The sequence below is a fragment of the Leucoraja erinacea genome, chromosome 4 (genome assembly GCF_028641065.1).
Source record: "Leucoraja erinacea ecotype New England chromosome 4, Leri_hhj_1, whole genome shotgun sequence".
NCBI classification, from domain to species: Eukaryota; Metazoa; Chordata; class Chondrichthyes; order Rajiformes; family Rajidae; genus Leucoraja; species Leucoraja erinaceus.
The window spans coordinates 80,663,058-80,866,901 of NC_073380.1; the positions used below are offsets into that span (position 1 = coordinate 80,663,058).

Sequence of the window (203,844 nt, forward strand, 5' to 3'; positions counted from 1 at the left end):
TCGTCACTGAGAATCTGCCCCAGCCCGTGTGCGCGATTTTGGCGCTGTTTAGAGGGGGCGGGTTTAAAACGCGATTTATACTAGGCTGTTCCAATCGAAGATGTTCAGCCTAGTAAATCATTAACGAAAAATCACTGAAAGACCCCGTCGCAAAAGGTATTATTAGTTTTATAGGCCTCGAATAATAGTTATAATAGTTTTAAAATCACTCTCTCAACCCGCGATCTCTCGCAGCCCCAGGGTTTTATAAAGCTAACAATTAAAGGTATGTAACTTATTTTTACATTAAAAGGGGCTTCTTAAGACCCCTTTATACAACGTTTACTTTAGCGAGTAGTTCATTTTGGGTTCATTATATCCCGCAGTATTTTTCTGGGCATTTGAGGGCACAAATCCAGCACAATGTGAACGTTCTAAACCAGCGCATTCACAGGAACCCACTAGAAAGCTGATTTAAAATGGACTTTAATTTACAGCAATTGAACACTAAATTCCTTCCATTTGGCCTATAAATTAATGTAAATGAGATTTAAAAATCATGTTTTATTGTGAATTATTTGTGAATATTATTTGGACACTTAGGCTATTTAAAAATGTTAATCATTTATTAAGAAATGGATAGAGTTTAGATCTAGTAATTGAAGTTTGAAATTAGCTACAATTGGGTAACTAACTAATTATATGCTTTAATTTCAGGTCATCCAAGTAAGATTATTTTATATTTGTTTCAGAATGCTTCAAACTATGATAACTGAAAATTTCATTCAGTTCTCTTAATTTTTAAGAAGGTTATGGGCTTTTGACTGTCCATGATCACAGCTTTTTTGTTATGTCCATAGAAAATCAATAGGGAACAAGATGCTAATTTCCGAGTATGAAAATGGCCATAACTTTTTTATTACTTGAGATATGAAAGTGAATTAGGTGTCAAATTAAACTTCTTGTTATGCTTTATCTGATGGGATAAATTGCAGACTTGATTTTTTAAATCTCAAAATTTTGTAACATTGCTAGTATAAGCGTAAATTGTCCCTAGAGTGCGTAGGATAGTGTTAATGTGCAGGGGTCGCCTGTTCGGTCAGGACACAGTGGGCTGAAGGGCCTGTTTCCACGCTGTATCTCTAAACTAAACTAAACTAAAGAGTAGATAGATATAAAAAGCTAGAATAACTCAGCAGGATGGGCAGCATCTCTGGAGAGATGGAATAGGTGACGTTTCGGGTTGAGACCCTTCATCAGTACTGCAGCTTTTTGTGTCCATCTTCGGTTTAAACCAACATCTGCATGCAGTTCCTTCCTAAAATAAGCAGTGATGTACAGTGGCCATTTGGCATTTTTACATATCTTTGAGATGTGGGAGGAAACCAAAGTATCCAAGTATCCACACAGTCACAGGAAGAACATGCAAATTCCATACAGAAGGTACCCGGAGTCAAGATCAAACCAAGATTCCTTGAGCTGTGAAGTAGTTGTACTATTTTACAAATGCACAGTACACATGCTGCACTGCATTACGCCACCCCTCACCCCCCCTTCTCCTCTGAGCCCCCAACCCCCACCGTCCTCCCCCCCAGGCCTCCCTCCACCCCTCAGACCTCAGCTGTCCCCCGGTCAGGCTTTCACCACCCCCCCCTCCACCCCCCGACTTCCTTCTATCTGAAGGAACGGTCAGTCCGCAGCAAAGACCTTACCGTTGCACCCTTACACCCACATCTCAATCAGTCTTAGGACATTAACTTTACCACTAATTTCCACACTGCCCTCAAATTCACTCGGACCATCTCCGACACCTCTCTCTCCTTTCTTGATCTCTCTGTTTCCATCTCTGGAGACAGACTATTGACTGATGTCGACTACAAACTTACTGACTCCCAATTATCTGGACTACACCTCCTCCCACCTTGCCTCTTGCAAAGACGCTATGCCCTGCCCTCAATTGCCCTGTCTCCACTGTACCGGCTCTCAAGATGAGGCTTTCCATTCTACGACATCCGAGATCCTTTAGTAAATGTGGTTTTCTGGCTTCTGTCATAGATGGATACCTCACCCACGTTGCCTGTGTCCCCTTCCCCCAGATGGAATAAGAATATAGATTCCCCGGTCCTCACCTTTCAGCCCACCAGCCTCAACATTCAACACATAAGAAAGCGAATGGCATGTTGGCCTTTATAACAAGAGGAATTGAATATAGGAGCAAAGAGGTCCTTCTGCAGTTGTACAGAGCCCTAGTGAGATCACACCTGGAGTATTGTGTGCCGTTTTGGTCCCCTAATTTGAGGAGGGACATTCTTGCTATTGAGGGAGTGCAGCGTAGGTTTAGAAGGTTAATTCCCGGGATGGCTGGACTGTCATATGCTGAGAGAATGGAGCAGCAGGGCTTGTACACTCTGGAGTTTAGAAGTATGAGAGGGGATCTCATTGAAACATATAAGATTATTAAGGGCTTGGACAAGAGGCAGGAAACATGTTCCCGATGTTGGAGGAGTCCAGAACCAGGGGCCACAGTTTAAGAATAAGGAGCAAGCCATTTAGAACGGAGACGAGGAAACACTTTTTCTCACAGAAAGTGTTGAGTCTGTGGAATTCTCTGCCTCAGAGGGCAGTGGAGGCAGGTTCTCTGGATGCTTTCAAGAAAGAGCAGGGGATGTGGGGAGACGGCAGGAACGGGGTACTGATTGGGGATGATCAGCTATGATCACATTGAATGGCGGTGTTGGCTCGAAGGGCCAAATGGCCTACTCCTGCACCTATTGTCTATTGTCTATCATTCTCTGCATTTCCGTCACCTCCAACGTGATTGACATCCCTTTCTGTTTTCCACAGAGACCACTCCATCTGCAACTCCTGCAACCACTGGAGATTTAACACCCGTCCCTATATCCCCTCCCTCACCTCCAACCAGGCAGTCCTTCCAGGTGAGATAGATGTTTACATGCACCTCATCCAACCTTAACCACTGCACCCAGTGTTCCTGTCATGGCCTCCTATATTTTACGAATAAGTGTTGACTCGGTAACTGTTTCGCTGAATACTTGGGCTCGAACCACCAAGGACGGTTGCTAACCATTTTAACTCCCCTTCCCATACAGACCTTTCTACCCTGGACTGCCTCCAATGCCAGAGTGATGCCACATACAAACTGGAGGAACAGCAAGTCATATTCCGCTTGGGGAACTTACAGCTCAACAGAATGAGCTGCTTACCTAATGTGTATCTAAGTGTTTATGTATAATGATACTTGTACTGAACTGTATATGAAATGCATTTCACTGTACCTCAGTACATGGGATAAATAAAGTATCATACCATACCAGAATGAACGTCGAATTCTCCAATTTTAGGTAACACATCCCCCTTTTGGCCCACTTGGATTCACATGAATCTCTTCCCTCTCCCCGCCCCCACTTCACAATGTACACCTTCCGTCTTTTCATCGCTGGCTTTTGTCCAACTATCAAATACCCCTCTCACTTGAATCCACATATTGCCCTGCCCCTACTCTCCTTCCAACACTCCCGACCACCCCATCCCCACAATGTCTGAAGAGGAGTGCTGACCCAAGGAGTCACCTACCCACTGTCTCCAAAGCTGCTGATTGACCCACTGAATTACTCCAGGACTTTGTGTCCTTTTTAGTTTAAGATCACCTCAACAGGCTCAGGCTGGATGCACAGGATAGGTGCATGAGAAAGTCCTCTAGACGTCTTGCTTTTCTCTAGATCAGCGTTTCTCAACCGGGTTTCCCCAGAACGCTAGGGTTCCGCGAGAGTTCGTTAGGGGTTTCGAGAGAAATAGTGATAAATAGGCTAGTCATATGTAAATGCATTTTTGAGTCATTTTTGTTATCGAAAACTCGTGATGTTAACAGGGCTCATGTCATCGGTAGCAAGGCACTCATCCATTCCACACACAATACACAAAACAGATTGCAGCAAAACCACCTTCGAATTTTACATTTTTAAAAGGTTCTTGGGTTTAATGAGTACTGCAGAACGATTGGAGTCGTTTATCACTTCATTCCTCTGAGACGAAACGATTTGTTAATTGCCACTGTTAACGCTTGTTAACTGCCACTGTTAACCATCGTATTAACACTGTTATACGATGTGTCACCAATACATCAATATGCATTCCTCAGTAATATAATTGTGTTTGCTATTCTCCCGTGAATATAATACACGGGAGAATAGCACTTCTGGCTGATTTGTCTGCTCTTTTGTCAAATCAAAAGAATGGAATGCTGCAGCTGCAAATGCATTGGTCATATCCAGCCACTGAGAAAATTTAATACAATTTCTTAAAACTGTCTGATGCGGGTACAATTACCGTTTGAACTTTAGATGTATTGGTGGATGGGAAAGATTTAAACAGGTATCGGACGGTGATTAAGTGCTCTGGCGGTCAAGCACGTGCTTCCTGGCGTGCAGGTACAGTCCCTCATTCACCCACGTTATTTAGTAATTTTTACCCATCATTTAGGGATGTTATCTATATAATACAAAAAGTCTTCCAATTGTTTGTGTTTGTGCCCATGATGTGTCTCTGTGTCAATCTGGTTTTCCCATCTTCTTCCAAACGCTAGGCCACAGCCTTCCCATTTTCATACATCCTACTTACATTTTTCCCGTGGTGGCGATAAACATCTTCCCGTCGCATTCCCACCTATATTTCCGAAGTTATTAATCCTTGAAATTTAAAAAACAGTCTGATTTCTTCAAACTCACCCACTTTGGGAGAAGAAGGTTGTGTGTAGGGGGATTGGGTGAGTGGTGGAATCTTGTGTTGGGGGAGCACTTGGTCTAGTATGATTTTTTTTTTAATTAAGTATGTTTATGGTTATTTTTGTTAATTTATCAAAAGTTTATTTATGTATGTTTTTGTTAGTTTGTAAAAGGTTTACGTGTGCTGTTTTCTCTCACTCTTTTTTCTCTCTTCTCCAAGGTTAGTTCTTCTGTTTAAACCAGTTATCAGAAATATATATTATGTTTGCCTTATGATCTTTAAGTTTATGAAAGAGAAAGAAAGGGATTAATAAAGATATATAATAATTTTTATGTAGGGGTTCCTCGAGATGAAAATAACTTCAAGGGTTCCGCAAGGGTATAAAGGTTGAGAAACTGCTCTAGGTGGTGCCAGACAAGACTCTTTATCTGACCCAGTTAAAGGTTTCGAGCAGATCCATGTGCTACATGTTTGGCAGATTCTCTTTCATTAATCATCAGATGAGCAATAAACAATTTTCTTTTGCTCCAACCTGAAAGTGACTCACCAAGCCTGAAGAAGGGTCTCGGCCCGAAACGTCACCCATTCCTTCTCTCCAGAGATGCTGCCTGTCCCGCTGAGTTACTCCAGCATTTTGTGTCTATCTTAGTTTTAAATCGCATCTGCAGCTCGTTCTTACACACCAAGCTTAAAAATTGTGTGTCTCTGGTCTGGAAATGATAGATTATAATTAAAAAATGAGAGGAATAGATCGGGTAGATGCACAGGGTTTCTTGCCCAGAATAGGTGAATCAAGAACAAGAGGACATAGGTTTAAGGTGAAGTGGAAAAGATTTAATAGGAATCTGATGGGTAACTTTTTCACATAAAAGGTGGTGGGTGTATGGAAGCTGCCAGAGGAGGTAGTTGAGGCAGGGACTACACCTACATTTAAGAAACAGTCAGACAGGTATATGGATAGGACAGGTTTGGGAGGAAATAGGCCAAACACAGGCAGGTGAGACTAATGTAGATGGGATGTTGGCTGGTGTGGCACGTTGGGCCAAAGGGCCTGTTTCCACGCTCTATTACTCTATGATAAGCATGTTTCCAACTATGATCGCTTAGTACGACTCCGACATATTGCAAATGACACCTTTTGGCTTATGTTCACCATAATTATTTGAATATATCCTTCAGCATAACGACAGCAATTCTCAACCTTGGTACTCCACAAGGTTCTGTTCTCAGTTATTACTGCCCTCTGTATACAGTGCATTCAGAAAGTATTCAGGTCCCTGCACTTTTCTACATTTTGTTACGTTACAGCCTTATTTTAAAATGGATCAAATTCATTTATTTTTTATGATCAACCTATACACAATACTCCATAATAAAAAAGCAAAAACAGGTGTTTAGAAATTTTTGTAAAGTAATTGAAAAGAAATAACTGAAATATCACATTTACATAAGTATTCAGATACTCAAAAATCTCAGTGGTAAATATGAAACCTTAACCGTCAAGCACAATTACTCCGTAGTTTATAACAATAATTTCCATGGGATTTATCTTTGTGCAAATTGATCAATACATTTCATATGTTATGGTAGTGACCATACTTCATCAGTAGTAATAATGATGTGTAGGAAGGAACTGCAGATGCTGGTTTACACCAAAGATAGACACAAAATGCTGGAGTAACTCAGCGGATCAGGCGATATCTCTGAAGAGAAGGAATGGGTGACATTTCGGGTTGAGACCCTTCTTCACACTTGAGGTGTCCGGAGGTCATGAGAGATGCAACATAATGCAACCGTGTCATTTTAAATATGAAAACTGAGAAAGATTTTACGAAAATGTCTCAAATAGACCAGCGATGCACAGACTTTGGGAGTGCTGAACTCTGCTTTATTCAGAATGTACAGTACATATGTATCCTTTTGAACATTCAAGTCTTTTTACAACAATAAAACAATCCATCACGGCTGTTGTGTGGGAGCTTCACAGATAATGTTCAGCTGAACCGACACAGAAGACCCACAAAGTACAAATATCCCACAGCAAAGGATTCATTGCCAACCTTCATTATAAATGGAAAAAATAATCATTTTGAGATAGGATTTTACAATTTCAGGAGCGCATATCCATAATGTCATTGCAAAACTAATTTTTCTATTGAACTGGCTGAGATGCTTCTAGCATCTGCAGTGCATGTTCCCCAATGCTGCTGCACTAATTATGTATTCTATTTAAGAGAAATCATTTATGGATAAATACACAAAGAGCATTGCTTTCATTATTAGCACCCACTATGATATTGAAGGTGAAGCTCACCTTTTACAACACAATTGATAGTTAGAAAATAGGAACAGGTCAGATGGGAACGTAATTTGCCAATACAATATTATACAGAGTTTTTTTAAATAAAGCATTTGATAGATGACTGTTTTACGCCAATTCACTTTGCAGTGGATTTACCAGTGCAGTTGTGCTAATATGAACGTATTGCTGGAGGAACGGAGGCACAATCTTCAGCATCCAATGTTGTATCTATTACAGGTCTGTAGTTCAGAGTCACCTAGAATTTCAAAGTTACACGTGATTGATTAGAAGAGATGTCGGTTTACTGTCAACTAACCCTTCACTGGCATGCAATTCTTATTCATTTCAAACAATATAGACCAAATATGCTCCAATAGATTTAATTAATATGACATACATCCCACAACACATAACTTCAAGATAGACACAAAATGCTGGAGTAACTCAGCCGGACAGGCAGCATCTCTGGATAGAAAGGAATGAGCGACATTTCGGGTCAGAGACCTTTCTTCAGACTGTCTGAACTACTCCAGCACTTTGTGTCTATCTTTGGTTTAAACCAGCATCTGCAGTTCCTTCCTTCACACAACTTCAAAACAAACTAAAGGAAAATAAGAGTTCAGGAAATGCTGGTAAATTGACAAAAAGAGGAAAAAAAGATAAATTCTACCTGGAAAACTGGTTATCCGCAGAATCCAGCTACAGCCAAATTTGAAAACCCATGGCCCATATCTAATGAGATAACTACATGAAAGCTGACTCATGGGAATGTCTGCAATGTAGTGTTTTGTCTTTTCACCCCTCATCATAAGCACATGCTCCTAATTAATTAATTAAAGCAGCCCCATGTGGAGTCCAATTTAAAAGACCATTTCAGATGGTCTATTTTAATCAGAATTTCTACATACACAAGCTCTTGCTCAGCAAGATATTCTCCGGTGTCATCGGGCATAAGGTTGGAATACCATTCTAGATGCTTCTGGTAATTAAAATCCATTACTCCATCTGCAAATTCTTAGTTGACATTGTGCAGGACTCTTGCGTTTGGCGAGGGTGGGTTGTAACTCCCACTGAACGGGTGAACGAACATGCAAAACTCCCACCACTATATGGGAGGGTAGAGCATGTAAACTCCCACAGTTCAATGATGCCAGAAGTCTGTCAATTCTCCACCACTATATGGGTGACATGAGCACGTACATCCCTTCCTGCTGTGTGGGAATTAACTGCCTATCAACTGATAAAACAATGATCATAGGAACGGAAAGGCAATCCACATTAAATCCTGCCAAACTGTTAAAATAGCCTATAAATATGCCCGCTCCTTCATATTTTTCTTCCACCATGAGAATGAAAATAGAACAGGGCGGCACGATAGTGCAGTGGTAGAGTTGCTGCCTTACAGAGCCAGGGATCTGAGTTCGAACATGACTACGGGTACTGTCTGTAAGGAGTTTGTACATTCTCCCCGTGACCTGCATGGGTTTTCCCCGGGTGCTCCAGTTTCTTCCCACACTCCAAAAACACACAGGTTTGTAGGTTAATTGCCTTTGGTAAAATTGTAAATGGTCCCCAGTGTGTGTAGGATAGTGTTAATGTGCGGGGATCACTGGTCGGCGCGGACTCAGTGGGCCGAAGGGTCTGTTTCCACGCTGTATCTCTAAAACTATATTGAAATAGAAGAATATCTTTCCATCAAAGAGTTTTGTTGCCAGAAAATCATGATTACAGTATCTGCAATTTCCTAAATTGTGTGAACAACAATTAAAAACATCTTGTGACAACAGCATTTGTAAAATTAGCCATTTAAATAAAGCTTGCAATGAAAAAAATATATTATCCGGATGGAACGGTATTTCTCAATCAATAGATTAACTGGGGAAGTGGGCCAAGGAATGGCAGATGGAAGTGCGAAGTGTTGGAATTTGGCAAGTTAAACTAGGGCAGGTCTAGCACAATAAATAGTGTGATCCTGGGGAATGTGGCAGCATCCTGTAGTACAGATACATGGCTCCCTGACAGTGGCAATACAGGTAGATAAGATGGTGAAAGAGATGCTTGGGGTATGTGCCTCATCAGTCAGGGCATCGAGTGCAGGAGTTGAGACTTTATATTGCAATAGACAATAGGTGCAGGAGTAGGTCATTTGGCCCTTCGAGCCAGCACCACCATTCAATGTGAGCATGGCTGATCATCCTCAATCAGTACCCCGTTCCTGCCTTCTCCCCATATCCCCTGACCCTGCTATCTTTAAGAGCCCTATATAGCTCTCTCTTGAAAGCATCCAGAGAACCTGCCTCCACTGCCCTCTGAGGCAGAGAATTCTACAGTGCAACTTCTGCACTCAAGGCCCTGACTAATGAATCATGCGAAAACTCCGGTTTCTTCCCACATGCCAAAATGTACTGGTTTGTAGGTTAATTGGCCTCTGAAAATTATCCCTAGTGTGTAAGGGGTGAATATGAAAAAATAGGATAACATAGAACAAATGTGAACGGGTAATCGATGGTCAGCTTGGTGGGCCAAAGTCTCCATCTCCATGGTGTATCTCGAAACCAAACTGTACAAGGCGTTGGTGAGACAAGTTCTGGAATTCTGTATACAAGTTCTAGTTGTCCAGCTACAGGAAAGATGTCATTACATTTGAAAAGAGTGCAGAAAAAAAGGATGCACAAGGTCGCTACCAGGATTGGAGAATTTGAGATACAAGGAGAGGGTAGAGAGGCTGTGACTGTCCCCTCCGCCCCCTCCATCCCATTCCCTCCAGTATATAAGCCTAAATAGTGATCTTATGGGGACATATAAAATCATCATAGGCATCGATAATGAGGATGGTCACAATCATTTTCCCAGGATAGAAGTCTAAAAGCAGAGGACATAGATTTGTCAATCTGACCCAATTGAGCATGCCTTTTATATGCTAAAGAGAAAACTGGGGACTAGCCCCCAAAACAAGCATAAGCTGAAGATGGCTGCAATACAGGCCTGGCAGAGCATCACCAGAGAAGACACTCAGCATTCATAGCAAAAGGATTTGATTATAAGAGCAGGGAGGTTCTACTGCAGTTGTACAGGGTCTTGGTGAGACCACACCTGGAGTATTGCATACAGTTTTGGTCTCCTAATCTGAGGAAAGACATTCTTGCCATAGAGGGAGTACAGAGAAGGTTCACCACACTGATTCCTGGGATGGCAGGACTTTCATATAGACTCGGCTTGTACTCGCTAGAATTTAGAAGATTGAGGGGGGATCTTTTAGAAACTTACAAAATTCTTAAGGGGTTGGATAGGCTAGATGCAGGAAGATTATTCCCAATATTGGGGAAGTCCAGAACAAGGGGTCACAGTTTGAGGATAAGAGGAAAGTCTTTTAGGACCGAGATGAGAAAATCATTTTTTACACAGAGAGTGGTGAATCTCTGGAATTCTCTGCCACAGAAGGTAGTTGAGGACAGTTCATTGGCTATATTTAAGAGGGATTTAGATGTGGCCCTTGTGGCTAAAGGGATCAGGGGGTATGGAGAGAAGGCAGGTATGGGATACCGAGTTGGATGGTCAGCCATGATCATATTTAATGGCGGTGCAGGCTCGAAGGGCCGAATGGCCTACTCCTGCACCTATTTTCTATGTTTCTATATTTCTAACTGGTGATGTCCATGAATCACAGACTTCAAGGAGTCATTGCATGCAACAAAATACTAAACACGACTACTTTCATTCACATTACATTGCTGTGTCCCAAACATTATGGTGCCCTGAAATGGGGAGACTATGTATAAACACTGCTGTAATTTCTACATGGTGAAACCAAAATGTATAAAAATGGCCTTTATTAAAATCTGACAATATGCACTTTAACCACGTGATTTTTTTCTATTAGAAATCTCAAACTGTGGAGTACAGAGGCAAATAAATAAATGATTGGTCTTTGGCCCAAACATTATGGAGGGCAGTGTAGAAGGGAGCCAAGGGGCAGGTATTTCGACACAGAGGTAGGTGGAATGTGGAACAAACTAATAGAGGAATCCGTAGAGGTTGCTACAATTACGAAGTTGAAAAAGACATTTGGGCAAGAAATGCTGGAACAACTCAGTGGGTGGGGGAGCATCCTTGGAGAAAATGGACAGGCGACACCTCTGGTCAGGACCCTCCCCCTGACAGGTACATGGATAGAAAAAGGGTTGCTGGGATATAGACATCTTGGTCAGCATGGTTGGGCCAAAAAACATGTTTTTGTTCTGTAGATTTTATGCACAAGAAACCTTTTTTGTGCAAACTTTCTTCTGTTTATTGCGTGCAGTTTTGGTCTCCAAATCTGAGGAAGGACATTATTGCCATAGAGGGAGTGCAGAGAAGGTTCACCAGACTGATTCCTGGGATGTCAGGACTGTCTTATGAAGAAAGACTGGATAGACTTGGTTTATACTCTCTAGAATTTAGGAGATTGAGAGGGGATCTTATAGAAACATACAAAATTCTTAAGGGGTTGGACAGGCTAGATGCAGGAAGATTGTTCCCGATGTTGGGGAAGTTCAGGACAAGGGGTCACAGCTTAAGGATAAGGGGGAAATCCTTTAAAACCGAGATGAGGAGAACTTTTTTCACACAGAGAGTGGTGAATCTCTGGAACTCTCTGCCACAGAGGGTAGTTGAGGCCAGTTCATTGGCTATATTTAAGATGGAGTTAGATGTGGCCCTTGTGGCCAAGGGGATAGAGGGTATGGAGAGAAGGCAGATACGGGATACTGAGTTGGATGATCAGCCATGATCATATTGAATGGCGGTGCAGGCTCGAAGGGCCGAATGGCCTACTCCTGCACCTAATTTCTATGTTTCTATGTTATCCTAGTCAAACTTTCTCACCTTTCCAGTTTTTGGATCCATAGATGATAGGGTGTGTTTTCGCCAGTGTTCATCAACTGATTTTTTCTCTTGACCTTGCAATGGCTTTGCAAAATCATATTCATCAATTCTCACCTAAAATGACAAAAGAAATGAGAAAGTCAACACTTCAGACACAGCCACAAATAAATATTCTCAGTCCTTTCATGAATGGCAATATGAAATCTAGTTAATTGTACTCACAAGAGGGTCTAACAAATTACGGCACCATTCACAGCATAAGGGAGCGATCTCAAGGCTAATCTACCAGTCAACAAAGTACACCAATTCAGTCTGAAGAACGGTTTCGGCCTGAAACGTTGCCTATTTCCTTCGCTCCATAGATGCTGCCTCACCCGCTGAGTTTCCTCCAGCACTTTTGTCTACCTTCGATTTTCCAGCATCTGCAGTTCCTTTTTAAACACCAATTCATCCTATCACTTTCACGCTGCTATTTGTTGCACACAAATTTTGCTACGTTATGCAGTCGATTACATTTCAAAATAACTGAATGTAAATCAATTTGGGATACCTCCACTACCTGGGTTCATGACACCCAAAAAATGATTTTCTGTACTCAGAGTCCAGGCATGTGAAACTACCACAATGCTAACAGATTAAATATCAAGTCAATGATTTTCCACGTGTACAGACCTAAGAAGGAAGGGGACATTCTGACAAATGGGTTCCATGTTAAGCCCTCTGCCACTGCAAAGAATACCCTGTAAAAGGCTACCAAAAACAAACTCTCTATTAATATTTTAAAAACAGGATTCCACTGTTAATTAAAAAGTTTGCAAAACCAGAGGGGGAATATTGATCAGATTGGGATGGCTTCGATATTTTTAACGATCGGTAGAAAATTACGTTGAGGTTGTTTTTTTGTTCAGACGTTCCATGTTCCACAAAAACCCACTAGCTACTGAATTCTGCAGATACTCAACAGTTCAGACTTCAGATGAGGGATCATTGAATAAGCATAATACACTAGCTTCCATGGGTCTGACAAAGTGTTCTATTGCGAGGCCAGGAAGTTAAGCAGAAAGGTTCAAGTAAAATTCAACTGATTGCAGTAATTTTCCTTAATGGTAGAGCTGCTGCCTTACAGCGCCAGAAACCCGGGTTCGATCCTGACCTCGGGTGCTGTCTGTGTGGAGTTTGCACACTCCCTGTGACCGCATACTCTGGCTTTGTTCCACATCCCAAAGACATGAGAGTTTGTAGGTGAATTAGTCTGTAAAATTGCCCCAAGTGTGTTGGGAGCAGTGGATAAAGTGGAATAATATAGAACTAATGTGAATGAGTGATCAATGGTTGGCGTGCACTCGGTGGGCTAAAGGATCTATTCCCATGCTGTAACTCTAAAACTAAAAGAAAAATATTTGCAATAATCAGTACAGGGAGTAGTTTTTAAGTGTTATTTGTAAAGCAAAAACCCATAGAAACTGGAAATATGAAATTATCTGTAGAGACAAACAGATTAATGTTTCAGGCCAATAGCTCCTTATTAAATATCTGGTCTGATGAATATCTGTACCATTTTCTGTGTTTGATAAAATCTAGTTCATAGATACAGCGCGGTAACAGGCCCTTCGACACACTGGGTCTGCACCGACCAGTGATCCCCGCTCATTAACACCATCCTACACCCACTAGGGACAATCTTTTTACATTTACCAAGCCAATTAACCGACAAACCTGTACGTCTTTGGAGTGTGGGAGGAAACCGAAGACCTCGGAGAAAACCCACGCAGATCATGGGGAGAACATACAAACTCCGTACAGACAGAACCCGGGTCTCCGGCGCTGCATTTGTTGTAAGGCAGCAACTCTACCGCTGCGCCACCGTGACCGCCCACTAGAAAACCGACCATGATAAATTAGAAAAAGTCTAATTTCACATAAAATCAATGCACAATTCATGCAATTTTGTGGTGGTTAAGTTTTGTTGTAACATTGTTTTAGAGATGACCCTAACCTTGAAATCCTCCCGAGCGTGGGCTCCTCTGCTCTCTTTGCGAGCCTCTGCACCATTGATAGTCTGCATGGCACACAGCATCAAATTTTGCAGCTCTAACGTTTCAATCAGGTCAGAGTTCCAAACAATTCCTGAAAAAAAGCACAGGTCTCATTAACACAATCACAGGTTTAATAACCCTTCAGCAGAGTGGAAATGAACTCATAATTTCACCACAGTTGCTGCCTGATTAGCTGAGTAGGTCCAGCATTTTCTGTCTTCATTTCAAATATTCCCATCTATCTCATTTTAGGTTTTCTTTAATCAGACTTATCCTGCACTAAACATGATACCCTTTATCCTGTACCTGTACACTGTGGATGGCATGACTGTAATAATGTACAAACTTTTCACTGACTGGATAGCATGCAACAAAAAGCTTTTCACTGTACCTCAGTACATGTGACAATAATAAACTAAACATTCCATCTCATCAGTTTTTTGCTTGTTGATTGTAAGAGTTTCAGTAAAATTCCAATTCCATTTTCCCAGTTTCTCCTTCTCCGTGCCAACTGTTCTAATGACGACACACGACGCGTGTGCCTCTAAGATATGTTTTGCTTGGCATGCACTGTGGTGCTCCTTGACCATAGCTGAAAGAGCCCTTGATCACAATTCACATTTCCCCACGTATCTGCTCCAAATCCCTCTCCTCATTTCCATGGTCCCCAATTTCCATCAACCAGCGTCCTTATACAATAGATCATCCTTTGCAATTTCCGCCACCTTCAATGTTATTCCACCACCTGACATGACTCTACTATCATTTCCCTTTCAACATAATGAAGCGACTGCTCCCCTTGAAATTCCCTGGTCAGCACTTCCGTCTCCACACACCATTCCCATCTCACATCATTTCCCCATGTTACCACAGGAGATACAACCCTTGTCCTTTTATCTCTTCTTCCCCCATCATCCAAGGGTCTGAACTGTCCTTCCAAAGGAGGCAGCAATTCACTTACAATACAGTGTGGTCTCTTACTTCGGATAAATCTAATCCAGATTTTCTGACCTCCCCAAAGCATGACTGTTCAATCTTTAACAGTGAACATTCACTTTTAGTTGCCCATCTTTTTAGCACTCCGTCGCATCACATTTCCACAGTTTGATCTCTTCCTTTTATAGCCTTTAACAGTGGAACAATGAAACCCAATTTAAATTCAAAGCACAGGGCAGGCAGATGATTCATCCATCTAGAACACTAGCCCGGTTTTCTCTACCCACTGGACATTTCGTGCAACTCGACATTTTGCAGTCTCTGTTGTTCTTTGAATGAACTTTCTCTAATTGCCATCATTTCAAAGTGTTTATCTTCCTTTGCTCGTGTTATTTCTAATTCCCACATTAAGCTATCAACTATTCCTTTTCTCCAGAGATGCTGTCTGACCCGCTGAGTTACTCAGCTTTTTGTGTCTATCTTCGGTTTAAACCAGCATCTGCAGTTCCTTCCTACACATATTAACTAGATGAGTTAATCTACAATTTATCTCCTTGGAAAACTTGGTCTCAACCTAATGGATAATATACCATACCCTCCCTGTAACTTAACTATTTCTCTCTTTCTTGCTTCTGACAAAGTAAAATTCAACTGATTGCAATAAGAAACGATAATGGTTTCTCTTTCCAAGGATGACAGTTTCCAAAATTACCCTTTTTTTTAATCTGAAACTTAACCCTTTGGTTACTACACTGAAATAATTCTTGGAATGAAGTGGCAATTTATTCAATGTATCAAAAAATATCGTCATCCCTTTGTCCAAAAAGTCAATGGTCTGAAACGTTAACTATGTGTCTCTCCACAAAGATGTTATCGCATTAATCAAGTAGTATTTCCAGCATTTTTCATTATTTTAGGAAGAATATTTACCTCTGTCAAATGTCTTGATGTCACTCAAGGAATCATACAACTCGCCCAACTTTTCACAGCCTTCTTTTAGCACAGGCCCTGTGCGGAACACAGCTGCGTGACTTTGCATGCACTGTTAAAGGTAGGAATTAAATGCAACATCAGTCTCCAGTATATCTCTTTAATGACCAGTGCAGGTTAGTTGTTCTACACACCCTCTTGGGAAAATTCCAGATTGTAAACAAATTGGAAGATTGTATGCAAAGGATGTATTGCGCTGATTTAATTGAAGACATTTTTTATCACCAATTTATAATTATTAATTTCCAGATTAAATTCACACTGAACCATTGACATGCATCCTTTTAGCACTACATTCATATTGATTGAGATAATAAACTGACAAACAGTGCTAAGAAAGCCAAAGCTCCCAGCCGGCGCGACTTTAAATTGCCGCGGACTTGCTAGCACCCGCCGGGGGCTCCAACATCAAGACCCGGAGCAGGGCCTTACATCGCCCGGCATGGCTTTAAATGGCCGCGGATTTGCTAGCGCCCGCCGGGGGCTTTGACTTTGACATCGGGAGAAGAATGGAGAGCAGGGGAGAGACAAGACTTTGCCTTCCATCACAGTGAGGAGGAGATTCACTATGATGGATGTTTGTGTAAATTGTGTTGGTGTATCTTGGTTCTTTTCTTGTATGGCTGCAGAAACCAAATTTCGTTTGAACCTCATGTGAGGTTCAAATGACAAATAAATGGTATTGTATTGTATTGTATTGTATATTGTATTGTATTAACTCCAAGGTAAAATATAAGAGTTTATCAAGAAAATGTCCATTGGTAACTGTACATTCTCCAGCAAAGTGCAGTATCCAATTGTATAACAAAACCATCAGTAGATACACCACATTAGAGTCTGAAAGCAAAATATGATTTACAGCAACTCCTGACGTGGGCCAAGAGGATCACATCTGAAAGAGAAGTAGCGATATGACACTGCACTAAACCCAAGGAAACGTGCATGATAGACAAAGCTTTTGCCTTGTAATCCCAAACCGAAGAGCGAAGAAAATATTGGGAGACAGACCATGCGGGTGGCTGCCAGATAAAGGATTGTAATGGTGAGGTGGAAATAATTCAGTGGCCAAGAAAGAAATTGGGGAAATCCATAAGCATGGTGTGGATGGAAGAGGTAACATTGAAATTCAGCTATTGAGCGCCATCTGTACTGGGCCATTAATCCATAAACCAGTTCAATTCTCACTGTGGCAGATCGTGGAAAATGAAGAAAGAACAATAAACGACAACAATGTCCACATCTCAACAACAAATAAATACATTTCTGTCAGCATAGTGGAGCAGCTGGTAGAGCTTCTGCCTCACAGCAGGAGTGACCCAGGTGCTGTCCATGTGGAGTTTGTACGTTCTTCAGGTGAGTTTCTTCTGGATGCTGCAGTTTCCTCCCACGTCCCAAACAAGTATGGGCTTGTAGATTAATTGGTCTTTTAAATATTTTTAAAAATGCCCAAAAAGTGTAGGGAGTGGATGAGAAAGTGGCAGAGGATAGAACTAGTGTGAATGGGTGATCAATGGTCACTGTGGACTCAGTAGGCCAAAGGACTGTTTCCATACTGTATCTGGGGATAGGAGCTTTAACGCCATACCACTGGCTAAGTAAATCCTGCTTCGAGTTGGAGTGGGATTTTCTGGCAATTGACATGACATAAATAATTTAGGTCTTTTCACATTATTGTGTAAATCAAGGTTGCTCTGTGCGTGGAGGTATAAATGATAATTTCAGACCAGTGATTTCTTCTACAATTATAACCTTCCAAAACCAAATGTTTGGGCATCGTTATTTCTAAAGTTATGGACTGACCACTATAAATCTTTCATTCTGTATTGTATTGAAATATAACTGTTCACAGACGCGTGAGGACATAGAATTATAACTTGTTATTCTGATGTACCCCCAGGATTGCAGTTTGGTCCATTGTAACAACATTTTTTTTAAACTTTAAAAATGCAGTACTAGTAGTAATTAACAAAAAAGTAAAAAAAGTAAGGACTAACAAATGTGTGTCTTTGTCACGTGTGATACACATTACAAACATGAACTATTTATTCTCATGTATTTTTATCAGGATAATACTGGGGCCTATGGGGTTAAATTGAGATTAGGTTGCATAAACTACCCTCCTTTTCCTAGCGTTTAGAAGATTAAGAGATATCTGACAGAGAAAATAATTTGTCTGGTGAGAATAAATAACGGGGACTTGAAATTAGAGTGAGGTCGCTCAGTAGTGAACAGAGTAAACATTTACTCACAGAAGGTAATCAACCAAATCCCTTTTCTTAAATAGCTAGAATGTTTATGAAATGGGTAGAAAGATTTTATCAAAATTATATGTTGACTACATTATCACATTATTGGATCACGTAGGGATTTATTCCCCCTAATTTGAAACTAATAGATACTCTCATTGAAGTTTTAGGATATTAAAGGCAACCGGGAAAACAGATTGAGCTACGCTTTACTCAGCAATCTACAGCTAGGAGTCCTAAAACTAGAACCAGCTCCATCATCAATGATAGACGCAAAATACCCGAGTAACTGAGCGGGACAGGCTGCATCTCTGGAGAGAAGGAATGGGTGACGTTTCTGAAGAAGGGTCACCATTCCTTCTCTCCAGAGATGCTGCCTGTTCTGCTGAGTTACTCCAGCTTTTTGTGTCTATCTTCGGTTTAAACCAGCATCTGTAATTACTTCCTACACATCTATCGTCAGTGATGCTGACTAATGCTTCTATACCCAGAAAATGGTAGATATTAGAAATATATATTTTTACACAGCACCTGGTGCTGAGCGAGCGTAATTTTTCGTTCGCTAGATCTACTCGGGAGGATTTAAACTTGAGAGGCAGGGCGGTGGGTTAAAAAGGAGTAGCTCAGAAATTAGGAGTGATGAGAAGATAGAGGTTAGGACTAGTAAATTTCAAAGGGATGACAGGCAAGGAGAGGTGAAGGAATATGGTGATGCTGATGGGCTGAAGTGTGTTTATTTCAATGTAAGTATTGTGAAGAAAGCAGATGAACGGAGAGCCTGGATTGATGCTTGGGTCTATGTGGTCATTGTGCAAATGTAGTTACGGGAGTGACTTGGTTGGCAGCTCAATTTTCAATGTATCGATGTTTCAGGCGTGAATCAAGAGGGAGGCAAAGGAGGTGGAGTAGTTGTGCTAGTAATTAGGGCAATTGTCACTGCGGCACTCAGAGAGGACATACTGGTGGGTTTACCAGTGGAGCCGTATGCATGAAGCTTAGAAATAAGAAAGGTGTAAGGCAGGAGGCTGAGGGGAGATCTTATAGAGGTGTAAGTGATCATGAGGAGAATAGATTGGGTAAAAGACTGTGTATTCACCCTGGGTATAGTAGTAGGGAGGTCATGTTGCAGTTGCATAAAACGTTAGTGAGGCCACATTTAGAGTATTGTGCTCAGTTCTGGGCAGCGTGGTATAGTAAAGATGTTGTCAAGCTGGTAAGGTTTCAGAGATTTACGAGGATATTGCCAGGACTAGAGGGTCTGAGCTACAGGCGGAGTTTGAGTAGGCTGGGACTCTATTCCTTGGAGCGCAGGAGGATGAGGGGTGATCTTATACAGGTGTATAAAATCAATTAAGGACTCGATCGGGTAGATGCAAAGAGTTTCTTGCCCAGAGAAGGTGAATCGAGGACCAGAGGTCATAGGTTTAAGGTGAAGGGGAAAAGATTTAATAGGAATCTTCCTATTAATAGGATTTAATAGGGGTAACTTTTTCACACAAAAGATAGTGGGTGTATGGAACAAGCTGCCACAGGAGGTAGTTGAGGCAGGGACTATTCCAACATTTAAGAAACAGTTATAGACAGGTACGTGGCCAGGACAGGTTTGGAGTGATATGAACTAAATGCTGGCAGGTGGAACAAGTGTCGCTGGGCCAATTTGGTTGATGTGGGCAAGTTGGAACGAAGGACCTGTTTCACACTGTATCACTCGATGACTATGAGTAGGGGAATCAAGAACCAGGGCACATAGATTTTACAGTGAGAGGGAAAAGATTTAACAGGAACCCGAGGGACAGCTTTTTCACACAGAGTGGTGGGTATATGGAGCAAGCTACCAGAGGAGGTAGTTGAGGCAGGTTCCATATCAACGTTCACAAGACATTTGAACAGGTACATGGAGAGGAAAGGTTTAGAAAGATACTAGACCAAGTGGGACCCGTTGGACCCCGTTCCCCCAATGCAATATTCCACAACTCACCCGTTCCCCCAAGGCAACCCCTTCCCCCACTGCATTATTCCACCACTCACCCATAGTCCCCAACTGCACAGGCGCGACTCATTTCCCCTCATCTCCCCAGCACTCCCTCCCCCTCCTCTTCACCCTCCTTCTTCTTTCCCCTCTCCTCCTCCCCTCCCCCACTCCCTCCCTCACCTCTCCCTCTCTCCTTTCCCCTACGCTCACTCACTCCCTCCCTCCCTCCTTTCCCACTACCCCCTCCCTCCCCCCCTCCTCCCCCTCCCTCCCTCCCTGTACAACCACTCTCCCCTCCCTCCCCCCCCCCCCCCCCCCCTCTACCTCCCTGCAACCACTCTCCCCTCCCTCCCCCCACTCCTCATCTCTCCCCTATCCCACTCCCCAACTAAACACAATGTTTAAATAACATTTCTCCTCCTCCCCTCCCCCACTCTCCATTAGAATAATGTAACAAATCTCTCATTGCACTGGGAGTCCTGTCATTTGTTAACATGGGAATGGGCAAGGAAAGTTTTTAAGTGAAACGTTTGGTGTTTTAAAAGTGATTTTTTGAAAGTTTAAAATGTGAATAAATTGTAAAATATAACATCATTCTGAAAGGAATGCTGCTGTGTATTTGAAAACTGAGTTTTTTCTTTGATGTAAATGAGATCCCATTGTGATGTCATTGTGGGGTTGAACACTGCTGATGGGTAGTTTATGTTAATGAGATCCCATTGTGACACCATACGCTACTGCCTGTCAGTGTCAAACTGGATTTTGTAAAGATTAAAATGTGAATAAATTGTAAAATATACCATCAATCTGAACAAAACCTGATACACCACACCCCAGGACAATGGCGAGTACGGTAGGCCAACATTTGTAGTGCTATCGTGTACCGTTTTGGTGGAATTTCAGGATCCACTGGACAGACAGGCATAGAAACAAACATATGAGAGAAAAGCAGACAGACATAGAAACAAACATATGAGAGTTTTAGTAATATAATATAGATTGGACAAAGGCAGGTGGGACTAGTGTTGATGAGACATCATGGTAGACATGGGCAAGTTAGGCCAAAGGACCCTTTCCATGCTGAATGCTGTTTCCATCTCTGTTGTCAGCAGAGTTCAATTCAGACCATGACACTCTGACCAATTGGTCAGAGCACTATGTGCTGCTCTGTAATATGATCTGGCTGCCCCTTAAAAAATCTCTGGCCTTTTTTACAAAATAAAATTCTGCTCTTTCCAAAGAATTATATTTAAATACACATGTAGCTGTTGTTTCGATAAACAGATTATGTATTGCAATGTGAATAAAATCACAGGTAATGTAGTGTAAGAATGTAAAACTTCGGCTTTTAATCTCACTTTACTCTTTTTGCACTTGATTCGAGTTCCATGGGTTAATTCTGTTCAGACCAAAATCGTAGAGCTTAATATTGAATGTGTAAATGTGAAAGTGCTGAACCAATCATCATTTTAATTTTTCATAACTAATTCTAGTGGTACAGTGGCAGAACAGTAGAGATGCTACTGCCTCGCATCTCCAGAGACCTGGGTTCAATCCTGACCTTGGGTGCTGTCTGTGTGGAAACTGTACGTTCTCCCTGTGACCGCGTGGGTTTTCTCCGGGTGCTCCGGTTTCCTCTCACATTTCAAAGTCATACAGATTTGCAGGTTAATTGTCTTTTGTAAATTGCCCCAGGTGTGTAGGAATTAGAACTAGTGTACAGGTGATCGATGGTCAGTGTGGACTCGGTGGGCCGAAGACCCTGTTTTGGTCCGCTTGGACTCAGTTAGTCGAAGACCCGGTTTCCACGCTTTATCCCTAAACTAAACTAAAACTAAACATCTACTCCTGGAAAGCTTCAAGAGGTACCGAGTCATGCAGATTGGAATATTAGTCAACAGTTTCCCCAAGAGGCAGTGGCAAAACCTTGATATATTGCTCTAAAGGGAATTGATGATTCCTTGATGGTGAAGCAGTATAGATGATCATGGAACATCTATCACAATTAATAAGCTGGCAGCCAAACCCAATTATGCCTTCACTACCATGACACCTACTCTCCATCAAAGATTGTGATTTAAGAAAGCCAGATATTTTCAGGACATGTATGAAAGACAGGTTAAAAAAAATATTAACATATAAAGATAAAAGTATGGAGGAAGGAAGCCACTGAGCATTAAGGGCATCCTTCATTCGGATACACATTGCTACTTTTTTTTGGACAGTGCAACCCAGAACCATTAACTACACTTCCACCTAAGTCTTGTGTCCACTTGCAGATGTACAGTAACATCAGGTCGGAGACAGAAGGAATTATGAACCCCAATGTGTTACCCAATCTTTAATGATATTATGGGAATATTTTGTATATTAGTTTGATGAACTGAATTTATTTAAACATAGTAAACCCTTACTTTCAACAATTAACTTGCGCATTCCAGAAACTTAAAAATCTAGTATTTGAATAAATCCCAAATGCTGCTTTTATTCCCTCACCTTCTGCATGTTCAGTCGGAGTTCAGATGTGCGAGTACTTCCATCGGCAAACCGCAGATGGTCAAGGTTTGCCACCGACTCTTCTCCAGCATTTGGGTCAATAGGTGAAAGAGCTTCCCCTGGATTTGGAGCAATAAATAACAGGACCTCAGCCTCCAAAACGGATTGTAAAAGTACCAAACTCAATTCTGCTGGGAAGATACTTGACAGAAATTCGTCATAAAAAAAACGAAATCTATACTATTGTCATTTCACATTCTAACAAAAAAAATGTATTAAGAGCACAAGAAAACTGACCTTTTTGTAATGTTAGAATGGAAAAGGCCCAAAAATGGAGGTTGCAACAATAAAGTCAGAGCATTCTCATATCAAGCGTTAGAACGTTGTGCCATTATTGAACCTAGTCCGCAAGCTCAGTGCTGTAATGTGGAAGGATTGGACCTGCTGTTGGGGTTTAATGTAACTTGTTTTCTAGCTTAGAACACTATTTGAAAAGCAGTGAGCTTTCTTAATATCCTCAATCAACAATAGTTGGCCTGATTCCTTGCTAATATGATCCCTGCTGAAAGAATGTTGGCTGCTATGCCAGCCTATGTAATAATGAATATCCTTCAGAAGTGACGCTCTGATGAAAAAGTCAGAGTTGAAAGACAATATAGTTTCTATTCAGTCTGCTTGCAACCCTGAATATAGCAATAGACTTTAACAAAATATACGGTACCTAGAATGGTGGCAAGAAATCCTGTTCACTGCGTTGGGGAAGAATGGATGGCAGGAGACAGTGAGAAAGTGGCAAGGTGGTAATAAGTTGGATGCAGGGAGTGGGGTTTGCTGTTGCTCGTTTGTTTTGCTGTGTGATGCAAACTTCGCCCCCTTTCGGTCCCAATGACACCTAATTAAACTTTTGAAGATTTGAAAGACTCCATAAACTGCTTGGTCAGGAGGAACAGGACTGAAAAGTCCTGTCGTGAGTTAGGTCTAGGCAATAAACCATTGCTTTTGGATTTCAATAATGAAAAGTATAGAACTCTTGTTTTGAGGCAATGTTAGAAATAATCACCATAAACACATTCTTCGCCAAAATTCCTGTTACCAATTTTAATCCTCTAAGCCTCAGCACCTTATGGTGTAATTTCCTGAACCAACTGGAGAGAACATTTTTTAACTTACTGTAGAGGACTAGGTAAGTACAGGTTGCCAAAAAATTACATTTTCTATGAACCGTTTGGGGCTCAGTTACCTCAATAATATTTAGCAAAGAAAAATACTGGACATCTACACATTGATATACAACTGGTATTCAAATTTAAGATGAACACAAAAAGCTGGTGTAACTCAGCAGGACAGGCAGCAACTCTGGAGAGAAGGATTGGGTGATGTTTCGCGTCAAGACCCTTCTTCAGTCTGAAGCCTTCAGTTCTTCAGTCTGCAGAAGGGTCTCGACCCAAAACGTCACCCATTCTTTCTACGCAGAGATGCTGCCCGACCTGCACAGTTAGTCCAGCTCTTTGTGTCTATCTTCGGTTTAAACCAGCATTTGCAGTTCCTTCTTACAATGATATTCAAATTTGAATTTATGGAAAACAAAAGCATAGGATCAAGAACAGATTTTTACGTTGATTAATTAGATCAAATTTGGTGCAAAGCTGGGCACTCTGGAACAACACTGCAAAACTAGTTGGAAAGCTTACCGGGCTTGGACACTTCTGTTATGGTTAGCGCACAGGCACGGCCGAACACCACCAAGTCGAGGAGGGAATTTGCTCCCAGCCGATTAGCACCATGAACAGAAGCACTGGCAGCTTCACCACAAGCATAGAGTCCAGGCACAACCACATCTTTACCATTTACATGGTTAATCGCCTGCAAGATGTAAATTTTCCACTTAAATATTGTGTACTATCTTGAATTAGAGATTTCCCTTAAGATAAGTAGTTTTTTACAAAAACTGCATGCTCAATGAACATCTTAAGGAGCAGTTCATGTGGCAAGCTATGCAAACAATTAACTGCTCTATGTGGTGTTATATCTGTCGCTGCAACCATTTTCTCAACATGAAATCCTCTGTAAATATAACATGTTCCAAATTTTGAAGAACATTGAGATAGGCCGCACACTAAAATGATCTCGCTGAAGAGGAATAGTGGCGCATTCCTCGTTTTGCGACTTTATGGTTAAGCCCAAACTTGAGTCAAAATTATTAATATCAATAAGACTGACATCCAAGGCATTAACTGTTGGCAGAAGGAACTGCAGATGCTAGTTCCAAAAAAGAAAGGAATGCTGGAGTAACTCCACGAGTCAGGCATTATTGATGATGGACAGATGGAGCCAGGTCGGAGTGAGGGAGGAATGGAATTTGGAATGTTAGATAAATGATAGATGAACGCAGACAAATAAAGCGTGAGAGGAGGGTGAAGATGGAGACAATTATGAAGGTGAAATAAGCAAAAACAGAGGTCACCAGTATACACTAGCATCTGCAGTTCCTTCCTGCACATTTTCCCCTGCTGGACCCATTGTTTCTACCAGTTTAGTTTAGTTTAGTTTATGGATACAGTATGGAAACAGGTCCTTTGGCTCACTGAGTCTGCGCCGACCAACAATCACCCCGTACACTAGTTCCATCCTACAGTCTAGGGACAAGTTACCAAAACTAATTAACCTACACATCTTTGGAATGTGGGCGGAAACTGGAACAGCCGGAGAGAACCCACATGGTCACAGAAAGAATGTGCCAACTCCGTGCCAACAGCACCCATAGTGAGGATCAAAACCAGGTCTCTGATGCTGCAAGGCAGCAACTCTACTGCTGCGCCACCCAAAACTTGCTCTTGCCCCACTGTGAACACATCTCCTCATATCTTGATTCTATCGTGTCTCTCTTTGTCAGTGCCTTCCCATCTACTTATGGCACACTTTGCATTACCTCCACCATTTGTACAACGTCTGGAATACCCAGCCCTCCAACCTCACCTTCACTATGAATGTGAGGATTTTATACACCTTCATCACACATCAGGAAGGTCTTAAAACCCTCTGCTTCGTTCTGCAACAACCAGCCACTGGTTACCCTCCACTGACACTCTCATCACCTGGCTAAAGTTGTTTTTACCTGTCACAACTTCTCTTTTGACTCCTTTCATTTCCTACAAATCAAAGGTGTAGTCATGGGCCGTTACAAGGGCCTTAACTACATCTACCTTTCCATTGGCTGTGTGGAACAGCCTATTCCAATCTTCCTCTGGTACCACTCCCCAATTCTTTCTGTTACATCGATGTCTGCTTCCTACAACAATGCAGTACACGTCAATTTTGTCATCTTTGCTACTAACTTACCACCTGCTTCTAAATTCACAGACCATTTCTGACACCTCTCTATTTTGTAGATTTCTCCATCTCAGGAAACTTACTATCCACTGATATTTACTATAAACTAAACAACCCCCACAGTTACCTAGACTATATCTCTTCCCACCCTGTCTCTTGTAATGATGTCATCCTTTTCTTAAAAACAAACTGCTTGAGAAGCTCAGTCGGTTAGGCAACATCTGTGGAGGGAAATGGATAGAAGATGTTGAATTGAGACACTCTCAGTTCCAGAATCTGCAATCACTTCTGGCTGCCATCCACTTTAACCAGTTTCTCCACCTCTGCCACATCTGCTGAGAAGATGAGGCTTTTCATTCCAAGACATCTGAAATGACTCCCTTTATCAGCAAGTGCGGTTTCCTTTCCACTGCCGTTAATCTTCCACATCTGTCCCTCCCCGACCTCTGGCACTTTCCCCTGCAATGCAGGAGGTGCAACAATTGTTCTTATACCTCCACTACCATCCAGAGATCCAAATTGTCCTTCCAGATGAGACAGAGATTCAAGGGCACATCTTCCAACCTCATATGCTGCCTTGTGCTTCCAATGAGGCCAATGACCAAGCTCAGAATAGAAAACCAATTCCCAAAGCATCTATGCTCAGTCTACAATTGTTATCGCAAGCTCCCGATTGCATGACGTTTAAACTCCCCTTCCCATTTCCAAAACAACCTGTTTGACGTTTGCCTTCTCCACTGCCAGTGTGTGGCCCAAAGCACATATTCCACCTGGGGTAGTCTACAACTAAAAATATCCACTGACTTGGCCTCCACAGCCCTCTTATTTACAGTTGTTTCAGCATGGGATCCTATTTAGACTAAAGAAGGGTATCAACCCGAAACATCACCTGTCCACAGACCGCTATCTCCTTCACTTTGTTTAACAGAGCATCATTGCATAAGTGTCAATAGAAGCAACTGCTTGTCAATTCCAATAAACTCCCGTAGTTGAAAAAGCGGCTGTGTTTTTCAGGAACAAGTATCTGATTACTGTCGGAAGGTAACATGGGAATGGTCCGTTTCTCTTTCCCCTCACCTTCACTGCCCCCCTCCCCAATACAACGTTTTTAATTCTGCCTGCCGATTTCTGAAGTTACTTTTAAGTCGTATACGTTACAGATCAAAATATTGTTATAGTCAAAGTGGCCAGCACAATACAAATGGTGTCCTCCAATTTTCATCACTTGTATTATCTCGAATTCAAGTTATACCCAGAAAATCTTGAAGCAATAGATAAATATTGACTAAGAAACCCAGAAGTCTCTTGATGACCTTGAAAAATTGCAGATAGATCATTATCAAGGAGTGCTGAGAGGCTGATTAATTTCTCATCAAAAGCATCTGTAACAATTCATCATACTCTGAGTATTGCATTATAGTACTAGGAAAACATGAACATTGCTTCTGCCACAGAGACCATCCCCTTCCTGAGGCTAAAGATACCTGGATCCATGCCCTCTCCCAACCTGAGAATCCAAGCCTGATATTTATAAAATCCGTATCAAAACTAAAATCAGTGCAATGGATTGTCATTACCTGCCCTCTATAGTTGGTGGGGACACCTCCCATATTGTAATGCACAGTGGGAAGAACTGGTATAGGCTCTTTGGTGACATCCACGCCAGCAAAAATCATGGCAGTTTCTGAAATACCAGGCAGTCGCATTGCCAGTTGCGCAGGGGGCAGATGGTGCAGTTGCAGGTAAACATGATCTTTTTCGGGGCCACATCCTCTGTTAGAATAAAAAGTAAACAACGATGATCACAAGAAAATACACCAGGGAAATGACTGGATCTTCTAGAGCCCTGCACCCAACTGTGTGCGTGTTATAGAGTCGGGTTGGGTACCAAGAAATTATATTGCCAGACTACCTAAATTACAATCAAGCAGGTTCTTTAAAAGCAAGTTCGTTCTTTGAGTTGGATAATCACTGCGGTTGCACAAAACAATGGTTAGACCTTATTTTGAGTGTTGTGTATAGTTCTGCTCGAAACAGTAAGGCTGTGGCAGCAATAGCGAGAAAGTGCAGAAGACATTCATCAAGCTGTTGTGTGGAATGGAGGGCAGTAGTTATGGGAGATTGCATAACCTGGGTGTATTCTCACTGGAACATAGGAAGCTGAGGGATGACCATAGATATTTAAACAAATCTGAGGGGCATTGATAGGAGAGATAGATTTTTTTCCACAGCAGCACAGACTGGAACAAGAAAGCTCAGATTTAAGATAAAAGGAGAGAAATTTAAAGGATATCTGTGGTCAGTTTTTTCACAGAATGGGTGGAGAATATCTGGAACAATGTGCCTAAGAAGATAGTGTAGCAGATAGTATTACGATGTTTAATGTGCATTTGGTATGTACATGGATAGGAAAAGAGAAGTACATGGACCTATTGCAGGGAAATGGGATTAGCACAGATAGGCATCACAGTGAGCACGAATGAGATGGGCCAGAAGAGCCAGTTTCTGTGCTGTATATTTCTATGATTCTAGATCAATAATTCATCTAATTGTTCATAGTCATAGAGCCATACAGCATGGAAACAGGCCCTTAGGCCAAATCTGGAGTCCAATCACTGCTTGATACTGCTGCTCAACCTTGTGACATAGAAAACATAGAAACATAGAAATTAGGTGCAGGAGTAGGCCATTCGGCCCTTCGAGCCTGCACCGCCATTCAATATGATCATGGCTGATCATCCAACTCAGTATCCCGTACCTGCCTTCTCTCCATACCCTCTGATCCCCTTGGCCACAAGGGCCACATCTAACTCCCTCTTAAATATAGCCAATGAACTGGCTCAACTACCCTCTGGCAGAGAGTTCCAGAGATTCACCACTCTCTGTGTGAAAAAAGTTCTCCTCATCTCGGTTTTAAAGGATGTCCCCCTTATCCTTAAGCTGTGACCCCTTGTCCTGGACTTCCCTAACATCGGGAACAATCTTCCTGCATCTAGCCTGTCCAACCCCTTAAGAATTTTGTAAGTTTCTATAAGATCCCCTCTCAATCTCCTAAATTCTAGAGAGTATAAACCAAGTCTATCCAGTCTTTCTTCATAAGACAGTCCTGACATCCCAGGAATCAGTCTGGTGAACCTTCTCTGCACTCCCTCTATGGCAATAATGTCCTTCCTCAGATTTGGAGACCAAAACTGCACGCAATACTCCAGGTGTGGTCTCACCAAGACCCTGTACAACTGTAGTAGAACCCCCCTGCTCCTATACTCAAATTCTCTTGCTATGAAAGCCAACATACCATTAGCTTTCTTTACTGCCTGCTGCACCTGCATGCCTACCTTCAATGACTGGTGTACCATGACACCCAGGTCTCGCTGCATCTCCCCCTTTCCCAATCGGCCACCATGACCTTGCGTTCTCTCTCAGTGAGGAATAAATCTGTCACTATATTAATGTCTACAGCCCATGAGCTGAGTGACAATCTCTCCCAGAGTTGGGGGTGATAAATTGCTGCAGTTCAACCAAAGGTCCAGGCCAGGACATTGGCCCTAAGCTGGCAGCAAGAGCCTTGACAGCTGAACCCAAAATCCAGGCTAATGCAGGGGTAATGCAGGTAGCACGTAGCAGATAGCAACATTGCTTCTGCCACAGTTTTGATCCCCTTCCAGAGGTGAAAGATACCTGAATTCATGCCCTCTCCAACCTGATGAACACGTCGTACTGGAAATGTTGCCTGACCCACTGAGTCATGGCCTTCCAGAATTTAGCGATTTTCTTCCAGATTTCCTGCATTTTCACTTAAAAATTTTTTTTTATCAAGTATTACACTTAGCATAGATAGACGATAACATAAACCTATTCAGCTCAACAAATGAGCTATCTGTGACCTTGTTCCACCCTATCCGCTCCATATACGTCCTAGATCAATTCTTCTATTTGCTCTTGAGAATACAGCTCTTTTTCAAACATTTATAATTCTCTAAGCTCAAAACATCCTGGCAATAGCTTGTGGTACAAAAATATAACTAAACTCTGCCCTCTTGAGGATAATCAAAAATCAGCATTTCAAAACCATTCATCCCAACCCTAGTCTTGCATAAACCAGGAAAATCGAGGTGGAATGAAACATTACTTTGCAACATTTAATGTACTGCTCAAGGAAAAGATGATGTTCCAGAATTCAGATTACTATCTAAATGGCGTCAAGTTGGAAAAAGGGGAAATACAACGTGATCTGGGGGTCCTTGTACATCAGTCTATGAAAGTAAGCATGCAGTTACAGCAGGCAGTGAAGAAAGCGAATGGCATGTTGGCCTTTATAACACGAGGAATCGAATATAGGAGCAATGAGGTCCTTCTGCAGTTGTACAGAGCCCTAGTGAGACCACACCTGGAGTATTGTGTGCAGTTTTGGTCCCCTAATTTGAGGAAGGACATTCTTGCTATTGAGGGAGTGCAGCGTAGATTTACAAGGTTAATTCCCGGGATGGCGGAACTGTCATATGCTGAGAGGATGATGCAGCTGGGCTTGTACACAGGAAACATGTTCCCAATGTTGGGGGAGTCCAGAACTAGGGGCCACAGTTTAAGAATAAGGAGTAAGCCAGTTAGAACGGAAACGAGGAAACACTTTTTCATCACAGAGATGGTGAGTCTGTGGAATTCTCTGCCTCAGGTGGAGGCAGGTTCTCTGGATGCTTTCAAGAGAGAACTAGATAGGGCTTTAAAAAATAGCGGAGTCAGGGGATATGGGAGAAGGCAGGAACGGGGTACTGCTTTGGGATGATCAGCCATGATCAAATTGAATGGCGGTGCTGCCTCGAAGGGCCAAATGACCTACTCCTGCACCTATTGTCTATTGTCTAACGCAAATGTGTGGGCAAACCAGGTATTTCTTTTAAGTTTAGTTTCAAGATATAGTGCAGAAACAGACCCTTTGGCCCACTGAGTCCACACCGACCAGCGGTCCCCACACATTACCACTACCCTACACACCCAAAGGACAAATTTACATTTATACCAAGCCAATTAACCTACAAACCTGTACATCTTTGGACTATGGGAGGAAACCGAAGATCTCTGAGAAAATCCACGCAGGTCACGGGGAGAACGTACAAACTCCGTACATACAGGATTGAACCTGGGTCTCTGGCATTGTAAGACAGTGGCTTTACTAACATGCCACCATGCTTCCCTTCTAAGGAAGAAGACATTCTAGATAGTTATTGCCTGATTATTGTCTAAATGTGTCTTCTTTATGAGAGATTTGTTTTCCATTGGCTCTTAGGTGTAGATTGCCCCTTACAGCAGGGTGAAGGGGATGTAGGATGAAAGATAAAGTGCAAGTCCTATTCTCACAAAAACAGAGTGCACAAGACTTAAAGTCAAATTCTTACCGTCCTTCACGAATTTCGATCGTCATGGATCGTGAAACAACATCTCTTGAAGCCAGATCTTTCGCAACAGGGGCGTAACGCTCCATAAATCTCTCTCCCTCACCGTTGATGAGAATTCCACCCTCACCACGACATCCTTCAGTAATGAGACAACCAGCACCATAGATTCCTGATTTAGGGAAGAGGAAAGGTGGAGAAAGCTAGCCAGGTGGTGAGTGCAGGGCAGGGAAAATAAACATGCCTTTCAGGTACATCCAAATCTAACACGTCTAAGGTTAACATTTATACGATCTGATAAGATCACCCCACAAATAATCCATATACAGTAGAAATATAGACACAGCTGCATTCTCTCTAACAAACTCATCTCATTTTTGCTTTTAATCATTCCCCTTGGCTCAATAGGGCCATCCTTCATGCGCCACAAGACTATGGGTTTTGCTCCGACAGAGTATTGAGTAAAGAAGTTGGGACGTCATGTTGAAGTTGTACAAGACGTTGGTGAGGCCGCATTTAGAATAATGCATTCAGTTCTGGGCACCATGTTATAGGAAAGATATCGTCAGGTGGAAACGGTACAGAGAAGGTTTATGAGGTTTATGAGGTTTAAGAAAGGTTTATGAGGGTTACCATATAACCATATAACAATTACAGCACGGAAACAGGCCATCTCGGCCCTACAAGTCCATGCCGAACAGATTTTTTTTCCCCTTAGTCCCACCTGCCTGCACTCGTACCATAACCCTCCATTCCCTTCTCATCCATATGCCTATCCAATTTATTTTTAAATGATACTAATGAACCTGCCTCCACCACTTCCACTGGGAGCTCATTCCACACCGCCACCACTCTCTGCGTAAAGAAGTTCCCCCTCATATTACCCCTAAACTTCTGTCCCTTAATTCTGAAGTCATGTCCTCTTGTTTGAATCTTCCCTATTCTCAAAGGGAAAAGCTTGTCCACATCAACTCTGTCTATCCCTCTCATCATTTTTAAAGACCTCTATCAGGTCCCCCCTTAACCTTCTGCGCTCCAGAGAATAAAGACCTAACTTATTCAACCTATCTCTGTAACTTAGTTGTTGAAACCCAGACAACATTCTAGTAAATCTCCTCTGTACTCTCTCTATTTTGTTGACATCCTTCCTATAATTGGGCGACCAAAATTGTACACCATACTCCAGGTTTTGTCTCACCAATGCCTTGTACAATTTTAACATTACATCCCAGCTTCTATACTCATAGGGTTGTTAGGACTCGAGGGCCTGAGCTATAGGAAGAGGATGATCAGGCTAGAACTCTCTTCCTTGAAGTACAGGAGGATGAGGAGTGATCTTATAGCGTGTACAAAATCATGAGAGGAATACATTGAGTAAACGCAGAATCTCTTGCCCAGAGTAGGAGGATCGAGAACCAGGGGGCATAGGTTTAAGGTGATTTCATAGGAACCCGGGGGGTAACTTTTTGTTTAAAAACACAAATGGTGGTGGATTTATGGAACAAGCTGCTGGAGAAGGTTGTTAAGACAGGAACTATCACAATGTTTAAGAAACATTTAGTCAGGTACATGGATAGGATAGATTTAGTGGAATATGGGCCAAATGCAGGCATATGGAACTAGTGTAGAGGGATATCTTGGTCAGTGCGGGCAAGTTAGGCCACACAGTATGACTCTAATTCTCAATTATTTGGTCTTTGGAATATTTATCTATGCCCATGTTAAATATAATGAATAATCGGATCCCATCCTCCTTGGTGGAAGAGGAATTCAATGACTCACTACTGTCAGAGGAAATCACTACATAACTGAGTCTTAAATCGCCAAACTCTTACATTGTACCTATGTCCCCATGTTCGTGACATCCCAACATCCATCCTGTCAACCTCCCTTGGGATCATAAAACGGTTGAATAAGGTCAACCCTCATTCGTCTAAACTTCTAATACAGACTTTAACTGCCTGGCGGCTCTTGACAGGACAACCTATTCACCATGTTATAGAAATTGTGGGGCACCTGGCAAAAGGAGCCATGGGAAAGATACAGGAAGACCGCAGGTGGCTAGTGTTGTGCTTCCAGTCATAGACCTATATAGTAGATAAACAGGCCCTTTGGCCCAATCTGCCTACACTGACCAAATTGACATTCTGGGGTAGTCCCATTGGCCAGCCTTTGGCCCATATCCCTCTAAATCCATCATATTCATATATATGCCAAAATCTCTTTTAAAAGTTGTAATTGTAACCTTGTAATCTACTAAAGAAAGGCTGCAAGTGTAAGCCTGGGAAGAACTACTTACTGCTGAGCCTAACATTAGTGGTGGGTACATTTCTACATGCATTTGGAAATGCGAGCACCGATTAAAAGGATAGAGAGCCAGCAAGGCTTTGTGAGTAGGAAATCATGTCTCACCAATTTCATTGAGCTTGCTGAAGAGGTGATCAAGAGGATAGATGAGGGCAGTGGGGTAGACGTTGTCTACATGGACTTAAGCAAGGCCTTTGACAAGGTACTACGCAGTCGGCTTATCTAGAAGGTTAGATCACTTTGGATGTAGGGCGAGCTAGCCAATTGGCTAGAAGTTAAGAAAGAAGATGGTGGTAGAAGGTTGTTTCTCAGACGAGAGGCCAGATGGTGCACCATAAGGGGCGGCGCACAGTCCACTGTTGTTCATTATTTATATAAACAATTTGGATGTGATAGTGGGTGGCATAGTTATTCAGTTTGCAGATGATACTAAAATCGGTGGTATAGTGGATTGTGAAGAAGGTTATGTACGATTACAATGGGATCTTGATCAACTGGGCCACTGGGCTGAAGAATGGCAAGTCAGGTAGTTGCAAGATATTGCATTTTGGTCAGACAAACAAGGGGAAGACTTGCTCAGTAAATGTTCGGGCCCTGTGGAGTGTTGTATAACAGGGAGTTTTAGGGATTGAGGTACAGTTTCATGAAGATGGCGACACAGGTGGAAAGAGTGGTTAAGGCAACATCTGGCACACTTGGCATAATCGGTCAGGGTATTTAATACAGGAGGTAGGATTTCATCTTGCAGCTACAGTCACGAGGCCGCACATTTAGAGTACTGCTGATAACCCAACTATAGGAACGATGTCATTAAACTGGGAAGTATTCAAAAAAGATTTACAAGGATGTTATCAGATCTGGAGGGTTTGAGTTACAAGGAGAGGCTGAGTCTTTTTTCCCTGAAGCATAAGATGATCACAGCCCTTAGAGGTATATAAATTTATGAGTAGCAGAGCTAAGGCGAATTGCCGCAGTTTTCTCCCCAGGATCGGAGAGTCAAAACTACAGCACATGGGTTTAAGGTGAGATGGGAAAGTTTTCAAAGGAACCCGAGGGGCAACTTTGTCACATGGAGGATTTTGCATACATGAAACAAGCTGCCAAGGAAGTAGTTGAGTTGGGTAAAATTATGACATTTGAAGGACACATACAGCTACTTTGACAGGAAAGGATTGGAGAGATTTTGGGTCAGAAACAAGCAAATGAGACTAGTTTGGTTCGGCAACTTAGTCGGCCTGGACGATGTTGGCCAAAGGGTCTATTTCCCTGCTCAATAGCTCTATAACTAAATATCTTTTGCACAGTCGCCATTGCTGTTATATTTTTTCAGCTGTGCACTGCATTTGATATGCAACGTCACTAACGGCCTGTGCAACTGTAACATTGCCTTCACATTCTTAAATACTCTACCTTTTGCACTAATGCCAAAAATGAGGTTTGCCTTCGTAACTATTTGTTAGATCTGCCTGCTAGCGCACAGTGATTCATAAACTAGGACAAGTGGAGCCCTCTAAACTTCACTCAGGTGCAATGTCCTTCCATTTAGATAATAACTTGCCATTGGAACACTCCTCCTGATATGCATGTTCAGTCTTCCTCACATTAAACTCCATTTTCCAGGTTTATTCCCCAATCATTCAATTTATCTTTATCAAGGAGCATTAAAAGCAGTTGATAACCATGTCTTTATCTGTCCATGTCCAAAACTCGGGATTTCCCCCCCCCCCCCCTTCCCCCCCCCCCTTTAGATTTCCCTTTCTTCCATCATCTTTAAAACCTAGTTCCTTGGCCAAGCTTTTGCTTGATGATCAGAGTATGTCATTTACTTTATGTTATGTTTATGGAAGACGCTTCAGCAATTTTACAGCATCAAAAGTTATTACTATTTAAAAAGGTCCACCTTAAAACATTCATAAGTATTAGTGAAAGCAAAAACCTCTCAGCCTTTAAATGACCTTTTAAGTTGTGATAAATATAACTCTCCTGAAATAGAAAGTGGCTTGTTTAAACTCTTTCCCCAACTCATAAAGAATTCGGCACAATTGGGTTTAGAAAACATTCCTAGTTACGTACTTTCTAACTTCCATGACAAAATCTTTTTAAAAGGATAGACAGATATCATGACATTAATATATGAAGCACATGTGACAGCAATGCACATACCTGTGGGATGAAACTGGACAAACTCCAAGTCCTGGTTTGATAATCCAGCCCGTGTGACCATGGCGCATCCATCTCCGGTGCTTGTATGTGCTGATGTGCAGCTAAAATAAGTTCTTCCATACCCACTGCAAGGCAAAATATTTTTTCAACTCCATAACTTCTACATAAAAAGGTACTCAGTCATATTACCTACAATTTTTACTTTGTTACACAACTCAAATTAAAGTCCATACATTGTCTTTGTAAATTATAAGCCTTTGCAAGCCCTGCAACTGTTATAAGCCCTGCAATGTTTCAGTGGAATTTGTGAAGTGGAGGGACGATGTCATAGAAACATCGAACCATAGAAAATAGGTGCAGGAGTAGGCCATTCGGCCCATTCACTATGATCATGGCTGATCATCCAACTCAGTATCCTGTACCTGCCTTCTCTCCATACCCCCGATCCCTTTAGCCACTAGGGCCACATCTAACTCCCTCTTAAATATAGCCTATGAACTGGCCTCAACTACCTTCTTTTTCTTTTCTTTTTTTTTCTTTTTATTTTATTAGAAGTAAGTACAGTCATATGGCACCAAAGTGCCTAATATATATTTTCATAATACATTTTATGGACTTCTTTTTTTTTTTTTGTTACATTGCAAAAAGATTAGAATAAGAAAAAGAAGTTAGATAGTAAAAAATATAAAGATGTGAAATATATAGTGTGTGAAGAAAGAAAACGAGTAACTGAAGAAAGTTGAGAGAAAATAGAGAAAATAAAATAAAAAATAAAAAAAAGAGAAGGAGATCATTATTTATAATCTTGACCAACCATCATCCAGTCCTGAAACAGTTCTTTTACAATTGTGTTGCACCATATGATTCCAAGAAAACGACGAATGGAGACCAACTCGTTATGAATTGGTCTGATTTATCCATTAGGAGGAATCGCATTTCCTCAAGATGAGCTGTGTCCAACATACTTGCAATCCACCTTTTAAGCGTTGGTATTGATGTACCATTCCAAAATTTAAGTATTAATTTTTTTGCTATTATTAAACCATAGTTAAGGAATAGATTTTGAGATGTGTTCAATTTATTCCCATCTTCCATTACACCAAATATAATCATTTCAGTATTAGGTTCCATTCTTGTCTTGAATAATTTTGTAAATATTTCAAAAATATCATTCGAAAATCTATAAAGTTTTGTGCAGGAAACTAAGGAATGTGTTATAGTTGCCTTTTGGGCTAGACATTTATCACAAGTGGCAGAGAATTCCACAGATTCACCACTCTCTGCGTAAATTTTTTTTTTCTCATCTCGGTCCTAAAAGATTTCCCCCTTATCCTTAAACTGTGACCCCTTGTTCTGGACTTCCCCAACATCTGGAATAATCTTCCTGCATCTAGCCTGTCCAACTCCTTAAGAATTTTGTAAGTTTCTATAAGACCCCCCGTCAATCTTCTAAATTCTAGCGAGTACAAGCCGAGTCTATCCAGTCTTTTTTCATATGAAAGTCCTGCCATCCCAGGAATCAGTCTGGTGAATCTTCTCTGTACTCCCTCTATGGCAAGAATGTCTTTCTTCAGATTAGGAGACCAAAACTGTACGCAATACTCCAGTTGTGGTCTCATCTGAGGCACTGCTTCATTGCTTCAACCCTCTTCCTCTCTCACTGCCAACTCTACCGGTTGTAAATGTTTAGACCGATAAATGGGAGAGGATATGCAAACAAACTTCAGGCAGTACCTCATCGTATTTCCCCATGTTCAGGAACAAGTACTGCAGTCAAGCACAATCAGGAGCAAAGGTGACTTCAGCACAATTTGAGGGTGACCAGGAGCAATGGTGAGCTGGATTGTAAGCAGGATTAAGCATGTCGTGGGTGTGGGACTTGAGAAAGGGCATGGGTGAGGGGAGAAGGGCAAAGGTAAGAAGGAACTTCTTAATTCAGCAGAATATAAATTCTACCATCCCTCACAGGATCACACGCATATTAAAAATATAAGGAGTATATTGATACAAATCAAGGCTGGTACAACTAAAATACAGCAGATATTATCTTATAGGCTAGTTAACATAGCAGCTGGAGACAATGGGCAGCCCTGGCTTCACGATATTTCGAGATGATGGAGACCACAAAGTAGAAGCAAGTACAATTGCGCTCAAGGCATCAATTTTATACACCGGCACACTGTCCGAGCAAGGGATCACCAAACGCCCTGACGGCTTCCAGACAACAGGAGCCTCAGTGGCTTAAATGCCTGATCAGTCCACAAGTTCATCATAATTAGCACCAATATAAGGATACTTGGTGTTCTCCGTGAGAAAACAAAGATTGGTTTGATGAGATTGACTGGAAAATCCAGGAAATACCCAACCACATATTAAGGTGACCATGGACTAAACGCACCAATGTGATTCCAGGGGAAATGAAGAGATACCTGAAGGTCTTTAACAAAATTAGCACATTGTCGTGCACAGGAGATTTAGAACTTAGCCAATAACCACAATGCAAGTGAATGAATTCGTCAGCGCTATCAAATCAATATAATGTCCAATGTTTAAGGGCAAACCCATAGATAACTAAGAATGGAGGAATGTTTCTCAAAGATTACAAGGCAGTTAGCAACCAATGCAAGGAATACTTCAAAGATCTCAGCAATCAGAACTCTGTCTTTGATGTGGGCATCCTTCACTCCATTTCAGAGTGAAATATCAGCAAAACAGTTCAACATTAACCTAGTTTGGTTGAACCCTGTTCTCTGGCACACTAAGGCAGCAACTCTACCCCAGCACCACTCTGCCCCCAAGTAACGACAATATCCTTGCAGAGAGGTTTACTGGTGGTACCCAGGGTGGTTTAAACTAGTGTAGCAGGGATAGGTTGGCAGGTAGATTACGAAGGTAGGTATCAAGTCAAGCAGGTCTAACAACAAAAACAGGCCGTGAACTTCTGCTAGCAATACACACACACACAGCATGAAAACAGGGACGTTGGCCCAACTTGCCTACACCGGCCAAGATGCCCCATTCACCTGCCCACTTTTGGCACATTCCTCTAAACTTTTTCTATCCATGCGCCTGTCCAAATGTCTTTTAAATCTGCTTACACACCTCCTCTGGCAACTTGTTCATATACCCACCACCCTCTATATGAAAGAACTGCCCCTCGGGTTCCTATTAAATCGTTCCCCTCTCACCTTAAACCTATGACCTCTGGTTCGTGTTTCTCCTACTCTGGGTAAAAGACAGTGCATCTACCCTATCTAGTCCCCTCATGATCTTATATGCCTCTATAGGGTCACCCCTCATCCTGCTCCTAGCCTGAAAAATCCTCAACAAGTAAATGTTTTTATAAAACATCTCTCATCTCCGCATATGTACCAAAGCGACTCATAGTCAAGTGATACCATAATAATGAAAATATATGACGTTTGGTGAACACAAAGGTATAATATGTTTTGGTACTGCGAATCAAGAAAACAAAAATTGGTCACAATCCTGGAAGATTGTCTTTAACTAATAATGTGGGGTGTTTCACATTTATTTAGTTATTTTTTTCTCTAAGATTCCAGCATAGGATTCTTATCAATACATTTACAAAGAAAAACTATACAAATAATTTATTTCATACAGAAAAAAACAAATGAGTTCTTACCCTGTAGCAAGGACAGTGTTATTGGCTCTAAATCGGTGAATAGATCCATCTTCCATGCACAGTGCAATAACACCTTTACACTCCCCATTCTCCATCAGAAGATCCAAAGCAAAGTACTCAACAAAGTAGCTGGTGTCATAATGTAAAGACTGTGGAGGAACATGACCACAACATTTATTATCTAGGGGCAAACAATATTATGCAAGAATGCTCACTGTGCAAGGTAAATGGGAGAGGACCAACTGTCATGAAGAACAGGAATCTTCCCCCGCAGTAGGGGAACATTTACGAGCATAATCTACAACAAAATGAAATTATTCCAATTGTCTGCATTATTAATCTGGCCCATTTCTCTTTCATTGTTTGTTTTAAACCACAGTTTATTATAAAAATTAAATTGTGGCACATAATGTCACATGCGAGAAGCAAATGCCTTGTTCCGAATACTGATTTAAACACAAAGCTCTGCTACGGTCCTCACTCGCAATAAGTCCCATAAATCCATTCTCACTAGGCTCCCTGATTTGCCAACCTAGTAATTTTAAACTTCTTACACTTGTTTTGCAATCTTGATATGCGTTCATCCACTCCAAACCCCCAGAGTCTCCGTGCTGCTTCAAGGCTGGTATTTTGGGCATCCCTTGTTTTACTCATCATCATGGGCAAGTATGTCTTCAGCTGCAAGACTAATAGGTTGGGATTCCCTTACTACATCACTATACCTCTGTACCTTTCCTCCTTTAAAGATGCTCCTTTAATTCCTTTTGGTCATAATTCCCAATTACATCATGCACCTCTGTGACAAAATTTGCTGAATATCTTTCCTGTGAAAGTGCAGTGAGACTTTTAAAACCACAATAATCTTCCATATTACTAAAAGTCTGTTCTTGACCGGTTTTGGCGATCTGTGCTGCGATTTCCGAGAGAACGCCGCCACCTATGGCCGTCATTTTTAGCCACCTCGCTCAAAGCCCCCCTCCGCCGCATGTGTGCCGACGATTTTTCCAGTCGATGAAAAATGACAGAGATATTAATGATTTTACAGAATTCCCCATTCTCTCTGCTGCCCCCGCTGGCGGCAGGGGGAGGGACTATAAAACCAGGAAGTGGTGTGCCTCATTCAGTCTCTTCAAGAAGGAGGAAGGCAGAGGGTCACGTTTCTCTCCGAGCTGTGAGTAACACTGAACACATGCCCACACTACTGTAAGTAAGTACCCTTAATGTGATTTTAAAATGAAAATATGGTTAAAGTAAAAAAGCACTGCCTGCAAATGGTTGTTTGGGTTGAAATAAAAATAGGCACTCTCTCTCTCCCTCCTCTCCCCCCCACCCCCCCCTCCCCTCCCTCCCCTCCCCCCCCCTCCCTCCTCTCCCCAAGGACCTCCTCCCCCACTTCCCTCCCCCCCCTCTCCTCCTCCCTTATCTTTATTTTATTTACTCCCCCCCCTCTTCCCCCCCTCCTCTCCCCCCTCTCCTCTCCTCTCTCCCCCCTCTCCTCTCCACTCACCCCTCTCCCCTCTTTTTCTCCCCCTGCTCCTCCCCTCCATCCCCTCCCAACACCGTCCCTCCCCTAAACCCCCCTTCCCTCCACACACCCCCTACCCCTTCCCTCCATCCCCCCCTCCCTGCTCCCCTCACACCCCTCCCCCCTCTCAGCAGACCCTTCTCTCTCTGCCCTAACTCTCTACCCCCGCCGCCCCTCTCTAGATGTGACTGCAAGTTGGGGCCTATGCGTCAGTAGATAGGGTGGTTATGGGGTAAAAGGAGCAAATTAATATATTAATATAATATCAAGAGGGGTAATTAGCGTGAGTGTGGGGTGGGGGGGGGGGGAAGATAGTTAGTGTGTGTGAGACGCTGCATGCCGCCTCCCCCCCCCACAACCGCACGTTGGGGGAACAGAACTGCACTTGGTCTAGTAGCTTTATAAAAATGACAATTTGGAGGAGGCAATAAAATATTAATTATTCTGCAGACTAAATTAATCCCAATTAATGAAGGAGGACGTAGACAATATTCTACATTTAAGATATTCCTTCATATTAACTGGCTTCTTAAATACTCCCAGCATTTTGTTTTCATGTTTCTTACTCTGCCATATAATGTGTGCAGCAAAGAGTGTCCAGTTCGGTCTGCAACACAACAGCAGCGATGTGCCTGTCCTCCTTTTCCATACTGTAGGCTCTGCCCACCAAACGCACGCTGGTAAATCTTGCCTTCGTCCGTCCTGCTAAAAGGCATCCCATAGTTTTCAAGCTGGTGTGAAGACAATGGAAAACACACGTTACAATCTTTATCTAACCAAAGAGAATAAAAAGTCCCATGGACCCAACGGTTTGGAGTTCTAACAGAAGTAGCTGCAGAAATAGTCAATGCATTTTTGTGGTCTTCAAAAATGACTCGTCTTCAGGAGACGGTCCAGTGGATTGGAAAACTGCAAAAGTGTCAACACTATTCAAAAAGGATGGGGGGAAAGCAGGAAACTACAAACCAGTTAGCTAGTCTTTAGTTGTTGGAAAATTGACAATTTTTTTTTTTAATTGGTGGTGAAGGACACATGGATAGGACAGGTTTGGAGAGATATGGGTCAAACGCGGGCAGGTGGGACTAGTGTAGCTGGGACAGGTTGGCCGGTATGGGCAAGTTGAGCCGAAGGGCCTGTTTCCACAATGTATCGATCTATCACTTTATGACTCTATGATACCAAAGAAACTGATAAAATAATTCACTGTGACAAAATTGTCTTATGAAAAAGAAGTAGTGCTCGGCACATTTGGTTGATTCTTTGCGATTGGAAACAAATAGATGAATGTAATATATTTGGATTTTCAAAAGGTAATTCACTAAGATGTAACACATATGCTCATTGTAAAAACAAGCTCATGGTATTAATGGCAAAAGATTAATGGGCATGTCCCACTTAGGCTATTTTTTAGACGACTAAAGGCGACTAGACTGTCGCCACATGGCCGCGTGGGTGTCGCCTGTATGGTCGTGAATAGTCTCCTCAGTCGCCCAAAGAGTCGTAGTGTCTTTCTGGTCGCTGCTGGATTTTCAACATGTTCAGAAATTTTCGAAAACAGTGGGCTTGACACCAGCGAGCGTAGATTGACTTCTCTTGACGTAGGTGCTGTCATAGGTTGTCGCCAGAATTACGTAGGTTGTCACCAGGTGATGCAGGTTGTCACCGGTGCTAACTTCAGTGAATTCCATTGGCGACTACCTATGTCAACCTACGTCAACCGGCAGCAGGTACCGGCCACTGAATTGTTTTCAGCTGTTTTCAGTTGTTGCCGACAGGGTCATAGCTTGTAGCTTGTCGCGCGCGGGTGGACCTAGGTTGACTTAGGTGTGGACGTCCTAATGGGTCGCCGGTTGTCGGTAGCTTGCTGCAGCTTGACGTAGACTTGGTGGTAGGTTGTTGTAGCTTGTAGACATTGTCTTAGGGGTTGTCCAGTCGCTGTTTTTTTCGTGACTTGCTACGACTATGACAGTCGCCGGCAGTCGCCTAATGAATCGCCTAAGTGGGACAGGCCCTTAACACAAATAAAGGATTGGTTAAGTGACAGAGAACAAGGGATTAAAATGTAATTTTAAGGTTGGTAAATAGAAACTACTGGCTACAGAGTTTCAACTGATTACAGCCCCACGTATGACTTAATGACGTAAACAAAGGGATCAAGTGCATTGTATCAACGTTTGTTTAGGATACAAAAATAGATGGGAAAGCGAATTCTGAGAAGGTACACATTCTGAGAAGGACAGGTTTTATAAAGTGATACAGATGGGTTAAAATGTGGCAAAATATTGACAGGGAGTATAATGTGGTTAAATGTGAGGCTATTGATTTTGATGGCAAAGATACAAAAGCAGAATGTTGCTTAAATGGAGTGCCTGTGTTCCGCAGTCGTACAAGAAAGCAAGTTGTCATACTGGTTCTACAAGGAATAAGAAAGACAAATGGATGGATAGCCTTTATTGCAAGAGAATAAAAGAAGGGAAGTTTTGCATCATCGGAACAGAACTTTGGTGAGACAAGTCGAGGATGGATTTAATTTTAATTTAATTAATGATATAAATGCCTTGTTGACAATGCAGAGAAGACACGCCAGATTGATTAGCAGGATTATCTAATGAGGAAATATAAAGTAAATTGGGATCATTGGTGTTTAGAAGAATAAAACCCAATCTATTGAGAGGAAGCTTGTCAGCTGAATGCAGCAAAGGCATTTTCCCTCGTGGGTCAATCTGGAACCAGAGAACAGAATCTTGCGATAAGCAGATCATAGTACTAAGAACGATATAGACTATAGAGATACAGCACAGAAACAGGTACATCGGTCCACCAAGACTCCGCCGACCATGATCACCCTCATACACTAGCACTATCCTACACATTAGGGACACTTTACAATTATTATCAAAGCCAATTAACCTACAAACCTGTATGTCTTTGGAGTGTGGGAGGAAACCAGAGAAAACCCACACGATTACAGGGAGAACTACAAACTCCCTACAGGCAGCATCCATAGTCAGGATCGAACTCGGGTCTCTGGAATGGTAAGGCAGCAATTGTACTGCTGCGCCACTGTGCTGCCCGTAAGATAATTTATTCTCGTACGAAACTGCAAATCTTTAGTATTCTTTACTCGAGTGCTGTGATGCCAAATTATTAGTTATATTCATAGCAGAGATATATAGACTTCAGGCCCTTCCTATTGGATAAATTCAGGATTAAGTATGAAAGTGGAGTCAAAGTCAGCCATGATCTTAACAAGTAGTAGAGGAGGCTCAAAGTTTAATCCTGGAATTTTATATATTTCTATATACATAGAAATACATGATATATGAATATATCAAATTACAGGATTAGACAAGCCTCCTCTGCTATTTAATATGAATATAGACAATAATATAACACCTCCTCTGCTATTTAATATGAATACAAGCTAGACAATAATATAACAGAGGATAGCACAAGTTACTTCAGATATATAAAGATGCAAGTGTGGACATTGAACTGCTGGAGAAAGGATAATGGGGAATAAAGAGTACTACAGTTCAAAGCAATACAGTGGTACCTAATTTTAGGTGCCAACTATGTCATAACGTAATACATTCTATGTACAACCTCTAGTTTTATGTTTTTGAAAAGGAATTTTTTTTTAAATAGAGAGAAGAAAAAGAGGAAAAATAGATAGTCGAAAATAGAAAAAGGTGAAGTGTGTATATAAGAAAAGAAAAAATAGAAAGTAGAAATAGGAGAAAAGGTCCCTTAAAAAATAAATTTTCAAATCTTTGTTCGGAGATGTAAATCAATCCACGACCTGACCTGAAATCGGTAATCTTTACGGTACTGCTGCATCACATGATTCCAAAAAGTCGATGAAAGGGGACCAACTCCTTAAGAATTGGTCATATTTATCTATTAGGCGGAGTCTCATTTCTTCAAGGCGTGCTATGTCCATCATATTCCTAATCCACATTTTAATAGTTGGTATTTAATTTAAGTATCAATTTCTTTCCAATTATTAACCCATAATTAAAGAATACCTTTTGGTCTTTATTTAAATTGATATCTTCTACTGTTATTCCAAATATAATCCATTCCATATTAGGTTCTATTCTTGACTTGAAGAGCTTTGTAAATATATCAAATATATCGCTCCAAAATTTATTCAACTTTGTACATCCTACAAATGAATGTGTTATATTGGCGTTTTGAAACAAACATTTATCGCATCTGTGAGAGACGTTTGGGTAGAATTTATTCAACCTCGTTTTTGAATAATATAGTATATGTAATAATTTAAATTGAATTAAATTATGTCTTACATTAATTGAGCAATTATGTGTGTTCATCAGATACTTTTCCCATCTATCTTTCGGGATCTTTATCATTAGTTCATGTTCCCAATCTTCTCTTAGTGCCTCTGTTGAGGGTAATTCTCTATTTAATATGCTATTATAAAAATATGATATTAGATTTTGTAAATCAGCCTTAATATTCATTGCTTCAAATGGGTCTAAAAATATAGGTTGAAATCTATGTATATATTTCTTCATAAAGTCACATATCTGTATATATTTAAAATATTGATTATCATTGTTTAAATTTTGATTTTAATTGTTGAAATTATAACAATTTGCCCAATTCATACATATCTACTTTCCTAATCCCCAGTCTATCCCATTGTTTGTATGTTTTGTCGATAAGAGATGGTTTGAATGCAGGATTGTTCAATATTGGGGTTAGTACTGATAGATTATTTAATTTCAAGGATAATTTTATTAGTTTCCAAATTCTTATTGTATTGTGAATAATTGGGTTCTTCTTATATATTATACTATTCAATTTTATCGGTGAGAACAAGATCGTTCCTATATCGTACGGGAAACACTCCTCTTTCTCCATTCTTATCCACTCCGACTGGTGAGTGGAACTATCCAACCAGTACATCTATCCAGCCCAACTCATCACCCACACCAAATCCTGGCATCACATCACTCCAGTCCTCAAACAACTTCACTGGCTTCCCATCTCCCACCGGATCAACTACAAAATCCTGATCCTCACCTACAAAGCCCCACACCAGCCCCCCCCCCCCCCCCCCCCCCCCCCCACCCCCCCCCCCCCCCCCCCCCCCCCCCTCACTGACCTCCTCTCCCCCCCCCCTACCAACCCTCACGGTCCTTCAGATCCACATCAGCCGGTCTCCTCTCCATCCACAAGTCCAACCTCCGCAGTTTTGGGGACAGAGCCTTCTCCAGGGCAGCTCCCAGGCTCTGGAACTCCCTCCCCCAACTGATCCGCAATTCCGTGTCCCTCACCATCTTCCAGTCCCGCCTCAAGACCCATCTCTTCACCTCTGCCTATCCTTAGCCCCACGTCCCCCTCCCTTTTCATCTGTGCATTAATTGCCTCATATTGTGTTTTGTATTGAATTCTGTCTTTACTTTGTGTACTAGTCATGTCTCTACTATTTATTTCATTCCCCTTACATGTTTTTCCTCTACCTGCTAAATTTTTGTAAGGTGTCCTTGAGACTCTTGAAAGGTGCCCATAAATAAAATTTATTATTATTATTATTATTATTACTACATTATGTTCTTAATATGCACTGCTCAGTAGTAATACGTAAAGTTAGGTAATGATAAACCCCCAACTTCTTTAGGTTTACACAAATGCTTTCATTGAATTCTGTGTGCTCTATAATCCCATATAAAATTAGTGATATTAGAATCTAGTTTTTTGAAAAAATATTTTGGAATATATATTGAGATTGCTTGAAACAAATATATTACTTGTGGTAAGAAAGTCATTTTTATAGCGTTAATTCTACCTATCAATGAGAGCGGGAGCGTTTTCCAAAATTTAATCATAACATTCAGTTTATTTAATAGTGGCATAAAATTGGCGCTAAATAATGTTTAATGATAAACTCGTATCTGACAACCAATGTTGAGATAGAGCAAGTTCCATATCAAACGTGCACCCTAATGGAATACGCAATAATTTAGGGGTGCCAGTTACAGCCAATACATTCCAAGTTGCTGCATCATTGAATCCGCTGACCTTTCAATATATTTCCCATTTCAGAGATTATAGTTGAAATGTTCTTGCTTACCTCAATGACAGCAGCTGATGCCTGCTCAGTCATGTAGTGAATTGCATCTTGATCTCCTAACCAGTCAGACCCTTTCACTGTGTCGTAAAAGTGCCACCTCCAGTCGTCACTCTCCATGTTACCGAGAGCCGCATTTATTCCACCCTGCAAGATGAATCATAGATAGTTTCCATCAATTCTTCGAAAGACATTAAAAGCCTTTTGTTATTTTTGATCGCTGAGGAAATCAAAGTTTCCCAAATTAAATAAAATAATCAAATTCTCTGAATCTTTCGCGATGAAGAGTGCAATAACTTTCCTCCACCTTGTGTCACAAATGCCTCTTCACCTCAGAGGCTTATTACGATTATTAGGGCAAAAATATGCAGAAAATTGAGGCGATATTCTCTGTATGCTGTCAACTGATATAAGTGAAAGGAAATAATATGTTAGCGCCTAGCTGAGTGACATCGGTTATATTAAACGTGCAACTTCATTGTTAATACACGTGTGTTCAAAGTGACCCAGATAATGCTTTTTTACTGAAGCATTCCATCTGAATTATCCATGAAAATTAAGCATATGATTTATAATCAACATATTCAATTTAACCTCATCACTTCTCAATACTGTACTAAGTATCGTTGATTGCATTTAGATTTACTGTACGAATTTTGAAATAATAAGTTACACTAGCAAAACCTTTAAAAGAGACGGTATTTCCATCCAGTAGTTTGATCTCCGAACCAAAAGCAAAATTAAAACAATAAATCTTAAAAACAAAATCACCAAATATAATTATTGACTATTAATAACAATTCCTTGCAATTAATTATCCTCTATCTTCCCACTGATAAACAGAATTTAAAAAATGATTGATGCGAAAGAAGAAACAGCAGTTTTTGTGTCTATCTTTTGTGAAGACAGGCAGTATGACTGTAGATCCATGAGAGACTATTCACGGTGGTGATGGGGGGGAGAAGGGGTACTGCAGTTGAATTGAAATGTAAGATGCAGCATGGAAACAGGCCATTCAGTCCACACCACTCATCGATCACCCGTTCACACTAATTCTATTCTAAAATATTTTCTCACTTTCTCATCCACTGCTTAAGCACTAGGGGCACTAAGCCGACAAATCTACACATATTTGGGATGTGGAAGGAAACCGGAGCATCAGGGAGAACGTGCAAACTCTACATATATAGCACCTGAGGTCGGGATTGAACCGGAGTCTCTGGTGCTGTGAGACAGCAGCTCGACCAGCTACACCACCGTGTCACCCATGGTAAAGAGTGAGAAAATTAGTTGGTGATAGGGGACCGTATGTAAGGCAGATAAATGCACAACTCAACATGGTGTGGGGAAGATCCAACTGGTTTATATAGATTCAATAACATTGGCAGGATTAAGAATTAAGGGCTTCTGAAAGACTTTGAGAAAAGCAAAATTAAAACAAATAATCACAAGAACATAATTTCTGGACAATTATTTGAACCAGGCAGAAATTGGAGCAGAATCACAATGCTCACGTGCGCTCCACAGGTTAATGTGCAAAATAAACAATTTAAGGGAGTCTGAAAACAAAATGTGAAAAGGAAGGCTGTGGGGAATATACTGAATTGAATGCGAGGAAAGATACTGGCTTGGAAAATCACAACATGAATCAGTATAGATGGAGAAAACAGATAGCAAGGGTCAGAAATAACTGTTGGTCATGTATGGCCTCCGAGGAGCAACTTTAATTCTTGATGTGTAAATCAAGTAGATAGCTTATGCAAAGACAAAGGATGCTATAACAACACGAGACTAAACCGAGTCCCACCAACACCCATTCTGCACGAGACTTGACAAACATGTCCCGACAAAACTTTTATCACCTTTCATAGAAATGCTCCTTGTTATCGCATTACTAAATCGCAATGGTTTTTGGAAGAATATTTGTTGGTATGTTTTTTTTAAAAATACCACTTGTAAAGCATAGAAAGGACATGAGTATCTTACCTGTGCTGCAACAGTGTGCGATCTGGTTGGAAACAGCTTTGTAACACAGGCAGTATTGAACCCAGCTTCAGATAAACCGAAAGCTGCCCGCAAACCAGCACCGCCTGCTCCAACAACTACTGCATCAAACTCATGATCAACCACGGGATACTGAGTGGAGATCTGCATGTAAGAAAGGCATGTACACACATTTCAGAAATAAAAGAGCAAAGAGATAAATATTACCAACATTGCATAATAACCAAGTATTCAATTATATTGTGATATTTTTTCAAAGCACACAATCTGAAAAGCTTTACATCTGTTTCAGGGTGCAATATCATTACAATCATAATAATAGATTTGCAAACCAGGTCAAATATTTACATTCGAAAGTTAAAGAAAAATAACCGTGAAAGCCGACTGTTACAAAAAAATCTAATATTCTACATAAAAAAGTGTGTTCTCTTTTTCAAGTCCCACTCAATACTGTTAACTTTACATAGCACTTATGCTGTTAAAAAGGCCTAGCATCGTTTAGATTACCAACTGGTATTGCTATACCTGCATCCCAAAAATGAAGCCTCTCATGAATCGATCATATTACAGGAACAATGGAAGTCAATGACACGACAAATCACCACAAATAAACATTATTAAAACTCTAAGGTACACCAAAAAGCTGGATAAACTCAGCGGGTGCAGCAGCATCTATGGAGCGAAGGAAATAGGCAATGTTTCGGGCCAAAACCCTTCTTCAGACTGATAGGGGGTGGCCTAGTATTAAAACTCTCTTGTTCATTCCTAGTTTAGTTTTTTTTAGTTTAGTTTAGAGATACAATGCGGAAACGGCCACTGTCGACCATTGATCCCCACACATTAACACTATCTTACAGACACTAGGGACAATTTATATATACACCAAGCCAATTAACCCACAAACCTGTACGTCTGGAGTGTGGGAGGAAACCGAAGATCTCGGAGAAAACCCACAAACTCCATACTGACAGCACCCGTAGTCAGGATCGAACCTGGGTCTCCGGTGCTGCAAGCGCTGTAAGGCAGCAACTCTACCGCTACGTCACTGTGCCACCCAGAACACTCATTTGTTACCACCAGATTCAAAAACAGCTTTTCCCCTCAGGCCATCAGACTACTCAACACACTTAAGAAAATTCCATGAACAGTACCCAAACAAAGACAACAAACTGTGAAAATAACTTTGGCTCAATGTCTCCAGTACAGAATTTGCACTTTCACTATATTGCACCTTTCATTGTTGCACCCTGTTTAAAATACCTCAAAGTTTTTGCTACATTTTGGCATACTGAGAATATTTTAAATAGTGTATGTCTATTGTCTATTTTTATTGATATGTTGTCTGTCTGTGTTTTTAATATTACTTGCACATTTGGAGTATGGGGAAACGTAATTTCGATCCTATGTGTAACTACTGTTGCATAATTGAATTGACAATAAAGTTACTTTGACTTTGACTTTTTGACTTTGACTTTGTGGAAGTCAGACCAAATATTTCCAAAGCATCAGATTTATCATTTTGTTTAACACTTAAACCTAAAAATAAAAAGCGAATACTGAGAAGATTCTACTTGATTTTTTTCCCCTTGCATTATAATTTTGTACATGCAAAATACATTCTTGAAGGAGCCAAGACAAAGTATGATGATCACGCAACAGCAAAGAAAAAAATTATTTGTATAAATGCTCAAATTTATCGTGTAAATTATGCACATATGTTAGGCTTAATTAAAATGAATGATTATCAATATTAGGCAAACTACAAATTGTACATTCGAGCTGAATTATAGATATTATAATAGATTCCTGCTATGAGTAATGTAGACCTCAACTTTCGTGCGATAGTGCAAAACTGATGATAGGCAGTCAGCAGACTATTTTATATAATCTTGACTTTAATTTCCATTATATCACTGTGATAACTAAATATTCTCACGCTTTCTCTAGCTGCTAGCTCCATTCTCAGTCCATTTCAAAACTACTTTCACAAAGATGCAGCTTCTAGGAATGCCCAGATTTTGCCACCCACTTCCTTCAGACGCAAGACTTCGGACCCATGGTCATAGCCTCAGAATTAAAGGATGTTCCTTTAGGAAGGAGATAAGGAGGAATTTCTTTAGTCAGATGGTGATAAATCTGTGGAATTCATTGCCACAGAAGGCTGTGGAGGCCATTGATGGATATTTTTAAGGCAGAGAGAGATAGATAGATTCTTGATTGGTACGGGTGTCAAGGGTTATGTGGAGAAGGCAGGAGAATGAAGTCAGGAGGGAGAGGTAGATCAGCCATGATTGAATGGTGGAGTAGACTTGATGGGCTGAATGGCCTAATTCTACTCCTATCACTCATGAACATGTATGAAGACTGGCCTTGTGCAATGCTACACTGAATATTCTCTTGATATATGGCCCACTGCTTTCTCTGTCACTGTCCAGCTTGTGCCTTAAGAAACCCAAGAAGAAAGTCTAATTTTCATAATTCAAGCTCCCCTATAGATACTTAATTTGATGTACATTTGAGATCTAATTTCTCGACACAATGCCTGAAAACTAACATTCTGCGTGCTAACATGACTGCGTGTGATGCTATTATACAGTTGCGGATCCACAATTCTCCATTTGCAATGTAACTATTTGTTGAGATATTTTACCTAAGCAAGGACCTAAGAAAGGACATGTTTCTGAGAATTAAAATTTAAAAAAAAAAATTAAATTAAATAGAGGCTCATCCTTAAAAAAAAGTGCCTTAGGAGTCCAAATTTCAAAATTTGGAAAAGATGCACATTTTCATGCAATAGACCCATAAAATTAAGACATTACATTTACACTTCATTAAAAATTAACGTCATGGTATACGGATACCTGTACAATTAATGCAGGAAAAATTGTTGATTATATTAAAAATCAATAGTAGAGCTCACAGGAAGCACTCTGTGGAGTTTTACTTACTTCATTTGAAACTTTTGCTGCATTTTTGTTATGCTTCCCATAGGTGGCAAAGTGGAACCTACGAGCTGCAGATCGACTCACACCAGGAATCTATTAAAATAAAGCCGTAATTATAAATGTTTAAACTTACAAGCTTAAAATATAAAGATAAATACAGCAACACTGCAAATACTGTAACAAAAAATTACTATAACAAAAAATTAATTTACAGAAACAATAATGCATCTGCACAGGTGTCACAATTTGGAGACACATTTTACCAATGCAGCTACTAACTAGTTTCAGCCAGATTAATATCACATATTAAAAAAAAAGCATTGGTTCACACAATGTTTATTGTCAGTGTGGGAAGAAACTGCAGATGCTGGTTTAAACTGAAGATAAAAAATGTTGGAGTAACTCAGCGGGACAGGCAGCATCTCTGGATTGAAGGAATGGGTGAAGAACAGACTGAAGAAGGGTCTCGACCCGAAATGTCACCCATTCCTTCTCTCCAGAGATGCTGCCTGTCCCACTGAGTTATTCCAGCCTTTTAGTGTTTATCTAATGTTTAATGTCAATCAAACTTAGAGGCAAGTACTCTGGGGCATTTAATTAAATTTAATGCAAGGAAGTGCAAGGTAAATACAGTACCCTCCATAATGTTTGGAACACAAAGACCCATCATTTATTTATTTGCCTCTGTACCCCACAATTTGAGATTTGTAATAGAAAAAAAATCACATATGGTTAAAGTGCACATTGTCAGATTTTATTAAAGGGTATTTTTATACATTTTGGTTTCACCATGTAGAAATTACAGCTGCGTTTATTCATAGTCCCACATTGCAGGGACACATGGCTTCAAAGGCATTTGTAATTGCTCAGGCGTGTTGAACTGCCTCGTTAATGCAGGTACAAGAGAGTTCTCAGTACCTAGTCTTTCCATCACTTTTGGAAACTTGTATTGCTGTTTATCAACATGAGGACCAAAGTTGTGGCAATGAAAGTCAAAGGAGCCATTATGAGACTGAGAAAGAAGAATAAAACTGTTAGAGACATCAGCCAAACCTTAGGCTTACCAAAATCAACTGTTTGGAACATCATTAAGAAGAAAGAGAGTACTGGTGAGCTTACTGGTCGCAAAGGGAATGGTAGGCCAAGGAAAACCACCACAACTGATGACAGAAGAATTCTCTTTATAATAAAGAAAAATCCCCAAACACCTGTCTGAAAGATCAGAAACACTCAAGAAGAGTCAGGTGTGGAGTTGTCAATGACCACTGCCCGTTGAAGACTTCATGAACAGTAATACAGAGGCTGCAGTGCAAGATGCAAACCACTGGTTAGCTGCAAAAATAGGATGGCCAGGTTACAGTTTGCCAAGAAGTACTTAAAAGTACAGCCACAGTTCTGGGAAAAGGTCTTATGGACAGATGAGACGAAGATTAACTTATATCCGAGTGATGGCAAGAGCAAAGTATGGAGGAGAGAAGGAACTGCCCAAGATCCTAAGCATACCACCTCATCTGTGAAACACAGTGATGTGGGTGTTATGGCCTGGGCATGTATGGTTGCTGAAGGTAGTGGCTCACTTATCGTCATTGATGATGCAACTGCTGATGGTAGTAGCATAATACATTCTGAAGTATATGGACACATCCTATCTGCTCAAGTTCAAACAAATGCTTCAAAACCCATTGGCCGACGGTTCATTCTACAGCAAGACAATGATCCCAAACATACTGCTAAAGTAACAAAGAAGTTTTTCAAAGCTAAAAAATGGTCGATTCTTGAGTGGCCAAGTCGATCACCCGATCTGAACCCAATTGAGCATGCCTTTTAAATGCTGAAGAGAAAACTGAAGGGGACTAGCCCCCAAAGCAAGCATAAGCTAAAGATGGCTGCAATACAGGCCTGGCAGAGCATCACCAGAGAAGACATCCAGCAACTGGTGATGTCCATGAATCGCAGAGTTCAAGCACTCATTGCATGCAAAGGATATGCAACAAAATACTAAACATGACTACTTTCCTTTACGTGACATTGCTGTGTCCCAAACATTATGGTGACCTGAAATCTGGGGACTATGTATAAACACTGCTGTAATTTCTACATGGTGAAACAAAAATGTGTAAAAACGGCCTTTATTAAATCTGACAATGTGCATTTTAACCACATGTGATTTTTTTTCTATTACAAATCTCCAATTGTGGAGTACAGAGGCAAATAAAAAAATGATAGATCTTTGTCCCAAACATTATGGAGGTCACTGTAGTTTTATTGAGAGTAGGACCATTGACTTTTACACTGTAGGAAGGCTGTATGGCTTCCTACAAATGCAGCTGGCAGTACCAGGATCAGCTTTGTCCCTATAACCTTTCAGCTTGTCTTCTACGTTATCTCTTTTTGCAAGCTTCTATGACATCAGCTTCCACTGGAAATGAAAATAATTTGGCGCAGTGCTCAACAATCGTGTGCATGAATAGCCTTTTGCTCGCTTCCTCACTATGCTTTAAAATACTATTTTAAATCCATGACCCCTGTATCTGAGCCCTTTGTCAGTACTGCCTGTTGTAGTAAATCTTTTCCCCTTCACCTTAAATCTATGACCTCAGGTCCTTGATTCATCTACTCTGTGCATCTACCCAAACTATTCCTCTCATGATTATACACCTCAATAAGATCAACATTTCAATAAGATCTCATATCTTACTTGAGCAGCTTACAACACAGTGGAATTAATTTTGATTTCTCTAACTTCAAGTAACTCAACTTCTCTGGTGATGCTCTGCCAGGCCTGTATTGCAGCCATCTTTAGCTTATGCTTGTTTTGGGGGCTAGTCCCCTTCAATTTTCTCTTCAGCATATAAAAGGCATGCTCAATTGGGTTCAGATCGGGTGATTGACTTGGCTTTGTTGCTTTAGCAGTATTTTTGGGATCACGGTCTTGCTGTAGAATGAACCGCATTTGTTTGAACTTGTTTTGTTTTTAGGCATTTGTTTGAACTTGAGCAGATAGGATGTGTCTATACACTTCAGAATTAATTATGCTACTACCATAATCAGTTCTATCATCAATGAAGATAAATGAGCCAGTACCTTCAGCAGCCATACATGCCTAGGCCATAACATCCCCACCACCATGTTTCACAGATGAGGTGGTATGCTTTGGATCTTGGGCAGTTCTTTCTCTCCTCCATACTTTGCTCTATCCATCATTCTGATACAAGTTGATCTTCGTCTCATCTGTCCACAAAATCTTTTTCAAGAACTGTGGTTGCTCTTTTAGGTACTTCCTGGCAAACTGTAACCTGGCCATCCTATTTTTGCGGCTAACCAGTGGTCTTGCAGTGTAGCCTCTGTATTTCTGTTCATGAAGTCTTCTGCAGACAGTGGTCATTGACCAATTCACACCTGACCACCTAAAGAATGTTTCTGATCTGTTGGACAGATGTTTGGGGATTTTTCTTTATTATTGAGATAATTCTTCTGTCCTCAGCTGTGAAGGTCTTCCTTGGCCTGCCAGTTTCATTGCAATTAGTAAGCTCACCAGTGCTCTCTTTCTTCTTAATGATGTTCCAACAGTTGATTTTGGTAAGCCTAAGGTTTAGCTGATGTCTCTAACAGTTTTATTCTTGTTTCTCAGTCTCATAATGGCTTCTTTAGCTTCCAAAGGTGATGGAAAGATTCTTCTTCTTCTTCTTCTTTGGAGTTTTACAGGCAGCTGGCATCCACAATGTTGCATTGCTGCCACTGATGGAAAGATTGGATGCTGAGAGCTCACTTATACCTGCATTAAGAAGGCAATTAAACACACCTGAGCAATTACAAACACCTGTGAAGCCATGTGTCCCAAACATTATGGTGCCCTGAAATGGGGGGGGGGGGGGACTATGGATAATTTCTACATGGTGAAACCAAATGTGTTAAAATCTGACAATGTGCACTTTAACCACATGTGATTTTTTTTTTCTATTACAAATCTCAAATTGTGGAGTACAGAGGCAAATAAATAAATGATGGATCTTTGTCATAAACATTATGGAGGGCACTGTACACACATTATTACATATTCATACACATGTTGCCAGACTTGCTGTTGTTAACAATTTAACTTTTAATTTCACTTTAGATTTATAATATCTGCAGTTATTTTTATTCCCGCTGTTATATTTATTGCCTATTACCCACGATCTCAGTTGTAACCATGTATACCTACACCTACCACCGTCATTACAAGTAGACGCCATTGTTGCACAAAGCTCTTTAGCCTGATTTCCACCAAGTGGCATTATTCATTGATCAGCCATGATCATATTGAATGGCGGTGCAGGCTCGAAGGGCCGAATGGCCTACTCCTGCACCTAATTTCTATGTTTCTATTCATGCAACTATTGCAACTCAATAACTAATTTCAGTGGCATAGTTTATGTAACTCCTAACATCAATTTACCAAACTATAACGACCTTGGAGGCAGTAAGCGCTTGCAATAATATAACTGCCACAGCGGCCGATATATGGCAAGCACCCGTTGCCTGCATCACTGGGACACCTTCACCAGTCTGACCAGCAAACTGGGACCTCTAGAACTGAAGGTCATAGTCTCAGATTTAAAGGACGTTCCTTCTTTAGGAAGGAGATGAGGAGGAATTTATTTAATCAGAGGGTGGTGAATCTGTGGAATTCTTCGCCACTGAAGGATGTGGAAACCAAGTCAATGGGTATTTTTAAGGCACAGATAGATAGATTCCTGATTAGTACGGGTGTCAAGGGGTTATGGGGAGAAGGCAGAAGAATGGGGTTAGGAGGGAGAGATAGATCAGCCATGATTGAATTCCACCAAATGTCATTGTTCATGCAACTATTGCAACTCAATAACTAATTTCACAGCGGCATAGTTACGTAACTCCTGCCATCAATTTACCAAACTATAACGACCTTGGAGACAGTAAGCGCTTGCAGTAATACAACTGCCACAGCGGCGGGGTAGGCGGGGTAGACTTGGGCTGAACGGCCTCATTCTGCTCCCATCACCTGTGACCTTACAACCGGCGAGAGGCGAGTGGACTCACCATGTCCCGCGCCGCCGCCAAGCAACGAGCCGCCATCTTGAAAACTGCGCGATGTCGCGCGACGGCGCCGCGACCAACTCTTCGCGCGATGACGTCACCACGCGGGTGACGGCGCCGCGACCAACTCTTCGCGCGATGACGTCACCACGCGGGTGACGGCGCCGCCGACCAAATATCTTCGCGCGATGACGTCACCACGCGGGTGACGGCGCCGCGACCAACTCTTCGCGCGATGACGTCACCACGCGGGTGACGGCGCCGTTCCGACCAAAGATCTTCGCGCGATGACGTCACCACGCGGGTGACGGCGCCGCGACCAACTCTTCGCGCGATGACGTCACCACGCGGGTGACGGCGCCGTTCCGACGTCAGCGGATGGACCGGGTGGGTGGAACGTGAGGAAGGTCGCTGCTGCTGTCGCTGCTGCTGCTCCAGGAGACGAGGTGAGTGTCACTGTAACAAAAAAAGATATCATATATACAGAAACAATAATGCATCGGCACAGGTATCACAATTTGCAGATACATTTTACCACTACCAGCTACTAATTCTTTGCAGCCAGTCATTTATATGGTAGGTTAATTTGTAGGTTTGTTGTCCCCAGTGTGTCGACCTAAACTAAATATTTTCATTGTTTCAATATTCACTCTAATTTTCAAATTATTCAATTTCCTGGCCTCTTTCAGACACTATAATTTGTAACGACCTTCTAAATCTCTAACATCTGTGCAGTTCTAATTCGAGTTTTCTTGCACCTTTCCAAATGTTTCCAATATATCTTCAGTAACTTGAGTCTTACCTGAACCACTTTCTTTGGCTTATTCTCTCTTTTAAATTAAAATCAAGCTTTTAATTATCTCTCTTAATTCCTCTTTGTTCATGATTAGCATCGTTTTTTTGTGTGTGATATGTCACTTTAGGGCATCTTACTGTGTTAAATACTTTACGTAAATCCAAACTGCTGTTTGAATAGCATAATACAAGTTAAGATATGGTCTGCAAAGTTTTGAATCATTTTAGATATTTGAAGGATTGAAACTGGGAGTCCTCAAGCACTTGTCATGAAGCAGAATGGACGGGAGTCAGAATAACTAGGTTTATGGAGAAGCTAAAACTGTGGTCAAGCAGGCAGTGTAGTATGCAAACAAGTGAAAAGTTAAAAAACGTGCTGAGATGGATTTAGCGTTTAATGTTTTTAACGTTTTATGAAAAGTGGCAGAGCATACAGAAAGTATATGTGAAATGACAAGTAAAATCTTCATATGTAGCTTCTGTGGCGCCAATGATGGTTGCCACGGTGTACTGCTCCTTGCTGTTTTGTCTGTGTTTGTTCGTTTATGCCGTCTAGGAAAATCTCACAAAGATCGCTTTCATGAAAGAGGTACTCGTTAACATCAGATATTCTGTATTAATTATTTCTGCAATAATGTACAGAAACAATAATGCATCTGCACAGGTGTCACAATTTGGAGACACATTTTTAACAATTCCAGCTACTAATTCTTTGCAGCGAGATTAATATCATATATATCAAAAAGAGCATTAGTTCAAACAATGTTCACTGTCAATGTACAGGAAGGAACTGCAGATGCTGGTTTAATCCAAAGATAGACACAAAATGCTGGAGTAACTCAGCGGGACAGGCAGCATCTCTGGAGACAAGGAATGGGTGACGTTTCGGGTCGAGACTTCTTCAGACTCAGTATCTGCAGTTCCATCCTACTCAACAACTATTGCAATTTAATAACTACCCTCAAAGAGGTTTTAAGATGTTGAATGAGGGCACGTTGACCACTCATTTTACTGAATACCATAAATTTTACTGATTGTATGCCTCGTTGTCACCTTCCCCAGCTAACAATGATTTATTCTACATTGTCCTTGAACAACAGCCATTTTGATCTGTCGTTTTCACACTGTACCCTTCCATACCTCTGTCTCCATCTCTCCTGACTCCTGTGTGAAGAAGGGTCTCGACCCGAAACGTCACCCATTCTTTCTGTTAGAAATTTTCCAACAAAGACTATTACAAAAACAGAGGTAGAAACTGAACAAACTTTATTGTGAGAGAGAGAGTCGCACAGAGCCAAAGTGTCTGTGGGAGTCCTCTCTAAGCTAATGCTGAAAACCATCTCTTTTATACATTGATTTAGACAAAAAGCATCCAGACAAATGGTGATGAACAAGGACACTCAGAATTCAAAGGAAATAACATTTAGCTGTGGAAAGTTACCCCAGAGCAAGATTAGCCGTTCTGCAAGTTCTGTGATAGACTCCTAATTTCCGAGACCTGCCAATTACTTGTGCCCTAGGCAGTTTCGGTAAACAATTACTTGTGCCCTAGGCAGTTTCGGTAAACAATCTTGTGCAGACACAGATAGAATAACAATGAATAGTTACATACATTTTTCCACTTTCTCTCCGGAGAAGCTGCCTGTCCCGTTAATTACTCCAGCATGTTGTGTCTACCAAAATCGGTAGTTCCTTCCTTCGCATTCCCATTTAGTTTGCATTGGTGAGGACAAGTGTGGACTGGGCGATTTTTTGCTGAACATTTGCACTTTATTGGCAAGAACTACTGAGTTTCCCGGTTGCTAGACATTCCACCGAGCTTTCAGTCCTGGGGCTACTCCACTACCAGGGTGAGGCCACACGCAAACTGAACCACACCTCGTATTCTGCTTGAGCAGCTGTCAACCCATTGTATGAACATTCAATGGTCCAATTTCAAGTAATACCTCCCATACCTCTTCCCTCCAACCCCCAGCAGTGTGCACACAACCCCCCCCCCCCCCCCCCCCCCCCCCCCACAACAATCTCCCACGCCCAAAGTCACTCTGCTCCTTTCCTCTCCTCGATAATCTGGGGACTATTACGGAGGGAAATGGACAGGCAACCCATTCTTCAGGCTGCCTTATGTCTCTCTCCCCCCCCCAACTCCCACCCACACACGCAAATGCTGGAGAAACTCAGCGGGTGCAGCAGCATCTATGGAACGAAGGAAATAGACAACGTTTCGGCCCTGCTGCACCCGCTGAGTTTCTCCAGCATTCGTGTGTGTGGGTGGGAGTTGGGGGGGAACGGGGGGAGAGAGACATAAGGCAGCCTGAAGAACGGGTCGCCTGCCCATTTCCCTCCGTAGATGCTGCCTGGCCCGCGGAGTTCATCCATTCATGCCTGTGTGAGAGGGAGGGAGGGAGGGAGAGAGAGAGAGAGAGAGAGAGAGAGGCACACACAAGGTGGATGTGAAATCTCACCTGCCTGTTTCAGTGACAGACACCCACCGCCACTAAATGAAGACACCCCCATCTGTCTCCCCCTCCTCTCCCTCGACTCCCCCACCTTTCCCTCCCAACTCCAGTCCCATCCCAAGTTCGGTCTGTGAAAAGCAACACGCCAGCCCCGACAACCAGCCCGGTGGTCAATGCCTCTCTCTCTCTCCCTCCCTCCCTCTCACACAGGCTGAGAGACTCTGCCTCTGTGAGTGTACGTCTATTTCTCCCCCTCTCCCACACACAGTAAAGACCGAGTAACTGTGCTCACTCCATCTGTGTCTCCCACATACACAGTAAAACTCTGCTTTGTGTGTGTACATACCAATTCAACCAAGGGAGGATATTTATAGTGTGTGAAAAAAAAAAGTGACATCATTTGTGCCACGTGATGATTTAATTACACTTGACAGTATACAATGTCATTCAAGATTTAACGGGAAAGCTCGGGAGACGGACAAGTCACTCGCACAATTAACAGAAATGCCGAGTACCGTGGGAACTCTTTGTCTACCCCCCCCCCGTTATATCGTGCTATACCACTACAACTTCACTCTGGCTACATCTTGCGTCAAGTCGCCCCGTGAAAAAGGCCTATTAGCTTCCAAAGGTGATGAAAGATTGGATGCTGAGAGCTCACTTAAGAAGGCAATTAAACACACCTGAGCAATTACAAACACCTGTGAAGCCATGCGTCCCAAACATTATGGTGGCCTGAAATGGGGGGGGGACTATGGATAATTTCTACATGGTGAAACCAAATGTGTTAAAATCTGACAATGTGCACTTTAACCACATGTGATTTTTTTTTTCTATTACAAATCTCAAATTGTGGAGTACAGAGGCAAATAAATAAATGATGGATCTTTGTCACAAACATTATGTAGGGCACTGTACACACATTATTACATACTCATACACATGTTGCCAGACTTGCTGTTGTTAACAATTTAACTTTTAATTTCACTTTAGATTTATAATATCTGCAGTTATTTTTATTCCTGCCGTTATATTTATTGCCTATTACCCACAATTTCAGTTGTAACCATGTATACCTACACCTACCACCGTCATTACAAGTAGACGCCATTGTTGCACAAAGCTCTTTAGCCTGATTTCCACCAAGTGGCATTATTCATGCAACTATTGCAACTCAATAACTAATTTCAGTGGCATCGTTTATGTAACTCCTGACATCAATTTACCAAACTATAACGACCTTGGAGGCAGTAAGCGCTTGCAATAATACAACTGCCACAGCGGCCGATATGTGGCAAGCACCCGTTGCCAGCATCACTGGGACACCTTCACCAGTCTGACCAGCAAACTGGGACCTCTGGAACTGGAGGTCATAGTCTCAGATTTAAAGGACGTTCCTTTAGGAAGGAGATGAGGAGGAATTTATTTAATTAGAGGGTGGTGAATCTGTGGAATTCTTTGCAAGATTAGCCGTTCTGCAAGTTCTGTGATAGACTCCTAATCTCCGAGACCTGCCAATTACTTGTGCCCTAGGCAGTTTCGGTAAACAATTACTTGTGCCCTAGGCAGTTTCGGTAAACAATCTTGTGCAGACACAGATTTGCATTGGTGAGGACAAGTGTGGACTGGGCGATTTTTTGCTGAACATTTGCAGTTTCCCGGTTGCTAGACATTCCACCGAGCTTTCAGTCCTGGGGCTACTCCACTACCAGGGTGAGGCCACACGCAAACTGAACCACACCTCGTATTCTGCTTGAGCAGCTGTCAACCCATTGTATGAACATTCAATGGTCCAATTTCAAGTAATACCTCCCATACCTCTTCCCTCCAACCCCCAGCAGTGTGCACACAACCCCCCCCCCCCCCCCCCCACCACAATCTCCCACGCCCAAAGTCACTCTGCTCCTTTCCTCTCCTCGATAATCTGGGGACTATGTATAAACACTGCTGTAATTTCTACATGGTGAAACCAAAATGTGTAAAAACAGCCTTTATCAAATCTGACAATGTGCATTTTAACCACATGTGATTTTTTTCTATTACAAATCTCCAATTGTGGAGTACAGAGGCAATTAAAAAAATGATAGATCTTTGTCCCAAACATTATGGAGGTCACTGTAGTTTTATTGAGAGTAGGACCATTGACTTTTACACTGTAGGAAGGCTGTATGGCTTCCTACAAATGCAGCTGGCAGTACCAGGATCAGCTTTGTCCCTATAACCTTTCAGCTTGTCTTCTACGTTATCTCTTTTTGCAAGCTTCTATGACATCAGCTTCCACTGGAAATGAAAATAATTTGGCGCAGTGCTCAACAATCGTGTGCATGAATAGCCTTTTGCTCGCTTCCTCACTATGCTTTAAAATACTATTTTAAATCCATGACCCCTGTATCTGAGCCATTTGTCAGTACTGCCTGTTGTAGTAAATCTTTTCCCCCTTCACCTTAAATCTGTGACCTCAGGTCCTTGATTCATCTACTCTGTGCATCTACCCAATCTATTCCTCTCATGATTATACACCTCAATAAGATCAACATTTCAATAAGATCTCATATCTTACTTGAGCAGCTTACAACACAGTGGAATTAATTTTGATTTCTCTAACTTCAAGTAACTCAACTTCTCTGGTGATGCTCTGCCAGGCCTGTATTGCAGCCATCTTTAGCTTATGCTTGTTTTGGGGGCTAGTCCCCTTCAATTTTCTCTTCAGCATATAAAAGGCATGCTCAATTGGGTTCAGATCGGGTGATTGACTTGGCTTTGTTGCTTTAGCAGTATTTTTGGGATCACGGTCTTGCTGTAGAATGAACCGCATTTGTTTGAACTTGTTTTGTTTTTAGGCATTTGTTTGAACTTGAGCAGATAGGATGTGTCTATACACTTCAGAATTAATTATGCTACTACCATAAGCAGTTCTATCATCAATTAAGATAAATGAGCCAGTACCTTCAGCAGCCATACATGCCTAGGCCATAACATCCCCACCACCATGTTTCACAGATGAGGTGGTATGCTTTGGATCTTGGGCAGTTCTTTCTCTCCTCCATACTTTGCTCTATCCATCATTCTGATACAAGTTGATCTTCGTCTCATCTGTCCACAAAATCTTTTTCAAGAACTGTGGTTGCTCTTTTAAGTACTTCCTGGTAAACTGTAACCTGGCCATCCTATTTTTGCAGCTAACCAGTGGTCTTGCAGTGTAGCCTCTGTATGTTTGTTCATGGTCTTCTGCGGACAGTGGTCATTGACCAATCCACACCTGACCCCTGAAGAATGTTTCTCAACTGTTGGACAGATGTTTGGGGATTTTTCTTTATTATTGAGATAATTCTTCTGTCCTCAGCCGTGAAGGTCTTCCTTGGCCTGCCAGTTTCATTGCAATTAGTAAGCTCACCGGTGCTCTCTTTCTTCTTAATGATGTTCCAACAGTTGATTTTGGTAAGCCTAAGGTTTAGCTGATGTCTCTAACAGTTTTAATCTTGTTTCTCAGTCTCATAATGGCTTCTTTAAACCCCTTTTTCACGGGGCGACTTGACGCAAGTTAACTAAAGTTGAACATCGTGGGAACCTCTTGCGATAACCGTACGGCATTCGTGGACCACTGTGGCGCTAACGGCAGGTACTCGTGTAACTTAGTGACTCGGGAGAAAATTCAAACAAGCTTGAATTTCTCCAAGAGTGACTTGTACACTTGTGGTTGAATATTGCAACATTATATGCACGTAGTGGCCAGTGCGATATCCGTACTGACTCTTGCGTGTACCGTGGGAACTCCTGTGAATGGTGAACCCGGAAGCTGGACAGAGAGGACAGAAGGTGAGTAAAAATTGTCTTCTGTGGGATTGAATTTAAAAAATAAAGATTTGAATCCGCATATGGACATCAACTTATTCATGAGTTATGTTAATGTGATTCAAGAAAATAACTATAATCTTTAAAAGGGACTTTACTGAAAGGTCCCGCATTTTTATGGTCCGTGAGAAATTTTTCCCATGTACTTCTTTGAGAGATACAGCTCGAAGTCCTCGCCGACCAGTGATCGATGCCTTTCCGAAGCAGGGTCCGGAACGCTACCAATCAATGTTCTCCAGATACTCGTGTAAAGGAGTGAACTGCACATGCTGGTTTAAAACGAAGACAGACACAAAAAGCTGGAGTAACTCAGCGAGTCAAGCAGCATCTCTGGAGCAAAATAGGTGATGTTTCGGGACGAGACGCATCTTCAGACTCAATTCCGATTAGGATGTCTGAAGAAGAGTTCCGATTCGAATCACCTCCTATACTTTTTCTCCAGAGATGCTGCCTGACATGCTGACTTACTCCAGCTTTTTATGTTTTTCTTCCCAGATCTGACTTACCTGCTGAGTTACACCAACATTTTGTGTCTGTGTTCACTATGAACATGGAATTATTTAATTTTAGGTAACTTACACTCTCTCTCTCCCCCCCCCCCCCCCCCCCCCCATGTAGTAAATGTCGGTTAACCAGTCCAAGGTTTGCAACGCTGGTTCTCTCTTGGGATCACACTATCCCTAGCCAACAATTGGCATATCAGGGAACCAAATATAGACATAAAGTGCTGGAGTGACTCAGTGGGTCAAGCAGCATCTCTGGAGGAAAGGGTTAGGCGACATTTCGGGTCGGGACCCCTCTTCAAAATACCCTGCTGAGGTCATCTGTTGTTGGCCCTGATTTGACCCAGTCTTTTCTTGCTTCCAGTTCCCCCCTACAATCATCCCGAAGAAGGGTCCCGACCAAAAATGGAATCTATTCCTGTTCTCCAGAGATGCTGCTTGGCCCGCTGAGTTACTCCAGCATTTTGTGTCTAACTTGCTGATTCAGACAGTTTTTGATTTACTCTGAAACACACGTTGGAAATTTAAACTTGGGCGCAACTAACATCGTCTTACTACTGTGGGAACTCTTTAACTCAGCGGGAAGGCAGCAGTTAATTGTTGCTCCATTCAGTTTCCCAGGGAGTCAGGACGGGACTGGAGTTGGGAGGGAAAGGTGGGGGAGTTGAGAGAGAGAAGGGAGAGACAGAAGGGGGTGTCTTCATTTACTGGCGGCGGGTGTCTGTCACTGAAACAGGCAGGTGAGATTTCACATCCACCTTGTGTGTGCCTCTCTCTCTCTCTCCTCCCTCCCTCTCACACAGGCATGACTGGAGGAACTCCGCGGGCCAGGCAGCATTTACGGAGGGAAATGGACAGGCAACCCATTCTTCAGGCTGCCTTATGTCTCTCTCCCCCCCCCAACTCCCACCCACACACGCAAATGCTGGAGAAACTCAGCGGGTGCAGCAGCATCTATGGAACGAAGGAAATAGACAACGTTTCGGCCCTGCTGCACCCGCTGAGTTTCTCCAGCATTCGTGTGTGTGGGTGGGAGTTGGGGGGGAAACGGGGGGAGAGAGACATAAGGCAGCCTGAAGAACGGGTCGCCTGCCCATTTCCCTCCGTAGATGCTGCCTGGCCCGCGGAGTTCATCCATTCATGCCTGTGTGAGAGGGAGGGAGAGAGAGAGAGAGAGAGAGAGAGGCACACACAAGGTGGATGTGAAATCTCACCTGCCTGTTTCAGTGACAGACACCCACCGCCACTAAATGAAGACACCCCCATCTGTCTCCCCCTCCTCTCCCTCGACTCCCCCACCTTTCCCTCCCAACTCCAGTCCCATCCCAAGTTCGGTCTGTGAAAAGCAACACGCCAGCCCCGACAACCAGCCCGGTGGTCAATGCCTCTCTCTCTCTCCCTCCCTCCCTCTCACACAGGCTGAGAGACTCTGCCTCTGTGAGTGTACGTCTATTTCTCCCCCTCTCCCACACACAGTAAAGACCGAGTAACTGTGCTCACTCCATCTGTGTCTCCCACATACACAGTAAAACTCTGCTTTGTGTGTGTACATACCAATTCAACCAAGGGAGGATATTTATAGTGTGTGAAAAAAAAAAGTGACATCATTTGTGCCACGTGATGATTTAATTACACTTGACAGTATACAATGTCATTCAAGATTTAACGGGAAAGCTCGGGAGACGGACAAGTCACTCGCACAATTAACAGAAATGCCGAGTACCGTGGGAACTCTTTGTCTACCCCCCCCCCGTTATATCGTGCTATACCACTACAACTTCACTCTGGCTACATCTTGCGTCAAGTCGCCCCGTGAAAAAGGCCTATTAGCTTCCAAAGGTGATGAAAGATTGGATGCTGAGAGCTCACTTATACCTGCATTAAGAAGGCAATTAAACACACCTGAGCAATTACAAACACCTGTGAAGCCATGTGTCCCAAACATTATGGTGGCCTGAAATGGGGGGGGGGACTATGGATTTCTACATGGTGAAACCAAATGTGTTAAAATCTGACAATGTGCACTTTAACCACATGTGATTTTTTTTTCTATTACAAATCTCAAATTGTGGAGTACAGAGGCAAATAAATAAATGATGGATCTTTGTCACAAACATTATGTAGGGCACTGTACACACATTATTACATACTCATACACATGTTGCCAGACTTGCTGTTGTTAACAATTTAACTTTTAATTTCACTTTAGATTTATAATATCTGCAGTTATTTTTATTCCTGCCGTTATATTTATTGCCTATTACCCACAATTTCAGTTGTAACCATGTATACCTACACCTACCACCGTCATTACAAGTAGACGCCATTGTTGCACAAAGCTCTTTAGCCTGATTTCCACCAAGTGGCATTATTCATGCAACTATTGCAACTCAATAACTAATTTCAGTGGCATCGTTTATGTAACTCCTGACACCAATTTACCAAACTATAACGACCTTGGAGGCAGTAAGCGCTTGCAATAATACAACTGCCACAGCGGCCGATATGTGGCAAGCACCCGTTGCCAGCATCACTGGGACACCTTCACCAGTCTGACCAGCAAACTGGGACCTCTGGAACTGGAGGTCATAGTCTCAGATTTAAAGGACGTTCCTTTAGGATGGAGGAGGAATTTCTTTAGTTAGAGGGTGGTGAATCTGTGGAATTCTTTGCAAGATTAGCCGTTCTGCAAGTTCTGTGATAGACTCCTAATCTCCGAGACCTGCCAATTACTTGTGCCCTAGGCAGTTTCGGTAAACAATTACTTGTGCCCTAGGCAGTTTCGGTAAACAATCTTGTGCAGACACAGATTTGCATTGGTGAGGACAAGTGTGGACTGGGCGATTTTTTGCTGAACATTTGCAGTTTCCCGGTTGCTAGACATTCCACCGAGCTTTCAGTCCTGGGGCTACTCCACTACCAGGGTGAGGCCACACGCAAACTGAACCACACCTCGTATTCTGCTTGAGCAGCTGTCAACCCATTGTATGAACATTCAATGGTCCAATTTCAAGTAATACCTCCCATACCTCTTCCCTCCAACCCCCAGCAGTGTGCACACAACCCCCCCCCCCCCCCCCCCCCCCCCCCCCACAATCTCCCACGCCCAAAGTCACTCTGCTCCTTTCCTCTCCTCGATAATCTGGGGACTATGTATAAACACTGCTGTAATTTCTACATGGTGAAACCAAAATGTGTAAAAACAGCCTTTATCAAATCTGACAATGTGCATTTTAACCACATGTGATTTTTTTCTATTACAAATCTCCAATTGTGGAGTACAGAGGCAATTAAAAAAATGATAGATCTTTGTCCCAAACATTATGGAGGTCACTGTAGTTTTATTGAGAGTAGGACCATTGACTTTTACACTGTAGGAAGGCTGTATGGCTTCCTACAAATGCAGCTGGCAGTACCAGGATCAGCTTTGTCCCTATAACCTTTCAGCTTGTCTTCTACGTTATCTCTTTTTGCAAGCTTCTATGACATCAGCTTCCACTGGAAATGAAAATAATTTGGCGCAGTGCTCAACAATCGTGTGCATGAATAGCCTTTTGCTCGCTTCCTCACTATGCTTTAAAATACTATTTTAAATCCATGACCCCTGTATCTGAGCCATTTGTCAGTACTGCCTGTTGTAGTAAATCTTTTCCCCTTCACCTTAAATCTGTGACCTCAGGTCCTTGATTCATCTACTCTGTGCATCTACCCAATCTATTCCTCTCATGATTATACACCTCAATAAGATCAACATTTCAATAAGATCTCATATCTTACTTGAGCAGCTTACAACACAGTGGAATTAATTTTGATTTCTCTAACTTCAAGTAACTCAACTTCTCTGGTGATGCTCTGCCAGGCCTGTATTGCAGCCATCTTTAGCTTATGCTTGTTTTGGGGGCTAGTCCCCTTCAATTTTCTCTTCAGCATATAAAAGGCATGCTCAATTGGGTTCAGATCGGGTGATTGACTTGGCTTTGTTGCTTTAGCAGTATTTTTGGGATCACGGTCTTGCTGTAGAATGAACCGCATTTGTTTGAACTTGTTTTGTTTTTAGGCATTTGTTTGAACTTGAGCAGATAGGATGTGTCTATACACTTCAGAATTAATTATGCTACTACCATAAGCAGTTCTATCATCAATGAAGATAAATGAGCCAGTACCTTCAGCAGCCATACATGCCTAGGCCATAACATCCCCACCACCATGTTTCACAGATGAGGTGGTATGCTTTGGATCTTGGGCAGTTCTTTCTCTCCTCCATACTTTGCTCTATCCATCATTCTGATACAAGTTGATCTTCGTCTCATCTGTCCACAAAATCTTTTTCAAGAACTGTGGTTGCTCTTTTAGGTACTTCCTGGCAAACTGTAACCTGGCCATCCTATTTTTGCGGCTAACCAGTGGTCTTGCAGTGTAGCCTCTGTATTTCTGTTCATGAAGTCTTCTGCAGACAGTGGTCATTGACCAATTCACACCTGACCCCCTAAAGAATGTTTCTGATCTGTTGGACAGATGTTTGGGGATTTTTCTTTATTATTGAGATAATTCTTCTGTCCTCAGCTGTGAAGGTCTTCCTTGGCCTGCCAGTTTCATTGCAATTAGTAAGCTCACCGGTGCTCTCTTTCTTCTTAATGATGTTCCAACAGTTGATTTTGGTAAGCCTAAGGTTTAGCTGATGTCTCTAACAGTTTTATTCTTGTTTCTCAGTCTCATAATGGCTTCTTTAGCTTCCAAAGGTGATGGAAAGATTCTTCTTCTTCTTCTTCTTTGGAGTTTTACGGCAGCTGGCATCCACAATGTTGCATTGCTGCCACTGATGGGAAGATTGGATGCTGAGAGCTCACTTATACCTGCATTAAGAAGGCAATTAAACACACCTGAGCAATTACAAACACCTGTGAAGCCATGTGTCCCAAACATTATGGTGCCCTGAAATGGGGGGGGGGGGACTATGGATAATTTCTACATGGTGAAACCAAATGTGTTAAAATCTGACAATGTGCACTTTAACCACATGTGATTTTTTTTTTCTATTACAAATCTCAAATTGTGGAGTACAGAGGCAAATAAATAAATGATGGATCTTTGTCATAAACATTATGGAGGGCACTGTACACACATTATTACATATTCATACACATGTTGCCAGACTTGCTGTTGTTAACAATTTAACTTTTAATTTCACTTTAGATTTATAATATCTGCAGTTATTTTTATTCCCGCTGTTATATTTATTGCCTATTACCCACGATCTCAGTTGTAACCATGTATACCTACACCTACCACCGTCATTACAAGTAGACGCCATTGTTGCACAAAGCTCTTTAGCCTGATTTCCACCAAGTGGCATTATTCATTGATCAGCCATGATCATATTGAATGGCGGTGCAGGCTCGAAGGGCCGAATGGCCTACTCCTGCACCTAATTTCTATGTTTCTATTCATGCAACTATTGCAACTCAATAACTAATTTCAGTGGCATAGTTTATGTAACTCCTGACATCAATTTACCAAACTATAACGACCTTGGAGGCAGTAAGCGCTTGCAATAATATAACTGCCACAGCGGCCGATATGTGGCAAGCACCCGTTGCCTGCATCACTGGGACACCTTCACCAGTCTGACCAGCAAACTGGGACCTCTAGAACTGAAGGTCATAGTCTCAGATTTAAAGGACGTTCCTTCTTTAGGAAGGAGATGAGGAGGAATTTATTTAATCAGAGGGTGGTGAATCTGTGGAATTCTTCGCCACTGAAGGATGTGGAAACCAAGTCAATGGGTATTTTTAAGGCACAGATAGATAGATTCCTGATTAGTACGGGTTATGGGGAGAAGGCAGAAGAATGGGGTTAGGAGGGAGAGATAGATCAGCCATGATTGAATTCCACCAAATGTCATTGTTCATGCAACTATTGCAACTCAATAACTAATTTCACAGCGGCATAGTTACGTAACTCCTGCCATCAATTTACCAAACTATAACGACCTTGGAGACAGTAAGCGCTTGCAGTAATACAACTGCCACAGCGGCGGGGTAGGCGGGGTAGGCGGGGTAGACTTGGGCTGAACGGCCTCATTCTGCTCCCATCACCTGTGACCTTACAACCGGCGAGAGGCGAGTGGACTCACCATGTCCCGCGCCGCCGCCAAGCAACGAGCCGCCATCTTGAAAACTGCGCGATGTCGCGCGACGGCGCCGCGACCAACTCTTCGCGCGATGACGTCACCACGCGGGTGACGGCGCCGCGACCAACTCTTCGCGCGATGACGTCACCACGCGGGTGACGGCGCCGTTCCGACCAAAGATCTTCGCGCGATGACGTCACCACGCGGGTGACGGCGCCGCGACCAACTCTTCGCGCGATGACGTCACCACGCGGGTGACGGCGCCACGACCAACTCTTCGCGATGGACCGGGTGGTGGAACGCTCCGCTACGTCAGCGGATGGACCGGGTGGTGGAACGTGAGGAAGGTCGGAAGGTCGCTGCTGCTGTCTGCTGCTGCTCCAGGAGACGAGGTGAGTGTCACTGTAACAAAAAAAGATATCATATACAGAAACAATAATGCATCGGCACAGGTATCACAATTTGCAGATACATTTTACCACTACCAGCTACTAATTCTTTGCAGCCAGTCATTTATATGGTAGGTTAATTTGTAGGTTTGTTGTCCCCAGTGTGTCTACCTAAACTAAATATTTTCATTGTTTCAATATTCACTCTAATTTTCAAATTATTCAATTTCCTGGCCTCTTTCAGACACTATAATCTGTAACGACCTTCTAAATCTCTAACATCTGTGCAGTTCTAATTCGAGTTTTCTTGCACCTTTCCAAATGTTTCCAATATATCTTCAGTAACTTGAGTCTTACCTGAACCACTTTCTTTGGCTTATTCTCTCTTTTAAATTAAAATCAAGCTTTTAATTATCTCTCTTAATTCCTCTTTGTTCATGATTAGCATCGTTTTTTTGTGTGTGATATGTCACTTTAGGGCATCTTACTGTGTTAAATACTTTACGTAAATCCAAACTGCTGTTTGAATAGCATAATACAAGTTAAGATATGGTCTGCAAAGTTTTGAATCATTTTAGATATTTGAAGGATTGAAACTGGGAGTCCTCAAGCACTTGTCATGAAGCAGGATGGATGGGAGTCAGAATAACTAGGTTTATGGAGAAGCTAAAACTGTGGTCAAGCAGGCAGTGTAGTATGCAAACAAGTGAAAAGTTAAAAAACGTGCTGAGATGGATTTAGCGTTTAATGTTTTTAACGTTTTATGAAAAGGGCAGAGCATACAGAAAGTATATGTGAAATGACAAGTAAACTCTTCATATGTAGCTTCTGTGGCGCCAATGATGGTTGCCACGGTGTACTGCTCCTTGCTGTTTTGTCTGTGTTTGTTCGTTTATGCCGTCTAGGAAAATCTCACAAAGATCGCTTTCATGAGAGAGGTACTCGTTAACATCAGATATTCGGTATTAATTATTTCTGCAATAATTTACAGAAACAATAATGCAACTGCACAGGTGTCACAATTTGGAGACACATTTTTAACAATTCCAGCTACTAATTCTTTGCAGCGAGATTAATATCATATATATCAAAAAGAGCATTAGTTCAAACAATGTTCACTGTCAATGTACAGGAAGGAACTGCAGATGCTGGTTTAATCCAAAGATAGACACAAAATGCTGGAGTAACTCAGCGGGACAGGCAGCATCTCTGGAGACAAGGAATGGGTGACGTTTCGGGTCGAGACTTCTTCAGACTCAGTATCTGCAGTTCCATCCTACTCAACAACTATTGCAATTTAATAACTACCCTCAAAGAGGTTTTAAGATGTTGAATGAGGGCACGTTGACCACTCATTTTACTGAATACCATAAATTTTACTGATTGTATGCCTCGTTGTCACCTTCCCCAGCTAACAATGATTTATTCTACATTGTCCTTGAACAACAGCCATTTTGATCTGTCGTTTTCACACTGTACCCTTCCATACCTCTGTCTCCATCTCTCCTGACTCCTGTGTGAAGAAGGGTCTCGACCCGAAACGTCACCCATTCTTTCTGTTAGAAAATTTCCAACAAAGACTATTACAAAAACAGAGGTAGAAACTGAACAAACTTTATTGTGAGAGAAAGAGTCGCACAGAGCCCAAGTGTCTGTGGGAGTCCTCTCTAAGCTAATGCTGAAAACCATCTCTTTTATACATTGATTTAGACAAAAAGCATCCAGACAAATGGTAATGAACAAGGACACTCAGAATTCAAAGGAAATAACATTTAGCTGTGGAAAGTTACACCAGAGCAAGATTAGCCGTTCTGCAAGTTCTGTGATAGACTCTTAATCTCCGAGACCTGTCAATTACTTGTGCCCTCGGCAGTTTCGGTAAACAATTACTTGTGCACTAGGCAGTTTCGGTAAACAATTACTTGTGCACTAGGCAGTTTCGGTAAACAATTACTTGTGCCCTAGGCAGTTTCGGTAAACAATCTTGTGCAGACACAGATAGAATAACAAGGAAATAGTTACATACATTTTTCCACTTTCTCTCCGGAGAAGCTGCCTGTCCCATTAATTACTCCAGCATGTTGTGTCTACCAAAATCGGTAGTTCCTTCCTTCGCATTCCCATTTAGTTTGCATTGGTGAGGACAAGTGTGGACTGGGCGATTTTTTGCCGAACATTTGCACTTTATTGGCAAGAACTACTGAGTTTCCCGGTTGCTAGCCATTCCACCGAGCTTTCAGTCCTGGGGCTACTCCACTACCAGGGTGAGGCCACACGCAAACTGAACCACACCTCGTATTCTGCTTGAGCAGCTGTCAACCCCATTGTATGAACATTCAATGGTCCAATTTCAAGTAATACCTCCCATACCTCTTCCCTCCAACCCCCAGCAGTGTGCACACACCCCCCCCCCACCCCCACAATCTCCCACGCCCAAAGTCACTCTGCTCCTTTCCTCTCCTCGATAAATATTCTCCCGTCCTCAAATCACCCATTTTCCTTTTATGCCCCCTTCCCCCTCCCTGCTTTCAAGGATCAAGTGAGAATGAGGAACTGAGATAATTATAGTTGAATAGCACAGATAAAGGCCTGTTTTTTATTATTTCAATAGTATGGAAAATGCTGGAATCCATAACTGAAAGATATAACAGCACAACTTTAAAATGTGGCGCAGCAGTAGAGTTGCTGTCTTACTGCGCTAGAGACACTAGGGATGCTGTCTTTTCAGCGCTCTCTACAGCTGCCTTTACAGCCTGACTCCAGACTGCAAAGACTGGACCCTTGCCCACGACTCCTCCCCAATCACCATTTCACACCCACAGCCTGAATCCTCCCCAATCACCACTTCACACCCACAGCCTGATTCAAGTTTCTCAAGTTTGCGGACGACACAACCCTGATTGGACTGATCCAAGATGGGGAGGAATCTGCCTACAGACAGGAAGTGACACAGCTGGCGTCCTGGTGCCATCGCAACAATCTGGAGATAAGTGCTCTTAAGGCAGTGGAATTGATTGTAGACTTTAGGAGAGCTCCCCTTGCCTCCCCCCACTTACCATCAACAACACCACAGTTATATCTATGGAGTTATTTTAGTTCCTTGGAACCATCATCTCCAGGGAACCTTAAATGGGGGGCCAACATCGACTCCACAGTCAAAAAGCCCCAACAGAGGTTTTACTTCCTGTGGCAGCTGAGGGAGCACAATCTGTCACTGGCAATGATGGTCCAGTTTTATACTGCCATCATAGAGTCTGTCCTCACCTTCTCCATCATGGTCTGGTTTGGCTCTGCCACCAAGTACGACACCTGGAGGCTGCAGCGCATCATTCAGTCAGCCGAGAAGGTTATTGGCTGCAACCTTCCCCCCCATTGACGAACTGTACACTGCGAGGGGCAGGAAGCGAGCTGGCAAGATCATCTCTGACCCCTCTCACCCTGGCCACAAACTCTTTGACGCACTTCCCTCTGGAAGGCGACTTCGGACTGTCAAAGCTGCCACAGCCAGACATAAAAACAGCTTTTTTTCCACGAGCAGTATCTACTCAACAGCCGAAAGTCTGTAGCCTCCTTTTCCTCTGGTATTTTATTTCATTCTTTACATGTTTAACATAAAGTTTTATTTTTAATTGTCTACTGTATATCGTGTTGTTACTTGCGAGCAAAGCGCCAAGGCAAATTCCTTGTACGTATACATATTTCGCTAATAAAATTTATTCAATTCATTTCAATATATTGCCATAAACAAGGAGCCCTCTAGATTGCATGTTATTGTTGACAATATGCTGTTTATTTTGACCTAGGCAGGCAATATTAAAAGCAATTAGTCCGTTGGCTTCTTCAAAATGAAACTTGTGAAAATGTTCATTGTTTGCTCTGGTTTCCTCCCACACTCCAAAGATGTACAGTTTTGTAGGTTAATTGGCTTCCATAAATTGTCCCTAGTGTGTAGAATAGTGCTAGTGTACGGGGTGATCTCTGGTTGGTTTCCATGTTGTATCTGTAAAGTCTTAAGCCAAAACGTGAAGCATGTCATTGACTAGGGAGTCACATGGAATGCTCAGTTTTATTTTAAATATCCTTTTACAACACTGTGAAGATAGTTTAATATAAGCCACTGCATTTCTATATGTTCATCATTTCCAGAGAAACATTTACGATTTTGTTTCCTGCTCTGGAATTCAGATACCCGCAGCCTGCAACTCCATGAATAATCTAAATGAACCAAGGGAGAATTGGAATATCTTGCCCAATCACAGGGATGGCGAAGGTGATGGAAGCAAATGGAATTATGCTCTACTGGTTCCTTTGTTGGGACTTGCTGCATTCCGTAAGTGTTGGGAATTTGCATTCATGTTGGTTTAGTTTAGGGATACAGTGCAGAAACAGGCCGTTCGGCCCGCCGAGTCCACGCCAACCAGCGATCCCCACGCAGTAACACTATCCTACACACACTAGGACAATCTTTACATTTGTACCAAGCCAATTAACCTACAAACCTAAGATAGACGGAGTAGCTGGAGTAACACCGCGGGACAAGCAGCATCTCTGGAGAGAAGGAATGGATGACATTTTTGGTCGAGACCCTTCTTCAGACTGGTTAGGGATAAGGGAAACAGGAGATATAGATGATGATGTAGAGAGATAAAGAACAATGAAAGATGCAAAAAATTAATGATGATAAAGGAAACGGGCCATTGTCAGCTGTTGAAACGAGTGAAAACGAGTAGCTAGTGTGGGTGAGGGATAGAGTGAGAGGGAATGCTGGGGCTACCTGAAGTGAGAGAAATCGATATTCATACCACTGGGCTATTAGCTGCCCAAGCAAAATATAAGATGCTGTTCCTCCAATTTGCGTATAGCCTCACTCTGACAATGGACGAGACCTAGGACCGAAAGGGCTGTGTGAGAATTGGAAGGAGAATTAAAGTGTTTAGCAACCGGGAGATCAGGTAGGTTCAAGCTGAGCAAAGGTGTTCCGCGATCGATCGCCCACTCAACATTTGCTCTCGCCGATGTATAACAGTCCACATCTTAAACAACGGATACAGTAGATGGGGTTGGAGGGGTGCAAGTGAACCTCTTCCTAACCTGAAAGGACTGTTGGGGTCCCTGAACTGTGTCGAGGGAGGAGTTATAGGGACAGGTGTTGCATCTCCTGCAGCTGCAGGGAAAGGTACCTGGGGCAGAGGTGGTTTAGCTGGGATGGGATGAGTTAACCAGGAAGTTGTGGAGGAAACGGTCTCTGTGGAAGGCGGAAAGGGGTGGAGATGGGAAGATGTGACTAGTGGTGGGATTCCGTTGGAGGTGGCGACTATTTCAGAAGATGGTGTGTTGTTAACCTACAAACCTTTGGAAGCTGAAATTCTGAGAAAAAACCCGTGCAGGTCACGGGGGGAATGTACAAACTCTATACAGACAGCACCCGTAGTCAGGATAAAACCCAGGTCTCCCGGCTCGTTGCTCATTTCTGGGTGTACCATTTCTTTCATGTTGTGAAACCATATAGGTGTGTTTTTATGCCGTTTTAAAAAAAACGTTACTATGTAGGATTTAACTTTTAGACTCATGGGCCAGTGGTCTTTTTTAAAACAAAATTTCAACTTCCTTCAATTCCTAAACCCCACTAATTTAATTGTAGTTGTTAAGTAACAACTTTAAAAGTTATATTTAACCTCTTGAATGAAATTAATATATTTTAATTGAACAGATTTTCTTTTAAATATTTTTTAATAAACCTGGAATAAAAGCTGATTTCATCTTGTTTACAAGGATGGATCTGGTCCAAGATGTGATTATTCACAAAAAGAAATTGAACAGGAACGATCTGCATGTAAGAATACGATAGAAGCCACAGAGAAAGAGCTGAAACTGAAATACCAAGATGTGATTATTCAGAATCGGAAATCGCTCGCACGTTGTGAGCTGGAGCAGGAGAAGCTCAAAAGCAAAGTCCAAAGTTATCATGAAGCGCTTTCAGCACGAAGCCGTCAGCTAGTTGAAGAACGCCAGCAACTGGAACAAGAACGTAAAGTACTAGAGGAGAAAAAACATAGCGTGCAAAATTTAGGAGCAGCAGGGGCTTTGTATCAGGATCTGATGAAGAAGGAAGGACTGTGGGAAACTCAAGCCAGAGCACTCATAAAAACATATGAAAACTCCTTAGTCAAGAGGCAAAATCTTTTCTGCAGTTACTTTATTCCAAGGCAAGAAAGATTTGATTTGGAGAGGGCAATGCGTAGCCAAGCTGCTGCAAATCCAATTGCTAAAGAATTGGGCATTGAAAGAGGTTTGAGAGATATCTTTGACCATGAAACGCATTGTGCAAACATACAAAATAATGACCCTAGAAAAAATGGTAGGTTATTATGGATATATATTTCATTATGGGAACTTCGAGCTGAGCTGCAAAAATTCAAAAAAGTAGGCAAAACCTTATTAGTAAAGCCAGTTAATTAGAACGCGGGTCATTTATTAAAACAATAAGAGGTAGACATTTTCTGAGAAATCACTCGAGTATGAAGACAAATTAATATCTCTTGTTATTGTTGATCCACAAAACAATGCAGCAAGCCATGTCGAAGCGATGTGCTGTGAGTACTAGTTCATTGTAAACTGCGAAAAGTTCACCATTGGCCACATAAAACAATTGCAATCTTACCCCGTAAAAATGTTCAATAGACTGAATTACAAGCCATGGAATTGCTGAATTTGCACTAAATTCATAACGTAACCCCACCACTGCAATTTGGAGCTGATAACTCCCATTTGAAGGACAATGATTAAGAATGTGACTTCTGATCCAGATCTGAAACTGAATATTAGATGCCCTGAGTGAAAACAAATAGATTTGTGGTTTCACCAGTTTCTTATGGTCAATTTCCTCTGCGTTAAGCTTGCTTATTTAGGCTTTGAATCTTATTTTTAACTTCAGACTTAAATCTAGTATCAAGTTCAATCATTTAACATTTTTTGTTTGACTCATAGTTGAGTAATGAGTCTCATTAACAAACTGATTCAAAAAGATAAACCAAGTTATTTAATCAAAAACCCATCATTAACCATGATTGGATACATTGCCGTTATTAAAAGTTGTGGGACTTTCATGGGGAAAATGTGTATTTGCTTAGAGCCCACAGTATGCACATTAATACCAAATGGTCTCCCTAACACATTTCTGACCATTGCAAAATTCATTTGAACATTGGAAGCCTACAAACAGCTGAAAGATATCTGGGTTACAATGATTGAGTAATTTGCAAGATGATATGATAAGTTTCACATTCATGGAAATGAAATGTTGTTTTTCCACACACGGGATGTGCCTTTGTGTAAATTTATACCAACAGACTAACATACAGGGGCTGATTATTCTGACGGCGAATTATATATCATGCAACATTTAAAGTTTTAGAATTTTAACTTGCCCTTTTATCATCTGCTGTTCTTGTCGTATTTTTGAAAGTAGCTTCATTATTATTGATCGTGATGAATTAGACATCTGGAGGTACTCTGTAGTTTTCACATTGTCATTGATTCACTGTTAATGTCCGAATGATTGGTGTGACAATTCCCAACAATAACTGGATTACCATGTGCTGTTTAACTCTCTTCATTTCAAGCAATTTTCTCTTTTTGTTTCCTTAATGAATACTTAAAGCAACTAAATCCACCACCTTTATTATTTGCCGCGACTTTGTCCTTTCCTTCCAATGGTTAAGGAGTTGAACCTTTGGACCTTTGAAACATATGATTATTAAGGGTTTGGACATGCTAGAGGCATGTTCCCGATGTTGGGGGAGCTCTGAACCAGGGGCCACTGGAATAAGGGGTAAGCCATTTAGAACGGAGATGAGGAAACACTTATTCACAGAGAGTTGTGAGTCTGTGGAATCCTCTGCCTCAGAGGGCAGTGGAGGCCGGTTCTCTGGATAATTTCAAGAGAGCTAGATAGGGCTCTTAAAGATAGCGGAGTCAGGGGATATGAGGAGAAGGCAGGAACGGGATACTGATTGGGAATGATCAGCCATGATCACATTGAATGGCGGTGCTGGCCCATTCCAGCACCTTTTGTCAGCCCTCCCACTCTGGAAAAATCTGCAAAGACACCAGTGACATTTCTGTGTTGATATCCGTGAACATTTTCAGCAATTTATGGTGCAAATATTCCTGTGATTTTAAAAGTTGTGGAGAAAGAGAGCAATTTGTAATGTACTTCTTGAAATGCTTCCTTCCAAAAATACGCCTTGGATGAATACGCCTTGCTGCACATCTATTGTCCTATTCACTAGCATGGCAGATGTATACACAATTAAACCATCTGGAATCCTCCACACCCATGAAGGAATCACCAAGGACAATGGGAATTGCATATATCATCCATAAATGACACCTTTTAAAACATTTAAATCAAATTAACTTGCTATTTCATTTTTAAATGCAAAGGCTTTTGAGTATGTCCGCACGTCACAATTCCTTGAAACGTTGGATGAATAATTGAGCTTAACAGGAATGGCAATCATAGTGGAAAGATTGCACCTTGCAGGTTGAGAGATTGTATTCATTGTAGTGATCGTTAATGTTCACTTTATATGAAATTCTTTATAACATATTTTCCCCAGCAAAGCAGGAGAGTTGTCTGGTAGAAAAATAAATATTCACAATTTCATCAATATGGGTAAACAGATCAAAATGCAACCAATAAGTGTGATTAGTGCCAATATATTTCAACCCACCTTGGTCAATTTGTTGTTTGAATTCCTGCCAATTGCTCAGTGTTTCACATTAAAAACAGAAGTATAAGATGGTCATGAAAAATAAATTTGACCCGATAACCAAAAGTCACTGTTCGGTTCAAAATTTGGAATATTTGATTATTTTGTAAAAAGTAATTATGCTGTGTTTAAGACTGGCCTATATAAGGAAATGGAAAATCGTGGTTAAGGGATTTTGGTTCATGTATAAGCTTTTAAATAAATGGTAGGTACACAAAAATGCTGGAGAAACTCAGCGGGTGCAGCAGCATCTATGGAGCGAAGGAAATAGGCGACGTTTCAGGCCGAAACCCTTCTTCAGATTTCAGACTAAATAAATGGTGTTTAGAACTGGTTGCTCAGACCTGATTTGTAAGAATTTGAGGTTTTTAATATGAAATGTAATGTGTGGAGGGATCTGATTATTGCCTATCCTTAACTTGCTTGCAATTATATTTTGCTGCACCATCAGGTTTGGGGGAGATTTCAGGTGTGTATTCCTTTATTTGATTCATATTTTTCCAGGAATTATATTTTTTCCACGTGAAAATTTGGGGGCTAGGGAGCACTGATTTACTTATTACCCAGGATGTTTGTAACTGATGAAAACCATTCTGTGAAATGAATCATCCCTGTGCTTTCTTGTCTACATGTGTTCAATAAGAAATCAATTAAAGTTGTATTACTCTTCTGGTTTCTATTTTCTATTAATTTCCTATTCATGGGGGAAAATGTTTTGATATTAGCTTTTAGAGTTTTGGAGGATCATTTATTGTTAAACATTACATCACCTTGAGCAGGGAAATAAATATGAACACACACAAATCCAAACGCACAAATCCCAAATGAATCTCGATTTTATTTTCTGCAAAATCGTGTCAAATCATGAATGAGTGTTTGGAGCCCTTGATGTCTCCTCCCCTTCCTTAACCCTCGAGCTGTCTCCTCCCATCCCCCCTGCCCTCGGGGCTCTTCCTACTCCCTTTTTCCTTCCTTCCCCCCCCCCCCCCCCCCCCCCCCCCCCCCCCCCCCATCTGAAGAAGAAGGTTTTCGGCCAGAAATGTCACCTATTTCCTTCGCTCCATAGATGCTGCTGCACCCGCTGAGTTTCTCCAGCATTTTTGTGTACCTTCGATCTTCCAGCATCTGCAGTTCCTTCTTGAACACTGGTTCCTAAGACTATTCACATTAGATTTCCATGCCTTGGGTATTCTATTGATTAATAATTAATCGAGATTTGACTGCTGTGATCATTTGGAGATGAGGACAATCTCAATAATTTGTCATCTCAATAATTTCATGTCATTATTTCTTTATTCCGCCAACCCTTCCAATCCACCAAGCAGCCTTTGTTTATTTGTGATGGATCCAGGTAAGAAGGGGCTGATGGATAAATGAAGCCAGATGGGTGAGATATATAGTGATGGACTCTACCAACAACCGGGGAACACGACTGTACACATACAATCCAAGAAACGATATACATCAGTACTACAGTTGCTGAGCCCACTTTCTACCCATGCCGCTAAACCCATTTGCTCATTGCTCTTTCAACGTCATGACAATTATGAAATGCCTTTTGGAAAACCACATATACCATATCATTGTACTTCCCTCTTTTCACTTCATAAAATTAAAAAAAAGACTACCAATCTACACTTCAACAAGTGGCTGCTAACTCTTTATCATTCCTCAAGCTTTGTCAAACGTTAAACCACTGCGGAATTTACCCATCTTCTTTGTTTTTCATTTTTGCACAGAGAGCACCGTTTGCAATTTTTCAGTCATCAGACAACTATCAATGTGTTCACAATTATGGACCAAACCTCTGAAACTTCCTCCTTTAGTTCCTTCAGGAACCTGGGCTATATCCCATCTGGGATTGACTAACTTTTAAGTGTTGCCAGCCATTCTGCTATCCCCTTTACCCCAAATCTCAATTACTTTGTTCCCGATACTGCATATTATTCCTTGGTGAAGACTTGTACAAGTATTATTAGAATCTTAGCTTTGCTTCCACAATTAATTTCATTTTTTGATTCTCACTGGACATCTTTAGACTTTAGAGATACAGCATGATAATGGCCCTTCCGCCCATCGAGTTCGTGCCGACCAGTGATCACCCCATACACTAGCACTATCCTGCAAACTGGGGACAATTTACGATATGATAGAACTTTATCCCAGGAGGGAAATTGGTTTGCCAACAGTCATAAAAACACATGAGACATGAAATTAAATAGATGAGGGGTAAGGATTGGGGATGTGCAAAGATTGTACAGAAGCCAATTTACCTACACACCTGTATGTCTTTGGAATGTGGGAGGAAAGTGGATCACATGGAGAAACCCCATGTGGTCACAGAGTGAAAGTACAAACTTTGCACTAACAGCATCGTGTTCAAGATTGAACCCAGGTCTCTGAAGCTGTGGGCCAGCAACTCTACTGCCACTATGCTATCCCCTCACTCCTCTGAAAATCCTGTTCTTGTTAATTTGCCCTTGAACTACTTTTAGATTTCTACGGCCAGGCTTTTATCATGCTCCATCATTGCATCTTGTTTCTATTTTTATTTGTACCTTTAACTTTTTGTAATCAATCTGGTTGTCATTTGTGTTTTCAACTTGGCATTTAACCATATAACCATATAACAATTACAGCACGGAAACAGGCCATCTCGGCCCTACAAGTCCGTGCCGAACAATTATTTTCCCTTAGTCCCACCTGCCTGCACTCATACCATAACCCTCCATTCTCCCTCCATTCATTTATTTTTAAATGATACCTACGAACCTGCTTCCACCACTTCCACTGGAAGCTCATTCCACACCGCTACCACTCTCTGAGTAAAGAAGTTCCCCCTCATGTTACCCCTAAACTTCTGTTCCTTAATTCTGAAGTCATGTCCTCTTGTTTGAATCTTCCCTCAAAGGGAAAAGCTTGTCCACATCAACTCTGTCTATCCCTCTCATCATTTTAAAGACCTCTATCAAGTCCCCCCTTAACCTTCTACGATCCAGAGAATAAAGATCTAACTTATTCAACCTTTCTCTGTAACTTAGTTGTTGAAACCCAGGCAACATTCTAGTAAATCTCCTCTGTACTCTCTATTTTGTTGACATCCTTCCTATAATTGGGCGACCAAAATTGTACTCCATACTCCAGATTTGGTCTCACCAATGCCTTGTACAATTTTAACATTACATCCCAGCTTCTATACTCAATGCTCTGATTTATAAAGGCAAGCATACCAAAAGCTTTCCTATCCATATGAGATTCCACCTTCAAGGAACTATGCACGGTTATTCCCAGATCCCTCTGTTCAACTGCATTCTTCAATTCCCTACCATTTACCATGTACGTCCTATTTTGATTTGTCCTGCCAAGGTGTAGCACCTCACACTTATCAGTATTAAACAGCATTTTCTGCTCTACTATCTATTGTTTTAGTTGTTTAGGGATTCTTGCTTTATTTTTCCTATGTTTTACTCTCATGAGAATGTACCTGGACTTTAACTAAACCATCTCCAGTTTAAACGTTTGCTTTGTTTATTTACAATTTTGACTTTACTTTACCTGAGCCTTATATATCTAGATCAATTCAATTGAAATTGTTCAATGTATTATTCTTGCCTTGAATAGGCTACATCTTTTTCCATAGCTGTTCTAAACCTTTTGATATTATTGTTTTTATTATGTGGCCCCAGCTAATTCTTGAGCCAGAAAAATATTCACACCACAAACAATAGGCTGTGGGCCGAGCATCAAAAATGTGTCTAGAAATTGGTTTTCGTGACCCAAGTCACCAAACTACATGAAATTTTCCAGATTTAGATGAAATATAATTGAGAAGGAAATCATAACTCGTCATTGCCAAAAGTTGCACATCAATTAATTAAACTCATTAGAAAATGAGATCGGGAACGCGCCATCTAGTGGCCAATGCCCGTATTACACCATGGGCAGCCTATTTCCGTGTTGCAGTCCATTTAAACTATATATTATTATACCAATATATATATATATAACCTGTTAATATGAATGTTATCATATATAATTAAGTATCATTATATTATATAAAAATAATATGATGAATATAATTGTGGGTGTGTTTTTTTTAATGATACTGTCGCAGAGGTCCTGCTCCTGAACCAGCCTAATTAATGGGTTAGGGCAGTTCTTGTGGGTTCCTCCCTTTACTGAACCCCATTGACTGCCAGTGTGCAGAGTGGGGGTGACGGCCATAGTGGGACCGGGGCAGTGCCAGGCAGACATGTTCCAGTCGCTTTAATAGGAAATTAAATGAGACTGCAGCAGATGTCCCAGGTTTTAAGGGCTCATGAACCTGCCTAAATAAAGGGTCAGGACAGACCCTCTAGGTTTCCCCATTTACTGAACCCCGCTGACTGCCAGTGGGGGTAACGGCCATAGTGGGACTGGGGCAGCCAGACCTGTAAGAGACCTGTCTTATTTCTGATGTAAATGTCACATCCTGGCCAAGAATCGAATGTTCTGATGTTTACTCGATGAAGATTCATTTTAAGCTACAATGAGCTTATATTTATGTTATAGACCCCACCCCAGATGGTGCCTTTGCAAATGAGGGCTATTACATTTGACCTAAAAGAACCCTAAAAATGTTGCATTTTTAATCTCTAGTTTGTGTGTCTGTGTATGCCTTTCAAACGTGTATCTGTGGATGTAAGTGTGTATGTACGTGTGGATGGATGTATGTAAGTAAGTTTTATTTATATAGCACGTTTTAAGTCAACTCGCATTGACACCAAAGTGCTTTACATAAAATAGATAATAAGTTTCCATACAAACCATAGAAAAAGGTTAAAAAAATAAAGAAAATGGACTCTGCGCGCTCCAAATCCGGCTCCGCCCGCGGCCGGACACCCGCAGCCACAGTTCTGCGATGTTGGGTGTCGGCCACAGCGCTCTGGAGCTTACCGCACAGCGACCCAGTAAGGCATCGCCCACTCCATGTTGGAATGCCAGCGCTGCGCCACCGCCGCCGAAGCTGTAGTCCCGGTCGGTGGTAGGCTGCGAGGATGGGGCGAAGAAGCAGCTTGGAGGGATGCTGCCTCTCCGACCAGGTAGGGGACTAAGAAATAAAGTTTCCCCTTCCCCACCCCCACCCACCACATAAAAGACCTCCAACTAACATTTTTTAACTGGACTTAAAATTAAAAAAAGGTGAAGAGACGGACTGCGGGCAGGCTGCCATACACAGACGGCGCCCACTCCTGCACATCTTAACTGTGTGCATGTATGTCTGCGTGTGAGTGGATGTGTGTGTGCGGATTTATGTGTGCATGTATGTGTGTTTGCATGCATGGAAGTGTGCGTATGGATGGATGTGTGTGTGTGGATGTGCGTATGTATGTATGTGTGGATCGGTGGGTGGATTGTCGCAGTCATTCACCGGCACATCATTATCATAAGTAATTCACTCATTGTTTAAATAATTTGACCAAATAAACAGTGAAACGATCCACATTAAAATAAAAGTTATATATCATTTTTTTCCACAATTTATTTTGTTTACATTACATCTGATTCTCTGCTCGATGACTCTCTTGCAGAAACTAGAGCAGGACTTCTCATACACCTGCTGCTGATTATCTTGTTTACATTCTTGTGCAAAATCAATGACAACTCTGGTGTATCTCTGGTAGCATGATTTATGGTATCTCTCTTCAAGAGCTACAAGGTCTCTGTCTCTTATGTCTAACAGCAATGCCTTCATGGTTCATTTCTTCATGGTTGCAACAGTCATTAAATGGCCACCTTGTTTTGTTTCACATTGCATTAATTTGCGCTGGTAGGACATGCCTGCGGTCAGTGTGCTCGACAGTTGCTGTTTGTTGACTATGACTTGTCATGGATCAAGGCAGTCTCTTTGGGGCCAGCTCATCTGCTTCACCATCAGGAACTGCCTCTTGAGGTGATTCATCTGCTTCAGGCTTTTCAGCATCTTGAACTCAATTGAAAGAGGAAAAAGAAAACAGAAAAGGAATGAAAAGTAAAATAAATCAACATCCTCAAATATATCTTTTCATTTTTCAAAGTAACATCATATGACCATAAGTAAAAAGATTTGTTGTTTGAGTCCTATCATTACCTTTCTTCCTTCTAGACTTTGCTATCGCTCGATTTATTGTTGTTATGTTGCAGAAGTGACGATAGCACTCTGCATGATAACCCGGGATACACTGCTGCCTCCTAATAATAGAAGATAATATGTGTCAGGGTGTATTTTACATCTTTTCATGTTTTATATTATGTAAGACAATATCGACATATCAATGAGGAAATTAAACATGTATGCATGTCCAGGTAGATGGGATGGCAAGTCTGCAAATTATCAAATTAGTGTTCATTAAAGCACAGTGCATGTCCACACAAAACACTTTTGTGTGGACAGGCTCTGAAGAGTGGAGGGGCAGAAGCTGCAGAAAAAAAAATCTCATATTACTTAGGTCTGCATGGACTTCAATTCATAAAATGTCAATCTCTTCTTAATGTCAATGAGACTTACACTGTAATTTACTGCCATAGATAAGACTTCAAGTTCAAGTGCAGGAGCAGAGGGTGCAGAATAGCTAGAGAAAGAAACATCTCATAGTACCTAGGTCTGCATGGACTTCCATTCATAAAGTGCCAACCTCTATTTAATGTCAATGAGACTTACACTGTAATTTACTACAATTGATAAGTTATTTCAAGTTTAAGTAGAGGCTACAGAAAAAAAACCTCATATTCATTAAGTCTGCATGGACTTCAATTCATAAAATTTAAACCTCTTCTTAATGTTAATGAGAATAACAATATGTTACTACCATAGAAAAACGAGTTCACATACACCAATTCATTTCTACAGAAACATCAACCATTTCTGACCATTTCTCACTGCAATGGAAGCATATAAAGTGCGATCAATATCCCTCCGTTTTTCTCCCGTGGTCGGGGCCTGGAAACGGCCGCTACAGATGACACTATGTACAGCCTCCCCCCCGCCCGCGGAGATGATCCGTTCGCGTTCGCGAATCGGTCGCTTCTTAATTGAGAGCGCGGCTTCACTATATTAAGTACCTAGGCCCCGCGGTCGGAGCACTTTTTCCCGGTAAGTTATTGCAGGCAGCTCCGAGATTAGATGTTAAAAACTTATTAGACTACAACACGCTGACATTAGTGAAAATGTTTAATTGACTGTGTTATGGACACACATAGTTTAGGCCCTCAACTTCATGAATGAATGAGTGAGTGAGTGAGTGAATGAATGAATGAATTTATTCACATTATAAAAGGGTGCAATTAAATTAATTAAAGTCCATACAGATAGATTTTCATAAATTCAGACTTTAGATCTTACCTTTCAGTTAGAGTTGATTCCGGGCTGTCTTCTTTGTGTTACAGCACTTCAGCAGCGACTTTGCTTTCAAGGCTTTCTTCCACTTCTATCCACTTAGCAGCACATTCTTCAGCCTTTTTCATGCTTTTCACACTAAATTCAATTACCCTGCTGCAAGTTTCCACGACATGTATTCCACAGAACAACAAAGAACCTTCATCGGAATCGCCAGTAAAACAGGCATCTGTAGAGGCACCCTCAGCCATTTTGTGTGCTAGCCTGAAGCAAAGCGCGTGATTGGCCAACTGGCAGACAACTCAATGTTAAAGTGTTCAAGAAGGAACTGCAGATGCTGGAAGATCGAAGGTACACAAAAATGCTGGAGAAACTCAGCGGGTGCAGCAGCATCTATGGAGCAAAGGAAATAGGCGACATTTCGGGCCGAAACCCTGTTGCAACCGCAAGAAATGCAACACCTGTCCCTTCACCTCCCCCCCTCGACTCCATTCAAGGAGCCAAGCAGTCGTTCCAAGTGCGACAAAGGTTCACCTGTATCTCCTCCAACCTCATCTACTGCATCCGCTGCTCTAGATGTCAGCTGATTTACATCGGGGAGACTAAGCGGAGGTTGGGCGATCGTTTCTCCGAACACCTCCGCTCAGTCCGCAATAACCTACCTGAACTCCCGGTGGCTCAGCACTTCAACTCCCCCTCCCATTCCCAATCCGATCTCTCTGTCCTGGGTCTCCTCCATTGCCAGAGTGAGCAACACCGGAAATTGGAGGAACAGCACCTCATATTCCGCCTGGATTGCTTGCGTCCGGGTGGCATGAACGTTGAATTCTCCCATTTTGCTAGCCTTTGCTGTCTCCTCCCCTTCCTTAACCCTCGAGCTGTCTCCTCCCATCCCCCCGCCCTCGGGCTCCTCCTCCTCCCTTTTTCCTTCCTTCTCCCCCCCACCCCCCATCAGTCTGAAGAAGGGTTTCGGCCCGAAACTTCGCCTATTTCCTTCGCTCTATAGATGCTGCTGCACCCGCTGAGTTTCTCCAGCATTTTTTGTGTAACTCAATGTTAAACGTGCTTTGATTGGACTAAAAATTACCTGACATTTTTCAGTTCTTTCTCTAATTTAATAAAAATGTGCAAGTCTTGTTCATGACGAGTTTCAGGGGTGATTTATATATTTTTTTTACACAGTATGTAAAAATTTCATGTAGTTTGGTGACTTGGGTCACGAAACACTGGAATAAAGCTCCTCGGCCCACAGCCTACAACGGGATCCCACCACACGCCATATCTTCCCATCCCCACCCCTTTCCACAGAGACTGTTCCCTCCGCAACTCTCCCACTAGTGGGAAGCACTATGTGCCCCTTTCTCCAATGCCTTTCGACCCTTCTTCATTCAAATCTGTTTCTCCCGCCCCTCTATCTCATTCCCCTCCTCTCCCTCCCACCGCCATTTCACACCATCCTCTCCTCCCCTCCTCCAGCCCTCACACCCTCCATCTGCTCTCCAGCCCCCACTCCATTCCCCTCCCCTCACTCCTCTTCCTCCCCTCATTCCTCTCAACCCTATTTCACACCGTCTCCTCCTCCACTCCAAAGGCCAACAGTCAGCCCTCACCAACATGGCGGCCTCTCCCTCACCAACATGGCGGTCGCCCCCTCACCAACAGTCACTCGCCGCCCCCTCACCAACATGGCGGCCTCCCCCTCACCAACATGGCGGTCGCCCCCTCACCAACAGTCACTCGCCGCCCTCACCAACATGGCGGCCGCCCCTTCACCAACTGTCACTCGCCGACCTCACCAACATGGCGGCCGCTTGCGAACCGGACGGGACGTGATGAGGTACGGACTGACCTGCTTCCGGCAGCAAGGCCGCGCCGGGCGGGAGGGAATCGCAGGCCGCGGGACCACCGGGTAATGGGGGGACAGGGGAGAGAGAGAGAGAGAGAGCGACGATGGTGACTGGGGCCTGGCTGCTCGCAGCAGCGACGAGGGTGTGTGTGGCCCAAGGAGGGTGTGGGGGTGGGGCTGAGCCTTCAGGGATAAGGACATTTATCTTGAGGAGCATTGACAGCGCTGATGGAGGTGGCGAACGAGTGATGATATCTTTCTATCTGATTTTAACATATGTGTATGAAGTTGCAGTGAAATCCAATGAGGTCTGAAGAAGGGTCTGGACCCGAAACATCACCAATTCCTTCTTTCCAGAGATGCTGCCTGTCACGCTCAGTTACTCCAGCTTTCTGTGTCTATCTCCAATGAGGTAAAGGTGTTTACAGAACCACAGAAAGTTTGTGGAAACATTTGCACCTGGCATCTGCTGTAGAGGGAATGTCCTTCTCCTCTGTGACTCTCTTTGGTGACCCTTCGACTATCCTTGATCAGACTTTAGACACAAAATGCTAGAGTAACTCAGCGGGACAGACAGCATCAAAGATACTAGAGGAGCTTCTCTAATATCTTTGGGCAGCGTCTCTGGAGAGAAGGAATGGGTGACGTTTCGGGTCAAGACCCTTCTTCAGACGTCGGGAGTGGGCGAGACAGAGATAGAATGTAGTTGAAGACAGTAAGACTGGTGGGAGAACGGGGATGGGATGGAAAGAGAGGGAAAAGTAAGGGTTACTTGAAGTTGGAGAATTCAATGTTAATACCACTCGGGTGCAAGCTACCCAAGTGAAATATGAGGTGCTGTTCCACCACTTTGTGCTGGGCCTCACTCGGCCCATGACAGAAAGGTCAGTGTGGGAATGGGAGGGGGAGTTGAGGTGCTGAGCAACCGGGAGATCAGGTAAGTTAAGGTGGACTGAGCGGAGGTGTTCAGCGAAACGATCGCCGAGCCTGCGCTTGGTCTGGCAGATGTACAGCAGTACTTTACTGGCTTTACCATGCATTAAATGTTATCCCCTTGAACTGTACTTTAAATGTATTGCAATACATCATAAGTACACTGCACTGTAAATGGCTCAATGTAATCATATATTGTCTTTCCGCTGACTGGATAGCACACAACAAAAGCTTTTCATTGTACCTCAGCAAATGTGACAATAAACAAAACTGAACTGATTCCCACTGCTCTTCAACCATTCCCTCCACAGATGCTGCCCACCCTGCTGAGTTACTCCAACACTGTGTTTCACTCAAGATTCCAGCATCTGCAGTTCCTATGTCTTCACATGGCATCTGCTACACGGTGCCATCGATGACCACAGGATGTAACAAATGACTTTAAAGTAAATTAAGAACTTTGGAGATTATATCATCATACTGATGGAATTTCATTTGTAGAGCAACAATGTTGACCAAGACCTGTGGCCGCACCCTTGTTTTAAAATTGTGATATGTGATCTTTTGCAATCTTTGTTTTTAATTTTTTGTGGAGCACTCCTTCACCATTGCACTGAAGTGTCTGCCTAATATTTGGAATAATACTGGGACCTTTCAATTGAATCACTTGAATAACAGCATTGACTATCAATCCGCCAGGAACTTAATGTGCAGGGTCCTTAATTCATGTGTAGGAAGGAACTGTAGATGCTGGTTTGCACCGAAGACAGACACAAAATGCTGGAGTAACTCAGCAACTCAGCAGGACAGGCAGCATCTCTGGATGAGTGACCCTTCTTCAGTCCTTAATTCACGTTTATTATTGTGTTTCTATCTGTTGCCCATCTTAATAAAATTAATGTCTTCCTCCCGTATCCTCCAGTAACAATACTCAACCAAAATGATTTTTTTTTTTTAGTGATGCCATGTCCCTGCAGAAGATTCTATCGGAGAGGATCGTGGAAGCTCGGGAACTGCTGGAAAGGGCAGAGGCATTATCCCATTCCCGTGCTGGTGGGGTGCAAGGAGGGCCCAAGCTCTGCGGCAAGCTGAAGGCTGAGCTAAAGTTCTTGCGCAAAGTGGAAATGGGTAAAGTTTCGGTGAAGGAATCACACCTACAGAGCACAAACCTCACCCATCTCAAGGCAGTCATTGAATCAGCCGAAAGCCTGGAGGATGTGGTCAGCCTTTTGCACGTATTTAACTATCAGGAGCCTTCTGGCGAAAAGCAGTCCCTGGTTGTGGATGTCGTCGCAAATGGCGGACTTACCTGGGTCAAGGCTATCGGCCGGAAAGCTGAGGCATTGCATAGTATTTGGGTGGGGAGGGGCCAGTACGGTGACAAAAGTATTGTCGAACAAGCAGAGGATTATTTGGAAGCCAGCAAGCAGCAGCTGGTGCAGTATAGTAATCCACATGTTGTGTTTGCATTTTATAATGGCATTTCTAGCCCCATGGCAGAGAGACTGAATGAAATGGGGCTGTCTGTACGAGGAGATATAGTTGCAGTGAATTCAATGATTGATTTCATGGAGGAGGATGATAACTCAAGTGATTCGTCAGAAGATCTGGAGGAGCCTTTGCAAGTGACCAAAGTAGACCGGTCTACAATCGTTGCCAGTGTTGCCTTTCCCACCGAAGTTAAAGTGGATTTGTGCAATCGTGTAAATTTAGATATAACCACCCTGATTACCTTTGTTTCAGCAGTAAGTCACGGAGGCTGTTACTTCATCTTTAAGGAGAAAGTGTTGACTGAACAAGCTTCTCAGGAAAGGGCGGAGAGCGTCCTGCCCAAATTGCAAGCCTTTATGAAGGACAAAGAACTATTTGCCTGCGAGTCGGCGGTGAAAGATTTTCACGCAATTTTGGAAACGTTAGGTGGCCCCGGAGAAAAGGCTCGGGCACAGAAACTACTGCAGCGAATCATAGTTGTCCCGGATCGCCCTTCTGATCGGGCCTCCAAATTGAACGTCAGTGCAAAAATCAACAGTCGCTCGATTACAATTTTTGGAACTGGAGATGCTTTAAAGGCAATCACAATGACGGCAAACAGCGGGTTTGTTCGAGCAGCAGACAATCAGGGCGTGAAATTCAGTGTATTTATTCACCAGCCTAGAGCCTTAACAGAGAGCAAGGAATCGACAGCAAGTACTTTATGTACTGTTCATGAGAATCTTGGATGATGGCGTAGTAATATAAAGCAAACTCTTCTGGTCAAATATTTACATTGTCAAGTCTTAAAGATTGTGGCGTCATTTTTCATGGTGAACATTGATGCAAAGCCAGTTGCCTCTTGCATATCTCATCCCAGTCTTTCTTTTCATTGATGCCAAGCCCTGAGGGCTGTAGAAGATGTGGGCAGTTAAAGCCCTGTCCCACGGTATGAGTTCATTCAGAGTTCTCCCGAGTTCTCCCGATTCGAACTCGGAGATTTACGGTAATGGCCACTCATCAGTACTCGGGGCTCTCGTGGACATTTTTCAACATGTTGAAAAATCTTCACGAGTCTTCCCGAGCTTACCTGCCATTAGCGAGTCTTCCTTAGTACCTGCCGTTAGCGTTACGAGCCGCTAAGAGACGTCCCCGAGCTCCGATGTACCCGCTACATTTATTCTCCGTGCTTACCACCAGTTTGATTTTTGTTTAAACTCGGGGGAGCTCTTGAATGAACTCGTACAGTGGGACAGGGCCATTAGACATTGACAATTATGTTGTCCAACCTACTGTTAAAACAGATTTTTAAAATGCAAACCAAATACCAACTAATAAATGCACATTTGGACTGGTGGCAGCAGATCATTTTGGAAGTTTTTGACTTTTCAAGTAGGTATCTATGCACTAAATGTATTGGACAAATTAATATGGCTATACATCAAACAATCTTCTTGAGTGCCAGGGACATGTACTATGTTGCTGAGGCCAACACATATGTCTATGGGGGGGAGAACAAGCAAATAACTACACACAAGGCATCTTGAAAATGTACAGTGAGCTGACTCAAATGAGACTTTGGTGATGATTGAGGTCATAAGGAATAGAATTAGGCCATTCAGCCCATCAAGTCTACTCCACCATTCAATCATGGCTGATCTATCTCTCCCCCCTAACCCAATTCTCCTGCCTTCTCCCCATAGCCTCTGACACCCATACTAATCAATAATATATCTATCTCTACCCTAAAAATATCCACTGACTTGGCCTCCACAGATTCACCACCCTCTGACTAAAGACATTTCTCCTCATCTCCTTCCTAAAAGAACGTCCTTTAATTCTGAGGCTCTGACAGAGGTCTAGACTCTCCCATTAATGGAAACATCCTCTCCACATCCAATTTGAAAATGTTTTGAATGACTTAGCAGCTTCTAAAGTTCAGATGAAAACAAATGGCCATATGATTGGAAGCCAGCATTTACTGAATTTGAGGAGGCGTTGAACAGTGCGTGGTTTTGATTGACCGGGATTTCGAATCTGCTAACATGCAACATGTGGGTTAGTTTCTTAAAATTGAGCGTGGTCACTTCTGAGAGAGATTGGTTTATGTTGGTGTGTATTCCATCTGCTAAGAATAAGTGTGCATCAGTAAGTGAACAACAATTCTTTTCCTTCTTTCTGTAATCTAAAAGACGAACCGAAGCAAAAGAGAGAAGTTTCAGGCAAATAATTAATGATAGGATATGGAGGATTAAAAAGCAAAGAGCAAAGAAATTGCAAACGGAAGGTGAAGAGTGGGAATGGGTGTGTGGGTCAGATCATAGCATAGAAACAGGCCCTTCGGCCCAACTTGCCCATGCCAACTAATATGCCCTATCTATTATGGTCGCACAGCGGTAGAGTTGCTGCCTTACAGCAAAATTCAGCGCCAGAGACCAGGGTTCGATCCCGACTACGGGTGCTGTCTATGGAGTTTATACGTTCTCCCCGTGATCTGCATGGGCTTTCTTCAAGATCTTCGGTTTCCTCCCACAATCCAAAGACGTGTAGGTTAATTGGCTTGGTATAAATGTAAAATTGTCCAAGTTGGCGATATGCAGAGTACTGCCCTGCCGACTACAAAATTCAGAAGGTACTACTCCTTCCTATCCATGTACCTGTCCAAATGTATTTTAAATATTGTTTTCGTACCTGCCTTGACTATTTCCTCTGGCAGCTCGTTATATATGCCCACCACCCACTCTGAAAAGGTTGCTGCTCAGGTTCTTGCTAAATTTTGCCCATTTCACCTTAAACCGATGTCCTCTGGTTCTTGATTCCCCTACTCTCGGATAAAGACTCTGTGCATTCATCCTATTACTTCCCTCGTGATCTTCTACACCTCTATAAGATCACTCCTCGGCCTCTTGCGCTCCAAGGAATAAAATCCCAGCCTGTCCAGGCGCGCACAATAAAGTTTATCGCGTGCTGCAAAACCAACGTTGGTGGAGGGCTATAATCTCTGAGCTTGCCCTGTGATTTGTACAATATTTATAAATCAATTCCACCAATTTTTTAACGCTGAACTTTTTCTCCCATTCCTGAAAGAGGAATCCTATTTGTTTGCCTGCCCTTCGGCACAATTTTCCACATCCTCCGTGATTTATTAGATTCCCGGAAGAAATTCCCAGCTCCTGGTTACTTTTTCGAACAGATCTGAGGAATTTTGTATTGAGCTCCACAAGACATCTACTTTCATCCCCTCTGGTTCTAAATCCCCAAACTTAAGGGGCTGTCCCACTGTACGAGCTAATTCAAGAGTTCTCCCGAGTTTCCCCTGATTCGACCTCGGAGAATTACAGTAATAACCGCTCGTAGGTACTTGGGGGCTCTCGTGAACTTATTGAAAATTCCTCAAGAGTGTTCACGAGCTTACCGCGTTTCCCGAGTACCTGCCGTTAGCGTTATGAGTCGCTAAGAGACGTCCCGAGCTCCGACGTACCCGCTACGTACATTCTACGTGCTTACCACAATTTTTTTTTAAACTCGGGAGAGCATTTGAACTAGCTCGTACAGTGGGACAGCCCCTTTATCGTCTCTCAACTTTAAGGTAAAGCAATTGAATCTAACATCCCACCTGTTTCGACTGAGCTGTTTCACCTTGGTTCACCTGACTACCCTGTGCTCATAAGTGCTGTAATTGTATTTTGTCCTGTATATTTTGTAATTTTCATTCTCGTGTTATGTTTTTATCCTGTTTTTTTCATTGCTTTTCAGTGCATCCCAGATTTGAATAGACTTTCATTTTGAATTATTTATCATTCTTTTGCAGAATAATGGTATTGCCAGCACAATCAGCATTTATTACACATCCCTAATTGCTTCTTGAAGCTTGAAGGTACTTCCAATGTTCCAGGGCAGGGAGTTCTGAGATTTAGATTTGGCATTAATGAAAGAACAGTGGTTATATTTCCATTTCAGGATGGTTTATACCTTGGAATCCTCAGCCGGTGTTGTCCGATGTGCCTGTCCTTTTCTGAGATGCTAAAGATAATAGATTTGGATGATTTTGGGGTGTAAATATCGTGCGTTTTGTAGATGGTACACACTTCAGCCACGGTGCCCTGGTGATGGATGAGTTATTGGTCAAGCAGACTACTTGTCTGGTTGGCATTGATTATCTTGCTGATGTCATGCTACTGTTGTTCAAAACAAAGGTTAGACTGTACATGGAATATAGTGTGCAGTTCTGGTCACCACACGATAGGAAGCACATGAATAAGCTTGAAAGAGTGCAGAAAACATTCACAAGGATGGTACTTGGTTTGGTGGGCCTGAGTAATTGGGAGACATTGGGTAGGCTAGGTCTGTTTTCTTTGGAGTGAAGGTGGCTGAGATGTGACATTATAGAGGTATATGACAACTTTGTGTGGCATAGTTAGGGTGGATAGCCAGTGTCTGCTTCCCATATTGGGGGTGTCCAAAACTAGGCGCAATAGGCTTGAGATGAGAGAGAGGAGGTTTTAAGGAGGTCTGAGAAGCAACATTTCATCCAAGTTGATACTTGGAATGAGCTGATGCCAAAGAAGGTGGTGGAGGCAGGAGCTGTAACAACATTTAAGAGGCATCTTGACAGATACTTGAACGACCAGGGCATGGCAGTATATGGGTCAGGCAAGATGTGATGGGCTGAAGAGCCTGCATGTATGCTATACTAATCTGATTCTATGTTTTCACCAAAATATGGGAACTATCATTTAAAACTGGTGTGTAAAACTTTGCACAGATGGTAGTGAATCTTTAGAATTCTCTGCCCTATTAGGGTGGTGGAGGCAGACCATTAGATAAATATATCTAAGGTGGGATGGATATATATTCAATAGATCCAGGAACTGAGGGTTACAAGGAGCTGGCATTGGAGGAGTGATGCCAACATCTAAGTAGCCAAGATCATGTTGAACAGTGGGGCGGGCATGAGGGGCCCAATGGTCTATTTTCTTGTAGTATTTTTGTGCTGTGGTTATGTAATAAGCCATGTATCAGTCCATTCCTGCATCTGTCAAAAAAGGGAATCTGCTGGTGGAGCTCAGCCTGTCAGGTAGCATCTGCTGAGGGAAATGGGCAGTCAATGTTTTGGATCGAGACCCTTCATCTGGATTGAGAGAGGGGTGATTCCAGCATCTGCCGTCTCTTGCTTGTAATTGTCAGGCTGCTTAATGTTCTGGCGAGTTGAAAAATAATATCCATTGTACAATCACAAGTGACCATCCCCAATTTCAATCTAATTGAAAAGCTGTTGGAGGTGGTTGGAGCTGGCACATTTTCCTGAGAAATTCCTGCACTGATTTGTGTCTGAAAGAAAAAATAATGATGTCTCCCATGTTGTGTCTTTTTATATCAGATGCAAGGTTACTGTACTGGTTACTCCCTTTGTTATTGAAAACAACGCATTTAACTCCTTCATGATTTTCAACATCACCTTCGATTGCATTGTAGCTTTCTCCAGTCTCTCACATAACTGAAGCTTTTTCCCCTGGTATCATCCTAGTAAATCCCGGTCTAAACATCCCCAGTGTTGTCATCTTTTCGAAAGTGTAGCCTAAATAAATTGAGTACAGTACTTCAGTTGATATGTAACCTGTAAGGACTGTGTATAAAGCTAGCTATTACTGAGTAAGTGTTGAATATAACTAGTTTACTAAAGGTTGTTTTATTGGTGTGTATAGATCCCTCTATGGACAAGTGATATTTTTGTCACATCAATGCCAGGGACTATCTTAATTCAACAATGGAGTTTTGATCACAATCCTGGACACAATGCTGAAAACCCATCATTTGCTGCTTTGAGGGCACCATTGCGCCCATAAGAACATGTAAAATGTATATTCTGCAGGCTGTGGTTCACTTCCCAACTCTCTATAAAGTGTTCCTTTATCTACATGACAAGACAGGAGAACTTGAATCCTTTTAACTTTTGTGTTCATTTCAAGGACAGTACAAGTAGCTGGCTAAGTTAGCATTTATTGCCTACTATCCATAATTGCTCACGGGCACAGTGGCTTGCCAAGTCATTTGTGATGATCAATTTAGAGTCAACCGCATTGCGCTTTATCTGTAGATCCATAAAGGCCAGATTAAATAAGGATAGTGGGTTTCATTCCATGAAGGACATTAATGAATCAGATAGGCTATGGATCACCCTTTTTCATTACTAATTTATTTAATTAAGTGAAATTAAATCCTTTTGCTGCCATGGTGAAATTTGAACTTGAGTCACATGATTACTGGATATCATAGTCACTATGCTTTGTATCCCTATGTTTATTAGCTTTATTGGTAATACCTTGGGTCACATAACTCTTAATAACTTAGCCGGACTCTTCAGTGATTTTCCAAGACCATAAAACTTGTAAACATAGACAATAGAAAATAGGTGCAGGAGTAGGCCATTCGGCCCCTCGAACCAGCACCGCCATTCAATGTGATCATGGCTGATCATTCCCAATCAGTACCCTGTTCCTGCCTTCTCCCCATGAACCCCTGACTCTGCTATCTTTAAGAGCCCTATCTAGCTCTCTCTTGAAAGTATCCAGAGAACTGGCCTCCACTACCCTCTGAGGCAGAGAATTCCACCCACACAACTCTGTGAGAAAAATTGTTTCCTCGTCTCCGTTCTAAATGGCTTACCCCTTTTTCTTAAACTGTGGCCCCTGGTTCTGGACTCCCCCAACATCGGGAACATGTTTCCTGCCTCTAGCGTGCCCAAGCCCTTAATTATCTTATATGTTTCAATAAGATACCCTCATCCTTCTAAACTCCTGAGTATACAAGCCCAGCCACTCCATTCTCTCAGCATATGACAGTCCTGCCATCCCGGGAATTAACCTTGTAAACCTAGGCTGCACTCCCTCAATAGCAAGAATGTCCTTCCTCAAATTAGGGGACCAAAACTGCACACAATACTCCAGGTGTGGTCTCACTAGGGCCCTATGCAACTGCAGAAGGACCTCTTTACTCCTCTTGTTATGAAGGCCAACTGCCATTCGCTTACTTCACTGCCTGCTGTACCTGCATGCTTACTTTCATTGACTGATGAACAAGGACCCCCAGATCCCGTTGTACTTCCCCTTTTCCCAACTTGACACCATTTAGATAATAATCTGCCTTCCTATTATTGCTACCAAAGTGGATAACCTCACATTTATCCACATTAAACTGCATCTGCCCACTCACCCAACCTGTCCAAGTCACCCTGCATTCTCATAGCATCCTCCTCACAGTTCACACTGCCACCCAGCATTGTGTCATCCACAAATTTGCTAATGTTACTTTGAATCTCTTCAGCTAAATCATTGATGTATATTGTAAATAGCTGCGGTCCTAGCACCGAGCCTTGCTGTACCCCACTAATCCAGGGCTCGAAATTAACGGTTGCCTGGGTGCCAATGACCACTCAAACTGCCGCTGGGCAACCTAAACGGCGAGTCATTTTGCCCGGCTTGGCAACTTGGTTTATATCGAAGATAGACACAAAAAACTGGAGTAACGTGACGTTTTGTGTCGGCGACAGTTGTGGGAAAGATGCTAAGTGTGGCGTGACGGAGGGTCGGAGCGAATGTCGGGCCCCACACAGCAGCAGCAGCGGCGGCGGCGACGGCTCCATCTCCTCCTCCTCCTCCTGCACCCGGCCCTGCCCGGCCTGTTTGCGGCAACTGCTGCCACTCCGCCAACGGCGCTTTCCAAACAGACTCTTGGAGGAGGGAGGTGTCGGTCAGAGGCAGAAGTAGAGTGTGGGGTGGGTGGGTGATTGGAGGAGGGAGACGAGCCAAAACATTCTCGACAGACCTGCACCGTAGCCAGGACCGATCCCGGTCTACGGCGCTGCAATCGCTGCCGAACCGCCACTGGACCATCCCTGTCCCCGCCCGAGAGCCTTCACACTCCCAGGGATGGCTAGAGGCGTCGGGAGTCAGACGGGCGCGGCGCCCCCAGCCAGCGCAGAGCAGCGCTAAACCCAGCTCACTCTGCCTGTCCCGCCAGGTTAACCAACAGCCCTATGTGGATTGAGACAGGGCTGTGGATGAGATAGGCAGAGTTGAGCTGCATTTAGCGCTGGATTGAGCTGAAATGACCGTTCACCGAAGCCTCGTTCGTGTGTGTGAGTGTGCGCTCGCGGCCGCCAAGATATTCTGTCCGCGGTACCCTCCATATTTTGGTTGCGATTTATGTGCCTGACAGGTTGTCCGAGGAGCGTTGGCCTTCCTTCCCACCTCCTCTGCCCCTTCCTCTCTCTCTCTCTCATACGCCCCCTCCACTACCCTTATCCTGAGACCCCTCCTCTCCATCCCGCACTGATCCCCATTCCTATCTCTATTCAGTCCTCACTGACATCCCCTGTGCTCCCCAGGCCCCTCCCCCCCCCCCCCTCCCCATCTATTCATCCTGCACTGATCTCCCTAGCCACCTCGCATTACTGCTCCCGGCACCCCCCATCAATCCTCCACTGCTGCCCCATCCGTCCTGCACTGCTCCCCCATCCAGCCTGCGCTGCTCACCCCGTCATCCTGCACTGCTCACCCCTGCATCCTGCACTGCTCCCCCCATCCATCCTGCACAGATCCCCCCCCCTTTCAACCCCACTGACATCCCCCGCGCGCTCTCCCCCTCATAATTTTACCTACTCCAACCAACACTCACTAATTCCCCTGCCTCAATCCATCCAATCCACACCAATTCATAACCCCCCCCGACCCTATTGTGCTGGAAATATCTTCAGAGCTAACATTGACCATGTTTGATAACGGAATGCAATCAATTATATGTTTTAATTCCCAATGTTATTATTTGTTTTAATCCATAAAGGTGGATTAATTAAATTTTGAACACTTGAAACATTAAAACCGCAGTGTTCGATTGTCACTGACACGTTATTACAGAATTCATTTTAATGGCACATCAATGCTGTTAATATGGAGTATCAGTACTGTAGTTATTTAATGAGCAACATTCACAACTATACATTGGATTTATCCAGGTTTTACTTCTACAGTCAGTCATATACACCACAAATTTGGTCAGGAGATATTTCAGTTGAAATTTTAACGTTAATTCTGAAGTGGGAATGATGGAAAAAGCGTTTATCAACAATTTTTTTTAAAATGGTGCTTACAAACTGGGTATCTTCATTGCCACATACATCTAATCTGAATGTCCGTTAATGTGGCATCTTGACACATTTAAATATATTACCAAACATTTGCTGCATTTCTGTCCTTCGACCATCTCTTAGTTAGTGTAATGTTTAACCTGTCAGATGGGTTTAGTCAGTTGTGTCAGCTATTATCATAAAATGCCTTTAGAAAATTCCTTGCAACCTGTATATTTTGTTGTGGATGAATTATGTGGGAAGCGAGAGTGTTTCTGTACCAATAGCAATAACGACCCATGCTATGGCCATGTCATGATAATGTTCGGTCCTTCACAGAAGACATGCTTGTAGTGTGCATGGTTAAGCATATATGTTATCAAGGTCCAGGATTTATTGACACAGGTTGATCATACGCTGAATAATCCAACCACACTTTTGTTTGGAACTGGAAATAAATAATAAAAATTGCATTAATTACAATGTGTAAAAAGAATTGAGATACCGTATTATAATTTTGCTGCATGTCATTGTGGTATATATCATGTCTTGATTGGTGAATATGTTAGTTTGTGACTTTATTTGAAGCAGGAATAATATGTGAATGCATAATTCCGACTGGCAACTACGCACTTCGTCCGAGCATACGTCATGCAAGCCATCTTAAATGACCACCAAAAATGTCATTTGGCAACCTAAAAAACTGCCAAGGTTGCCCGGCTGGCAACAGGGAAAAAAAGTCAAGCGAGAGCCCTGCATAAGCATCTACCGACAACAATCGATCCGAGGTAAAATGGCTGTCATAGTGCCGTATCCCATAGGCTGCATATGTACACTTCGTTATGCCCGCGCGACATAGAATTGTAACATCGCCAGATCGAGTCCGGGTACATTATACGTGCAGACGATCTCAGCTCATCATTGCAGTTTGATGAATTTAGAAGTTCCGCTGCTTCACTGACAGTGATTTTTCACGGTACATATTTTGTTTATGATTACTTTGTTTATTTATCTGTGAAGTGAGCGTGTATTAACTTTATTTTCGGGAATTTAGTTCTAAATGGGCAGAAACAAATTAAAGAAGTATCGTTAGACACTAAGCTGAAGTTAAAAACACAATAAGCCACACATCACAGCCCTGACGCTTCCATGTAGTGCAATTAGTGCCGTGACATCACTATGACGCAACGTCTTCAGTTGTCGCTGACAGGGTCATAGTTTGTCGTATCTTGTCACGGGTGTATGCAAGTTGACTTTGGTTGTCGTAGGTGTGGTCATAGATAGACGTCCCAATTCGCGAGGAATTGTGTCGGCGGTCAACGTAGCTTGTCATTGCTTGACGTCGACTAGGTGGTAACTTGCGTTGGGTGGGTCCAGATTTCTCACTGTCAGCTCTCACCCAATGTTGGCAGGTCTGCAGTGGGGACGATAGATATTACATTCTCGCCAATAGGTTCTCTTTTCTGCACTGTTTCCAGTGCAATCACGTCCTTGCAGCAACCAGAAACGCGTAAGCATGACAGCTTTGAGCCAACCGATGCTTTATGAACTTAAATGACCTCCCTGCGTCTATATGCGTTTAAAGAAATAAATGTCCTGCCCCCAGAACGTCGTTTTATCCATTTCCCCTCCGATCAGACTTCTCTGCGGCTTGTCGCTGCAGATTCCAGCATCTGCGGACAACGACGGCCTTGCTCGACCAGGTGAGCGGCCTCCACAAAATGCTCACCAAAGATACTAGAGGCGCTCTATAACAAAAATACTAGAGGAGCTCTATAGGGGGGTTGCACGAAAGGCCACTGGGTCATAGGGCTTGACGCACGGAGCCACTAAATCCAACTGGAAGACATCTGTCACTTCCGGTATATGTTATTAATGCTAGAAACGCGTACTTTCCTACCTGTTAAAAACCGCCAAAATGGTGAATTATTGCGGAAGTCGGGGTAAGTGTGAGAGACATGTACCCAACTTCAGAATTCCAAAAGTGAAGCGAAATGAAGGTATAGAGAAGCGAGAACTGAAGGGACAACAACAGCCAGAGAGCTTCCTTAACCCTCGAGCTGTCTCCTCCCATCCCCTCGCCCTCGGGCTCCTCCTCCTCCCTTTTTCCTTCCTTCTCCATCAGTCTGAAGAAGGGTTTCGGCCCGAAACGTCGCCTATTTCCTTCGCTCCATAGATGCTACTGCACCCGCTGAGTCTCTCCAGCATTGTCGTGTACGTCACATACAAAAAGTAATCCTCCGTCAGTTTCGCCACCTCCAACGTGACCCCACTACTCGCCACATCTTCCCATCTCCCCCCATATCTGCCTTCCGTAAAGACCGCTCCCTCCATAACTCCCTTGTCAATTCTTCCCTTCCCTCTCGGTCCACCCCCTCCCCGGGCACTTTCCCTTGCAACCGCAAGAGATGCAACACTTGTCCCTTTACCTCCCCCCTCGACTCCGTTCAAGGACCCAAGCAATTGTTCCAGGTGCGACAGAGGTTTACCTGCATCTCTTCCAACCTCATCTATTGCGTCCGCTGCTCTAGATGTCAGCAGATCTATATCGGTGAGACCAAGCGGAGGTTGGGCGATCGTTTCGCCGAACACCTCCGCTCGGTCCGCAATAACCAAGCTGACCTCCCGGTGGCTCAGCACTTCAACTCCCCCTCCCACTCCGCCTCCGACCTCTCTGTCCTGGGTCTCCTCCATGGCCACAGCGAGCAGCACCGGAAATTGGAGGAACAGCACCTCATATTCCGTTTGGGGAGTCTGCACCCCGGGGGAATGAACATCGAATTCTCCCAATTTTGTTAGTCCTTGCTGTCTCCTCCTCCCATCCCCCAGCCTTTGGGCTCCTCCTCCTTTTCCCTTTCTTGTCCCCACCCACCCCCGCCCCCCATCAGTCTGAAGAAGGGTTTCGGCCCGAAACGTCGCCTATTCCCTTCACTCTAGACGCTGCTGCACCCGCTGAGTGTCTCCAGCATTGTTGTGTACCTGTTATCTTTGATACTCACCGGCCTCCCACTCTGAGCATGCGTGCTCTGGGCGGTTTACGTACACGTGCGTGATGACGCATTGAACGCTTGGCTGGAGGCGGAAGTGCGTGCACGGCGAGGGCTCTCACCCGGGGCAGGATGGAGGAGGGCGCCGAGGCCCAGGTTGTCCTGCACATTGTGGTCGTGGGCTTCCATCACAAGAAGGGCTGCCAGGTGAGTCGGCCCGGTCGGCAGAGCTCTGGGCTGGGAGCAGGGAGCCCCACAGTGGTCAGGGGGGGATGAGAAGGAAGGCCGTACTGTTCATGCTGTAGGATCGGGGGAAAGCTTGGGAGTCTGTTCCTGGGACATGATGGATCAGCGTGGAAACGGGGGCTGGAGACTTGGGCTGGAATCGGCCAGTCCCTGGAACTGGAGGATGGGCTGGGTCAGTCCTTGGCACCGTGGAGGAGTGTTCGGGGGGTCTGTCTCTGAGGATGGGGGCAACAGGGAGTCTGTCCCTGGGACCTGAGGATGGACAAGGGTCGTATTCCTGGGATTGAAGTCTTGTGGGGGACAGGGATTTGCTCCTGTGGCCGTAGGATGGAGGGGGTCAGGGAGTTGGTCCCTGGGATCGAAGGATGGGGCTGGGATGCCAGTCCCTGGAATCGGTGGATGTGCAAGGAGTTGGTCCTTGGATCAGACGATGGAGGGGACAAGGCAGCCAGTGCTTGAGACCGGGGGATTGAGGGCGGCAGGGAATCACAACTTGGCATTAATGGAGAGAGGTTGGAGGAGCAGGAGAGACTTGAGGTGACAGTCTGTGGGATCAGGGAAAACGTGAGTGTTAGATAATGTGATCAGGTAACAAGGAGGCAGTAAAGTTTAGGAATTGGGGAGGACTGAGTTTCATGTTAGAAAATATTTTGAAAATAATGCCAGTTCAAAAGGTATTGTACCATTCACATGATCCTTTCCTTTGCCTAACCAAACAGCCTGAACAATTTCAACTCAATAGCCTTCAGGACCTGACTTCCTCCTTTTCTCTCATGATTGCATTGTCTCTTTTCATCCCAATCCCACAAATTAACTCTCAGTCCTTCCCAATTCCTAAATCTTATTTCCTCCTTCTACATTGAAAATCTAATTGTAAATGATTGTAAATAATAATAATCCCATTTCTCCAATCCAATTGAGCATTAATGAGGGTTTTCACAGAATACTGCTTCATCTGAATGCTGTAAACTTCTGTATTCTGACCTTCAGTCTGATTATGATAGGTGTTAATTTAAAAAAAAAATCTTTAAATGATTTGTATTTTAATATCGGATTCCAATTTTCAGCAGGAGCTTGTATGTACATAGTTCCTTTCACATAGCCAGATATGTTACCACACAGGCCAGATGACAGCTGTCAGAGGTGGAGTAATTAAATATGAGAGAAATCAAGAGGCTAAAAGTAGAGCAGCATTATGTCAGATGATTTGAGAACCAGAGGAGGTTACAGAGTTTAGATTGTTCGAGACTGTGGTGGAATTGAAAGCATAATAATAATAATAATGCATTTTATTTGCTGGCACCTTTCTGGACGCCCAAGGACACCTTACAGGACATATAAATCACAATACATTTATCAATATTAAAATCAAGTTGATTAAAAACAAAAAACAGAAAATACACAAAACATTTTAAGTCATTAAAATCAGGGTGAACATGGTGGAAGTTATGTCGGGTATGCTAATCTAAACAGGTGTGTTTTGAGTTGTGATTTGAATTGATCGATAGTGTTCAAGTCACGGATGGGAGGTGAGAGAGTGTTCCAGAGACGTGGGGCAGAGCAGCTGAAGGCTCTGGCACCCATGGTGCTGAGTCTAAATGTGGGGACAGTTAAAATTGCAGCTGAGGAGGAATGAAGTGACCGGGAAGGAGTGTATGGTAGCAGCAGGTCAGAGAGGTATTGGGGAGCAAGGTGGTGTAGGGCTTTGAAGGTCAGCAGTAAAATCTTGTAGTTAATCCGGTGGTGCACAGGGAGCCAGTGGAGCTGAGTGAGGATGGGTGTGATGTGGTCCGATGATCTGGTGCGGGTGATGATCCGGGCTGCAGAGTTCTGAATGCATTGGAGGCGATGAAGAAGTTTATTGGAGATGCAAGTGAGGAGGCCGTTGCAGTAATCGATGCGGGATGTGACCAGAGCGTGGATGAGGACTTTTGTATTGTCTTTGGAGAGGGAGGGGCGGAGTCTGGAGATGTTGCGGAGATGAAAGTATGCAGAGCATGTGAGAGTATAGATGAAAATTGAGACATTTTTAATCCAAAATTCAATGTAGGTCAATAAGCGGCCTTATTGCACCTAATGGATGTGTACCTAATTAAGGGAAATTAGGCACAAATATGTGGTTAGTCAAGTTTGGAGGTGACATAGACATGAAGCAGAGTTCTGTTTGCAGATGTGTGAAGCCGTGCAGATTTGAATGACGTTATGCATGGGTAGACACCGTGTCTACCCCGAGTCACAGTGCAGTTTTTCGAGCTGGAAGGTCAACAGTAGACATGGTCTTCTCCCTTCGCCAGTTCCAGGAGAAGTGCAGAGAACAGCGGATGCCCCTATATGTTGCTTTCATTGACCTCACCAAGGCGTTCGACCTCGTCAGCAGAGATGGCCTATTTAAGACTGCCAAAGATCGGCTGCCCACCAAAACTGCAGAGCATGATAGAATCCTTCCACATCAACACGAAGGGGACAGTGCAGTTCAATGGCAGCTTCTCTGAGCTCTTCGACATCCGCAGTGGTGTCAAAACAAGGCTGCGTCCTCGCTCCCACACTCTTTGGGATTTTCTTCGCTCTGCTTCTGAAACATGCCTTCGGCACTGCAACAGCGGGGATCTACCTGCAGAGTAGATCAGATGGCAGGCTCTTAAACCTCACCCGCCTCAGAGCAAAGACAAAAGTACGTGAAGCTCTCATCAGAGACATGTGGTTTACCGACGACGCCGCAGTTATATCCCACACCCAGCAGTAACTGCAATCACTGATGGGCCGCTTCTATCAGGCATGCAAGGAATTCGGGCTGACCATCAGCCTGAAGAAGATGAACGTCTTGGGGCAGGATACAGAGACGCCGCCTGTCATCACCATCGACGACTACAAACTCGATGCCGTCCATCAGTTCACATACCTCGGTTCCACCGTCACCGCCAACCTCTCCTTGGACACAGACTGATAAGAGGATCGGGCAGCTACAACTCTCACTCGGCTTACAACTCGAATGTGGACCAACCCAAAGCTGACAGTGAAGACAAAGATAGCAGTCTACAACACCTGTGTCATCAACACGCTGCTGTACGACAGTGAGACATGACTACATATGCCAGGCAGAAGAGAAGACTCAACACCTTCCACCTGAGAAGCAACCGCCGTATCCTGGGCATATCCTGGCAAGACAGAGTGTTCAACGCCGAGATCCTGTCTTGTGCTGGCCTTCCCAGTATGTACACTCTACTCGGGCAGCGCAGACAGCGGTGGCTGGGCCATGTCCACCGCATGGAGGATGTCCGTATTTCAAAATAAATCCTCCATGGAGAGCTGACATCTGGGAGGAGAACCATCAGCCGCTCCCAGCTATGTTACAAGGATGTCTGCAAGAGAGATATGAAGGCGCTCGACATCGATGTGGAGTCCTGGGAGAGCCTTGCAGCTGACCACACGAGGTGGAGAGGTACCCTGAACCAACATCTCAAAACGGGGTAAGAGAAACTGTTGAACGCAGCGGCACACAAGCGGGTACGCAGAACGGAGCGCAGCAACTTCAACAAACCAGCGACCTCACACAAATGTGACCTTTGCGACAGAGACTGTCACTCTCACATTGGTCTCTTCAGCCACAAGCGACGCTGCTCCAGCCGAGGTTTGGAGCAAGCAGCCAACAACTAGGATGCATCACCCATGGTTAGTCATGACCGAGGGGGGTCTACGTATGCATGTGAAAATAGATTATTGTAATGGCGGTACAGTTATCAGTTTGAGGCACGGTTCAGGATCACCGTGGTTGCAATTGGTGAAGTTCAGCTTCTGATAAATACCAAGGCGAGTCATACAGAATGGAAACGGGCCCTTCATTCCAACTTGCACATGCCGAACAACATGCCCCATCTACACTAGTCCCACCCATCTGCTTGCTTTTGGCCCATATCCTTTTAACACTATCCTATCCATGTACCTGGGTAAATGTTTATTTTAAACGCTGTGATAGTACCTGGCTCAACCATCTCCTCAGGGTAGTTCATTCCATATACCCACCACCCTTTGTGTGAGAAAAAAAGTTGCTCCTCAGGTTCCTATGAACGAGTTCGGTATTACAACTGCATATGCGTGAGTTTGCCCAGGTCATGGGTCATTCTGGATAAACATTCTCGTCAGCTGAGCTGTGTGTACATTACGATTGATAATTGTTTTGAACTGCGTTTCATACGCATTTTCCAGTTTAGCTTCGAGGTAAGAAAATACTGCTTTCAAACGATTAATTAGGTGTATTCATGGTTCATTTGTACAAAACAATGGTCATTTTGGTGGTTGTATCGGCTTTTCCTTGGACGTTTGCAGACCCGCCTCCGTGAGTGAGCGAGATCGTGATGATGAATAACAACCATTTTGTATTGCACCAAATGTCCAGCATAGCTGCTGTTTCACCCAAGTCACAGATCTCCCCACTTTGCCTCGTGGACTTTGGACCTAACGACCTGCTTGCGGAGATAGATAGGGTGTTCCATCCCACCCTCGCCCCACAGAGAGCTGTTCACATTTGCACATGGTTGAGGGGGATGGTGTTCGCAACCTCTCCAGTGTGGATACTTGCTGCCTGACTTTGGCCTCTGTGGGGATAGTTGCTGCTGGAGCCAGGCAGCTAGGTGGTTACTCAGTGACCACCTGCAGTGATTTGGCAGGTGATGCCAGACTCGACCCGATTCCCTTCACCTTCAAAATAACTTTCATGTGTAAATTTCCTCTCGAGTAGACCATTGATCGAAAGCACTATGCCTTGCAATATCTCCAACTCCTTGGGTAACACAGTGTTGTCAATAAATATCCTTTATTTAGTAGAATCTGGAGAGGACAGACATGTAGTGTGGGTATTAAAATATAACTTGCATGAGAAAGTATCCAAGACCCCTCTGAAATTTGTGAAAACATTCTTGATCTTCACCTTTTGTTGATGCCAAAGAAAATGTTTTCATAGTTTGAAGATGGGAAAAGATTCTCAATTCTTTGTTTATCCTGAATGCCCTTTGACAAATTCCATGATTCATTGCACACGCGAGGTACCAAATTCACTTATTGAATCATACCCCACCCCCCGATCGCCTTGAGCATATGTCCTTTGGTTCTAGATTGTCTAGGGCTTGTATATTCTGGAATTTAGAAGGATGAGAGGGCATCTTATTGAAACATAAGAATACTAGACCAAGTGCAGACCCGTTGGGTCTGTTCCCCTAACGTGCGGTTGTGGGGGGGAAGGCGGCATGCAGCGTCACACACACTAACTATCCCCCCCCCCACGCACTCACGCTAATTACCCCCCTTGATATTATATTAATATTATCAATTTGCTCCTTTTACCCCATAACCACCCTATCTACTGACGCATAGCCCCCAACTTGCATTCCCATCCGGAGGGGGGGGGGGGGCCGGGGGTAGAGAGTGAGGGCAGAGAGAGAAGGAGCAGAGACAGAGAGAGAGAGAGAGAGACACACAGACACAGAGAGAGGGGCAAGAGGGATAGGGGGGTGAAGGGGAGGAGAAGAGGGAGGTTGGGTGAGGGGGGAAAGGTTGGGGGGGAGGGGAGGAGAGAGAGAGGGTGAGAGTGAGGGGGAGAGAGGGGGGTGCTGAGAGGGGGGTGAGGAGGAGAGGTGGGGAGCAGGGAGGGGGAGGGAGGAGGAGGGAGGGTGGAGGGAAGAGGGTAGGGGGTGTGGAGGGGAGGGGGGTTTAGGGGAGGGTGGGGGGAGGGTATGGAAGGGGGGGGGGGGGAGGGGGGAGAGAGAGGGTGTGCTGAGAGGGGTGAGGGGAGGGGGAGAGGTGGTGGGAGGGGGAGGGAAGGGGGAGGGAGGGTGGAGGGAAGGGGTGGGGTTGGGGTGTGTAGAGGAGAGGGGGGGAAGAGAGAGGAGAGGGGGGGTGGGAGAGAGGAGAGGAGAGACGGGGGGAAGAGAGAGGAGGGGGGGGAGAGAGGAGGAGGAGAGAGGGAGAGGAGAGGGGAGAGAGGGGGAGAGAGGAGAGGGGAGAGAGAGGAGGGGGGGGGAGAGGAGGGGGGGGAGGAGAGGAGGAGGGAGAGGGAGAGTTCATGGGAGAGTGAGAGAAAGGGAGAGAGACAGGGGGGAGAGAGAGAGAGAAAGAGAGAGGGATAGGAAGAGAGAGAGGTGGGGAGAGTGCCTTTTTACTTCAACCCAAACAGCCAATTGCAGGCAGTGATTTTTTACTTCAAACTAACCATATATACATTTTCAAACCACATTAAGGGTACTCACAGTGATGTAGACATTTGTTCAGTGTCATTCAGAGTGACAGAGATTAATTGACAGAGCTCCATCTTGCAGAGACTAATTGAGGCACACCACTTCCTGGTTTTATAGTCCCTCCCCCTCCCTCCAGCAGGGGCAGCAGAGAGAATGGTGAATTTTGTAAAAACATTAATATCTCTGTCATTTTTCATCGACGGGAGAAATCCTCGGCACACATGCGGCGGAGGGGGGCTCTGAGCGAGGTGGCCAAAAATAACGGCCGTAGGTGGCGGCGTTCTCTCGGAAATCGCAGCACAGACGGCCAAATGCGGTCAAGAACAGAGATTTAGTAATATAGATTAAGTGTTTGGACACGCTAAAGGCAAGACACATGTTCCCGATGTTGGGATAGTCCAGAACCAGGAGCCACAGTTTAAGAATAAGGGGTAAGCCATTTAGAATGGAGATGAGGAAACACTTTTTCACACAGAGAGTTGTGAGTCTGTGAAATTCTGTGCCTCAGAGGTCGGCGGAGCCAGTTCTCTGGATACTTTCAAGAGAGAGCTAGATAGGGCTCTTAGGGATATGGGGAGAAGACAGGAATGGGGTACTGATTGTGGATGATCAGCCATGATCACGTTGAATGGTGGTGCTAGCTCGAAGGGCCGAAAGGCCTACTCCTGCATCGATTGTCTTTAGGTAGGTTTATTTCCATGCAGAAATGCACAATACTATTTTAGCAAACCTCTTATTCAAAAATATTTCAACAATCACAAACCATAGAATCGTACAAAATGTGCAGAAATATAGCACTTTCCGGCAAATTGTTTTTGAAGTGTAATGTAGGAAATGCATCAACAAATTTATGTAAAGGAAGTTCCTACGGAAGATATTGTGATAATGCTTTGGTAATTTACTTTTAATATTATGTCAGGACTAAATATTGGCCGGTGCACGGAGGATAACACCTCTACTTTGCTGTGGATTTGTTTATTAAATACCGAGAGACCAAATGGCTTATACAAAAATGATCACCTTTTGAAAGGATCATATTACTTTGGTGTACAAGAAAATAAAAACCCTTAACATTCAAAAGAAAGTGTCAAGTTGAATTGAACACCAGCTAGGAGGAAAGAGTTGACGAGTATTTCATGATGGAAGGCTTCAAATAGTTGACAAGTATTTTCATGGAGGACATAATGTTGTTTTCATCGTGTAGTTTGCAACTTAAGGTCAAAATTGGCTTATGCATATTCTAAAAATGGAACACAGTCATTGCCTGGGCACAGCCTGTACAGGATTGCACATTTAAGGGAGATGAGGAGGGATTTCTCAGAGGATTGTGTTTCTTTGGAATTATCTGTACCAGAGAGCTGTGAAGGCAGGATCATTATGGAGGTGGTTATGGAGGATTGTTTTTTCTAATTGGAGGCCTGTGACCAGTGGAGTGCAGCAGTCGGAGCTAGGTCCATAGTATTTGTTTAATTTAGTTTATTATTGTTGCGTGTACTGCCGAGGTACAATGCAAAGCTTTTATTTGAGTGTTTTCCAGTCAAAGAAAAGACTGTACATGAATAAAATCGAGCCATCCACAAGTGCACAGATAAAGGATACAACTTTTAGCGCAAGATGTACCATTGAAGCCCGATAAAGTCCAATTGAAGATAGTTCAAAGGTTTAGCAAATTTGCAAATGACACTGAAATTATTGATTTAGTGGACACTGAGGAAGGATAATTCATTTTGCGACAGGATCTGGGTCAAGGAATGGAAAATGGAATTGAACTCTGGCAAGTGTGAGGTGTTGTACTTTGATATGTCAAACCAGGGCATGATTTACACAGTAAATGATAGAACCATGGAGAGCTGCAGAGATGAGAAATATTGGAGTGCAGGTGCATGGGTCCCTGAAAGTTGACAGTGTGGTGAAGAGGGTGTTTGGCGTACTTGCCTTCATTTGGAAGGATGTTGGGCACAAAAGTTGAGAAATGATGATGCAGCTGTACAAGTCACAGTGAGACCACATTTAAAGTACTGCGTGCGGTTCTGTGCCCAGTTACAGGAAGGATGTCATTAGTTTGGAAATGGTGCCAAAGACATTCATCAGGATGTTACCTGGTCTTGCGTTATAGGGAGAGTTTGGATAGTCTGTCTCAATGTTTCTTTTGAGCACTCGAGGCTAAGGGGTGACCTTATTAAGGTATACAAGAACATGAGGGGCATGGATAGAGCAAACGGTCAGTCTTTTTGCATGGGTAGAGGATTCTAAACCTAGAGGGCACTGCCTCAAAGTGAGAGGGGCGAAATTTAAAAGGGTCCTCAGGCAACTTTTTAACTTGGTGGGTAATCCCTATCTGGAATGAGCTGCCAGAGGAAACTATAGAAATGGATACTTGAATGACTTTTAAAGGAGATTTGGACATTTGGGTGAGTATGGTATAGAGGGCTCTGCACCAAATGCAGACTTGTATACTCCCAGTATACCAATTTTGGCATGGGCAAGTTGGGCCAAGGGCCTGTTTCAGTGCCATTTCCCCAATGATCTTTTTGTTTGCAAGGGAATAGTTATTGACAGAGCTCATGGCTCTGAGGTGTAAACTGGTTTTGAATCATATTATTTTTTCAATTACTCTTTTTTTGTAAACCAGCATCTGCAGTTCCTTGTTTCAACATAATAATTAGTTGTTTATTTATCTGTTCGTTTCTCTAATTCAAAACCAGCATTTCTGGTTTATCTTGGACTTAATATCTCTGAATTAATTGGCGCTATTTTTTTTCTCTTCAAACTATACTTCATTGATCTGCTACTGAATATTATTAGAGAAATGTTCATGCACATTTAAGACTGGACTGAAATTATCCATTCTCTAATTAAAAGATTTAACTTTAGATTGCTCCTTGTTCTTCTACCTAATTAAAAATTAATGTTGCATGGTAATTTGTTCACAAGTATTTTCACTCATGCTAAGTGTACCTTGTCCATCACATTTCCGAGAGCTAGATCTAGATATGGTTTCTTGTTGCACTTTCTTGCTATTGTCAAATACTTTTTTCCCTTTCCCCTTTCACCTCTCTCCCTTCAGACAGAAGATACAAAAGCTTGAAAGTAAGTGCTCCTGATTCAGGAGCAGTTTCTTTCCACTTTTATCAGATTATTGAATAGTCCTACCATAAACTAGAATGTTGCCACGATCTTCCAACCTACCTCATTACAGAGCCTGCGTGACTCCTCTGTGACTAATGCTATAATGTTGTAATACTCTATTCTGCACACCGGTGTTTTTTTCTTTGTATTTGGTTGATGGCCAGTTTGGACATGTGTAGTGTAATATGACTTGATGGCATGAATAGTCCCCGAGGATTGGGCGTACTGCGCATGTTGTTCCTGGGATTGTTTAAAAACAAGGCAGGGTTCTAAGAGTTAAACCTAGCAATTATAGACCTGTTATAGGTTGAATTTGGGTCTTTATTCTCTGACGCAGAAGGTTCCTGTGGGTGGGCAAATTAATGGAAAAGATACTTAGAGATAATATATATAAGCATCTAGATAAACAGGGTCTGATTAGAAACAGTCAACATGGATTTGTGCCTGGAAGGTCATGTTTGACTAATCTTCTTGAATTTTTTGAAGAGGTTACTAGGGAAATTGATGAGGGTAAAGCAGTGGATGTTGTCTATATGGACTTTAGTAAGGCCTTTGACAAGGTTCCTCATGGAAGGTTGGTAAAATCTAAGCACAGAAGATTCAACTGTTGGGTATAAGCCTCCATAATGGCTAGTTTTCACGGGGCGACTTGATAGCAAGTGGAGTGGTCGTGGTCTAGCACATGGATTTCAACAGTGGACTGTTATCGTGAATGGGTGGAGAAGCCAAATGATGTTACTTTGTTGTCACACACCATATTGGTTTTTTTTCACCCGAGCTCTTTAATGAGCTGAAGAATAATCTTTTTTTAGACAATGTGTTTGGTGTGATGCACCCTTCTCTCAATATGTGCAAGAGGGTAATGGTGGCTCTTTGTTGTCACTCCCATGGCTGAAGAATAATCTTTTTTTAGACAAATGTTTTGTTTATCGGATTATTGTGTTGGAGGCAGGTGACCTAGTGGGGCTCCAAGCCTCTTCAGGCTGATCTGTGTTGGGTCCTTTGTTGTTTGTCCCTCTCCCTCCCTCTCCCTCTCTCCCTCTGTCTCTCTCCCTCTGTCCCCCTCTCTCCCTCTCCCTCTCCCTCTCTCTCTCTCCCCTCCGCTAGGCCAATGGGCCATTATATTCACTGTGTGCCTCTCCTCTCTCTCTCTCTCTCTCTCTCTCTCTCTCGGGCTCTCTCTCTCTCTCTCTCCCTCCCTCCCTCCTCCCCCTCTCTCCCTCTCTCCCCCTCTCTCTCTCTCCTCCCCCCCCCCCCCCCCCCCCCCCCCCCCCCCCCCAGAGTCACCCAAGTTACACGATTCGCACTGGCCACTACGTGTTGCCTCAACCACAAGTGTAGTCGCCACGGTGGTCCACGAATGCCGTATTGTTACCGCACGAGGTTCCCACGATGTTAAACTCTGGTTACCTCTTGCGTCAAGTCGCCCCGTGAAAAGGGGGTTTAAGTGCTTGAGGAGCATAAGTGCAGCTTCTTAAGAAAGTCTTTGTCCTTGAATCTTCCGGTCACAGCCTACCCTGATCCAGATTGCACACTGCCTTTAAATTGTGCAGGAAGCCCACATCCTAACTTTACATCCATACATGTGTAAAAGAGGAGTATGTCCCCAGGGCCCCACAATCAACCTTCACTGTTTAATAATGATTAGGCAAATACAATTATAAAACTTAACTCCAATTTCCCTATTATCGCCAGTGATCTTCCACACCCCCCATTATCTACAACAGCCTTAAAAAATATTCAAATGCTTTTTTTCATACAGTTGTTTTGAGCAAGAGAGTTTCAAACACACAATTCTCTGCAAGAAAAAAATGTAGGTCTCAGTCCACATCATCCTGGATGTGTCAGTAATAGATCCAGAAAGACTGCATAATCTAAAATTGGAGAATATGACACTGAGTGTGTCCAGATGGAAGATTAGATATTGTTCCTCAAGCTTGCATTGGGTTTCATTGCATCAATGCAGGAGGCTACAGACAGATTGGGCGGGGTTGGAGAGGTATGGTAATTAAAAAGTGACGGGTTACTCCAAACTTGGGCTGCTTCTGTGGATTGAACAGATCAATGGTCTGCCAGTGTAAAGAAGACTCAGACTAAGTGAGTCTGAAGAAGGGTTTTGGCCCGGAACGTCGCCTATTTCCTTCGCTCCATAGATGCTGCCGCACCCGCTGAGTTTTTCCAGCACTTTTGTCTACCTAAAGGAGACTAAATTGTGATCACAGAATGCATTAAACTAATTTGAAGAAGTACAAGCGAATCTCTGCTTCACGTGGAAAGGTACTCTTTGGGTCCCTGGATGGTGAAAAAAAGATATGTGTTGCAATTCCCGTGCTTGCATGGGAAAAGTGCCATTATTGGGGAGACAGTTGATGGGGACATAAGGGTAAATTGGTGAGTGGAGAAGGGAGCAAAGGAAAGTCAAGTCAAGTCACATTTATTTATATAGCACATTTAAAAAAACAACTCTCATTGGCCAAAGTGCTTTACATTTATTATAAGAATAGTATAAACAAACAAACTACATGCATACATATATACATATAGCCCTCGCTCAGTGGGCGTCAGGAAAGGCTTGGGAGTATAGATAAGATTTTAGTCTTGACTTAAATGAGTCGATGGAGGGGGCAGTTCTGGTGGGAAAGGGGATGCTGTTCCACAGTCTAGGAGCTGCAACCGCAAAGGCGCGGTCGCCCCTAAGCTTATGCCTAGACCGCGGGATATTCAGCAACCCCAAGTCGGCCGATCTGAGGGACCTGGAGGTGGAGTGGTGGGTGAGAAGACCTTTAATGTAGGAGGGGGCAAGCCCATTGAGGGCTTTGTAGACATAGAGGAGGGTCTTGAAATGTATACGGAACCGCACAGGGAGCTAGTGGAGAGAGGCCAGGATCGGGGTGATGTGGTCCCTTTTTTGGGTGCCCGTCAGGAGTCTCGCTGCGGCGTTTTGGACCAGTTGCAGGCGGGACAGGGAAGATTGTGCCAGTGTAAAGAGAGTTGCAGTAATCTAGGTGGGAGGAGATAAATGTGTGGATGATCTTTTCGAGGTCATCAAAGTGGAGGAATTGTTTTATTTTAGCTATTGTCCGAAGCTGAAAGAAGCTAGCTTTTACCACGGCATTGACTTGTTTGTCAAATTTCAGTGCTGAGTCAAATACCACGCCGAGGTTTTTGACGTGAGGTTTGAGTAGTGGGGTAAGGCTTCCAAGGCTGCCTGCTATCATTTTGATTGAGTCCGAGGGGCCGAGAAGGATGACTCTCATTTAGTTGGAGGAAGTTCTGGGCCATCCAGCAAGTGGTAAGGTTTACGTGAAGAATAATCCAATGAATGCGGAAGCTGGTGGGATTGGGAAGACCTGGGGATATCTAATCTTGTTCTGTTAGAATGTGGGTGAAAGTAAAGGCGTAGAAATTGATGATATGTGATTAAGGATTTTGTCCTCTGGTAGGGGGAAGACGTGCTTTAGAAAGCTTCATGGTGCATGGTGGAAGTTTGTGGCTTGCGTGTATTTGTGGCTCGCTTGTCCCGTGAGATGGAGATTGAGAGATCTAAAAAGAGATACGGATAACTAGAGTTATTGGGTGAAGTTTTGGGTCGAGACCCGTCTTCAGGGTCTGAAGAAGGGTCGAAACCTGCAACATCATCCAGAGTGAGCACCACCGGAAACTGGAGGAGCAGCACCTCGTATTCCGCTTGGACAGTCTGCATCCCGGTGGCCTGAATATTGATTCTCAAATTTCCAGTAGCCCTTGCTGTCTCCTCCCCTTCTCAGCTCTCCCTCAGCCTCCCTTCCCCCCACCTCTCCCCCTCCCCCCCCTCTTCCCCCCCCTCCCCCCCCCTCCCTTACCCCCCCCTCTCCCCCTCCCTGCTTCCCCCCCCCCCTCTTCCCCCCCCCCTCTCCTCCCCCCCTCCTTCTCCCTCCCCTCCCCCCCTCCCCCCCCTCCCCCCCTCTCCTCCCTCCCTCCCTCCTCCCCCCCTCCTCCCCTCCTCCTTCCCTCTCTCCCCCCCTCCCTCCCTCCATCTCTCTCCCCCCCTAAACCGCACGTTCGGGGAACAGACCCAACGGGTCTGCACTTGGTCTAGTATACTTTTAAAAGTGTGTGTATGTGTGTGTGTGTGTGGGAGTTGGAGGGTGTGTGTGTGTGAGCCCTCCGCTGTCCTCCCCTCCCTCCTCTTTCTCTCTCCCCCCCTCCTTTTTCCTCTCCCTCTCTCTTCCTCCCCCCTCTCTCGTCCACCCCCTCTCTCTCGTCCACCCCTCCCTCTCTCTCCCCCCCTCCCTCATTCTCCCCTCCTCTTCTCCCAAACTTCTTCCCTCTCTCTCTTTCCCCCCTCCCTCTCTCTCCCCCTCTCCCTCCCTCTCTCTTCCCCCTCCCTCTCTCTTCTCCCCCTCTCTCTCCCCCTCCCTCTCTCTCTCTCTCCCTCTCCTCCCTCTCTCTCTCCCCCTCCCTCCCCCCTCTCCCCCCTCCCCTGAACCCCCACCCTCCCCCCCCTCCACCCTTCCCCCCCCCCCCCCCCTCCCCTACCCCCCCTTCCCCTCCCCCCCCCCCCTCCCCTACCCCACCTCCCTCCCCCCCCCCTACCCCCCTTTCCACCTCCCCCCTCCCTTTCCTCCACCTCCTCCACCCCCCTCCCTTCCCCCCACCTCTCCCACTCCCTTCCCGCCCCTCTCCCCCCTTCCCTTTCCCCCCTCTGAGCCCCCCTTCCCTCCCTCTCTCCTCCCATCTCTTACTCCACCCTCCCCCTTACCCACCCACCCTCTCCTTCTCCCCTCCATCCCCCCTCTCCCTCTGTCTTTTGCCCTTCTGTCTCTGTCTCTCCCTATTCTCGTTCTGGCCTCACTCTCTACCCCCCTCCCCTCCCACTCTAGACGCGCCTGCGAGTTGGGGGCTATGCGTCAGTGGATAGGGTGGTTATGGGGTAAAAGGAGCAAAGTAATAATATTAATATAATATCAAGGGGGGTAGTTAGCGTTTGTGCGGGGTGGTAGTTAGTGTGTGTCACGCCGCATGCTGCCCCCAGCCCACCCACCCCCCTCCCCCGCAACCACAGATTGGGGGAACAGACCCAATGGGTCTGCACTCGGTCTAGTACTTTTATAAACTTCTACCAGGTCATCCCTCAGTTTCTGACACAAGTTTTTCCAACTTCTGTCAACTAGTACCCTCTAATCAACGAAGCCTCTGAAACCTATTCTGCACCTTCTACAAAGCAAGAATGTGTTAGTTGATTGCATTTCTCTTATGATCATTCTTCAGCAATTTTTCGTGGGGAGAGACCACTCACCTAGTTGCTCTGTCGGTATTCATATTTTTGCTTCACATGAGTTTTCGCTTTCCATACCTCATGTAACCTGATATGTATTTCATTCAGGTTTTTCAGCTTTATCTCGTGTCATCTTTAAAGCATCTGTTCTATTTAACCACACGCATCATCCATTAAATTGAAATTTCTATATTTGAATAATTTATCGTGTAAAGATGGTTCTCACAAATTCCTTTAATAATATTTTAGTGACTGTTTTTGTTTATGGCTCCTACTTTTCATTCGTCTGCATGTTGAAACATCTTGGTCCAGCTAGGGTACAAATTACATCGGGAGATAAAAATCAGCATGTAAGAAAGGCAATGTTACAGTGGTAATGGAGGATTTCAACTTGCAGGTAGACTCGGAAAATCAGGTTGATACTGAATCCCCAAAAAAGGGAAATTGTAGAATGCCTATGAGATAGCTTCTTAGAGCAGTGTGTGGTGGAGCCTCCTAGGGAAAAGGCAATTTTGGATTTGGCGTTGTGTAACAAACTGGATTTGGGTTCTTAAAGCTTAGAAGCTTAAGGTTAAGGAACTCGTAGGAGGAGGTGACCATCATGATATGATAAAATTCACCCCTACAGCAGAGAGAGAGGGGGGGGGGGGGGCAGAGGGGAGAGGGAGGGTGGAGGGAGGGAGGGAGGGGGAGGGAGGGATCCATTTTGGTGGCAGAGAAAAATCAGGTGTGAAAGCAGCTGGACTAACACCAGTTGATTGGAAAGGGCTTAGCAGGAGTGGAGTACCAATGGCAGGAGTTTCTGGGAGTAATTTGGAAGATGCAGGATATGTTCATTCTAAAGAGAAGGAAACATTCTAAAGGGAGAATGACCATGGCTAACAAAGTACATCAAAGTTAGCATAAAAGTAAAAGAGAAGACATATAATAGTGCAAAGAATAATGGGAAGCTAGAGGATTGTGAATGATTTATATAACTAATTGATGGCAACTTAAAAGGCAATGGAAGGGGATAAAAGGTGAAATATGAAGGGAAGGCGGTAAATAATATAAAAGGGAATACCAACATTTTCTTCAGATATATATAAACACTAAAAGAGAGGCAAGAGTGTACATTGAACTTGGAAAATGATGCTGGAGAAGTAGAAATGGGGAATAAAGAAATGGCATTAATAACAATGGTGAAACTCCCAAATTTTATTAAAAGAATTACAGCTATTTAAGATTTCTTAGACCTGAATCATTGGATTCTCAGAATGTGGCCCTAATTTTAAATAGCTTTGCATCTTTACCGCCATCAAGGATTGTGGTATGATATGTTAAAATTGTAAAATATCAAAGCAAAGATGGATATTGTCCTGAGACATATGAGGGTAAAGAGCCATGGGGTGCATGGTGGGATTGGTGTTGTGGAGAGGTGCCCTGAAAACAGATGGGGCTGCTAGCTGCTATCAATAAATGGTTACTGTGTACTGCAAGTCCCTTACTTACATATTTATCACTGATAGGATCAGAGACAGTCTGGTCACTGGTGACAGTGTTCATTGTGGTCAATTAATTGTTATCAATTGTTAAAACTAATTATTGTTGTTATATTACTGTTACTTATTTCAATTTCCTTTCTGGAACACTATAGGTTGAATTTTCATATCCACCGTTGGTTCCAGCAGAAGGACATGATAGTCACAGCTTGCCCGAGGAATGGAAATACCTTCCATTTCTTGCTCTGCCAGATGGAGCACATAACTACCAGGAGGGTGAGATATATAAATTAAATCTATTTATATTTATACTTTCTGTAGTTTGTAAATATCAGTAGATAGTTCCTTCAACCAAGATCTTGTTTGTATTCTGGAGAAATATAACTTTATCACCTATTCTTGTTCAAGTGCTTCATTTGGCTACTTTGTGAAAAAGGAGTTAAGACTTCTCCAAGCTTCCTGCTTGCCTTCTTCCCACAGCACTGTTCAACACTTTTTTCTTGATATTATTAGTGATGTGGATCTTTCTGTGTGTCGAGTTCTCCAACTTCAAGTAACGCCTGCTTTCCCTCTCTCTCCATCCCTCCCCATCCTTGTTCTCCGACCAGTCTGACTGACTTTCTAATTCCATTTTATCTTTGCATGATTTGTCGTCACCTTCCCCAGCTAACAATGATCTATCTACATTTTCCTTGAACTTTGTCTCCTTTGATGTTTCGCTTCCATATTTCTGTGTCTCCCTCTCCCTACACTGTCAATTAAGCAGGCTGCTTTGAAGTGGGTGATGTCAGGCTTCTTGAGAGAGATGTGCTGCACCCATCCATCATATTGCTGACGTAACATAGATAGTAGAAGGGCCTTGGGTTGTCAGTCGGTGAGTCAGTTGCCACAGAATACCTTAGCCTCTAATTTCTTTAGCCACGGTAATTATTTGGCTGGTCCAGTGAAGTATCTGATCATTGATAACGCTCAGCATAATGATGATGGTTCATTGGTGGTAATGTCAATCGCTGTCAAGAATAGGTAGTAATGCTCTCACTTGTCGGCTTATGGATATTGTCTGTCATTTATGTGGCTAGATGATTACTTGCCACAGCAGTTCATGCCTGAATTTTGTTTAAGTCTTGCTGCATTCAGGCATTGTCGTCTTCATTTACTGAGGAATTGAGAATGGAATTGAATATATTGCAGTCATCAGAGTAGACTTGATGGGCCAAATGGCCTACTTCTCCCATTCCTTATGAATACCTTAATTTCTGAGCTTTGGAAGGAAGCTCATTGATGAAGCAGCTAAAAATGGTTAAATCTGGGACTTTACCTTGAGTCCCTCCTACATTGAAGTAGACCACAAAGTTGGGTAACTCAGTTGGTCAGGCAGCATCTCTGGAGGACATGGATAGGTGATTTTTCAGTTAAGGACTCTTCTTTAGACTGTGGAGTCCCTTCCTGCTTTTATTCCCCTCCCACAATCATTCTGAAGCAGAGTCCAGACCCAAAATGTTGCTTATCCATCTTCTCCATAGATGCTGCCTGACCAGCTGAATTACTCCCGCACTTTTTGTCTTCTTTGGTAAGCCCGCATCTGCAGTTCCTTGTGCCTAAATGGTAATTGCATAGGGTGGGTTTGTTATGCTTCTAATTAACAGGGCACACCTGGGCAATTTTCCATATTGTTGGTATCGATGTCAGTATTGTAACTATACTAGAATGGTTTGGCTTGAATTACAGCTAGTTCTGGTGCACAGGTGTTCAGTACGCCAGCTGAAATATTGTCTGGAACCAGAGCCTTTGCTATATCCAATGCTCTTAGCCAAAATTGAATTAGTTGGAGATTGACTTTTGTGATAACAGGATCTCAGGCGATTTGGGACATTTCAACTTCCCTTGTGACTTCACCTGCAGGTAGTGTATCCAGCTGCAGCATCAAGCGTACTGCCTGGAGCAGTTAGTGCTGTGGATAGATTTGCTATGGATCATCTGCATTGCAGGGAATACAGTCGGTGGTACATTTAGTGAGCAGGTCACTCCACAGAAAGAGAGAAGATAGGTGACCACTGTAGGGCAAGAATTTCATGTGGCTATTCCCTTTACTGATAAATGTACTGAGTTGGATACTGTTTGAGGTGGGGGATTGTATGGTCTCCCAGGAGAGAACAGCTGTGACTGTGCAGTTTGGAACACTATGATGAACACAGCTGTATAGACGGTTGGAGGAGAAACAATAATGGGAGAGAGATAGTGATTCAGACAAAGATGTCTCAGAGTCATCAGGACATTCTGAAAGGGGAAGTAAACAGCTAGAAGTAGTGGTACATGTATGTACCAATGACATAGGTTTACGATGGGATGAAGTCATACAAGATGAATTAAGGGAGCTAAATGTTTAAGAAGGAACTGCAGATGCTGGAAAATCGAAGGTAGACAAAAAAGCTGGAGCGAAGGAAATGGGAAACGTTTCGGGTCAAAACCCTTCCTCAGACTGATGTGAGGGTGGGGGGTGGGAAGAAGAAAAGAAGAGATGGAGCCAGTGGGCTGAGGGAGAGCTGAGAAGGGGAGGAGAAAGTAAGGACTATCTGAAATTAGAGAAGTCAATGTTCATACTGTTGGGGTGCAAACTGCCCATGCGGAATATGAGGTGCTGCTCCTCCAATTTACGGTGCTCCTCGCTGGCCATGGAGGAGGCCCAGGACAGAAAGGTCAGATTCGGAATGGGAAGGGGAGTTGAAGTGCTGAGCCACCGGATCAGGTTGGTTATTGCAAACCGAGCGGAGGTGTTCGGCGAAGCGATCGCCAAGCCTACGCTTGGTCTCACCAACGTAGAGCAGCTGGCATCTAGAGCAGCGGATGCAATAGATGAGGTTGGAGGAGGTGCAGGTGAACCTCTGCCACTCCTGGAAGGACTGCTTGGGTCCTTGAATGGAGTCAAGGTGGGAGGTAAAGTGACAATTGTAGCATTTCTTGCGGTTGCAAGTGAAAGTGCCTGGAGAGGGGGTGGTTCGGGTGGGAAGGGACCAATTGACCAGGGAGTTACGGAGGGAGCGGTCTCTGCGGAAAGCAGACAGGGGAGGAGATGGGAAGATGTGGCATGTGGTGGGTTCAGGTCGGAGGCGGCAAAAATGTCGGAGGATTATATGTTGTATGTGACGGCTGGTAGGGTGGAAGGTGAGGACAAGGGAGACTCCGCTCTTGTTACGAGTGGGGGGGGTGGGGAGTGAGAGCAGAGTCACGGGGTATAGAAGAGACCCTGGTCTATGGTAGAAGAGGGGAACCCCCGTTCCCTGAAGAATGAGGACATCTCCGATGCCCTGGTGTGGAACACCTCATCCTAGGTACAGATGCGGCGTAGCGAGGAATTGGGAGTTGGGGATGGAGTCCTTGCAGGAAGCAGGGTGAGAAGAAGTGTAGTCCAGATAGCCATGGGAGTCAGTTGGTTAATAGTCGAACTCAAAGATTAAATAGCAGCATTTAAATAGCAGTAATCTCTGGATTGCTTCTGGTGCCACAAGCTAGGAAATATGAGAATAGGATACATCAGATGAATGAGTGGCTGAATGAATAATGCTGCAGCAGGATGGGCTTTAGGTTCTTGGATCATTGGAAACATTTCTGGGATAGGTGGAAAGTATACAAATAGGATAGGTTGCACCTTAACCAGAGTGAGACCAACATCCTTGCAGCGAGGTTTGCTAGTGCAGTTGAAGATTTAAGCTGAATTGGCTGGGGAAGAGGGTCTTTGGTTAGTTGTTCAGTTCGAGAGTAGCAGTGAAAGATGTTTTTCTGGCTCATGGTATATGATTGTTGGTGTTCCGCAGGCTCTTCTGTTGTTTTTTATTTTATATATGTCAATATCGTGGACAAAAATTTTAATGGGTTGGTTAGTGTATTTGGAGTTGACTTTCAAACCACTACAGTTGCTGACAGTGAAGAAAGATGTGAAATGGTATAACACGATATAGATCAGTTACAGATATGGGTGATGAAATGAGCTGGCATTTAATCTGGGCAAGTGTGAGGTGTTGCACTTCGGGAAGTTATATTTAATGGGAAAGTACAGTGCATTCAGAAAGTATTCAGACCTCTTCACTTTTTCCACATTTTGTTACATTACAGCCTTATTCTATAATAGATTAAATTCATTTTTTTTAATCATCAATCTACGCACAACACCCCATAATAAAAAAGTGAAAACAGGTGTTTAGAAATTTTTGCAATGTAATTAATAGGAAATAACTGAATAAATAAAATAAATAGCACATTTACATAAGTATTCTGACCCTTTACTCAGTACTTTGTTGAGGCACCTTTGGCAGCGATTACAACCTCAAGTCTTCTTGGGTATGACGCTACAAGCTTGGCACACCTGTCTTCAGATAATTTCTCCCATTATTCTCTGCAGATCCTCTCAAGCTCTGTCAGGTTAGATGAGGAGTGTCGATGCACAGCTATTTTCAGATCCCTCCAGAGATGTTCGATCGGGTTCAAGTCCAGGGTCTGGCTGGGCCACTCAAGGACATTCACAGACTTGTCACAAAGCCACTTTTGTGTTGTCTTGGCTATGTGCTTAGGGTCATTGTCCTGTTGGAAGGTGAACCTCCACCCCAGTCTGTGGTCCTGAACGCTCTGGAGCAGATTTTCATCAATGATCTCTCTGTACTTTGCTCTGTTCATCTTTCCCTCAATCCCGAGTAGTCTCCCAGTTCCTGCCGCTGAAAAACACCACAGCATGACGCTGCCACCACCATGCTTCACCGTAGGTATGGTATTGGCCAGGTGATGAGTAGTGCCTGATTTCCTCCGGACGTGACGCTTGGCATTCAGGCCAAAGAGTTCAAACTTGGTTTCATCAGACCAGAGAATCTGTTTAGGTGCCTTTTGGCAAACTCCAAGCGGGCTGTCATGTGTCTTTTACTGAGGAGTGGCTTCAGTCTGGCCACTCTACCATTAAGGCCTGATTGGTGGAGTGCTGCAGATATAGTTGTCCTTCTGGAAGGTTCTCCCATCTCCACAGAGGAACTCTGGAGCTCTGTCTAGAGTGACCATCGGGATCTTGGTCACCTCCCTAACCAAGGCCCTTCTCCCCCCCATTGCTCAGTTTGGACGGGCGGCCAGCTCTATGAAGAGTCCTGGTGGTTCCAAAGTTCTTCCATTCCAACAGGACAAAGATCCTAAGCACACAGCCAAGACAATGTCTGGGCCTAAGAAGGGCTACAAAGTGAAACATGGGAACTATAGATGAGTAGGTCCAACCTCTGGTAGGAAATTTTCTGGACAAGATTCTGAGGGGCAAAATACACATGCATTTGGACTCACGAGTTGATTAGGGAAAGCATGGCGTAAGTGGAAGATCACGTCTCATGAATTTGATTGAATCACTTTTCTGGTCAATATTAGTTCCTTGGTATTGTTGACAGTGAGGGTGTTGTGGCACCACTCAACCAGGTGTTTTCTCTCTCTCAAATGTTGACTTATCACCACCTATGATTCAGCCAACCACAATAATGTAATTGCTGAATTTATAGATGGCATTGGAGTTGTGCTTAGCTGCACAGTCATGGGTAAGATAGTAGAGCTGGGAGCGAAGCACTCAGCCTTGAGGGGCACTTGTGTTGACGGTTAATGGAGAGGAGATGTTGTTACCGATCTGCACTGGTTGAGGTCTACTAATGAGGAAGTCAGGTTTCCAGATGCAAAGGAAGGTATAGAGGCCCATCTCTTGGAGCTTGGTGATGTGTTTGGAAGGTTTGGTAGTGTTGCATGCCAAGCTTTCGTGGACGAACGACAGTCTGATGTATGTGTTCCAGAGACACAGATATGCTGTTGACCTGTTGTGCTGATATGCAGATCCAGGTCAATTCCGAGGCAGGAGTTGATTTTAGCCATTATTAACATCTCAAATCACTTTATCAAGGTGGACATGAGTACTACAGGACAATAGTCATTGAGGCATTACCAGGATGAAATGTCAAATACTTGGGAACAAAGGTTTAAGGTGAGAAGGGTAGGAGTTTAAAGGAGGTATATGGGCCAAAGGTTTTACACAAAGTGAGAGATGGATAAAAGATGTGTGCTTTCAGGGGTGGAAGCAGAAATGAGAACAACATTTAAGAGGCATTTAAGCACATATGTGGATATACACAGAATATGGGCATGTGCAGGCAGAATTGATTACAATTGGTTCTGAAGAGCCTGCCATATGTTCTCTGATGTTACAGTTGTTTTTCTTTCTCCTTTAGATACTGTTTATTTTCACTTGCCTCCAAGGAGTGGAAATCAAAAGACGGTTTATGGGGTTTCCTGCTATCGTCAGATAGATGCCAAGGTGTGTGCCTCACTGAAAATATAACTTTTTATTGATTTGTTATGGCAACTGAGAAAGAACTGTTTTGCAAATTGATTGTGTTTAAGAGAAGAAAATACTAATATGGTTCACTATAATTTTTGTTTAATGCTTGGTGAGAAATTCCATGGTATCTGCAGAGAATAATTTTAATATCTGGAGATTTTTATTAGAACACTAGACCAAGTGCAGACCCGTTGGGTCTGTATCCCCAACGGCGTTTGCGGGGGGGGGGGGGGGGGGCTGCTGCGCATCACACTTACATTAACCACCCCCAAACACACAGGTGGGGGGAGGGGGGGGATGAGAAGAGAGGGAGGGGAGGGAGAGGAGGAGGAGGAAACGGGACAGATTTGGGAGGGAAAGGCGAGCAGGGTAGGGGGTGAGAGAGGGGGATGGGGAGAGAGATGTGGGGGCGGGGGGTAGGGGAGGGGAGGGGAGGGGGAGAGGGGTGAGGGGAGGGGAGAGAGGGGAAAGAGTGAAGGGGGAGAGGTGGAGAGTGGGGAGGGAGGAGGAGAGGGGTAGGGGGAGTGATGGAAGAGGGACAGAGGGGTAGGAGGAAGGGGGTGGGGAGAGAGGGATGGGTGAGAGAGGGAGAGGGGTGAGGAGAGGGAAACATAGAAATTAAGTGCAGTAGGCCATTCGGCCCATTGAGGCTGCGCAACCATTCAATATGACCATGGCTGATCATTCAACTCAGTATCCTGTACCTGCCTTCTCTCCATACCCCCTGATCCCTTTAGCCACAAGGGCCACATCAAACTCCCTCTTAAATATAGCCAATGAACTGGCCTCAACTACCTTCTCTGCCAGTGAATTCCAGAGATTCACCACTCTGTGTGAAAAATGTTTTTCTCATCTCGGTCATAAAAGATTTACCCCTTATCCTTAAACTATGACCCCTTGTTCTGGACTTCCCCAACATCTGGAACAATCTTCCTGCATCTAGCCTGTCCAACCACTTAAGAATTTTGTAAGTTTCTATAAGATACCCCCTCAATCTTCTAAATTCTAGCGAGTACAAGCCGAGTCTATCCAGTCTTTCTTCATACGAAAGTCCTGACATCCCAGGAATCAGTCTGGTGAACCTTCTCTGTACTCCCTCTATGGCAAGAATGTCTTTGAGCATTGGGCATTGTGACATCACACGATGGAACGTTCACCAAGTGCTTGTGCTCCTGCAAAGGCATATGTAAATGGATCCATTCCAATTGGACATGTGTGAACACTGGGCATTGTGACATCACACAATGGAATGTTCACCATTGGCTGGGGCTCCTGCAAAGGCATATGTAAATGGATCCATTCCGATTGGACATCTGTGAGCATCGGCATTGTGACATCACACGATGGAACGTTCACCAGGGGCTGGGGCTGCTTCTATGGGTGAGAAGCCAGTTTATTTTTGAAATATTTGGGGGGGGGGGAAGAAGGATTTGATTAAAAACGTGTACTTAAACACGACGGAATGTAATGAGGAGCGGATACTTAGAAAGAAAAGTGAAATCTACCGAAATGGAAAAGATGTCGGCGATTCTGCGTCTGGTTTCGGAGTTACAGGGAATCAAAGGAAGAAAGGCGGTTGGCAGCCGTCCATGTAAATGGATCCATTCCTATTGGACATCTGCGAGCATTGGGCATTGTGACATGACACGATGGAAACAAATCAAAAGGAAGAAAGGCAGCCGGCCACCGGATGGACGGCAGGCGGCAGCCACAGACTTTTATATAATAACTAGACCAAGTGCAGACCCGTTGGGTCTGCTCCCCCAATGGTGTGATTCCCCCAACCCAATATTCCACCATGCACCCGTCTCCTCCAATGGAACTGAAGCCGTTGCCAAATGTAAGTTTCCAGCACTCCCCTGCCTCCCTCAATTGCACCTCCCCTGCCTGCTGCAGCAGTGAAAAGTTCAGTGTTCCTGTCTTGCAACTTTGTTTTGAAGTGTGTTGGAAGCTGACAGGAAGGAGCAGCGAATCAAAAGGAAGAAAGGCAGCTGGCAGCCGGACGGCAGGCGGCAGCCACAGACTTTTATATATATACTAGACCAAGTGCAGACCCGTTGGGTCTGCTCCCCCAATAGGGGGATTCCCCCAACCCAATATTCCACCATGCACCCGTCTCCTCCAATGGAACTGAAGCCATTGCCCAATGTAAGTTTCCAGCACTCCCCTGCCTCCCTCAATTGCACCTCCCCTGCCTGCTGCAGCAGTGAAAAGTTCAGTGTTCCTGTCTTGCAACTTTGTTTCGAAGTGTGTTGGAAGCTGATAGGAAGGAGCAGCCGTCAACGAATCAAAAGGCAGGAAGGGGTCCGTACTGCAGGCGGACGGATGGATTTGAGTTTTATATATTAACTAGACCAAGTGCAGCTCCCCCAATGGTGTGATTCCCCCAACCTAATATTCCACCATGCACCCGTCTCCTCCAATGGAACTGAAGCCGTTGCCAAATGTAAGTTTCCTGCACTCCCCTGGCTCCCTCAATTGCACCTCCCCTGCCTGCTGCAGCAGTGAAAAGTTCAGTGTTCCTGTCTTGCAACTTTGTTTCGAAGTGTGTTGGAAGCTGATAGGAAGGAGCAGCCGTCAACGAATCAAAAGGCAGGAAGGGAGCAAAGAGGTCCTTCTGCAGTTGTATAGGGCCCTAATGAGACCACACCTGGAGTATTGTGTGCAGTTTGGTCTCCTAATTTGAGGAAGGACATTCTTGCTATTGAGGGAGTGCAACGTAGGTTGACAAGGTTAATTCCCGGGATGCCGGGACTGTCATATGCTGAGAGAATGGAGCGGCTGGGCTTGTATACTCTGGAGTTTAGTAAGATGATAGGTGATCTTATTGAAACATATAAGATTATTAAGGGTTTGGACACGATAGAGGCAGGAAACATGTTCCCGATGTTGGGGGAGTCCAGAACCAGGGGCCACAGAAGATTAAGGAGTAAGCTATTTAGAACGGAGACGAGGAAACTATTTTTCTCACAGAGAGTGGTGAGTCTGTGGAATTCTCCACCTCAGAGGGCGGTGGAGGCCGGTTCTCTGGATACGTTCAAGAAAGAGCTAGATAGGGCTCTTAAAGATAGTGGAGTCAAGAGGATACAGGGAGAAGGCAGGAACGGGGTATTGATTGGGAATGATCAGGCATGGACCCATTGAATGGCGGTGCTGGCTCAAAGGGCCGAATAGCCTAATCCTGCACCTATTGCCTATAATTAATTATAACTATTTCTCAACGTCAGTTAAATCTGGCAACTTTTGCTTGGACAAGGTGGCCTTTTTTATTTGCAATGCAGCCCAGCTAGAGTCATAAAGTCAGTGACCTTTACAGAATCAGCCCAACTTATCTATGCTGACCAAGTTGCTTAGCTGAGCTAGTCCTACTTGCCTGTGCCTGGCTCATTTCCCTCCAAACCCATCCCATCCACATACCTGTCGAAATATCATATTTGTGCCCACTTCTACCACTTCCTCTGGCAGCTCTTTCCATGTATATACCATCCTCTGGAAAAAATGTTGCCATTCTTTCCCCGGAGGACTGCTAAATCATTTTATGATAACATAATGCAGCAGGACAGGATACAGTAGATCTTGAGAAAGATGCAGAACTATTATACCTTAAATCTGCTGTTTTATGGTAATCATTCTCTTTAATTCTATACTACTAGGATTTTGCATTGCATTTTAGCCCACCAGACACCCTGCTTAAGTTGTTTCCTCCTTTCTTTATGTTGCTCAAAGTGTCTGTCCAATTGCACTTTCATGAACTTTATGCTTCGTCTCATTTTTACTGAATTTGCAATATCGCTTGTTATCCAATGTTCTTGAACAAGTTGTACATTTCCACCAAAGGAACTGTCAAATCTAAACCTATTTAATAAAATCAATAATCAGATAAAAAAAAACAAATGTTTTCTCATTAACAAACTAAATTGCCATTGCATCAAAATTGATGTACGGTGAAGAAAGTCATCTGAGGTTACCACATTAGTTAGATCATCTGGGAAAGTAGACAAGGGAGTGGCTGATGGAATTTTAACTCTGATAAGTATGAAATAATGCATTTTGAGATGTTAAACCATGCCAGGACAAAAAGAATGTATGGTAGGGGACAGGGGTGTGTATTGAACAGAGAGATATTGGAGTACAAATACAAAGTTTCCTGCAAGTGGCAATATACAGTAGGTGGACAGAGTAGTAAGGAAGAGGTTGGCACAAACTGCTGGTGTAACTCAGTGAGATGGGCAGCATCTCTGGAGAGGTGCTGGGTGACGTTTCAGGTCGAGACCCTTCTTCAGGCTGTTGTCGGGAGTGGGCGGTACAGAGATAAAATGTAGTCGGAGACAGTAACGCTGGTGGGAGAACTAGGAAGGGGGAGAGGATGGAGAAAGAGGGAAAGCAAGGGCTATTTGAAGTTAGAGAAGTCAATGGTCATACCACTGGGTTGTAAGCTACCCAAACGAAATATGAGGTGCTGATCCTCCAATTTGCACTGAGCCTCACTCTGACAATGGAGGAGGCCCAGGACAGAACGTTCAAATTGGGAATGGCAGGGCGAGTTAAAGTGCTGAGCAACCGGGAGATCAGGTAGGTTAAGGCAAAATGAGCGGAGGTGTTCAGCGAAACAGCGGAGGTGTTCATCGCCTAGCCTGTGCTTGGTCTCGCCGATATATAGGAGTTGGCACCTGGAACAGTGGATTCAGTAGATGAGGTTGGAGGAGATGTAAGTGAACCTCTGCCTCACCTGAAAAAACTATCGGGGTCCTTGGACGGAGTCGATGGGGGAGGAAAAAGGACAGGCATTGCATCTCCTGCGATTGCAGGGGAAAGTACTTGGGGAGGGGATGGTTTGTGTGGGAAGGGGTGAGTTGACCAGGGAGTTGTGGAGGGAACGGTCTCGGCAGAAAGCTGAAAGTGATGGAGATGGGACGATGTGGGATCCTGTTGGAGGTGGCGAAAATATCGGAGGATTATATGTTGTATGCGACAGCTGATGGGGTAGAAGGTGAGGACAAGGAGGACTGTCTTTCTTACGAATGGGGGGAGGGGGAGCAAGAGCAAAGCTGGGGGATATCGAGGAGACCTTAGTGAGAGCCTCATCTATAATGGAAGAGGGGAACCCCCGTTCCCTAACGAATGAGAACATCTCCGATGACCTGGTATGGAAAACCTCATCCTGGGTCAAGATGCAGCATAGACGGAGGAATTGGGAGAAGGGGATAGAGTCTTTACAGGAAGTAAGGTGGGAAGAAGTGTAGTTTAGAAGGGGTATGGTATGTTTGCCTTTAGTGACCAAGGTATAGTGTATAAGTGTTAGGGGGTCATGTTACACCTGTACCATGAAAGAATGAATAAGATTAAGATGTTAGTACAAGACTAAATAGTCACACGGGAGGCCTGGTCCCCCAACACAACACATTCCCCAACGCAATATTCCACCACTTACCCGTTCCACCAACACAACCCGTTCCTCCAACGCAATATTCCACCACTCACCCCATAGCCCCTAACTGCGCAGGCGCGGCTCATTTCCCCTCATCCCCGAGCACTCCATCCCCCTCCTCTTCATGTGCGGGAGGGGAAGTGGTGTGTGGCGGGGCGGGGCGCTTGTGGGGCGTGAGGGGAGGAGGGGTGTGTGTGGATAGGGAGGTGTAGGAGGCAGTGAGAGGGTGGAGTGGGTGTGTGGGGGAGTGGGGTGTGGGGCAGGGGGGAGGTGGGGTGGGGGGAGGTGTATATGTGGGCGGGGGAGGGATGTGGGATGGGGGTGTATGGGGGCGGGTGTTTGTGTGAGCATGGGAAGGGGTGTGTGAGCAGGGGAGAGGTTTAGGGGGAAGGGGGGGGTTTGTGGGGGGAGGGGTGTGTGAGCAGGGGGAGGGCGGGTTGTAGGGGAGGCGTTAGGGTTTGTGCTGGCGGGAGGGGTTGGGTGGGTTTTGTAGGCAGCGGGGTGGGGGGGGGGGGGGGGGGGGGGGGGTTGGGGGGCGGGGGGGGTGGTGGGGGGTGGGCAGGGGGGGGGGTGTGTGTGGGCGGGAGGGGGTGGGTGGTGGGGGGGGGACTTGTGGGGGGGGGGGGTGGTGTGTGGGGGGGTGGGGGGGTGTGAGGGTTGTGTGGGCAGGATTAGTTGTGGGGGGGGAGAGGGGGGTGGGTGTGAGGGTTGTGAATGCAGGATTAGTTGAGGGGGGGGAAATGAGGGAAGAGCCATGAGGGGGAAGGGAAGAGCCATGGGGGAAGGGGGGGAGCCAGCTAGGGGGACCAGAGGGGTAGTGGCTGGAATTGGTGTGATGGGGCTCACAGCGGGCACTGGTTATTCTCCTCTGCTGGGATCAGCGTCTCAATTTTACGTTTGGCGACTTTGGCAATATCTCTGATTCCAGGCTGAGCTGGGTCTCCCACGCTCGGCTGGGCTGGGTCCAGTCTCCGACACTGGGCTGCTTGGTATGGGGCTGGGCTGCTTGGGGCGGGGCTGGGCTGCTTGGGGCGGGGCTGGGCTGCTGTGGGACCCTCCGAAAGTCCGGTTGGAAACCTCTGCCGGCCATCCTCAACTCCAGTAAAGATGCGATGGCGCAGGAAGGAGCGGACCATCCCGGGGAGTGACAGGGAAAGAGACTAATCTGCGCGGCGCTGACTGGCAGGAGAAGAGATTGATCTGCGCACGTGCGTTTTTTTGGATTTTTAAACCTCGCTAACTTTCACGGTATTCAACCAATCGGAACGAAATTTGGTGCACTCGCAGCTCAGGAGAACGGTGAGTGAACTGGCGAAAAATGATAGCGCTATCGCAAACAACGCAAATATAAAGACCACCAAACCGGAAGATAACAAGATCAGAGTTTTAGTTATGTAGTAGACTAAGTGGGACCCGTTGGGTTCCATGTTCACATGGGAGGGCTGGTCCCCCGACGCAATATTCCACCTCTCCGCCAATTCCAATATTGGTGGCCAGTGGGGGGGCTTTCTGGGGTGCTGGTATGGGTTCTTGGGGTGGCAGCTCAGTCCCTCAAGCCTGATCTGCTGGCAGCTAACTCACGGCTGGTGGGCTGGCAGTTGACTCATGACTATTCCTTGAAATTCCATTTCAAGCAGGGTGCAAGGCCACCAAATTCAAATCCATGTTCCTACCATTTCAAGCAGGGTGCAAGGCCACCAAATTCAAGTGCAGTTTCTTACCACAATGAGCAGGGTGCAAGGCCACCAAATTCAAGTGCAGTTTCTTACCACAATGAGCAGGGTGCAAGGCCACCGAATTCAAGTGCAGTTTCCAACCACTTCAAGCAGGGTGCAAGGCCACCAAATTCAAATCCATGTTCCAACCACTTCAAGCAGCGTGCAAGGCCACCGAATTCAAGTGCAGTTTCATACCGCTTCAAGCAGGTGCAAGGCCACCAAATTCAAGTGCAGATTCATACCACTTTCAGCAGGGTGCAAGGCCACCAAATTCAGTGCAGTTTCATTCCACTTCAAGCAGGGTTGAAGGCCACCAAATTCAAATGCAGCTTCATACCATTTCATGCAGGGTGAAACCACCATAAAACCACACCAAACTCACAGTTCAGTAGACATTCAGTGTGTTCAGTTGATTCACAGCTCAGACAGAGTCATGACCTCTCCCTCCCCCATCATGCAGAGACTGAGCCACACCCACACTTCTGGGTTTTATAACCCCTCCCCCTGGAAAAGGTGTGGCTTTCAGGGCGTGATTGACAGGCGAGAGATTCTCAACATTTTTTAAACACTAATAACACTTATTTTTCATTGATGGGAAGAATTCTCTGCACCTGCTCAGCGGAGGGGGACTGAGTAAGATGGCCAAAAAGTGCAAACAGGAAGTAAGTGCATTTGCAGTAGTGCCTTTTAACTTCAAGCCAAAGCGCCCAAGCCACCATTTGCAGTAAGTAGTGCCTTTCAACTTCATGCCACCATTTCCAGTAAGTGCCTTTCAACGTCAAGCCAAAGCACCCAAGCTACCATTTGCAGTAAGAAGTGCCTTTCAACTTCAAGCCAAATCACCCACCACCATTTGCAGTAATTAGTGCCTTTCAACTTCAAGCCAAAGCACCCAAACAACCATTTGCAGGTAGTGCCTTTTAGAAACATAGAAATTAGGTGCAGGAGTAGGCCATTCGGCCCTTCGAGCCTGCACCGCCATTCAATATGATCATGGCTGATCATCCAACCCAGTATCCCGTACCTGCCTTCTCTCCATACCCTCTGGTCACCTTGGCCACAAACTCCCTCTTAAATATAGCCAACGAACTGGCCTCAACTACCCTCTGTGGCAGAGAGTTCCAGAGATTCACCACTCTCTGTGCGAAAAAAGTTCTTCTCATCTCGGTTTTAAAGGATTTCCCCCTTATCCTTAAGCTGTGACGCCTTGTCCTGAACTTCCCCAACATCGGGAACAATCTTCCTGTATCTAGCCTGTCCAACCCCTTAAGAATTTTGTAAGTTCCTATAAGATCCCCTCTCAATCTCCTAAATTCTAGAGAGTATAAACCAAGTCTATCCAGACTTTCTTCATAAGACAGTCCTGACATCCCAGGAATCAGTCTGGTGAACATTCTCTGCACTCCCTCTATGGCAATAATGTCCTTCCTCAGATTTGGAGGCCAAAACTGTACGCAATACTCCAGGTGTGGTCTCACCAAGACCCAGTACAACTGCAGTAGAACCTCCCTGCTCCTATACTCAAATCCTTTTGCTATGAAAGCTACCATACCATTCGCTTTCTTCACTGCCTGCTGCACCTGCATGCCTACTTTCAATGACTGGTGTACCATGACACCCAGGTCTCACTGCATCTCCCCTTTTCCTAATCGGCCACAATTTAGATAATAGTCTGCTTTCCTGTTTTTGCCACCAAAATGGATAACCTTTACTTCAAACAAACCATATTTTCATTTTAGGTACTCAGTTGTGTAGACATTTGTTCAGTGTTATTTGGAGCTCATAGAGATGTGACCCTTGGCTTCATCCATCTTGCAGAGAGTGATTGAGGCACACCACTTCCTAGTTTTATAGTCCCTCCCCCTCCCTCCAGCAGGTGCAGCAAAGAGAATGGTGATTTTTTTTAACTTCAAGCCAAAGCTCCCAAGCCCCCATTTGCAGTAAATAGTGCAATTCAACTTCAAGCCAAATCACCCAAGCCATCATTTGCAGTAAGTAGTGCCTTTCAACTTCAAGCCAAAGCAGCCAAGCCATCATTTGTAGTAAGTAGTGCCTTTCAATTTCAAACAAAGCACCCACGTCACCATTTGGTGTAAGTGGTGCCTTTCAACCTCAAGCCAAATCACCCAAGCCACCATTTGCAGTAAGTAGTGCCTTTCAACTTCAAGCCAAGGCTCCCAAGCCACCATTTGCAGTAAGTAGTGCCTTTCAACTTTAAGCCAAAGCACCCAAACAACCATTTGCAGGTAGTGCCTTTTACTTCAAACAAACCATATTTTCATTTACAAACCACATTAAGGGTACTCACAGTTGTGTAGACATTTGTTCAGTGTTATTCAGAGCTCATAGAGACCTGACCCTTGGCTTCATCCATCTTGCAGAGATTGAGTGAGGCACACCACTTCCTGGTTTTATAGTCCCTCCCCCTCCCTCCAGCAGGTGCAGCGGAGAGAATGGTGATTTTTTTAACTTCAAGCCAAAGCTCCCAAGCCCCCATTTGCAGTAAATAGTGCAATTCAACTTCAAGCCAAAGCATCAAAGCCATCATTTGTAGTAAGTAGTGCCTTTCAATTTCAAACAAAGCACCCAAGCCACCATTTGCAGTAAGTAGTGCCTTTCAACTTCAAGCCAAAGCACCCAAGCCATCATTTGCAGTAAGTAGTGCCTTTCAACTCTAAACAAAAGCTCCCAAGCCACCATTTGCAATACGTAGTGCCTTTCAACTTTAAGCCAAAGCACCCAAACAACTATTTGCAAGCAGTGCCTTTTTACTTCAAACAAACCATATTTTCATTTTCAAACCACATTAAGGGTACTCACAGTTGTGTAGACATGTGTTCAGTGTTATTCAGAGCTCAGAGATACGTGCCCCTTGGCTTCATCCATCTTGCAGAGACTAAGTGAGGCACACCACTTCCTGGTTTTATAGTCCCTCCCCCTCCCTCCAGCAGGGGCAGCAGAGGGAATGGTGAATTTCTTTAAATCCTCCGCCTCCGCACCCGTAAGGCGGAGAGGGGCTCTGAGCGAGATAGCCAAAAATGACGGCCGTAGGTGGCAGTTCTGTCGGAAATCGCAGCACAGCAGGCCAAACGCGGTCAAGATCAGAGATTTAGACCTTTGACAAAATCCAATGATTCATTGCGTACACGAGATACCAAACTCTCTTATTGGAAAGGTTTTGGAGGGATATTGGCTCTGCAGTGGGAATAGTTCAGTGGAGCAACATAGTCAGTGTGGCCAAATTGAGCGAAAGAGCCTGTTTCAATGCTATACAGCTCGATGACACTATTTACCATGTTGTTGTTTAGTGTGTTAATGCAGGCATTTTTTTCCAATGTCAAAGTTATACTTTTTTATTAATTTCATTCTCTTTATCAAGCTATAAAGTTATTCTGTCCCTCTAGGGGCTCTAATTTTAGCATTTCTTTCTTTATTTCAGATCCTGAAAGTTCGTCAAGCAGACGTCACTAGAGAAACTGTGCAAAAGAGCGTCTGTGTGCTCAGCAGGCTGGTAATTCACTTTTTCTCAAATACAGCTTCTTTAATAAAATATTGTAATTTGGGAAGAAGAAATAAGGTGTAAGTACCATTTCATTGTTCAGCTATTTGGTTTTAAAGTAATACAGGTGCACAACCTTTCATCCGGTGTTCCGGAAACCGAAAAACTCCGAAAACCGGCCATTTAGTCAGTTAGTTTGGAGGGATTTTATGTGGTGGTGGTGGGGGGTGGTAAAGGGGGAGGGTGATAAAGGGGGGGAGGGGTAAAGGGGGAAACTTTGATTCTTAGTCCCCTACCTGGTCGGCGACTCCCAACATCGCGGAGCTGGGGGCTCCGTCCGGCCGCGGGCGGCGCCGGTTGGAGCTCCGACCCCGGCAACTCTACCCCTGGCTGCGAGGCGCTCCAAATCCACCGCGGCCGGACGCCCGCAGCCCCAGCTCCGCGAATGTTGGAGTCGGCGGCGTCGCAGCGCTGGGATAACAGCAGGGAGCGGGCAATGCCTTATCGGGTCGCCGTGCTCCGGAGCGCTGTGGCCGCCGACCCCACCACCACCACATAAAATCCCTCCAAACTAACTGACTAACATTTATGCAATGATTCCCCGGTCTCCGGGGAGGAGGCAGCCGCTCCAGACATTTCAAGCCGCCCGCGCTACCTTCCTAATCTACGCTAAAAATCTTCCACTCGGAAATCCGAAAATGTCCGAAATCCGACAAGTGCCTGGTCCCAAGGCTTTCGGATAAAAGGTTGTGCACCTGTAATGACATAGCAATTGAGCAAATTTAATTTCACTTTTGTCTATTTTTTAATAGCACATTTTCTCTTATGATCCATTGAATTGGTGAACCTGCTGATAGGCTTACTGGTTACCTATTCTAAGCTGATGAAAGGGGTTTGTTAGTGTTGCTCAAAAGCAAAAAATTGCAGATCTTGAATATCTGAAATTAAAATGGTATGTGTGGAGTTTGCAGATGGTGGTGGGATCATGTTGAAGTTGGCGGAAATGTCGGAGAATGCTGTTTTGGATTCTGAGGCTTGTAGGGTTAAAGGTAAGGACCATGGGAACTCTATCCTTGTTCCGTCTGGGGGAAGGGGGAGCGAGAGCAGAACTACTGGATACAGGTGACATGGATGAGGGATATATCTATGACAGGAGGGGGAAAACCATGTTTTCTACAGAAAGAGGACATATTGAATGTCCTAGAATGGAAAGCCTCTTCTCACCACAGAGGAGACATGGGAGAGGGCTCCATCTGTAACAATGGGGAAAGCCACATTTACTGAAAAAAACAGGACATCCGTGAAAAGCCTTATCTTGGAAGCGGATGCAGCGGAGTTGTAGAAATTGAGTGTGAGCATGGAATCCTTGCAAGAAGCAGGGAGGACAAGTTCTAGTCAAGATAACTGTCAGTCTATGCGTTTATAGTGGATATCAATCGTTGGTCGGTCCCATGTGATGGAGAAGAAGGGTTCGAGAAAGAGGAGAAAGGTTTCAAAGATTGACCAAGTGAATTTGAGGGCAGGGTGGAGGTTAATAATGAAGTGATTTCATCAACTTTATCATGCAGAACTTGTTGAATTCATCAAGATCCCAGCATCTGCAGTGTCTAAGCCTCAGAACACTGTTGGCCATGCTTAGAAATGGGAGACTTATAATGGAGTTTTTCCTAAACTATTATTTAAATAAGAGCAATTTGAAAATATTAAATTTAACTATCAAATTGCGTCATCGTTTTTAAAAATGTTATTGTACATTTACAAATGTCTTTAATTTTACAATGATGTCATATCTGCTCTCAAAGTTGTTTCTTTATCTGAACTAGTGATGCAAGGTACGCATTTAAATATTTTTGAGGTTACTTCTTGCCAGATAGTACTGAAAAGCAATGAAGATACAGTTAAGACCACAAATATTATGCACAATTACTTGAGTCATGTCCAAATTTGTATTGGTTTGAATAGATCAGTCAAATAAATTGCTTAATGGGTGGTGTGAGAGAAAGATTTTATGAGTAATTAGTACCATTAATTAAAGACGAGATGGCAGGAGAAAGGGGGCTATTCTACTGGGACAGACTTCACATACCCTTCATAATCTTTTTACTGGTCCTAGCTCATTCCTTCTTGTCATCCCTCTTATTTGGGCTTGCCTCTTCCCTTTCCACTTTTCAGTCCTTTCTAAATGAAAAGTATTCTGCAATAGGCATAATTAAACCATGTCTGAAGTATTATTAGACCAGACTCATTTCTATCTTTTTTTTGTTATAAATCCATGCTTTATTTTTAGGCAGATTGATGCATTCGGTTAAAATCCTTCCAATTCCACATTTACAGTTTTCCTCAACTTCTAGCAGGACTCTCCACAGCGTCTTGCACTCCAGAGAAAACAATGCAAATTTGTCCAACCTTATAGCTCAAATATCCTCAAATCCAGACAGCAAAGCTCTTCTGCATCCACTCTAAAACCTCCACGTCCTTCCTGTGATGGGGTGACCAGAGCCGCACACAATATTCAACAAGCGGCCAAACTAAAATTTTATTAATTGCAACTTGAATTCCTTGCTCTTATACTCGATGCTCAGATTGGTGAAGGCAAATATGCTTTATTTTCCACCCCATCTCCTTGTGTTTCAGCTTTAGGCCCAAATCGAGAGCTCCTTCAAAGATCCCACTGTATATGAATGTTGTTCAAGATTCTGCCATTAAATTATACTTCCCCTTACATTTGATCTCCCAAAGAGCAATATCTCAAGCCCTGCCCAAATTAAACTACAATTAAACTGCCATTTTCCCCACACATACCTTCTGTATTATTTGATAGCCACATTCGCTGCAAATTTACAAACAGACCTGATAGGTTGAAGGTTCTGTTATTCTATGAAATTAATATAAAATATTGTTGTGAATTAATTGATACTTTATTGCAATTTTTCTCGATAGCCGCTTTATGGTTTACTTCAAGCAAAATTGCAACTCATCACACATGCTTACTTTGAGGAAAAAGATTTTTCACAAATTTCTATCTTAAAGGTAAGCATTTTACTATTTTCATTTAAATAAAATTGTTGCAAGAAAGTAACACCGAGCAGTTGAGTTGCTGCCTTGCAGCGGCAGACACCTGGATTCGATCCCAACTATGGGTGCTGTCTGTATGGAGTTTGTACGTTCTCCCCGTGACCGTTTTCTCCGAGATCTTCGGTTTCTTACCACACCCTAAAGACGTCCAGGTTTGTAGGTTAATTGGCTTGGCTAAAGTGTAAATTGTCCCTAATGTGTGTTTAGGGTGGCGTTAATGTGCAGGGATCGCAGGTCGGCGTGGACTCGGTGGGCCGAAGATCTGTTTCTGCACTATCTCTAAACTAAAATACGAAAACAAAATAAAGTAGAATATTCTTCATTTACATCCTTTGCAAACAGCTTCAGTTGGAATTTTATGTCATTTTAGTGATTACCTTTATTCTTTATTATCATTAATCCTATTCCTCTATATTAATTATTTGGTGATCTGTGCCACAAGAATGTGGGATATTTGGAAGACCAAAGCATTGTCTTTGGTGCTTGTTTAAATAAAATCTGTTCTTTAACAACTGACTTCTTCCCTCTCCTTGTGTTGAGCCAAACTGTTTGTAATTTCATGAGACAGATTTTAGATCACATACAGTATCATCCCAAGTCATGTTCTTCCATCCCTTTCATTGATCTGCAGTGGTTCCAATTTAAGCATCAACTCTGTTTTTAATTCTCATTATTGTTTTCAATTACCAACACAGTCTCATTCATCCCTAATCTTGCAATTTCCTCCAGCTCTTTAACCTTCCAAGGCATCTTTTAGATACTAATAATAGCCTCTTAATATGCCTCCTTTACTCTATATGTATATTAGTGCTGTTAAGGTTCTTACCAGTATACTTTCCCCTTGCATTTGATCTCCCAAAGTGCCACACCAAGTTTGCTCGGATTACACTCCATCTGTCATTTCTCTGCTCATTTCTGTAACTGATCTAACCCCACTGAATATTTTGACAGCCATCCTCACAGTCCACATCTCCAGCAATCTTGGTATCATCTGAAAATGTATTAACCAACCCATCTACATTCATGTCCATTTATATATATATATATATGTGTGTGTGTGTGTGTGTGTATATATCATAAACAACAGAACTGTGCGGAACTCCACTGGTTACAGATCTCCAACCAGAATAATGCCTTTCCACCACAACCTTCTGTTTTATTCGTAAGCCAATTCTGAACCCATGTGTCTAAGTCACTGTGAATCACATGCATCTTAGTCTTCTGGATCAGTATACTGTGGGGATTTCATCAAATACCTTACTAAAATGAATGTAGATGGCATTCACGACCCTACCCTCAATGAGCACCTTCATCACCTCAAAAAACATGATCAAGTTAATAAGACAAAGCCATGCTGCACGTCCCTAATTAGCCCATTCTCTTCCAATTTTGAATTCTTGGCAATTATCCTTTCAGATAACCAAGCCTTCAACTCTGAAATTGCTTATCTTGTTATCTGCTGCATCAGCAGGTGAAACAAAGACTTTCATGTTTTAATCCCATTGCTAGTTGCTTCTCAGTTTGTACACCTGATATACTGGCGTACATTATTAACACAAAGATAAATTGAATTGAATGGATTAAAGGCAAATGTAACCCCACTTTTTAAGAAGGGAGGGAGAGAGAAAACGGGGAATTACAGACCAGTTAGTCTAACATCGGTAGTGGGGAAACTGCTAGAGTCAGTTATTAAAGATGGGATAGCAGCACATTTGGAAAGTGGTGAAATCATTGGACAAAGTCAGCATGGATTTACGAAAGGTAAATCATGTCTGACGAATCTTATAGAATTTTTTGAGGATGTAACTAGTAGCGTGGATAGGGGAGAACCAGTGGATGTGGTGTATCTGGACTTCCAGAAGGCTTTCGACAAGGTCCCACATAAGAGATTAATATACAAACTTAAAGCACATGGCATTGGGGGTTCAGTATTGATGTGGATAGAGAACTGGCTGGCAAACAGGAAGCAAAGTGTAGGAGTAAACGGGTCCTTTTCACAATGGCAGGCAGTGACTAGTGGGGTACCGCAAGGCTCAGTGCTGGGACCCCAGCTATTTACAATATATATTAATGATCTGGATGAGGGAATTGAAGGCAATATCTCCAAGTTTGCAGATGACACTAAGCTGGGGGGCAGTGTTAGCTGTGAGGAGGATGCTAGGAGACTGCAAGGTGACTTGGAGAGGCTGGGGTGAGTGGGCAAATGTTTGGCAGATGCAGTATAATGTGGATAAATGTGAGGTTATCCATTTTGGTGGCAAAAACAGGAAAGCAGACTATTATCTAAATGGTGGCCGACTAGGAAAAGGGGAGATGCAGTGAGACTTGGGTGTCATGGTACACCAGTCATTGAAAGTAGGCATGCAGGTGCAGCAGGCAGTGAAGAAAGCGAGTGGTATGTTAGCTTTCATAGCAAAATGATTTTAGTATAGGAGCAGGGAGGTTCTATTGCAGTTGTACAGGGTCTTGGTGAGACCACACCTGGAGTATTGCGTACAGTTTTTGTCTCCAAATCTGAGGAAGGAAATTATTGCCATAGAGGGAGTGCAGAGAAGGCTCACCAGACTGATTCCTGGGATGTCAGGACTGTCTTATGAAGAAAGACTGGATAGACTTAGTTTATACTCTCTAGAATTTAGGAGATTGAGAGGGGATCTTATAGAAACTTACAAAATTCTTAAGGGGTTGGACAGGCTAGATGCAGGAAGATTGTTCCCGATGTTAGGGAAGTCCAGGACAAAGGGTCACAGCTTAAGGATAAAGGGGAAATCCTTTAAAACCGAGATGAGAAGAACCTTTTTTCACACAGAGAGTGGTGAATCTCTGGAATTCTCTGCCACAGAGGGTAGTTGAGGCCAGTTCATTGGCTATATTTAAGAGGGAGTTAGATGTGGCCCTTGTGGCTAAGGGGATCAGGGGGTATGGAGAGAAGGCAGGTACGGGATACTGAGTTGGATGATCAGCCATGATCATATTGAATGGCGGTGCAGGCTCGAAGGGCCGAATGGCCTACTCCTGCACCTAATTTCTATGTTTCTATGTTTGATAGACACACTTATAAGGTCATGTAGTTCCATAGACACACGGATATGCAGGGAATGGAGAGGGGTGGATCATGTGCAAGTGCGTGAGATCAGTTTAACTTGGCATAATGTTCGGCACAGACATTGTGGGAACTAGAAAGCAACATGGGGGTAGCATTGAATGAGAGTAGCATCCAGTTTAAGATGCTTAAAAAGGAAATATTTGCTTTAGCGAATGTGTAATGCAATTGAAGCTAAGTGAGACTGCAGTGTAAGAGGTAATCTTTCATTAACTTGGCTTGTATTTTCTTGAATTTGGGCAATTGTTGGGATATCTAATCAAGATATTTAAGATTATTAGTATTATGCAGGAACAGTTGTGAGTGAAGAGGGAGTTGAGCATGGGGCTTAGTACACAGCGCTGTGGTGTGCCGGTGCTCATGGTGATAGTGGAGGACAGGTGCGGGCCCAGTCTCACTGCCTGCGGTCGCTCCGTCAGAAAGTTCAGGATCCAATCGCATATCGGTGAGCTGAGGCCTAGCTGGTGGAGTTTGGTGGTGAGCTTGGTGAGGATGACTGTATTGAATGCAGAGTTATAGTCAATGAAGAGCATCCTCACGTACGTGCCCTGTCTGTCCAGGTGAGTCAGGACAGTGTGAAGAGTCAGAGAGATGGCACCCTCTGTTGATCTATTTGCCCTGTATGCAAATTGATGAGAGTCCAGTGAGGCAGGGATGCTGGATTTGATGTGGGAGAGCACCAGCCTTTCGAAGCACTTCATTGGGATTGGAGTTAGGGCAACCGGGCGGTAGTCATTCAGGTTGGTGACTTTAGACTTTTTCGGCACCGGCACTATGGTGGCTGTTTTCAGGCACTTGGGGACCGTTGCCAAAGATAGAGACAGATTGAAGATTCTTGTGAATACCTCCGCCAGCTGTACAGCACAGTCCTTTAGTACCCTTCCCTGGACTCCATCCGGACCTGCGACCTTGCGTGGATTGATCCTACGCAGAGCGCACTGTACCTCCTGAGTACTCAGTGTTAAGGCCTGCCCCTCCGCCATGGCCGGGGTTATTCCACTCCTGGTGGTGTTGCCAGTTTCGAAGCGGGCAAAGAAGGTGTTTAGTTTGTTGGCCAGTGTGATCGTGTGATTGTTGGCACATGGAACCATGGTTTATTGCCTTCTGTGAATACCAGTTCCCCTTCTATGAAATGCAAGTCTATGTTATCTGTTCAAGTTCATTGTAGAAAATAGAACATAGACCATAGAAAAGTACAGCACAGGAACGGGCCTTTTCGCTGCGGCAAGCTGCGGCAAGCTACCAACAACCGGTGACCCATTAGGAAGTCCACCCACGACCACACCTATGACAACCTACGTCAGCTATGCTAACTGAAGACAACTTAAGACAATTCAGTCGCCGGTACCTGTCGCCGGTTGACGTAGATGGAATTCACCAAAGTCAGCACCAGCGACCTGACGACAACCTATGTCATCCTGGCGACAACCTATGACAGCACCTATGTCAGGAGAAGACAAGCTACGCACATTGGCGTCAAGCCCACAGTCGCCAAAAAATTTAGAACATTTCAAAATCCAGAGGCGACCAGAAAAACGATATGACTCTTTGGGCGACTGAGGAGACTACTCACGACCACACAGGCGACACCATGTGGCAACAGACTAGTCGCCTAAAAAAATCGCCTAAGTGGGACTGGCCCTTTAGACTTCTGCACTTAAGATCTGTGTTAGCAACAAATGATAAATCTTCTTACATTGTGCTTTAGTGGGTTGACTGTTTTGTACATGTGTAATGCTTGCACAAGGCAAATAAAAGATGGATATAATATTTGTCCTTTTCAGAGTTTGAATGTTTTTAACATGATTTTTTTTTAATGATTATACTAGGAACTTTATGAACACATGAACAGCTCTTTAGGAGGGAATGCCTTAGAGGGATCCCAGGCTTATTTAAGTAAGTAAACATCGATCACATCACACTTTTTTTTGGTTACCCCCAAAACACACACAAAGGGAGGAAAAACAGGTTTGCTCTAAATTGTCACAGGAATGTTGATGATTCAGATTTTATGTTGCAGTTAGTTAAGTCTGCATTCACTGTTCAACAACTCTGCCCAATCTTCATGTCATCCACTAACTTTCTGATCTTGCCTTCCACATCCAAATCATTCAAATATACACTTTGATCTGCTATAAAATGAGAGTTCCATTCCAAACAAATCTTGTGTTATTAAAAACATGTAATTGGGATAAAGGAGATTGGGAACCAGGAACTTTTGCATTGACAACATTATTTTTCCTGTAAGATTTTGAAAAATGAAGGGTTTTTTAATGGAGTATTGTTGCATGTGTCAATAGAAGTGATTGTTTGTCAACTATATTTAAGAGGGAGTTAGATGGTACAGGATACAGAGTTGGATGATCAGCCATGATCATATTAAATGGCGGTGCAGGCTTGAAGGGCCGAATGGCCTACTCCTGCACCTATTTTCTATGTTTTTATGTTCTAACTGTTAATGGCCTATGGTGAAACTAGCTGCCTGTGTACAGTCTACCTTTGTTATTACCCACCTCTTTATAACGGATTTCGGTTGTAGCAGATGGAGCGATCAGACACTACTGTCATAGTCAAAGAGTGATACAGCGTGAAAACAGGCCCTTCGGCCCAACTTGCCTACACCGTCCAACATGTCCCAGCTACACCTCCCCTTGTTTGGTCCATATCCCTCCAAACCTGTCCTATCCATGTACATGTCTAACTGTTTCTTAAATGATGGGATAGTCTCAGCCTTTACTACCTCCTCTGGCAGCTTGTTGCATACACCCACTACCCTTTGTGTGAAAAAGTTACCCCTTGGATTCCTATTAAATCTTTTCTCCTCCACCTTAAACCTATGTCCTCTGGTCCTCGATTCCCCTACTCTGGGCAAGAGACTCTGTGCATCTACCCGATCTATGCGTTTCACGATTTTATACACCTCTATAAGATCACCCCTCATCCTCCTGCACTCCAACGAATAAAGTCCCAACCTACTCAACCTCTCCCAAGACTTCAGAACTTCTAGTCCTGCAACATCCTTGTAAGAACATAGGCTGCTAGTTGCACTGTGTTGACAGCATCCTTGCCGGCCAGAAGCGTCACGCATGCAACGTAATTGGAAACATAGTATAATTGGTGGATGGTGACTCAAGACTTGCGCGGGACCCAGTCTTAAAGGCTGCATCCATCTTTTGTAAATCACAATTATGTTTAAAGTTCAAAGTTAACTAGTAAACTACTTACTTACTCCATTGTGGTTATTGTTCCTGGCAATACATAACACGTGGGAGACCATTGAAATTGACACGCAATTGCTTTGATCAACACGTGCAATAAAACTCTTAAACAATGTCACAAACAGCCTTAGTATTTTTAGCTTGCAGTTACAAAAATATAATTTTAGCTATTAAAAATAACTTGGTTGTTGTTCTTTCACCCTGAACTCGGGCGAACAGTTGGTTGTGGGAATGTCACTGAGAGCGGGACATGGTTTCCTCACTCCACCACACAGCCACTCCAAATCCCTAGATCTCCCATTTTTTTTCTTAATCTCTGAATGCAGGAATCAGTGGCAGCAGTTATTACCGTTCCCCAGCTGCTCTGGACAAGGTGGTGCCCAGCCTCCTTGGGCCGCTACGCTGTGTGTGCTGAGAGAAGGCCCCCTTGTTCCCTCGCCCCCACCCAACCCCCACCTCAATGGGGAGTTTACATTTTCTTCAGGACTGTCTCTTCCTCCAGATGCAAATGAAAGTTGATCTTTACGATGACATTGCATTGGTCACTCTGGCAATATGATCAAGGATAGCATTTCTCACAGATACCTGGAATGTGCTGCCAAGGGAGAAGGTAGCATCAGATAAGATAGCAACGCTTGAGTAGCATTAATCCAGGCACATGAGCAGGCAAAGAATGGAGGGATATAAACAATGTGCAGACAGATAGAATGAGTTTAAATTGGCATCATAGTCTTCAGAGACATTGACCTGACGAGCATGCTCCTGTGGTATGTGGTCTGTTAAATGCATTTATGTTATTTCTGAAATAAGACCGGTACTGTACACAGTACTCAATATGTGGTTTCACCAATGTTCCATTTAACTGACTCACAATTCCCCTCTTATTGTATTCAATTCCTCAACGATAACTTTCATAATGATTTGCTTTACCTACATAATTACTATTTGTAAATCATACTCCGGGAAACCTAGATACCTCTACTTCTAAGATCCCTTAATTCTCTATTTGTTTGCCATTTTGAATTTTTCCATCAAAATGTAGAATAAACCATGTCGACTTTTCCTAATTGTTTTGAATTTTTTTAATGTGTTGTAGTAATGCCTTCAATACATTTTTAACACTTTCTGAATGACAGATGAGGAGTTAATTTGGCTGGCAGTGATGGAGGGAAGCCAAGAATTTTGTTTTGACGGCGAGTTATGATTTGGGATGTACTGCTGAGCGAGCGCTGAAACCATATTCAATGAAACTTTGAAAATGAAGGGGATGGAGTTGGTGGGACAATGGGAAGGATGGAGAGTGGGATTAATTTCATTGTTATTTGAAAGAATGGGCATAGGCTTAATTATACATATTACTGTTTCTTAGATGATTCATTCTCTGGTTCCTTAACATGTCTAATGGAAAGAATAGGCAATCTAATTATTGTTAATTGTAATGATATTATTTTTCAGTTAGGACTATTTATTGACATTACAATTTAATATAAATTATCTCTCTTTTTAGGTCTGTCGCCTCGTGACCTGGTTCTCCATTTCAGACATAAGGTATATTAACCAAATTGGTCTTGGATATTTGTTGGGCCTTGATTTAAAATAATGTGAGTTTAATATTAGCCAGCTGATTTAGACAGCCTCTCAATTTCTTCTGTGCACAGTCAGCATTTCAATCACAACATCAGATTATCAATTTAATTTAAAAATATTCATACTAATATTTAAATTGAATAATAGGTTTTTTTTTCTTGTCAGCATGCTTTTTCCCTATTTCCGTGTCCCACCATTACCCTTCACTTCTCTGTTCCAAGTTTCCCTGATATCTGTGTTACTTTGAGTGAGTTTAATAATCGGATGCCTGGCTCCAGAATTTCTGCACTATGCCGTTTGCTAGCTTCTGCTCTTCTCCAAAACTTCCACAAAGCCTATATTCCTGCCCTATCTCTGATCATCTCTAACTTAAGGGGCTGTCCCACTGCGGCGACCTAATTGGTGAGTTTAGGAGAGTTTGATGAGAGTTAAATCTCGTGTTGAAGACCTCCTTCGACTCTGTTGAAGACTAGCTTCGACTAGCTTCGGGAAAATTGGACACCGAATAGTGGAGAGTGAAGACGACCTTCTTCGACCTCCCTTCAATGCCCTTTGACTATTGAAGACTATCTACGACTACCTTTGACTACCCTTGATTACCTACGAATAACATGCTGACCTACTACAACCTACTTCGACTAAACCTACGAGTAAAAAAAATTACATTTTTTTCCATGGCGACCTTTTTTCACTCGCAGGCATTTTTCAACATGTTGAAAAATACATCGCAACCTATCTGAGGCCTCGAGTACACGGGGACTACTCAAGAGCATGAAGGGGAGTTACAAAGACCTCCTAGGACTTTGTGTCGACCACGCTGCGAGTATGAGTCGAGGGCAAACTCGCTGATTAGGTCGCCGCGCTGGGACAGCCTCTTAAGTCTTTCTCTATGCTTGGTTTATAAAATGCCATGTTTTGTTTTGTTGCAATAAAGATGCATTATAATTAAATGATTTTACCAATAATGATGAGTCATAATTTATTATTGATTTCCGTAGGAACGTGTGCATTTGTTGTCTGGCTTACAATAGCAGAAACTATATCAGTATTCCATTATTTAATATTGGTCAGAATTAGTCTAGAGAATGGCGTCAGAAGAAAATTTGTCGCTTGATATTTTTTCCAAAATTCTTGGTATAGTCTCGTACTGTTCTGGACAGTTGGTCATGTATAATTTTGTGAAAGGCCTTTGTAAAATCATGTCATTTGTTGGTCCTTTCTTTAATCCACTGTGATGGATGTTTATGTTAACTTTTATGTGGTTGTGTGTCTTGTTGCTTTTCACTTAGTATGGCTGTATGGCAACCCAAATTTCACTGTACCTTAACTGGTACATGTGACAATAAACTGACCTTGAAACCTCCAATTTCAGGGTGATTCTTCAGTAAGTGTCTACTTTGGTGTCCCGCTACTTTGATGCTGTATATAAGGAAAATCCATAATTCAATCCCATTTTTTCTTTTTCTATAATGTTAATAAACATAATCCTCATAAATAAAGATTAAACCCTAAATGAATAAAGTTATTAAAAGTTATTTTTAGGTTTTGTTTTAAATTCCAATGTTCGATGCCCCCCCCCCCCCCCTGAAAAACGCATGTCCCGATGGTTACTAGTGAAATTTCAAGTCGGCATATTTATTTAGTGGGGAATCTATCTGAAATGAAAATATTTTTAAACAGTGGGTATTAATAATTAAAATAAGTATCGCCCTTAAAAAAATTCCTCTATTCTCGATAAAATTAGAAATCTTACCGGTTTTTTTCAAAAATTCCTTGTCCCGATGATTGGAGTCATTTACCGTCACGCACTTTGTTCAGCAATTCCATATGGCTATAAATAGAAAAGACACGAACTTCCGACTTCAAAAGACCGCGGAATTCAAGTCCCCTACATTGTGAATTTCTCCTGGTTCGCAGGATAAAAAGCATGTGAAAACTCAGTTTTCTGCTGCAAACAAAATCATGAGAGACCTCTTCCACCCCTGCAACGGACTGTTCCAGCTGCTACGGTCAGGCAAACGCCTCCGTTGCCATGCAGTGAGAACGGAGAGGTTGAGAAGGAGTTTCTTCCCAGAGGCAATTCGGACTGTAAACGCCTATCTCACCAGGGACTAACTCCTACAGAACGTTTTTGCTTCTATTATTTATTATGTAAAAGAATATGTGTGTTATGATTGTGTTTATAATTTGTTTGGTTGTTTTGTTGTTTGTCTTTTGCACAAAAGTCCGCGAGCATTGCCACTTTCATTTCACTGCACATCTCGTATGTGTATGTGACAAATAAACTTGACTTGACTTGACTTGACTTGACTTAACAGGTACCTTTATTCAGCGCCATTCCCAAATGGTGCTGAACTCTTAGAATTTTTTTTTTAAATCGTTCGTTTTTGATTTGTACTGGGGAACAAATCATGCCATGTGGCATTCGTCCAAACGATATGGCCAGGTATGGCCTTCCGGCGAGGCCATCCTGGGCTAAAGGCTGGGGCTACCATTCCCGTCACGGTCACATCCGCAACTTAACCCCCGATCTCCATCCAGCTGCAGCTCCAGCCGGACACAAAACCATTGCATCTTCCCGTGACCCAGTCCCTCTCCGTGCCCGGCCCCCTTCAGACCTTGTTCTCCCCCCCCCCCCCCCCCCCCCCCCCCACCGGCTAGCAAGGGCTGAAGAGGGCCGGGCGTGGAGAGGGTCATTGGGTCACGGGAAGATGCGATGGCTGCAACGGGGCTTTGTGTTCGGTTGGAGCTGGAGCTGCTGAAGCTGGTTGCAAAGGCCTGTTGCAGCCGTCGCCTCTTCCCGTGACCCAATGTCCCTATCCACACCCGGCCCTCTTCAGCCCTTGTTCCCTCCCCCACCGGGGGACAAGGGCTGAAGAGGGCCGGGCATGGAGAGGGACATCGGGTCACGGGAAGAGGACCGCTGCAACGACTTTGCATCTGGCTGGAGCTGCTGGAGATAGAGGCTAAGTGACCCTAGCCCTAACCCTAGCCCTAGCCCTAACCTTAGCCCCAGCCCTAGTCCGAACCCTAGCCCTAAAGATAGTTTTAGTCATCTCCATCACGCGGCGCTCCCAAGCTTGATCATTTCCACCATACTGAGTCATATCCGTCACACGAATATTTTATACTCATAATGTGTAAAATAATACACCAATGACCATAATTATCAATTGTAGTTGATAAATGGACAGTATGCTTTTGCCTATTCATCTGAAGTTAATATTGTTTTAGAGGAAGTTGAAGAAAAGTTATGTGAAGGTTACCATTCATGTTCAAATCACCACTTTTTTCGACCGGGAAACTGTTACGAAGGTTTAAAATCAATGCGTTTGACTGAAAAGGTTTTTTTGGGGGTTTTATTTGAGGAAGATACTCTATAATTTGAATGACTGCGACAAAAATTTGATTTTATATTCTTAAATTAGTTATTTTGCAGTGTTCATCATAAAAATATGACGGATATGACTGAATGCAATGGGCAACCTGTAAAATGAAGAGGAAAAAATAAATTAAATTCTCTAAATGATTGCGCCAAACATATTTTTTCCCATTGTAGAGATGTTCATCTATGTGAAATGACATTCAAAGTTGCAAATATTTAAGTTTTATTTTCGGGTTTCCAGAAAGTTAAAAGTAGACTTACTGAAGAATCACCCTTAAGAGCCCGTCCCACTTTGGCGACTTTTTAGGCGAGTGCAGGAGACTCTGCGCTCGCCACATGGTCGCCACATGTTCGCTGGTGGTCTCTGGTGAGTCTCCTTCATGGTCGAGAGGAGTTCCCGCATTCTGGGAACTAGTCGCAGCCTCAGTATGGTCGCTGCAAAGTTTTCAACATGTTGAAATATTTTCTGTGAGCAAAAATTGGTCGCCATGGAGAAAATCCATAGTTTTGTAGTTGTAGGTGCAGTGGTAATGGGGTCGCCATGTCATTGTAGGTAGTCGAGGTAGTTTTCGGTAGTTTTCATTGGCTCTTTGGGGGGAAAAAAACGTAAGCACGAGTTTTCAGAACCAAGGAAAACCAACCGGTAATGTTAAATGCCCCCTAAACTTCACAGCTGTGTATTTCTGGCTTAGTAAAAGTTGGCTGGCTTCTTAAAAGTGTCTCCACTCCTTCACACAAACATCCACCACAGCATTCTTCACTGTGGTGGAAGGCACAAAGTCAGTCCTCCTCCATTGTTCCCGTGGTCGGGGCCATAAATCTCCGCAGTCGCTGCTGTGGGCGGCCAGATGTACAAGCCCTCTCGCCGGGACGCTGCTTTTCTTTTTGTCCGCTCTGTTACATCATTATTTTTATTTTATAATAGTGTTTCTTTTTGTAAAAGCTGTTCTCAAACTTCTCCTCTGGCAAAGCAATTTTCCTTTCTTTACAATGCTCTGAAAACCGATCTGGTTTATGATCATGTCTCCTTAAAATGGCGCTCTTTTTCAAATTACATTTCCAGGAAGGTTGTTGGAATGTTTTACAGTAATAAATATACTATATAAATGTAATTTTTGTCCTCAATCATACAATTTCTCATACAAATGCTAATTTTAGGCTTTTTTTGCAGACAATAATTCTCTTCAAATTGATTCTTTTAGAGAAAAAAGTAAGTAATCTTGGCACGTGTAAGTAGTTAATCCTCATCAAATTTTCTCTTGCATTCAAAACATTTGTACAACTAAGAGTGTTAATATGTTTGAAAAACAGAAGACTGCAGTCACTGGAAATCAGAAATAAAACAGGAAATACAGGAATCATTCATCAGGTTAAGCAGCACATGTGAATAGCGAAATATAATCTGGATAGAGTTAACACTTTGGGTTGTAGGCCATTCAACAGACTGTGGGAATGTGACAAAACAGACTAGTTTTAAGTAGCCAAAAGGGTGGGGAAGTGATGAATATGATAAAGGGAATATCTCTATTCAGAGCCAGAGGTCCTAGCTCCATTCTCAGTATTACTTCAGACTTCCACCAACTGCAGTTTTGTTGCTTTTAGATTGTAGTTTGGTTTAGGATTACAAGTAGACCATTTTACCTTAACATTTACTCCACCTGAAATTTGCTGAGATGGGAGTCAATGGTTTTCAATTTATGACATTGCTGGAAACCTTTAGTAATTGTATGTTTTTTTATAATATTTATTATCTGTTTTTGAGTGTGATAGTAAAACAGCAACTTACTTTGCAGGTTCTATTTTATTTATCACCAGTGAACCGTCTAGTTGGAACCCTGATGACTGTACTATCGCTATTTCCAGGTAGGTATCTATATTTTATCAATAAATTAGTTAAACACATTTGGCTGAAAAATGCTTTAGATTTCTAAATGTGTTTAAGTAACTACATTAAGTACTTTTTCAAATTACAGTACTTGGGAAATATAGCAGCCAATTTCCACGCATAAAATGCCACAAGCAATATGTAGAGTAAGTTTTAAGTGATATTGGTTGATAAAATGGGAGAGTTCCTCAAGCTTGCATCCTAACATGGAATAATTTCAATGTAACTAAGGTAGAAGGGATCTTGGTCCAATGTCATCTAAAACCACATCACTGTTGTAACACTCCTTAAACAGCATTAAAGTGTCAACCCTGATTGTATGGTCAAATCTCTGCATTAGTGTTTATGATTTACTGCCCCTGTGGCAAGATTGCTGCCGTTGAATTTAAATACATGAGAAAAATTGGAGAAGGAGTTCGCTTAACATGGATTATCTTACATGTACAAAACCTACTCCTGAATCGCTATGATCAGGATACATAGAAACATAGAAATAGATGCAGGAGGAGGCCATTTGGCCCTTCAAGCCCGCACCGCCATTCATTGTGATTATAGCTGATCATCCACAATCAGTAACCCTTGTCTGCCTTCTGCACATACCCCTTGATTCCGTTAGCCCCAAAAGTTCTATCTAACTCTATCTTAAATTGGCCTCCATTGCCTTCTGTGGCAGAGAATTCCACAAATTCGCAACTCTCTGGGTGAAAAAGTTTGTTCTCGTCACAGTTTTAAATGGCCTCCCCTTTTTTCGTAGACTGTGGCCCCTGGTTCTGGATTCCCCCAACATTAGGAACATTTTTCTTGCATCTAGCTTGTCCAGCCCATTTATAATTTTATATGTTTCTATAAGATTCCCTCTCATCCTTCTCAATTCCAGTGAATACAAGCCCAGTCTTTCCAATCTTTCCTCATATGACAATCCCGCCATCCCGGGTATTAACCTCCTAAACCTACACTGCACTCCCTCAATAGCCAGAATGACCTTCATCGAATTATGAGACCAAAACTGCACACAATATTCCAGTTGCAGTCTCACCAGGGCCCTGTACAACTGTAGAAGAACCTCTTTATACCTATACTCAAATCCTCTTGTTATCCAACGTGCCATTAGCTTTCTTCACTGCCTGCTGCATCTGCATGTTTACTTTCAGTGACTGGTGTACATGGACACCCAGATCTCGTTGCACTTCCCTTTTCCTAATCTGACACCATTGAGATAATAATCTGCCTCCTAGTTCTTGCCGCCAAAAGGGATAACCTCACATTTATATACTTTATATTCTGCATCTGCCATGCACCTGCCCACTCACTCAACTTGCAACCTCCTAGCATCCTCTTTGCAGTTCACACTCACACCCAGCTTTGTGTCATCTGCAAATTTGCTAGTGTTACTTTTGGAACTCCTGATTTTTGTTTTTTAAGTGAATTTTGCAGCGTATGGTTTCATTAGCATCAAATTCTTAAGAAGCATTGAATAGAGCTGTTCTTCCCCCATCTATGAGTTACTGGTTTATTCTTTGTATGTAGAGGTTCGACTGATTAATTTGCAATCTTGATTTTTTTTTAATGATTTATTTAGGAATGGTAGAACATGGTTTAGCAGATGCGTCACAATACAAACCACGTAAAAGCACTTCAGAAGATATCGTTTTCCAGGAGCATGGTTTGAATGCTGAAGAATATGTGTCCATTTCTGTGTCAGACGTTTCAAGTATTACTCCAGAATTCAGTGTAGACACAAAATATCCAGCAGGAGATCATCAGAAAAATGTTACAGCAAAGCTGGTAAGCTTTGCAGATGCAGCGAGGTCCGAGCAAGTAGAAGATAGATTACGACCTCCACCGCACACTTCACCCAATTCATCTGAAAGTGATTGGGAAACTTTGGACACCAGCATTCTTGATGCAGATAATGGGACAAAGGAAGAGACAATGAATGAAAAGAATAATCAAAAAGAAGTGTTTATCTCAGATTCTTTGGTTTCTCAATCTTTACCAATCACTGTGCAACCACAAGCAAATACAATTGAGACTGTGATAGTTCCAGGTTTAATTTCAGGTTTAGAGGAAGACCAGTATGGAATGCCCTTAGCTATCTTTACAAAGGTAACTTTGAAAAATGTTCAATTTTGATTTAAATTGTCAAGCAAGGCTTATCCTAATCTTTATATTAGGCAGCATTATCGTGTAGACGGATGCCTTTTGCCTGAAAAAATTATGGTGGATTGTTTTCATAAATCTAAATTCTAGAAATGTAATTTATAGCTAATGTGTCTTAATCCATTATGCACATTTTGCCAAGATATTGTAAAATATCAAATAGTGTTCAATGGTGATTTACCAGGTTATTATCAACAATAAGGGATTTTAGTTAGAAGATAGTGGAACAATCAAGAATGGGTTCTGAGGTGGCTAGGATGTAAATTTATGGAGCATATCAAAATGATGAGGACTTCCAAAATCTTTTCAGGTAAGGTATTTTGGATCTAACTAACTCAAATGCTAAAATACATCAAATTTCTCCAGTGGTTTTGCCCAGCGGCAAATGGACTTGAGATGCAATGATGCTAATAACTTTATTGTAAATGCAGTTGTTGCCAAATATACTAGAAGTGACTTGTCTGGCGTGTGAAAAGAAAATGACAAAACACACACAAGGAAGGGCACAAGTTGCTGTTAGCTTAGATAATTTGCATTTTCATGACAAACCAAAAAGGTGGCGAGAACAATGACTGTCATAGAGTGATACAGTGTGAAAACAGGCTCCTCAGCCCAACTTGGCCACACCGGCCAGCATGTCCCACCTACACTAGTCCCACCTGCCCGCATTTGGTCCATATCCCACCAAACCTGTCCTATCCATGTACCTACCTAACTGTTTCTTAAATGTTGAGATAGTCCCTGCCTCAACTACCTCCTCTGGCAGCTTGTTCTCGACATCCACCACCCTTTGTGTGAAAAAGCTACCCCTCAGATTCCAATTAAATCTTTTCCCCTTCACCATAAACCTATGTCCCCTGGTCCTCGATTCAACTACTCTGGGCAAGAGACTCTGTGCATCTACCCGATTTATTCCTCTCATGATCTTATACACCTCTATGAGATCACCCCTCACCTCCAGCGCTCCAAGGAATAGAGTCCCAGCCTACTCAACCTCTCCCCAGACCCTCTAGTCCTGGCAACAGTCTGCCACAGAGACTATTTTCATAGTTTGTATTGTTTAAGTGTAAAACTAATCCAGTACTTGTTTGAAACTGCAGTTTAAAATTACATCATGTAGCCAGTACATTTTTAGAAATTGGGTGTTCATATAATTTTGTCCAAACTTATAATTTTAAATGTTAGCTGCAGATGCTGGAAAAATCAAAGGTAGACAAAAATTCTGGAGAAACTCAGCTGGTGAAGCAGCATCTATGGAGCGAAGTTATAGGCGACGATTTGGGTCGAGACCCTTCTTCCGACTGATATGGGGGAGGGGGGGGCAAAAAAAAGAAAGGAAGTGGCGGAGACAGTAGGCTGTGGGAGAGCTGGGAAGGGAAGGGGAAGGAGAGAGAAAGCAAGGACTACCTGAAATTGGAGAAGTCAATGTTCATACTGCTGGGGTGTAAACTACCCAGGCGAAATATGAGGTGCTGCTCCTCCAATTTACAGTGGCACTCACTCTGGCCAAGGAGGAGGCCCAGGACAGAAAGGTCGGATTCGGAATAGAAGGGGGAATTCCCTCCGTAACTCCTTGGTCAATTCGTCCCTTCCCACCCAAATCACCCCCTCCCCTGGTACTTTCCCTTGCAACCGCAGGAAGTGCTACACTTGTCGCTTTACCGCCCCCCTTGACTCCATCCAAGGACTCAAGCAGTCTTTCCAGGCGAGGCAGAGGTTCACCTGCACTTCCTCTAACCTCATCTATTGCATCCACTGTTCCAGGTGTCCACTGCTCTACTTCGCCCAACACCTCCGCTCAGTTTGCACCAACCAACCTGATCTCCGGCTAACCCGCTGAGTTTCTCCAGCATTTTTGTCTACCGTATAATTTTAAATGGCAATTTTCATGCTAGTTTTATTTTCTTGATTGTTTTGAGATTGCAGTAAAATAAAATTAATGTAACTAAATTACATACTGTTAGTTAAATTAATTTGCCGTTGGACAAAACTGTAGTCTTTCTTTTCAGAATATCATGTCAGGGTGGGGAGTATTCAAAAGAGAGTTAGATAGAGCTCTTAAGGCTAGTGGAATCAAGGGGTATGGGGATAAGGCAGGAACGGGGTACTGATTGTGGATGATCAGCCATGATCACATTGAATGGCGGTGCTGGCTCGAAGGGCCGATCTATTGTCTATGTATTTATGTATCTGAAATTACAGATTGCTAGTTTACAGATCTCTGCAATTGGAAAAACTAGTTTTTATGTTTTCCATTGCATTATTGCCTACATTTGAAAATTAGTGACACTAATCCTTTTTTGCAGGGTTATCTTTGTTTACCATACATGGCTTTGCAGCAGCATCACCTTCTCTCTGATGTCACTGTGCGTGGGTTTGTTGCAGGGGCAACAAATATCCTTTTTCGGCAGCAAAAACATCTGAGTGATGCAGTGATTGACGTAAGTGCAATGCTCTAAAATCTAATTTAGTTTATGGCTTTAAATACAATGTATTAACCTTTTTGAAAGCATGATAGAATGGCTAGCAGTGTAATTAAACCATTAAACATCTCTGATCTATTAAAATGTATTGTAGGTTATATAAAATGATTACGAGACATTAGATTGCCATTGGATTGCCAGCCAGCAAAACCCTACAACTTCTGTATTTTGACCTGAAATCAATCCGTTATATTTCCCACTGGGTTCAATTGTGTTTTGCTACTTATATCATACAATATAAAGACATGTACTATTTATGGATTTGGTAAATTAAGAATGAAGGGCTATACAGATTCACTTGACAGTTCTGTTGGTTATTTGGCAGAGACTCGTGGGCCTGTAGGGAGAGGTTGAGCAGGCTAGGACTCTATTTCGGTGGAGGAGAATGAGGGGTGATCATATAGAGATGTACAAAATCAGGAAAGGTAAATGGACAGAGACTCTTGCCCAGAGGAGGGGAATCAAGAGGAGGGGGGGGGGAAGATTTAACAGGAACCTGTTAAACTTTTTTACACAAAGGATGGTGGGTATATGGAACAAGCAGCTGGAGGAGACGGGTGCTATCGCAATGCTTAAGAAACATTTAGACAGGTACATAGATAGGATAAGTTTAGCAGTACATGGCCCAAATGAAGGCAGGTGGGACTAGTGTAGTTGGGACATGTTGGTCGGAGAAGGATAGTTGAGCCGAAGGGCCTGTTTCCACGCGGTATGACCCAAAAAGGGTGACACAGTGATGCAGCTGGTAGCCATTGCTTTGCAGCACAGAGACGCAGGTTAGATCCTGACTTTGGGTGCTGTCTGTGTGGAGTTTGCACATTCTAACTGTGGCCACGTGGGATTCCTCTGGGGGTTCCGGTTTCCTTCCACATCCCAAAGACGTGGGTTTGTTGGATTAATTGGAAGCTGTAAATTCCCTTAGTGTGTATGGAGTGGATAAGAAAATGTGATAACATACTACTAGTGTGAACAGGTGATCGAAGATCGGTGTGGACTTGATGGGCCCATGGACCCATTATCATGTTGTATCTCTAAACTAAGCTAAACCCACAAATTATGTGGAACTTCTCCATGACTATTTAACAAAATACCTTGAAATATTGTTAAAGATGATTTGAAGTTGAGGAAAGAGCAACCTCTCCTCACAGGCATGAGGCTTTTGTCAAATCTGAAGGTAAATAAACATTTCTTAAAGATAAGAGAAATCCAAAGCTCTTTTAACTTGTATATTTTTACAGATTGAAGAAGCTGGCATACAAACACATGATCCAGAACTACGCAAACTATTAAACCTCACTACAGCAGACTTGCGTTTTGCAGACTTTTTGGTGAAGCATGTAACTGAAAATAGAGACGATGTGTTTCTCGATGGGACAGGTTGGGAAGGAGGAGATGAGTGGATCAGGGCCCAGTTTTCACTCTATATTCATTCCCTTCTTGCCACAACTTTGCAGCCAGGTGAGAATAACATTTTGAATATATATTAAGTTTTTAATATAATACAGTCATATCAAAATAGAATGGATCTCAAAATATCTTTCAGTCATATGTATTAAAAAACATGCTCTGAGCCATGCCATGGCAAACCTTTCCTTTTCTTGCTTTGATTTTGGTGCCAATTTTGTCTTGTTTGAATTTAGTTGCCCTGAAAGCTTGGAACAGGTTTTAACAACGTTTCCTAAAGTTGAAGGGGTTTGGAATGGGGGAATAGAGCGGGACATGATGTGGGCAAGGAAGTATTTCCTCCAAGTGAAAAATAAATTCTGTGGATTGTTCATCGAGATTCCAAATAAACTTCCACTAATTTTTTTTTTTACCTTGTTTCACTCTATTATATTGCTTTTATTGGTGTGTAAAGAGGCTTTTAAATGGGCACATAGATATGCAGGGAATGGAGGGATATGGACATGCAGGCTGAGGAGATTAACGTGGCACTGTTAATCTACTTTGGCACAGACATTGTGGGCTGAAGGACCTGTCCCTATGCTGCACTGTTCTGTAATTCCTAAATCAAATGCACAAGATCTGTTCACATCGGCATTGTGAGATATTTCCAAATAAGAGCATTTCTGGAAGCTTTCCATGTGACACCCCCCCCCCCCCCCCCCCCCCCCCCCCCCTTCCCCAAGGCAGCATGTCTCAAGAAGGGAGACATGTCCAAGGTTGAAATCATGATGTAGAGAAAGATCTTGACTCAATAGTACACCTATGTAATGTGTAGAATTGCCTGCATACTAAATGGCTGCAGTACACCACAGTTGATTGAATGTACTATGTCATCTTTGAAATCCATGCTAACTGCAAAAAGTGTTGTCAGTTATAGTTAATTGTAATTGTAATAAATGTATTAGTCAAGTATGTAAACATACAAGGAATTTGATTTGCCAACAGTCATACAAAAAAAGCAACAAGATATATAACCACATAAAAAAAAAATAAACATAGACTTAGACAGCCACCACAGCGGCATGTGAAAATCCCCAGGGCACACAGTATAAGTGGAGACCCACAGCCATTAATTCAATGTTCAGGCCACACACACACACACACACACACACACTCCTTCACCGTGATGTGACCAGAATTGTACGCTGTCACTCTGTCTGCAGTCCCTGTCCGCCTGAACGGTCAAAGCTGTCCACATTCGCACGAGACTCCGGGATGTCCTAATGGAGCCATGTCCCCGCAAAACACTGAGAGATGCACTCACGGCACTCCCTCCGAGTCCTCACCAATGCAGGCAGCACGCCCATCTTGTTTTTTGGCGCGGTCGGGGCAATCAAAACTTCCACAGTCGGGGCGATCGAAGCTCCCGCATTGGGGCGATGGAAACTCCCGCATTGGGAGTGATCGCAAAGCTCCTGCAGTTGGAGCTCCCGCAGTCGATCCCTAACAAAGGGACGCCAGATCCACGATATTAAAGCCATAGTGCAGACGGAGATACGATGAAAAAGTCACATCTCTGTTGAGGAAAGAGATTAAAAAAAGGTTTCTCCGAACCCCACCCCCACATAATACAAAAACTAAAGGCACACTAAAACATACAAGTAAACACAGACCAAAACAGCAAAAAAAGAAAAAGACAAGACAAGTTGGTGCGGCTGCCATGTACAATGGCTGCGCTGATGATTACTTAGGCAGCATGGAATACAAGGGCGATTTTATTCGTGCGATTGAAGGTAAATTGCAAATAGCCATATGGGATTGTAAAGTTGAAGATACAGAGAAAAAAATAAAAGAATGTGTGTGGCAAAATTGATGAAGGATGAAATAAATAAAACCAGAGGGGGGGAGAGAAAGGAAACAAGGGGCCAAGATATTTTAATGTAGATGCAAATGTGAATTGTTCAAAGGGCAGAGAAGGAGAATTATTTTGTGTTCAAGACAATTGTTTTGAGGAATAGTTTCTGGACTCAGTGGGAATGAGCCTTTGCTGGAACTAGTTCCAGTGAATGAGCTACAAATGTTTGTGCACACACAGAGCATCGGGACTGCATTGCCTAACAGGTAGGTGAGGAACTTGTGGCTTTCAAAGAGAAATAGAATCTGATCTTGAAGGGAAATAAATCTCTCTGATGTGGGAAACGGATATGGTAGTGGGACCTGTCTATATTGCTCTTGCCGTGAACAGTACTGACTGGTCAAGTGTTTGATTGTTATATATATATATTCCAGATTGCCTTTTCATTGCTATCTTCACTCTATCAGCTTTGAATTAATGATATGTAATTAATATTCATCTATTCATCAGAATAATTGGCTGAACACCATTAACAGTTAAAGCAATATACCTATATGGCTTTTCTTTTTCATCAGATAATGAGAAAATGTTGGCAGACTATGGCCTTCTCTTTGTTACCGCCTGGAAGAATACACACAACTTTAGGGTGTGGCATAGCAACAAACATCCTGCTTTTGCACAAATTAATTCTGGGTGAGCTGGTCTTAATTCATTACTTAATCTATTCAGACACTGGTGAGGATTATGAGTAGATATAACACACTTTGGTTATTCATTTTGTTTCAAGGTTTGTATGTCTAATAATAGTGAGTGAAGTTAAAATTTTGTTTCATCTTATCAGTTTTGCTTACTTAGCATTTGAGTTTGACAGCATTGGGTCTCTGCTCGCTGGAGTTTAGGTTAAGAGGAGACCTCATTGAAACTTACAGAATAATGAAAGGCGTCGAGTCGAGTGTTTTATTGTAATATGTCCCAGATAGAACAATGAAATTCTTACTGTTGCAGCATGATATGACAAACGAGAGAGAGAAGAGAAAAGCTCAGTGTGTAAATATATTCAAAACACAGCCATAATATATATATCTATATTACTAAAATTCTGATCTTGACAACTTCCTGTTCTGTATATTGATTTTAGAAAAAACGCTGCCCTCTGGAAACCAGGGTGTGTGTGTGTGGGTGTCTCTCTCTCTCTCTCTCTCTCTCTCTCTCTCTCTCTCTCTCAAACAGAAGAGTGCAATAATAATAGTCTATTGTGGTCCAGAGCCTGTAGAAGTTCAAGAGAATCCTCTTTGACATACCGAATCTCTGTAACCTTCTCAGGAAGTAGAGGCGCTGATGTGCTTTCCTTATAATTGCATCAGTGTGCTGGGTCCAGGAAAGATCTTCGAAAATATGCACGCCCAGGAATTTGAAGTTTTTGGCACTCTTCACCATCGTCCCATTGATATAAACAGGATTGTGGGTCCTTATCCTTTCTCTTCCAAAGACCACAATCAGTTCCTTGGGTTTACCGATATTGAGAGCCAGGTACCTACAGGTAGAAGGTACTTGAGCCTGAGGACTGCAACGTCCAGGTTCAGGAATAGCCGCTTCCCCACAGCCATCAGTCTATTAAACTCAATTGAAACAAAACTCTGAACGTTAATAGACCATTACGTGTTTATTTGCACTTTATTTGTTTATTTATTCATGTGTATATATATATATATATATATATATCAAAATGGTATATGGACACACTAATCTGTTCTGTATTCATGCCTACTATATTCTGTTTGCTGAAGCAAAGCAAGAATTTCATTGTCCTATCTGGGACACATGACAATAAACTCTCTTGAGTCTCGAATCTTGAGGTTGTTGTGCTGGCACCATTTGGTCAATCGGTCGATCTCACTTCTGTACTCTTCATCACAATTTGTAATTCATCCCTCAACGGTGGTGTAGTTCGGCGAACATGACGATGGAGTTCACACTATGTCTGGCTACACAGTCATGAGTATAGAGTGAGTAGAGCAGGGAGCTCCCGTACTGATTGTTAATGAGGGTGATTCCTGCCAATTCGAACAGTCTGTGGATGAGGAAGTTGAGGATCCAATTGCAGAGGGATGCGCAGAGACACAGTTCCGTGAGCTTGGACGGGATGATGGTATTGAACACCAAGCTGTAGTCAATAAAATATAGCCGGAAATGTAAGTGTTTTTATTGTCCAAGTGGTCCAGTGCGGAGTGGCGAGCCAGTGAGATCGCATCCTCTGTTGACCTGTTGTGACGGTAGGCAAACTGTAGTGGGTCGAGGTTCGTGAGGTAGGAGTTGATATGCGCCATAACAAACCTCTCAAAGCACTGTGTGGATGTGGCAGAGTGTGCATGTGGCAGTGTATGAAGCAGAGTGGATGTGGAAAGGATGTTTCCACTGCTGAGAGAGTCTGGGACCAGAGGTCATAACATCAGAATTAAAGGGTGCCCTTTTAGAAAGGAGATGACGAGGAACTTCTTTGGTCAGAAGGTAGTTAATCTGTGGAACTCATTGCCACAGAGGGCTGTGGAGGCCAAATCAGTGGATATGTATAAGGCAGAGATAGACAAATTCTTGATTAGAACGGGTGTCAAGTGTTATGAGGAGAAGGCAGGAAAATGGGATTAATAGGCTGAGAGAGATCAGCCATGATTAAATGGTCGAATAGACGCAATGGGCTGAATGGCCTAATTCTACTACTATGACGTGAACTTAAAACCTGCAATAGGCTCTGAAATTAATGAATGTGAATTTAGGTTTTAAATAGTTACATAGATGGAAAGCAGCATTTAATAAATACATTTAATATGAATTATTTGCTGGTGTAGGAGCCAAATACATATTTCCAAGCATTTTATTCAGTTGCAAGTATAAGATAGGTATGCATCAGATGTTAGGTTTGATAAGAAGCTAATTGTAGAGGTGATTGGTTTTAATTTGTTCAATAAGCATTGATATTAATTAATTGTTGAGCTAAAAACGTATATTGAATCAAAACAGAATTATTAGCATGTTTTTTCTCTTTACCAGACATCCATTTCAGGGCCAGTACAACGTATCAGATGTCAAACTAAGATTGTCACAGTGAGTAGTATAAGAGTTAGGATTTCTATGTTATTCGAACATTTGCCAATGCTGAATTTATTTCGACTTTAAATAATTTTTTTTTAATGTGCCAGTTATGAAGAGAGAAAAATGTTCCTATCTTTTTCATCTTCTTACATAAATTAATAAGGCATCAGGCAAATAAGCAACCATACGGAGATTTTGCTTCACCCAACAACATTCTTGAACTGTTCAAGAAGGAACTGTTCAAGATGTTGTAAAATCGAAGGTAGACAAAATTGATGGAGAAACTCAGCGGGATGCGGCAGCATCTATGGAGCGAAGGATATAGGCAACGTTTCGGCCCGAAACGTTGCCTATTTCCTTCGCTCCATAGATGCTGCCGCACCCGCTGAGTTTCTCCAGCATTTTGTCTACCTAACATTCTTGAACTTTTCCCATATACAGTAGGCTTGTATTAGATATGCATTTCACTGATGATAAAGCTAGACCGGGCAAAATGCTGAAGGGACTCAACGGTTCAGGCAGCATTTGTAGAGGAAATCAGATGGGCAACCCACCATTTGGGTTAGGACACTTCTTCAGACTGATAGTTGAGGAGGGAAAGCTGGAAGAGAGGTGTGGGGGGATTGGACAAAACCTGGTATGTAGGAGGTGGTTGCAGGGGGAGGGTTGGTTGGAAGATGGGTGGAGTAAGTAACAAAGGCTGGATGTGAAAATGAGACAAAGGATATCAGATAGGGAGAAAAGTTGAGTGAAATGTAAAGCCAGAGAGAGGGATGTAGGTGGAAAGGGACAAGAGGGAGAGGAAAAGGGGGGTAAAAGGGGAATGTTAAATCAGATAAACCCCAGAGACGCGATGATTTTTATCCCAGATGATTGAGTTAACCTATGATGGGCTTGTACATGCTGGAGTTCAGAAATATGAGGGGGGGCTTCATTGAAACTTATCAAATAGTGAAATTGCCTGGATTGAGTGGATGTGGATGTGGAGAGGATGATTTCACTCGTAGGAGAGTCTAGGACCAGAGGGCACAGCCAATAGACATTAGGTGCAGTAGTAGGCCATTCGGCCCTTCGAGCGAGCACCGCCATTCAATGTGATCATCCCCAATCAGTACCCCGTTCCTGCCTTCTCCCCATATCCCCTGACTCCGCTATCTTTAAGAGCTCTATCTAGCTCTCTCTTGAAAGTATCCCGAGAACCGGCTTCCACTGCCCTCTGAGGCAGAGAATTCCACAGACCCACAACTCTCTGTGAGAAAAAGTGTTTCCTCATCTCCGTTCCAGCTTGCCGCTTATTCTTAAACAGTGGCCCCTGGTTCTGGACTCCCCCAACATCAGGAACATGTTTCCTGCCTCTAGCATCTCAAGAAGGGTTTCGGCCCGAAACGTTGCCCATTTCCTTCGCTCCATAGATGCTGCTGCACCCGCTGAGTTTCTCCAGCATTTTTGTGTACCTTAATAATGTTATATGTTTCAATAAGATCTCCTCGTATCCTTCTAAACTCCAGAGTATACAAGCCCAGCCGCTCTGTTCTCTCAGCCATCTCCTGCCATCCCGGGAATTAACCTTGTAAACCTACGCTGCACTCCCTCAATAGCAAGAATGTCCTTCCTCAAATTATGGGACCAAAACTGCACACAATACTCCAGGTGTGGTCTCACTACAGCCCTATACAACTGCAGAAGGAACTCTTTGCTCCTATACTCAACTCCTCTTGTTATAAAGGCCAACATGCCATTTGCTTTCTTCACTGCCTGCTTACTTTCATTGACTGATGAACAAGGACCCCCAGATCCCGTTGTACTTCCCCTTTTCCCAACTTGACAACATTTAGATAGTAATCTGCCTTCCTGTTTTTTGCCAAGGTGGATAACCTCACATTTATCCACATTAAACTGCACCTGCCATGCATCTGCCCACTCACCCAACCTGTCCTCACCTGTTACCCTGCATTCTCCTCACAGTTCACACTGCCACCCAGCTTTGTGTCATCTGCAAATTTGCTATTGTTACTATGAATCCCTTCATCTAAATCATTGATGTATATTGTAAATAGCTGCGGTCCCAGCACCGAGCCTTGCGGTACCCCACTAGTCACTGCCTGCCATTCTGACAGGGACCCGTTTATCCCACTCTTTGTTTCCTGTCTGCCAACCAATTTTCTATCTATGTTAACACTCTACCCCCAATACCATGCGCACTAATTTTACGCACTATTTTCCTATGTGGGACCTTATCAAATGCTTTCTGAAAGTCCAGGTACACTACATCCACTGGCCCGCTCTTGTCCATTTTTCTCGTTACATCCTCAAAAAATTCCAGAAGATTAGTCAAGCATGATTTCCCCTTCGTAAATCCATGCTGATTCGGACTGATCCTGTTAATGCTATCCAAATGTGCCGCTATTTCATCTTTTATAATTGACTCCAGCATCTTCCCCACCACTGATGTCAGGCTAACTGCTCTATAATTCCCTGTTTTCTCTCTCCCGCCTTTCTTAAAATGTGGGATAACATTAGCTACCCTCCAATCCACAAGAACTGATCCTGAATCTACGGAACATTGGAAAATTATCACCAATGCATCCACGATTTCTAGAGCCACTTCTTTAAGTACCCTGGGATGCAGACCATCAGGCCCTGGGGATTTATCAGCCTTCAGTCCCATCTGTCTACTCAACACCATTTCCTGCCTAATGTGGATTTCCTTCAGTTCCTCCGTCACCCCAGATCCTCTGGACACTAGTGCATCAGGAAGATTGTTGGTGTTCTCCTCAGACGGATCCAAAGTACCTGTTCAACTCATCTGCCATTTCTTTGTTCCCCATAATACATTCACCTTTTTCACTCTTCAAGGGTCCAACTTTGGTCTTAATTAATTATTTCCTCTTCACATACCTAAAGAAGCTTTTACTATCCTCCTTTATATTATTGGCTAGCTTACCTCAATACCTCATCTTTTCTCCCCGTATTTCCTTTTTAGTTATCTTCTGTTGCTCTTTAAACATTACCGAATCCTCTTGCTTCCTGCTCATCTTTGCTATGTTGTACTTCTTTTATTTTATTTTTACACTGTCCCTGATGTCCCTTGTCAGCCACGGTCGCCCCTATCTCCTCCTGGAATCTTTCCTCTTTGGAATTAACTGATCCTGCACCTTCTGTATTATTCCCAGAAATACCTGCCATTGTTGTTTCACTGTCATCCCTGCTAGGGTATCCTCAGAATAAATGGACGTACCTTTAGAAAGGAGCGTGAGGAATTTCCTTAACCAGAGGGTGGTGAATCTGTGGAATTCATTGCCACAGACTGCATCAGAGGCCAAACCATTGGGTATTTTTAAAGTGGAGATCGACAGGTTTTTGTCAGGGTGTAAAAAGATTGAGGATACTGCTGGTCTGTACCAGCAAGTCCTTTTTCAGCAGCTGCCACACCATCTGGTTGCTGCGGCTGTTGTTGCGACTTGCGTTGCAGCCCATGGTCAACTGTGTTTTCTTTAGGCCACTGACAGGACTAACTTGGTCACCATGGGGCTTCCTCCCTTCTCACCAGGTGCTGCTTCTTCCTGCCGCCTGTCAGTTTGTTCACTCTGCAATATGGGATAAATCCCTTGGGATTTATGGAAAGGTAGGGATGAAATTGCTGTAGGAAGGATGTAAGTAAACGGGAATGGGTGCAGAAAGTATTCGCAAGAATGTTTTCAGGATTGGAGTGATAGGGAGGGACCAGATAGGATGAGGCTTTATTTTCCTTGGAGTGCAGGAATAGACAAAGTGGTGGATCAGTCTTTTTCCCCCCGAGTCGGAAGTCTAAAACTAGAGAGTGTAGGTTTAAGGTGAGAGGGAAAAGATTTAAAGGGGACTGTAGGGGGACTTTTCTCAGAGGCTGGCAGAGTATGTCATGGAGATGAGTAGAATGATACTTGGACATGTACATAAATAAAGCGTTTGGAAGGATATTGGCCAAATCCTGAAAAATGGGACTTGCTCAGAGATGCAGCTTGATTGGCATGGGTTGTGCAAAAGTGCCCATTTACTGGCTGCAGATCTATGAAATATTGAAATATGATTCCCAGAAGCTGGTCTTTAAAAATTCCATGCAATGAAAATATAAAATTTGAAATGGCATTGCGCATAATCAAAGATCTTAAAAGATGTTTAATTTGGTTATGTATACACAGATATTATTCATGAAAACAGTTCTGTTCAATTCATCTAATAGCATATCTGTTTTTCTCTCGCACGTGAAAGAGCGTAACCACTGATGGAATATACGAACTCTAGCCACTGTGGTTGGAAATTGTGCGCACTTTATCAAATTCTGAAGAATGTTTAATAGATTGTGAACGTTTGAATGAAAAAAATTGGTCTTTCTAAATATTACTGATTGCTGCTCATTATGTGCCTGGGTTTCAACAACTAAGTTACAGAGATAGGTTGAATAAGTTAGGTCTTTATTCTCTGGAGCGCAGAAGGTTAAGGGGGGACCTGATAGAGGTCTTTAAAATGATGAGAGGGATAGACAGAGTTGATGTGGACAAGCTTTTCCCTTTGAGAATAGGGAAGATTCAAACAAGAGGACATGACTTCAGAATTAAGGGACAGAAGTTTAGGGGTAATATGAGGGGGAACTTCTTTACGCAGAGAGTGGTGGCGGTGTGGAATGAGCTCCCAGTGGAAGTGGTGGAGGCAGGTTCATTGGTATCATTTAAAAATAAATTGGATAGGCATATGGATGAGAAGGGAATGGAGGGTTATGGTACGAGTGCAGGCAGGTGGGACTAAGGGGGAAAAAAATTTGTTCGGCATGGACTTGTAGGGCCGAGATGGCCTGTTTCCGTGCTGTAATTGTTATATGGTTATATGGTTATATAAGGCGATTAAGACTACTGTTATCATTGGAGTCGGAATCGTGGCTGTTCAATCAAGGGTTTGTATCCTTTAGATCCATCTCACCAAAACTATATGGGGTGGGGGGGGGGGCAACCCCTACAAGCCAATCACAAATATAGATCATATAATACATTTATTGACAGTTCCCTAACCCAATCACAAAGTACTCCATTACATTGTTTCCACTGAAAGTTCTAATTGGAAGACGGTTTACTAAAGTAAAGAAACATTCCCCCAGGTAGTATAAACAATTTGAACAAGGCTCCATACATAAACCAATCACAAGATAACAGCACAAACACTCTGCAACATAATTAACAATACTTTACAACACCCCATACTCTGACCAATCCTAATCATACATTTGCAATCCTGCTCAGCTCTTTCTGCAAAACCTTCATACATATTAACAGTAAGAAGGACATCTGGACTTCATCTTATCCTCAACTTCCTCCCAGGGTCCAGACATCTTGGAGCCATAACTCATAGCCCTGCAACCTTTCACAGAAAGAGGACAAGGAGGCTTTGCAAATGCAGAGATTCTCCATTTTGTGACAAGTTTTACTTGGCCATTATTATCACTGTAAGGCAGCAACTCTACCGTTGCATCATTGTTTGTGATATATATATATGTGTCTCTCTAAATGCAATCTGACCAAATCCCTATACAGCTGCAAGATTATATCCTGATGCTTATATATCTACTATATTATTAAATCTCTGTTCTTGACCGCTTTTGGCCTTCTGTGCTGCAATGCTGAGAGAACGCCGCCACCTACAGCCATCATTTTTGGCCACCTCGCTCAGAGCCCCCCTCCGCCGCATGTGTGCCGAGGATTTTTCCCGTCGATGAAAAATGACAGACATTAATGTTTTTACAAAATTCCCCATTCTCTCTCCTGCCCCTGCTGGAGGGAGGGGAGGGACTATAAAACCAGGAAGTGGTGTACCTCAATCAGTCTCTGCAAGTGGTGTGCCTCAATCAGTCTCTGCAAGTGGTGTGCCTCAATCAGAGCTCTGAATAACACTGAACAAATGTCTCCACAGTTGTGAGTACCCATAATGTGGTTTGAAAATGAAAATATGGTTAGTTTGAGGAAAAAAGCACTACCTGCAAATGGTTGTTTGGGTTGAAGTAAAAAGGCACCCTCTCTCTCTCCCCCTCCTCTCTCTCCCCACCTCTCTCTCTCCCTATCCCTCTCTTTCTCTCTCTCCCCCAGGGAAGGACGTATTGGTGCCTTTGACGAGCTCTGTATCCTTTTTTATCACACCCCCCCATTCCTCTCTCTCTCTCCCCCCTCTCTCTCTCTCTCTTCCCCCCCCCCCCTCTCCCCCCCTCTCTTCCCCCCCCTCTCTTCGCTTCTCCTCCCCCCCTCCCCCTCTCTTCCTCCCCCCCCTCTCTTCTCTTCCCCTTTTCCCACCTCTCTTCCCCCCCCCTCTCTCTTCTCTTTCCCCTTCTCCCCCTCCCTCTCTTCTCCCCCTTTCCTCCCCCCTCTTCCTTCTTCTTCCCCCCTCTCTTCTCTCCCCTCTTTTCCCTCTTTTTTCTCTTCCCCCCCCTTCTCCCCCTCCCCAACCTTTCTCTTCCCCCCCCCTCTTCCCCCCCCCCTCTCTTCCCCCCCCCTCTCTCCCCCCCCCTTCTCTTCCCCCCCCCTCTCTTGCGTCCCCCCCCCTCTCTTTTTCCCCCCCTCTCTTTCCCTCCCCCCCCCCTCTCTTCCCCCCCCCCTCTCTTCCCCCCCCCTCTCTCCCCCCCCCCCCCCCTCTCTAGATGTGACTGCAAGTTGGGGGCTATGCGTCAGTAGATAGGGTGGTTATGGGGTAAAAGGAGCAAATTAATAATATAAAATAATATCAAGGGGGGTAATTAGCGTGAGTGCGGGGGGGGGGATAGTTAGTGTGTGTGACGCTGCATGCCGCCTCCCCCCCACACAACCGCACGTTGGGGGAACAGACCCAACAGGTCTGCACTTGGTCTAGTTTGTAATAGAAATTTACTAAACAGGATAATCAACATCTGTCAACATTTAGGTGAGACAATGAACTGCAGATTCTGGTTTACAATAAAAGATACAAATTGCTGGAGTAACTCCGTGGGTGAGGCAGCATCTCTGGAGGGAAGAAATGGATGGTGTTTCAGGTCGAGACCCTTCTTCAGGCAATATAATAATAATAGTAATATTTAATTTTTATAGTGCTTTTCTAAGACTCAAAGTCGCTTTACAATAGTAACAGACAATAACATTTCTAATATATCAGGAAATCATCGTGCAGCTTTATAGGAATTTGATTAGACTGCATTTAGAGTATTAGGAGGGTGATAGGGGTACTTTTCGTGCGTTGAGTGATTAGGATTTAGAATACACTGCCAGGTAGCTATCAGTTGAGAGGAAGTTCAATAGTTGCTTGCTAAACAAATATAATTGTAATGAAAACCAAAAATTGCAGAAGCTAAAAATCTGAAATACAGAATGTTGGAAAGACAAGTCAGTGATAATGCCCAATATAAACTTAACAAGTAAAACCTCATCTTCTGTTTGGACATAGTTTAGCTTTTTGGACATGGAACAGAATAACTTCACGTATATCCATGTTGTACTTTATCTGCCATACACCCTCACCCAATCTGTTTAAAATAATGTTGGACCCACTTTGCATCCTCCTCAGCACTCACATTCCCACATCACCCAACTCCCGTCCCACGTTTGTATTAACAGCAGACTTGGTTACATGAGGTTCCCTCAATCAAATCATTGGTATCTAGTGAATAATTCAGACTCGAGCTTTGAATGCTCCAGTAACACACAAGCTGAAGATTGCCACAAGGAAACAAAAATATTTGAAATGCAATTGATTCCTCACTATCCACAAATCAAGAAAGCCTTAAATCAAACCAATGTTCAGTCGCTTGCTGATAGACACAAAATGCTGGAGTAACTCAGCGAGACAGGCAACTTCTCTGAAGAGGAATGGGTGACGTTTTGGATCGAGACCCTTCTTCAGACTTGCTGGTCTCTTGCTAGTGGATAAAAGTAGAAAGTGAAATATTAATAATGAAAGTGGCACATTGAATGGTCCTGGATTTTTGTTTTTGCTCTAGTTCTGTCCAGAATAGTGAACGTGGGAAGAAGCTTGGAAATGCAATGATCTCCACGAGCCGCAGTGTGGTGCAGACAGGAAAGGCAGTCAGTAAGTGCATTACTTACGAACCATTATTTTTTATAACTTTGTCATAAGTTTGAGTTGTTGGATAATTTTTCGGTTACAGCCTCATCCTTAACTTGTTATCCTTACGAACTATCCATTTCTTGTGTCTCTAATACTTTCTTCAAGCTTCTCTTGAATATATTGTTACCTGTCAGCTTGTCCCTATTTTCCTCAAACTTGTAGTCGAGTCTCTCCAATCAGATTTCTATTCCTGCCTAAACAGTTAATAGTCTAATCAAATTAAAAATATGACATTCTATATGCTGACCACAATTGGCTTGGTGATGGGATGCAAAGCAGTGGTCAGAGTTATGCAGCGTGGAAACAGGCCCTTCAGCCCAACGTATACCAAGCCAACGAAGATGCCCCTTCAAATTAGTCCCATTAGCTCACACCTGGTCCATATCCCTCTAAAACTTTCCTATCCATGTACCTGTCCAAATGTATTTTTAACAGGTGTTTTGTAACGGTCTCAATTACTTAATGCGACACCATATTATTCCATATACCTGCAGAGGTAGGTAAGGTTCCATAGAGTACATGGGAAAGATTTGTCCCTCACGTTTCTATTAGATTCCCCTCCCCTTAAATCTAACGTTTTCTTACCCGTTAGATTGAAGGGCCTTCATTCTGAGCCATTAACTCTCATCTTTTCATACACCTGCTGGATATTTCCAGAATTTGTGTTTAAGATTTCCAGCACCAGAGGCTCTTTCATTTTCAGTGTCTGAGTGACATGTAATTGATCCAAATACAGAACAGAAAATGCTGGGAACATACAGAATCTTTGGAAAGAGAAATTTAATATTTCGAGTCCCAGACTGATCCCGATGTCTAGGATCTGAAGTTTTTCCATCCATAGGCTGTGTAACCTTTGTGTGCTTTTTAATTAAAACAAAAAAATTAAAAGCAATTATCATTCCTTTTTACAGGTCAATCTGTAGGAGGGGCACTCACTAGTGCCAAATCTGCCATGACCTCGTGGTTTTCCACGTTCAACCAACAATCTGCTGCATCTTTCACTGAAAGACAGACGGGGAAACACTGACAACTTCATATGCAAGGATGATTGCAGGCACTGGGCATTCCAATATTATTCTGCAGAGAGCTGGAACTCGTTGATTTATTAAAAGGCCTGGTTATAATCAGTATATTCCTTATTTCTGGTGCCAGGTAATAATGATCAGACTTATCACTGTTTATCTATTTTGCTTATTACCTCAACTTGAGACAACTTTTCATTATTAGATGCTTGCTGATTTATGTAGAATGTGTATTTTGGCCAATTGACAAAGAAGTTGTATTTCTTACTGTACAACCGTAGAGGCAGTGGATAAATGTATTTGTTAATAGTGTGTGCCTCTGCATCACTTTCATAATCTTTAATTGGGATTAATATTTAAATGGCAAACTTTATATTTTTCTCTTGTTTGCAACAATCGTAAGAAAGTTCCAGTAAATATAATCACTGAAGTAATTAAAACCCATGTTCTTAATTGATTCTACCAAACCGATGCTGTGTACTGACAGGGATGTACATATGTTCATTTTTAAGCAATTGAAATGAAATATTTTAGTGCTTAAATATGGGGAAAAACTGCTTAGATTTGATTAAGTTGTATTTAAATAAAAAGGGAAATAATTCTGGGCTCAAGACCTTCATCTCCCTTCCAAGAATGCCATTACCCTCAAATAGTGAACTGGAGTATTCAGATCATGAAAACTAAACACTTAATATTTATGCTTGTAATGCATTGACCCGTAGGTTTTTGACTAATCAAATATGCAACTGCCTGTAATAACTCATGTATTTTTAAATAACTTGAAAGAAATGCTTGTAAATATAACTTTCCAGTTTTATTTAAATTAACATTTTCTTTGGTGTAAATCATTAAATCTTATTTTCTCATCTAATGCAAATATGGCCTTGCAAATTTTGAAATAATGGCATTGGTGTATGCTGCATTTTAATGCAGAAAACTGCAGGCAGACATTAGTGTCGGTCAGAAAGTTATTTGTGAAAGTATTCTGGACAAAATATAGCACTTGCATATAGTCTCTTTCCCTTTAATAAGGGAAATAGTGAAGTTTACATTCCTAGCCGCATTCTGCATCAGTTTTGATTAAAAAGGGGGAGAAGATAATGTACTGGTTTTACAGTGGTATGGTACACAATGTTATAATTTGAATTCAAATGTTTTTGGAATCAGTCAAGACATTTTTTTGTGAGGGGTGCAAGCTCTTCTCATACAAAATGGATCTATCTAATTTTATGAAGGTGTAAGTTGGTTACAATAGACTTAATAGATTGTACTTTGCATATTAAGTTTAGTAGTTTTGTCCCTGACAAATTTTCAGATATTTTGTGAAACGTCAGATGTAATTCAAAATTTTGTCACAATTCAATAGAAAATAGCTTTGCACGTTATTTGCTCTATTACAATTTACTGTGAACTTTGTTTTCAGTATGTTAATATCACTTGGTTTTGTTCTGTGATAATTACAAATAAAACCATCTTCAAAGGGATTTTTTCCACAACTGCACCAGTTACTGAATTTAACACTGATATCTCCAGAAACGTTGTCTACTGATCCAACTGCCAATTCACGCTTTTAGTGCAAGGTGTTTGAAAAAGCCATTCATATTTCTTCAATTCCTAATTTAATGGGTACAGTAGAAAAGTGAACACTAAAAATTGTGAAACTAATGTGTAGTGATTCAAATAAGTCTTTAAATTGTACTTCAACTCTGACTTTTGCCTCGTCTCATTATTGTGGTTGATTCTCAGCTGTTAACCGTGCTTGGGGTAATCACATCCTGTGAACCATAGCAGCCAACTTCATATGAATGATATTTTAATAGGGTTTAGTTAAGACAGAGTGACAGGTGCAGAAATCCGGTGAATAATGGCTGCTCAGGGCTCGTGGAGAGTTAATTCAAATGATGCAGTTATATTATGAATTGTATAGCACCTGTTTTTGTTTATGCAATTAATCTGAAAATTGCATTTATGTTACTTAAATTTGGAACATAAAATTCCACCTTCAACCACACCAACTGTCAGCTAATTTTAAAGAGTTGAATATACAAGTAAAATGCTTTATTCATTTTCTGACTTAAATAGATCTTTGTTTTAATAGAGGACTGAAGAGTAGGATAGCGAGATGTGAAATCATACCTGTTGTGGTAACATTTTCATTTTAGGCATCACAAATGAAAACAAATATTTACTTTGTGAAGGTTTTTAATAAATTAAGTTAATTCAAAATACAGTGCCAAAGGAACACAATGTAGCTGAACATGCGAGTAGGGATTTCATGAAGCACCTGTGCTCATGTTAGAATGGAGAGTCCAGCAACTGCTAGTGGTTCCAGGGAGTTATGCCAGAGCAGTGCTGGGTCCGTTCTGCTCTCCTGCACGCAGGATACAGTTCATTCTTGAAACTATTTCACTCAAACCAACTGTATTAAAAACCCAACAGCTAGGTTACCTATACACAATCACACTACAGTAACAGTTGCCTTATTAAATTAATGAAATACAAAATAAAGACCTGGTTGTTACTCACTAAAATTTGTTTTAACAAATGACAATTCAGCAGCAGGAAATTGTAATATGGATGAGCCTATGTTACTTGCAATGTGGAGACACATTAAGTATTGAAGCTCCACAGACCCGCACTACAAGAGACAGGCAGTCATTACACTGCCCACTAACACACCTGGTAAATTACCAGCCGTTTGATAGTTCTATTACCTGGAATATTTGGGAACAGTATGGATACGGGTGTACATGTATCTAATAAATCCAATGTTTCGACTGAACCTGCAGTCAGCCCCCTTGCTCAGCCTATTTTTACTGGGAAGATCTACAATATTTCATGTCTTCAGTCAAATCCAGAGATACGTGTAAGTAAAACAATTTCTTTTGAAAATTAGTCACACTGTAACAATATGATAATCTCTTTAGCAGAACACAGTATCTAGTAGTGGAAGATACTACAACTCATTTCTCAGTTATTTATACAATACTATGCAAACTTAGTGACAAGCTGTGCTAAACATAGGTACAGCTTAATCTGTTAAAATAAACCCCGTCATGACCTGGAAGTTTGATGACATGCACATTGCTGTGCTATGTATGTCCTTGGAATCCATAGCATCTGTGCCCACATCTGGCTAACTATTTAAGGGCAAAGTAACCATCTCGCCATCCAATTCAAACTCATCTGCTCCATCCTGTGAAAATAAAGATGGCGGTGGCTTCCAAAGAGATTCTTCCAGACACGAGGGGTAAAGTTTCCCCATAGTGCACCGAAAATCCTTGCCAAGGTCCCAGAGGACTCGCTCTGAAATGGACTGTCGCAGGATCCATTGGTCCAGCTCCATGTTGTACTGATAGATTGCATACTTGGGTTTTTCATTCATATGAGTGTCTCTCATAAACACACACAAGCGATTCAAGACCACGACTGCCCTTACACATGGGTCAGAGTAACGTTTTGCAGGGATATTAGTTGCTATTTTCCACTCATTTTTGATCACATCATATACTTCAACAGTTACAGAGGAACCATCAACAGTGCTTGAAGGTATTCGGATGCCTGAGTTATTTCCAATATGCAAACCACCAATGTAGAAAATTTTGTCTCCAAATGCTGCAGCTGAGGCAAAACACCTGCTTGTCTGGCGCGCAGCCATTTCAACCCAGGTGTCAGTACGTGGGCAGTAGCAAAATGTTAAATTGTGTGCCATGACATAAATGTAGTCCTCCACAGCCACTGCTGCATTCCACTGCCAAGCACAAGGCAAGGGATTTACTAAAGTCCATTCATCTGCTTCAGAATCATACCTTTCCACGGTCCGTTTGTTCATTTCCCCAGTAACATTGTCCCCTCCAATTGCATAGATATATCCCTCACAACAAACCAATGAAGGTCGATTGCGAGCACACAACATTGGAGTCTTAGGAACCCATATGTTCAGCTGAGCATCAAACAAGTAGAAACAATTCACCGGTCTATATGCAGCCTGTAGTTTACTTGCTTTACTATTATTGGTGATAGACGTTTTCAAAGGCACCTGTCCACCTGCAATGTAAATGTCATTGTCAGGAGTGACAAGGGTCCCCACTCTCTGTAAATCTCCAGGTGGGTTGCACAGCTTGTACACCTTCTCAGCCTGAGGGCTATAGCAAACAGCACAAAAGGAAGAACGAGGACTTTCACCTGTGACTTCAGTGAATATAAGCATCTCTTCTTTAGTCATACCAAGTCTCGGCTTAAAAAATTTTGGCATAGATTTATACAGTCCTTGCACAACAACAGACTTATCATTAGGTGGCAAGCCTTGGAACCAGGCTCTCCGCGTTACCTCAGAAAGTGCATCAATTCTTATTTGGCCAAGGACCGAAGATAAATATTGGGACCGTAGTTCGGTGTCATATTCAAGCCATACCATAGCAGCTTCACGCACGGTCTCTTCCTTCTCAACATTTAAATTGTCACTGCTCAAGATATCAACCAGTAGATCATGTGACAACTGTAAAAATGCATCTTGATGATAAACAGCAGTGAATTTATGCTCTACCATTCGCTTTGCACTTAATTTGAGCTCCTCACAGCTGTACAAGTCTGCAAAGCTGAGTAATCGAACACAGTTCTCAGCATTGATTTTCTTTATTAAATATTCCCGACAACGTTGAGATACATTTTCTACCTGCACAAAGAAAGACACAATTTAAATTAGTACATGTTTTAGCTTCAACAAACTTTTTAGAATTTGGATGAAAAAAGCTTTACAATTAGGAAATAATAATTGTAAAATATTACTGAGACTCAGTATACTTATTTTATATGTAAAGATAGATTAATGTTTGTCTAAAATCATTAAATAAGTAGAGAGCTGCAGATGACACAAAAACTGCTGATATAATGGACAGTCAGGAAAGTATATCTAAGTTTACAACAGGATCTAGATCAGTTGAGAAAGTGTCAAGGAAGTGCAGAAGGAATTTAACTTGACAGGTGTTGGTATGTCAAACCAAGGCAAGATTTGCATTGTAAATGGCAGAGCCCTGAGTGTTGTAGAACAATCATGGAATTGCAGAGCATGGAAAATGGGCCCTTTCGCCCAACTTGTCCGTGTCAACCAAGATATCCCATCCACTCTAGTCCTATTTGCCTGTTCTTGTCCCATGCCCCTCTACGTCATTCCTATCCATGTTTTTGTCCAAATGTTTATTTTATGTTATTGTATTGCCTCAATTACTTCCTCTGGAAGCTTTTTCCATAAATCCAACATACTTTGTGTTGCTGTTCCTATTAAAGCTTTACCCCCTTGCCTTAAACCTATGCCCTTTAATTCCTGCTTCCCCGTCCCTATAAAAAACAACTGTGTTCGCCCTATCTATCCCCACATGATTTTATATAATTTTTAAGTTTACCCTTCAGCCTCCTGTATCCAAGGAATAAAGTACTAGCCTACCCAACCTCCTTATAGCACGAGTGCTGGCAACATCCACACATATCATCTTTACACTCTTTCCAGCTTATTAGCATATTTCCTAAAGCAGGGAGACCAAAACTGAACACAATATTCCATGTGCAGCGCGGCAAATGTTTTGCACAACTTTAACATAACATCCCGATTGCTGTACTAAGTTCCCGTGACTCATGAAGACCAGCATGCCAAAAGCCTGTTCATCACTCTCTCTCTCTCCAGGTAATGACACATCAGAGAATTGTCTAGTACTCCTAAATCCATTTGCTTTATAACATCCTCCAAGTGAAAGAGCTGATAGTCAAATCAAATATGGTTTACAAAATTTGAAGTCGTTCTTCTACAAAAGCATGGTCTAGTAGAACAAAAGAATGGCTCGGTGCCAAGTCTGAATGACTTTGCAAATTATATGGAACACAATATGGAGGACAAGTTGTCATTTTAATAAAGACATTTAGATGGAATCCTGCAGTGATAATATGTGCTTCTTTCAAGGCCATAAAGAAGCCAAGATTGCAGAAAAATAGCAGACGCTCCAGAGATAAATAATAACTTGTTATTGGATGAGCTTAATTCAGACCCAGCTTTTCCTATATAGTGAAAGGCTACAGAATCTTTCAGTCATGCCATATTCAGACTTGGTAGGAGGGTTTTACTGATAAGAAAAATGTGTAAATGTGCTAACTTTCCTTGTTCTGTGAGTGGAGCCCGAGAAGCAGTGAGCAACGTTTGTGCTCATTGTAGATCTTGCCAATCTCGTCTGACAAATCGATTAAAGATCGCTATGGTTTACGTTTAACAATTTTGTTGCTGTCTGCTTTTTAAGAAACAAACTTTGACATTAGGTCAAATGCTGCTTCACCCAAATGTTCTCAGTATTTCCAATTAGTTGATATACATAGAAAAATAAGGCAACAAAAAGTGGTAAAAGTTTGGAACTGAATATGCAAATCTTAAACGGGATCAACTCCAACTCATCCATGCTTATCCAGGCTAGTCCCATTTGCCCAGATATCACCCACATCCCTCTAAACAATTCTCTTCCATGTACGAGTCCAAATATCTTTTTAACGCAAGTTAGACACAAAAAGCAGGAGTAACTCAGCGAGTCAGACAGCATCTCTGGAGAAAAGGAATAGGTGACATTTAGGATTGAGACCCTTGAGATCCAGATCCAGGGGACACAGTTTAAGAATAAGGGGTAAGCCATTTAGAACGGACACGAGGAAACACTTTTTCGCACAGAGAGTTGTGAGTGTGGAATTCTCTGCCTCAGAGGAGGCAGGTTCTCTGGATGCTTTCAAGAGAGTGCTGGTTAGGGCTCTTAAAGATAGCAGAGTCAGGGGATATGGGGAAAAAGCAGGAACGGGGTACTGATTGTGCCATGATCACATTGAATGGCGGTGATAGCTCGAAGAGCCGAATGGCCTACTCCTGCACCTATTGTCTATTGTGTCTTGACCCGAGACGTCACCTATTTCTTTCCTCCAGAGATGCTGTCTGACTCGCTGATATACTCCAGCGTTTTGTGCCCGTCTTTGGTTTAAACCATCATCCGCAGTTTCTTCCTGTATATCTTTTAAACGTAATTGTACCCACCTCTACTACATTTTCTGACAGCTTATTCCGCATACCCACCATTGTCTGTGGGTTAATAGACGCCTCCTTAAAATCTTTGCCCTCTCATTTTAAAAGCTGTGCCTTCTAGTTTTAGACTCCTTAACTCTGAGGAAAAATATCAACCATTCGCCTTTCAAAAAACCTGTCTACCTATGATGCCACCTTTAAAGAGCCACTTGTACTTCTAGGACCCTCTGGGCTACAACACTCCCGGGACTTTACCATTCACTGCAAATGCCCTGGTTTGACTTCCAAAAATACAACACCGCTCATTTATCTGAATTAAACTCTGCTTGCTATTCTTCAGCCCACTTATCCAGCTGGTCAAGATCCCACTAATTCTTGATAATCTTATTTACTGCCTACGATGCCACAAATTTTAGTGTCCTGTGCAAACTTACAAACGATGCCTTATACATCCACCAATTTTTTGATATAGATGAGAAACAACAATGGCTCCAGCACCGATCCACACCACTAGTTAAGGGCCTCGTCCAAAAAAAACCTTTACCATTCGGTCTATTATGTATCCAATTAGCTCGCTCTCCCTGCATCGCATGTAATCTAACCTTCGAGAGTAACCGACTATATAGAACCGATTCAGAAAAGGTAACGGGTAAATACTTGCTGGGGACTTTGTCCATCTCCGGTGGTTCCACACACAATTGACCGCATTGATTCCCAAGTGGTCCCACTCTCTCTCTCTGGTTACCCTTTTTCCTTTTATGTCCTTATAACATTTATTGGGATTATCTTTCATGCTATCTACCAGAGCTATTTCTTGCCCCCCTTTTGCCCTTCTGATTTCCGTTTTTAGCTTACTTAGTTCCCAAAACACCGCCCGGGATACACTTGATCCCAGCTGCCTATACTTATCCCATGCCTCCTTACTCTTGACCAAAGCATCAATTTCCCTCATCATCCAGGCTTCCTTACCGTTGCCTGCCTTGCCCTTCACTGTAACAAGGACGTACATGCGTGTCCTGAACTCTTGTCAGCACACTTGTAAAAATATCCCATTTTCACCGACGTTCTTTTTTCATCAATCAACCTACTCCAATCAACTCGATCATGTTCCTGCCTCGTACCCTCAAAGTTGGCCTTGCCCCAATTTAGCATTAACTCTAGCCTTACTCCTCTGGACCAGCTGCCCATGCTGGTCCTCAATATGTCCTCTTAAACCCCCCCCCCCCCCCCCATTATCCATATCACCCATTAAATAAATACAAAATTAAAAAATGCTTTAAAAACATGCTAGTAGTGCAAAATTGTCTTCAGTCAACCAAATATTCTTACCTGCAGAAAAGATGATGTCTCATAGAGCTGCTCCACAGTACTGTCATTGATTACCAGGTTACCCGTGTACGCATATCTAATGATTATCTGAAGCGTCGGTGCATGTACATTCTGTAAATGAACATGTGTCTGCTTGCTTTCGCTCAGTCCACTCATAAACATGGCCCTGAAGAAAGATCCACAATAATTTATTGCTTTAAGCACTAAAAGACTAAAGGCAATTGTTAATATAACATTTTTTTTTCTAATTTATTTTCTATTTTATTTTGCTGCTGGCAAACATTAGCAATAACTCAGTGTTCACTGCACTGTTCTTTCCTTCATCATTTGAACATATTAGTTTAAGATCATATGCCAAGTTCTGCAATTAGATTGATTGGGAAAGAGCAGTGAATGCCACCTACATGGATTTTAGTAAGGCATGAGATGCCTCATGGTAGGCTGATCCAGAAGATCAAGATGCATGGGATCTATAATGGCAGTTTGGATTCAAAACCGGCTTACCAATAGAAAACCGAGCATAATGGTGGAAGGGTATTATTCTAGCTCAAGATCTGTGCTGAGACCTGTGTTGCAAACAGCAAGGAAAACTGTCAAAATATGCATAGTGATATAGATCAGTTACAGATATGGCAGAGAAAGGGCTGATCAGTGTTTAATCAAGCAAGTGTGAGGTGTTGGACTTTAGAAGGTTGAATGTAAAGGATTTCTGTACAAAGCCACCTGAAAGTAGCAACACACGTGGATAGTAGTAAAGAAGGCTTATCATATTCTTGCTTCATCCATCAGGGCTTGGAATATAAGAATCAGGAAGTCATGTTGCAGTTTCAAAAAAATGTTGGTTTTGCCACATACAGTATTATGTAGGAAGGTTGTGAAGGCTTTGGAGAGGGTATACAAGAGGTTTACTTGGTTGCTGTCTGGATGATAGGGTATTAGTTATAAGGAGAGGTTGGACAAACTTGGATTCACTGTACATCTATTAGAGGAGGAAATAGTGCAGGAGCTATGTCTGACCATCTGCCTGTACCTACTGATCTGCCCATCGCTTTTCTTGTACAACCAATATTTTTTGAGGATCCAACTCACTTGCAGCAAAGGAGGTCGAGGAGAGTTTTGATTAGATTTGTGCAAGTTCATGACTGGTTCAGAAAAGACAAACAAGTAATTCCCAGTACATGCCGTTCAAGGAACAAGGTGCAGAGATTTAATATTCTAGACAAAAGGTACAGGAGCTTTGAAGAAAAGAAAATCTAATCTTTCTTGCTTTCAAAAAACATTTAAATAATCTATGTTGTGATTCGTTCAATTTAAATTTACGCCACTCTTGCTTCCAAAATGCAACTAACCTGCACGTAAAAAACATGACCTTTGCACCACCTCTCACCCTCTCCCCTCCCCCAGTAACCAAACTTTAGAAGTGGTGCTCAATAACGTTCAGAGTTTTAGAAGCTGAGAAAACAGAATACTATTTTCAAATATTTAAAAGTAAAGTGAAAAAATCTTTCCAAAATTAACAAACTGAATAAAATTCTGCACTAAAGAATGAGCTCATACAAAGTTGATAAATGATTCACCCATACCAAAAGAACACAAAGGATATGGATTTCGTAAATTTCCACTATTAAATCTGATCTACAGCATCAGAGTCTGATAAAATTTGGTCAAATAACTGACTATCGAGCTTAAGTGTTTCCAATTGCAGTGTAAATACTGGGTTAATGGGATTGCATTAATGCAGGACACAGGACATTTACCTATTACACACATGGGGTGCCACAAGCCTTCTTTTCTATGTATACTGCAAGGTCAAGTTTATGATCCAAAAGGGACACTTCCACCCTGAATGCATTTGTTTTTGTAGTGTTTGTAGCTGTGGCAAAATAAAGATTTTTCTGTGTCTGTATCTCGCTGCACTTTTGCATATGTTAATAAACTAAATTTGACTTTAATTGCATATTAAATGATTAAAGCAATCATTTTGGCCACCCCAGGTCACATGAAGTTTTAAAATCTAATATACATCGCCATTCCTCTGTGCAGCAAGTGCTCAATTGAGCCATACAAGACAGGGAAAATAAAAGATCTCTAACTTACCTGAAATAGGCGCTACATGTAGCAAGAACCATCTTATGGCACGGGAATTCAGTGCTCTCCGCAATTAGAACAATGTCAGTCAATAGCTGCTGATCATAAAAACACTTAAGCTGCTCCAGCAAAGATACAGCATATTCAGTATTGATCTGCCTCTCTTCCTTATTGGACATGATTGCATTTCATTAATGAGAAACTCCAGATAATTTGATGAAAGCTCTCTAACAGTTTGAAAAAGTTATTTTTCAGATCAACCAATGAGCACTAATTTAATATATTACTCTTGGAAGTTGTACAATGACTAACAGACATAAGAGAGCAGAATTTTCCAGATGTTGAAACAGCACTGGGTCACTTCAAATTTTATACTCCAGATGTTTATGGCGAGTTGCAGCATTTCCATTGAGGCAAATTGCGTCACATGTATATTTCTGAGGTAGCATAAATCAAGCACACAAGCGATCCAGGTGCTAAACAATATCAGTGCCTAGACAAAAAGAAAAAATATTAGAAATTATTACAGGCAGTTTTCAAACAACAAATAAGTTATTTGTCAAAATTATGTATTGGAAGATTTAAAATAGAGCCAAGCAATACTCTGGAATATAATTAATTAAAATTTCTTAGTAATTCTTGTCTCCTTGAACTCTGACTAGCTTATAAATCCAAAGCACCACTGTAGTAGTGGCAGCTAGTACAGCTGTTATCTCAACTCTGATATATCCTGATCTGGTATATCCGAGGAAATCGTGAGAAACTAGAGATGAAAATGCAGGAGCCCCGGTTGAAATATACGAGTCGTTCTTAAATACAGGAGAGGTGCCGGAAGACTGGAGGGTGGCAAATGTTGTACCTCTTTTCAAGAAGGGCTGCTGGGAAAATGCTGGGAACTATAGGCTGGTAAGCTTAACATCTGTAGTTGGTAGGTTAATGGAGAGTATTCTGATGGATAGGATATACAGGTATTTGGATGGGCAAGGGCTGATTAGGGATAGTCAGCATGGTTTTGTATGTGGGAGGTCGTGTCTCACAAATCTGATTGATTTTTTGAAGACTTGACCAAAAAGATTGATGAGGGCAGAGCTGTAGATGTGTAACAGACTTCAGTAAGGCGTTCAACAAGGTAGACTGCTCTGGAAGGTTAGATCGCATGGTATCGAAGGAGAGATAGCTGAATGGGTAGCAAATTGGCTCCATGGAAGGAAGCAGAGGGTGATGGTGGAAGGAATGTTGCAGGAATATTGTGTTCAGTTCTGGGTACCATTTTATAGGAAAGATATTGTCAAGCCTGAAAGGGTTCAGAAAAGATTTACAAGGATGTTGCCAGGACTGGAGGGTGTGCGCTGTAGGTAGAGGTTGAGTAGGCTGGGTCTCTATTCCATGGAGTGCAGCAGGAAGAGGGGAGATCATGTAGAGGTATACAAAAACATGAGAGGAATCGATCAGGTAGATGCACAGTCTTTTGCCCAGAGTAGGGGAATCGAGGACCAGAGGACATAGGATCAAGGGGACGGGGAAAATAATTAATAGGAATCAGAGGGGTAACTTTTTCACACAAAGGGTGGTGGATGTATGGAACAAGCTGCCAGAGGAGGTTGGGACTATATCCATTGTTTAAGAAACAGTTAGACAGGTAAATGGATAGGGTTGGTTTGGAGGGATATGGACCAAGCGCAGGCAAGTGGGACTAGTGTAGGTGGGACATTGTTGGCGGAGTGGGTGAGTTGGGCTGAAGGGCCTGTTTCCACACTGTATTGCTCGATGACTCCAGCAACAAGATTTCAATCCCGTTCTGGTGCCATCTGAAGTTTACACATTCTCCATGATTGCGCATCATTCCTCCCACATCACAACACATTGGTAGTCCCCATTACATAAGTGAGTGGTAGAACCTGGAAATGTTCAGGGAATAAAAAGGTATTTAGGGGGATTAGTGGAATCGGGCCAGCAGCAGTATCGAGTAGAGACTTTGGGGACGTTACGAGGTTACAATTGTACAAAATGGGGGCGAGGCTGCATTTGGAGTATTGTAATTCAGTTGTGGGTCACCTGCTATGGAAGGATGTTAAGCTGGAAAGCAGTACCACAGAGATTTTTAAGGATGTTCGCAGGATGAGGGCCGAGTTAAAGGGAGATGTTGAGAATATTTCTGGAGCACAGGAGACAGAGGGGTGCTTCATCAGGGGTGTACAAAAATCCTGAGAATAATTAGGACGAGGGCACAGGAGTATATTACATAGGGTATGGGAATCAAGAACTCTCGAGGACATACATTTATGTATAAGAGGGAGCGTATCGGGACTACACTTTTCCCCACCCTGCCCCCCCCCCCCCCCCCCCCCCCCCCCCCCCCCCCCCTCCCCCCCCCCTCCCCCCACCGGACGCCCCCCTCCCCCCCACTTCCAACCCTGCTCCCTGTAAGGACTCCATCGCAGCATCCGCACCCAGGATGAGGTGTTCCACACCAGGGCATTGGAGATGTCCTCATTCTTCAGGGAACGGGGGTTCCCCTCTTCTAACCTAGATGAGGCCTCACAAGGGTCTCTTCTATACCCCATGACTCTCTCATTCCCCATCCCCCCACTCACAACAAGGGCAGAGTCACCCTTGTCCTCACCTTTCACCCTACCAGCCGTCACATACAGCAAATAACCCTCCAACATTTTTGCCACCTCCAACGAGATCCCACCACTGGCCACATCTTCCCATCTCCTCCCCTGTCTGCTTTCTGCAGAGACCACTCCCTCTGTAACTCCCTGGTCAATTTGTCCCTTCCCACCCAAACCACCCCCTCACCTGGCACTTTCCCTTGCAACCGCAGGAAACGCTACACTTGTCACTTTACCTCCCCCCCTGACTCCATTCAAGGACCCAAGTGGCAGAGGTTCACCTGCACCTCCTCCAACCTCATCTATTGCATCCACTGTTCTAAGTGTCAGCTGCTCTACATCAGTGAGACCAAGCGTAGGCTTGGCGATCGCTTCGCCCAACACCTCCACTCGGTTCGCAATAACCAACCTGATCTCCCAGTGGCTCAGCACTTCAACTCCCCCTCCCATTCAGAATCTGACCTTTCTGTCCTGGGCCTCCTCCATGGCCAGAATAACGCCCACCTTAAATTGGAGGAGGTGCACCTCCTATTTCGCTTGGGCAGTTTGCACCCCAGCGGTATGAATATTGACTTCTCCAATTTCAGGTAGTCCCTGCTTTCTCCTCCCCTTCCCAGCTCTCCCACAGCCCACTATCTCCACCTCTTCCTTTATTCATCTTCCGTACCCCCCCCCCCCCCCCCCCCCCTCCTCCACTCTCACATCACTCTGAAGAAGGGTCTCGGCCCGAAACGTCACCTTTTCCTTCGTTCCATAGATGCTGCCTCACCCGCTGAGTTTCTCCAGCATTTGTTGTCTACCTCAGATTCCTAATAAATCTTTTCCCCTTCACCTTAAACCTATGTCCTCTGGTCCTCGATTCACCAGATGATAGGTTACCAGCTTAAAACATTTCTCTGCTTCTCTCTCCACAGATATTGTCTGACCATCTGAGCATTTTCAATACTTTCCCACTTCTTAATATTTCAATCCTATTGCGATCTGGCAAGATTTTGTCCGCAAACTGTAAAGTTGCATAAAAACAAAACATTCTAAGCGGAGTATTTAACGACGTCCATTGCACTGGGGATAGGGTGGCACACTTCACTCAATATCAAATCTATTCCACTGCAAAATCAACATTCAAGAGATATAGAGAAAAAGTACAGAGGAAATGAGTGGGGGACCTCATTGAAATTTACCAAATAGTGAAAGGCCTGGATAGAGAGGATGTGGAGAGGATGTTTCCACTAGTGGGAGAGTCTAGGACCAGAGGCAATAACCTCAGAATGAAATGTACATACTTTTAGAAAGGAGATGAGGAGGAAATCCTTTAGTTGGAGGGTGGTGAATCTGTGGAATTCATTGCCACAGACGGCTGTGGTGGCCAAGTCATTGGGTATTTTTAAGGCAGAGATTGACAGATTCTTGATTAATACGGGGGTCAGGGGTTTTGGGCAGAAGGCAGGAGAATGGGGTGGAGAGAGAAAGATTGATCAGCCATGATGGAATGGTAGAGTAGAATTGTTGGGCTGGACGGCCTAAATCTACTCCTATAACCTATGAACCAGAAACTATAGTAACATTTTCCAGAAGAATGGAGTCAATTCTAGAACAAAAAAAATGTGGGGAGAGGAGAATGGTAACACAAAAAGTATATTAATAGTATCAATAGGACACAAAATGTTGGAGTAACTCAGTAGGTCAGGCTCCTCCTGTATGAATGGCAACCTCCTGAGTTACTTCACCATTTTATTGACACTGCATTACCTTGTCTCATCAGAATATCAATTATAGTTTGAACCAGAACCTTGGTCCATCTTTGAAGATAGACACAAAATGCTGGAGTAACTCAGCAGGCCAGGCAGCAACTGGAGAAAAGGAATGGGAGACATTTCAGGTCAAAATCCATCTTCAGCTGGAAAGTTGTTTGAAGAAGGGTTTCAACCCAAAATGGAGTCTGAAATGTTTCCACCCAAAACGTCACCTATTCCTGCTCTCCAGGGATGCTGCCTGTCCCACAGAGTTACTCCAGCTTTGTGTCTATCTTTGGTGTCAACCAGCATCCTACATATTGAGTCCAACTTTGATTGACAAAGAAATTAACCAGTCATTTTTAATTTTAGTGGTACAGCGCAGAATCAGGCCCTTCAGCCCACCAATTCCGTACTGACCAATGATCCCTGCACATTAACCTACATGTCTTTGGAATGTGGGAGGAAACTGAAGATCTCGGAGAAAACCCACGCAGGTCACAGGGAGAAAATGCAAACTCCGTACAGACAGCAACTGTAGCCGGGATAGAACCCGGGTCTCAGGTGTTGTAAGGCAGCAACTCTATCGCTGCGCCACCGTACCTACACTGACTGGTTGTAGCATTGTCTATAGAAAAACAGTCCGGTTCTGATTGAAAAGAGATATTCCTGATTGAAAATAGCAACTTTCTTCTCCACAGTTCCCACGTAACCGACTGAGTCTTTCCAGCGTTTTATACTTCACTGGACCAAGTGCAGACCCGTTGGGTCTGCTCCCCCAATGCACCCGTTCCCTGCCCGTAGCCCCCACGGGAGGCTTGGTCCTCCAACTCAAACCGTACCCAAACGTAAGATTCCAGCACTTCCCTTGCCTCTTCTTCATCTTCTTCTTCTTCTTCTTGGGAGTTTTACGGCAGCCGGCATCCGCAATATTGCATTGCTGCCTGCCTTTCTGGCTTCATTCCACGGTACTCATGTCTTTATATTAGATCCTTTTTATAAGCCCAGAGGCCCTCAAGAAATCAAATAACAACTTTATTCCTTTTCCTTTCCCTCCACACTCTAGAATGTTCTTTACTGATATTTCTGTCAATTCAATTTTCCTCATTTCAATGATCATAAATCTTCTTTCTGTCTCATATCTCCTACATGCAACTAGGGCATGCTGAACTGTTTCTGGTTGATGGCATTCCTCACACAGCCCAGTAGGGTGTTTTCCCAATATTTTTAATGTGCTGTTCAGGTGAGTGTGTCCTATCCTCAATCATGTTAATACTTCCTGTTCCCTCTTGTTCCCCCCCCCCCTCTTCTTGCTGCACTTCCCTTGCCTCCCTCAGCAGTGATCTTTAAATTGCACTTGCCCTGCTTGTTGCAATAGCAATTCGCCCGCCTCCTGCTAGTCTATCCATTGTGACGTCATCAGTTGAAGCTGCCATTGTGATATCATCAGATGAAGCTGGTTGGTTAGAAATTGAAGGTATTTTGATTTTTTTTTTAACTTTAATCAGTAAAAATTCAAGAAATAAAGCATAAAATGTTCAGTGAAAGTGGTCTCTGACTAGAGGGGAAAATGTAAATCAGAATATGTAAAAATATTGTGAAATAGGCATTTCTAAAGCTTTAATCGCGAATAAGGTATCAAATATGAGATGAAATCCTCACTGAGGCTCAGCGCTGCTAGCTGAGCCATTGTGATGTCATCGTTTGAAGCTGGTGGTTTTAATTTCATAGTCTTTTATTTTAATCAGTCATGTCGAGAATAAATTGAGGAATAAAGCATGAAATGTTCAGAAAAGGTGATCCCAGCCTCAACGGGAAAAATGTCAACCGGAATATTAAAAATGTAATCGTTACCATGTAGTGTTTTTGCGAAGAAGTAAAGACGTACACACACACACATATATACACAATAACAAGATCAGAGTTTTAATAAGTAAATGATTGCAAAATTACTCGTTGCTATAAAGTGTTTTGGATGCCCAAGAATCAAATGGATGCCATGCAAATTAAGATTAGTATTTCTGGTAAATTACTTAACGCCGTTTGACAAATACATATTAATCCAGTGATTGCCACGATTGAACAATGACAAAATTAACGTAACATTTCTTACCAGTGCAGGCAATACCGCCATTTTCGACTGAAGAAGGGCCCAAAATCGAAAAGTCACCTATCCATGTTCTCCAGAGATGTACCGGAAGGAACTCCAGATGCTGGTTTGAACCGACGATAGACACAAAAAAACTGGAGTGACTCAACAGGTCAGGCAGCATGTCTGGAGAAGGAATAGGTAACATTTAGGGTCGAGACCCTTCTTCAGATATGCTGTCTGACCCACAGTACCCTCCAGTACTTTTTGCCTTTTTCTTTGAAAACCAGCATCTGCAGTTCCTTGCTTGCACTGACATGTTATCATGGTGCTACACTTCCCAGTTGCTACCCTACGCCGAGTTCACACTCATTAATTGAAATAATTAGTTGCGTAATTCTTTGAGGAAAACCTCTTTGGCATCTATTCCACCTGCTACAAATTAGTTATCAATTATATAATTAGTGCTATTCATTTGAAAGTACAACCAGATTACAGATCAGTTAGATAGAGCTCTTAGGGAGAGCGGAGTTATGGGATATGGAGAGGAGGCAGGAACGGGGTACTGATTGTGGATAATCAGCCATGATTCATAGCAAAAGGATTTGAGTTTAGGAGCAGGGAGGTTTTACTGCAGTTGTACAAGGTCTTGGTGAGACCACACCTGGAGTATTGCGTACAGTTTTGGTCTCCAAATCTGAGGAAGGACATTCTTGCCATAGAGGGAGTGCAGAGACGGTTCACCAGACTGATTCCTGGGATGTCAGGACTGTCTTATGAAGAAAGACTGGATAGACTTGGTTTATACTCTCTAGAATTTAGGAGATTGAGGGGGGATCTTATAGAAAACTTACAAAATTCTTAAGGGGTGGGACAGGCTAGATGCAGGAAGATTGTTCCCGATTTTGGGGAAGTCCAGAACAAGGGGTCACAGTTTAAGGATAAAGGGGAAATCTTTTAAGACTAAGATAGAAACATAGAAAATAGGTGCAGGAGTAGGCCATTCGGCCCTTCGAGCCTGCACCGCCATTTAATATGATCATGGCTGATCATCCAACTCAGTATCCCGTACCTGCCTTCTCTCCATACCCCTGATCCCTATAGCCACAAGGGCCATATCTAACTCCCTCTTAAATATAGCCAATGAACTGGCCTCAACTACCTTCTGCGGCAGAGAATTCCAGAGATTCACCACTCTCTGTGTGAAAAAAGTTATCCTTATTTCGGTCCTAAAAGATTTCCCCTTTATCCTTAAACTGTGACCCCTTGTTCTGGACTTCCCCAACATCGGGAACAATCTTCCTGCATCTAGCCTGTCCAACCACTTAAGAATTTTGGAAGTTTCTATAAGATCCCCCCTCAACCTTCTAAATTCTAGCGAGTACAAACCGAGTCTATCCAGTCTTTCTTCATATGAAAGTCCTGACATCCCAGGAATCTGTCTGGGTAACCTTCTCTGTACTCCCTCTATGGCAAGAATGTCTTTCCTCAGATTAGGAGACCAAAACTGTACGCAATACTCCAGGTGTGGTCTCACCAAGACCCTGTACAACTGCAGTAGAACCTCCCTGCTCCTATACTCAAATCCTTTTGCTATGAATGCTAACATACCATTCGCCTTCTTTCACTGCCTGCTGCACCTGCATGCCTACTTTTAATGACTGGTGTACCATGACACCCAGGTCTCGTTGCATCTCCCTCTTTCCTAATCGGCCACCATTCAGATAATAATCTACTTTCCTGTTTTTTCCACCAAAGTGGATAACCTCACATTTATCCACATTATACTGCATCTGCCAAACATTTGCCCGCTCACCCAGCCTATCCAAGTCACCTTGCAGCCTCCTAGCATCTCCTCACAGCTAACACTGCGCCCCAGCTTCGTGTCATCCGCAAACTTGGAGATGTTGCATGCAATTCCCTCGTCCAATTCATTAATATATATCGTAAATAGCTGGCGTCCCAGCACTGAGCCTTGTGGTACCCCACTAGTCACTGCCTGCCATTGTGCAAAGGACACGTTTACTCCTACTCTTTGCTTCCTGTCTGCCAGCCAGTTCTCTATCCAATCAATACTGAACCCCCAATACCGTGTGCTTTAGGTTTGTATACTAATCTCTTATGTGGGACCTTGTCGAAAGCCTTTTGAAAGTCTAGATATAACACATCCACTGGTTCTCCCTTATCCACTCTACTACTTACATCCTCGAAAAATTCTATAAGATTCGTCAGACATGATTTACCCTTCATAAATCCATGCTGACTTTGTCCAATGATTTCACCACTTTCCAAATGTGCTGCTATCCCATCTTTAATAACTGATTCTAGCAGTTTCCCCACTACCGACGTTAGACTAACTGGTTTGTAATTCCCCGTTTTCTCTCTCCCTCCCGTTTCAAAAAGTGGTGTTACATTAGCTACCCTCCAATCCTCAGGAACTACTCCAGAATCTAAAGAGTTTTGAAAAATTATCCTTAATGCATCCATTATTTCTGGGGCTATTTCCTTAAGTACTCTGGGATGCAGCCTATCTGGCCCTGGGGATTTATCGGCCTTTAATCCATTCAATTTATCTAACACCACTTCCCGGCTAACCTGGATTTCACTCAGTTCCTCCATCTCATTTGACCCCTGGACTCCTGCTATTTCCGGCAGATTATTTATGTCTTCCTTAGTGAAGACAGAACCAAAGTAGTTATTCAATTGGTCTGCCATGTCCTTGCTCCCCATGATCAATTCACCCGTTTCTGACTGCAAGGGACCTACATTTGTTTTAACTAATCTTTTTTTCTTCAGATATCTATAAAAGCTTTTGCAGTCAGTTTTTATGTTCCCTGCCAGTTTTCTTTCATAATCTATTTTCCCTTTCCTAATTAAGCCCTTTGTCCTCCTTTGCTGATCTCTGAATTTCTCCCAGTCCTCTGGTAGGCTGCTTTTTCTGGCTAATTTGTACGCTTCATCTTTTGTTTTGATACTATCCCTGATTTCCCTTGTTATCCACGGATGCACTACCTTCCCTGATTTATTTTTTTGCCAAACTGGGTTGAACAATTGTTGCAGTTCATCCATGCAGTCTTTAAATGCCTTCCATTGCATATCCACCGTCAACCCATTAAGAATCAATCAGTCTATCTTGGCCAATTCACGTCTCATACCCTCAAAGTTACCTTTCTTTAAGTTCAGGACCCTTGTTTCTGATTTAACGATGTTACTCTCCATCCTAATGAAGAACTCAACCATATTATGGTCACTCTTGCCCAAGGGGCCGCGCACAACAAGATTGCTAACTAACCCTTCCTCATTACTCAATACCCAATCTAGAATAGCCTGCTCTCTCGTTGGTTCCTCTACATGTTGGTTCAGAAAACTATCCCGCATACATTCCAAGATATCCTCTTCCTCAGCACCCTTGCCAATTTGATTCACCCAATCTATATGTAGAGATGAGAAAAACTTTTTTTACACAGAGAGTGGTGAATCTCTGGAATTCTCTGCCACAGAATGTAGTTGAGGCCAGTTCATTGGCTATATTTAAGAGGTAGTTAGATGTGGCCCTTGTCGTTAAAGGGATCAGGGGGTATGGAGAGAAGGCAGGTACAGGACACTGAGTTGGATGATCAGCCATGATCATATTGAATGGCGGTGCAGGCTCGAAGGGCCGAATGGCCTACTCCTGCACCTATTGTCTATTGATCTTTCCTGGTTAAACGGAAGCAGATGGCTGTGTTAGTAAATATCCTCATCTGTAGTTTTGAAACATCCTAAATCATGCGCAGGTCGATTGGCTTGGTATAGATGTAAAAAATATCCCTAGTGCAGGATAGTGTTTATGTGCGGGGATCGCTGGTCCACACGGACTGGGCGGGCCGAAGGGCCTGTTTCCGCGCTGTATCTGTATACTAGACTAATGATGGAGCAAATTAACAGACACTGAGAAATCATATCCCAATTAGGTGACAGGTGTAGATGATTCATAGTCAATGTTTCCTTTCATGTCTTGTTTACCAAGGTCCAGTGAAATGATTTAAGAAGGAACTGCAGATGCTGGAAAATCGAAGGTAGACAAAAGTGTTGGAGAAACTCAGCGGGTGCAGCAGCATCTATGGAGCGAAGGAAATAGGCAACGTTTCGGGGCGAAACGTTGCCTATTTCCTTCGCTCCATAGATGCTGCTGCACCCGCTGAGTTTCTCCGGCACTTTTGTCTACCTACAGTGAAAATATTTTTGCATGCGGATCAGTAAGATTATTGCCACACACAAGTACAATATCCGATTAAATATATAATGCATTGAAACCGCCACTGAGCGTATAAGCAAGTCGTCGCCCTATTACCTCAATACTGTTAAGATCTCTCTGTGGAAACACAGCGCGGAAACAGGCCTTTCGGCCCACCGTGTCCAAGCCGACCAGCGACACTAGCACTACCATACACACTTCGGGCCAACTCGGATCGAACCCGGGTCTCTGGCGCTCCAGGCAGCAACTCTACCGGAGCGCCCGAACAGAACCTCAAGTGTTAAACTATGTTCAACGTGCTGAAAATTCACCGGTTTATTCAACACCACAGTCACTCGAACCGTTCTTTCGCTGGGTATTTAGAACATAAAAGAGATTTTTGTTTTAACACACTCGAGCTTCCATTGCAGCAAAAACGGCTGGTCTTTGTAAGTCTTGTGAATCTAGCTAACGTTTGGGTGCTTAGCGGTTTATTCCACAAATGGAGTTGCTAAAAGAATCCTAGCAATCAGTCTGAAGAAGGGTCTCGACCCGAAACGTCACCTGCTCCTTTTCTCCAGAGATGCTGCCTGGCCCGTTGAGTTACTCCAGCTTTTGGTGTCTATATTTAGTTGCACAGATTGCTGTGTTTTGGTAGAGTCGTGTGTTTAATAGCGAGGGATTTGGGAGGAGGGCACCCGCGCACCAACGGCGCTAAGCTACAGTCGAAAAGACTTGTTCATTGATTTCCTTTGATGTGTGGGAGAGCTATTTCACTTGGGTGGCGTGGGGTTCCCCGGATTAGTGTTAAGGGTTCCCCGCATCAGAGTCAATGGTGCGGGGACGGACGTGTCCGTGTAACCTCTTGCTGAAGTTATCGGTCGGATTCGGAGATGGAGACTGCTGGGTAGGGTTAAATGTTGACCATTTACACGCCCCCCGCCCCCAAATGTTTGTTTCGGTCGCGTTTAGCGGGGTTGCTCGGCTGCTTGCGTTATATCTCGGGTCTCTTGCACTGTGTGTGTGGGAAGGAACTGCTGGAGGCTGGTTCAAACCGAAGATAGACACGAAATGCCGGAGTAACTCAGCGGGCCAGGCAACATCTCTGGAGAGAAGGAATGGGCGACGTTTCGGGTCGAGATGTTTCTTCGCACTGCCCCTTCTCTCCAGAGATGCCGCTGAGTTATTGTGTCTATCTCTTGCATTCTGCTTGTGTTTATGCGGCGGTGTGTTTATCCACCCATTGCCACTTATCTGTGAACAAAACAAAACAACCCTCTGGGAAGAGAAAGGAGAACCAACGCCTTCTCCCATCCCAAATTCTGTGGAATTCTCTGCCACAGAAGACAGCGGAGGCCAATTCACCTGATGTTTTAAATAGAGAGTTTTAGATTTAGCTCTTCGGGCTCTCGGAATCAAGGGATATGGGGAGGGAACAGGGTTAGCCATGATCATATTGATGGGCGCTGCTGGCTCGAAGGGCCGAACGGCCTACACCTATTTTCTATGTTTATGTGTTTCTATTAACACGAGAGTGAGAGACTGACTGTCACTGCATACTGTTTGAAATTACAAATGGGGCAAACCGTGCACTATCATTCATTCCCCCCCCCCCCCCCCCCCCCCCCCCTCCCTCTCCCCCTCCCTCTCTCCCTCCCCCTCCCTCTCCCCCTCCCCCCTCCCCTCCCCTCTCCCTCCCCTCCCCTCTCCCTCTCCCTCTCCCCTCCCACCGCAATGAGACGGAGCGTCTGTGGTGAGGGAGATTCCGGAGCCGAGACGGGGGAAGCCTTCGCCTCCGACCACGCTCCATTCCTCGCTCTGCCATCGATCCGAACCATTTGCTGTCGCTGATTGCCGCTTGACTTCACATCGATTCGCCCTGCGGTGGGAATCCTGCCTCTCCCTAACCTTTAGGGGTCTCCGCGCCTGCCGATTCCCATACACCCCGCCCTCTCTCTCTCTCTACCCACCCAAACCCCCTTCTCTCTACCCTTCAAACCAACCCACCCACCCCACCTCTCTCTATCCCCCTTCTGTACTCTCCCTTCCCCTCTCTATCTCTACCCCATCACGTCTCCCTCCTCTCTCTCCCCCTCCCTCTCCCTCTCCCCACCCACCTCACTCTCTACCCCTCTTTCCCCTTCTCTCCCTCTGCTCCTCCACTTCCCCTCTACCCTTCCCTCTACCCCCCCCCCCCCCCCCCCTCTCTACCTCCTTCCCTCTACCTCCTTCCGTCATCCCTCACCCCTCCCCTACTCCCCCCTCTCCTTCCCTCCCCCATCCTTCCTCTACCACCCACTCTCCCCTTCCCCCTCCCCCTCCCCCCTGCCTCATCCCCTCTCCCTTTCCTCTCGCCCTCCTCTGCAAACACAGTTGCAGCCACGTGAAATGGAGGTGTTTTTTTTTTAAAACAGCAGCCGACAGAAGTTCAATTCCTTTCTCTCCTTCCTCCCCCCCCCCCCCCCCCCCCCCCCCCCCAGGATGTCCTTTGCTGTCTATGACCCCCCTCTCCTCTCCTCATTCCCGCTCCCCCTATTAGCGCAGGTTCAGCCGCGGCGATTCCAAGCGGATCCACAAAACCGTCTCAAAGTCCACGAGTCCCCCTGATACATCCCGCCCCCCAGACATGGGGAACATCCCGTCCGTTGCCTGCGATTTATGACATTAATATCATTCAGACTACACTTCGCCGGTGATGTGTTTGTCGTATGGTGTTAAGGTCGCGTGTGCGCGTGTGTGTTTGTGCACTCAACTGTGTGCCAATACCAACATTTGAGTTAATTTATCAATCATTTGTACCCGCAGTCTATAACAATGCAACGTTCAGACTACGCGCTGATATGTATCTGCAATTGCGCACGTATATTTTCAAAATGCCAAATGGGAGTTAAAATATTAAAACTATTGGGTGATTGGTATATTGGGTGAGAACAAGTCATCTTTCTGCAACACGCTATCTCCTCGCTGTCACGGGGTCGAATGTGCTGAATCCTGCACCGTGCATGTTGGATAGACAGCCGTTCTGGGCGATCTCTTGCCCCCAGTGGTGCCGTTATTTCTAGGTTGCGCTTTAAGTTTTTGCGAGGTTCGGGCTCGCATCTATCTGTCCGCACACTAAGCGCAGAGGTCGGTTTTGTATTGCGACATGACGTGCGCAATTGAGTCTTTTTCTGCACCCCCTCCCCTTCCCCCCTCCCCTTCAATTATTCGCAATGTTTCCAGCGTCCGGGATATCCCACCCACTAGAAGTGACATTAAGATGGGCTACAATCCCACAGAGTCCGCCCGCAGACATCCATCTACTCCGCTGCCGAATGAAATGCGATTTAATATCAGATAGGTCATAGAGTGATACAGTGTGGAGACAGGCCCTTCGGCCCAACTTGCCAACAATGTCCCAGCTACACTAGTCTCATCTGCCTGCGCTTGGCCCATATCCCTCCAAACCTGTCCTATCTATGCACCTGTCTAACTGTTTCTTAAACGCTGCTATAGTCCCAGCCTCAACTACCTCCCGTGGCAGCTTGTTCCATACACCCACCACCCTTTGTGTGAAAAAGTTACCCCACGGATTCCTTTTAAATATTTTTCCCCTTCACCTTAAACCTATGTCCTCTGGTTCTCCAATCACATACTCAGGGCAAGAGACTCTGTGCATCTACCCGATCTATTCCTCTCATGATTTTATACACCTCAATAAGATCACCCCTCATCCTCCTGCGCTTCAAGGAATAGAGTCCCAGCCTACTCAACCTCTCCCTGTAGCGCAGACACTCTAGGCCTGGCAACATCCTCGTAAATCTTCTCTAAATCCAGTTTGACAACATCCTTTCCTATAACACGGTGCCCAGAACTGAACACAATACTCTCAATCTCGGAATGCCAAACAAGCACCTGGCTTATTCGCCACAAGTCACCTACCTGTGAGTTAACAAGCCTGACCCGCAGCCGCTGTTGGCAATGCGTTTAGCTGTTGACATTTTAAGGGCAGGTGTGGTCTAATCCACGCTGCTCCAGACAGCACCAGTTAGTCGGCAGCGGGCTGCTTGTTCGCCGCCTTCATCTTGCAGGGTCTGTGGAGAGGAGCAAAAGTACTTTCCATTCGCGTTCATGTACGCCTTCGCCAGGTCGCCAGGGTATTTATTTGCAGGCACTTGGGCAAGCGATAAGCAATTCGGCACCGACACGCGTTGAGTGTGTTTGCAAGTGATTCCACACCCACTTGCAGGACAGGGGGAAGAATAAAAAACCCCCATCACCCGCCCACCGATCCCAGACCAGCCTTAGACAATATTTGTACTTTGGCGCTAGGATTCTAGTTAGCAATATATCCCTAACAAAAATAAAAGTTCCCAGAGCCCAGCGACGGATTCTGCACACAAGTGGCTCCTGTAAGTGCCGGCTACTGGGTGCCGTAAGTGGAGCCGGCCGGTGAGCGACATTTGATCACCGATACTTTTCAGCTGAACCGCCACCTCGAGCCACTGCCGCCAAAGTCCACACTAATGAGTCCGTTGGATGGCACTTGCCACCGGACTTGGTGAGAACACGATCCGCAGGGTGTTGTCTACTTGTTTACCAACTTCCCCGGAAAGCGCAACAGATCTCACGCCGATGAAACGTTTGCTGTTAAACTAGACTGCGCTGTCTATGGCGAGACAGCGGTGGCATCAAATAAACCCGGCGAGAGCTACATTCAACTTCATAAGTCGAATATATAAACACTCCGTTCATAACCCATTTTTTTTAGGAAATGGGGCGAGACGGGGGTGGGAGAGGGAGGGAATTGGGATTCCTATTGAAAGCGAAGAGTCCCACTTAACGTGCAGGAAGGAACGGTTTTAAACCGAAGGTTGACACAAAAAGCTGGAGTAACTCAGCGGGCCAGGGAGCATCTCTGGAGAGAAGGAATAGGTGGCGTTTCGGTAAGGTCACGAAAAGGGAAATAAAGATATAGATGGTGATATAAAGAGACATGGAACAAATGAATGAAAGATATACAAAAGTAATGATAGTGAAGGACCATTGTTAGCTGTTCGAGACACCTTCTGTCTGAGAGACGGGGGAAAGGGAATTGAAATGTTTCCTCTCTAGACTCTCAGTCTAAAGAAGGGTCTCAACCCCTATTCCTTTTCACCGGAGATGCTGCCTGGCCCGCTGAGTTACTCCTGCTTTTTGTTTTAATGTTTTGTCTAGTTTAACGTTGGAATCAATAACCGATTAGGGAAGTCTGTGGTCAACATTGTGGCGATGCTGCGTAAGTAACAGGTACACACACATCCGCGGGGGTCATATGTGCACGCATCACACATGCAGGCAGAGTCATGAATGCTCACAAAACACAAACACACACACACATATGCGCGCATCGCCGCCGTTATCTAGTCAACGAGAAGACGGTACCTCGTGTTTCTCCAACTAACCGCGGCGCTTGGGGAGGGGGGTGGGGGTGAGACCTGACGTCAGATAATCCAACGGGACTCCTGTCGGGTGGCATTTCATGGGCAGAGAGGAAATTCGGGCCACTTGGACACCGTCGCCCTGTTACTTTCCCTCTCGCTCTCACTCGCCGTGCAAGAAAGCCGAATGAAGCGGGGGGCGTCGAACTCGTCAGGGCTGTTGCGCCTAGGAGGGGCTTCTCGCCACTAGTGTGGCTAGTGTGTAGCCATTCGCGTGTGGAGAGAGTGGGAGCCGTCCATAAACAAGAAAAAGAGAATAGCGCTCACACCTGTCAGAGGTGCACGCCTGTGATTTACGGCTGGCTCTGGAGCCGTCGCCCCCTCTCTTTCTTTCTCTCTCTCTCATCTCGGCTGTGACTCCGGATGGTCCCCGAAGCGACAAGAGATTGTTGGGAGGCGGCTGGGATTTTTTTTTGTCAGCGATCCGAGCGAGTGAGAAACTCTCTCTCTCTCTCTGCTCCCTGTCTCCGGCGGCGAACGTTCCCCGAGCATCTTGACGGCTCGCCTCTGCCTCCGTGTCCGCGTCTTCAGCTATGCCAACCAAACTGCTCGCAGCTTTCTTCCTACTTTCAGTTTTCCAAGCTTGGTAAGCAAGTGTTTTTCTTCCCCCCCCCCCCCCTCCCCCTCTTCCTTAGCGAGGAGATGGTTGTTGGGTTTTAGAGCTAGTCTGCGCTTGTGGGCAAAAGTTGAGGAAATGCGCGGACAGACGCGACTGGTGAAAACGGGGCAGACTCGAGGTGTCGCAGTTAAATTTAGTGATGTGTCCGTGCAGGTGTACACACCAGATAGCGGGACCTCCATTCTTTCCAGTCTGCCTTGTGTTATGTGGATGGGGTGGATATTGAGGGAGGCGAAGGGGGTCGGGGGAGGGGTGGGCGATTGGAATATTCGGATCCATAACTATCTGGAGTTCACTACCATATAGTTTGGGCGGCGCAGCTGCTAGAACTGCTGCCTCGCAGCGCCGGACAACACCCCGGGTTCAATCCTGACCTCGGCTGCCTGTTATCTGTGTGTAGTTTGCACGTTTTTTTTTCCTCGCCGTGACCGCGTGGGTTTCCTCCCGGGTGCTCCGGTTTCCTTCCGCATCCCAAAAGTGTGCCGGTGTGTAGGTTAATTAGCCTCTGTGAATCGCCCCCCCCTCTGGTGTGCAAGGGAATGGGTGCGACAAGTGGCATCACACCGACAAAAATGAACTAGTGTGATCGATGGGCGGGCGTGGATTCGGTGGGCCGAAGGGCCTGGTTTTCACACTTTGTATCTTTCCCTCAATTGAATCAGATCAAAAGGTAACGAGTTGAGCAAATGCTTCTGACTACACCCCTTGCAAGAGAAACGGGCTCACCTGGCGATAACATATTTTGAATTGCGCTAACCTCCTTCAGAACTAAAGGGTTAGAGTGTGGAATGATGGATTGGGACTGGACGTTTCTGTAAAACTCTGCAGAAGGGCGAATTCAAAACTACAAACCTTGCACGGAAATGCGTGCCAGTGTTAAGCATCCCTGGGCAAGCGGAGTAGGGGCAGCTGAGCATATAATAGCAATCATCATTGTTTGATATTAAAGCGAGTAATGATGGCTATGAATGATACAGTAGCCAAGCTACTGTCAGTAGATTGTTAAGGGTTTGGACACGCTCGAGTCAGGAAACATGTTCCCGATGTTGGGGGAGACCAGAACCAGGTGCCACAGATTAAGAATAAGGAGTAAGCCATTTAGAACGGAGATGAAGAAATACTTTTTCTCACAGAGAGATGTGAATCTGTGGAATTCTCTGCCTCAGAGGGCGGTGGAGGCCGGTTCTCTGGATGCTTTCAAACGAGAGCTAGACAGGGCTCTTAAAAATAGCGGAGTCAGGGGATATGGGGAGAAGGCAGGAACGGGGTACTGATTGGGGATGATCAGCCATGATCACATTGAATGACGGTGCTGGCTCGAAGGGCCGAATGGCCTACTCCTGCACCTATTATCTATCGGCTACTGCTCCAGTCTTTTATACATCCACACGCTAAATAAAGAGATCTGATTGTACTGGAATTCGGTCAGAATTGCTATTGTTTGGTTTATTTACTGCGATAGTAAAATCAAGTTTGAACGTATTGGTTATTTACGGTCAGTTACCTCGGACAGGTAGATTGGAGCTGCATGCAAAAGGGGCGCCGTCCACATTTACAGTATGCGAAGATAGACACAAAGTGCCGGAGTAATTTAGCGGGTCAGGCAGCGTCTATGGAGAGAATGAATTGGTGATGTTTCCGAGTGGGGACCCTTCTTCAGACTGACGACTTTTCTTGGATTCCATCTTTTACGCCGGGTCAGAATGGTCTGAAGAAAGGTCTCGACCCGAAACGTCAGCCATTCCTTCTCTCCAGGGATGCTGCCTGTCCCGCTGAGTTACTCCAGCGTTTTTGAGTCTCTCTTCGGTTACTACTTGTGCTTGGTGATATTAGTGGTCTGAGAAATACACTCTTACATTGCAAGTATTGGCAACGTAACAACGGGGATAGCAATAGACAATAGGTGCAGGAGTAGGCCATTCGGCCCTTTGAGCCTGCACCGCAATTCACTGTGATCATGGCTGATCATCTACAATCAGTACCCCGTTCCTGCCTTCTCCCCATATCCCCTGACTCCGCTATCTTTAAGAGCTCTATTTAACTCTCTCTAGAAAACATCCAGAGAATTGGCCTCCATTGCCTTCTGAGGCAGAGAATTCCACAGATTCAAAACCCTTTGTGTGAAAAAGTTTTTCCTCATCTCCGTTCTTACTGGCTTACCCCCTTATTCTTAAACCATGGCCCCTGGTTCTGGACTCCACCAACATCGGGAACATGTTTCCTGCCTCTAGCATATCCAAACCCTTAATAATATTATATGTATCAATAAGATCTCCTCTCATCCTTCTAAATTCCAGAGTGTACACATAGAAACCATAATCCCCGTACCTGCCGTTCTCTCCATACCTCTGATCCCCTTGGCCACAAGGTCCACATTATACTCCGCTCTAAATAATAGCCAATGAACTGGCCTCAACTACCCCTCGTGGCAGGGAATTCCAGGATTCACCACTCTCTTTGTTGAAAAAACGTTCGCCTCTCTCTCTCTCGTTTTTAATGATTTCCTCTTATCCTTAATCTGTGACCCCCTTGGCCTGGACTGTCCCCAAACATCGGGACCAATCTTCCTGCATCTAGCCTGTCCAACCCCCTAAGTAATTTTGTAAGTTTCTATAAGATCCCTTCTCAAATCTTACTAATTCTAGAGATATAAACCAGTCTAATCTAGGGAAATCCAGTCCTTGTTCATAAGACAGTCCTGACATCCCAGATCAGTCTGAGTGAACCTTCTCGGCACTCCCTCTCACTAGGGCAATAATGTCCTTCCTCAGATTGGAGATCCAAACTGTAACGCAATAACTCCCAGGTGTGGTCCCTCATACCAAGACCCGGTACAACTGCAGTAGAACCACCCCTGCCCTATACTCAAATCCGCTCTATGAGCCAGCCGCTCCATTTATCACATATATGGGGGGGGCAGTCCCACGCATCCATTCAATGAATATATTAATAATACCTTTCTACACTTCTTTAATTATTGAAAAAAAACGCTTGGGCATTAACTCTTAGATTAGTGTGTTGAGTCTGATGGAACTTTTGTTTGAAAGTTAGAGCTCGAACTTCCACAGAATCTATGTTCCATTATACTAGTTGAAATAAGAATTGAATTTAAGTTCTGTGTTCAACTCGGTTCCCTCTGGACTAGAGTGTTTTATGGGTATTATGCCCAAGATTAGAAAATGGATATTTATTGGAAAAGCATTTGCATTCTGACAAAGTTATAAACACTACATATATTTTAGGCTGTTTTAATTGTAAAATATTGTTTTTTTTGTTGAGTGTGCAAATTGTCTGTTTTAGCAACTTTTTTTAATCCTG

At 43.4% G+C, this 203,844-nt stretch overlaps 5 protein-coding genes and 1 long non-coding RNA gene across 9 annotated transcripts; 3 read left to right on the plus strand and 3 right to left on the minus strand.

The window, feature by feature from the left end:
• Positions 1-6,588: 6,588 nt before the first annotated feature.
• On the minus strand, positions 6,589-57,184 carry sdha (succinate dehydrogenase complex, subunit A, flavoprotein (Fp)). 3 transcript variants are annotated; one of them, XM_055634633.1, is made up of 15 exons: positions 57,032-57,184; positions 51,977-52,066; positions 49,011-49,172; positions 47,028-47,171; positions 41,491-41,655; positions 39,400-39,548; positions 35,754-35,878; positions 31,287-31,455; positions 27,471-27,666; positions 24,255-24,426; positions 22,564-22,682; positions 15,790-15,901; positions 13,884-14,014; positions 11,888-12,001; positions 6,589-7,280 (listed from the first exon to the last, which is right to left on the minus strand). In XM_055634633.1, exons 1-15 carry the CDS (start codon positions 57,065-57,067, stop codon positions 7,194-7,196), a joined length of 1,971 nt encoding a protein of 656 aa, XP_055490608.1. In that variant the 5' UTR covers positions 57,068-57,184; the 3' UTR covers positions 6,589-7,193. The 3 variants fall into 3 exon arrangements, with proteins under 3 accessions (XP_055490608.1, XP_055490606.1, XP_055490607.1); XM_055634631.1 differs by lacking the exon at positions 57,032-57,184 and adding an exon at positions 56,884-57,002; XM_055634632.1 differs by lacking the exon at positions 57,032-57,184 and adding an exon at positions 55,058-55,117.
• A 10,647-nt stretch (positions 57,185-67,831) lies between these two features.
• Positions 67,832-71,043, minus strand: LOC129696586 (uncharacterized). Its single transcript, XR_008723368.1, has 2 exons — positions 70,771-71,043; positions 67,832-69,490 (listed from the first exon to the last, which is right to left on the minus strand). It is a non-coding gene; the product is annotated as an uncharacterized LOC129696586 (long non-coding RNA).
• An 80-nt stretch (positions 71,044-71,123) lies between these two features.
• LOC129696585 (coiled-coil domain-containing protein 127-like) lies at positions 71,124-80,599 on the plus strand. Its single transcript, XM_055634634.1, is given in 4 exon segments — positions 71,124-71,159; positions 75,342-75,486; positions 76,929-76,945; positions 76,947-80,599. Coding segments are annotated over 3 exon segments (810 nt in total). The 5' UTR covers positions 71,124-71,159; positions 75,342-75,362; the 3' UTR covers positions 77,616-80,599.
• Positions 80,600-89,118: 8,519 nt separating this feature from the next.
• Positions 89,119-92,889, plus strand: c4h7orf25 (chromosome 4 C7orf25 homolog). 2 transcript variants are annotated; one of them, XM_055634636.1, is made up of 2 exons: positions 89,119-89,193; positions 91,022-92,889. In XM_055634636.1, exon 2 carries the CDS (start codon positions 91,029-91,031, stop codon positions 92,283-92,285), a length of 1,257 nt encoding a protein of 418 aa, XP_055490611.1. In that variant the 5' UTR covers positions 89,119-89,193; positions 91,022-91,028; the 3' UTR covers positions 92,286-92,889. The 2 variants fall into 2 exon arrangements, with proteins under 2 accessions (XP_055490611.1, XP_055490612.1); XM_055634637.1 differs by lacking the exon at positions 89,119-89,193 and adding an exon at positions 89,254-89,273.
• Positions 92,890-103,698: 10,809 nt separating this feature from the next.
• avl9 (AVL9 homolog (S. cerevisiase)) lies at positions 103,699-174,817 on the plus strand. The gene is made up of 16 exons (XM_055634638.1): positions 103,699-103,851; positions 120,140-120,260; positions 126,218-126,303; positions 136,913-136,984; positions 139,913-140,002; positions 144,980-145,046; positions 147,876-147,916; positions 152,512-152,550; positions 153,134-153,203; positions 154,805-155,331; positions 157,692-157,826; positions 159,107-159,326; positions 161,685-161,802; positions 164,158-164,211; positions 172,184-172,272; positions 173,223-174,817. Exons 1-16 carry the CDS (start codon positions 103,777-103,779, stop codon positions 173,336-173,338), a joined length of 1,920 nt encoding a protein of 639 aa, XP_055490613.1. The 5' UTR covers positions 103,699-103,776; the 3' UTR covers positions 173,339-174,817.
• A 700-nt stretch (positions 174,818-175,517) lies between these two features.
• LOC129696589 (kelch repeat and BTB domain-containing protein 2-like) lies at positions 175,518-184,305 on the minus strand. Its single transcript, XM_055634639.1, has 3 exons — positions 183,805-184,305; positions 181,708-181,873; positions 175,518-178,008 (listed from the first exon to the last, which is right to left on the minus strand). The coding sequence occupies exons 1-3, from the start codon at positions 183,972-183,974 to the stop codon at positions 176,470-176,472; spliced, it is 1,875 nt and encodes a 624-aa protein (XP_055490614.1). The 5' UTR covers positions 183,975-184,305; the 3' UTR covers positions 175,518-176,469.
• Positions 184,306-203,844: the final 19,539 nt, after the last annotated feature.

What these genes read in the sequence shown, in the direction of transcription:
- LOC129696589 (XM_055634639.1), bottom strand. Translation starts at nt 183,974, where the DNA reads ATGTCCAATAAGGAAGAGAGGCAGATCAATACTGAATATGCTGTATCT. An exon ending in ACATGTAGCGCCTATTTCAG is followed by an intron (nt 181,874 to 183,804) that starts GTAAGTTAGAGA and finishes ATCTTTCTTCAG; the next exon opens with GGCCATGTTTATGAGTGGAC. An exon ending in AGACATCATCTTTTCTGCAG is followed by an intron (nt 178,009 to 181,707) that starts GTAAGAATATTT and finishes TTCTTTGTGCAG; the next exon opens with GTAGAAAATGTATCTCAACG.
- avl9 (XM_055634638.1), top strand. Translation starts at nt 103,777, where the DNA reads ATGGAGGAGGGCGCCGAGGCCCAGGTTGTCCTGCACATTGTGGTCGTG. An exon ending in TCTGTGTGCTCAGCAGGCTG is followed by an intron (nt 136,985 to 139,912) that starts GTAATTCACTTT and finishes TTTTCTCGATAG; the next exon opens with CCGCTTTATGGTTTACTTCA. An exon ending in TGAGTGATGCAGTGATTGAC is followed by an intron (nt 157,827 to 159,106) that starts GTAAGTGCAATG and finishes ATATTTTTACAG; the next exon opens with ATTGAAGAAGCTGGCATACA.
- c4h7orf25 (XM_055634636.1), top strand. Translation starts at nt 91,029, where the DNA reads ATGTCCCTGCAGAAGATTCTATCGGAGAGGATCGTGGAAGCTCGGGAA.
- sdha (XM_055634631.1), bottom strand. Translation starts at nt 56,979, where the DNA reads ATGAGGCCGTTCAGCCCAAGTCTACCCCGCCTACCCCGCCGCTGTGGC. An exon ending in TGCACACATTATATGGCAGA is followed by an intron (nt 39,549 to 41,490) that starts GTAAGAAACATG and finishes GTTCCTCCACAG; the next exon opens with TCTTTACATTATGACACCAG. An exon ending in CATCAAGACATTTGACAGAG is followed by an intron (nt 14,015 to 15,789) that starts GTAAATATTCTT and finishes GCTTTTTTTCAG; the next exon opens with GAATTGTTTGGAACTCTGAC.